Source organism: Coturnix japonica, chromosome 1, assembly GCF_054131305.1.
Source record: "Coturnix japonica strain WE chromosome 1, WE-NBRP24, whole genome shotgun sequence".
NCBI lineage: Eukaryota > Metazoa > Chordata > Aves > Galliformes > Phasianidae > Coturnix > Coturnix japonica.
In genome coordinates, this window is record NC_140663.1 from 72,298,311 (window position 1) to 72,542,103 (window position 243,793).

At 39.9% G+C, this 243,793-nt stretch overlaps 3 protein-coding genes and 1 long non-coding RNA gene across 18 annotated transcripts; 2 read left to right on the forward strand and 2 right to left on the reverse strand.

Annotated features, from left to right (window-relative positions):
* Positions 1 to 72,123: 72,123 nt before the first annotated feature.
* Positions 72,124 to 74,999, reverse strand: LOC116654009 (uncharacterized). Its single transcript, XR_004308762.2, has 3 exons — positions 74,468 to 74,999; positions 73,874 to 73,990; positions 72,124 to 72,767 (listed from the first exon to the last, which is right to left on the reverse strand). It is a non-coding gene; the product is annotated as an uncharacterized LOC116654009 (long non-coding RNA).
* Positions 75,000 to 121,680: 46,681 nt separating this feature from the next.
* SPAG17 (sperm associated antigen 17) lies at positions 121,681 to 201,623 on the forward strand. Its single transcript, XM_085524254.1, has 48 exons — positions 121,681 to 121,823; positions 128,309 to 128,449; positions 128,741 to 128,800; positions 140,960 to 141,088; positions 142,829 to 143,033; positions 144,112 to 144,306; positions 147,154 to 147,335; positions 148,646 to 148,804; positions 149,523 to 149,596; positions 149,913 to 150,048; positions 150,946 to 151,083; positions 151,167 to 151,277; positions 151,878 to 152,028; positions 153,462 to 153,692; positions 156,929 to 157,071; positions 157,701 to 157,817; positions 159,582 to 159,736; positions 163,419 to 163,531; positions 164,834 to 164,928; positions 165,755 to 165,991; positions 167,469 to 167,580; positions 167,983 to 168,111; positions 169,859 to 169,972; positions 173,939 to 174,144; positions 175,311 to 175,431; positions 176,135 to 176,538; positions 177,529 to 177,658; positions 178,882 to 179,084; positions 179,376 to 179,520; positions 180,640 to 180,794; positions 181,102 to 181,278; positions 182,378 to 182,505; positions 183,517 to 183,647; positions 185,216 to 185,343; positions 185,752 to 185,922; positions 187,882 to 187,995; positions 189,195 to 189,240; positions 190,544 to 190,646; positions 190,877 to 190,930; positions 191,908 to 192,010; positions 192,598 to 192,694; positions 193,482 to 193,574; positions 194,482 to 194,633; positions 195,316 to 195,485; positions 197,959 to 198,019; positions 198,243 to 198,387; positions 199,700 to 199,837; positions 201,489 to 201,623. The coding sequence occupies exons 1-47, from the start codon at positions 121,719 to 121,721 to the stop codon at positions 199,834 to 199,836; spliced, it is 6,606 nt and encodes a 2,201-aa protein (XP_085380380.1). The 5' UTR covers positions 121,681 to 121,718; the 3' UTR covers position 199,837; positions 201,489 to 201,623.
* A 1,078-nt stretch (positions 201,624 to 202,701) lies between these two features.
* Positions 202,702 to 219,844, reverse strand: WDR3 (WD repeat domain 3). Its single transcript, XM_015874210.3, has 26 exons — positions 219,599 to 219,844; positions 219,050 to 219,259; positions 218,347 to 218,465; positions 217,903 to 217,981; positions 217,460 to 217,555; positions 216,897 to 217,007; positions 215,791 to 215,892; positions 215,601 to 215,698; positions 214,999 to 215,100; positions 214,424 to 214,654; positions 214,039 to 214,132; positions 213,243 to 213,344; positions 212,051 to 212,136; positions 211,515 to 211,650; positions 210,810 to 210,866; positions 210,040 to 210,140; positions 209,440 to 209,551; positions 209,194 to 209,328; positions 208,112 to 208,162; positions 207,409 to 207,474; positions 206,897 to 206,989; positions 206,082 to 206,129; positions 205,266 to 205,309; positions 204,675 to 204,803; positions 204,088 to 204,181; positions 202,702 to 203,471 (listed from the first exon to the last, which is right to left on the reverse strand). The coding sequence occupies exons 1-26, from the start codon at positions 219,767 to 219,769 to the stop codon at positions 203,316 to 203,318; spliced, it is 2,823 nt and encodes a 940-aa protein (XP_015729696.2). The 5' UTR covers positions 219,770 to 219,844; the 3' UTR covers positions 202,702 to 203,315.
* A 26-nt stretch (positions 219,845 to 219,870) lies between these two features.
* On the forward strand, positions 219,871 to 239,649 carry GDAP2 (ganglioside induced differentiation associated protein 2). Of its 15 annotated transcripts, none has more exons than XR_014937354.1 (15): positions 219,871 to 219,969; positions 221,028 to 221,275; positions 222,577 to 222,716; positions 225,848 to 226,001; positions 227,881 to 227,969; positions 229,238 to 229,314; positions 230,308 to 230,467; positions 231,900 to 232,053; positions 232,960 to 233,036; positions 233,863 to 233,939; positions 234,839 to 234,978; positions 235,456 to 235,510; positions 237,909 to 238,052; positions 238,904 to 239,064; positions 239,414 to 239,649. XR_014937354.1 is itself a non-coding variant. In XM_015874222.2 (14 exons), exons 2-14 carry the CDS (start codon positions 221,100 to 221,102, stop codon positions 238,949 to 238,951), a joined length of 1,491 nt encoding a protein of 496 aa, XP_015729708.1. In that variant the 5' UTR covers positions 219,871 to 219,969; positions 221,028 to 221,099; the 3' UTR covers positions 238,952 to 239,649. The 15 variants fall into 15 exon arrangements, 5 of the variants coding, with proteins under 5 accessions (XP_015729708.1, XP_015729716.1, XP_085380359.1 ...); XR_014937361.1 differs by having other exon boundaries at positions 237,946 to 238,052; XR_014937358.1 differs by having other exon boundaries at positions 231,903 to 232,053.
* Positions 239,650 to 243,793: the final 4,144 nt, after the last annotated feature.

Genomic DNA, 243,793 nt, shown 5'->3' on the forward strand with positions numbered 1-243,793 from the left:
GACAAAGTTGACAGTCCAAAAAATCTGTTCAGAAAGCACAGCCTCTGTAATTTAGAGGCTAATATGTACCTCAAACTTGGAGTAATTTTCACAGGGATGGGAAAAAGAACATCTCATATTTGAAGGCATAAGCCCTTTGCCAAATTTTAAGCCAAAGCTTAAAAGGTCAGTGCTCCGTAATGAAATATCTCTCCCTCTAATCTCATTTTTTGATATTGCTGTTTCAGTTTAGCTGAAACAGTTGATATCCATCCTCCCAGAGTCATCATTGGGTAGACATTTGGCACAGAAATCTTCCATCTGTGCTGTTGGTATTTGACAAAGCATTTCATGGGGAAGTGCTTTAAGAGAATATAGTTCTGGAAAGTGTAAGGCATTGTTAAAAGTGAGATCTGTCATGTCATGGGCCATGAAAATTATGCAAGGAGCTTCATGGGACTTCAAGGAATAATTTGCAAAGCAGGAGTGGATGAATCTGAAAGCATAAACTTGTTCAGGACTATAAACAGAGTGAACAAAAAAGCTTTGAATTGAACTACTGGGGATGTTTTCCCAAGCTTTCTTCCCAATGTCCACCAATTTTTACAGCTAAAGCTCCGCATCTTGCCTCCTTTCTTAGTCTCTACAACACTTTTAGATGGATACTTGTACACCTTAGTGTAGCTACCACTCTGATTCCTGCATCTTTTATTTGCATATCTAGAAGGAAGTGATTTCTGCCCAAAGTAGAGATTTTGAAGGATCTGACACTTGCCTCAACCCCACAGACATCCATCAATTCTCCAGTTGTCTTTTTGGTACCTCATACAAAACCTCATAATACATAAGCCCCTCCCTTGCTATGGCTGCAGCCAGAGGGCAACCATAGCACAACCCCCCTTTTTTGTTTTCACTGTAAGGTGTCTGATACCGTAACCCATCCCTACCTAATCTATGTGCCCGTTCAGAAGAAATGGAAATGGTAGAAGGGAAGTTGTATATTATACAAAGAGAGGAAAGAGCAGGCAAGCTGTCCTTCACCAACAAGGGCAGGAAAGCAGCTAACAGAGTGGTTTCCTCTAGCAGGGCTAAAAGTCAGAGGAAGCTGAATTTTCTCTCATCACCACAAGACTGACTCTGAGAGGAGTTAATTGTATGAGTTTTCTTATTGCTACTGAGCAATAAACCTGCGGAGATGGAGATAAGAAAAGTTTTGAAAACCTTGAACACACACAGGCCAGGAGTACTTTAGGCAGTTAAGGGACTTACTTAAGACTTGCCTTGCTTTGCTTTCAGTCTTCTCTTTGCATAGATTTATGGGGCTAACATGACACCACACTGGTGCAGACACACAGCTGGGTGTAGGCATTGTGGCCTTTGCCAACATCACCAGGCTTGTTACAGATAGTCTTGTTTCCTTTCCTGATGTTAACAGATCATGGTCCTTCATCTCACTTTACTTCAGTCATTAGCAATACAAAACATAACAAACAAAAAGCTTACAAAAAAAAGTCCAAATCTGCCAAATCTGAACCTTTTACTGTGCAAGTAGGAGGTTATCTCATACAGCTGGCTAGCGTGTTGCTCAGGGCTGAAGACTGGGACAGGCAAGGGTTGCCTCACAGAGGAATGCTGGAAAAAGCACACACTTTTTTCCTTTTTTTTTTCCCCTTCCACAATCTCTGGCTCTTCCTGAACCATAAAATCACATAATTTAAAGAAAGAAAAATCACGAAGCACAAAAAAATATCTGCAAGCTGACTTTCCAATTACAAATAGGTCAACATAAATCGGGTGGCATGGCAACTGCGCAGCTCCCCTTAGCTCCAGTTAGCGACTTCTCTTTTCCAGCTCACTCAAGTGATCTAATATAACTTTGGCATAAGGCAATTCAGGGAATGTCTTTCCCTGTGTAGCTATTTATAAAATGTCACCCCAAGCCCCATCGCTAGTGAACCTCAGCCTGCACTGAGAGCAGTAAGGGTCACTTCACCTTCCCTCAACCTTCTGTCCCCATCTGTGCCCAATGGTTGTCAGGATTTTGTTTATACTACGTGTGCCTTTTCTCTCTGAAGCTCCTCTAAATGTGTTAGGAGTATGGGAAAACACAAAAGGAATTTCTCTGGCCTGCAAAAAGTGCTAAGCTTAGCACAGTGGTATCTAATAACAGCAATGCCAGTGTGACTGGCAGCTGGCCAAGGTCCATACTGGCTTCAGCACTAAACACAGCAACACATGCTGAGGCCTCTTTCTTTGGCAAAGTTTGAAGGCTTTTGCCTCACGCCCAGCACACACTGGACTTGGCATGATCGAGTGGGGAGACACTGTGAGGTCTGGACATAATGGGATCTCCGTCTGCAAGTCTCTCTTTCTCCACAGTGATTCCACTCCCCCTCCATCATTCTTCTTTTCTGCAGATTTAATTTTCTGTAAAATTCACACTTTCCAGCTCAAGAGCCAGGATACACAAACATGAGCTCAGCTTCCACCCTTGACCAAACTAGAAAGGGGGTCTTCTGTTATTGTTGCAATTGCAAAGAAAAATCTTTCAGATGGAGAGGAATGACCCCACGTGTAACAACATCTCTATCCCTCTCCTGCACAGCCTCCCTGACTACACTGAACAGCAGTGAATGAGAGAAACACTCAGAAGATGAGAGTGGTGTGGTCTGGTTTCAGAAAATCTAGGAATTTCTCCCTAGGTTTAGGCAGATCAATACACTCTGCTCTGTCTGAAGGTTAGAGATCGCCTCCATAAAATACCCTGGACATTCTCTCTCTTAAACCCATTCCTACTCCAGGAGGACAGGAGGAAAGGTCTTCCTCTCCCACCCTCTGGATGCTTTCCAGTCAATGAAACACAGCACACCACATGCAGTGCAGACCTGGTGGAAAAATATCACAAATGCTTGGAAAGGAGCTAAATGCTCCTTCATTTTTGCCAGCACCAACAGAGGAAAGATGGGCTGGAGCTGCAAATGTTGTGACCCAGTCCTTTCAGATACACTGGTGAAAAGAGACATCCCTACACAGAGACAGATATTTTTGCTATTTGTCCAGCTGAGACTCCTCTGTAAGCAGACAAGATGTTTCTCTCCCCAAGACTGCTGTGGGTCATGCGCTGGGGATAGTTTAGAAACCTGAACAACTGGTTTGAGGCAGAGAGACTTCAAGGAACTACAGCAACAAATCCCATCAGAACCCATTAAGCAGTTTATCCTCAGACAGATAAAATGCATATCATGTAGTTGTTGCGCTCAGATCTTTTAGATGAGACCTCAGAGACTAAGCTCATTGCTGGGCTTTGCGGAAAGTAAAGACCTTATGATGCTAGCGGTAAGAGCAGAAATTTCCCTTGGTGGCTCTGGTTAAGTTTTTTTCCAGAGTCCCTCCTGTGCAGTTCCATGCTATCCTTTGCAGAGGTTTTTATGGCAGTCCTACCTGCAGCGTAGTTAAGTCTATGCGCTGTACTCTGCAGCGGTCCTCCCAAGATGAATACCACTCCAGAAACATGTATTTGTAATCAGTTAAAACAGAGAAGGTGTTGTTTTAAGTTTCAGAAAGCTTAACAGAGGAAAGGTTTCATGGAAAAAAATAATAATAATAGTAATCTTTCACTACACATCAAAGGAGCAGAGCTGGAGGAAGTTTTCCTGCTGGAAAAATATACTTCTGTCAGAAAATCCCCTGCCTAGAAACAACCTCAGTTTGTAGAGATGTTTTTAATGTGCAACTTTCCAAATCCTGTGCAATCACTTTTATTGTCTTTTCATGTTTGTTTTCTGTGTACTTCTCTTGTCATGCGGTTTTCAAGTATTTCCTATTTAGATTGCCACTTCCACTTTCCTTCTTTAACTTTCTTCCTTCATTCGCTACTCTTCTTCACCAGAAAGGATTTTTAATAACTCGGAAGGTTGAAAAAGTGGAAGACAGGCATTTTGACATCTTTCCTTTCTCTTGGAAGATATGGAGCAGAAACATGAAAATAAATTGATACATTTCTTTTTGCTTTTGCCTTTGACAGAATAAAATCATAAGAAAGATTTCTTCTGTGATTTCCTGCATTTATTGTGTACATGAATCTCTCTTTTTACTCTTTCTTCTTCCCTTTTTGCAAAGGGAAGGGGAAGAGAAAAGAAGCAAGGAGCAAAAACTAAAATATGTTGCTCTTGAGAAACCAATTTAAACAAAAACTTCACCATGAAGGGAAATAAAACAACTCATTTTGTTTTGATTTGAATTTTTCTCCAGAAGATGTTGCATGATAACTTTGAATAATTCTTTTAAAGAGCTTTTTGTTATAGAAGTGGCTTTCTGAGCTAACGTTTCAAAAAACTACAGCTGGCAACAGGCAGTCTCCAGGACACATCTTGCATCAACAGTAGAGACATATTTTATCAGAGGAATTACTAGGCATATAAATGTAACTTGGGAACTACTATAAATCACAACGTAGCCATTAGTTTTTGCCAATTGATACTAAGTAAGTGTTTAGAACACAAGAGAAATTTACCTCAAATAAGAGAGACAGTGTGACAAAGGAGTGATATTATTCAAGGAGATACAGTGGATTTACCATCATCAAATTTTCTGAGTGAAAAAACGATGGAAAGATTGCAGCTCTTCATATTTGAGGGTCTCTATAGGAAGGAGATGAAATATTATCAGTAGTTCTTATTAAGGTTGCTCTGAAAGAGAACAGATGGTTTTACACAACTGGACTCACAGCAAAGCCCAGCAAAAGCTGAAAAAAAAAATATTTTGGCTAGAATTTGTGTAACTTTCCAAATTAATTCACTGTGGCCATGCTTACACTGCTTCTTCATTCATTTCCCATGAACATCAGAGCGATCAAATTTTACCCACACAAATTCCTGCAGAAGGCAGTTTTCAGTTTGCTTCCTCACATACTCAGCACTGATGTATTTTAAAGTTGCCCCCAGAGTTTACAGTCTGATATGAAACTGGTCTTGGCTTAAGAAGAGCAGGCAAAGACTTCCAAAGCCCTTTACCAGAGCTGCGGTGTTGCAGCCTTGGAGCTTATAGGGTCGTGTGTTACCTCTTGAAATAAGGATCCACAACAAGTTTTACACTGTGTAACTGCGATCACTGAAAAGAAAAAGAAACCTTGCACTCCTCTCCTAAATTTCACAGTGTTTGCAAGGGAACAGTGCTTTAGGTTTGGTCTGGTTCACCCAGATGGGGATTTTATTTTACTTTTTAAAACACTATACTCCAAGCTAGTCTAAATTCTCTGCTGTCTTTTGCCAGCTGCAGCAGCTTGCTCTGCCTCTCCCAGTGTCAGGAGGACATGCTAATTTGCACACCACACAGACAACTGCATTACAAATCTTGAACTGAGCAGTGCTAATAAACAATATTTTAGTTGGGAAGAAATCAATAGGAATACAATTTCTCAGGTAGATACACCTCCTTCCAACTCTTCCAGTTTTGAATGAGTTGTGCTTTGCAAGGGAACAACAGTCTGTGAAGAAACAGCCAAGTGATGGAGCAAGAAGCAGGGATAAATCACCAATTATGCTCTCACTTGCAATTAGATAGAGTGACACAGGCATGATTCCATTATATAACCTGTCCAGTTCTCAAGGTTATAATCTACCCAACTTCTTTGTATAGCAGGGGCTAGGAGGTTTTCAAGACATTCAAATAAGAGGCAGCAGCTACTTCTTCTTATTGTGGCACAGAGAGTGGAGGGTGCTAGAATTTTCCCAATGAGACTTTCACCCATGCTATGAAACAGGTATAAAAATGATGCACCAGTGAGTGACAGAGCAGACGTGTTGCAAGTAATCCTAAAAATCAAGGAATATGACTGACCAATTCCTTAGGCTACAAGGTAGGAAGTACTACTTTACAAGAAGTAAAAGAAACCTTTACTTCTCTGAGAAGATGCTGCCACATCTACTCAGGTCAAGTGACTAATACTAGTGGGAGGGTGATGCAGATTTTCTGACATGATGATAGACACATGATGAAAGCAGGATTGCTAAACTATCTGCCTGAAATGCTGAGAGTGACCCAGAGGGCAATTGGTAAGCAGGCACTGACACATTAATATCAGGGAAAGGTCTGAACCTCTCACTGTTGTTTAGCACAGAGCTCCTCCTTCTTACCTTCTTTCTCCTTGTCTCATTCCCTGTGGGGGATGCTTAGACCTGCTGGGGAAAAGACTGCCAGCTTGTTTGCTGGTTTGCTGTAGCTACTGTAATGGGTGGACGGTTGGACTAGTTGATCTTGTAGGTTCTTTCCAACCCTGTGATTCTATGATTGTTGTCACACCCACTCTCTGTAATATCCTAACATACTAGAGCCTGAACTGGCCAAAATGTCCTGGCAGCAGGACCAGGTTTGCACCACCATTTGCCCTGATGTGTTTAGTTCCCAGTTAAGCTGTCTAAAACTAGCCTGGAGTTGGGCCTGCAGAAAGGCTGGTCCTCCTCAGTCCAAACAGACCCAGTAGTGATTTTCCCCTCAGGTGTAGCAGGGCCTTTAATGCAGATTGGGGCTGTAACTACAGCTGAGCAGCCTCTTAGCCCCATCCCCCCACAGGGCAGAAACCATCTGCCTCCTTCATTACCCATCATTTTTTTTCATATACAACAGTGTCTTACAATGGTTAAAACCAACACCATCAGTCTGTGCTGTCCCTTCACCCAGCCTCCTATGTGGTTCTCCAGCCCTATTTCTGTTGCAGAGTGTTAACAAACACTTCAGTAGTGGGGAAAATTAAACAGGTGCCTACACTGTACCTTAAAAGAAAATGCCACATACAGACATCCTTTCTAAATAGAAAAGATCTCAGATTCACCAAAATCTTAATTTTCCTACAGTATGACTACATTTTATTTTATTCTTGTGAGAATTGTCATAAAGTGAAGAAGCATTAAAATAAAAGCACAAGTGCAAAAGCTCCCTGATACCACATTTGCTGTGCAATGCATAGCCTACCTGGAGTCTCTACAAGCCATCAAAGGATATTTTAGCTCCCATCAGTCCCTGGACATGGGCCCTTTGAGGGCTACTTACGCTGTGTGAACACGTGCACTTTCAAGACTGTACACCTTGACCTATTTCTCACAGACCTGTGAGAGCATATGCTTCAACAGCAGCCTCCAGCCAACTGAGCTTAAGATGGATTTCAAACCATAACCTCAGGGTGAAAAGACCTACATTCCAGTAAACATTCCAGGTCTCAAAGAACTGAGTTCACTGGGAAAAAATCTTGGATCAAACCAACATTAAAGGGATCACTTTTAAAAAGAAGGAAAATACAGGCTTAGCATCAGGAAGTATTTGCTAGCAGAGAGCTTTGTTGAAATGTGCATCTTTCTCTCAGAGGAAAAGATGGGCCTTCCATATCCATGTTCAGTTTAAACTAGCCCTGACAAAGCCTTGAAGAATAATTCACTTGAATGGGCCAGAAGGGTGTATTAGATGGGATAAGAAGCCTTTTTTAACCCCATTTCTAAATATCTGCTATTGCTGTGAAACCTCTTCTTTTTCTGTAGTCTTGCTTCACTCAGCTGGATGTATGCAGGAATGCATTTCAGCTAAATGAACATGGAGGAGTGGAAGAGAACAGAGCTTACTCTGAACTTCAGAATGGGCCCAAGTCCAGAAGAAATAGGCTTCCCAAGGCTGGATAATTAATTTCTAATTTAATTATCAGCTTAATATTAAACACTGAAATACAGCAGCTATCTGTGTACACTGCAGTGGTCTATTTTCAGGTACTATCTGCTTTTAAATTGCAGCTCTAATGCTGTTAGCAGATGGATGTGTGTTATTGCAGTATAGGGAACTGGAAATTCTCCATATACCATGCTATAAATATTTCTTTGACATTTATTATCCTCACTTGAGTTCAGGTGTTAAAATACTTGGACTGAAGTCATGTTTGTAGCAGAAAAAGTCAATCTTGAATCCTACCTTGTTGCTGGCTGTATTATTAAGAACAGACAAAGACAACAGGGAAAGGGAGTCCCTCACTTAGTAGAGGTCATGTAACCTTTGAATCAAATTAGCTGGAGTTTCAGCTCATTTAATGATACCAGTTCTGAAACACTCTTGCTCAGACAATGTGATAGATCACTTCACTAGGGTTTTTCTTATTCCCTGTCTCGTTTTTTTCTTTTCCTTACTGTGTGTGCAGTAGGATTGCATTTGCGGTCATGAATCAGAATCCCAGTTTTGCCAGCTGCATTGGATTGTAAACTCCAAGTCATATGAATCTCAATTTTGATTGCCCTAAGGGAAGTGTTGGATTATGTAAACCAGTAGATAATAGCCCTTATAAAATCCCTCCAATAAAATAAAATCAAGGTGTGTGTGTCATGGTGGATTAACAGGCTTGCCTTTCTTTTTATCTCTTTTTCCCTTCAGGCTCCTGGTTGTGGTTGACTAGAAATCTGTGCCACAGGGGGAGGGGGGAATACTGTCATTTGTGAATCATACAGAAATGTGTTTTAATCTTTAAGACAGCAAGTTAGTTTCCTGTGGTTAAGGTTAAATTGGAGAGTAATGGTCAGTTGTTTATATTGATGTTGAAATCCTTGTCAGTTCGAAGATTAAGAATTTAGAATGTATTCTGATACAAGAAAACACTCTAGAAAGATAGTAAAAAAAACCTGCCAGAAGAATAAAGGATGGTACTCTACTACTTATGTGGCAAAGAGCAATTATTTGAATCTGAATGCAGATTTAGAGTAGCCAAATCAAGTTGCCTGACTAGGCATTTGTCTGGTACAAAATAAGGATCATCTCTGTCCCTCAGAGATAATAGCTAAAACCCAAATTTACATCTAGCAACCAAAAGCAGCACACCTTGAATAGCACAAGCTCCCTCAGACATTGTCACTCAGTCAACACTCATAACATCAACTCTGCATGTCTATTCTCCAGGATACTTTCAAGATATTTCTCCCACCAAATACTGAATAATCCAGACAGTACTTCGTTGGTATCATGGATTAGGCAGTGGCCCACAGGCTGCATCTGTCTTATCACAGTCAAGATGAAGAATGGGCACTGGAAAATCTAAATGACTCAATAACTGCTCCACATAGCACTCTCCAACACAGAAAGCCCAGCTATTGGGGCTGCCTCCACAGCAACTGCACTTTAGGACTGGGATGAGAGCATACCAGAGTATGGAGGAGCAGAGTTAAGGGTTCCTAAAAGATAGATTCAGATGCAAATGCCAGTGCTTTGAAAGTCTGAACACACTTAGGATATCTGGTTCAAAGTACAATCAGTGATATGTGAGTTGATCATAGTGTTTCCAGCATGAGGTTGTTGAATCCAGAAAACAAAGACAAAATAAGATGAAAATAAGAAATGCCATGTCAGTTTAAAGCCCTACAAGTAATTAAACCCTTTAAAGAAAACTACTGTGGGAGACAGTAAATTCTCCATCACTTTGGGTCTTTTTTTTTCCTTCTTTTTTAAAATAAGGTGTGCTTTGGGTCAACTACAAGTTGTTGGAGTTAAGGCAGGATTTCCTTGGTGACACTATCTGGCCTGTGCAGTGTGGGAGGTCAGCCCAAACGATTACTAAAGCACTTTCTGGCTTTACAATCTCTGAAATTACTAACCCCAGAACAGAGCCCTTAAGCTTGACCACATTGCTAGTGGGTGAAATAACTCCTCAAGGTGCAGACAGACTCTCTGCAAGAGAGAAGTCCTGCTTTACAGGGTTCACATTGAGGGCATCTCCCATTAAGGAGTGCAGGTTGCACTTGCTGCTCCCCAGCATCTTTAGTGGTGTTGAGGGGGTGAGGCACTTCTGTGGAAGAAAACGGCGTCTTTGCCTACTCACAGGTTATTTATGGCTGTTGACATGTATGCATTAGCGCTGAGCTGTGTTTTCACACCTCCAAGACTAGTTATATAACTTCGATTGCCAGATTCCTGCCGGCTATCTTAGTTTCAAAAATAAAGCTGTTCTTAACCCTTGGATCATTGGCTGAGGTAGCTCTTTCCTACTAAATCAGCAACATGAAACTTAAGAGAAGTAACCATTTTCAGTTGCTCTTTCTTCTCTTGCCTTTCTTTAGTGTCCCCAGTATGAGCTCATGACAGTCTTCCTGGGAGATTTCTCTTCCTGTAAGCATCTTTTATTCTCCTAGCCTCATGTTGAGTCATTCTGCTCTCATCCACCTCTGTCCTGACTTGCCATCTCCAGATATCTCTATAACATGTTCACTTCACGATGGGCAAGAAAGTGAGTACTTCTTTTAGTAGAACATCAGAAATACAGAAGAGCTTGTTCCAAACATGAGCCCCAAACTGCATCTGTGGCTGAGAAGTTGTCTTAAACTTAGAAGCAGTTGTAGCTTGGTTCTCAATACAGATGATATCTGAAAGGCAACTGATTCTTTCTATATTCATCTTAGTACTTCAGTAGTGACTGCTAACATCCTGCCAGTAAAGTGCTGTGTTTTTTTTACCTCTTGACACTCACCCAGATTTTAGGAATATTAAAAGGTTTAATAATTGTAAAGTGAAAGAAGTTTGGGCCGGAGGTTAAACTAACAGTTGGCGATAGATACAAAATTTTACTGATTCAACATTTCTTTTGAACTCTCTAAATGTCTTCATTATTCCTATGGTTGTCCCCAGCAATGTATGACCAGCTTCTAACTACCTCTAGTGTCTCAACGGGAACTCCTTGGAGTTCACAGAAGGGTCAGCTGAAGGAAGGAAGTGGGCAGTGATTTGGTCAACAAAGGGCTCAGTTTATTAACTTCTACAGGTGGCCAAAAGTCTACAGAATCCAGTGAGGCAGAGAACATTTTATCACACAAGTAAGAGACATTTTCTTATGATTTACATAGAGATTGCACCAACAAGAAAGGAACACAACATTAACTTTACTGTCATTTTATGTCATGTACAGGGATCAGTAAGAAAGAGCAGGCAAAAAGGTACTGATAAATAAAATTAAGGAGTCAAAGAGTTGTACTGTCCTATTTCTGAACTCTGTGCATATGAGCTCTCTCTTTTTTATTTTGCTTTGAGTCAACCATATCAAAGACATGGGAACTCTAATTGTGAGCATCCTTTGGATACCTGTGAAGTCTGTTTTCCGGTAATCATGCTATCCAACTGCACTGAGGCTGTTTCTTTCTGAACATGTTGAGCTGACTCAGTAAATACAGGGCTTTAAAAATCCCTCCTACAGGGAGATCTGCAGCCACACAGCTCATCTACAGCTACAGGGAAATACTGAGGGAAAGTATCTGAGAACCATGTGTACAATCCAAACGATTCAGCACTGACCTTCTAGTGTAGTGTTTATTAGCTCTTAACTATTAGCATTTGCTCAGTGTGCTTCATTGGGTGAGACTGACATAATCCAACAGTATGGTGTGGCATCTGGATGATGTTATCACACATACTCTCGCATGCACAATCACATTCATACACATATGCATAGAGATATATGAGCACAGCACAAAATGGGCAACTGGAGACTTTTGCTTTCCTGCCATTATAGGTGACAAAGCAGACAGGATGAACAGAATCAAAGGGTTGTTTTTTTTTTCCGCTCTTCTTGGAAAGAGAAGTTCACTTCCAGCACTATTAACAGCTTTTGAAAATTCACAGAGAGATACAGGAGTGCACATGAAGGGAAATATTCTCCTGGATGTGGAGGGTAACAACCATACTGTGTGCTCTCTAAACTGGTTTCAAAGGCAGCAACACATAATTTCCCATACTGACATGGAAGAATCCCATGTATTCTAGCATTTGTCCCATAGTGAACAGAATACTGATTACTGGGTGGGCATGACCCATATATCTTTGGACATGACACCTTTCCCATCAGAACAGAACAGCATTCTAATCTGGTGTAAACTGAGATTTTAATTTGTACTGCCCCTCTTTCCACTTTCCCCATCTTAAGAAATGAAGGCCACAAGTAAATACTGGAGGCAGAGCTGGAAAGGATAGCTACAATACATGTTGCTCTGTTCTTTTTATCATGTATTTATTCCCTGTTTTAATGAACTGTGCTTAGTTAGTCACAACTGGAACTGTTGGTTGAGATGTGGAAAGAGCAATTTGAACTTGTTTTTTAAAATAGCAAAAACAATAAAGTTCAACTATATTCCAGGAAAGAGATACAAGAAAAAATACAGTGTCATCCTTAGAATAACCTTTTGGCAAGGCTTTCATCAGTAAGCTTGTGCCTTAAAGTTTAGGATCATCAGAGGCAATGTCTCGATGAAGAGATAGAGATGGGTCTTGGGGGCATCATATTGTGGAGAAGCTGAGAGAGAAGACTAGAAATAGAAAGGAAGGCTAGGACTGAAGGAAACAGCTGGTGACTGTTTGGAAACTGAGCTGAGGGAGTGACGAGGTGGAGATGAGGGAGCTGAAGTATAGAGTGAGATGGGAACAGGGCAAGGTCACAGGCAGGCTGGGAGAAGAATATAACTGCCTGCAATTGTTAGAGTCAGTGCTTCCACACCAGGAAAATGGTATTCACTGCAGAAGCAGAGATATCTATGCACAGTACAGATGGAAACTACAAAAGATACAATTAGCACAGTAGTACTACTTGACAGAACAAATTCTCAGCTACAAAACACAGTATTTGTATATATTTTCAATATAGCCACCACCATTAGCTATGCATTTTCATCAGTCTTGAACAAAAGTTTGCATGCCATGCTTAAAAATTCTGCATGGCTGTCCAGAATATGAGTTGTCTTTCACTTTGCTGTCACCCCACTGCTGAAACACACCGCTTACCACCTCACTGTGCTCACATCCACTTTTTGGTCTCCATGAACCTTTGTTCAGCAAGCGTTGATGAATCTCAGAGGGCACCATTTTTCTGCACGGATGTATTCCACGCCTTTGATTCATCTGTACTTCCTTGTCAGATGCCATTCTGTCAGATTGCTCCTCTGCTGTTGTCTGCTGCATGGCAACAAAATGTAAGAGAATATTAGCAAGAAGGTTCAATCTCTAATGCCATACTACCAACATCCACCTCTGACTTTGTGTGCCAAAATAAGGAAATAGGGGGCATTACTTTCTGAGCAGCCCTAGTATTAATATGTTGCAAGAAGCACACACACACACAAAAAAAGCCACAACAAAATAAGCAACTTTCTTTGATCCCTGTGATCCTTCTGTATTTTTCAGGCCTACCCTTGAAAGGGGGAATCAACCCAACTTATGGTTCATGTAGTTAATGCTTCTTGCAAATAAATTCTTGGGTTTTCAGTGTGTTGTTTTAAAAACTGAGGAATTTCACATAAAAACAACATTAAAAGATAATTAAAGCTGTTGTAAAATCAAATGCTAAAGACAGCCATTAAACTTCATTTCAGTCCTCTTCTGCATGTACACAGTGATAGTTAATTATAAACAGGGCCATACACAATTTTTCTCCAGGATCCCCGCCTCATTCAGTATGCAGATCGATGTTATTTTGGTGATGAAAGTGCATTGTGTGATGAAAAATGCACAACTGCTGAAAGCAGAATCTGCAAAATAAATAAGAGACTGGCTTAACTAGAGAGAAGATGAGAGCCAGCATCATGCTATGGTTCAGGTGACCGAAAGCCATCCTCAGAGAACTGAAGTCCAGCCTGACTTCTGCCACAGAGCTCCTGAGCCACGCTTGTCAGAGGACTACAACTCTTGTCCTTGGGGGTGGCCACTCATTGTGCATCTGTGTCCTCCTGGATTGCACTGAAAGATCTGCATCCTCTGCTCTTGTGAGACCCCACCTGCAGTAATGTCCAGATCTGAGGACTGTAGAAGAGGAAAGACATGGAGCTGTTGGAGAGGGTCTAAAGGAAAGTCATGAAGATGATCAGAGGTCTAGAACACCTCTCCTACAAGGAAAGGCTGAGGCAACTGGGCTTGTTCAGCTTGGAGAAGGCTCCAGGAACACCACCTTGCAGCCTCCAAGTGCTTGAGCGGAGCTTATAAACGTAAAGGAGGATGTCATTTTGCACATTCTGATAGTGAAAGGACAAGAGAGAATGGATTTAAACTGCAAGATGGCAGATTTAGATTAGATGTTATAAAAAAATTTTTAACTAAGATTGTGATGAAGCACTGGAACAGGTAGCCCTGAGAAGCTGCTCTATCACTGGAGGTATTCAAGACCAGGTTGGATGGGGCCCTGAGCAGCCTGATCTGGTGGGTGGCAACCCTGTTCATCACAGGGATTTTGGAACTAGATGATCTTTAAAATCCTTTCCAACCCAAAATATTCTATGTTTCTATTTGTTCATGCATCCCTGCATTCTCCTTTGGTCTGCAGAGCTGAAAGCTCAACCGGAGAAAGCCACATTTTACAGATGGAGCGTGCCATAAAAAAAAGCAAGCACTTCTTTATTTTGCACCAGGCTTCTCAGCTTGGCACTCAGATATTCACAGGGCATGTTCCACACAAAGTTTAAGTATGGACTCATAGGTTTATATGCAGAACTGAGCTCTGATCATTAATGGCAGGACCACACACTGAACAATGAAGATTAAACCCAAACACCAAAAAACTTCTTGGTAACTGAACACCACACTCTGAGTAGGGGATGTCTTTGGAGAGAACGTGATGTGATTTCACAATAAAGGACTGCAACATGTGCACATTAGACTGGTCACCTTAATTGGGGTATTTCCTAACTTTTGGTGCCAGACTCCACAGTTTTAACATTTTTATAATCAGTTTAGTTTATGGTGATAAATCAATGTAACTCATTTCTAAAGCATGTTAAGAATGTCCACATGTGCAGCTGAATCAGTGACAAATCATATGCCTTTATGCAAGGAGAGACTTTTGGATTAAATTCCTAATGGCTACGCACTTCAGTGAACAGCAAAATAGTCACACAATGTTTTATAATAGTTTCAATTCTTTATTGTTTTAAACCAGTTTACTCTAAGTTGATGCAAATTTCTCACAAATGTGTCTCCTGGGAGACTTCGTGGGAGATTTCCAAAGGCACAAATAGAAGCTCAAACACTTAACTCTGTGTGAACCAGCAACATGCAAGCTTCATAAATAAGCTGACCTTTTCTTGCTTCCCGTGCTCATAGCAGATCCGGCTGTAATTGCTCAGCTGTTCCCAGACTGCTTCAGATGTATGCATGTCATCACATTATCTTTGGGATGAAAGAATGTGGGGGGCCATTTATTAACACAAAATTGCCTTTACAGTAGAAGAGCCTCACCTAAGACACATTCCTCAAACATGAAGGAATCTCTGCCATCATGAAACTATTTTAGCTGTCTCCTTTTTAATTGCTGCTCTGTATATCTTTCTTTTCTCCTCTTTCATTTCCCTAATATTCTCTTTATTTTTAATTTGTGATCCCAACCCAGACATCTGGAAAGATAGAGCTTGCAGGGAAACAAACTTCAGTCAATACACTCAGTTCACAGATGGGAATATGAGGTTCAGCGAAGGTTAGCACTGGCTGTATTGTGGACTAATAGTGAGACACAAATAAAACTCAGTTCAGCTGGCTTCCTGATCACTGCTCCCTGTTGTGTAACAGGCAGCAGGTCCTTCAGCTCATGGCTTTGGAAAGTCATTTTCTATTTTTCTTTCAAGAATTATTTACTTGCTTGCATGGACATGTGCGTAGTGAGTGACTATGCATATCCACACACAACTACTCTGCCAGGTTTTAGTGATATCACGAGTCTCTTTACTATGGTTTGTCATTCATTTGTGACATGATTACCAGATGTTGCCAATGATAATGTTCCCCTTACCACAGTTTAACTCCCCCACTTTCCTGCTGATCATGCCACTGCTGCTTCTGTGTTTTCCCACCTCTAACCAATGGGGGAATTCAGAATCTACTACAAACACCCATGAAGCCTCTTCTGCTTGTCTGTCTTTGTGATGATGGGATCACGGTACTCAAAAAACTAACTGATGTCATAGTGAGACCTCTCTCAATAATTTTTGCGAAAAGTTGCAGGACCTGAGGGAATGACATGGAGCTGCATCAGGGTAGGGTCGGGTTGGGAGCTAGGAAATGATTCTTCACTAGAAGGCAGTGGGAGTGGAACAGGTTTCCCAGGGCAGTGGGCACTGGCCCAATCTGCCAATTCAGGGAGCTTTTTGTCAGTGCTCTCATCTATAGGTTTAGATTTTGCGTTGTCTTGTATGGAGCCAGGAGTTGGATTTCATAAACATTGAAGATCTCTTCCAACTCCTAATATTCTGTGATACTCTTATGCTGTCCTGCTGGGCCAATGTTAGCTGGTTTGACCTGTACCCTGATGGGTTTGGAGCCCTTATTTCCATTGAGCCTCAGGTGTAGGAGGGCGTCAACCTGCATCTCCCTAGCCCTGAGGCTTATCATGGACAATGCATGCTGCAGAGCATCCAAACTGAGGAAAATGAGCACTGTACACACTTCTTTATATTAAAGCTGCCAAATCCAGGCAGGACTAACTGGACGGCACAACTGTGTGGTGGTTTAATCAAAGCGAGCCAGGGATTTGCTCTGGTGGTACAAAGGTTCTATGTAGCACCTTTTCAAGTAAGTAATGGCAGAATGGTTTGCAAACAGGGGTTATAGCCATGGACATATTCTCATGCAGTACTCTCCAAAAGTTCTTAAACACAGAATTTGCAATTCCTAAATTCTGGTATTCTTCAAAGGTAACGGTATTCTTTGCAGCTAGGAAAAATGATTCAGTTATACTGTGGACAGTGTACTGGGTATCCAGACATAAGGATGAAATTTGCTAATGACAGGAAAATGGCTCTCCCGAGTCTATAGTCTCCCTTTCCTATTACACTGTAGGGAATTATTTAGTTTCAATGCATGACAGGTCCCACAAAGTGAATTACGCTATTAACTTCTGAACTAAAATTAACATACTCATATAAATAAAATGCACTGCTTCCTGTCTGCAGCGTGTTTAATGCTGAAAATTAAAGAAGTCTCACTCATCTTCTCTTTTCCATATAACAAACTCAGTAATCCAGCAGATTTCTTCTTCAATCTTCCCTATAGCAATCTCTGCACACAGAGGTCACTTACATAGATAAGTGTGTTAATGTATACAGTTTATATAGCATAGTGTCAGTTTAATCAGTGGGGTCTAATGACAGATTAAAAACATAGAGTTACATTTCAATCTTTTTTCTTGTTTCCTGGCTTAGTTCAAGTCATACAAATGTTGAATGTAGAGGTGTGTACCAGCACATCATGTGCCCTTTTAGGCCAGAAGAATAGAGCGGTCTTTTTCAGTCTCCTAAGAAGAATTACTTGCCTGCTGAGATTCTGAAAGAGACCTTCTAGAGTCCTTGTTTCTATTAAAGATCAAAACAAACAAACAAACAAACAATGAAATAAATAAATATCAAGTTTAATCTATCATTCTGTAAAAAAAGATTCATCTCATTGAACTGGCTTCTTGAGAAAGTTGTGTGTTCAAAACTCATACTTACTAAATGGAATTAAAACGTCCCAATTTTTTATTTCTTGGACTGTTTGGGAAATCACTCACAGGCTCCAGTCCTATCAACAAAGAGATCCACCTTCCTGTCAAAGGTAGGAAGTGATCTGGCCTCATGGGAACAGTCCTCAGGGTTAAACAAGAGATTTGAACTGTCAGAACATCACCAGCCTTAACTCTTTCAGGACTACTAGAGAATCAATCTCAGCAGCCTCTCACGACCCTGTCCCAGGGGTCTGAAGGTCTCACTGTGCCTTAGCTGGACTAGAGAAAAATAACATATCTGCAGGCCTGGTCTCAGTCTTTGTCAAGAATACACTTGCTCACCTCCCATGTTCCATACAATAGTATGATTCTGTACTGGTATGGAAGGAGTGGTGCTCTCCCGAAGGGATCAGATGACATATGCAGAGATCCAGTGATGAGTGAATACCCTTTTCAACAGAATGCTTCCAAATTATTTCTTCCAAATTATTTCTTCTCTGTTCTTCCTGATCTAGTGGAAGGTATCCCTGGCAATGGCAGGGGGAGGGAAACTACATGAGCTTACAGGTCCCTGCCACGATTCTTTCATTATTCTACGCACCTATGTTCTTGATATATTTCAGCATGAGGTAATGGAGCTGATCCTTCTATTATTGGAGTTCTCTGTGTGCCTTTATTTGTGATGATGAATCTTTAGCTATGCAATCTCACAGTCAACATCTCTTGAGCTATGTACGGAACATGTTTGAGAAAGCTACAAGAGAAGAAAATTGATGAAATGGGTTTCAAAGTTCCTTCATTATTTCGTTTTGTAAAAATGGAAGATCTTGAGCTGGAGATGAGGTCTGAAAAGTCCACAACTTTTCATCTCCTGCCCTTGTGTAACGTCTGCTGCTTCTCATACTTCCACATCAAGTGACAAGGTCTAGCACTAATACTGCACAGCTTCCATTATGGCAGCAACTGCCCATGTAAAAATTAATCCAAATAAGTTAATACACTTCTGGAGAGAGGAGAAACAAAAGGTCTCATCGAAGACTAAATAGTTTTTTCTCTTCAGCCCAGATAGTGTCTATGCAATGCATATGCACTCATGTTTTTCTTTATGGCTTATAAAACTTCCACTGAACTGAGAGCCTTGAGTTTCATTTTACTGGGAAATATGTACGTGGGGGTGTGCATTTGGCTGAGTGTGGGTGTGTTTGTGTTTGAACTTCAGAGCATATGTCTCAGTGTAAGTTCTATGTCTGCAGTCTGCACAGCTCTCCAGTTTGGCTATGCAGCTTGATGTAAAACATACTGTTATGTCTATTACCTTGCTGCAGCTACTACTTCTTTTCCATTTATTGCTCCCTTCCTCACTCTGCCCTCAGTTTTTATTGTTTCTTTTACCGAGCCTGGTTTATATCAATTCCTGTATCTTTCCCACCTTCTTCTCCTTTCACTTTCTCATTTCTCACACCACATCCCTTAAATTTATTTTTAAAATTATTCTGTTTTTCCTTTTCCCCCCCCAATTCCTTTCCTTATCTATATGCTTTCTTCTTCCTTCTTCCTGTACCACCCATCTGCTCCCACTCCTCCCCTTTCTGAATTATGATCTTAAACCAACAGTCAGAGATCTGTCATCTTCTTTTGAGCACAAAAGTTCTCTGGATCTATATGTTAGATCCAATCTATTTGATGTCCTGTTTCGGAATGATGTAACAACTGGAGCAGCAGCATTTTTCAAGGTTTGCAAGAATAAAATATTTGCCACAAGCTGACAAGCAATAAACATTTGTTCTTATTTTAGGAAATTTATTCTCTCAATTAAACTCTTGGAGATGCTGGACATAGATTTTAATTCCCAGTATATAAGTCAACATAGGGTCTTTTTAGCAGGAGCAGCACTGAAAAGTAACTTCAGAATAGATACTAAAAGAAATTATGGCAAACAATTTTTATGACACCGTATTCTGATTACATGTGATAGGACCTGCATTTGGAGACACACTTTAAAACTTGACCTAAGAAAGCCATTAGCTGACATGCAAGTGTCACAACCAGTCATGATAGATACTCCATACATGGAATATCATGTACTTGCACATATATATCATGTACTATTACGGATAGGGTTGTTGGTCTGGATTTATACACAACAAAAATCTCCAGGAAAGTACATGACAGATGATCTCAAACACGAAACTAGAGCCAGGGATGAAATCTCTGAAATATGAAGCAAGGTGAATGCCATTTCTCTACACTGTTTCTGCTATTACAGTTGGCTATGTGGAAAGTATGAGTTTTGCCTGGATCGGTGGGCTATCCAACTAAGATATTATATGACATATTATACATCTTAAGTATCGTACCAGGAACTTGACATCTTAAATTTGGATGTTTCAATTGCAAACATCCTCCTGCTATTAGATAAAATCCTTTCAACAATTTAAACATTTCTGGTAACCTTTCTTTAAAACAACCACATAATGCAGATAACTGAACAAATGGGCCTCTGCAAATTTTAGAATCACAGAATGGTTTGAGTTGTAAGAGACCTTAAAGACCATCTAGTTTCAAACTGCCATGGGCAGGGATAGCTTCCACTAAACCACATTGCTCAAAGCCCTAACCAGCTTAGTTTTTAATGGTTTCAGGGAAGGGGCATCCACAGTTTCTCTGGGCAACCTGTTCCTTGCAATTGGCCTTGTTGGACACTGTGAAGTTTACAAGGGCCCATCTGTCTAGCCTGTGAAGTCCCTTCTGGATGGCATGGCATTCCTTCCCTCTGACATACCAACCATATCACTCAGTTTGGTGTCAATCCAAGATTAGGGTGCATTCATTCCACATCACCTACAAACATTAAATAATTGCTGAACATTCATAACTGATTTGATATTGCCTAATGCTTTTTTATTTGTAAAATTATATTGCATTTCTTATTGTTTGAAAATATTTATGACTATTATGATTACACTTCATTTTTATTAATTATTTTTACAATTGTATTTAATTCATGGTTCTTTATTAATGGAAATAATGGTAATAATAATAATAATGAAAAAATAAAAGTATGTCAACCAGTCAGATTTGTCCAAGTCAGCCTCGTACCTCCTTCTTTCTCCCCAACACATTATTATGGTGGCACAGCAGAGCCACTGGGAAGGGAAGTACAACCCTTTATTGCGACTAGCCAGCACAGAACTCCTACCATTCACTAGCCAGATGATCAGGGGACAGCTCACATGTCACATGCCCCAAAAATCGTAGAACCAACTGCCCAGCTGTGTCCCATAAGGCTGCAGCGTGACAGGTGGCCAAAGCTGCCCCATTAAGATGAACACGTAAAACTCATCATTTAGAAACCATGGTAACACATGCAGGAAGCTGAGGAATTTCAGCACTGAAATTTACCACAATTGCTCCTTCCCTCATCAGAGTAGGAAATTGACATCCAGATAACGATGTCCCAAGTCTCAGCCTCTTTAAATCTGTTGATGCTTACCTTCTGTAGAGTTTTCTTTACATTTCCTGTAATTTATGCATATGTAGAAACAATGCTTTCCTTTGCTAGAGACCTCTAGAGTGCCTGGTGTCCACTGGGCTGATGTGGAGCAGATCTGTGCAGGACTAACAGGGTTTAACTTTTGTGTTGTTTTGTTTTCATAGGAATCTCAACAAATACTTAAAACATTCTAACCAGTCTTCTGTCTCATGGAATACATTTTTAAATGGAATTACTTCTGATTTACAGTGGGGTACTGTGCCTAATTGGAGACAAAATAGAGACTCTTGAACAAACCATGTTCTACTTTTGTCTATCTCAACTTCCAGTCCAAATGCTCCAGTCCAACCCACAATGCCCTTAGCAACAAACACACTTGAACTGGCAGAGGAGAAAATGCTCCTTGTCTGGGTCATGGGGTATTCATGTGATGCTGATGACAGTGTCTAATGAGTCTCATCGGTATAATTGAGAAGTTTCTGCCCATCACCATCTTGCATAACTGCCATGGAAGTGTAGCAGTCAAAGCACAAAAGCCTTCTACCCACTCCATACAATGAGAACATCGCCTTGTCCACATTGTATTTTACTGCTGTTTAGGAAAAGGGAGAAATATTTATCTCAAAAACTTCATTATCTTCGTCTTCATCTCTGCAATGAGTCAGAGAAAGATTCTAAAATCTCACCAGTGGACTTGTAAATTTAAGTGTAATTGTAATTTCCTGTGTCTTGTTTTGTTCATTTGTTTCTTTGTTTGTTCTCAGTTTGTTGGTCTTTGGGTTTTTTTTGTTTTGTTGTTGGTTTTTGTTTGTAATTTCTTTTCCCCCTCAGTGCATCTTCTGTGCAGCTTCTATCAGCAAGTATTTAAAACTAAAATGTGAGACACAGGTGGAGAGACTCGCTACCCAGGTTTTCCAAATCTACCTGCAGTATTCAACAACAAAATCCCCTGAAAGTGAAAAAAAGACAAATTAGTTTTTTCCTCACCTAGTCTGGCTCTGTTACTCAGCAGTTACTGAGAATAGCCAGGCTGCACTAAATTAGGAGCTGTTTTAAGAATCCAGTTTGGCTTATTTTCCATTATATTAACACATCAAAATACTCCATCTGCTTACAAGATGGGTGTGAGAGAAGAAGAGAAACACAGCTGGACCAGAGTGGGAAGAATGTAAGTTTAAACAGCCTCACCCCTTCCCAAATGTCTTTTTGGCGGTACTTTGTGACTTTCTGGATATTTTCAGTTCTCACTTTCTTTTACAAAAGCTCATCATACCCAATTTAATTTTTACAATAAAGAAATGAACTGAGAATTCCTGCCAACTCACTTTTCTGTTGCTGCAAATGCACTGGTATTCAAGATAAAAATGAAGAGAAAGAAAGGTCCTGTAAAAAACTCTGCAGATGAGAAAGTTAACTCCTGTACTTAAGTGAAGGGATGTTAAAAGTGGCAAAGAAAAAGTTTTGTGCTCTACCTTCAATTTTAATGCTTTAATCTGACTCTTTTGCTTATGAATATTTATTCATAAAATTGTTTAATTATCTAAAATCCTGTTGTTGTTGTTGTTCTTTTCCTGTGTAGAGCATGTAAAAAGACAAATATTCTAGAAGTGATTGCAAGTTTGCACAATTTCTTACCATGTGATCTTCAATTACATGGCTCAGAAAGCATATCCTTCCATGGCTCATTGCTGATTTCTCCCTTGACCTGAGATAGACCAGCTTGCAGTTTCTTAGGATGCTTTGGATTAAAAGAACAGATTACCCCAGTCATGGACATGGAGGCACAATTGATGCCCCACTCAGCCTTGGTAACTCTTAGCCAGATTATGGCCATCATTTGCTGCCATACAGCTTAGATCATTCCATATAAATTTAGATGCTGGTGTCCTAAGAACTGAAACGAGAAGAAAATGTGGTGCTCTTCCAAGCTCCACCTATTGAAATAAATCCCAAGCATGCACCTAAACAAGGGCAGCTCATAGCAGATTTTATAGAGATTTAGTGTATGACGTGTGCTCTCTAGGATTCCATCAGCTCAGCTTTCACTATTCCCAAAGGCTCTTGACCTTGGCTCCTTTTTGACTAGGAGAAGAAACCTAAGATACAGCATCTCCCAAAGGCCACCAGTTAATAGCATGGTAAACTGTGCTGTTCGGTGACTCTCCATCTTTGTCAAATCAGTAATGATCTCAGTGACCATTTTGATGTTTAAGTAATCATATTTAATGTAAGGACTAAAACAGATATTTTACCTATCCAAGCAAGCTGGCTTCTGACCTCTATGGGTATCTCCCACTCAGGTATTCAGGTATTACCCCAGAGTTTTGCCTTGCAACTGGGAGAGTTTTGCTTTCCTGTTTTCTAGTGTAAACCAAGTTTGCATGGAGCAGAACAGGAGAACAAGACACCTTTGTTTCTGTTTTTGCAGGATGACTATGTATCTTGTAAGTGAAAGCAGTGCACATTGCAATGATATCTTACAGCCTCAACTCCCATGTCTTGTTAGGGAGTTCAGCCTCTAATCTCAAGTTCTGCCTTCTCTTCCGTGGTAGCAATCAATTTGACCCCGCCTCAACTGAAGGAGTGGTGAGTGGCTGGAGAACTGAAAGAGGAAATTTTGTTCTGAAGAGAGCCAATTCCTGTCAGGGATCTCAACCTTACTATCATTTTTAATGTAATATTTGCCATGGAAACTGCAATGTAGGATGCATAAGAAAACAATTTATGCCAAAACTAGAAAGCAAGGTCAAAACCTAGCTTAGACTGTTTCTGTCCATCAGGAAAAAATTAACTCTGAAACAGGAATGATGCTCTCAGGTGCCTGAAACATTTTTAAGTGTAGTTGGATTACATCATGTAAGAAATTGTCATTCCTGAAATAACAGGAAGCAAGACTCAATGACCTATAAAATTCTTATACCATCCTGGTAAAGCTAAAGGTAAAGTAGCTTTTATAGATAGTTTAGTTCTGATAGATACTTTAGTTTAGGCTTACTTCAGTGTTTGTTCTACCAAGGAGATTATGAAATTGGTATAAAACATTTTTCATATAGCCCAAAATAAAACCTCAGGGTCCACTTGCAACTTCAAACAAAGACCATCTCTTTAACTGAGCTCAGGTCCAGCCCGTAGGCATCCCCTTTTTGAAGGTGTGACAAACACAAAAGGTCTGGTGTGCACCTGAGAACTGGTACTTTCTTCCAGGCTTGGATTTCAGGAAGTAACTATGGAGAACGCTCCTTGCCCTTAGTAATTCCCTGTACTCATTACAGGGTTTCATGTCTGGGTGAAGGCTGCAAAGGATTATAGACAACTTGAAACACTGTAGTCAGAAGTGCCTCAGGCACCATTTTTTCCTTCCAACTAATCCATCATTCCTGCTGTGATTTCAGGAAAGTGATATAGTAACCTGTCTCCTGAGAAGAAAGGATGGTCTACTGCTGTCTTTTATATTCTGCTGAATTATAACACTTTCCCTTTTCATCTGGCCTTTCATCACGAACTTAAGTGTTTTTCTTTCTGCATATACAACCATGCAGGTTTCTTATTCATTATCTACACAGCGATGACCACAGTGAGTCCATCTGCAGTCCTTCCTTTCTGCTCCCATGGGACCTACTGAGGAGCAAAGTTTTTTAATTTGGAACAGACTCTCTTTTGAGCAGTTCCTTATCAGTACAACAACAACAACTGGATCCATACTTAGCACAGAACAAGATTTTAGGTTCTGCCTTTTCTTCATTAGCAGCTACTTGGTATGCTCAGGTATAAAAAAAACATTGTCAGAGACAGTGCAGTGAAGTGGTCCTTTGCTTTGCATGAGTTCAAAACCCTTAAATCTTGGTATCTGCAATATCAGTATATTTCATATGCATTTTGAGCTTACTCTTGTACCTGTATTTAAAGGTACACATTTTGTATTTTTACTAGAAGAACTAGAATACCTCACATTCTGAGATCACAATAAAGACTTTGTCAAAGGTGCCCTTTAAGATTTTAAAGATGGTGCATTAAAGATTTTGTATAGAATCATAGAATCTTTTGGCTTGGAAGGGACCTCAGTCTGTCTCCTGCTCACACTCTCTGATGCACCTCAATCTCTCCACCTCTTCCTGGAGTTCTGCCACCATGCTGAGCAGATCATCCCTCATACCTCATACGGGTGGTTATCTTTAGTGGCATTCTTTGGTGGCAGCAACAAGCTCAGGCAGTCCGTGCAGCCAAAGAGCTGAGATCTGATATGAACTTTATGTCAAGCAGTTATTGAATACTCTGCTTGGGCCGTATCACATTGCACAGTATTAAGAGGAAAGCAAGTGTTGCAAAAATGCAACAGTTTTTGTTCAGAATGTACAAAACAAATTTACTTAAGAGACAAAAAGATGTATGAATATCTTGCACTTGGTGCTGCAGGTGTGTCAGATTTTCTACTTTATGGAAATTGTTGGCAACGTACCAAAGAGTCATACATCATTACATCCACAATTTTGCTGCTGGTACTTTGAGATTCACTTAGATGGAGGCATTCAAGACCAGGTTGGATGGGGCCCTGGACAGTCTGATCTAGTTGCTGCAACCTTGCCCACAGCAGGCAGGTTGAAACTGGATGATCTTTAAGTTCCCTTCCAACTTAAGTCATCCTATGACTCTATGATTCTGTGATTTATTTCACCAACTTTACCCATTCAAATAACACATTTCTCTCCAAATGAGTTGATTACAAGCAATTCCCCTTGGATTAAGTGCCAAGAAACAGGCACCTATGCGGTGCAGTTCATGACCTATTTTGTACAGGATTAATTAGTTGGAAGGACCCTTTTTCTTCCTTGGGCTATGGAGAAAGACTAGGCAAATGTTAAAACCAAAGAAACTGATATTCTTTACTATTAAAATTAGGGAATTGACAGGTGTGACCCTTACAGGAACAAATCCTGATTTTTGCTCTCGCAAAGAAAAACACAATTTATGAACTTGCTGCTGGAGAGGTCAGTGGGATGCTCTCAAACTTGGTACTTTGTGAAGGCAAATATATTAACTATATTCAGTGAAGAATTCTGTGGTAACAGACACAGGCCTTGGCCCTTTTGATTCACATACTGGGTAATCCTTCCTTCTGATACTGGCACTCACTAATTTTGATTTGATAATAATAAATCTTCTGGATGGTCTTTCACTTTGCTAGAATTGATACATAACACTGCAATAACTTCTGTTCACTTCTCACTGTCCCATTCCCACATGCTTTTATCATAAATTGAACCTCTTCTTGTAAAGGTCATTTTATTTGTTTCCATTTATTTGCATTCCAAAGTTCTGTTGTTCAAAAAAAGTATGCTTTGCGCTACTTGGGGTACTTCTTTTACTCTTCACTGAAAACTCTTGCCATTTTATTTGTTTAGCAGCTTTGCTAGTTGCAATGGGAAATTATAATTTTAACTCCCATACTGTCAGTAAAGACTCACATATCTTGTCTAGATCTGCACGTCTGCAGCATATTCTTTAATGCTTTCTTGCACCTGTTAGATTCTCATGAGAAAAATGATTTTTTCATAAAACGCATTCTTCTGGTGAACATAATAGATTTCAGTTTGTGCAACAATCGTATCAATTTCTGTGCAGCTGTGACTAATGTCTAGCTGTAACTGAAGTTATGTAGGACATTTGCATCATCAACAGTAAAAACAAGAATTATTTTTCAATTAAAAACATTTTCAATCAAAAAAACTTGGCACTATTTGGTATGTCTGTTCCTATTCCAAACATACATAACAAAAAAACTGATTAAAAATGGTACCATGATTCCACAAAACTTAAGCCTTAGTTCACAATTCAGTTTCAATCTGCCTGGGCTCATTAGCTGTGTAGCGTATGTTGTCCTTATCAGACACTGGGCAGGTGTATTTCACAGGAAAACAAAAGTCCCTTGTATCTAAGCACTAAATAACTTTATTTTTCAGATGGCCTTAAGGAACAACAGTGAGACCCTGTTGTTAAAATGTATAATCCAGATCAGCCCCAAACCCCTGGCATCTCTGTGCTATGAAGTGTAAATGGGCAGTCACCAAGCTGATGGGAAGTTGCAAAGACTCCTCAGAGTGTCCTGACTGCACACATGGATGTGAAGCACAATGAGAGCAGGGAGGCAGAATCTGTACTTGCTGCATTCTAGTGTGCTTTCTGTGGCATTATTGGCTCCAAAGGCAGCAAGTTCAGCTCTTTGTGGTGGATTTGGAGTCAGAGCACCACAGGATGGAGGTTTCTGTTCATCCATGATACAGAAACATAGTATGTTGCTCTACAAACAGGATTCAAACCCAGCTGACAGATGACATGGTCCTACACCACATCCTTATCTCTAAGTTGTGGATGCCCTGGAGGCATTCAAGATCAGGTCAGATGGGGACCTGGGCAGCCCGATCTAGTTGCTGACAACCCTGCCCAGGGCAGGGAGGTTGGAAATGGTTGGAACTGAATCTTTACAGTCTATTACAAACTAAGCCATTCCATGTTTATTTGATTATATGACAGATGTCTGCCTCTCCCATCTACACAAGCTGGTCTTATGGCAAGCTCAGATCTTCAACTCATTCAGCATCACAGAAGCACTTTTCAGCTGATTTACTCTGCCAGCTGTGTTACTCAGGCTGTTTGCAGCAGTAGGTGCCTTTCACCAGCCCCATCTGCTATTACTAAAACTCAGCTCTGCAGGATGGTGAGCAGAGGGCTACAAACCTGCTAAGGTTCATTCTTCTCCCCTTCTTCACTCCTGACATCCTCCAGAGGCAAACTGCATCATGCCAGGTGACACAACTTAACTCAGTCCCGTCTTTATTAAGCAGTGTGACTGCTTTCAAAAGGCAAGAGATTCTTCTTTGAAATGAGTCCAATTGTAACCAGAGAGTAGATGGAAATTTTCAGAATCATCTACAGATAAGCTTGTTTTATTCATCATGAGGTCTTGCCCCTGACTTACCTATTCAGCGATGTGAATACCCTCATCTTTGCCCCATCCTGTCACTTTCCATTTACTCTCCTGTCTCCCCGGTCTCTTAAATTTGTGCAAAGACCATTTTAGAACTTGTTTGAGGACCATGAAACTATTTTCTTCATGCAACAAATTTCAAGATCTTTAGCAATGACATCACAGGCCATCTGGAAAGGAAGGCAACAGCTACATATCATCTGAGAACACACACATACCTAACACCTCCTTCCTATGTGGAAAAATGCAATCAAGTCCTCCTGGCTCAATGGAGTTGTAAATGTACTTTAAATCTGTCACTTTCATGTCTTCCTTGGAAGAGGCAGAATGAGGAGGTAGTTTTTTCCTTATGATTTCGTACATTATAAACTAGAGGAATTCAAAGTACTCCATGGATTTGTTACACGAGTTCTTTGAAAATACTGCACTGTCTTCTGACAGCAGCAGCAGCAATAAAGTTTTGAACTGTGTTTCCTTCTGACATTCAGCAGTCAGAAGTCAACCTGGCCATGAGCAACTGAGACAAGTTTTTTCATGGCAATAGATTACCAAAGTCAGGCATTCTCTCTGGGGAAGGCTTCATTGTTTCAGGGTATGCATAGGAAAGTTGTAAAGAACAAGTTTTCCACCCCAGACAAAACATGTTGCTTAGAGGATAAACTGCAGTGCCTGCTGCCTAAGGAATAGTAGCTAATCTGTAAATGATAATAATGATGAACAATTTATAGAGCAATTAGCAATCCTCATGAGCACAGAACACCTCTCCAAAACAGTGTCAGCAAAACTAGGGTTAGTGAAGCACCACACTATTGTAGTCAAGCAGAACAATCACCTGTGCTGACTATTTAAATCACACTGGCTTTTTATGGCAGGCTGAATACAAAGCTGCATGTGGTGAGGAGAGCAGCACAACTGGACAAACAGCAAGCAGAGCAACCAGTGCGACCAGCAAGCACGGAAATCACCAAATGGATGTTGTGTTATTGGATGTTGTGTTGTGATACATGGTTTAGTGGGAGCTATTAGTAATAGGTGAACGGTTGGACTGGATGATCTTTTAGGTATTTCCCAACCTTGGTGATTCTGTGATTCTATGATTCTATGAAATAAGAAAAGGTACTATAATGAGAAAGCTAGGTATTTTCAAGCTGAAAACTTGAAAAGCTTCTGTTTTGAGTTAATGCTTCTCCACATGAGAGCTATGCCATGATTCTTCTTGTGTTTTTTTGCACTTTAATCCTTTAACATTTTTTCCACTTGATAACTTATTTTTAAGTTCAATATTTCCTTTCTTTTTTTTTTTCCTTTAATTATCTTTTCACTCTACAGTTCATTTGAGCATGGTGGCATGCTTGACTGGCTAACCTGGCAGGCATGTCACATTCCAGTATTGCGTTTATGAAAGCAATGGATGAACTGGTTTCCCTGGTGACTTCATTTCATTTCATTTCATTTCATTTCATTTCATTTCATTTCATTTCATTCTAATTTATTCTGTATTATTTTATTTCATTATATCTTTTGAGGATGCACTGAAGGGCAAAACCAATTTTTTTGTTGTTGTTCTTAATTTTGAATATCTGTCTTTTGTAAATATTTTTACTTTCTAATTTCTTACTCCTGAAATTCTTGGTTTGATCTATAAATGTCATGACAGTCTTCTTTGCTATGACTTCTGCAGCCATCATATGACTTCTGCCTGCTCTGAATAGAATGCCTCCATTTGAAATGCTCCCCACTGCAAGAGCTCGGAAGATGTGATGCCAAGCATATATGTGGTACTTTCTGTACACGGGTAAGTGCTGCACCCGTGTTTGCTTTAATTGCTTAGGACAGCTTAAGTTTGTTTCTGATTACCATACTCATTTTTCTTGAAATGGTTTTGAATCCCAGTTGCTGTACCTCCCTTCCACATCAGAATTTTCTTGCTGTGTTTTTTCCTCAATTATTGCAATTTTCTCCCTTTTTGTGGCCAGTTGCCTTTTCACTTTTGTGTGGGAAGGAAGAGAGGTTTTGTGCTGACAATGTTGATTAATCACTATGGCCACATGCTGGGATATTTTTAGAAGGGAAAAAAAAAACAAGTTTTCAAACTTTTTTTTTTTTTTCTGTGGACAGAATGGACAAATGAAAACGTAGCAAACGGAATTAATACTGAAGTAGCCATTCTCAAAATCAAATAATTATTCACTCTAAGGGACAGATGAAATTAGAATAATTTTGAAATCTTCCTCAGTGCTTAAAAATCTCCTTCGGTTCCAGGTGCTTTAAAATGGTTGTGGTAATGCCGACTGGAAAGTGAAGGAATGCTTGCAGACCATGTAATTCTCTATGAAAACAGAGAACAGTGAGACTGATATTTCCATAGCCTGATTTCTTTAGAAACCTTCTGTAGAAGGAATTGGAAATGTATCTGCAAAACTTAGCCAACTTAGAAATTAAAGGCAAACACAACAAAGATCCCAGAATATAGAACCTATTTCAGCACATAGCATCTGTGTGAATGCTAGACAGAAAGGATAGGTGAGAACTTCTCAATTAAAATGACAGAATCTGAATTATTCTGAATTGAGAGCTTTAACTACATGTCCATTAGCTAAAAGCATGTATCTTGCCAAGACACTTGGGTTTACGTAGCCCTTACGGTGCCAGAAATTTAAGAAAGCCTTCTCATGTTGGCAAGGGTCAAAGTGTACCGGCCAGATCTTACTCTTCTGATTCCCATCTGCATATTTTCCAGGTGATCTGCTGGTGTGACAAGTCCTCAGCACCCAGTGATTGTCATTGTGCTTTGCCAGTGAGATGCTTCACAAGGGCCAAACCTGGCCAATGGTGTTCATGCTAGGGCTTCCGTCAACTGGCTCCTCTCTTTAGGGAGTCAGTGTGTCAAGTTTGGCTGTGGCGAGCAGATTAGCAAAATATTGAAATGCTTCAGTTTGCATGTGTTGCTGGGGCTTCTGACTCTGTTGAAGTGAAGTGCTGCTGTGAAAGAAATCGTTTTGGGTTCAGCTAAAGAAATAGGACTCCTTCAGATAGACCTTTAGCATAAGAAAGGCATACAGTCCTTTTCCCCTAATAGCCCCTGCCTTGTTTACCAGAAAGTCACAATTAGATGCTTCAGCATCAGATACAGAGCAACTGAAGGATGCCAGCATCCTTTCAGTCTTTCATACAGCCCCTGGGGAAGGGTCAGAAGACTCCCAGCAGAGCGAATGCATTGTAGCTTTTTCCTTCTTTATCTATTTAATTTTGCAGAACTCAGAAAGTTATTTCCCCCTGCAATTAGGAAAATCATAGAGAATAGAGAAAAATAGGAATTGAATAGAGAAGTTATTTTGTGTTTGAGCTTTTGTATTTTTATTTTGCTGCTTTTGCAACTGCGACCTCAAAGGTCTTGATGAACCCTCTAATCTGCTTAGGTTTTCAAAACTTTCTTTGAATGATTGTCTTCCACAGTCTACATGGTTTCACATATTCAGTGGTGCTGGGAGTCATCAGCGGTGCCACTGAGACACTGCAAAAATGCCCAAGGGAGTATTTTTCAGTACATCTTGAAGGAGTGAGGCTATCATCTACCTTTTCTAAAAAAAGACTGAACATAACACCTCTGTAAATGCTTATCTCCAAATTCACACAGATGCCTCTTGAGGCCTTATTCTAGATGAACACTTCAGTTCTGTCACAGCATAACAAAAAAGGAAAAGATCAATTGCAGCCTGCTGAAATCACTGTTAACACCTGCCAAGACAAAGAACAATACCTCAAATCTTTCTTCCTCCCTTTGTGCCAGTAAGGCCTCAGGTTGGTCTATCTATTACCTGGACCAGAAAGTTATCCTCAGCCTTTCCTGCAATTGTTGTGGTTTTTAGGCACATCCCCGTGAACTTTTCTCTACTGTAACAAGTGGTACTTGTAATTAGAGAAATGCAGAGTACAACTGTCTTCTCTTTCCAGAAACATACCAGTCGACAAGCCACCTCAGCTGCCTTACACAGTCTTTCTTTTCTGAGCAGAGAGAAGATCCCTACAATAATTGATTCCCTCTCCTGAAGATTGGTGATTTTACAGTTTTTCTGCTCTGATACATAGTGGAAACACAGAAAAAAAGCCTTAACCTCAAAACCTGGAATAATAGTCTAAGATGCTCAAGTGAATAAAATGAAAAATTCCAACAAACAGGAGTGTGAGTGGTTTTATTCCAGCTTTGGGGGTATCCCTGAACACCCTGATCAGTGGAGTTGACCTCTATTTTCTGGTATCTGCATACAGAAATATATATATATATATTTTTAAATGACGTTCTTGAAAAAAATCAGCTCCTTTGCAACTTAATAGGACTCTGATCAGCCATGTAAAATGAGTCATGTTTTATTATACTCTTCTCTAACCCTGACCTCTTCCACTCAGACACACCTCATGGAAAGAGAGGTGGAAGCACAATTTCAAGGGCAAGAAGCAGGTAATAATATTAAATGGCCACGGTGGGACTGCAGCAATGGATTGAGCAGATTGGATTTGCCCAGTGCACCAAAATGCCCATTCAGCCCTCACCTCTTTACACGCTGCCTTCCCAGCCCCTGTGTGCCATATTTCATGGTCAAATTCAGGTGATGACATGGACAATTTAGTGTCTGAGTTCTTTCTAACCCAGGACATGGTGTTGTAATTACACGCTCCAGCGCAGGCCTGCATTCCGAGATAACAAACAACCTTGTAAAAGAGAGAAAAAAAAATCCTTTAATAGAGTGCAGTTCCCTTTTCCCTGGGGTGAGAAAGCAGAATGGCAAAGAGAATTTCACAGCATAACTGCAGACCTGGAACAACCAATCAGAGCAAGTCTAAGTTACACCAGAAATTATTCTCTGAGAGCTAATGACCATTAAAAGCATAGTTTATTCCTTCATCCTAAGTGTTTCACTATAGGTTTAATGCAAATGTAATGTTCATGAGCAGCTCTTTTCCAGATACATCATCTCTGACAATACTGCTTCAGCCTCTGGTATTGCTCTAAGCACTCCTCATTGAGTATCAGAGGCTCATTCCATAACGCAATTTTCATGCAATCAAATTATCTCCCAGCACACACACAATAAATCTACACCAAAATCATCTGCATTTCCATGGTTTGGTCACGACAGAGTTGTAAAAGACCATGGGTTAGGACTGCAAAGTACTGTGTCATGCAAATCACTGCAAAAATTACCTCACTTTCAGAAGAAACAGGAGAGCAGATGATCACACACAGGTTACCCTAAAAATACAATTTAGGAGAGCAAGACAGAACCAAGATGATGCTCATAAGTGACAGCATCATCATACAGCTGCCTGGAAAATGTGGCAGGGTTTTTTGCCACAGTCAGCTTTAGCTTTCACTAAAAATAAATAAATAAATAAATAAATAAATAAATAAATAGATAGAGTCATTGCTTGATTTATTTATTGAAATTCTTATGATTACCACTGCCCTAGTCAGACAATTGATGTCTTTCTGGTCCTTCAGCTCCCACTCCTTGATCAAAGTATGAAGCATCTGAATACTTCCATTTCTAGATTCAGTCTTCACCAGTCACTCCAGATATTGTTACTTTAGAAGACTGTGTTTTTCAAACATAAGGAGGCCACAGTCACTTCAAAACCAAATTTAAACAGTTTACTTTAAGAAACAAAACATTTAAGGGAGGAGGGCTTCAAAGCAGTAGCTTCACACATTTCTGTTCTACTGTCTTCTTCTGATCATCTCTCAGATGTTGCAAGGAAGTCTAGCTTCCCATTGTTTAACCTGATTCCGCCTCACTGACAGTTTCTCTTTCCATTCCTATCACCTGTCTCTTTAGCCTTCCAGTGGAAAACAAAAAAATCAGGCTGAAAATCAGGAAAATCAGTGAAGTCAGGCTATACCAACTTAGTCATCCTGCCACTGACCTTTAGCAATACTTGGGCATTTGTATTCTTTGTGTTCTCTAATTTGAGCCATTCCCTTTCCTGCTTTTATCTATTTATTTATTTATTTTACTTACAGTTGTTTTATAAGCTTGAGAACATTCCCAGCAAACATTCCCATCATTCAAGTCAAGGGACAACATTCAAGTATGAGTACAGAGAAGACCCACCTTCCCCTTTTTCATTTACATTTTTCAAGCTCTGTCACAGATGCAATTTTATCTGCAGGTCAACTGGAACAATAGATGAAGGAGGAATGAACTGTACCCCTTATATCAGCATGGTGTTAATTCAACATTCATCTATACATAGACTAGGACTAAAAAAAGACCAGCCATATAAATCAAACCTGTAGTCCATCTGTGTGCATGAATATTCTGGGGGCTTGTCCACGTATTAATCTATTTTGGTTAAATCAATACCAAACGGGATAAACAAAACACTATATCAACACAAATTAGTGGAGATCATCCCCATGCTTAGCAGGAAAAGGCCACCCTGGAGGTAAAAGCACATCACTGTCACACCAAGATTCACTGTTAAGTTCAGATTCAAACCTAAGTTGCTATTTTGGTTTCAGTTTGGGTGCACATAAGCCCTTCAGTGCCTGGATATAACAGCTTAAATGTCACTACTATTAACCTTTTCACTCCTGATCACAGGTCTCCCTAACTTACTTATGTACTGTGCATCAATCCATGGCCACATGGGGACAGGCATAGGAGGCATTTAGCCTTATCCTTTTATGTTTCTCAAGGAAGAACTGAACTCAGCAGAGCTTTGGGCTCTCCTTGGATAAATCAAACTCAAGGAATCCACAAAAGCCCAGAAAGTCTTTGCATGGCATACAAAACTGCCCAACAGGAAAGATGGGGAGAAATAATTTTCTAGCTACTGTCCCTTCTGACCTCCTCACCATCATGTCTTTTCTGTATGATTTTGGCTTTGTTGCTACCCTACAAATGGATTCAGACACAGGCACACACAAATAACAGAATCTCAGCATGGCTGAGGCTGGCAGCACCCTATCTGGAACTATCTGGCCCAATCCCTGCTCCAGCAGGGACACCCATGGCATGGTGCTCAGGCCCACATCCAGGTGGCTTCTGAAGATCTCAAAGCAGAACACCCCACAGCCTCTCTGGGCAGCTGGAGGCACTGAGAACAGATATATTTTCCTCAACCCAAACATGGCTTTAGCTCCCTATGCAACAGCTACTCTGTGTTTTATGGGCACAGGACTTCAAAAGCAGGCAGGATGTTATTTAGAGGCCAGAAGAATAAAACTACTAGTGATGTATACAGGAATGTTTCTAGTATTTATCATGTGATATCATATATTGCACAAACACACCTAGGTCATTCTCTGTGCCCACAGAGTCATTGATATATTTACACCATGGCTCTGGGATAAAATACAAAAATTCACAGTAAAGCAGTAGAATAAGATTTTCAGGCACAAAGGAACAATCAAGCACAGCATGATACAACAAAACTGGAAACCACTGCATCTTCTGGATTCTGAGATTAGATTTTTTGACATACTAATGTTAAATGGCATTCTGATAGGCATCATTATAAACAGCTGGCAAGTGAAAGAAAGGAAAAAAATGCATTCTTCTCTTTGAAATGACAAACATTCCTACGTAATGCACTTCACTACAGAAGTTTCCAATGGCAACAAATATTATTGTTTTGGGAAGTTTTCAAATGGCAGGCTGTATCAGCAGGCAACATCAAAAACTTCTCTGATGGTGTTTTCACAGAAGGAGTGATCATTTCTTATGCCAACTCATTATTTTAAGCCTATGATAATAGAGCTAAAACTATTGAATATAAATGCATGTTTTAAAAAACATGAATAAAGATAAATAATTAAATTAAACCTTAAAATTCAACTAGCAGATTATTCAGATAGAAGTGACTGTTTTTCCATTTATTTTGATGAGTTCACAGATATGAGGTCTGTGGTACAGCTACACACACATAAGGGAAAGACAGCATACTGTAGCTATATCCATAAATCTAAAAGATGCTGAAATAAAAAGTAAACCAGTGATGCTGCCCAACTTCAAGGGCCAGTGGAAGGTTAAGATGTGTGTACAGAGCAGGAGTGGTTAATGTCTAAGTAGATCATGATTCATCAAAAATGTAAGCATCACTGCAAATGCTCATGAGGTATAACTGCTACAAAAGTGAAGTGAGGAAATCACCTTAGGGCATCACATTTTTCTATGTATAAATAAGCTCTGTGGATGTACAAGAGAAAAAAAAAGAGAGATGGTAATGGGAATTTTAACAAAGGTGTGTTGCTTCACATGGGTTGTCCAACCTATGAGTGAAGTTTCTTTAAGAAAAGGATAGAATCAGAGAATCATAGAATCTCTCAGGTTGGAAAAGACCTTAAAGATTATTGAGTCCAACCACAACCTAACCATACTACCCTAACTCTAACAACCCTCTGCTAAATCATGTCCCTGAGCACCACATCCAAATGGTTTTTAAACACATTCAGGGATGGTGGCTCAACCGCCTCCCTGTGTTTAACTACCCTTTCAGTAAAGAATTTTTTCCTGACATTCAACCTAAACCTCCCCTGGTGCAACCTGAGGTCATTTCCCCTCATCCTGTCACCTGTCACCAGTGAGAAGAGACCAACCCCGCTCTCACTGTAAGAACCTTCCAGATATTGGAAGAGTGCAATAAGGTCTCCCCTCAGCCTCCTTTTCCCCAGATTGAACAGCCCCAGTTCCTTCAGTTACTCCTCATAGGGCATATTCTCCAGGCCCTGCACAAGACTTGTGGCCTTTCTTTGGACCTGCTCAGCACCTCAGTATCCTTTCTGTACTGAGGTACCCAAAACTGAACGCAATAGTTCTCAACAGATAACATTATTGATGTGTAACAACATGCAATCACTTTGCTTAGTGTTTGGAGAAAATGAATTTATTTCCAATCTCTACAACTGTTCTGTGACTATTTTTACACAGCAAGTACCAAAATCATCGTTATGGAAGACTAGAGTACCTAAGGAAAGAGAGAAAGAAAAAAGCAGCGTTATCAAAGCTCTGTCCTTACCTTCCCCCTTCTGTAGCCCCTTTCTGCTTCTTCTAAGGCCTCTGCCCCTTGTAGTTTGGTTGACTAAATAGTTTGAGACAGGAGAGATCAGATCCCACCTTACTTCTTTCTCTATACCACAAAGATTTCTTGTTTTGAATTGCGATCTCAGCAATCTTTTCTCTGTCCTAGTCTCCCACAGAGTTCTTCCCACTAAAGATCACTAAAGATAGGTTTTAAGTTTGCAGTTAAGTCTTATGAACAGGCACTCCCAGTCTTGCCAAGCATTATGCATTTCAGTTGAAGTTGAGTGATGTATCAGCTAATCTCAAATCATAAACCTCTACCAAGCAACTAATTTCTAATCCCTTGTGACTCACAACTCTCACAGACACTGCAAATCTCCCATCAGCACCAGCATTCCTGTAGCACGTCTGTGCTGAGGGACAAGCATAGCCAGCTTACACGCTTAATAATCTGTTTAACTTACATGTGTTTACAAGAGGTAAACACACAGCCTCCTGTTGCTGTAATGCTGTGGCCATCCAGAGACAAGAGGCCCCACCCTTCTTGTTCCCACATTTCCCCAATGTCTGCTTGTCTCGGAAATGTAAGATGCCCTCCTTAATGCACTCAAATTTCCTTACCTGATTTTATCATTTTTTGCTAATCTTAAAATAAATGACTTTGAAATCTCCATCTAGATTCACCACTGTTTATTACCCCATAGGAAAGTTTATCAGATTGGGCCTCAAGAACTGAAGCCCCCTTGTCCCAGCAACAAAACCAAACCTTGAGAAGAAAAAAGTGCAATCTCTTCTTTCAGACAGCTTTCTTCAGTAAATGCTCTGTGACCTTATCGAGTAGGGAATAGCTCATGGACTGATACCAGTAGGCTGTTCAGCATATTTTCAGGGGTATTTAACAGTTTTCCTCTGCCATAAACGTTTCACTTGTCTCCATTGTGCTTTCCTACATTCTTTATGTAGTGAGAAGGCAAGATAACTGGGGATCCAAGGGTGACACCAGCCCAAGCACTTGATGGTGCAGTCTCCTGTTGGATTTAGATACGGAGGGCAGTACCTGGAGGGTGAAAACCATCTCTGTTGACAGCCCTAGCCAATGCCAGACAAGGGATTCTGTTTAGGGTCCATCTGTGCAATACTGGGGCACCTCAAAGATGAACAAAGAAATCTTTTTTGTACATTTTTTTTCCTTTATTATTGTCATTATTATGACTATTTTCCTTACTGTGTCTTTATGCTGAACTCTTCCTTTCCCTGAAAATAGCTCTGCCAATTTACCTCACTTTTCTCAGTCTTTATTGCAACCGGTGAATTGTAGGTACGTTAACTTGGGGTATCTTCTACCCTGCAAGTATGGCATTTGGAAAAGATCTCACGCAGCATCTTTATTTTGACAGGCAATTGCTGTAAAACATCTGGACTTTAAAGGACCAGCCTCTTCTTTCACCAAATAAGGAACTGCTCCACGGAGAGGAATGTTCCTTCTTTCGTTTGCTCTCTCACTGACTTCTCTAAAAAATATCCCTCTTTCCTTCTTTTCTTTCTCTCTACAGCATTAAAACAAAAGGCAAGAAATTCTTACACTTCTGATCATTTAACCTTGACTTACCTCCTCTCGAGCCATGGAAGAACCTTTCTGTGGCCTCATACATCTCTTTGTGTGCATTCCTACTCACGTGGGTTCCCTGTTCAGCCTTAGTCTGAAAGGCTGAACATTGCAAGGGCAAGGAGGCAATGCTGTTGCCATCACTTTTTGCACAGAAATTCTAAAAACAACTATACTTGATTAGTTTCTCTCCTGTTTGATTTGTTCTGACACATAGCTTATCTGTATCTTTTTCTTCTTTCATACAGTCTTCATCAGCCCAACATTTACTCTTGCAAAGCTGCAAGAAAGCCAGTGTTCCCTAGAGGTATTTATTATGTTTTATCTTCTCTATAAGGTGCTTATGGATTTGAGTTGCTTTTTTTGTTCTTCTATTTCTTTCTGTACCTTGTCATTGTAATTTGCATTTTCCTTTTGTAACTTTGCAAGTAGCTTTGCTTCTCCAAGGATGAAATTGTCTCTTATTTAGCTGTCTTGACTATAGCATTGTGTTTCGCATGAAAAGAAAACAAACTGTCAGTGCTTTGTTATGGTTGATTCGAGCTGGTTTATTTGAGCCAAAAAAAAGGGGGGGAAATTAAAGGTAAAGAAACAGAAGATAGGATATTTGGAGAAGCATTTTCCCACTATCATCACAACCAATTTATTTCCTGTAACATCATGCCAACACTGCTTTCCAGACTGGTTGCTTTGAGAATCTGACAAACCTGCTAGGAACAGACAGAAAGGTGGGAGTGGAGGTGTGGTGAGGAGGGCCAGCCTCTCTCTTCAGTTTCTTCCACTGACCATGTGAGAGGACCCTGTGGGCTAGGGCACAGGGGTGTATGCTGTGGGTGGAAACTGAAAGCCAAGCAGAGGTCCAGGTCTGCATACTGAAAACAGAAAATAGGTATCAGATAATACTGATTCCTAGATGCCACTTTTGCCCATATACTCCTCCCCTCTGAACTCCACACAGTTCAGGATGGGCTGTTGTAATCTGTCTTCCATCTGTTGCAAAGGGAAGCTGTCTCTTCAGTGACAGAGCCCTATCAATTTCTCACTGCCAGCCCCCTCTCCGTGGCTGGTGATGAATGGCCCCAGCGTGCTGCCTGCTCTGGGATGCACAGGCTGCAGATCGCAGCCTTTCTCCAAGCCTTTCAGCGAGGTTTAACAAGTTCATATTTCTTCACCAGGCTCTGTTCACAGAACTCTGTCAGGAGTGGATAAATCAGGCTGAAGAGATACAAAGAGTTATCTTGTCACTTGGACTACCTTTGTGATAGGAGCTCAGCAACCTGACTCCAGCTCTCGTTGCAGTCAGTAGCAGAGTATAGTAAGATCTTTGGGATTCTGGGTCCTATTGGTTGAAGTATGCGTATTTTCTACATATTTGGATTTTGCTATTGTGTTTTTATGCTGCCTGTTGACTTCAATAGCACTTCAGTCATTGTGGAATGGCAGCCCACACTTAAGGGGGCTGGAGGCTACTTTTAAGCATCTTTTTTTTTACATACCTTTATCACTGTACTTTCAGTTGAGGATGTTATACAGTTTTCTGCTAAAAAACTTCATTTTAGAGACAAGTGATTTACGTTTTCACAGTCTGAACACTGTGCATATTTCATGAAGATCTGAAGTCCCGTACCAACACTTGACCTCTTGGATAAAGAGTTTCCAAATATATGAAAGCATACCTTTTTGCCATTGCCTTGTGAAGCTATAAACACAGTTACCATAAAAACAGGAACACATTAAGTAATTCAGGTCAAAGCTCCTGAGCAGCTGCAGCATCCCTGGAGGAGAGGAATCAGCATGCACTGTGTGCATTGTCTGGATTTCTGCAGCACAACCGCACCCAGAGGTGCTGAGACTGACTCAAACCAGAGCCTTTCTTGGGGACCAGAGGCTGCAATCGAAGCAGATAAAGCAGTTGCAACATCAGAGGCTTCAAAAAAGTCTCTGGCTTCCTCCTCACAGATGAGAAGCAATAGTGGTGTGATGCAGTTCTTCCTTGCCCAGAGTCTTCCTTACCCAGAGAGATACAGACAAGATTGATAAAAATCACATGATTTTTTATCTCTTTTCTCCTTCTTTTTCCACCGAATGAAGTACAGCAAATAAATAAGGCTATGTACAAGAGTGCAAGCTGGTAACATCCCCTAATACACAGGGTCCTTCCTGCATCTGAGTTACTGAATAGGTGTGTTAGATTCAGAACTAAATCTGATGCATGATACCACCAAGTTCAGCCACTAGCTGCACACCCATTGAGAAGCCATGGCATTGCCTTAACAGCCCTTCTGACCCTTGTTTCTCTCAAAGGGAGCCAGGCATAAGGGAGAAAGAGCTGTAGTGTCTCCAGTTGGTGTGGCAAAAAGATGAGGCTGCCAGTGGGAACACCTAAAGTTCTCTGTTCTCTGTATTTATGTGGACAGGTGCAAATTTTAGAGGGTGGAGAGCAAAAAGGAGCTGCTTATCTACCCAAGATCATGTAGCACAGGTCCAGCCAGGGTGTAGGTTCTCCTGCTCCTCCCAGCCTCACTCTCTCCTATGGTCCATGTAAGATGTGTAACACGTCCTATGAATTTGACACATCCATCTACCTTCTCCTTAGGGAATAACAGGCTTTGGCTACATCAAAAAGTTGATGAGTTTAAAGATGAAGAAGCAGAGGGTTGAAGTTTGAGGGTTGGCTGGTTTTCTTTATTTTATGAAGCACAAATTCTGAACCTGTGGTATTCAGTGGATCACTGAGGTCAACAGCTTGTTACTGTTCAAAAAGGATTAGGGATTTATTTGGATATTGAGAACATACTAAGTTTTATTAGACAGACTTGGAAAAATGCTTTGAGAAGAGATCTAAGTCCTTCTCATATTTCAGGACATAAGCCAAACATGAAGCGATAGAGGTTGGACAGAAAAATGCTGTACACAGGAATTGTCCACTCTTTCTGACTCCTCCAGCACAGCAGACACTGGGAGGAGGCTGTGTGCATCAGACCCCTGTTCCTTCCCTGTTCCTAAGGCAAGAACACTAAAAGGCACCAGAGCTATCCAACACAGAGGTACGTATGCAAAAACGAGCCCTACTTAGGCACAAACACAGGACTCTTAAAAACAAGCACAACGTTCCCCCAGTTTTTACAGCAGGATGTTGTTGGGTTTGTGGCACGTTAATTACTATTTACGGGGCTGCTATAAAAATTAGTTACCTTTTTATAACAAAAAGCCCACAGCCAATATTTTATAGACGACACACAAAGAAGTTTGGAATTGATGATTTACAGATCAGGAAATAACACTTAATCAGCTGCCTTACCTTCCCAGGCAGGGCTGGGCCTTTCACACCACCTTGCTGTTTTTAACTTGCTATTTATTGATGTTGATTACTCGACATTTTGCGACAAGACACTCTTGTTCAGAGAGGGGCTCCCTGGGGTTTATGCCAAAATGGCAGTGTTATTTTGCCCACAAGTCAGCTGTACGGAGCATCCCAGCATGCAGATTAATCATGAAGTCAGCAAGGTAATGCCAACAAACTACTTTGACCATGCTTGCACTTAGCACATCACTGCTGAAACATTGCTAAAGCAATGTATGCTACCTACAGTAGCAAGAGCATCCTTCTTGTGCTGGAGGCTCAGAAGAACTGAAGCCTACAGTCTGCGACCCTGCAGGGTGCTGTCTGCACCAAGCCTTGTGTCACAGCATGGTGCTTGGAGCAAAGCACTGCTAGCACAGGAAGCTTTGTGTGGGAGCTTCCACACCATGGCTGCCATCATCTTCGGGGAATGTGGGGAAACAGGCACAGTAAAATCATGTTTGTTCACTCAGAACAAAAAAAGACAACTAAAAGTGCATCTGCTCATTTTAGCCTCTCATGCAGCTCCTCTGTGAAGCGACTGTTCTCAGTCGACACAGCTTCACATTCATCTCTGTCACATAACAATAGTATGGGATCACTGCTCACTCTTTCACGTGGATTTAATTTTTAAAGTAATACTATTTTATGTCAGCATCCCCAGAATAGCTTATTGATGTCTTTTGCTCCTTGTGTTCTTGAAGGGACAGCTTCTCCTCAAAACCGACTTTGATTGCTTTTCTTTTTACTAACTAGGCAAACAGATCATTTTGGATTTGCTTTCTTATTCCTGTTTTCATGCAAAAATATTTGGAGAACTATTTTCTCGCAGGTATAACTCTAAGACAAAGTAATCAACACTAATATTTTTATGAAACAGGATGAAACATACTTCATCATTTTATGCATTACAGCTGGCTGAACTGGAATAAAACATCTGCAGATATGTCAGTGCACCCCTCCCTTTTGCTGTGACCCAGACCCATGGCCTGTGCACTCTTCCCAGTCATCTTCCATCATCTCCTGCTTTGCCAGCTTTTCCTTTCCTAAATTGCTTAACCCAGGGCTGCAGGCATGCTGTTTGTTACAGATTTGGTTTGGAAGTACTTAGCACCCATTTAAAATCCACTTCATGTGCTTGCATGAAGTAACTACTCACAGTTCATCTCCTCACGAAAAGCAGGCAGCAAAGAAAACATACAGGAATCTGTAATCTGCAACTTTTTGGGGAAAATAAAGTTTTATGTATGCCTGAACAAGAAACAGATAAGAGAAACAAACAGGGAGCTGTAAGCAACAAAGAGAAAACTTGTAGTCCTATAAGTTCAGAGCTTCTGAGAGCTTCACAGTGAATGACATCTTGATTTTTAATGGATGACATTGATTTCCATCAGAAGAAACATTCAGTTATACTGAAGCAAGAGCACAAGTCCGAAAAGCTGGTGAACCTGCATAACTGGGCAGAAGATGACAGCTAATGAGCATGTTAAAACAGTAACTAATGCATTCACAGGAAATATTTTGCTGACAAAATGAGCCAGCTTACAAGATTTTAAACACCTGTGATAAACCACTGCATTAGGCAGAAAAGTGTGCAGTTTCCGGCACCTTCAATTCAGAAGGACCACTGGAAAACTTAAGAACATCTACATGGCTTCCGTACAGATATAATCAATCTGACTGGGATCAATAATGGTACCAAACTCAAGAAAGGAGTAGTGGCACTAATTACAGGTCTGAACAATGTGTCTTACTGTAAAAGTTACTGCACTGGTAAGGCCTCAACTGGGATGCTGCATCCAAACATGGAGTCCTTGGTACAGGAACTACAGATGTAGACCTGTTAGAGTGCATCTAGAGAAGGGGAACAGAAATGATCCAAGAGTTGGAACATCTCTCCTATGAGGACAGGCTGAGTGAGCTGCGGCTGTTCATCCTGGAGAAGTCTCTGTGGTGACTGGATAGAGGCTTTCAGTATCTAAAGGGGAGCTACAGGAAAGAAGGGGACAGACTCTTCAGCAGTATCTGTAGTGACAGAACAAGGGAAATTGGCTTCAAACTCAGAGAGGGTAGATTTAGGTTAGATATAAGAAAAAAATCTTCTAATTTTTGGTGAGGCAATGAAACAGGTTACCTAGTGATGTGGATGACGCCCCGTACCATGAGACTTTAAAGGCAAGGCTAGTTCAGGCCCTAGGCAACCTGATCTAGCTGTGGTGTCCCTGGTCATTGCAGGGGAGTTGGGCTAGAATTAACCCCATGCCTTTTTCACTATTACTCTACAAGGAGGTAAAATCTCTTCTTCTCTGTAGTTTCACACCTTCCCAATGATAGCTTTAGTTCTTTCAACTCACAGCAGCAGATGGGGAAAACATGCTGAATGCTTGTTGCTTAAGATTTTCAAACCTTGGTGTGCCAGGATAGAGTTTTTCAGAACCTGGCTTATTCTTCTACCTGTGAAACTGAATTTGGCTATATGTCAATTTAAAAAGAGTCATCTGAATTTGATATACGATCTAGACTTCCCACTGACTGACTTTCTCTGTCATCATTTCAAGTCTGTAGCATTTCTTCCACGATCACTAGTCTTCAGTGAACTTCTGGCACGGGTACTAATTTATGTCTCAAAGATGGAACTTCATATTTGTTCTGGGTCTCACTGGGATGGAGTTAACTTTCTTTATAGCAGCTTGTATGGAGCCATGTGTTGGATCTGTGGTTAACATTTTTGATAACAGACTAATATTTTGGCTATTGCTGAACAGTGCCTGCACATTGTTAAGGCTTTCTCTATAGCTCACACTGCACCACCCCAGCATGTAGAATGTGGGTAGGCAAGATGTTGGGAGGGGACAGCATCAAGACCAGAATGGACCAAAGGGATATTTCATACTCTATAACTTCATGATCAGCAATAAAATCTGGAGTGAATGAAAAGTGTTGTAGGGCTCTTGTCTTCTGATGTGGTTGATGCTTGGAGACTGGCTGGCCATTGGCTTGATTGTGGGAGGTGGTGAGTTACTGCCTGTGCATCACTGGGATTTTTTCCTCTTTCTTTCACCTATTAAACTGCCTTTAATCTCAACTCAACAATTTTCTTATTTTTATACTTCCTATTCCCTTCTCCAGCCCTCTGAGATGTGGGGATTGAGTAAGAGCTTGTGTGGTTGCTTGTGGGGAACGTGTGGTCAATCCACAATGATATTAGGCATCATACCTTCTGTGATTAAAAAATATTGGCCTGTGCATATATTTTTTAATGCTTTTTATAAGCAGCTGCTGGCTGTGTGAAACTCTAAACACATGTCCCAAATTTAGGTCTCCATAACAACATGCTGATAAACTCTACTATATCATTCCTGTTAATTGCATCTACTGGCCCCCTTGAGAGTTTACTGTAGAACTGATCTACACACTTAAAAACCTTTCTGTTAAATTCTACCTGCATCCCTAACAGGGAGGCATGAATCATTCGAGGGCTTCTAACACAATGTATGCATACACTGGAGAAGATGCCTGATATTATTAAGTCCAGCAAATGAAACAAAATCCAATGACTACAGGAAGCTAAAGGGAATGCACAATATTTAACTTTTGGAATGAGCACAGATGAACAAAACTGGCAGCTCCTGAAGTCTTATTTAATGCTGTTTTTCTTTCAAAAGCAGATGACACGGTAATGGATCATCCATTCAGTCCAGGACCTATGCACTACCTTGGATGGTCCTCTCTTCTGTGGCATATTTCCAGATTGCACCTTTGCCAGGGGCTCTTTAAACTCAGGGAAGAGACAATGGGAAAGGAATGCATAAACTGGACAGCTAAACTGTAGGAAATGCCATGCCTACATACCTGTACAGCCCAGCTCTGTGTGATTCTCAGCTCCTGGAAGAAGCTTCATGATCATTTATTTTAAGGATTGCTACCACTAGTCCATCTGAGCCTTACAGCCAGAACTGGCGCTCTCTAGTTAAAGTTTTATGAGTCAAAAGAAAGATTTAAAGAATCTGAAAATAAAGAATTTGATGATGTATTTCAGTTTCAGCTGAGGCAGAGCTGCATTTCTTCAGTGTCTGTTATAATGCTATGCTTTGGTTTTAGGAGAAAAATAATGTTGATAATAGACTGGTGTTTCTAGTTGTTGCCTAGCAGTGCTGTACAGAGCCAATGACATTTCATTTTTCTTTCTTAATTACTGTCCTACCAATCGGGGGGGGTGAGGAAGGAGCTGGGAGGTACAGGGGCCCAAGGATCTGGGAGGAGTCAGAATCAGGACAGTTGACATAAGCTAGCCAAAGGGATAAGCGATGAGGATGACTCCTCTTTTCTAAGTGGATTCGTAGATTACCCCAAGTTGGAAGGGACCCGTAAGGATCACTGAGTCCAAGTTCTGGCTCCTCACATGACCACCCAAAAATCAGACTCTAGATTTCAAACCTGTAATACCAATTTATTTACCCACAGCATCACTTCTGGCTTCTGAAAGGAACCCAAAAGGGAGAGAGGACCCTCTGGAGGCCCAAAAGGGACCAGGTCACCAAGTTTTTAGCTCTTCTCTAACGCAACTGTTCAGTAGTTTCCTTACGTATCATATGACATCATGAAGAAGGAAAGCATTAAAATGGTGGGAATTCATTGGGCTCTCTTCTGTTGCTTGGGAATGAGCTGTCATCAGTCATCTGATAGTGAACAGTTGTTTGTGCATCACTTGTATATATATCTCTGTCATAACTATTATCCATTTTCCCCCTCTTCCTTTTCTCTATCTTAGTAAATAGCTTTATCTAAATCCACAAATTCTACTTTGTTGTTTTGTTTCAATCCATTCCTCAACCCCCTGGGATGGTGGGAGTGAGCAAACAACTGTGTGGTGCTGAGCTGCCTGCAGGGTTCACAGAATCACAGAATCTCAGAACAGCAGGATATGGAAGGGACTTATAGAGACCATTGAGTCCAGCCCCCTTGCTAATGCAGGTTCCCTATGGTTGGTTGAACAGGTAGGCATCCAGACAGACATTTTTCAATCCACCTCCCTGTCCATTCATTTATCTCACACTTTCTAAGCTTCATTACAAAGATGTTGTGGGAGACAGTGTCAGATGCTTTGCTGAAGTCAAGGTACACGACATCCACCACTCTCCTTCCATCTAGCCAGCCAGTGATAGCAACATAGAAGGCCACCAGGTTGGTCAAGCATGATTTCCCCTTGGTAAATCCATGTTGACTACTCCTGATAACTTTCTTCTCTTCAAATTGCTTGGAGATGACATCCAAAACAAGTTGTTCCATCACTTTTCCAGGAATGGGGTGAAGCTGACAGGATTATATTTTCCCAGATTGTCCTTCTTGCCCATTTGGAAGACTGATGTGACTTCAGCTGTCCTCCAGTCCTCCGGGATCTACCCCATCCCCCAAGGCCTTTCAAACATGATTGAGAATGGTTTAGCAAATCACCTCTGCTGGCTTGCTCAGCGTATGTGGTTGCATTTCATTTGGGCCCATGGATTTGCATGCATTGATTTGGGCTAAGTGGTCAGATCCTGCTTGATTAAAAGGAAGTCTCCCATTCCTCAGTCTCTCTCTCTTACCTCCAGGGTCTGGGATTCCCATTGAGCAGTCTTTGTAGTAAAAACGTAAGCAAAGAAACTATTCGGTATCTCTACCTTCTCAGCATCCCCTGTTACCAGGTCAACCACCTCATCTAGTAGTGGACCTATGTTTTCCCTAGTTTTCCTTTTACAACTGACATATTTATAAAAAAACAACACTCTTACTATCCTTCACCTCATTTGCCAGCTAATTTCCAAGTAGACCTTAGCCTTCCTCATTGCACTTCTGCAGGTCCTGACAACATTCCTATATTCTTTACTAGTGGACAGGCCTTTTTTCCCATATTTCATGTTCTTCTTCTTCCCTTTGAGTTTATCCATGATCTCCTTGCTCACTCATGCAGATCTCCTACCATTTTCCCCTAATTTCTTACTCTTAGTGATGCACCAAACTTGAGCTAAGAACTGGTGTTTGAGTACCCACCAATACTCATGGGCTTCCTATGGGATACCTCCAAATAGGTTCTTGAGGAAGCTGAAGTTGGCTCTCCTGAAGTCCAGGGTTGCAGTCCTACTTATTGCCTTACTTCTTTCACACAAGATCTTGAATTCCACCATCTCATGATCACTCCATCCCAAGATGCTCCCAGCTTTCACATCCCCAGACAGCTCTTCCTTTTTAGTATATACAAGGTTTAGCTGCACAACTCACCTCACTGGCTTCATCACCATCTGCACTAGAAAGTTATCTTCAATGCATTGCAGGAACATCTGGACTGTGCATGCCTGCCCGTGTTGCTAATCCAACTAATATCACGATGATATCCAACAAATACCAGGATGGTTGAAGTCCCCCTTAAGAACCAGTGCACAACATGACATGACATTTGCAGTCCCTCCAGGCCTTCACAGACTATAGGGAATAGGGAAACGAAAGAAAATACTTTCCATCCCATCACAAAAATGAATCAAGTAATGATCTCATCTTCTCTGAACAGAGTAGGAAGTCCACTGCTGTGGACTAAATAACTAGGCCAGGCTCTGGGAACAAGCTGGAAACCTGCCTCAAGAATGCTGCAGGGAGGGCTCTCACTCCACCCAAAGTCTTGTCAGCTTCTTATCAAAGTTCCTAGAAGAAGCAAGCTCAGAATCCTCCCTACAGCTTTCAGTGGTGGCAGAAATGCTCCTTTCCCAAGAGCCAGATCTGCATCCTCCCAGCCAGTGAGTGGGGTCCCTCTTCAGTCTCCTTTGCACATATGCATTTCATTGTGCTAAAGCTATGTAACAGTGCTGTCTTGATTTATGAGGGCTGCATTTCTTCCAGTGATCCCTGCTGGTACAGGACTCACTACTTCCCTTTTATGTGTCTATGTCAGAGGGCAACTGGCAACCAGCTGTTGGAAACTGATTTAAAAAAAAAAAAAGAAGAAGAAAGAAAGAAAAGAAAAAAACAACAAAACAACGACACAACAAAAACCTTTATTATTATCATTATATTATTCCAAGTCCCAGTACCTGCCTGCATTCTCCCTCCAAAAGGGCATTGGGGGCTGTCTGCAGACTAACTTATTTGCAGATGTGAAGAAATTCAAGTGAAATCACTGAATCTCTCTCTGGGAGAGATGCAAAGCAAAACATATACACTGGGAATCCCACTGCAAAGGAACAGTGATTCAGACCAAGGAAGCTTTTACCAAGTAGAGTTTGCACTTAGGGACCACACAACGTATTTCCCATTCTAAGGTGGCTGCTAGTATGGGGATATGAAAAGCTCAGGAACAACGGTTACAGTAACAGCATCTTTTTGCTGAAAGCAAGTCTCCTCTCATACATCCAATCCAGTCAATCTATCGTGCTGTTTCATGACACACAGATACAACAGTACTGGAAGAAATGCGCTCCGCATCAGAAGTGGCTGCAAAAGCTCTCTTCCCTCTTCTCTTGCCAGATAGACACGAGGCTCCTGATGCTTCTCAGGTTTGTTTGTTGCCCCTTTTCATGCACACCCACTCTGGTGCCTCTTGCCATGTTACCGAAAAGGCAGGACTGTCTGCTGACGATGTCACCTCAGACTAGTTTACAAAGGCTTTGTAATTACAGCATCTATCCTCTTGAGCATGTCAGTCTCTTCCTAAGACCCACCAAACCTAAAGGATTATTGCAACAAAATTTGAGAGTTGAATGGCTCTCAGATAAGTTCCTTAATTGTTTATGAAAATTGGACTCTGAGTAATGGAGAAGGATGAGATTAGCGTTTTCAGTTACAGAAAGGCATAAAGAGCTGGGGATGCTGAGGTAAGGTAGAAGGAATAGGGGAAGGTCTAAAAGAAGCCAGGAGGAAAAGAGATGTCAGAAAAGGAGAGGCAGGGAGGTGGTTCCTTACACCAGCAGGGCAAGAGAAGGACTGTGTGTGTGTGCAGGAAACAAATCCACAGGATAGCAGGCTTCATGAGTTCGATGGCTTATGGATCCTACCAGAACTCTGCAAAACCTATTTGCTAAAAGGTACACAAGGAGGTGAGCAAATACTCCACATCTTTTTCCCCACTCTCATTTCCCTGTGGAAAGAATGCCTGCAAATAGCTGCAAGTGAGCATTTTCCTCCGCGTTGCCCTCCAGCCTCGCCAGCCTGCACACCTCCCAAGCTGCTCTCCCTCCTGCTGCCTCTGCTCATGCCAGGTGACAGCCCAGCTCAGGAAGGTATTTATTTTGCCTTATTGCTTAGCTTTGTTTTACCTCCTAAGTAAACCTTCCAGTATTTATAGCCTTGCCTCCACACTTGTAGTATATATTAGCCTTTTATGCCTTCTCTGTCACCTGTTGAAATGAGAACTCAGGGTCTTCGGGCCTCTGCGGCCCTTCCCTTACATTAACTTAAATCACACCAGATGTGGGTCCTTACTGCAGAGGAAGACTAATTGATTTCGCCAGTCACAATATGCCTATTGTTTTTTAACACAAATAAACACTGTGGTGTGTGGGTTTGTTTTTTTCTTTCTTTCTTCCTTTTTTTTTTTTTTTTTTTTTCCTTTGCCACAAGAGCCAAAGGTTATTCAATTAAAGGAGTCCAGAAAGTGTGACTAATAATCCAGGGGCAGGGTTTTTCTACAGTAAAAAGGCACAGGATTTAAAAAAAAAAAAAAAAAAAAAAAATTAAAAAAAAAAAAAAGGAAGAAAAAAAAAAGAAAAAAAAAAAATCTCCACGCTACCCTGAGAACAGCGGCCTCACCGGGGCCGGCCGTAACTGTGATGGATGGCTGGTGTGTGTAAGACGTTATTATTTGTTATGTGAGTGGGGGGAGATGGCAGGCGCATTGGGTAGTACACCTGCTGGGCTCCGAGAAGCAAGAACAGCTGTGTGCATTGATTTAGACGCTCGCTACTTGGGGCTCCAGGAACGAATCAAGCGACAGCTCATAAAAAAAGAGGGTTTTATGATTTTTTCCCCCTTCTTTCTGCAAACAAACGGCCACATCATATGTTTTCCTAACGCTGCCATAACTCAAAATTAAATCCCAGCCCAAGGTGTCAGGCTGGTACCATGTCAGGATTGTAACGGCTTATTTTAGAGGTCGTTATGGATGTACGGGGAAACACTGGGGGTTTCTGCACAAAGGTGCCATTTCGTTTTGCTGGAGCTCAGGCACTTAAGGGCAATTAGCTCCACTGTTAAAAAATGAGCTGAGAGTGTTTTAACTGGTGATTTTATGCTAATAGCAACTACTAATTCATATTGTTAAAAGAGAAAGTGCTGCTGCCAAAGAGGCTCCAGGCAGCGTACCAAATGGCCCTACGGCCTCCCTGTGCCCTGGCCTCCCGCACACAGAAGGTGAGCATCAGTAGCTCTCTTACAGATGCAAAAGATCTTGGCCCTAAAATCACAGGGGTTTGTCACTGCATTACAGAGGTTGTGAAGAGCTTTACCCCCTCATGCAAAAGATCGTGCAACAAAAAGGCCTTAAAGGAAGACCCAGCCACAGGGCTGGGTTGTAATTGATTTTGCACACCTTAAAGAGGGAAGGAGATAATCAGCTTTCAGAATTTGGGGAAAGCTGATTTATTGCCAATATCTGCCAAATCATAATGTGCAAATCCGTAAAAATGATAAAAATGAATTTAATCTCAAGTCTATATTACCCAACCTGTTAGATTTTTAGCCTTGGCTTTCAATTAGGAGATTGGCAACAGTGAAAGAGAGTGAAGAAATATTTCCATGATTGAACATGAAAGTGCAGTATGAGACCATTTATGATCCTTCACCCCTGAACTACTATACTTGAACTTGGGTCTGCAAAGGCTGAGTCTTGTCCTTACTGCCAGAGGCAGCTCAGGCAACATCTGCCAGTGTAGAAATGGAAGATGTTGTCTGCTTTCTCTCTCTGCCTTTTTCTTGCTGAAGCCCAGTGGCATTTTATGAAGAACAGGAGGGCTTCTTCACTCAAACGCAGAGCAGAAGACAGCGACAAACTGCGCTTTCAACAAATGAAGGAATCAGAAATGTATCTGAAGCTGAACTTCCATGGACAACAGACATGATTGGGATTCTTTCCTCTGACCTCTTTATGCTTCCTTCGTCCCCAGGAGAAGGTGGATGGGAAGGGAAGGTTGCCCTCTCCTCTCAGGATGCTGAAGTGTTCACAGTAACGCTAAAGAAAAGACAAGGACAAGTCTCCGTTTTCCTTGTTAAAAGTTGTAATTAAATTAATCTTGGACTACAGTCTGAGTAGAGAAAATTCTTGCAAATGTAACAAACGTCATTCATGATCAGAGCAGTGGCTCCTATTATCCTATGTCTGTTTCCAGCAGTGGCAATAGGATATATAGTTTCAGGATAACACAAAGCTAGTCACTGCTGGTGGCCCTTGGATTCCACAACCACTGATTTAAGGACACTAGGGAGTACACCACTTAGTAAATATTTTGGTCCATTTGATGAACCTGCTTTGTAAAATATTGTCTAAATCCTGAAATCTGTCTGTCTCTACAACCATCTGTGGCAACAAGTGCCAGAAGTTTATAACCATTATGTAACAAAATACTTCTAAAATCTGTTCTAAACTTCTGCCATTAGTTTCATCTAATGCCTTTGCAGTTTTTAGCGTAACAGCTTTCTGTTGACCTTATCTACCGCATTCATGATTTTATGGAGTGCTGAGCAAGGGAAAATAACACTAAATAATTTTTTTTTAAGAAATGCCCCAAGTTGCTCTTCAGATATAGATCTCAAATATAAATTAATAGCTTGGGTGAAGAATTATGTCGTGTGGGTAATAAGTGCAACTCAGTGTAATGAACCCGTGTACTAAGCTGCAAGTTAAACTTTGGAGTTTCTTTTTCACCAAAATAGAACTATAGGGGGTGATAATCTTGTACAGTGCATCACCTGGTGTTAAATAACCAAAAACACTGAGAAGCAAAACCTCAATTGTTTTCAATTGTTGTAACTTAATTGTCTTTGCTAGAATAAGAATGGTTTCCAATACAACTTTGTTCTGGGAGAAAACAATGGAAAAAAGTTTCAAGCACTAATCTCACCATGGTCCTGTGAATCTTAGTGTTTTCTCACAGACTCAGGAACTTTCTAATTCCTTTAAGAATGATTGGAGTAAATTACCAGAATATTACTTCACCCTCTTTAAAATGAACAATTTTTTAATGTGTGTGGCAGTATGGAAACTTTAAGATCTCTGTAAATTCCTACAGATGCAGAGTGTCTGTGAATTTTGATTTGCTTATAGGTTCCTTATTTCTTTGGATGATCCCATGCTTTCGCTGTTCTCTTCTCTGATTTAACAACAGGCTTATGTGTCTTTCCCTAGCATTTGTCTCTGTTGTGCAGGACCCATGGGAGTCAAGAGCTGGGGTAGAAAGTCTGCATGCCACATTTATGGCTTCTGTTTAGATTTTGACCTGAGATTTGTTATTCCATATAATGTACACTGGTAATTGGCATGGTGTTTGTTCTTCATTTTTAAATTCCAAGAATCAACCAGTGCAGCCACATATATTACACCGTCTTATTGCATAAACTGGGGGAAGAGCCCATAAGTATTCTAAATAACAAAGCTGATAGATCTGTATTGACTTAGAGAAGCTGAGAATCTCTCTTATGATAATCATATTATGACAACGAAGCCACCCTAAAGCTACAGTCCAACTGACTTTGATAAGCTTCAGCAGGTATTTACCTTAATCTGCTGAAAGAAGCAGCAATACACCAAAGCACCTCTACTCTGTAGAACTCTACTTTTCTAGAAAACAAGAGTTATAAAAATCACCAACATTTTGCTGTCCAAAATACTCTGGTAATTCATGTCTATTTTTGCAGAAAATCCAATAATTTAAAAAAAAAAAAAAAGTTAGCATTTAAAAACAATGAAATAATTTTATGACAAAACACATGTTGGAATACTTGCTACCTGCAATACCTCTAAGAGGTATTTTATGGAACACTGTCCGTGTTTACAGCAGTGTAGGGCAGAGACTGAAAAATCTCTTGTCTAGAAGGAAAGTGAGGAGGTGGAATTATCAGAGGTAACGCTTGGTGGAGAATTGGGCTTAATGTCTCAATTTTAACTAATAGCTCTAACTAAAAATCGTCAGTGGTCTCACATTTTTAGGACTAGACATTTTCAAATAATGGGAAGAAAATTCTTCAAAATTTCTTTAATTGCCTCGTGTGAAAATAAACTGGCATCATTCACGAATATAATTTGTCAAATGTAGGCAGAAAATTTGGTTTCTGTGTAAATTAAGATGAGTATCCAGTAACCCTACTGCACTGGTTCTTCCCTTAAGAGGAGCTCATTTTCTATTCATGTTGTGACACTAATGTTTTAATGCCTCACGGTTTCTTGGAAGTTTCCTATATATATGGTGAGCCTAGCTTGTCTCTATTTGGGATGCAAAACCTGATAGGATCATAGCACACAGGAGAATTTTATTCTTTTAAAAATACATACAGGTTACCTCCTTCATCTGTCAGGGTTTTGCAAAGGGGCAGTCTGCCAACATTTGACATATTCCAGATGGATATAGAGAACGGCAGTGCGGGTCAGTGGTGCCTTGTTCTGTGGTTAGACCTCAACACAGGAGGATAGGAAACAATGGGGAAAGAAGTAGAATATTTCAGGCAAAGTGTCCTAGTTTCAGAAAGGGCCACAGGGTTTTTGTACATTTACAAGCACTTTCTCACGTTACGAGCTAACAGGTTTCTACTGAAGCCCTTGTCAGTCAATCTCTCTGCATACCTCTCCCTGGTGTTCTGTTAAATCCAAATAAAGTCTGTTTGCCTCTGCTTTCTCTCTTGTTGATGTACATAAAGTTATCAGCTTCTTGCAGGTGTCTGCTTCTTGCATTTGTAATGACAGTTTAACAGAAAAAATCAACCAAACCTAAGGCCACAGAAAAGCTTTCACAAGAAAGGTCAAAAGGGTTTCCTCTTCTGCTAAAGGTCTGCTACATTATTAGCAGTGCCGTGCCAGAGATATTTACCTGTTGGTCACTTTTCAATTGATTCAACATGTGCCTACATAGAGATTGGAGTTTCGAGATTAAAATCACTTCAAGTTAAAATCTTGGGATAATTCTGAGGGGAAAAAAAAAAAAAAAAGAAAGAAAGAAATAAAAAAAAAAATAAAAAAATTTCTTGTCCTACTTTGGCTCCCTTGAGACTTTTCTCTCTGTTTATAACTCTAGCCTCAATTAAAAGAAAACAAGCAAACAACAAATAGAGGAAAACGATCCCAAACAATTTGGGTTTTGACATCTAAAAAGACCAATGTTGGATGAGGTCATACCATCACAGCCCATAAAGCTATCTCTTCCTCCCTTTGTGATACATATGTTCCAGTCCAAGTTTCTCCTTAGTCTTTTTGTGGCTAAAGTGAACTAAACATTGCAAGCAAAATATTTGTCTGATTTATTGGTTGTCTGGGAGAACTAATGCTACAAATGCAATAATGTCTAATTTCTATTCAAAAGGAAAAACAAACCCCAAAAGCATAGACCTCCCCATAAAAGAATTAAGGCACTGATTCACAGTTTGCAAAGCCAGAGGGGAGCAGCCTCCATGTCTGTTATGAGCTCTAGAATAGAACATGCCAGACAATTTCTTCCCTGAACTACTTCTGTTTGGAATGAAGGTACATCTTTAAGAGAAATGGTCAATCTTGATTTTCAAATTGCCAATGATAGAGAACCTTGCATAACTACTAGATAATTCTTTTGGTAATTAGCAGTCCTCTGGTAAAAATATATGTGACTTGTTTCTGGCCTGAAGTTGCCATGTTTTCATTTCCAGCCACTGGTTTGGAGTTGCCTATCTCCAAGAGATTTAAAAAAAGAGAAAAAGCTCTAAGTAGAACATTCATCTTATCAGCCTTTTCAAATCTTCTTGAGTCTTTTGCTAGCTGGTCTAAGATTTCCAGCCTCTTCACTAACCTCTTGATTCCTCTATGAGAGTTTTCCTACGATTCACTCTCCAGCTGCACTATAGACGCCAGAGAATATAGCAGTTATGGCCACATCATCATCAAATGACATACTGGTATTTGTTTGTCTTTTGTCTATTCAAGTAAGGAAATCATTCTGGAGGTCCTCAGGGAATTCCTATTTCACTGCATACTCATTGTGCTCCCCAAAACCCTCCAGAGCCATCGACTATATGCAGTATACAATCCAGTTATATATTCTGTAAGTATGGCTTGGGTTCTTTTTTCCAAACAAATGCCTTTAGTTCCTAATGTGTTGCTTGCATCTGTTTTACCAGGCAATCTGGTTTGCATCACTGTTTTATCTTCTTCCTTTTTTTCTTTTTTCTCTTTTTTTTTTTTTTTTTCTTTTTTTCACTTCATATTCTTTCTGTCATAACCAGTCTTGCCTTTGTCAGTGGTAACTGCATATTTTTATCCTGGTCATTGACGATAATATTCAATAGTTTAATTCTGAAAACCGAGACCCATGCAGAACCCCACATAAACCACACTTATTTAATAGAGCTTCCAGATATGTAGTATAATTTTCCCATTTATCAAATGATTTAAAAACATTTAACTTACACCACATTAATTCTTATTTACTAGTTTCTGGGTGAAAATACATAGTGACACAAGTTAAAAGTCCATACTGAAGGCTATTTTATGGACATACACTATATGCACTACATTTAGATCTTGAACTCCACAAAATTTTGAGCTACTCGGGCAGGATCAGAGTTACACAAATCCACTTTGAAGGTACTAATCGTAGACTGCAGAAGCTCTGCTTCAGCCTCCATCATTTTGCCTGCCAGTTTCAGACAGGCATCTGATTATTTCAGTCATCCAACTTTCCCTTTATAAGCTGTGTTGTCGGAAAGCTTTTACACAGATACGTACATATTCTACGCTTTAATGATTGCCAGAGTTTACAGCCCTGTACTTGAAATCCAAAATTCTCCCTTTCATCTTTAAGGCTCTTTACTGTGGTCACTTGGCCAAGGAGAGCTTTTTGCATTATTTCCATCTTTTGCGCAGAGCACAAAGCTTCAACAATCCAGAACATCTGCACTGGTGTTTAGCTAACAGCATTTTCAGGGAGTGCGGTGACCAGATAGAAAACCATTAAAACCATTCCTCTGCTTGTATCTCTGACGTGCATTTCGTGTCCGTGAATAAATGGGGAGCTAAGATTGCAAAAGCAGAGGCTAGAAAACAATTGAATGAGTAGAAATATGAGAAGACAGCATCCCACACAGTTCACTGGTTCAAGTGCATTTTTAGCAGGTATCCTTTTTTCATGTGCAAAGGCAAGGGACACTGATAGTACTGATAACTTTGTAAATGAATGATGATTATTTTGATTAAGTGGTACAACTTGTGTTTGTTCTACCACTGATATGGGATCATTAAACGTTGTCTGAGCTACAGGCACTGCTTTTACCTCCAAGTTTTTTCCTTAGGATAAAAAAAGAAAGAATATCCACTGCAGCCAAGAGTTTTAACAGAACTGGTTAGGGAATTATCTGAGAACTGACACAACTTTTAAATTAATTTTGGATTCCTGAGAATGTTCTGCAAACTGGAGGGGGAAAAAATAAAGAAGAAAAAGAATGGCCAATCTCATGCCAATAATTATATATGACCAAGAGGAAGCTTCAGGAAACTGTAATCCCCTAGAAACTTGGCTTATAAGGCCAGGTCTTGGGCAGGTGGGGAGGAAAGACTGTGAGAGATACATGTAGAGAGAGATAAGAAGATGTACATCTCCCAGTGCTATAGCTAACATCTCCCTGTAGTATTTCTTCCTCTCTTCTTTTTGACTGAAATGTGTAAAATACCCTTAGCTAATCGTTTCTGGAAGAAGTGGGAGACTCAGAGTTCAACATATGGATAAAGCCTTTGGTTCTAACAGTCTACTTTTCATGTGTATGTTTGAAGCTGCCAGACACATGCTTCCTTCATATCGAAAGGATTTTTTTTTCTGACCACCAGTCTTCCTTTTTTTCCCTTGAGACTGGCTGTGGAGGGAATGCTTCGTTACAGAGTGTTGAGGTTTTTGTTGTCTCGCACTTTTTTATTTACTCCAATCTGCTGCGTAAAACAATGTCTCTCATTCAACTAGCCCTGGATAATATTTACCAGATATCAAATATCATAGTTAATTTGATGTGGGACTTTAATCTTAAACCAATAACTTTGACCTTGTTTTGGTGGAACTGTAGCAGGCATTAGTCATGGTGCAGGAGAGGATATTTTTGGAAGCCACAAGAATAACGTCAGTTTTCAAGTTACAAAATGCATGGCTTATCTGAATTTTTTTTATTTTTGTTTTAATGTGTTTGTTCTAAAAAGATTCTATTTTTGTGCTTCATAACTGAAAAACATCTGAACCTTGACACTTGAAACTTCCCAGGTGTTTACTTCATGCTGTTCTCACATTGCAAATAAATAAGTCAAATTATGGAAGAATAATCCATTCAACACACTGCTGTGCACACTGAAGAAGAGAAGACTCTAGATTCAAAGATCTTGCTCATGGGTAACAAAAAAAATCATGAATATACGTTATGAAATCAGCATCATTCAGGATTTTTTTTATTTTTTTATTTTTTTGCTGTTGCTACCATTTGGTTGATGTAGGCCCCACTGCTGTTCTAAGCAGACTGTGACGCTTCCTGGCACAGAATTTCAGACTGGTTAATGAGAAGCTGGTAGCTAATAGGTCTCACAGATCTAATTATGAATCATATAGTTGGTTTTGGTCTGAAATTTCTCTCTAGCATGACTAAATTGTGGAGAAAATCAGGCATTGATAGCTCAAATAAAAAAGGATTTTGATTACGTTAGGGTGGTTGTTCTCCTGTGATGAACAGCTGGATGTGACAAAGCATATGAGCATATGATGGAAACTTCCTGGGTGGTGGTTAAGTGGCCATGATGTTGTAGGGAAGTTGAGGCAGAAACTGAATTTGTTGAAAATCTGCCAAAAATTACCTACATGAAGCTTATGACTACTTGAAAAAAGAGATGTGCATGGAAATGGCAGGTGTGTAGAAATCTAGTGTTTCTCTTTGTGATTTGCAAAGCAACACCTGGAGACCAGCTGACAACATGAAAAAGATCCTTAGATCTAGCTTGCCAGGAAAGGAGGCAGAAATCAGAAACCTGAATTATGTAGGTTGCTCCAAAAGTACTGCTTCCTGTTTATTTCCATGGAAAATACAACAGGTACAAAGACAACAATAAATGTAATGACTCAATAAAGCAAATTCTCAGCTGCAAAACACTTTTCCAACATTGTCATCACCATTAGCTATGGATATTCACCAGCCATGAACAAGAGCCTCCATGCTGCAGCCATAAAAATCTGCACCGGTGGAGGCAAGCCACTGTCACTGTCACCACTCGCTGCACTCACATCCACTCTTCGGTCTCCATAAGTATTTAGGAAGTGTTGATGAATGTCAATGGGTGCCAGGTTTTTCCGCACAGAGGAATGTAACTGCACACCTTTGCTTCAGACACACTTCCACGTCAGATGCCATGCTGTCAGACTGCCTCTCTGCTGCCATCTTGTCACGTGGCAACAACGTATATTGGAATATTGGTGAGAAGGTTCTACCTCTACTGCTGTACCACCAACATTCGCCTCTGACATTGTGGGCCAAACTAATAAAACAGGAGGCACTACCTTCGGAACAGCTCTTGTATGTGAGGTCCAGCAGGTTCTGGCACCAGTAAAAATAATGGAAATTTCAAATAAATAAAGTGAGCTGGGAAGGCCTCCTTAGAACACATGTAAAAAATTTCATTATCGTTAAACTTGGAAGTCAAGCACAGCTTTTCATTTTCAACTCCCTGCAAGATTGATTTGACCTGTATTTAGTGAGGGACTTCAGCCTTTTGTAGCCACCTGGAGCAGGGGACAGGCAAAGGCCAAGGCATTTCCCTGTCCAGGTGGCCCTCATAAATATCTCAGTGGAATTTATTTTCTTTCATTTACTTTGGCATTGCTTGGGCACTCCTTGATTAAGGAGTGGTGTGTAGGAACTGACATGCCCAGAGATAGACAGCCACATCTGCTAACCATTTGGATTAATTATTACACCTGTACCATAAAACACATGTTAATAAAAGGCTGGTGAACAGGTTCAAGTTGCAGTTTCAAAAAGGGCCCAAAGAAAGCAAAATTCAAGCCATGTATAAGAAGATGCTGATAAGATGCTGTAGGCTCCATCCACATACAAGGAAAAGACAATATTAGATACACTAAACATCAATATATCTCACAAGCAAAAAAAAAAAAAAAAAAAAGGAACACATATATCCTGGCAAACTATGCCTTTGTAGACCATTGGCTAGAAGGTGAACAACAGTACGCATTCTTTCTTTCCTGCTTTCTTTTCTGTTAGATGTAAAAGGAAAAAAATCATTAATCACTCTGCAGGATACAGCACTTAAATGGGTAAAGTTGCTGAAGGGGTCTGGTTAGAATCAGCCGATTTTTCATTTCCTTTCAGTGGGGACAGTGTGGTGCTCTGGAATCTCTGGAGACCAGGAGCATGAATGAAGGTATTGAATTTTCAGGAGGAGACAATTAAGGCCAAATATGTGAGATACAATCATATTTAAATTAATTCAGGTACTTCAACTGAAGACCCAAACCCTCTGCCTTCTTTGAGATGCATATCTGGGAGGGCTTTACTGAGCTGGTATTAATCATTCTAGGCTTATATCAGTTATGATGGAATGTAACGGAGCTCTGAATTTATTATTTATTTTATTGAACTGTCAACGGGAAAGCATTTTGCTGAACAAACTCTCCAAACAGCCTTTGCTATTTGAGAAGGCCTCCTTAGAACACATGCAAAAAAAATTCATTATCATGAGGAAGCCAAGCACAGCTTTTCATTTTCAGCTCCCCATAAGGAGCAAGATGCCAATTCTGTTTACTGTTAGATAATAACTTCTGACCACAACAAGCTTACATCATGACTTGTAGATGGACTGAAAAGGAATAGCTATCACAGGACAATGGTGAAGGCAAGTGTAGACCTCACTTTGGATTGCATCTGTAGTTGACCCTTATTTGTTATTTTTGGAGGCTCTTTTGGCATATTAGTACTCAACACAGCAAATATCACCAAGCAGGAGGTGCATCATGCTGCTCTGATGACCAGTACTATTAGGCAACCGTGCATTGTTAATGAAATTTTTCTAAATGAAGAAAGCCAAAAAATGCTTCTGTCCCTCAGGCCTCCACAAATAATACTTCACCACAAACCTATCACTTCAGTGCATTTGGTCTTGACTTTTACATTTAGAAGTCACATCATCCAGGAGAAAGCCAAGGTCTCTATTCTGCCACCAAACCCTGCCAAAGCCATGGGTTCAGTTGAAGAGCTACTGCATGCTTTGTGGATTGGCCATGGTTACAAATACCACTTGCAGGTACGGTTTTCCAAAGATTTCTGCATCAGATACACCTCCTTACTACTACCAGGCTAAATATGAACCCAAAAGTTTGACAAAAGATTGGCAGATCAGCCAGGCAGATTTCCAACAAGGATATTCAGCTTCACAAGGAAGCTGGGGCTTTCATATCATCACAGCTCCTGCTCCAGACACTGCTAAATGGGCTGCAGTCAAGAACAGTTTACAAAAGATAGTAAGTCTTGCTGTGGGATGGACCAGCTAAAGCTGTTGGCCCAGCCACGAAGTGAAGAATATACTTTCAAAGAGATATTTCATAAATCAGGACCAAAAAAAGATGAAGTTAAATGTCTGTCTCACTCGCCTAAAGAAATATTTGTATGGAAGCATGACAGCCTCCAAGGAATGGGAGCATGGAATATACAGTCATACCATTTTAAGAGATAGCCCATGGTAAAACAGAGAGTTATTGATAATTATGTCTGCTTTACTGTTTGAAAGTTACTTTCTCCTTCAATCCCAGTCTAAGACTTTGTACTCTCTACCTGCACATGTTCAGTTTGTTCTGTGGACAACAGAGAAATGCAAAGGATTTCCAAAAATAAGCTTATAGTTAATGCCAGGTCATATGTACTGAAGTCCTAACAGAGCATAGCGCTGCTTTCCTATTATTACCATTTTTTAATGGTCGAATTTTTCCCAGTTGATATCAGCACATGCAGAGGTTTTTGCAGATGGTGAAAAAGAAGAGGAATATTTCTATATACTTCTGAAGTAATCTAGAAAATAATGGCTTGCAGCAAACTGATGGTATATTAAACATACCTTTCTAGTAGATGAAACAATTCTGATTCTGATTTTGGTTATTTCAGTTGATGTTTTTTTGCTTTGTTTTGTTTTGCTTTATGTACTCAATTCCTCTTGCATTTAGTGCAGGTTAAAGCTTCCTGAAGATGACTAACCCAGAGTAACATGTGCATGCACATGGCAGAATAACTCCCTTGCTGGCTCAAAGACGCACATGCTTAAACACTTTGGAGAACTGGTGCTAAAATTAGCATTTCATTTTCTTTATTTTAAGCTATATTTTTCAGCCTTCTTTATATTACCACTGTATTATTCAAGAGCATTTTTGTGGTTACTCTGATCATTATAGTGTTGTCTCTGTTATAGATGCCAGCTTTAGCATATTTGTAGTATCTGAATTGAAGTGCACTGAAACTACTGGTCCATCAACCACATCCATTCCTCCAAACTGCAATAATCTCGGGAATGTATTAATTGCAAGTTATTGTTTAGATTTACTATCCAGCTCCACCTTCTGGTAAATTTGTATTAAGTCTAACTTGTTAGGTTTCTTTTGACTTACAGTCACTGAGAGCAAATTCTCTGCTTTGTGTCTATAGTACTGCTCAACATTTAAGAATGATTTTCCTGACCAGAATTAACCATGCCAACCACTGAACTTTTACTCCATTGTTCCTTTCAGGGACACGTGGAATAAAAGAAGCACTTGTAGAGAGAGCAGTAAAGGAGATCTTCTGCATACACAACTCACTATATTTCTGATTATTGACATTTCTTAATGAATATTTCCTGGGCTCCAAAACTATGGAATAACTTTCTCAGACTCATACTGTCACAGTTCTTTTAATCTAAACTGTTCTTCAGTGTGCAAATGTGTCTAATGTGGTATTTTCAGTGTCTGTTAGAGATATCACTGCTCCACAGGACAAGCTGTACATCCCCTATTCATTCTTGCACAGGTTCTTAACAAAGGTAAGCATTTACACACAGAACTGTGCAGTGGGTTCACTTAAAAAAAGAACTGTTCATTCTTTTATGTAATCAGACTGTTAGCTGTCAAGTATAGAGGCCACCAAATACTACTGACTTATGACACACCTAGGAGAGCTACATTCTTGTTTCAGACAAAGCTTGGGGACACCATAAATTTCAAAACTAAACACTTGTTTAACCCAGTAATTAAAACTCTTTTCTATGTGGGTTTTTTATTCACATTCCTGCCTGTGAACTTACAGTTTTCTTTTGCATCCTTCTCTTCGGGATTTATTCATACATGGTTAAATCTCTTCTTATAAATTAAACAGGACCATAACACAGACTCAGTGATCACCTGTAATATTGATTTCTGAGCACGCTCCCTAACATAGTTTCCTCAGGCCAAGTAGCCCATATGGACAAATCCAAAGCATAGTCTAAGGGACAATGCAGGACGGTGAGTATTTCCCATAGCCATCGTGGACAACTCTACAGTACACCACTCTTCTTCACTTCTCCAATCATTTTATTTTTTGGCATAAAAACAGTCTCATTTCCTATTCCTGAGAATGCAAAAGACCAATATATACTGGCCGACTATGTGGCTGTGCAGGAAATGTACCAGGAAGCACGGCCCATCTTGTGAAAACCATGACTAAAATGATGCAACTCTTTCCAATTCCTCTCTACAAGGACACCACCTTTCTGCCTGACTGCTCCTTACAAAGCACTAAGAATGAATTCTTTGTTATGCCATTGTGCAGATAGCATATTTTCCGGTGTGCAGTATTGCTGAGAAAAATATTTTCTTTATTTTCTCTTGCACCAAGTCTTTAGTTTATTTCTGTGTTCCTACTCAACCAGCATTCAGCTAAACTACAGCAAATTGGACTTTGCCTGAGTAAGAACTTAGCATTTGTCCTCTAACTGAAGGAAAAAAAAACTTATTGTTTCTTGCTTAAGTTACCATAGGGCATAAGACGCCTTGTCTTAAACCAAAGTCCCATAGGTCTAAGGACAAAAGAAAACAGAGTTCTGCTCCTCAGAGTGATTATAGGACAAAAGACAATAGGCAACTACAGTTGGATGAATGAGCACACAGACACAGAGAGGCAACACTGGTCAGTGTGATGGGCTGCAACCTAATCATTGTCACTGCAGGCAACACTGAAAGGAAAACAATTGGAAAGAGAACAGAGCCAAGAAAGGCATTTTATTTGCAGAAGAATTTGCATCTCAGCACTTGGTGACAGTCCAGCCAGAACAAAACCCGGAAATGTTGCAACGTTTGTTGAGAGGGGATGAAGCACCCGTCGGGGATGCTTTCCTTGCCGGCTGTCCGCACACTGGGCTTGCACAATCCTCCAGTTGCTGCAAACCAGCACATGCCAGCAACCTCAAAAACACTTCCGTCACAATTTTTCCAGCGAAGCCTGAAAGAGGCTGGTGGAACAGCTTATGTGTATATTTACAGGGGACTCCTCCAGGAATGAGGAGAAGAAAAGGAGAAAGCATGTCCTCTAGGCCTGAAAATTTAGCAAGCAAGTGCTACTGTATGGTACCATAGACACACCAAGGGCCCAATATATTCAACTGAATGAGAGATGATAGATAGTTTACTGCAGGCTGCTCCTTGTATTTAATGCAAGAGTTACCAAAGAATCAGAAGAAGGTTGCAACCACAGAGGAAGACTACAATCACAAAATGCAAGCTGAAAGAACTTGGACAAGAGATTTAGCTGTGCACATGGAAGCTTATATCCCAGTCATGATGTGCAAACTGCTTATATGGTCTAGATGAGTCTTGAGTAAAAGACTCTAAATACATCAACTAAGAGTAACGAGCAGAATTGTTGGGAGACTGAGTTTTCTGTATAAGGGTTAATGAATGCATGGAATGTATTTCTGAGTAGGATGAGTGTTCTGGATTAGTTGAGTTATGGCCTGTAGATTAGGGAGCTAGTGGGCAGGAGTTTGGGTAGGTGTGTGTGTATAGGCTTTTCTCGCGTATATCGGGTGTGTGGCGGGTGTACACGTCTGTGTGGGAATTAGGATGATATATAAGGAGTGTGACGTAGCAGTAAATTGAGAGAAGACTTCATGGCATCCCGGACTGTCAAGGTTCCAGGACAATTGGGTTATTGATGGCTACATCAAGAATAGTGATGCTGTCCACAGGAACTGAGAAAATCAGTTTTTACCAGCCTGAGCTTAAATTGTTGTTTATCTGTACATAAAGAAACAGAGTTATGACAACTGGAATTTTAATTTTGAAGAGAAAGGGATTCATCTTTAAAACTGCCAACATGGAATAGTCTGTATGCAAACAGTAGATGAATTTGTACCTGTGCCTGACTAGTGGTTTGAGAGAATTTACACTGAAAGAGGTGTCAGAAATGATCAAGCTCATAAGAAAACTTAAGTATGATTGGGTTCTGGCCAGAGGAAAAAAAGTTACCTCTGAATTCATTCATCTGCAGGATATCTTCATCCTAGAGCATTAAAAAATATCACAGAAGAATGGTTGGCCACTACCACCAGACCAAAATGACTGGGACACTTCCTCTCCTCTGAAACTTCCTCTTTCTCTTGGGTGAAAGGAGGCAGAACAAAAGCACCCTGACTGATGATAAAAGGAAAACTGCTTGACTACAGTTTCTCCTTAACATTTGCTGTTGTTCACAGTCTTTTCCTCTGAGATATCTGTCCTCCTTTTTAAATTTCAGTCCTGGCAAGTGGTATTAGTATGCTCTGTACACTGACATAGATAGGCAATGTTGTGTCAGATGTGCAGATGTATCAGTAAGCCAGCATCACATCTCTGCTAGTGACTGACAGATGTTTACCTGAGAAAATGAGGAGGTGATCACAGTTTATTTTTTCTCTTTAATCCTTTCATTTTGTTATCAACCAAAGGAGATGCTCCCTGCAAAGCTACTGCCTTTGGTCTCACTTGAACCTATTTGACATTGTAGGTCAGTAGAAGAGCTGACCCAGATTTTTATTCTTGTTGACAGTTCAGCACCTCATTTGGTTTTTTAATGACAATAGTTACCACTACAAAAAGTACTTAATCTTGCATTTTCTTGCCAGTTGGCTTCATATGTCTTACGCTCAATGTGAAGACCCATTATACTTAATCATTTTTAACTCTTTTCTTCAAGCTTAAGCTGTGAAGTTTCCATGCCTCTAAAGGGTAATGGGATACAAAAGTTATAACTGCAATTTAAAAAGCACACTCATAGTCTGTCACAGTATTTTGAATTTCTTTGTGTTAGATACTCTGTTCAAAATTGTACGTGCTAGACCTCTTAGTGGTTAGGGAAAACAGTGGGGAGTTACTAGTCTGGAGCCAGAGGGTGTCTGATTTCTGCTGGAAGCTGGAATATCCAAAGCAGGAATTGGAGGAGCCAGGAGTCCTTCAGAATAACTTTTCTGTTTTGCAAAATAAACAAAGGAGGATTCAAATGAAAGCAACACTGGGAAGGATTCCCATAGGAACACATAGCGGAGTCCTGGGGCTCCTTTCTACTTTGATTTATATCAGCAGCATAAATGCTCTTGATCATTTACCAGCTGCCAAGTACCAGCAGAATCCACAGTAATAATACAATTCAGTAATCCACAGTATGGATGTTTCTCAGTTACCTTATAGTTTCCCCATCTCCATGCCCTCATAAAACTGTGCCCGTGCACATAGTCCAAGTGATTTCTTCAGAAGGAACAATAAAGTTCAGTATAGTATCCTGCCTCCTATCACTCTCCTTTCCTTCAACAGCAGATTCTGTCGCAGCCAAGTCATGGTCCCTGTTGTGTAGTGTCACACCAATGCAATACATCACTGGTAGTTTTTTATCTTGTACAAAGACTAAATGTACTCTGCTCTGCACTGACTGCACCAGAAGACCTCAGCTGCTCTTCACACACCATGCCCTCCAGCCCTCATCATCTTTGTAGCCCTCCTTTGTTCATCTTGTATATTAGCAAGACAATCTTCTGTACTGGAATTTCCACATGATCTCTTAATAACAGAGAAAAAGTTCTGTCTTTTCCACCTGAAAGGAGCAGTATATAACTTTATTTTCTGTTGTGAACTTCAGTTAAGATGTTTGTTTAAATTCTTTTTTCCATGTAGTGTAGCCTAAACAATACAACAGAGTCAATAAGACACTTCCCAAAAATGATAGCTGCATTCAAAGACTCCAGATGAGGATTTGCTATGTTTTCTTACCACAGAGCATTGTTTTTCCCTGTGATAAGGCACCAGTGTCTCCTACAGCTGCAGTACAACACCATGTTTTTAATGTTACCTCTAGCAATAGCTGTTGTTATTGTCATCACAGCTGTCTCGACAGTCACATTTTTGCAACACTGATGATCTTGGAGCTATCACCTGTGGAATTTTGGTATCTGTAGTTACTTTTCATGTATTTCATACCTCCTGCACTGCACAGGACAGGCCCAAACAATAGTGGGGACCACTTGCAGACATTTACCAGTGGCAAGCTGAATTACCTGGCCATTTCTGTTCACAGTCTGAGATTTTAAAGAAAATAATAATAATTAAAAAATAAAATAAAATAAAATTTAAAAATCAGTGCAAATAAAACACACAAAGGAGAAATTCAGCTTTCACTGTCTGTTAATGATCATAGGAGAACACTGGAGGATAAAGACCACCTGCCACCCACCTATCTGCAGCACCAGCTGCCCAATAGCACCCCTTGGGCCTGAATTTTCTTTGAACCACAAGTCTGTATGAATCCCAAATTACCCGGAGAAAGAAAAGGAACAAATGAAGTGTTTGTGGTGAGACAGTATCCACTGAACTGAGCCTGAAGTGGTGAGGAGCTTTCTGTAAGGCTGGCAAATAGTAGACGTGGGGCAAGGACAGGGAGGTTAGGGTGCCTGTGGCATGGGGTGAGCATAGGGCTAAAAGCAGCCAGTGCTGCAGTCAGGGCTGTGGGAGTGGGGAGAGGAGCCAAGGAGCAGAGCTGGAGCTCAATATTGCACCTCCGAGCCCATGAGCAGAACCCAGGGGACAGCCTCACGTCCCCCATGACCTGCCAACAGGAGCTCCGCCAAGCTGAGCAAAAACAAAACTCCAGCTAAATACACAGCAACCATACTGGAACAGCTGGAAACAGCTTACTGCGGTCCCGAGGCCCCTCTCAAAAGCCAAGTCAGCACTTTGTGATGGTCTGGGTACCAGAAGTACGGTCAGATTGCACTGTTGCTTGTTGGAGACGTGGAACAGAGAGCTGTTTACTCTCAGGGAATCAATTTTGTTGAAGAGACTTCATGGATCTGCAGTGGTTTCACAAGACTTTTTACTTCAGAGGTAAAGCTGGAAGAGATGGCCTGACCCTGCCAAAAGGGCAGAGTTTCTCTGAGTGAAGCCTTGGGCTATGACTTTAAAATTACTTTTTGTAAAGTTTATTTTTGCCATGCACATTTTGGTTCAATGTTTTTAAAGGAGGGTGTGAAAATAAGATGTTTGATCCATCTGGATCGTACACTTTCTAGAATATTATTTCACAAGAAACGTCTATTAACTACATTCAGACATAAAAGTTGTGAATGATATTCAGTTTTCCACAACTCTCAGTCTGAGCTATAGATCTTGATTTTCTCATTCTGCATTACCAGTGCAGTACTGTGGCAAATATGAAATCCTCCTGAGGAATTCACGTTGTGGAGTTGGAGGTACTGGACTGCCACGTCTTCATAACGAATGCACCTGAACCTCCCCAAATTTCTGACCTCCCATAACAGTCTGCACGGACTCTAATGGAATTAATGACTCTTGTGCCACGTGGGTAGGAGGGAGCTATCTTATGCATACCATGCATGGCAGTGTATTCCTAGAGCCGTATATTGCCTCTAAAGCGGCTAATGCCAAATTCAGCAGGGAAATGAAAAGTCATTTGCTCATCCCGAGTCCCTACCAGAGCGTGAGAATTTGTGCTTAGTGCTGAGGGCAGGATTGTGCTGCCTTGATGACGGATGCGGCAAAGGGCTGCCAGGAAGAGGCTCCAGAACCATTTCCTAAATAGCAGCGATAAAAATTACTGTTAAAGCCTAAATCGGCACTGTTTTCCTATATTCCAGGCAACTCCAAACTGCCTCGGAGCAAGGACGTAATTTGCCCTCGGAGTGTTATTATAGATGTTTGCGTACGCTGAGCTTTTTATACCCACGTCACGAGAAGGAAAACCAAAGGGGAAAACTAGGCATGGAGAGTGAGAAAGAATAACATGAAGAAAGAAGAATAACACCCAAGTGGGCTCAGGGGGACAAGCTACCTTGAGACAGCTGTGAATGGCCGTGTGTGCAGAGTACTGTGCAGTCCTTGGAGAAAACCAGAGAAAACAGTACATGCTTTTTGTGCATTCTATCTGCTTTTCAGAGCCTAAATGGGAATCAGTCTTAAAGTGAAGATTTTCAAAGAAAATGTCCTCTTTAGGTTTGTCTTTAAACCTTTATCCTTAATGCACTGAAAACACAACAACAAATCCCTGCATGTAAAAAAAAATAAAATGTTGGAAATGTGTATTGCTTGAAAACAACTTCCTTAGGAGCAGAACTTTGAAAATGCCTTTTAAAAACAATTGATTTCTTGCGAATTTATTCACAGCACTGGAAAAGTTGCAGGGAAAAATCTCCTCCAACTCAGAGGACTTTTTAAGAACTCATAAGTTCTTAAACATTAGCAGTTTCAGTTTCAATCTTTTTCCTTCTGACCCCGGCTTTTCTAAATTGACTCAGTCTTAAAATGTCTTCTGAAGAAAAATTAAATGCTAAGAATTGAAATGAAAATGCTGACATTCTCAATAGTATTTGCTTACAGTGATTAAGTGAAACAGCAGTACAAATAAAAATGTATTTGGGAAAAAAATACAAATGGTCTAAAATCAAACTCTGAAAAATGTTCTAAATCCATAAGGAGGAGAAACAATTTTGTATTTGGGGCTTTTGTGTGAAATGCTTCTGATGTTTTTCTTACTGATTTAGTCTACACACTTACTTGTGCAGTAGAAAAAAAAAACAACATAGAGAAAGGTACATTCAGATCTACTCTGTTTTTCTCCAGCGTGAAAGTGGAAACTGTCCTTTCTGATACATATAGCAGATATGTTTTTTCACTACACAAACAGAAAACATATCTAAAACACACCTTCTTACCCTCTGCAGTCTTTAAATTGGGAAGAATTTTAAAATAGTGATCGGCCATAATAACATAAGGAGAATGTCAGAATTAATTTCCATTCAGTTTTGTTTTCACGTATGCTAAGTGGCAAGGCTATGCAAGTGGCAGGTCAAATAGAGAGAAAGAAAGAAGGAAAGAAGGAAAGAAGGAAAGAAGGAAAGAAGGAAAGAAGGAAAGAAAGAAAGAAAGAAAGAAAGAAAGAAAGAAAGAAAGAAAGAAAGAAAGAAAGAAAGAAAGAAAGAAAGAAAGAAAGAAAGAAAGAAAGAAAGAAAGAAAGAAAGAAAGAAAGAAAGAAAGAAAGAAAGAAAGAAAGAAAGAAAGAAGAAAGAAAGGAAAAAGAAAAGAATATATATCTGCTAGCACATTCTCATTTGTATTTTTCTATTTACACAGTCTCTTGCAAAGTTTTGTGTTTGGCAATTGGACTGAGTTTTAACTTCCACCCTTCTGAAATGATATTTGTCTATGGTTTGATCCTATTGCTGGATACCAGAAAGAATTGCTTTAAAGGCAATTTTTAGATCCTGTCTTCCTGCTGCAGTTTAGTTCTATCCTAGCAGGAGGTTCTGTCTGACAACCCAGGAGGGTCTTTCCAGCAGGAGAAATGTCAGGATATGGTCCCTCCTCCCTTTTATCATTTAATTTCAAGGAAAAATAAAATGTTTTTTAAGGAATATGGCAAGACATATTTGTCCCTTTTATCCACTTAATCCTGGGCTACCTCCTCACATTAAAATCAAGAACGTATGGATTACTATCTCAAGATTACAAGAAGCCTGGTAAACAAAAGAATATTCATACCTTTGCCCCTTATATTTTGCCTCCTTCACTACATTTCACATTTACCACTACTGAGAACTTTATTTCTTTTTTCCTGATGCTGTTTTCTCTGTCTACAGATTCCACTCTTTTCCATTACCTTTTCTCATTTTTCCTCTTTCCCTCTATTAGGATGACAGTATACAAGAGCTCTCACCCAGATATCTTTTTTTGGAGGAGTGAGTTGGGAGGAAAAGTCTCTAAATGTTTCTATGTTCCGCTTGAAGAATAGCATTAGCCAGTTGACTTTACCATTTGTGTAGATTATGCAATTTGTGTCATGAACACTATTACATCCTACACCTATTGATTAATTACTAGTAATTATCTTTATCTCAGAAGCTATCAAAACTATTCGCTGCAGCATAGAGTGATGAGGTTTGTTTCCTGTAGCATACTAGCCTGGGTTTAAGGAATAAGACAGAGCTAGCATCTCTAGACTATCATCTCCTGAGCTGTGAGTTATGGAGATCAGTGATAGGAAGGGTGCAGACATCAGGATTCCTTTTGGAGTACTCCTTTGCTCCAAAAATGCTGGGGAAAGTCACACAGCAGATCAGATGCTGGTTCATCTGCAGCCAGGAGCAGAATATTTTGGGCAAGTGTATATCCCATCAGGTCAGCTGCTAATATTTCGCTCTTGCTTTTCAGCAAGGCAGGCAGGCATGAGATACTCTGACTAAGGCCCAACTTGCACATTCCCACAACAGCTTAATTTGGCTCCATTGCAACATCTGTGTTGTGCTGAGTTCAGTATCTCTCCGTGCTTTTGGGGCCAAACTCATCCATCATCGCAGGCAGCAGTTCAGAGCATGGCAACGGCTGCTGCTGGTCTCAACTTTTTGATAAAGAGCAGAGAAAGAAAGAAAAAAAAAAAAGACGAATTCATGTTTTAAAAGGTGCCCAACAGCTGAGGCTACCACTCGAAGCAGAAGCGGGACAGAGTTACACTTCCCACACAAGAGGTGCATACCCTTGAAATTTAATAAAAAGAACAAGTGACACTCCATAATTTTCACTGCAAGCACCGACTGAAAGGTGACATTACACAATAAGAGTAAATCTCCCACTCCGCTTATACCAGGCCAGCACCCAGAGACATTTCTGCCATAACTCCAAAACCAAAATAGCAAAGGGTGAAATACAACCTGCGTGCTGTTGTCAAAAACAAGCGCAAGTATTGTAGTTAATGCTTGGCAGCCGGCCTGGAAGCCAGAGTTCTGCAAAGGGGCCCTGCGGGGGTTTCCCATATATGCTGCATAAATCCCCGCTTCCCTCCTCCACACCAGTTCATGCTCACAATGTGATCAGGAGCGCCCTGAGAGGCATCTCCCAGGCTGGAAAATGCATGTGGCAGCCCAGGATAAAATAAAATCCATACGTGCATCATGTGTGTGCCCACAGAGGGGACTGAGGGCTCTTTTGGTACAATGTTATGATCTTGATCTGATAATCTTTGAACGATTCTTGAGGCTCTTCCTTGCTTGGCTCTCATTCAGCTTTGATAATCAGGGCCTGATTCTTTCAGCTTTCACTGGTCTGGCACGTGTCGTGGATCTTCCCTGTCATTCAGATCCTGACCTTACTGTTCCAAGCCAATCCACAGCACTCTAGGGAACAATACAGTTGCATTTTAAAGGATCAGAGTGATGCAAGATTTGTCTGTCTACTGCCTACATGTCCCAAATGTCAAGAATTAAAAAAATTTAGAACAATTTAAAACTGTGCCTTACGTTAGGTATGAATTGTTTAGCTGTCAGATCTAGTTCTATATGGCTGTCTGCTGGACCAAAGATCAGTGTAATATCACATATCTTCTCCTTGCAAAAGTAATTATAGAACATGACTGAATCGTTTCTTAAGCTCTTTTACAAGTGAAACAAATAGATCCCTTCTAATCTCTCATGGTAAGCATGTTTTCCAGGCTACAGGCCATCCTGGCAGGCATCAGGAGTCAACTGGAGTCAGTGGAACTTCACCGGTCTTTGCTCACTTGGGATCTGACTCTCCAATGCTAACATGACTATTCGCACATGAGAATGTGGCCAGGTACACAACCAGTGTCTTTTTAGTTGCATACCTTTTATTCAGGCCACAGTGAGTGTTGACTGCATGAACTCCCATTAAATATAGCGTATTCATACAAGTACACAACCTACCTGTAAATGTAAAAATAGACAAAACTCACTGTAGTTGTCCATCAGAAAATTCTGACATCCCAACTTCTCATTTTATACCAGCTCAGTAGTTGAAATACTAACATTATTTTAAAGAAAAGAATTACATTAAAAATAAAAAAGAGTGTTGAACATGTATGACACAGAATTTTCAAGTATCTGCATTCATGTTGCATGTACAAACAGAACTGCATTGTGGACCCCTACATATATATAAATTGTAAGCAGACAACATATCCTGAGCACATGCAGTCAGTGAACCTGAATAATAGATGGCCTTCCGAATAGGTGTCTGGTCCAAAAGGCCTCTACTGTCACAAGAGATTAATTCTGGGACAGAATGGGTTGCGTGCTTTGAAAGTTTCTCTCTACTTACTAAGAACTGATTAAATGATTGAGTTAGACTAGAAAGTAAACTTTCCTCTGTCTAAAAGATACATTCAGCAAAGCAACCTGGTAAAAGCACAAAAACATTAAGTTATCCTACCAAAGATGCATACAAACACAGATCAGGATTACGCAGTATTATAAGCACTTACCCAGACATCTACTCTGCAAACAGAAACGCTTTTTTACCAGCTTCCAGAATTGAATGCCAGTTCTGCTGTTTAGTTCATGTCTTTTCTTAAACCTCAGCTCTTACAATCAAATGATCACTGCAGAATCAGAAATATACATTAACAATGAAAATGTTGCTCTTCTGTTGTCGAAGTTGTAAAGATCAGATTGAAAACAAGAATCTGACGGTCTAAAGAAAAAAAAAAAAAAAAAGGAAGAGGACAAAAAAAAACCCACCCAAACAAAATCTATTATTTTCCCCAATCTTATGACTTACTCAGACTCGCTCCGTTATTTTAAACACTGCTGACAACACTGCAGCCAGCCCATACACATTAAAAACACATTCAAAATCAAAAGCTAAAAACAAGTACATGAGACATTACTGGCACAAACTCAACATGTGTACGCGCATCTTGCTGTCACCGTTCAAATGTGGATGTCCAAACTCTACAGACGGGAGAGTATATTCTGCAAAATGTTATGTAACACCTGCAAATACTCAGCATGCATCCCTTCACGATACGGTCGCAATGCCACAGTTATGCACGCACAAACATCACAAACCCACATACCTGCAATTTTGGAAGCATGAAAAATTCGGACTTTCTGAGGAGAAGAAATGAAAATATTTTCATTTGTAATTGATACTTTGAAAGAAAATGAAAAATTTTTGTCGTGGTTCAAATTAAAATGTCAATTCTTGGTTAGAAAAATAAATGAAATGCTTTTATGTCAAAACAGCAATTTAAAATGACGGATTTCTCTGGGTTTCGATTTAAATTGTTGTTTTGTTTTGAAAGGAAAAAAATATTTAATGCAGAAGGAAAATAAAAATGATCATTGTTTTTCAACAGGCCAACCCAAGGCAAAAAATACTACTTGGAGCAAATGAAAACTGACTGGAGAAATTGCAGTGAAAAATTTTCGTTCAAGATTTCTCTTGGGATCCTTTCCTTTCTAGAGTGGCAACGCACACACACAGCTCCCTTTTCCTTGCAGCTTTGTTTAGCATCTGTGGGAGCGTCTCATCGGGAGCTTCATGTGTGCACTCATGAGCACTCAGTGTTTGTGCTCCGCGTGTGCAAGCACCAACCACACGCTGGCGGGCAGCAGGCACACACATGTGGTCTACGTTAAGAAACCCAAGAAATAAAGCCAATTTTAGATCAAGTGAGCTGTGGTCCCCTGGCTTGGCTTCTACCGCAGGTGATACTATAAACAAAGTTTTGTGCCAATGTGAAAGAACAAATACACTATAAATAGCTCGTGGCTTCCAAACCTCCTCATCTTGTTCCAGACCTTGCTCGAACCCAAGCCAGCAGATGGGCTGAGAGCACTGCAAACTGGCTCCTTGAAATAAAATACTGGAAATAAAGAGGAACAGCATGGAGGCAGTAAAACAAAATGGGAAAAGAAGGAGAGGGTGAAAGGCATTAATTTATTGAGGAGAGTGCTGGGAACATATAAAAGCAGGAGAGGAAGGAAGAAAGGGGACATCGTCCTGCCTGATCACAATTGTCATTAACTTGTGGCAGACGTATTAAATTGCAGCATGGGTGCAAGCTCACATAGCCCACCTCCAACCCAAACCTCCTCGACATCCGACTCTTCCCTGTGTTGAGTGATTTAATGCACTGGCCCACATGGTATATTTACTGCCTCTTGCACTGTTTAATTGAGCCCAGGGGCCTTCACACCCACATGGTTCAGCAGCAAAGCATTTGTTATCTGCATTGGGCAGTGCACCAGAGGCATGGGGAGGAAAGGGATTGGCCATTAAGAGCCAAAAAGCAACAGTTGGGCTCTGTGCAGCAGGACGTGGTGTGCTGTAGGCTCTGATTAGTTTTAGGGAGCAGGAGGCTGTGTGGACATCTGGAGGGAGTTTGCAGGGAGCCAAGACAACATGGAACTGGTGCAGCAGGCTTTGCTTCTAATGGGTGTTCACGCACGCATGGAAGTGTTAGAAGAACTTGAGAAAATCCCCAAGTTCTCCAGCAGAGATTAAGTGCCCTAAACACAGTTAAGCAGGCAATTGGTTTAACTATGGCTGTTGAATGTCAAATAGTGACAGTCAACATGCACTTATGAGTTAGGAAAGAAAAGACTTTAGGTATTTACCTACACAAGAAACTGGGGATTGTGACAGCTAAACAAGATCAGCCAGCACTGCCATTAGGTTATCGAAATTAAGACCCACTAAGGCTAAATAAAATTGGAGTTGCACGCATTTCAGTATTTCTGTGTGCTGATGTATAGGTCTAATGGCTGAAAAATCTATTGCCCGCTGGAAAAATCCCCACAGAAGAAGGGAAGCAGCCATGTTGGTGGCAGTTAGTTGGTGGGTGTCCCGGAGTTGTAGGCTATAATATGAGGAGAAAAAACAAAATTGTAAAGCATGCGTACTGCAGATGATGCAATGAAGAGAGAGTAAGCCAGACACAAGGGACAGTCATTCTGCATTAGGAGACAGCTTTGGAAATTTCTTCTTTTCAGGAAATGTGTTGTGAAAAGAGCAGAACGGCTGGGAGCGCAATGTTCAGGAGTAGAAGTGAGTAATACAATTAAAGCTACGAGAGACCTGTTGAGAAGCTGCCAGCATAGCAAAACACATCAACTGCCAAAAAAAAAAAAAAAAAAAAAAAAAAAAAAAAGTATAAATAAACTAAAAAAAAACCCAAAGCAAAAGCAAAAAGAAAGAAACATTGCATGTTCCTGAGCACAGGATTAAGGCAGAAACAACACTGCTACAGATAATCATTACCAAAGTTTCTGGCTTCTAGATGAACTGTCAGGCATTACAACAGTAATTGCAGAAGTTACTCACTACACCACTCCTGGCCAGACAAATGCCCTGGAAAGGCACAAGTGAGAACTACTTTTCTTTCCCTGTGCTTAGAGCTTCAGCATTTGCAGAGCCAGGAGCAATGAGAAGAGTAATACATGGTATGATACAGGTATGATATCTGAACAAGAGCTGACCCAGATTGAACCATTCTCTTGGGATAAATCTCATCCTGGCAGAAAAGTCACAGATATCAAACAGATAAAATGTTATTCATAGTCACGAGAGTGGATGGACTTTTTATCAGGCAGTACATAAGCCAGTCCACCGCTAACCCATAAACAACACACAAAATCAGAAGGAAAACCAAGCCCGTTCCACTCATCAGAAAGAAATGAGAGGAGTTTAGCCTGGCAGATGTGTTGAACAAAAGCACGCTGTCCAAACACTCCCATCACCAAATCAGCGGAGGGTGACTTGCACCTTTTGGTTACAAAGAATAGTTGCATTTGCACTTTTATCAAAGCACTTACAAACTAGATACAAAATTCCACACATCTTTAAGGTATGAAATAAATGAGCCTTCATAGTGAAAAGGAAAATGCCTTGTCAAGGAATTGTACAAGGATCTGATTTTTTTTAAAATCTACATTATGCTATAAGTCCGCTAATACAGGTTTCAGGGGAACAATACACAATGTTAAATATGTAAACAGACTATCCATCTTGTGTTTTATTTTATTCTAAACAAATGTGACAAAAGAGATGGGACCATTTATATAGTGGAAACTCTGATTTCACTCCATCTCCAGGTGGCAATACTCAGTGTTAAACAAGCATGGCTGAATAAAACTGGAACAGCATCAGTGGTGTCACAGACTGAAAACACATGCCAGAAATGTAGTCAATAAACACCTTGAGAGGATGAAGAATGACACTGATGTCACCGGATAAAGACAGAAAACTAACACACTCACCTGCCAGTCGTCTCAAGGTTGCCTAGGAGTGTAATGACTCGTGGTACTTCTCAGGCATGCTCTGAAGAGAAGATGAGGCTAATCTTTGCTATCAGAGTGGAAGCCAGAAGGCAGTGAAGACAGGAAAACTCTTAGCCAGGTTCTCTAAATTTTAAAGCTTTAAATCATAGTACACACAAGGAGAGTTTAACAGTTGGATTACCAAAATTTGAAAAGCTTCTGGAAGAGTATAATTAAAGAGGTACCCAGGAAAAGTTGACAGCTAACAGGCACCAGCTTATTTAGTTCATCAGGGCAAATTTTCAGCTGCAGACTGCACTGGTACAAAGGTGCTATATTTGAAGAAAGTGAACTACAAATGCATGCTTAGTGATTTATTTTTTTTTTAAATATTCTAAGAATGGACACAAATTGAATATCTTTCACCACTATAGCTAGTCAGATCATGGGCTACACATACTATGCTATTTAGACATGTAACTGACTCTAGAAATCTGTCCCTGTACTCCTCTGAAAAATAAAGAATGTAGTTATACTGTGTCTTCCCTATAAGCCCTTTTCATTAAAGAAAGACCACAGAATAAGAAATACCAGTGAAAATAAAAAATTGAATTGGCTGACTTTCAGCACTTGTAGAAGCAAGAGGAAGATGTTTATTGATGAGTGAACTGGGGGAGTTCCTTTGCATGTTGCATGCCTGATGCCTCCATTTCATATTTTTTATTTTTTCTGGTGACAATGCGGCAGTAGGAACACCAGTGACATAAACAATACCCTGAACACTGATTTCAGTTGTTGCTTGCTGTGTCCCTATTCAGAGACTTCTCCATCTAGGGCTAGTTGTTCATCCTGCAGCCATCAGGGCACAGAGGAAGAACTGACAACAGATTCTTGTGGTCTTTGCCTTGATTGTTGGATTTGACCTGAGAGCCACTAAGCATAGGCAGTTCTTACAACAGTTGGGTATAATGTGTGGAAGGAGAAACAATTTCTATGCAGATTATGCAAGATTGCTTTCTATTTGATTTTGCCAGCAATCATCAAAAAAGTGCATCAATTCTTCAGCTGAAAGAAAAGGTCTTTAGTTAACAATTCAGCACATATTTCTGTGTCTTTTCAAGAAAGAATTTTAGCAAGTATGAAGAACAAGATTTGTACATATGAAATTACTAAGAAATCCATCACAAAACAACTTCAGAACTTGTCTGATCAGAGATCTTCAAGGAAACACTGCACAAGTTTATAAACTGGAACCCTGCATAGAATGGAACTGGAAGAGCTATAAGCTGTCAAATTATTTTTTCCATATTTCATTTCAGTTGTGTTGCAATGACATTTTCAAAAGATATTTTAAGAAGCCCATGAACAAATTCATGTGCTGTTACCACAATAGCATATGACCATCTTCTCTCTGATCAAATCCAGATCAGGCTGTAAGGAAAATTTGCAAGAAATGTTTAAAACCATTGTTTATATTCATCTGCTCCCCGCTCCATAGAAAGGATGCTGCTCTTTAAAAACTTCACCCTGTGAAAACAGGTCTGGAAAGCTGTGATCTAAAATGCACAAGAAACTGAAGAGAGGATCTTAGAATGTAATTCTTGACCAAACTTCACTATGTCCATATCACTTTCATTGTTACAGTTCATAGATGTTAAGGCCAGAAGGACTACTGGCATTGAATCTGTTTAAATATGAACACAGCCACTCAAAATTGACTCAAAATGTCCCCTGTGGAAGTGACTCAGTGATCACCATCTCAGCTACGTAGAGGAGTCATTCATGAACAATTTGCCCAACAACTCAGGACTAATTTTCAGACCCAGAATTTATCTGGAGGATTAGTGCAGTGAAGTTTCTTAAGACGTTTTTAGCCACTACACTAAAAAATACCTAGATAAAAAATTGGTTTTACCTTAAGCTTTGCTCAATAATTTTACAGAAATAGTATAGACACAGACTGCTACAATTAAGTCAGTTCCTAAAGAGAACAGAGCTAGTGATAATGTTGAAGATCACAGAGACATATATTGAACACATAAAGTAACACATAAATTTTTGAACGAATGTTCCAAAGTAGAAATGATTGATTTTGCTGTAAGATCTGTGGGAGTACAACTTAGAATAAACACAGGGGATTGTACTGTCAAATGTGTGAATAAGCCATTTTGCAAATAGAAAACATGCAGGGATGGTTTAATACGGTCACACGTGAACAACACAAACTCACAGAAACAGGCAAATCCAAATGTGAGTTTTTATGTGATTACACATTGCCTAGCCTCAGTTACTGTCAAACAACATTTGTAGTGACATAAAAATCTCAAAACCATACAATACTGTGAAAGAAACAACCTTTTCAGAATAAAGAGGGAATAATAAAAAGCTGAGCAGGAAGGATCTTTTCACCTCTGAATGCCTCATCTCTTCTTGCCTGGGAAATAAACAAAATCCCTATACAGTCAGATTCAGAGCAGCTCTCTTCAGACAGGTTACAGGGCTCTTATTTGTAACATTCATGTCTGCATAAAGCAGACACGTACATTTAGTTACAGAAAAGGCAGTATTTTTTGCAGTTGCTTATGAAAACCTGGGATTGTAACCTAAAGTGAATGTGTTTCTGGAACTAAGAAGTCTCGGATAAACCTTAGCAGACAAATCTGACTGACTTCCTTTCAATTAAATAGATTAACGGAACAAAGATGTGCTTTCAGAGGAGTCCTACTTGTTAAAGAATAATCATTTTAGAGCAGTACATCTTTCTTTCCACTGTCTTACAGCGTCATTTAGTTCAGAAAGAGCAACTGAGATCAGCTAGCAAAATACATGCACACAGCAGAATAATTCTGCATGAAGGACTCATTTCTAGTAAACCTGGAGAATAAATAGAGACGTCATGTCAGTCTGCAAATAAACTTTTGGCAAAACATTAGATAGTACTAATTTGCTGAAGTCATGAGTCAATCAAGAAGGTGAAGTCATGAGAGAATTGTATTCCAATGATTAGATCACTCATTATCTCATTGTAATGTCTATGAACCGAAGTTATCGCGCCATCCCAGCATTCTCACAAGGCTCTTCAGGGATTATTCAACAACCAGCTCCAAGAACGTCACCGATTATGAGATCCATTCTTAGCTAATTTTTGCTTGTCACTCATAATATTTCCAACAGATTTTTTCCAAACACTGGTAGGAACAAAAAGATGATAGGAATTTAAATCCCCTAAAAGTGTGCTGCTGAACAAACCAGGAAAAAAAAAGAAGAAGAAGAAGGAAAACAAAAGAGATTGAAAGAGAATTTAGCTTCTAGCAGTAATGGTTTCCTTAGATATGCTTCAATTTCAAAACACCATAGAGAACAAATAAATATGCTGACAATGTGGTAAGCCATTTGGCCTATAAGAGGAAGTTATATTCAAGTACAAAAAAAAGTGAATCACTTGGACATGATATCTGTGTTAAAAAAAAAAAAATAATAACCACAATTGACACTGAAGAAAAAACAAAATCTAAAAAGGTCTGTCCTTGCTGCTTTATAAACCACTGTAGCAGACCTCCCTCTGAGGGTGAGGAGAGCACCATGGGGTGGAAGGGAGGAGAAGCCATCCACTACTACAGGGCTAACAATTGCAAGGATGGCCTACATCCAACCCCTTCATGCCAGCCCTGGATTCCTGATGCTAACGATTAGTTCTGCTTTACATGACCTCCTGTGTGTCTAATATCACATCTGACAAAAATCACAGGATGTTACTAGGTCTCTTAACTCGATTGGTGTTGATCTACATGAAATTTTTTGGTCAGCTAAGACAGAGTCTCATGCAGAAACCAGTTGCTAACATGAGATGTTACCATTTACAGTGAAATATCTGCATATTTCTGGAACCATAGGGGTCAGAATTTCTAAGATTTAGTAAAAAAAACACCGGTTATATCATCTTTCAATCTACAGTTTTTTTCTAGAGAAAGTGATGTTTAACGTCATTATGTATAGTAATAAGCTATCCATTACAACACCTCTAAGGTAAGGAAGAGTGACTCCCTTTCAGTCACTCACTGTATCAACTTCAGTGAATTCTTTCTTTCTCTCTCTCAAAATAACATTCACAGATTCTGTATGAAGTGTGCTTTTTATTTAATGGGAAAAAATGATATCAAGCTTGTCATGTTGTCATACGATATAGCACATATGTTCTCGGTCAACAGCCATTATTTCATGCAAGCCTTCAGGACAATGCTAAGCCTCTTAGAAGCTTTCTTATATGTACATGCTACCTATATGTAAAAATAATATTAAGGCAGGAGGGGTTGATAAGTTATTTCTTTGATTTATAAACTAAAGGAGAGATGTCCAGAATTGCATATTGGACACTGTTATGTTATTAAATATTTTTTCTGGGCCATTCTGAGCTAATCTGCTGTCACACTGCCAGGAAAACAACAGTGCTATGCCTCTGGATTGATTGGGGTTAGGATAACTGATGATGTCAGGTGGATATGGAGTCGACACAAGTATGAACATTGTGAGAAATATGCTGAAATAGTGTTTCTTAGAGAAATTCTCATTCCTCTCAGATCAACGCAGGAGACACAAACTAAGTAAACTCAAAGCCCAGGTGAGCTGACAAGAAGGTGTCCTAAAAAATGCCAGGGAAGGTTGATACAGGAAGCAGAAGTGCTGCCATTTGTGCATTTGACTGTGCGGCACATTTTGGATGTGGATATCTTCACTGTGCCAAGAGAACAAGGGTGTTAGTCACCCAGTGCTGAGGACCATTTATGAACTCTGGCCCCCTAAGAAGCCCCTATTTCCATGATACTCTCAGAGAACAACCAGTCAGTCTTCAGTTCTGTTCTGTAGAAAGTGTCAGCAGAGAGTGTTGTAATGCATTACAGACTTAAAACAGCTAATGATTAATGATGGCTGAATATTGGTTATAGCAGAAAAAAATCATTTGCTGTGCTGATTATGTGATGCAGAAGAGAGGAGCTTCTACTAGCATAACAAAGAAAGTACAAACTACTTATAAAAATCTCAGATAAGTCTAGCATTGCCGGTCTTGGCCCAAAACTTGAAGCAAACTTCTGATTTTACCACAGGTAAAGACTGAGACAACTGATGTTGTCTTCCCACACCAATTTTCTCATTTTTGTGCAACATTTAACTGTCTGACTCAGAAGAATATGAATTCTCTCACCCACCTTCCACTACCTACGAGGAAAAGTGGGGAAAAAATAAATGAAGAAAGCAATTAAGTTAACAAATCTAATACTGTGACACACTTCCAAGAAAGACTAAGTGAACTTCAATCCCAGGTTTTCCTAACTTTTGTATTCATAACTCTTTTCTTGAAATATTTTTAAGTAACTGTGTATAGAGGCATAAACAGTACAAACTTCTGCATGAGAGGCAACCATTAGGCCATTTCTTCTGTCAGCCTTAACTGGAATAGGTGAGATTCCTTCCCACTGATCCACATTTGCACCCAGCCAGCTATCTGAAAAGCCACTTGCTCTTTCAGAATCAAAATTGCTGCTATTGTATCTGTTACATCCATTTCCATGATTATTTTTCTGATTGTCCCTTCCAATTCTAAGTCCTCTAACTGTTTCATTGTGCTTACAAGAGAGGCAAACACAGGTTTAGCCTGCCTACCACACGTGTGTAAATACAGGCCAGTGCCTGCACTTGGAGCATAAGTGTGCAGCCTGTAAGCATCCATCACATTTTGACTAACACCCGGGGCTATAAAATGTGACCTGAAAAAATAGCACTTCTGTGCTTTTTTGAAGGATGGGTTTTAGTTTAGAGAGACAGACAGAGCCCCTGGGGGTGGGTTCTGGGCATTTCCTGCTGGAGTATGCAGCTGTAAAGATCAGTCACCTAAACAACTTGACAGAATCCCTTTAAGTAAATCAGCAAATGAAGGCAACCCCTGTTGGGAAGGAAGGGCCACTATGGCTTAATTAACTGTTAATGAAGAGCCTGGGCCTTTCCAATACTGGTGCAGAAGGGCAACTTAAAGAAACACAACCATCTGGGGATCACTGTTTAAAAAGAGAAAGCTGCAGTCACCTTTCCAGAAATGATATTTCTCTGTCCTTTACAGTTTTGGGACAGTCCAGCAAAACTTCATATTGCAAAATATAAGGCATAATACTAGCATACCATTGCCAATTACACTCTTATTCTATCCCATCATCTACTGTCCCTACACTGATGTCCTAGCCATGCGTATAGAGTATTTTGAAACTGAAATTACCATCTCCTATAAAATATGTTGGCTAAATACAGAAGTCTCATAAACTCTCTTCTGAATATCCGTTAACATTGCCTCCAGTGATGACTTCAATTAATCTGATCAGATAATTACCAGATACAAAGCAACAGTCAGATGGTGTCAGGTCCTCAGATGCAAGCCTTCTGCCTGGCAGTCTCTGACAGAGAACTGTTGATAGACTGAGGAATCATTTTATCTGCCTTTGCACAATGCTCAAGCAATTTGTGTTCACTGGCATTCACTGATGTATTGTGGCAAATTTACATGAGGAAGGAGAAAAATGCTCTTCAGATCTTTTACACTGTTGTAAAAGTCATGGGAGTAGATGTTATGACCATTGTCATCACAGTCTGTTGTGACCAATGAAGGCACATTCCTTTTGGTACATTAAGTAATTCTGTACTTCTTTTAAACATAGCACTGTTTCAAATGATTCAAGAACTGATTCTCACCATCTCTTGAAGACAGAGTTCCACAGCTAATAAATGTCACAAAACCTGATTTTTTTTCTTGGTGATACACCCACATTTTTATTTCTTCTTATTTATCTCATTACTCAAAGTGTGATACTTTACTTTTTTTGGTGTTTTCACACTGGAAGAATATGTGGATGACTCCCATAGATCTACAGAGTCTAGAAAGGAACTCCATGGCAAATTAATCTGACTTCTGCATTACATAACCCAATTTTTTTTTGTCAAGTGATTGCTTCATCTCAACCATTAACTTGTGGCAGAATCTAAGTGTGCTTTTTGAAAAGGCAGAGTCTTCATTAAGAGGAAGACAGTTGATCTGTGGCATCCCTGGGTGAAGTGCTGCAGTTGTTCTCTGTTCTTGCAGATGAAATTTTAATTCTGAATTTTCTTGGCGTAAACTCTGAGCCACCAATTCTAGTTATAGCTTTTACTATTAATACATATTTTGTTTTCAACTGTGCTTGAGTAATCCTGTAGTTTTCATTTAGCTTATATTAATTGAGAATGTTTAAAACTACCTGGCTATGCTGTTCCAATCCTCATGGTAACTGAGGTCTCACAATTACCCAGAACTACCCAGCCAGTATCCCTTATTATGGCTGTCACAGATCCTTCTCCCTCCATATCTTCATCTTATATCTTTTCTTTCTTTTTTCCTCAGAAAAAAAACAAAAAAAAAACCAAAAAAAAAACTGCCATGCAAAGAAAAATGAGTTTTGAATGAGTAATTATTACCACTTTCTTAGTTCCATCCTTGTGATTCTTTTCAGCTGGAAAATCAAGACTACCTGTGCTACAGACAAATAATGTGCAGAGATCATTTTCATGGAGCTGGAAGGGACAACTCTAAGCAACACATGCACCAGGACAGAAAGTTGTAGATGACAGCAGAACAATTTTGCTATTAAATGAACATGTTATATAGAAGCATATTAGCCTGTTTCAGACTATTCTGAGTAAATAAGATCTTGTATTTTAAATGATACTTCCCCAATGCATTTTCACGTGCTGAACAGAATTCATTCCAAGAACCTAAAATGTATTGAAAATAATAATAATCATTCACTGTTGAGTTATACATTTGGCTTTGCTGGGCATACATTTCTGTACCAGCATAAACTGTTTTGGTTAGAAGCTTGACTTCATTTTCAACTTTGAATTATAGCTTCAGCTGTGGATACAGTCACACTTTATGCTTGTCTTGGTATAGATTATCCTTCTCCAGCAAAAGACAAACAATACCAGTAAAAACAGGTGCAGACTGACCATAGGTGACTGTTTCCTCAAGCAGCACCACCTGTAGTCTGTGCTTGCCTGGATCACAATGTGCATTAATGGCCATGCAGCTGCACAGGTGCCTTCTCCATCCATCCTGTCCTACTATTAGCACACTCTATTAAGCTTGACAGCATGGATACAAGTAAGAAATCTGATGAAACTTCATCAATCCACTATTCTCAACAGATATTTTAGACACGAGCAGAAATTAGATACTCCAGCATGAAACATGAAAATAACTTGATACCACAGTGCTAGGTTCATTGAGTAATGATTAAAGAAGCAATGTTCCCCTTGCAGAATGTTCTGTTTTTCTATTCTCTCTTCACCTTGTCAGAGGTTTACAGGTAGTTTTTTGTTCCCCCTGGCTGCACCATTCATCCTAATGTGTGACATCAGAGTAAAATTGAGATGTCACAGAAAGAACTAGCTGCTTCAGCATCTTAAGAGGGAAAATGCTTCAGCACGTGTCAACGGGACCATTTTCTGTGGCACTTTTGTCATCGTGCATCATCAAGATCTCTGCACAGCCCACCACCTGACTGCATTACCAACCTGCCATCTTTCACCAACCTGACATGAGACAGAATCCGAGTATGGAGCCATCTCACTTTGCAAAAATAAGATCTATTGAGTAAGCATTCTGTGATGGCACATCTCGGGTAATGGAAATGCCATACCTGCATAAAATCTTTTCTGGTAACTGGAATGAATATATGATCCCCGCTCCCTGCTAATTTTCAGGATTTCTGCAGCTCTTAAAGAGCTATTTTAGTGAAATAAAAATAACCATTCATAAATAAACAGTTTACTGACCAGACTTGCCAAGGCTGCATCTCCCAAAACCTCAAGGGAGGAATTGCCTATATAGAATCAGCCACACTGAGAAAGGAGCTTCTCTTCATGCCTTCAACACCTACAAATCTTTCTGGCTACCCACAAACTTACAGCCTTTCTGCAATTAAAATAAACTGGCCTAGAGTCAACTTTACAAAGGAAAGTGTAGGATTTCTTGCCTGCTTACAGAGAAGGCTGGGGGAGATGGTTGGGGAAGACAGAGTAGTAGCTGTGGACTAGAAGCAGTGTAGTCTGAGAAAGAGTGAAGCTACAAAATGCTGTCCTGTGCTGCTCCTGCTGCCTAGTATTGACAGAACTTCGGGCATGTGAGAAAAATACAAGACTTTCCATCTAACAAGAAAAATACCTCTTTTTTTTTTCTTTCTTTTTTTTTTTTTTTTTTTTTTTTTGGCGTTAAACACCTTGTTAATTTTTCAGCGATTAACAGCCGTTTAGCACATGGAGAGTGCGGTGGGCAACTAGTGTAGATGAATAAATTAAGGCTAAGAATGCATGCTAAGATGAAAATCAAAGCTGTCTGTTTTATTGGAAAGGCATCTGCAAATGAGAAGGGAGGAAATTGGTATCTCATTAAAACTGGGAAGGAGACCGGCAGAGAGAGAGAGAGAGAGAGAGAGAGAGAGGAAACTGAAATCTCATTAAAATAACTGGAGAGTCTGTCCTAATTATATGTTTCCAATTTCTAACAAGAGGATATTTGTTAAATGCTCAGAGTGCGTTTCCTCCAACCAAAACAAACAATAATAATGGCATTATTTGGTCTGCTTGGTGCAGTAGCAATGGCAGAATCTTTTTCAAAATAAACACTTCAGGCCAGGAGATCAGCAAAGTTAATGTAAGCAACAACAACAAAAAAGTCAATTGCTTTTTCTCTTAATGACTTGTTGGAGTACTGTGGCCTGACCTCTGCCCTGGTACATATGAAGAGGTTGCTCAGTTTGGCCTTGAACTCACTGGCAGCGCCATGGAGATGCTCTTGCCCTGAGCTGCAAAGTGAGCAGCTCCCTTCAGTCTTGCCAGGAACAAATGCCTTGCATTAGAACAGTGGGGTCTACTCACTTACCTCTAAACTTAGAGATAGGCATGATGTTTAACAGAGAATTGGACTAAATGCCAGGGTTTTAGGACACTTATTCCCAGTTCTTCCAATGGCTGATTCAATGACTTTGCAAATGTAACCTTGCCTCAATTTTCTCCTGTAAATACTGAAGATAAAAATACCTCCTCATATTATTTCAAGATCTCAGTAGAAATGTAGCAGAACATGCAAAAAGGAGTCTGGAAACTACTTTGACTACTAAATCAGCTGCAACTCAGCTTGTTCTGCAATACTCAACTTAAATACATGGCCTGTGAATTTTTCAAATGGAATGTATGCACTAGCAAGCAGATACTCAACTGAAAAATATGATCATGTCTCTTTAATGGACTTGTATAAGCACTGTCTTACCAGGGAAAGATATGCCTCGCTTCACAATCACACTTTATTCACATCGTCACTTCTTGGCAGCACGTACATTTGTGAACAACTGTTTTCAAGGATGGAGCACAGGAGGGGTAAAATTTCATCACAAATCTCTAATGAACACCTTGAGAACTCACTAAGAATTGCAACCACTTCTATTGAACCCGATATTGATGCATTCATTTCACAGAAGGAAAAATATCCCAATAGTTTTATGTTTTGTTGCTCTTTTAAAATTATATAAAAAATTATTTTAAAATAAAGTAAGTTTTTTTACTTCGATACATTAACTATATGATATATTTTATATGCAGTCTAAGACAATTAATCTCTACTCAATGCAGTCCAGGCAAGCCAGAAGGTTGAACACAGGTGATCTAATTGAACCTGAAGTCTAACCCAAAACACAGCACCTTGCAGCATAAGTTATCTTTCCTTCTTTAAAATCATGAGAAACTTGCATCATTCACACACAGACCTCAGGAAAGCTGGATACAGCTACACCTACCATCTCCCTCTAACTAATAGCAGTGTGCTTAGAGGCAGTAAGGGATGGAGAGACCTGCAGAGAAATGCTATCTGTGTGAGTAGTCCTTGTAGAGGGAAAGATGCAGGATGCTAAGTGATTGGAAAAGAATGACTTGTGGGATAAGGGGCGGATCACTCCATGGCTCAGTTTATGAACTTCCTTTCCCACAGAGCTTGTGGGCCTTTCCCCAGCAGGGACAACCCACTTGTGTTCAAGAGGAGTCTTGAGAGCTTTGGGCAGCATGGCCATCTAGCACAGCTATCCTGAAGAAGCCAGCAGCAAAACCCTCAGAGAGATCAGGAAGTGGAGTGGTTGTGACCATTTCCAGGAGTATATCAGTTTTTGTCCAAAAGAGCTCAAGCGTCAAGAATCCTGTTGTTTCAATGCCAACATTGTTTCTCATGTGCATAGACCACATAATCACAGCATCACAATGTGTATTTGTTCCTTGCCCCCAAGCTGTGTTTAGTTGGACCAATGAGCCAGTCCTAATGGCCCCTGCTTGGAAAATGTTGCCAAGTTTCTAAAGATACTAAGCCTGGTATCACAAACTGTCATGATATTTGCATCGATTCAGTTTGTTCTAGAATATATTCTGACATGTCTCTACTTCCAAATGTAAAGTGTATTCCATCTTTGCTCTGTAAGAACTCGGGGCCAAACTGCCATGGGCTGTGGTATGGAGACAGCTGTATGATACAGGGCAGCAGCTCGTAAAAAATTTCTCTTGCAGCATAGACCCCATCATAGAGTTCATGATGACTGATGTCTCCTTGGAGGACAAGATGCTGACCTGGTCATGTCTGTCTCAGGTTGCATGAGAATTGATGTAATGAATTGGATTCTTGTAACTGGCTCCAGCAGCCGTGGCTCTCCAAAGAAATCCAGACATGTCTCCAAAATTAGAGTGTTCCTTATGATTAACATGATCACAAGAACTACCCAAAGAGGTTTTGGAGTCCCCTTCTCTGGAGATATACATAAAACCCACTCTGATGCTTTCCTCTGCAATCTGCCATACTACAAACTGGGAGAAGAACTCATTGAGAGCAGCTTAGAGAAGGACTTGGTGGTTCTGGGGGATGAAAAGCTGTGTGTGAGGAAGCAGTGTGCACTTGCAGCCCTGAAGATCAACTGTATCCTGAGTTGCATCAAAAGAGGAGTGGCCAGCAGGCAGAGAGAGGGTATTACCCTCTTCTGCATTGCCCTCTTGAGGTCCCATCTGGACTACTGCATTCAGTTGTGTGGCCCCAAATACAGGAAGGATGTGGAGGTCATGGAGTGGGTCCAAAGACCATGAGGATTATCAAAGGACTGGAACACCTCAACTACAAAGAAAGGTTGAGGGATTTGGGCTTGTTCAGCTTGGAGTAGGGAAGACTCTGGGGAGTCTTCATTGTGGCCTTCTAATACTTGAAGGGAGCTTATTAGAAGGAAGGGAAGCAACTGTTTACGCAGTCTAATAGTGATAAGACAAGTAGTAATGTCTTTAAATTAAAAGAATGTAGATTTAGGTTAGATGTTAGGAAGGATTTTTTTTACTCAGAGGGTGCTGAGGTGCTGAAACAGGTTGCCCAGAGAGCTTGTGTTTGCACCATTTCTAGAGGCATTCAAAGCCAAGTTGGATGGGGCAGTGAGCAGACAGATCCAGTTGGTGGCAACCCTGACTGCAGTAGGGTATTGAAACAAAATGATTTTTAAGGTCTCTTCCAACCTAAGCCATTCTTTGATTCTACCAATTTAGCTACCCCATGGGAAAGAAAATACAGATGGAAGACAGTGAGATGGTCGGACTTTGTGAGCAAGTGAGCAGAACCAGGCTACAGTGAACATCACTGTAAGCTATTAACCATTGCTGACTTACTAGGAGCAAACTGAATGGAAATACTGACTACTCCCCAACTTAGTCTGATAATGTTTCTATAAATTTATTTATTATTTACCAAATAGGCAAGTCAGATTTTACTATAAGGAGCCAACAGCAAGCCAAATTCAATTTGTGATCTCTTCATTATGAAACAAAGTCCACAAATACATTCCTCACTTTTTGCTGTTTTTAAGGAGCATAGCCAAGCTGCCATGAATCTGTATGCCAGGGAAAGTCTGACTCTCATTTCTGTCACTATGAATCACCCAGTAGACTTCTGCTATTGTATAAATACTCATAATGATAGGGACAGAAAAGGCCCCAAGTGATTTCACTGTGTTCAGAAAAACTCCATGTGTCTGTTGTGGAAACCACGGGGAGGTCAAGGAATGCACTGGCCCAAGCAGACTGGTCTGCCCATTCAAATGCAGCATGAACCTGAACCAGACAGCCTTCTTCCCAGTTTCCTTCCTTTCTTTTCTTCTCCACTTTATTTTTTTTTTTTTCTTTTCTTACAGACGATTTCACCAATAATCCTTCATGCTGGTATTACCAGCAGCACACAAGTGTGTCTAAAACCTTGACGACAGTAATTAATGTATTCCATCAGCACCCATGTCTCACAGCCAGCTGTTTTGTTGTGAAATCTGCCAAGCCCTAGAAGAACAAAACTGTGCCCCCTCCTTTCACTCCATACAATGTCTGGTATAACTTTCACTTAACGATTAGTGCCTTCATTCAATCCATCACCATAGGGCAGGGGTTACACTACTCATAGGGGCATCCAGCAAAACATGATCTGATAGAAAGCGCTCCACTGAAGGAGAACTGACTATCAGAGGAGTAGCTGCAGGTGGAGAAATGAGAGAGGAAAGAGGAGAGGCCTTTTAGGGAGAGAAATACCACTTCTGTTCTGCTTAGTTATCAGAGCGCACAATAGGATGCCTGGGGAAGCAAGATATTGGCTGTCGGAGTAGTCTGATAAGACAGGAGCTATGCTTGATTATTGCAGGGACCACCTGACTGTGCCTGTGGGCTTTCTCTGTTTTAATCTATTCCAAGGAGAGTCTGAGGAACCTGTTTTGTACCATCAAGTCACTATACATTTCCCAGTATGAACACCTCCCCTGACAACTGCACTTAAAATAGGAACAAAACATTTTTATATACTATACATATTAGCCAAATAGAAAGGGAACTTCAGATCATCTACAAAGGAAATCAACATTTAGACAGACTAGAAATGGAGAACCACTTTACAAGTCCCCTCTTAGCATTGACTAATGAATTTATGAGCCATTAAGTTTATTGCCATCCTCCATTTCACAGCAAGGATGTGCAGACAAATGAATTTTCCATTATTATTACTATTGTTATGTCAATAAAGGCACAGAAATCTCAGTTGAAGAGGTAGGATGTGAACTTTGCTCTCAAAACAAGCAGGTTTATAATCTTTCTCAAATCTTCTACAGGTAGTATTGTCAAGGTGTCCTCCACCAGGAACATTACATGTTAAACATTGCAGATATTAATGTTTCATAAGCTCCCTGTTTTCTCTGGACCTGTTCCCCAGCTGGGGCTCAGAGGCCCTCAACTGATCTCTGTCTTCTGCTGTAGAAGGACTTCAAACTTATCAGATTCTTCCCTTCCTGCGCTGTGCTGCAGACTGTAGTTGTCATTCACTATTCCTGCTCTCCAGGTTCCTTGCTTGTATTAGCCTTTTAAAAGTCTTATGACTTGAGTCTTTTACCTTCTCTGCTCACTTACTTTTATTTAGCATATCTGTAAATTTTTCACAAACATTCCAGAGCTTTCCAGACCTGAGTCCCAGATCTTGGAATGCCTTCACTGAGAAGTGTGTAAACCCATTTGATCCATCGCTTTTGCAGAAAAAAAAGTGCATAGTTCCCAATCACTCGCACAGGTGATAAGCGCTTTCAGTAGGTGGGTGCAGTCTTTAAACGTAGGTAAAGGCTCCCTCCTGTGGAGCTTGTGGACTCTGCAAAACCCTCGCAGGTTTTGAAGCTGCCCTGCAGGGAGATTGTTAGCATAGCACAGCTTTGGGAAAGGCATCGGCTTTGGGGACAAATCCACACAAATACTTAAGCAGCAAGTTTGAGTCGATGGCATCTGTGTCTAAATTTGTTACCCTGAAGGAAAACCAGGCACAGTGAGGTGGCTGGGTGCCACTCAGTTGTTTTCAGGAGAGCAATGGCTGCTGCCCTGTCATCAGCTGGTGATGGTCTCAAGTGGTATTTGGTACAGTGGGGATGTGTTGGAGGGCAGCTCAAGACTGGTGGCAAGTGCAATCGGTCAGCCTGGAAGAGCCGGCCTCTGTAACTCCTTCCTGCTCCAGGGCTGGCCCACTGGGTTTCCCAGAGGCACAGGAAGCCTTTGTGCACTTTATTTCTCCCAGGAGATCTGCAGTCAGCTCTACCGTACACCTGCCACCCTGCCAAAAATAATGTAAACAAGGTCCTTCTGTTTAGTCTGCAGCCAAGAAAATCTCTGTATATTTTGAACAACCCAGACCCCGATGTTCAGGGTTTTTTGAACATAGTTCTTTTTCTTTTGGTTCTGCATTTGATGGCTTGTAGCTGATGTGTTCTCCTTTATTTAAGCACAGACCCCCTTTTACTTGTCCAGGGTCAAACTCTGAAGCATGGCTTGAAGAACTGCACTCTTACATTTAGAGGCACCTAGGTTTGAAAGCAACATGTTCTGGATGTACCAACAGACTCGTAATAATGTTGTTGCCTCATGGAGAAGACTTCTCTAGCTCAGTGAAAAGAGAATACTGTGTTTACTGTTTCTCTTAGTTACTTTCTTTGTGCAGACAGTGCTGATGAAGAAAGGAAGTGCACTAAGCAGGTAAAAGGCTAGATTTTAAAACACGGTCATTGCTTTTGCTATAGGCAATTGTTTTAGTATGGTTTAGGATTAGTTTTGCATTTCGACATTCCTCTTTCTGTTTTATTTTTGCTGCATTCCTTGAGCACAAAGCATCTAAACACATCACAGAATGTGATGGCCTAGCCAAGAAACATACAATGGGATTGTGGTCAAACTTTCTAAAACATTTTACCTCCGGAACTGAGACCAAGCATTGAAACAGGAGATTATAATAAAAATCCAAACATAACCTTAATGAAAGGTTTTGCTGTTTTGAAAGCTATAATATAAGGCAACTACTTGTACCAGCCCAGCATTTGGGGCAGGTCTTTTGTCTCTGACACTCACAAAGGCTTCCTTTGAGCTAAGAAAACATGTTTGTGTTCCTTAACTGAATCATCAAAAGGAAAGAAAAAAAAAATAGGATAAGATTCTTTTCTCCCCTCCTGTCTCCCCAAAAAGCACCAAAAAAAAAAAAAAAAAAAAGAAGCCCTAAACAACCAGAAAAACCATCTATGGACTCCATCTTGTTCTTCAAGCTCCCAAAATAGCAAGAGAACTCTGCCAATACCCTGATGCCAGAAGGCTCACTCATTCCATGACTCGATCTTGTGTTTTTCATTCCACACTGGGATAGAAAATTTCACTAGCCCAATTTCACTAGCCCCTTCTACTGCACGTGCTGTTAATCCTTGTTTATCATGTACTACCTACTCTTCCTGTACTAGGAACAATTGTGGTCATAGAATAATGAGAGCAATTAAGACAGTTCACAGCAGGGAAACACAGGGATTGTTATGTTGAAAAGCCATAAGATAGAAGAAGCTGATGTGATACTCATATAGATTAGATTAGCGAAATACACAAAATGGTGAGGAGGGGAGAAAGGTGATGATAGGAATAGAGGTGTCCCTCAGAAAGAAAAGGAGATTGTGGTGAAATATTTCATTTTGTCATCCATCTGTTAAAAGCAGAGAAAGCCATAGAATCGCACTCTTCATTTTTTTGTATATACTCAGTGGAATTCTCCCATCTGGTTTGACATGCCAGCTGAATCTACAATCCACCCTGTAGCCTCTACAAATATGTCAATCAAAATGACCTGCTGTGAAAGCTGTGAGAAGGCCGTCTTTTGTGTTATCCTCACATGCATGTTAGACCCACACTGAGTCTCTGCTGTATCTTATTTTCAATCACAGGACACTGGAAAGCTCCTGCAGATGGTATTTTTGCCATGCAAGTGAAAGAATATCGTGATGTGACTAAACCATGAAAGATGAGGAAAAGCCATGAAATGGGGTCTGATGTGTGAGCTAGCAGAAGGGGATCAGTCACACATGGGAGGCTCTGGCACAGGGCAAGCTCAGCACTCTTTCATGTGACTCATTCTGGAACCATAGAGACAACTTGCTTTGCAAATATTGCTAGAGAGCTGATGATGAAATTATTGCAGTGAACCCAGATGTTGCTATAAAGTAGTCCTTCAAGAAACTCTTGCAGTGTCAGTGATGGCCAAAGAAAACTTCCCCATTATACCACAGAGCGATTTAAACAGTTTTCACTGTCCAACTGCAAGAGATTTCTCATGGTTTTAGTAATTCTAATTTTGTGGGTCTCAGATATTCTTGGACTGACAAAGTCAGTTTGATAATTCAGCAACAAGCCTAGATCCTTCACTTCATGGGAACTGTAAGGAATACCTCCATTGTATTGCAATATTACATTCTGAGGAAGCTGACAACCACACGCAGCCTACTTGGTCCACCAGCATGTAGCTGAACTTGACCCAGGTACTCACAGTCCTAACACTTGTGGCAGAGCTATCTCTTGCTTGTGTAATTAGTCCTTGCAATAGGTAAGTCATGTTTGTTCAGGTTTGCATGTTTCTATACAAATGACAAATAATTGCACTCCTTTACTACCAATAATATGACGCTTCTAAGGGACATAAAAGTGATTTGAAGAATTTGCCCTTTCGCCATTTCACGTCTGTTTGGTTTTGTTTTTTTTCTCAACTGAAGACTAAATTTCTAAATCAAAAATACAGATTCTCTGAATAACAGCCCAAAGTTTTCACAACATTATTCTACTACCTTTTCATCCATTACCATATACTTCATATATTTATTCCCATCAGATGAAGTGATGAAGAGACCTATCTTTATTATTATTATTATTACTTAAGCAAACAGTGTAGGTTGGCTTAAAGTGAGAAAATATGACAATTCAGAGAAGAGGACAGCATCAAAATTTTCACATTCCTGGCACAAAGTAGCACAAGTGAAATTAGAATGACTTTGTAAGCATGCTGAGGGGAAGGACCGAAGTAAGACGTGAAGGAAGACATCCTCTATAGGAACAATGATGATCAGTAAATAGAATGATGGAGTGGACACTAACAGTAAAATACATAACAAAAGCATAAGAAAGAGGTATTAATTGTTCCACTTTCATAGACAAGTCAGAGGTGAAGTTTTCTAGGAATTCCTCCATACTGACTCAGAGATATGTAGAAATGTTCGGCATCCTTTTTCTCACCTCCTAATTCCATACCCTAGGTACTGATGCCTTCTCTTTTGCACTGTACTCCTGGTCTTCTGTGCAAACACGTGCTCCCATCCAGATCTTGATCTGTAAAGAAAAGTACATTATTTCAGGATAACCAGGACCTTAACAGATGATGCCTTAAAAAAAGTTACTACTATTTCCTTCTGACAGGTAGTCACAACTTAAATAAATGTGTCTGGGTGGAAAGCTGATACAGCAGTGAATACTTGTGTATGCCCTCTGATGGAGTCCTTGGATGCTTCCCTGATTAATTCATTTCAGCTTTAACTAAGTGCTTTACTGGCCCTGCAGTAGCTAAGTTTTCAACTGGCTTGTAATTGGACCTTCATCATCCATCTCAAAGATATGAGGAGCCAATTTGAGCTAATGCTGATGACTCACATTCATGCTAAAGAGGTCACACTTGTCCTAAAGTCTTGCGTAAGTGTGGAGGGATGATGCTCACCAGGGCAACACTCAATTGATCTGTGCTGATCTCAGTCAAGCCTCTGTCCAGCATTAAATCAGATCCTGTGACACACGTAATCAAAATAGAAATATGATGTGTAAGTGTATTTGTGAGTTAAAGGGTGTTATTTCTTTAGACAGCAGACTGGCAAAATGATGCCCCAAGCCAGCCAAAGTGAAAACAGTTTTGTTGTTTTTTATTTTTAACAAACAGATTTTCTGTTCATAGCGAGAACTCTGAAAGCATCCAAGGAGCTGATTTTGCCCTCAAGTTCTGATGCAAGGAATGCCAGTTCTCTTACACATGTTCTGAGAAAATCAAGAGTCCATCCAAGTTAGGGGAGAAATACAGAAGAAATTGGAAAAGCTGACTGGGGTTCAAGTTGCACTTTCTGTGTTTGAATTGTGTTCCTGAGCACTGGATAAACAGGCTTTCAAATAGTGAATAACTTAGCCTCTTGCCCTCTTCCTCTGGAGTCTCTCTTCTCAAAGCATGTTCTGCAGAAGCCTTTCTTGCTGTCCCACTTCACAGAGTTCCACTCCCCACTCTCTATCAGATAACCAAGGTGAAGCATGGACTCAGCTCCATCACCTCATATGGGAAAGCTGCTCTCCCTTTCCTGCTTTCCTGTCATATGATCAGAGGAGTAGCCACCACATGCCCAAAATGCCAACATCCCACATCATGTGAGGGACTCGCATAATGGAGAAAAACATTCAACCATGTGATCAGCTCACTCCTTGTCATTTGATGGAAGGCAGGACTGTGGGGATTTTGGAAAGGAGTAAAGAAGAAACTAACAGAAACATTATTAAAACCCCAGCTCTGTCCCTATCTGGCTACATCTGAAACACTTTGAAGAGATGCATTTTTTTACTGATAGACAGCTGGAAGACTATGCTAGCAGACAGCACCTTGGCTATGTCTTTGATGTAGTATTTTCAGTAGCATAAATACATAGAAATGTGTGCTTTTAAAGTTTTTGAACGAAAAAAAAGTGTCAAAAAATATGTTCTGGACTGCTTCCTTCAGCCATGCATTCTCTGAACCATCTCTGGTACTGATTATGGCATCATCCCCCTCTGTGTGTGAAAAGATGCTCTCTTTATTTATATATACATTGGTTTGTGTAGTTAGACATTCTGTATTAATAAGGTGCAAGGAGCTGCATAAGCAGCATAAGTTTCTCATAGGTTATATGGTATGGATGATGCTAAAAAGGTGAGGCTGCACCGCAATAAATCTACTTCTGAGGTCATGTCATGGTCTCAAGCTTAACATAACTGTAGAATAGAAAACGAATTATAAATATCTGAAAATTCATGCAGAATGAATCTGATGTAATAGGACGTGAGATCCAGGAGAGAAACCTAAACACATCTAATTTGTGTGTTACAAGTCTTAGATTTTGATAAGACATTTCTCCTCCTTCCAGCCGCACTCTTCACTCTTGACTTCACCATAATCTTATTCAAAAGGGGACTATTTTGTATTCTCCTTTTCCTAGAGATAGTTTCATCCCATCCCAAAGGTCTGTGTGATAGGAAGTACAATGATGTCAGTGATATATGTTGAAAGAACCTTATCCCATCTTTCACACGTTCCCAGACAGTGAGAGAAGTCTGGGAGCTGCTGCTGTAGGAGATAGTGATGCATGTATGACTGTTCATCTGGGAACTTTTTATCTGTGAATTTTTCTACCTCCATTCAGTAGATTTTTGAATTGCATTTCCTTCTCAGATCATCGTTTCTTCAGTTTCAAGTTTCTGTCCTGTGAATCAGGTTCCTTGTGAGCTCCCCTGCTCTTCACATACTGTGGTTTCTGGTGAAAAAATTGATCACCATGATGGGTTCTGGATGACAGCTGCCATTCTGGCACAGATTTGCACTTGAGGTTGTGAGAGAGAGGGGCATCAACCAAGGAACTCTCCAGATAACATGCGCTGTTGTATCTTTAGCATAATACAACTAGATATTTCACAGAAAATAAATAAATACATAAATAAAAACTAAAAAATATCAATTCAGCAAATTGACATCAATTTAGGGATTTGCATAGAAGTTTTAACTTGGTCAAGATGTTAATTAAATAAATAATCAGTATTTCATATAATGCAAAACCACACAGTTGAGATAACTTTTCTGTTCCATGCAGAGTCTGTTACAATTTACTCTGATGGGAATTGGTTGCTTGTAAGCAACTGATGAGCTCTGCTGATATCCTCATCACCCTTTACAACCTGGCTTGGAAGCTTTTGGGTCAAGCTGAAACACTAGTCTGTGAACTGCAGCACATGGGTGTGTGGGCATAGAGGAGCCTCCTATCCTTTTTACGAGGTGTCTCTAGAAACTGAATGAGGCAGAAATGCCAGAGAAAAGCATTGGCCATTTCAGCAGAGATTCAGCATACTTCGTCAAATGAAGTCCTTGTGCTTGCTGTACTGCTGGACATGCATCCCAGGAGAGACATCTGACCACCTCAGGTGAAGACTATTGCCAAGGTATTTCTGTGGTTGGCCTTTGACTTCACAACACAGATGTCTTAGCCCTCTGCTCACCTTGCAGTGTGTGCCTTTTTGTTCCCTGACATCTGGCAGAACTCTTGGATATGACTTCGTGTATTATAAGTGCAATTGAACACTAATAAAAAAGGTATTTGGTTTTGTGTTTGTGTGGACATTCCAGTACTTAGAATTTAACTTCTGCATAAATGTTTGGATTGAGCCGAAGCAGGGTTCTTGCAATAAAATAAAAAATAAATAAATTTTAAAAAGAAAAAAAAGAAAAACACCAAAAAAGAACCCTGAAAAATCCTAATTAATTCACTGACATTAAGAAGGGCCTCTTGACACTTATAAGCTATGCTCACACATTGAAGTTTTAATGTTAATAATACCATGGCTAGATTATCTGCATATAGTGTTAACCAACCACTTGATATCAGTGCTGAATGACTTTTCAGTGTAGCACCTTGTAAGCCATATTTCTTTTTCTTAGCTTATCATCTTTCTGAACAGAATTTCCTGTGATATTTTTTAAATTAAATGGAAAATTCTTGATTTAAAGAACAGTCATAGCAGCTGACCTACCAAAACTGTCAAACCCAAAAATGAGATGTTGTGTTCCATGAAGCTGCATTTTTCATTATTCGATATCATTATATTTTTAAAGAACTACCTTTTCTAGAAGTAATTTATTTCACACACACACAAAAAAAAAAATATCTACTGGGGAAAAAGAAATTAAATGGGCTAATTCCATGTCTCAATTCTTTTTCTATTGACTATTTTCAACTTGTGATCAGATTTATGAGAGCTAATGCAAAATTTATTGAGATATGTTAAAGGACAGTATGACAGAGCAGCAAAGGAATATCTCTTTCCTACTAGGACATGACCATAAGCTGATTAAGTCCAAAGTATTTGTAAGGAGCTGATCTGAGAACTGGGAATGAAACTTCAGGCTTTTGACTTGAAATCCACCATTTGAATACTATAAAAATAATGAATGCAAATGACAGAGCAATAAATAGTACTGTTCCCATGCCAAGCATCTCTAGAGGATTCTTGCACTTAGCAAAAAAGGAGACATTTAACTATATGAAGATTTTATGCATTATGAAATTCAGCCCTTGATAATATCAGTGTCTGAAGACAGCAGCTGTGCAAGCAGCACAGAAATTCATTCTCTTCCTCTACCTTCAAGCTGAGTTAATTCTTGAAATATTGACTTTTGTGAACTGCATAATAGACAGAAGAAACAATTATGTCTCCAGCACCTGAACATGTTAGTGTTCAAGAGTATGTGCCTTGTGATCAAAGTAAGGTCCATTTAGTTACTGAGACACTGAAATCACTATTATGGTGTTTCCATGTCCAGATGCCTCTTTCTGTGCCTTATGGCAAGACCACCAGCACCTGGATAGGGAAGCTGTCTGGATAAAGGGCATCAAAATTCTGAAAAATCCCATGAATGAAAGGAGGGAGCACATGATTGTAGGCTTTACTTAATAGCATGAGTATTTAAACCTCTGTTATTCCTGCAGTAAAACTGCTATTATCTGAGCACTCCATCTTGGTTCCAAATATCTGGATTTTATCAAATTCACCTTTTTTTGAGAAACTACAAAAATAACAAAATCCATTTAGTGAGAGACAAGGAATAAAATCCTGGAGGAAAATAACAGGTCCCTTTAAAAACCTGGAGTGAGGCTCCAGTCTGCAGCGCCAGATCGCAACAATGGCAAAGGAAAAAGTCATCAAGGAAAATGCTGACTTCATATCACACCTGATGGTAACAAACCCAGCTGCAAATTCAAGCGGTGGAATGGGACTTCTCCCTCATCACTTTAAAGCCTTCTCTGTTTTGAAGTTCCTGTTAACTTTGATGGTTGTAAGGGGCATTTAATGGAACTGCTCCTTTACCTTGTGTTGTTTTAGTTCTGGAAAGAGCTCTGGCCAGTTTTGCTGAAGTCTTGCCAGAAGCACGGTGATGTGCAGCATGCATGACCATCCATTTGGGACAGGAGCAGGATGGCCACTCACACAGACCTTTTATAGCCATCTGAAGATCAAATGACACACTGCGGTTCTAATCAGGGCTTCACTCTGCTGGAGCTGCCAAGAGGGAAAGGCCAAAGGAGAGAGAGAACTCAGAGCTCACATCATAACAGTAATCAAGCACGACCATAGTTACAGGCAAACCACAAAAGTGAGCAGGGTAAAGGAATTATCCACCTATCACAGGCACATTAATGCTGGTCGCATTCCAGAGCACTCATTACAGCACTCCAGCGTGGCTCCCTGTACAGCTGGTCAAATAATGCTCATCAAATAAATGATTTGACAAATTTTGCAGAGTTTCAAAAATAAATTGTCCAAAAAGTGTGCTTTTTAATTATTCCCACAGCTGTAGTCTTGTAAGCCTAGAAATATGCTCAGACTCACCTCTTTTCCTCAGCTTGCTCGCTCTCTACATTTGCTTAATTCATGCTCCCCAGTTGCACTTTCTGAGCATTCCCTGGTGAAGTCTCCGGGTGCACATTGCAGCCTTCCTAACGACTCAAAATAGCAACACAGCATACCTCACTCAGTTCTCCTGAGCACCCCTAAGTTTTACCAATAAATCAGCATGTCAGTACACATGGCAAAGCCTTGAACTTTGGGTGTTCTTCACAGACAAGTCAGGAATCCACTTGTAGTACCTCATCATCGCTCTGCTGAATCTAATGGCACCATCTTGATTTCCATAGAGTGAGGATCTGTTCTATCATCACAATGACTCAGGTCAATGTATGTTTGAGAAGGGGTTCTGCCTGTGTTTGCTTCCCAGTTATTTAGTATATTGAAGTTTGTAAAGAAATACAGTCCTGCATATTTACTTTCTCCTTGATAAACCCTTTTGGAAAAAAATAAATACAGAGCATTCATCTGTTTAATTCAATTGCTTGGGGCTTTTTTCTTGTTATTTGTGTAGGCATCAACATGAGTGTACACATCACTGTATGTTGAGAGCATCTCACTATGAGCGTACATATGAGTGCATATTGAGAGTATCTCACCATAAAATACATATATATATGAAATAATATATGTCATACATTATGCACATATATACTATATATAACTATAAAATAGAGGTCAGCAAATTTATCCTAGTTCTCCAGAGTGACTTTAAATGACAGCTGTGTTTGTACAGCCAACATTGTTCCTTCCTCCCTGAATGCTAAATCTGACCAATTCAGCCTTCCGCAGTCTTTACTGGAAGGCTTTTCACATGAGAAATATTTAGGCCAAAGTCATTCCATTCTTCAGTATGGTTGGGAACAGTGATACAATGACAAGAGGCAGTTTATGCCAAACAAACAAGCATAACTTAATCTGCTAGCCCTGCTGGACCATTTCCCTCAATAACATTAAATGTACAAACGTACAAAATGTAAATTAACAAAAAGACAATGTAGGTACAATTCAAAACCACGCAGATGTTATTTATTTTTTCTTAATTGCATTTTCAAAGCCATTTTGCAATTGGTCCCAGACCCCTGTCAGGTTGGCTCTGGCCCTTGATTCTTGCAAGAGCTTTCTTCTCTTGGACAGTGACATCATTGGTCGATAGAGGGAGGCTTCTGACCACAGGAAACCAAAGCAGGTCGGGCTGCAGAATTTTGCTTCCTAGTGAAACAAAAGAGAATGTTTAACTTTTCCACTCTTAGGATAACTTGCAAGACTACTGGTTGGGAAACTTTACAACTTTACTGCTACTGACTAAAAATACATAATTCTGCAAAGGCTTAATGCACATGAATACAAGGCCCTCAATCTTTCTCATTGCTTTAAATCCAGGGCAGGGGAAGGTTAGTAAGCCTAGAGAGTAGCTTTGGAGATAGATCGATTTTCCTTAATTTAATAAAGTTGAAGAGTGAGGTGAGGATGTTTGTTTCCATTCATATAATTCTGGTAGTTCGAGGTCCTTACAAAACCTCTATTAAAATGGCTGTTAAGTCATATTGCACTCTCAGTGGGAAATTAACCTGTGGACTGTACTTTTGATTAGGATAGGAAGAGAGCGGTGTGTGCTGATGGAAGCTGTGCCACTGACTGTAGGCACTTGGAAAATCAAGCATATGGGGGAAAAAAAAGAATTAGAAAGAAATAAAAATGTGTATTTAAAATGCAAAAGGAAAGTGTATTTTCATAGCAAAAGGAAAAACAGAAAAATGTTTTGACCTGCCTGATTCTGTATGTGTTGCAAATGTTCTTATAGCATAAAATCATGCATATTTTACCTTTATTTCCCTTTCTTCAATTGCATTCTTTTTCCACCACTTTCCATCCTTCTACACTGAAGTGAATTCCAACAGTACTCCTACAATCCAGTGAGGAGATATTAATTCTAGCAAAATATTCAACCTTTAAAATATGGAAGAGGGAATGGAAGGGAAAGGGATCTAGGGTTAAGGGATGCCAGAAGACACCAGATTGTTTTCCTCTAAACGCAGACTTGCCACCTATTTTTATTTGATACCCCAATCTTGAAACACAGAGCACATATTTGCTATTTGTCTACAGAACTGCAGCCTGGATTTGTTAGACTTGTGAAATCAAAGGTAGAAGTCTTTTTGTCAATGAGCTCTTTCCTATCTCCCTGTTTGTGTGCACAAGTAGGATGGATATAGGGAAAGGGTACTATGGTAAGGTTGCAGTTGGACTTGATGGTCTTTGAGGTCTTTTCCAAGCTAAGTAATTCTGTGATTCTATGATCAGTTCAGAACCTGAGTCAGACTTGGCACTGGGAGAAGTCATGGCCATAAGTGCAGGGAGCAGGACCAAGGAGATACCTGAAGGTCTATCTAAGCATTTGGACTATCAAGCAGATATTAGAGAGAAAGCAAATGCAAGGAAGACACATAAAGATGAACAGACTACATCTCGGAGAAGGTAAAGGGAGAGCCTGGCATTTAGAAGCTGCCTATCTCTTTTCTAAATTATGAGGAAATTTATTTTGAAGACATTTACACTTTGTGCAGGACAAAGGGGCTGTACATGATCTGTCTCACACAAGTTACATGTGAGGCATTGGTGTCAAGTGGCACAAGAAGGGTTAATTCTGAGTCCCACCAAGTGGCTGTACAGCTGGTGAAATGCATCTGTCAACAGAACTATTACTGTCATCCCCAGATCAGTGCAATGTCCTTGACCCTGCAGGTCAACAGAGAGGCATTAGCTGTTACACAGGCAGAGCTGTCAGGCTCCTGCAGGATCACAAAGCTACAAGGCCAGTAGAATCACAGAGCTACAAAGATCAGCTAGAGGACTTCAGCCATCCCTCCTTGTCCTACAGAGGAACTGCAGTCTATTTCCTTGTTGCTTTGGAAATCTCAATTAAAGCACTCCCTTTTCTACAGAAAAGAGAAGAGACTGCAGTTATTGCCATTTGTAGTAACAGAAAGTCTTGTGTAAGTCTTGTGTGTTGTTTGTGGCTGAAAAGCCTTCCCCTGACACTGTATGGCAGAAGGCCATGAGGAGTGGGAAGCAGTTCTTTGGGGGCACAGGTATGGCACAGCTGTACAGCTGTGGTAAGACTGCAGCAGCGATTTGCTGAAGAACAGGATGAAGTCTGTGCTTTTTACCATAAGGAAGACAAACACAAACTTATCATTTTTTTTAAGTAACGGGTGGCATTCCCATTAACTTCAGAAAAGATTTCCTGCCATTCTATTGGCAGTGCAGTCACAGTGACAACTTAGTTGTAATACAGAAAGAGTGCTTTTACTGTCGTTGTTTCCTGACAAGAAGTGAAGTTTTAAAGCTAAGATTCCATTAGTGAACAATATCACTAAACCAGCTCTGCTGATACATATATTGACCTGTAATCCAATGCTGTTCAATTGCTAGGCCTGGCAATTACACCCCAGCTTAGGTGAAATATTATCTAAATTGCATTTTTAAAGGGTGGCTGAGAGCAGAAGGATGGCATTTCTCTCAGTGTTAGAATAAGGCATCATGGAAGGGAGGTGAAAGAGTTATGGAGAGACAGGAGAAGTGGAGAATATGAACATTTGAAAGGAATGGGAGAAATAATTGGGATCTACATACTTTGTACACTGATCTTGAAGTGGCCACTGAGAAGCACATTGTTGGGCATGTAGAAAGAAGTGCCTGTTTGCTCTGTTGATTCACCCTCTACTCTCCCTCATGTACACTGTTTTTCTCTCTCTTGAGGAAACATGAATTATTGGGATGTTCCTGCATTACTTGTGCCTGGGACAACCTCCCACCACGCTCCATGTGAGAAGAGGACCCTTCCTCTTTGTCCCTTCATTGTGGAAATCTTGCAGTGCCCACAAAGTTAGCTCAGCACTCACAGCAGGTGGAAGCTCCCAGACCCAGAGCAGCTGTGCACAGCCTTGATCTCACACAGTCCTCAATCTCCCCTGCCCAAGTCTCTTTTCCCTGTTGTTTCTTTAATTTATTTATTTATTTTTAATGTGGAAAGCACTAACCCTCTGGCCCAGATAGCCCCCCCCCATGCTATCAGGTTCCACCCGAGGAATTTTGGACATGAAGCTTCACAGGGCAAACAGGTCTCCCGCCTTCCCTAAATGTCTCTCCCTCCCTCTCTCTCTCTGTCGCTGGGAATCCACCCTTATCCACTACAGCAGGGATGATATTTATGAATTGTGTTTATTTGTTGGCACCCTGGTGTGAAAGCGCTTCCCATCAACTGCATATTAATCTTGTCAGCAGTTTGTGAGCATTTTCCTCCCTCTGCCCTAACTAACTAACGAACTAACTAACTTTTGGGTCTCCTGCTCCCTTTCATTCCCACCTCTCACTGCAATCAAAGAGAAATCAGTCTTTCTGATTTTTGTTAGAGTGACACCAAGAGTGTCAAAATAATTAGCAAGGAACTACTTTAGACTTAGGAAGAATTAATTAGGCTCTACAGACACTCAAGACTGTACTCTGCTTTGGCTTGAAATCTTTGAGGTTATATTCATTGGTGCAGCCTTTGCTGTATCCGTGGATACAGCACTTTTCTTAACTGACTTACTAAACGTGCTCGGGCACTGTTTCTTGAGTATATTTTTGGGGAGCTGAATCAAATTGAGTTGTACTGAGCAACCTTCTTCAGGAAAAGCCACCCTTAAAATCTCTCCGACAGATGAGGAGGAAGTACACATGATGCAGTGCTGCTTGTGCATGGAGACATAGACCTGCTGGAATTAGAAAGCAGGTAGGTGTCAGAGCTCAACTACAGAGGAGCATACTGCCCTGCCATCACCCTTGCTTCTGGCCTCCATTAGAAAGGAGAAAGGTCCCACTGATAACATGGCAGAGTGGAACTAGCCCAAAACCCACTTTTCTTTATTTTTCACTCATTTGATGGTTGTTTCTGACTAGCTTCTCTGGGTTTTCTTTTTTATGGGCAGATGAAGATTCACACATTCACACGAGCATGGACCAAGGTGGATCCCAAATCCATTACCAGAAAACTCACCTGTATCTAAGATGAAAATCATCAGCTTGAAACAAACACAAGAAGATTAAAAGTGGAGCTTCTTCCTTAAACAGCATTCCAGGCTATATTTTCTACCTTATTTCTCAAAAATCTAGCTAAACAGTCCAGCCAAATGCACACCTTTGGGCAATGCCTTCCAGTTCCTCCAAGGTAAGAGCCCCTGTTACATGAAAAACTCTTAGCATGAGCAGTCTCAGCCTTCCCTGCCAACAACACAGAGATATCTGAATTATGTTCACCCTGGAGACTTTCAAGGCCAGGCTTGACCAGGCTCTGAGCAACCTGATCTAGTTGTGGATGTCCCTGTTTGTTGCAGGGGAGCTGGACTAGATGGCCTTCAAAGGTCCCTTCCAACTCTAAGGATTTTATGATTCTACCTGTGAGACAATTAAATGTGTTCTGTAGCTTTCTCACACTCATACAATGGTAGTAATGCTCAACCTTTACCACCTTCATCAGTGTGTGAGTTTAGCAAGGGAATAGCCATTGTGCCATTACTTTTCACGCTTTTGTTATTCCTGAAACAGATAGCTATTATGTGCTATGTAGTGCTGTACTTAAAAAATATCTGCAGAGATAACAGCACGAAGTCAGTACCTGCCCTCTCAAAGAGTATCTTCCCAAGACTGGAGGTCCCCACAGCTCTGGGATTTGTACAGCTTTGTAGGATATGCTACAACTTGATCCAGAATACCGAAGACCAACCTGCACAAAGGATCCATTCTTTCCAGCATCTTTTCCCCACTGACACCAGTGAAGGAGCTTGGATAAATCCAGACCCTGAATACCCAGGTGTTTTTTTCCCCTTTCTCCATCCTGGGTTTGAAAATTCAGCAGATCTGTCTTTTTTGAAACACCATATGAATTATTTATATTATTAGTGCTTCAAAAATGAACAGCTCTAGGATAGAAGGGAAAGAGGGAGCTCTTATGTGGATGAAGGAAGTTGGGTAGCGGTTCATACTTATAGCGTTGAGATATCTGTAGTGAGAATAATCAGTGATGCTGGCTGACAGATACAAGATTTTGATATTGTTAAGTACTTTGTCACTACTGTCTGTATTTGCCTTTCTGTTATTTTCACAATAGGCAAATGGACATCATCCCATACTGAGAGCCCAATGGATCAGTTCAATAGTTAGCACCTTCATTCTTTGGGATTTCAAAACACTATTTTTGTCTTCATAGGATGAATTTTCCTATCACAGAGTGGAGTAGTCTGCCACATGCTAGCTCTACCTCACTTAGAAAATTAAGAGGAAGGTCATACTAAGCACTGAAAAGTACAGCAAGGTGAGTATGTTGTACTGATGGAAGACTAGAAGTGCAATACATGGCTCACTAGATGCTTTAAATTTGAGTGATTCCACAACTCAACCTCTTCTTCATAGATTTCACCGGCTTCCTGTCTGAATACTAGTCTGTCTGCTAACTGAGGTGCAGCCTTCTCTTCTAAGCTCTGTTGTTGTCTCTGCTACCAAATTTGCATCAGTTGCAAATGTGCCACTTTATCATTTATGCCAGCATCATCCTGGTTGGGATTAGTGAGGCTTTCTATACCCTAGGGCTGCAGCTATTTCTCTTATTTATGTTAATAAGTCCTGCGTAAAAGATTTTGCCAAAGTCTAAGAAGTGTAAAATTGATGACATAATCGTGGGAGAGTCTACAGGAATGTTAAGGAGGATTAGGATACTATCAACAAACCAGGTTCTAAGTATTGTTCCGCTGGGCAAGGAGTGTTTTCAATTAATTTGTAATTAAATAAGGGAAGCAATTTAGTGAAGTCAGAGAGATATTCCAGCAAATGGTTTATCTCATCAGTCTGAACCTCACATTCCTCCAGAACAGGATCATTGTTTAGATCTTGGGCCTGTTACATGATCCGACCTATAGGAGTAATTTAATAAAACATCAATATTTTCCTTCTATTAACCCTCAATCTCAGGCTGCAAGGAGAGAGCTGCTTCTGCCTGCCTTCACAGTCCTGGTAAGATCTGCACCCTCTTTAACTGGTTAGACAGGTGTTATCACTAAGCAGCCTGGGACTTTCAAATGTACACAGACTGGGACAACAGGACAGAAGGGATATACAAAGGAATGGTGATGGAGCAAGGGAAAGAAGGAACAGATAGGAAGGACAGAGAATAAGAAAGGAGAAATATGTCTTGCTTTCACAAGGTCAAAGAATGTCACTTGAGAGATTTCCAACTCAGACTATGAGACTCACTCATATTTTCTCAAAGTATTCTTTATAAAACCCTTTCTTCAATGCATACAAGCATAAGGTAGTATAAGAGGACCTGAGAAGAGATGAGCAATTCCAGATGGGATTCTATGCATGAATATATTCAGTGCAGGCATAGCAGGGATTTGTTGATTGGGTTAAGGGCTTAGTGCAACAGCTGGGCACATTTTGTGTATGACCAAAAATAAGAGCACAAATGAATGCTGATGTCCAGACATCTGGCCTTTCACTTATTGTTCTTGTCATCTTTTTTTTTCTCATAGCACGAATTATACCAAGGAGCAGATTGAGGGAGAAAGAAAAATATAACTAGAGGGAAAAGATACAAAAAGAAAAGATTTAGGAGAAAATTAAGAGGTAGAATAGGAAAGAAAAATACAATGAAGCGTGAAGAGAGTATAAGGACATAGAGCAGGAGACAAAAGATATACAAAATTAAATTAAAATCATTAGATCAAGGAATTAGGGAAGAGGGAAAACAAAGGAGGAGGGGACTGAACAAATAGAGTTTAAGAGAGTACCATGCCATAACTGTGTTGTTAACAACTTACTGCAGTCACTGATAAAGAAAGACATGGACATCTTTGGAATGGTTTTCTTCCTTTCCACATTTCCACTAGCTTCGGCTTCTCCTCCCACTTTCACTCTGTCCCTAGCTTGCCCTGCTCATTGTGATACTGATGATAAAACACTTGTTCTGAAAATTGAACCAAAAAATTGAGAAGTGAACTTCTGAACATTTTTATTTTTACCCATAGTGAACGTGATCTGATAAATCTATTTATTTTGGAATCTCTGGAGTTACTGATGCTTGAAAGAAAAACATGGTCCCGTCTGATGGAACAGCTTTTGAGTTAGGAGTGTTCCTTTTTTTCTTCTTGTGAAAATTACTGCAGCTTGGCCAGCTTGGAAAGATTTCATTCTGACACGTATAGGTCAAAGCTGTGCAGCTGAAATCACCAAGGATTTTGTGCATGTGCTGCATGCATAAGTGAAGAAGGATGTTTCTGATGGACACTGTTCCTGGAGTTAACAGAGACAGGACATACAGGGATGGGAAGGAGGGACTGAACAACAACATGGTTCTATGGATGGGGAAAACACAGAGTTCCTGAAAGGATCAGGCAACAGAGGTAGGAAAAAAAGATTGTCGCTTGTTTGAAGCAGGCAGAGGGGGTCCCCTTTGATCACAAAGCAATCACTCACCAAAGCAAGTGGAGATGTGGCTTCTTTCTCAGCAAACCCCTTCAGAGCAGAGTCCAGATTTCCCCTACCTCCAAAAGCCTATAGAATGTGATCATATGAATAGTATGACCTCATCCTTTTCTAATGCTCATTCATCTATCAAATAGCAAACTCCTGCCATTACCAGTTATTCTGGCTAGCTCAAGTGATAGGGGCTGCTGAAAGTGATCTCAAGTTATCAGTTGTAGAGTTAAGGATGTCAAGTAGGAAACCTACATAACTGGTTTATTTTTCCACGAGTTCACCTTTCCTCTTTGAGGTCTAGGAACATAAACTCTGAAAAAACATTTTAAAAGGATACCACTAAGCTGTTAAGGTCAAAGACTTCTAAGGTGTTGACAATGAGGTCAGCATTGTGAAGCATGCATCATGTCAAAAGTATGAGATTATGCTACTGTAAGAATTTAACTCTATTTTTCTTACAATCTCTCCTGTGATGTTGTACTAGTTTCCATTTTGCATCTAACAGTAACTCCATGTCCAGTTTGATTTTCAGTACCCTGAGACACAGTGCTCAGTGTATCTAGAAATGGAGCCAACATAAAACTTTATCTGAGCCCTTCTCCAGCTACACATCCTGCAGAAACATCTGATATAATCTTTGAGGGTTCTATTTTTCTCAGGAAACTTCTTTCCCTGCTCCAGCTGCCATGATTCACCACGTCTCTTTCAAGCTCTGAGGGGAAGATCCTTCTAAGCTTTATACTGGCATGAGGACTTTACTGTTTGATGAATCAGATCATATTTTTTAATTCCCATTAAGTAATGGCTCCCTGCCTGAGTGTGGCTCAAGCAAACCCAGCTTTTCTGTCCATGTCTGAATTCACCATGTGCTGCTATGTGTAATTTGCCTCAGAAGCCTGAAAAGAGTTTTCTTTCCTTCTGGAGAAACTGGGCAGACTGAACTACAGAGCATCATGAACCTTCAGGCATGTAAGAATCGCAGTGATTGTGGTGTTGGGGTTTTTTATTTAAAGGCTGCTTTACTTTAGGTGTGGAGTATGGCAGGGAATTGGTTTGTTTTTCTTTGTTTTGTTTGCACCAAAAACCTGTATATGAAACAGAACCTCAGAATGCAATTTCTGAATTTAACTGTTGTTGCGTTTTTGTCCAGCTATACAACTGCTGGCTTTTCTTCATACAATTACAGAAGGACTAGGTAGGCTTGATTCTCAGTCATGCATGAATATTATTTCTTACAGAAAGGGAGAAAGCAGTTTCTAAAGAGAGCTCAACAAGACCAGAGGATGTGCTGTAGGTAACAACACACTGAGCCTCAGTTCTGTTTGAGGCAGTGCCTGGCTGGCACTATTCATTCTTTTTATGGTTGACAATGCCAGAAGAAGCCATTGCAAGCATCTGTGTTGGCTTCCAGCATAACACAAGGCATCGAACTTCCCTAGATTAGCTTATCTTTGAGCTAAAGCATCTGTTACAGGAGGAAAAAACACCCAATCTTGTCTGGAAGCTTTCCAGAGAAGGGCAGTCATCGCAAGGCTTGCTAATTGTCCCCAGCCATTAGCTGCGTTCCACATTAAATACATGGGGCCTTGTTTCCAGCCTGAATCAGTCTGTCTTCAGCTTCACTCTCAGTATATCACCATGCATTTTTCTGCTATACGAAAGAAGTCCCATTCTTGGTCTACATCACCTATTGTGTTTGAGCACTTATTGATTGGGGTCATCTCAGCAGCGTAGCTCTGTGAAAGGCCATGAACTTGAATGCAAGTCATGAGTAACTGCTCTCCTCTTACCAAAGACTGCAGTCTATTTCTTTAAAGCCCAGGGGAGGTTCTAGTGGTAAAGACACAGTGACTTTCAAAACACTAAAAACAGCTTATAATTGAAACGATTGCTTTAAAATAGATTCATCTCATTGTTGTGCAGGCAGCTTAATTAAGTAGTAGAGAGCGTGTGCAGTCACTCACCTCAGATGATAGAAAAATTTGTATTGGTCCTTTGCCCTAATGTGAATTTCCTGATCTGACAGATGGGGATTAAGTGTCTGTTTATGCCAAGAGGAGTTTGCTAACATTTTTCCTCTAATTACTAATTATATCAGTGAAAGGGGCTTTACGGCCAGAGTCCTGGAAATGTGAAACTTGATCATCAGAGATTTGCAGGAAAGATGGAAGATTGATGTGTGACATCAAACAGCTGACAAGGAGGCCAGGGCAGCCAGACGGACAGCAGCTGCTCTGAGGGGTTTTGGGGTGGGGAGGCAGCTGCTCAGAGGGGCTGGGGGTCCATAAGGGAGAAGCACAGAGGGGGCTGAGCCTGAGCCACTTTAATAGTTTTCCCTTCATTCCATGCCCCCTTCTCTTCTCAGTCATTTCAAATATGAATGAGTCTAATCTCCGCAGGTTTGAAGCTGTGTGAGAGTGCTTGTACAAACAGGTGGCCCGTAGAAGCAGCGGGGCTGAAGGCAGCTGCAGCTTGCAGCACTGTTTCCTTGTAAGAAAGAGGTAAGAGTTGCATATTCTTGTCAAGCTGCACCAATTCCTGTTTGGAGGTCCAAAATTAAAATCGATGTGGCTCTGCATTCTGCTGGTCTCTGGCATGGTAGTGGGATCAGAACATTGCCTGATTCTCCTAAAGGTGTTCAGCCTCAGCTGGGCTGAGTGCCTCTACTCTAGTCTGTCGAGGTGGAGACTGGAGCCATGTCATGGTGGTTGCACAACCTCTGTCTCAAGTGGTTCTACTGTAGTATATTTCATATGGACTCCAAACCACTAACTTTCATAATATTGGGAATCACAAAGATGAGCTGCCAGAGCTTCCCCTGCACGCTCCTGAGTTAAGCTTTACAGCAGCTTTGCAAGTATGACTACTCAAACAGGACAAAAGGAATGTTGGACAGGTTAGACCACCACCTTGTACCTCACAGAGTAGACTTCTGCTGGTGAAGTTAAACCACCAACTTCCACAACATTCTCTGAATGGCCATAAGAGCCTTGGTGCAGATACGGCTGTGTCTGCTCCCAGGATTATTGACTGCTCATTAGTATCACCCTGAAGAGGATTATTATCATGTCATGAGCGCACATAACTATGACAGCAAACTGCAGTCCAAATCCTGTCCAAATCCACTATCTCAGAGAAGTGAGAAGTGAGTAGAGAAGGCATTGGAAATGTATGAGTTTAGAGTCTCCTGGGGGAGCTGAGACAAAAAATAGGTTTTCACTGTCCTGGAGCAGCAGGCATTTGGTTGAGTTCTGTAATGTTAATTACATCTTTATTCTTTTAAAAGGGACAAATTAATGGGGTTTGGCTTCACATTCCTTGAGTAAACAAATAGAGAGTTGTGGTTATGAAAATTGCTTTTTGCTGGACTTAATAGAGTGTACAGAAGAAGTAATACAGGGATGCGCAGATGTGTAATAACAGGGATTCTCCCACCATGACAGTGAGCTGAATTTCAACCCAGTATAGAACACAGCACACTGCCTATTAATGCATAAATGAACTCTACTGCCACCTAGCCAATAACAGAGATAGCTAACATTACCACAAACCGTCTCAAGGTAAGAATTCTACCTTGGCAAAATGTAATAATAACTATGAGAGCTTTTCAGAGCTCTAGGCCATAAGTTTAAGTTTGAAACAACTAATTATTCACCTAAAAAAACTTATAGTGTCACGGTTCACCACTTACACACTCATCCTGCTGTTTCTGGTTGGGGTGTGCAGCCTCACTCTGAATTACAGTTAGAATTACATCAGGGGGACAAGTCTATAATGCATATAGTTCTGTTCCACAAAAGAGTCGAGTTATCTACTGTACTTAGGTAAGGTTGTGGTCTCCCACACTGGTGGTTGCATTTCCATACCTGTACTTTTCTTCTTACAGATACAAACCTGCAAGCATCTCCTAGCTTAGAGAACGATCATTCATTGTGTGAAGAAAACTGCTGTAAAGAAACAAGCCTGAGTTTTGTAGCTCCAGTTTTACAAATTAATACAGAACCAAACTGAAATATGAGTATTTAATGCTACAGCTACCTTTTTCTTGTCTCTTTTTTTCTTTTAATTATGCTTCATATGCACTACTCTAAAGTATCCTATCCTTTACACCTGTCAGCTGCAGAAACTGCTGCCTGTGTATAGCATCAGTGACGTGCTGTGACCCAAGGTTCTCATCTTGAGCTCCATCCCTCCACTGTTCTCTTCATGCCTTCTTATCCCTTCCACAGATAAAATCAGAAACATCATTCATTCATTCAGAAAACCACACTGTTGAAATAATCAATGATGGCATAAATGGAGTCTTTGGCAATGCCTCCCAAAGCCAAGCAGCAGCAGCAATACTCATACAATATTCTCATGAATATTCAGGAAAAGAAATTGGTTTATGGCAATATAAAGCTCTCTATCATTTTGCCATGTTTCTGAAAATTAACAAGGATAGCACTTTCTGCAGTGCTCAGTAGTAAAGATCTCCAAGTATCCGATTTGAACAGTACCCATGTATGTGTGATGGATAACTTCCTGATGTTTCATTGAAATCCTTTGGAATCATTGGTTGAGAAGTGCTGCCAACCATATCTGCTGGGTATCACCAATGTCCTCACTCTGGACAAAAGATAAGTGTAAAACAGTTTACTCTGCCTTGTTTTGCCCCATTAGAAAGTCCTCTGATTAGCTGCAATTACTCCTTTAGTGATCCAGGATGCATGACAGAAGGTGTGTGAGCCATATGCATCAACTCAGATCTTCCAAGTTATCTGGGGAGCTAACTGCCTTCAAATCTGGGCCTCAGCCTGCTGTTCCAAACATCTAGAATTACTTAAACTCCAATGGCAAAGTCTGAATGAGGTAAGTGTTGAGCTTTAGTCGTCAATATTTTCATTGCTTCTAAACCCATCAGCTTTTCCCACAGCTAGCTTACTGCCCCCAAAATAACAGTGGTATATTTGCACCAGCTTGGAATCCTGTGAACTAAGCTCTAAAAAAGTTACATAAAGTGCTGGTTGAACCTTTTGTGCAAAAGTTACATTATGATCACTAAAATCAAATTCCATCACCTCTGAAAAATATAATGAAAACAGCTCTAGGAGTGATTCAGGTTCAGCCTTTTATTACAACCAAGCTCTCACACTTCTTGGTGGCACAGTTCTGTCTTTCTAGCACTGTTTAAACATAATTAGACCAGAAGAAGGCATTACAAGACCAGTTCATTAATTTTCTGTCCTGGAAAATTGCTATTGTAGGAGTCTGTGGTATGATGAAGAAGAGGGAAGATAATTCAAGGCAAGTGAAAGAAGACGTGCTCACCAAAAAATCTTTCTGTTGGCATTTAAAATACATTTTAAAGAAAGCTAGGAAATTCTGCTTTGTTTCATTTTGCTCAGTCTTACTTTGCGGTAACTGATGACAGGCAGTCAAAACAACTTTCTGATGTTTGTGTAGATTTGCATGTGCTTAGAATACATCAGTGCTGGACAGATTTATGGTTCAGATACCACAGTCGATACATTGGGCTGAACTGCTGATCTTGAGGTTATATCAAATCTCTCCACATTATTCCCAAACGCTGACTAGTCCCTCTCTCAGAAATTGCTAGGTATTATATATGTGTGTGTGTGTGTATGTATTTGAGTTTCTACAGGATGACTGGCCAAATTCCAGGTTGCCATTTGAACCCATTAGGTACGAAAGCACCCAGAACTCATATATTCTTTTATTTCATACAGAATCACAGAATCATTGGGCTGGAAGGGATTATAAACATCACCTAGCTGCAACCACCCTGCCATGGGCAGGAGCATCTTCCACTTGACCAAGTTACGCAAAGCCCCATCTAAACTGGCCTTGGATAATTCCATGGCTTCTCTGGGCAACCAATTCCACCAACCTCATACTGAATCTACTCTTTTAGTTTGAAGCTGCTACCCCTTATCCCATCACTATACTCTCTCAAGTAGAGTCCCTCTCAACATTTCCTACAAGCTCTCTTTAAGCACTGGAAGGCTGCTGTATCTCCCTGGAGCTTTCTCTCCACCAGATTGAACAAGACCAGTTCCTTCAACCATTCTTAGTAAGAGAGGTGCTCAGCTCTCTGATAATCTTCATGGCCTTCTTTGGACATGCTTCAACAACTCTACATCTTGTGCTGGAGGTCTCATGCCTGGATGAAAGTACTCCAGATGTGGCCTCACAAGAGCAGAGAAAAGGAGAACAGACACCTCCCTTGACCTGCTGACTACACATCTTTTGATGCAGCCCAAGATATGGCTAGTTAATGGGTTGTAAGCACACACTGCCAGATTATACTCAGTTCTTCATTCACCAGTACCCTCAAGTCCTTCTCTGCAGATGTTCTCAATCCTGTCTTTTGCAGGAGAGATGCTCCAGACTTCTGACTATCCTCAAGGCCTTCCTCTGAACCTCACCCTAACAGGTGCATGTCTTCCATATTCTTCTATTTTATATCATCCAGGAAATGGTGGGAGAGGCCGCTCAAGAATGCATTAGGAAGGAAGCACTCCAGGGCAGGTGATGTGTTAGGGAGAGGACCACATCTACATAAACACTTTTGTTGGAGCACTGTGACAGGAGCTCTCACAATGGGCTGCCAGGCTGCGCTGCCAGGCAGGTGAGTCACCGATCACAGGTGAGCCACATCTGGCACCAAGGATCAGCAAGAGAGAGGCTCTGGTGATTCAGACAAAGAAGAGATGTCCTACCTAAGCTGGAAGCTGTTGGCTTTGAGTCTTGGTGACTGGCATGAGGAAATTTCACAGGATCAGAGACCACTTGAATTTTGGTGACATAGAACAAGGAAAACTTCTGAAGAAGGATTGGTGCAGGAAGGAAAAGAGAAGTGTAGCAGGCTAGTTTGGTAAGGGGTAAGGTGGATATAGTTTGGCTTTAGGTTTAAGGAAGAATAAAAGATTTAGTGGAGGATAAATTAAGGTATAGAAGTGTTTTGGAACACATTCCCAGGACTAGAAACTTAATCACAACTGTGACTAGAAAGCATATTTAACGTACAAGTGTGATAGAAAGGTGCCAAAACAGTGCAGGAAATAGACATTATTTTGAGTCTTCCTTTTGAAAACCTACTCACTGAACTAGATCCACTGGGGCATGTATGTCCATGGGGAATTAGGTTGGAAAGGAGAGAATTAAAATCGATAGAAGAGCTTCAGAATAAATTGTACTGTTGTAACTTAGTTACTCAACAATTGGGCATTATCTGCAGAAAGTTCACAGAATTAGGACACCAAGGCCAAAGAAATGATGCTAGTAATGTAATTACTGAAATTCTAGTTCACACTGCATGTGAAAAAATGTTCTTCCTTTGAAGAACAAAAAAACACACCATGTCTTTCCACCACTTATTATCAGTACTTTCAGCTCAGGCTCTGGCATGAATCTTAGGCCTGTTTACACTCTGTGGTGTTAATGTTTGTTTTTAGTGCATTAGAAAAAGTTTTATTTTTCCACCATTAAGGTTATAACATTTCAAATTCCATTTCTTTAGACTTTACTTTGTTTGGCTGTAGAGAAAGGTTAGTGGTCAGCATTCATCACTACTGTGAAAGATTCTCCATGATGGTATGAGTGCTACAGGAGCAGATCTGTGTGGAGGACTCCATCCCTAGGGAAAATACTCCTTTTATGACAGAAGAAAGAAGGCGGTGATACAGGATTTGAAAGTGTAGGAGGATGGGGTGATGGAGGGGTTGGGAAGCTTGGCATTCTCCAGCAGTGGGAAAATGTTTTCTTTGGATTTACTTCTTCAAGGAAAAGAATAAAAACCTCATGATCTGTTTTGTAAGGGGCAGGGATAAGGTTTGAGATATCAAAAACTGGACTTTTTTTTTTTTTTTTTTGCTGACTGGCAGTACTGAACTGCTTCCAAAATCCCATTACCAAGATCCAGTGGAGCTACAATACCAAATGCAGAGAGAGTTTTTCTTTAAAGAGACTGCTGCACAGCATCCAGCTGGAATTTGGAAGTCATTTTGTTAACAGACAATAATGGATTTCATTTTGAGCTTTGCCAGGAATCCTTATATCATTGGCTACAGAGAGGAAAAATCATTCTCCTTGCACATGCATGCATGTGGGATAGACTAGGCTACAAAGGTATCTTTTCTGAAATTAAATGCAGGGACCTGTATGTTTCTTTCTCAGTAAAACAAAGATGGTAGAGGCTCTTAAATGTAATCTTATTTGTACGTACAAAGGAAGTTGGATCTGCTCTGCATGCTATGTTAATGATAAACAACAGAGGCTACATACATTTGTAGCTCAGCTTGATGGAAAATGTGAGCAAAGAGAAAACAATAGCTAGCCAGACCAACAACAAATGTTAAAGCCTGAGGGAGATGCTTCCTTTGATTTTGGCCATGTTATTAGATGGACAGACTAAAGCAGCACACTTACAGATTATGTCTGTTGATTTGTGCATGCTGTGGCCTTGATCCAGAAAGTGGGTCTTGCCACTTGGATGTCTTGGTTCCACATCTCCACAACTGGCTACTGTCTCTCCACTTAATACATAAAGCATTACCTAGCAAGTCCTACTTGGTCATAATAGGAAGCCCTATTAAAGCCTGAGGAGGGGAGTTTATTGTATTTAACCATAAAGTATGGTTAGCACCCAGTCATTAAGTGACTTCTGTTGCAAGAAATATTTTAAGCCCACAATGCCACATTCAGAAGGGACCTACGCTAATATTCACGCTCAACTCCAGTCCCTTTTAGGGTACACCATTAGTTACACTGCACTGATAAATCACTGATGTAGAAATTAGCTTTATAGATCTTGACGCCAGAAGAGATGACTTGGTCCACGTTCACAAGGCCAATGCAGCTCATGTGGAAAGCTTTATGCAAATCATATAAACAAATTTAGAGACTGAGAATAATATATATATATATATAAGGAAACATTTGGTGGCCAGAGCAGCAACTGTAGGCAAAGACTTACTTCTGATATCCAACTTGAAATGTACAAGTTCAGGGAGGCTGGGGAAACAAATGCCATTGCTGCCAGGTTGCAAAGCTTTAATAAAAGCTGCTCCCTGATCAGCTATTGCAGCACTATAAAATTGAAAAGAAAAGTAAAAAAGAAGTTTTATGTTCTTTCCCATTTTCCTTTTTCATAGAAAAAGAACTGAATAGTGTTTTTAGGAAAAAAAAAAAATATATATATATATATATGTGTGTGTGTGTGTGTATTTTTTAATACCTTTCTTCTTTTAGATATATAAGGAATATGAAAGACTGTTTTCCTTAGCAGTGCTGATGGCCATGCTAGCTGTTCTTGACAGCCTTGTGGAAAGTTTTCCAAAACGAAAACAGCCTTCTGAAGCCATAATTCAGGAAGCCTTGCTATTCAAGAAACATTTAAAGCCTAGGAAAGCAATATAAAGTAATTAAGTGTGTTCTTAAGGACTTGAGCAAAGAGCACTCTTTGGTAACTTGTCAACCAAAGGAGAGAAGTTGATGGTTCTTACTGAAAATATAGTGTACAACAAATATTTGTTAAGCATTTAAAATAAGCATTTGGGGGGAGGAATGACATAAAAGCATGATTAAATTAATTCTGCCTCTCAGTTGATGAAATTTTAATTATTAAAGACACAAAACCTCTACTAGTTCTTCAGTCAACTGTAGTCTTCCAGGAAATACCAAGTAGAGAAGACACAATTTGTACAAATATTAGGTTCTTTTCACTCTCCAGCCTTTACTGGAAAACAAGTAAGTGCAAATGTTCTTTAAGTCGTGGTATAATAAAAAGCAATTGGGGTCTCTTTTTCCTGCAGCTTATCAACATTTCAGTTATCAAGTATTCAACTAATGTTATAATAAATTCCAATTAATAATTTAGTCAATAATTGGTAATTATTCTTTCTATATTATTATTAAAGGCGTGGGCATAAGTTACTGTGCATAATTACTACACTGCAGTATTCCATCTTTTAGTTATCAGAAGGAAGCTGCGGGTTTACAGATGGCTAAGAGACAACTCAAAGCTTTGCAGCCTACACCATTTGGAGAGAAGAAAGGCTGTAGTTTCCCAGTATTTCTGATTCTCTGTTGGAGAATTTAATCAAGAGAGTTTCAGTGTTATGGCTTATAGCCTGGCCTACAAGCATTTTTGGCAGCACAACACAATGGACAGGGACAAGCAGCCAAACAGGAGACGTCTTTAGATGACTTCACTACTGGAAAGCCTATTTTAGAGCTATACACTAGGGTATAATTTTTTTCTCTCCTTTGTTCAGGAGAGTGGTGGAGGTCATTTTGAATGCACTGGTAAGCTTCCTGATCAGCTGTCCCACTTCAGCTTGACTTGCTGTTTGCAACAGCATCCAACAACAATAAACAGCAAGTTAGACAGCGTTAATACTGACGGTAAGCAGCGGAACAAAACAAATTCTGTCAGCTAATCCTTATCCATCAGAGCAAACACAAAAATAGGCAAGAAGAGGCCACTTCTTGATTCTCACAGCTATTGTTCGTGTTCTCAGAGCTTTTTGTGCCTTTCTGGTTTCAGTTTTCCCCCCAGTCCTGAACCTACATGTGTGGTCACAGCAGGTAGTACTTGTAAGCAGTCCTCATCTCCTGTTGACATCATGGTAGTGCATAGTTCCCTGCACCATCAGGAACTGGGTGCACAGTCCTCTCCCATTGGTCATCCTGAAGCTTACAACCAGACTGAAAACTGAGCCATAAAAAAATCAGGACAGTTCATAGTAATGGTATCTAGCAACGTTATCTATGCACTCTGCACCATTCCTCTGTCCTGTCCTGCTGCTCCTGGCCTAAGTCCTTCTTCCCCATACTCTCTCAATACACCTCAGCAGGCACGATCTGCATATCCAAGACTTTAATGAAGAACAAGGGTTTGGTGGGAATGTCATCCTCTCTGTTTCTCTGAACAATTGCAGTCTGATTTTTTATTTTTACTTTTTTTTTCAGGACAACAAAAGAAAACCTCAAAAAGAGAAAAATGGCCATTAGCCAAGAAATGGGGTGGGAGAACATGTTTATGGGTGTTGGCAAATCTACTGTGCAGCTTTCCCATGTTATAAACTACATCACTGTCTACAAACCCAGGCAAGATAGTCTTCTGAAGACAACGATGATACAAGACCGATATCTTATGCCTCTTATAAACTTAATAGTTTTCTACTGCATGTGATTAGAAGGTATTTTATAAAGAACATACATGAGGTCAGTATCACCCTAGAATACAATACAGAATACAGCAGTAATGGGCTGCACAGCACGGCTTTAAGGCTCCTGCAAAATTAAAAGAGAAGATTTGGAAGCTCCAAGCAATGCTGGTCGGTACAGCAGGCTGGGGGGAAGGGCACCATGTGGTTTGGGATATTTTCACCAAATGTTAAATCACACAGAATATTTCACTCGTCTCCACTGTGAGATCACGACATGACTCCTCTGTAATGAATTCTTTATCTTGGCAGCTATCCTGTTTTCTCCCAACCGTGCCTCCCTCTCCCCTCTCGGGTCCTTGTGCCGGCACATCTGGCAGCGCTCAGCCAGTGATTTTGGCCTGGGATATCCACACCTGTGCCCAGGGGCTCAGCACAACCCAAGGGGTTCAGGGGGCCGAATTCCCCCTTCAGCTTCATCGCACGCACCCAAATCCATGCCCTGTTCTTAGGCACAAAATAGCGGCTGGAGGCACAGCACCTCAGTTCTATAACCTACAGCACCACGAAAGGCCCCACCGCACCCTCGAGCCCATCAGCAGGCAGCACAGTCCTATAGGGTCCTATAGGCAGCACAGTCCTATAGGGCTTGAAGCGCTGTTAGCCCGGTTGCCGCAGCGACGGGGCGGCTGCACACGCGGAAACCGGTCGTCGGGGCGACGCGTGAGGTCTGCCCGCTGCCGGCACCGCCATGGCCCCCAAACGGGCTAAAACCGGCGGGGCGGCCGCCCCCTCCTCCGCTGGGACTGCAGGGAAGAACTGGGAGGCTGCGCTGGTGTCCGCCCCGTTGGAGGAGGTGAAGGCGGGGGGCGACCTGGCGCTGGACGGGGCGAGGGGGGCTGCGGGTCGTACGGGGGCTCCCCGTGTCCACCTCCGGAAGCGGCCCCCGGCTGGGCCCGCTCTCCTATGCCCGGGTCGGACGCCAAGTTTCGACTCGGAGTGAACTTTTTATAAACTGCTGAACAACGGGGTTTGGTGGAGGTGCTGACACAGCATTAACTCCCGCGTTGAAAATGGGAGGCTGTAATTTTCCTGCGTGAGCGTGAGCGGCTAAATGACACTTTCCCCCCGTCCCCCCACCCCCCTTCTGCTTTTTAACAGCATGTGAGGCGTATTTAGGTTTCCAGGTTCTATGTAAGCAATGTCATACTAATAAATCTTGACTTGCAAGGAAGAACTTTGGTTTCAAAATAGCGCGGCAGTTTTGCAAACAATAATATTTCTCTAGCGTGTGTTTATCCAGCACCACTTACTGCAAGTGAGACAAATGACTTCCACAAACCCCTTGTTTGGGGGGTTCCTGTTGTGCCTCATTTGAAGACTTGGGGTATTTTTTGTTGTATGGATTTAGCCAGATAAAATCAAGTGTTTGCAGTAAGTGCTGCTATCTGAGTCTGTTGCTAAAGAAGTGTACGTTATCAGAAGTGCTTGAGCCCTTTCTTGCTGTCAAATCCCATCCTTACTCCAGGAGAACATCCCCGAAAGCCTGAGAAAAGGGGGAGGTTCCCTCTGTACCCTTCTCACCTCCTGGTTGTTTTCCTGGGCTTTGCTAGCAAGGTGCCAATTAGTGAAACTTTGTTTTTATGGTGGTGTTTATTGTGGCTGTGGATATCGTCCAGTGAATTCGCTGAACAAAGTGCTCTGTTTGTTCTACTGCTTCTATCTGTAGTTTATTACATTTGCTGAATATAAACCCGTTATAGCGAAGTATTTTTAAAGGTAGGAAATAAATGCTCAAAATTTAGGAAATACCAGAATTAGGATTATTCAGGACCACACACTGAGGCAGATGGAAAGAAATGCTGGGTGTATTCACTGAATTGAGTCAGAGTCCTGTTGGAAGAAAGTATGTTATTACCTAATTAAGGATTATTGTAATGCCTCAACCCAAGGGAGCTTAATTAAGATTCCTTAATTCTGGTACTGTCCGTGTGTTTTATGTTCCAGTTAAACTAATTCCATTTTCTCTCTCTTGCTGCTGGCAGGCTGAGCCTTGGGGTCAACTTGAACTCAAGCTCCTGTGGTGCTGGGCAACTGCTAAAACTCCCTATTGGAGAGCAATTCTTACTCAGTTCTGATTATCCTGGGCAGAGGCAGATGTAGTACTTAGCTGTCAGATGCTCTTCAGAGCTCAGAGTTCATGATTCCTGGACATGGGTCGACTTAATGTAAATGACTGTGCTTTGTGAAAGCATACCTTTGACATATATAAGCCGGTGCTGCTAAATGTTTGTTTCTTCCTCTTAAACATGGAAAAAAACTGATTTTCTTACTTAATGACATTATGTTCAGTTGTTTTTGTTTTTGATTTTTTTAAATGAAGGGATAAAAATGATCTTCTAATCAAACCTCATTCAGCAAACAGTCTAAGCTCAGTATCCTCTTCTCCCCCTGCCCTCCTCAGCAACCTTACAGAATATAGCATTTAAATTCAAATGCATAAAGGTCAGAAACTGAAAGCAGCCTTTTCTAGAAAGTGTTGAGCTATTTTAATTATAGGTGTCATCAACCACACTGTGCAAAATAATTTCTTATGTCATATGTGATATAGTGTATGGAGCTGAAAATATTTGGGAGATGACAGGAACTCCTACCAATTAAATACATTTCCCTCCTGGTAAATCATGTATAATGAATTTTAAAATCTTTTATCAATTTAGAGAATATTCTTTCCTCTTAGTGGAGTCAGAGGGAATTTAGTAGAACTGGTTTTATATTGTACCAGATAAGCTAAGCAATGAAATTCCACATTTTGATGTGTGTTTATGACTTACTTACAATATTTTATTAGCCTGATCTTATGAAAAGGAGTCATTTCACATGTGGTGTTAACATGGAGTGTTATGGAGGGTATGCTAACCAAAATATGATTTAACTGGTATTTACTAACCAAATAATGGCTTTTTCTTAAACACACTGTGAAAACTGGCAAACAGACAACATAAAAACATGTACAGAGGAAATATGGATTTTGCAGAGCCTCATGTGGTAGTTTATATAAGTCTTTTGTTTCTAACATACTCTGAAGAAAAACTTGGAGCTACAAGTTGGATTTGTCTTCATATATTTATCAAGATAATTTGATTAGGTTAATTGCAAAATTAAATCACAAAATATAAACTAAGATGCTCAGGTTTACATTTTTCATGCTTTAAGTAGGTATGGAGCTGTATTTGCTAGATGAAAAGTGAATTCTGAGCAAATACAGCTCTGATATATTCTATGTCCTTATTAGGTGCTATAACTGATAGCAACTGGAAGCCACATTCTGCTCTGATTTCCCACCTGTACTGTTTCTCTCATTTTATTGGCATTTTAAGGCCTGAAAATTGAGCTGTATTTAGACCTCACAAAACCATTGCAAACATTCTGAATAGGATGGCTCAACTTTTGATCTCTGTTCATTCTGCTCGCTCTTTGGAGAGAAACTAAATGTTCAGCTGAATTGTGTTGCTCTGTAACTAGCAATCAAGCAGCAAAAGCCAGAACTCCTAAAATCAGAATCCGGTAGTAACCTGGGTATGTGCCAGTAAGCAGGTAATGAAAGCAGACTTGAAGGTATCTTAACACTGTTTAAGACGTGCCTTGCGCATCTCTGCATTAGGGCTGCAAAATTGCTGATGAGACGCTTTTTCCACTAATTCCTGCTTTATTTACTGTTTTCAGTGGTGAAAACAAAAAACGCTAAAGGTGATGTCTTCCCAAGTGTTTGTAAATCACTAATCTCACTGTTTCTAGGGCTTTACTTAAAAATGAGGAGTTTAAAGAACTCTCGCCTCTCGATGCTCGAATATTTGGAGTTTTAAGTTTTCAAATGTTCCCCTTTAGCAATTAGAGTTACATTCAAAATTATGGTGTAAAGAAATGAACCTACTAGTTGTGGCCCTTTGGGGGAGCAAAAACGCACACACACAAAAAAAAGAAGAAACACCATTTTAAACGCCACAAGAATAAATGGCAATGAAAACTGCCAGATACAGACAAGACAACTGTTTGATGCTTTTTCTAGCAAAAGAAACCTGGAAACCAGTACTGCAAGTGTAGGCAGTGTATCTGATTTGTTCACACCTCTTTTCTAAAGCTGCTGCTCCTCTTCTGTGTCTAGGAGATGAAGCAGAGAGCACAAGACGTGTTTAAAGTGGAAAGAAAGCTGCTTGTGTGGAGTTCTGTGAGTTAGGTGGATCTTGCTGGAACTGGAGCCTTTTCTGCAGAAGGACATACAAGTTTCCCCTACAGATCATCATTTCTGAGAGATTTTGACTTGTTGATGAGTCTTGACATGGTCAAGTGTTTTGAAATGAGGGACATGGAGTCGTTTGTGACAATGATTGTAACTGAGTGTCTTCCAGTTAGAATGATCCTACCCGTAACTGGAACTTATCTCAAATTGCATAGAAGATATTTGGTTACCAATGTCACATTTCCCATTATTATTATCATTCAGTTTTAAACCAGTGCTGTTGATTCTCTGGGTTGTCTGCTATCTCTGTTTCACTCATCTCCACTGACAGCTGTGCTTCTGCTGTTCCCCTAGTGGCAGCCTCCCCAGACTGTGCTTTTCCTCTACTTACTGCATGATTTTCTCTATCTTACATTTAAGGCTGGGAACCTCATTTGAGGTAACCCTGGGGTCATTATTCTATGCTCCCTCAGATCCATTTTTAGGTCTCTCTTCTACAATAACATCTGAAAGAACTGAACTGAGTAGATCAGCAGTTGTATATTGAGGGAGAAAATGTTTTAAAAGTAACCATATACATTTTATTACTTTTCCTTCTCAGTTTTATGTTGTGATTGTAGGTGGTGAGCTGTAGAAGCAGGGTCTGTTTCTTCTCTATCCTTTCAGAGCCTTGAACATTAAGGGTACTGTTACAATATTGATAATGTAAGGACAATGTTGCAAAAAATAATAAATTCTAAGGTCAGAAGAAAGGCAGTCAGATGAACACCTTAAGCTATGTACTAATGCTGCATGTTCTCTGTTCTCATTGACCTCAGTTGCCATTACGAACATTCCGCTTTACTGGAAAATGAACCTCGGGGGCTTCAGAATCAGTCAGTGTAGAAATAGATGGCACGCTGTTAGTGACTGGGAATTCTGCATCATTATTCCCTGTTCGAGTCTGTGTAGCTATTCCTGGTATTTATCCAGCTCCTATTCCCAGGTGTTGTGTCTTTTGTATAACGGGAGTGTATTTCTGATTCATGTTCCAGGTAAAGAGCTGTTCTGTGGAGAAGCTCTAGCAGCTTGTTTCTTTGAAGCAGAAAATGGAGAGGAAAAGAGATGAGAATAGTGTCAGGGTGATTCACCTTTTGGTGAATCCCTGAAAATGTTTTGTTTGGGTAAATCTGAAGTTTTTGGGGGTAATTCATTTTCACAAGCTGGACTTATCCTGATATTTTGCATTGGTGCTATGTGCCACCTCAATAGAAATCAGGAAATGTTTATCCTTTGCTTCAGATGCCTCCCCAAGAAATGGAGAAGTGTTGCAAAGAAAAAAGTCCAATTACTCACACATAAGCCAAGTGGCTGGGAGAAAATATTAGAGGTGCTAGGAATTGGACAAGGAATCTAAGACCTAAGAAAGCTGGCAATGAAGTCAGGTCATGAAGCTGGAGACTAACTGCACAGGGAGATTGTGGAGAAGATGGTGTTAGGGATGCAAATACAGGATGTGAGAAGGATTTGGGGAAGTTGTGGGCTAAGGGTGCAAATGTCAAGAAGAGTCAGAGCTATGAGGGAGACAGGTTTTACAGACGTCACTGTTACAGGGTAATGTTAGTTCTAAACAGATGTAATTTCTGGGCACCAAGGTACCATTTTGTTTTAAGGAGAAAGAGAGGACTGTTTGTGCTGTTGGCCTGTCTCTGCAACACTGCACTTAATTCCCCTCTTGGCAGCCTACACTAAGGAGAACCATCTTGGTGATCAGTTGCTCCATTAGCTCACCTCACATCTGGATGGTCCTTCTCAAGGCTCCAACATTGCTCATGATGCTGGCACAAGAGGGTCATTCAGTCACAACAGTTTGTACTTCTGGAAGCCTAGAATATAATGCATTTGCACACAAGTATCGACATCCAAATACTCTCTGTTCAAAGAAGGCAGCTGTACAATGACAAATTTAACTTTAATTCAGATTAGGTGCAACTTCTTTACATGTTTCATTGGTAATGTTGAAATATTTAGTTTATTCATATAACCAGAGCTATCTTGACAACTTTAGGCAGGGTGAGCTATCAGTATTCCCCAGCTCTATAGAAAGGGGAAAAAGGAGTTGAGTGGACCTAGCTCAGTCCCCACATGGACCATTGATGGAGAGCTGAGCTGCCAGCAGTGCTGCAGCTGTTGCCACTTCTCCAGTGAGCAGTGTCACCACTACAGGGTGGCTGGACACATTTCTTTATTGCAAAGCTTTAGGGTAGACTTTTTTTTATTCAGGCATGAGAAAGAACAAATGAAGAATAGTGTTGTAAAACTGGGAAAAGAGTTGTTGCAGATGTGCAATTGAATATATATGATATGGTGCATCTTGAAGTGTGGAGAGCACAACTGCTAGATGTGTTTCTGGTTCAGGTGCCACCAGTTCAAGTGTCACCGATGCTGATGAAGAAGACTGGAGAGAGCTATAGATGTGTTGGAGGTGGCCACTCACTTTCTGAAAGGGATTCTAGTAGGTTAGAGTAAAATAAGTGGATAAGGTTTGCTTGAAGTGACCCATTTGGACAAAATGTATCTTCATTCAAAATACTTAGAGGGGAAAAAAATGTAAGAATAATGAATAGGCAGACCCTCATAAGACATTCAAACAATGCTACAATTTTTAGACAATAGTATCCAATCAGTTTCTCTTTTCTAGGATGAGTAAAGTGGATTCTTTTCATTTTTCTAGAGCAAATAGTTAATGCTAAAGGTATAAATACATACGTTTAAATTCTATTTCCTTTTTGATTACCAGACTCTCCAATCTACAAATGGCTTGCAGAAGTTATTTCACCTTTGTGCAATGCCAGTGCAGCATCTGCCTGTAAGGTGTTTTAGTATTATTGGGCTCCTGCTTTTTCCACAGCATAATGCTGCCACCTGATGGCAGAAATAACTGGAACAAACCAGTATGTGCTTTTGCAGGTTTTACACTTCACTGTAGCATGTTTCATATGGTAATGGATATGCGTTAAAGAGAGTAATTATCTCTGCATGCTTACTCATTGAAAAGCTGCAGAAGAGCTTTATTGTGTGCTCATGTTCTAATGCATTAAATATTTTATTTTGGAAAGTAGGATGACTGGAAGCCTAGCGTCACTTTTGTGGTGGGAGCCAGAATTGAAGATGAAATTCACACAAAGGCATTGTGCCTTGCTGTGCAGGTGCCACAGCGGAAGCTCTTCAGTGCGGTAACACATGAAGATATCTTTAGACAGGTATTCCAAGAAAGGAACTTTTAATAACATACCAAATCCTAATTGAATTACTCTGGAAATTTTAAAGGTTATACTACTTCATAGGAGTTAAAAATGGAAGCAGAGAAGCTTACTATGAGAGTTGATTTGCTACCTGTAAGTGTTAAAGTCTTCTTCAGACTTTTCTTCAAGGTGCTCATCAAAGCTTCCTCCTTAAGGAACTTGAAGTTGATTTAAAATAGGCAATAAGAAGTAAAATAATTTGTTTAAAATTAAGATCTGATCACAACAGAATGCTTTATTTCCTTGCAGATCTCAGAATGTGGTAGTCAAAAGGGGAAAAAGGTTAAGGATGTGCCAATGTTCTATGAGGTAAGTTAAAACATATATTGCAAAGTCAGCCCTCTTACGCTGAGTTAATTACAGCTGTGCAACTATGTTACGCATACGAGAGTAAATGCAATTCTACTGAATATGTCTGGCATAATCATTCAACTTTGTTTAGATATTTAACTGCTTTCTTTCTCTGATACCAGCATATTTCTGTTAGACTGCTAATTAGGTGAAAATCGAGATAACTGTTTAGAGATGTTAGTTTTATTAAGAATATGTTACTTGGTCTTATTTTGATGGTAAAAATTACAGAAAAATATTGGACTCTGCTCTCCCAGATGCTCGCAGTAATTTAGAGACTTATACCTTCATTTATTGGTGTGCAAGCCCATAAACGAAACACCAGCTCTGTGTGCTAGTATCCATTATAATCACAGTTTGATGTTAAATTCTAACCTGATTCGTCAAGTGGGGTATGTCACTGGGGTTGGGATTCATGCTTAGTACAAAGAGGACTTCCTTCTCCCTAACTTGTTAATGTTTTACGTACAGCTTGTGAGAGGTTATAAAATTCTGTGATTAATTAGAAGATTGTTTAAAATTTTCTCAGGTAGAGTTTTATGGCCCTACAGACCTGGAACATAAAGATTTTTGGATCCCTCTAAAAAGATCTTGCTTGCATTTTAGTTCTGAAATGACTAATAAACTTTTTATATGTCTCGGGTTTTGGTGGACTTTATAACGGGTCTTTTTAGTTGCAGTCTGTTTTTCAGTAATGCCAGACTACTATCTGAACAAGTCCCTTTGGAATTATTTACCACTGACATGACCGTGAATTTTATGCAATTAACCCTCTTCGTTTAGGACCAGCCTCCCAGGCAAACCCACCCTTATATTACCTGGGATGTAAAACCCCTTCAGTTCAACTGAAGGAAAGATTTTAAAGTCTTGTTCTAAGCTGAAGCTTTGTGTGATACCTGTATTTAATTACTAAGAGCAATTTTCCTTGTGAAGTGGATACTTATTAAATTCCAGCTGTCAGTGCTGTGTCTCATTAGCTACTTACTTTATTCCTCAAAGACATTTTTTTCCTCCCTTCCTTTAACAGAGAATATAAAATGCCTGTTCTGACCTTTTGCTTGGACTCAGTTTCCTTTCTGGCTGTAGCAAATTAGAAGATTGATCATGTTGCCATGAGCGTTAAGATCCTGCGTCTCAGGGCAGAAATTAGCTCCTCAATGTGTACTTCAAGTCCACGTACAGTCTGTGCATTCAAAACTTTTGCTGCACAAAACACAGGATTCAACATGCTTGAGGAATATGCACATTCTGCAGGTGCACATTCATTTCTGGTGATATGGTAAATGAAATTACTAAACCATTAATGATCTTTGAATATATGAAGTACACATGTGAGTGAATTCGAGACTGATGACTGATGCGTATTAACATGGCTGTTAATGGTATTAACAACAATATTGTTACCTGTGCCATTGCTCTTGCAAATTGTGTCTACTCAGATGTTGGGTGTTTTAATGAGTTCCAGCGTAGCGATCAGCAATGCCTGCTTCAGGTCAAGAAGCATTAACAAACTCTTGTGTTGGTGTATTGCAAGCTAGATATATATCACAGAAAAGCACATTCCTTTTGTCTATTCTAGATTATTTCCCTTCAGGGCTTTTAACAAACATCTTAGTGTGTTTGGTTTCATAAAACTCTTATTGTACAAACTGAACAGGTTAATAGCAGTGCTTATGAATGTATAGCTAAAAGATTTCCAAATCCAGGCAAATTCAGTGTCTAACTGCTTTTCTGCCTCTGAAGCGACTTGAGGAGGAGTAGGAGCCCTGATTTATGACTTATTGCTATTTCCAGCACTTAATTAATGATGTTAGGCTAATTATCTCATAAAGATGCCATATTATTTTTTTAATGGAAGAAAAAGAACATTAAATTTTCAGTAAAATGTTAACAGATTTCATACAGTGTCTGGTTTATTTATCATAGACCAATTTTCTAACAGACAAGACCTAAAGCTATATTTTGAATAAAATATATGTAATATATATATGCAAGCTATGTATCTTCTATTGTTTATGTACCTGATTGTTTTGTAAGTTTTCTGTTAGGAAATAATGAGAAGGGTTCTTGTCACATACACAGATGGGAATAAGCTGGAGGTGGAGAGTAGTATAATGGTGAGAAAAGATTTTAAAAGAAGATGGAACTTTATGCAGCCCCTCAGTGTGAGAAGACTGGAAGTAGATAGCAGGGTTGCTGCAAATAAACAACTGAATAATGAACGTGACCATGAGAGGGAGGGGTGTGGGAGTGTGAGAGATGTGAAACAGTGTTGTAGTTCTTTCAGACAAGCTCAGATGCCTGAGATAAAGGATCATAGGAAGATGAAGTAGGCACAAGTGGTAGAGATGAGAGCAGTTTTGTGTGGATGTACATCACAGTATGCTGCCCTCACAATGTGCCCTTGTTCTGGTGAAACCTTGTAACAGCAAGCATTCTTTCATACACTGTTTGGACTTATCTCCAGGACATGCTAGCCTGGGGATCCTATGAAGCCAAAAAGACTGGATTGCAGTTAAAAGTGTACGTCTTTATTCCACTACATATAAAGAATTAATACAGTAACTCTGATTTCTCACAGCAGAATTACTGGCTCCTAGCTACCTCTATCAAATTGGAAAATATCATCTAATCAGGGGCCAAACCCAAATTCTAGCCTGTTTTTATGCCAGAATGCTGTGCAACTGAAGCAAAATAAGTCATCTGTGTTTCAGCTGTTAATTGCTGATTAATTAGCTAACTTTACTGATGTCTTTGGGGGATGATGGGAGGCAGCGTGAACAGCACAGAATGCATTCACAAAATCCTCAGTAGACTTATGATTCCTTAAGGACAGGTATAAGTGAATGGAAGATGGAAAATCTCTTAGGCATGAAGCAGTCTCTTAGGCAAAGGTAATTTCATCTTCTGCTTGAAAAAGACGTGGGTTATACTGCCCTTTCTGCAGAAAAGGTGAACATAAGCCATGAGAAGGGGCTGTTAAAGCCATGAGAAGGGGCTGTTAAAAAGTGGAATAAAATCTGTGATAGCAGCAAATCCATAGGTTTCAGGGACTGAGAGGAGAAAATATGTTTAGAGTAGGCATTTGAAACAGAAGGGAAAGGATTAATGGACTATTTGGGCTTTGGACCTCAAATGCAGTGGAAGCGTTTGGAGTAGTTGAAATGTAAGTTTCCTGTAAATTATTATTTTTTTTCCTTCCTATACACTATCTTTTATGATACCTTTTTTTTCTCCCCTCCATCTTTCCTTCCCCTGATAGACACGGGACTTTGAAAGGAAGATTTTCCTTCTCTATTCGTCACTAGTAAAAGATTCAAAGCTCTGTGTGTTCTTGTCAGAAAACCTGAGAACTGCTGGATAGTTAGAAGCATAGTATTTTAGGTTTACACTTTTCTGGTTTATACTACTGTAGCTCGTAAGAACATTTAAAACCAATCAAGAATCTATTATAACTTAATTTCTTTCAGGGAAAACGTTTCCTGATAAAAGTTACTTCTAGTTTCAGTGTAAACGCATGTTTCAGTGCATAAAAGTCATGCTTACTAGATCAAAGGAAATCTTGCAATTAATCTTCTCAATGTAAAAAATCTGAAATTCAGTTCAAATTGTCCCTAATTTTTCTCTTTCTTTAACAATGTGTAATAGACTCCTTCATGTTTTTCAGTTCTTCAGCAATTTCTGTGAATCTTTGTATTGAACACAACTAATTTTATTTCATTGTGGAGCTAATGGTTTTGATGAATACTTATCAAATACAAATGTAACATAATCCATGTAATCCTATTTGATATATCATTGTATATGAGTCTGAAGTTTGTAGAAGTTGTCTTAGGCATTGCACCAAGAACAAATTTTAAATCAAACGGTTCACCATTGACCAATGAGTCCTTCCCATAGTTACCATTTTTCAGGTTCTCTGTCTTGTAAATTTGGTTTGCTTTCTTTGTTCTAAGATGCATCTCTTGTAATTTGCAAAGTCAAATCATATTGCTTTCTCATGTTATGCTGACTGTGTTAACCAGACAACTTCGTATGAATGAGTTTTTCACTACATTATTTGTAATTCCTATCTTTATTGTGTCTTCCAGAAATCCTATCACTGAAGACTTCGTCTTTTCCTGAATAATTTGCAGTATTTTAAATAGAATAATCTTAATATGTTGATAATAATTATTTTGGAAGTTAGTCCCAAGTTTTGTAGAACCAAAGCTGAATGTTGTATTATGTAGTATGTAACCTGCGCGTCACTTACAGGAACTGTTAATATTTAAACAGAAGAGAGTATACTGATTACAAGAAAAGAATATATTGATCATAAATTTTTATCATTGGCTGAACACAGAAACTGTTCTGCACAGCAAATGATTCTCGTACAAAACCTGACTTTTATAGTACCTTGTTCCTTACAGAGGAGTATCAACTCAGATACATCACACTTCAGGACTGATAGAAGCAGAGAATGTGCCAGTTCTATAGTTTGAGTGAAGATACATAACAGCCAACCCATATTGACAGACATAGACAGACATACAGATATTTACCTAATTGTGCAGTTTCATAAAACAACCCAAAGAGACCCCCAGATCAAACCTTCTACTGAGAAGCATAGTATGCACTGTTTTCCTGTCAAAATCTAGTTAAATTGAATGTTTGCACGTAAATCTTAATTAGTGCATGTTTTGTACAGCTAATTTTTGAGGACTAAAAGGTTATTGATTAGAAACAGAATCTTGCCTTACTTTAAAATTATTTATAGGGTGCATGTTTTTTGTTTAGGTTTTTGTTTTTTGTTGTTTCTTTTTCCCCTAAGTCTGTGCTGTCAGAATCCTTGGGAATTTGTGTAATGTTAACAGTACTTCTTGCCCTAGTAACATCAGGATCGAAAGGATCCTTGAATTTTCCAGGTGTAAGTGAAGCAGATTTCTGTCCTATCACTTCTAACTCAGGATACGTTACCTGAAATATTAAGATCTCCTGTAGGACAGCAAAAATTGAACAAGTTGAAATGGAACAAACTGAATGAATTCTGGCAGAAAATGGTGGATTTAAACCAGTCTTACTTCAGGCATTTCTGTGGATTATTTTTTTGCTGGGAGTGTGTGGAATATAGATTTTTGTGGTAAGGGTTGCTGCTGGTGAGACTATTTAAAGTAACTGTTGGTGATATCACAGTGTCCACAATAAAGAAAAGGTCCATTTTGGAAGGGAATTTAGCACGTAATTCCTGGAATAGGTGCTATTATTGTATTTTGAAAGTTTTCATATGTGCATATATATGTGTTTGTGTGTGTGTGTGCGGATGTGCATGAATAGTCAAAGCTGTCTTCTTGTAATACTCCCTTACCTCAATGGCATGAATTGCATTCAGGAATTCAAAACAATTTTTGTGTTTTCTCTTCAGTTGGTCCTAAATACCTCATGCCTTTCTATGTTTTTTCTCATTATGCCTGTTCTTTTCTGCTATCTGTTTCTACCAATACTTTCACTGAAGAAGAAGGGAGGGGGGGAAAGAAAGTTAAAAAATAAAACAACAGGGGCACTAGGAACAAGGGTATGCATTTACACTGATTTATATTGCCTAAAGGATATTACAGTAAATCTATTGTGTAGAAAATCTGAGCTACTGGTTTTATTGTGTTGTTTTAATTCTTGCTGCATAAAGTTGATATATACAATGCTTTTTAACTTGGATATTACATCAGATTAATAACTTGATGTGGAAACAAAACTCTAAATGTCGCAGACATAATACATGTGACTAGGAGTATTTTTACCCAAGAAGGCATAAGCTCCTGTGAGTTTTGTGGTATCTGGTGGAGAGCAAAGATTGATTAATCACCAGGATGTATGTGTTGCTGGAGAAACAAGTTTCAGAAATAACACAAGCAAGGAAGTAAGTACTGTTAGGTATCTCATTTGATTTCTTGAAGAAACGTATGATCAAAAGTGGATTGTTTTTGTGGAAGTGTATATTTTGACAAAACACCATTAGAAAGGTTAAGATCAAGAGCAGGCTTTCTTGAAAGTAGAGATAGTCATTCTAAAATCTAACCTTCAAAGTCTTCACATTTGAAGATGAATGTGATTAGAATTTATTTTGTGCTGAAGTTAGAATTTGCTTTCTTTCCACTGTAGAACAAAAATTACATTGAAAAGTGATTGTAAAATGGAATAGTTCAAGAGCCAGAACTTTTCGCACACATCACTGTTTTGTTGAGAATGTTTGATAGTAAAAATCACTTTAACAGTCATGCTGACTCATCAGAAGGAGAGTTTAATTTTAATTTTGAAGGCCAATACAGAGCAAAACAAATACTGCAGTCTTAAACGGTGTAATACAATAAAACTGTTCTCAGGTGAGTGTTTATCAAGTGCAATTGTGTGAATGAGAGTGAAAAGAATTTTATTGCAGGTGCACTTTGTCTTTATACACTGTAGGTAAACATGCTCAAGAGATAATTGGGAGTTTTCATTAAATGAAGATGCCTTTTATAGAGGTGCTAGGGCCAGGGAAAGGTAGAGAACTTTAGGTCCTGCTGTAGGTACTAGCTGCTCAGTGGTTTTCAGCTCACCTGTTGCCAAGCATGTACAAGGTAAATTCCAACATGCATGCAACTTGGTATACATTTTTTTGGTGTTTCCATGCAGGTTTTGTTGAAATATGTGTGTAACTAATCAAATAGCAATGTCTGTAGCAATGTCATCCTTGAACTCGTAGAAACCCTCTGGAAAAGGAAGTGCTGTTCTTGTTTTGTTGCCTTCAAAATATCAGGTGACTATAAGGGGCTTATTAAGGGTCATGTTTCTCAGGTAGATTTAATAACCACAGAATCAGATGTCACTGAAGGAAAAAAAGAAGTGTCTAAGGCCCACTACACATATGGAGCACAGTAGAAAGGTGCTTCTGAGGATTTTTGTGGTGCCAAGCCTTGTGGTCCCAAGGCCATTGGGACTTCCTGTCTTATTGGGTTCTCTCCCTTGCCAGATGCACTATCAGAGTAACCTGATTTCAGCTCTGTAAAGTTCAGGGTGTGAATCCATTTGGCTGAAGTTACTATAAAGCATGTGCTTCTCAGAAACACAAAATATTCTGCTCCTCATCAAGATTTGTTGAGTGCATTTGTTCCTTTGAAATGTAAATGTTTTGAGATTTGATCATTGCAATATATCCCTTCTTCTGAAAACAGATCACAGCAGTCTGGTATATCTTCTCTGTTTAGAGAGCTTTGATTTCTTTAGTTGTTCCTCAGGAATTACTTAAATGCCATTTCATCTGTCTCTCCCCAGTTAGTGTTAAAGCTGAACAGGTATTAAAGGGTCATATGGGAGAAGCTTTTCTTTGCATGAAGCTCATCTTTGCTGAGTTAGCAATGCTGATGATTAATCCTTTTGGTCACTGGATATTCACATCATATTTTGTAATTCCTTAGAGCAGTTAGGTTTGGTAGCAGTTAGGTGGCCAGGAAGGCACTGGAAGTATATGTCACAGATGGTTAGAGCTGTCATATGAGATCTTTAATAATGCCAAAGTTAAAAGTCATCCTAATTTTTATGTAATGTATTATCTCTTTTTTACTTAATTTGTGTTATTCAGCTGTTTGTATTTCCCTTATAACATTGGCTGCTTGTAATAGTAAGACACACACACTCTGTATGTATGTCTTAGAAAGTTCTTCTCCTGTATTGTGTAGATTAAACCTGTTAAGATATCCTGTGGAAAAGGACTTGAGGGTAATGGTGGGTGAAAAGCTTGATGCAAGCAAACACCATGTGCTTGCAGCCTGGAAGGCCAACTGTATCCTGGGCTGCATCAAAAGAGGGGTGGCCAGCAGGGAGGAGGTGATTGTCCACCTCTACTCTGCTCTTATGAGGCTCCATTTGCAATACTATGTCCAGACCTGGGACCCCCAGCACAAGAAAGAGATGGAGCTGTTGGAGAGGATCCAGAAGAGACCATGAAGATGATGAGAGGGTTGCAGCACCTCTCCTGTGAAGAAAGACAGAGGAAGCTGGGCTTGTTCAGCCTGAAGAAGAGACTCCAAGGCAGATATTTAGTACATAAATAGCATACTTATTTGCTCAGTATTGCTCAAAAGTGAAAGTATCCTAGTCTTATTTAGTAGGTTTGTTAGAAAACTAGGGCTTAGACACTGGGGGACACAGAAGGGAAGAAAAAGACTTCAAAATTGCTTTTATTAGTTTTTAAAATTCACTGGAATACATGTTGGTAGTGTCTTTACTGATTAATGAGGGTGATTCACTGGTTTGGCTTAAGGTATTCAGTCTACCTAATGGATACATAAGCTCTACGTGGAGCTCTTTTCAGATACGCACTTGATATACTGATGTACGTGATCCTTGAGCTCAGTTTGAATCGTGAGTCATTAATTCACCAGTGAAGGACAATGACTAAACAAGTAATCTTTTGACATCGTAATTGAGATGACTTTCTGAGAAGCAAAAATCAAACAAGGGGAATGGTCTGACAGTACAGGCTGAATTACCTTTTACCAAACTGCAGGTGTGATATCAAAGAAGTTTTTTCAGTGAGCACAATGCCTTCCTGGTATTCTTTGAAAATGGTGTTACAGTATGCTGTTGTAAATGAAATGGCATCTCCAGATTCAGAAATATTTAATGCTGTGCATACAAATGTCTTCTGTGAACAGAAGATTTTCAGGATGGCATGCAGCTTTCATTCTGTAGTCTGGCTTGAAAGCTTCTTACAAGGGATTCTTACAGTGCTACACTAATCTGATGGCAGATTGTTGTAAGTGAAGATTGCTTATTTTTCCTTCTTTCATCAGCTTGCTCAAAAAATACATATTTGAACTGTAAACAGCATCTTCATTGGTATATGTAATCCATATTTCTTCTTGACTCTTCTGTTAAAGATAGTTTACCAGCTTCAAACTGACTGTATCAGCTAGAAAGGGATTTGTTTTGCAAAGGAACCATTATGTTTTTGGCAGGAACTGTTATATGTGAATCTGACATATATGTGATGGCTTTAATTGTTTGTTTCAAGAATAGGAGGGAAGATGGGGTGATAGAAAGTTTATCTTGCATGTAGGATAACTACAGCAACTAGTTGCAAGTGAAGCTTGCCACTTCCAAGTATTGACAAAGTTGTGAAAATTGGTAATTCGGTATATCAATTAAGTGCTTTTTTGATTATGATGTAGTAGCCACAGTAGATCTGAAAAGGCTATACTGAAAAGGAGGCAATTTAAAAGATGGAGGCTCAGACTTTAAATGCTTTTCAAACATTTAAAATCTGCCTCCAATCTTAATGACATCAGTATATGCCAGTGGTATTGTATCACCTACAAGCATGCATGAAATGTTTGAGTGGCTTGAAATACATGCCCTTTGCACCAGGCAGCTAAGTCTCTGCATGGTTCATACTGCCACCATATGGGATCAAATACTGCATCACTGCAGCCTTTCTGCACTTCACAAAAGTGACTCCTGCTGTGTGAGGAATGCTAAGTTTCCTCTTCCTTTAAAGGAAAAGAGGCTCTACCTAACTGGATTTGTCTGTCCAAGTTTCCATGGTTTCTTACATAAGGAAAAGGTCATCATTGGCAGGATGAAGTATAGTCAATCTGAAATGAATCCACCTCATAGTATCCCAGAAGATTCTTTCTGTACTCTTCCCAAGTCTTTGTCTTCAGCTTTTTGTTATTGAGGCTCTGTGAATTCTTAGTTGTTTATGCCAGGTGCCTGAATAATTCACAGGGCCACAAATAAAGAAAATGTGTGTGTGTGTAATAAATTCTTTTATCTACTCTGTGTGAATTGATCTATGTTCTATCTTTAAACTAGCAGTGGTGAAGGACTGTTTTTTATTTTTACTTAGTCATGCTGCAGATTTCACATTGCTATATGAAAAACTGATTGCTTTCTTTTTATTGCCAAATTTTGGTTACTTATTTTACCTTTGTCTTATTTGACCTCACTCCACAGTAGTAGAATGTACTCCTGTGAAAGAGAGTTTGTCTATACCCTTCTAACACTTCACATAAAAATCGGCATTCCCAGTTGCTGGAACTTTTTAGAATTGTCCAAACTCTATAATGAGCTGGACACGTCTCTTAATTTCTACATTATCTGTCTACAAAATAGGAAAAGTCATGATGCATTACATCTAACTGATAAAGTGCTTTCAGCTTCTCAGGAGGAATGGATTGTAAGAGTCTATGCATTCCTTCCTTCTTTCATGAACAATAAATCAGCAACTGCCATCAGGCTGGGTTACTATATATACTTTTCAGGAATCCTTCCAGAATCCCTCCATTTCCTCTCCATCGTGCATCAAGAAATGTGCATCTCATGCAGATTAGGCAGTTGAGAAGCATGTCTTTGCATAAGCTGTTAACACCATTTATGCAAAAAAAAAGAAAAAAAAAAGTATGCATTCTTTTTTCTTTAAGGGAAATTAATGTGATATTTCTAGCAAGAGCTAGAAATCTTTCTTTCAGAGCTTATGTTTTCTCTAGATAGCTCTAAGTTATGCTTTTTTTGTTGGAATGGCTTGAAGCTTTTAGGGTGAGTAGAGTCTGTGAATTTTTTTAAGTCTGCTCTTAACATGTCATTGGTTTTCTGCCATGACTCTGAAGTCATTAGGAATCTTTCCAGAAGCCTTCTATGGTTGGTTTCTTGAGATGGTGACCAGCTATTCTTACTCAGGCTACAAAAGATGTAAAACAAAACTGAGCTTTACTATTATGTATTTTCTTAGGTGTGTGATAAGGAGATTACCGGATTTATTAGTGTTGGAGTGGGAGGAGTATTTGGTGGTGGGAGGTTATAAATATTTTGTTTTGTTTCCCTGTTATGTGATCCAGAAAAATCTAAGTTATACCAGATTTTCTCCCTCCTGTTTCATTTTCATTTGTATGAAACAGTCATTTGGCCTATAATAGTCTGAATTCCATTCTGGCTTTGTTTTATTCAAACAAGCGTTTTTAATGGCTATACTTACTTACCCAGGTTTTACTTGAAAAGTGAAAAGTTCTAAGCTGGGTAAGAAACTGAAAGCTCAAAGCTAATGATGTTGTTTGCATTAGACAAGACACAGTTCAATGAGATGCAGTGTGCAACTTCATTGTCTGAATGTTAGCAAGCAAAATTGACACCATATGTGCCCAACTGTAATTGCTCCAAGAGGGGAAAAGAGAAACATGTCAGAACATTTGAGTAACACCTAATTCAGCCCACGGTTATAAATAATGCTGATGGCTGCTTAAAAACAAAAGTAGGAAAATATTATGGTTATATTATTCCTCAGCAGCGCTTCCTACATAGGTGAACTTTATTACAGAGACAACACAAGTGAAAAGAAACGTATAACAACTTTTTATGATATTTTTATGTTATTTTATTTTTTTCGCAGTAAATAAAGTGGTTATGAGGCTCCAAGGAAAACAGCCCAGATGTTAGTGTGTTGTACAGAATTTAGTGGAAACAAGCTGTAAAAAACATAGTCATAAAACAGCCTGTCAATGCCACACATCTGAACAATGCAGCTGTATGTTCCCGCTGCTGTCATCACCTTAAGAAAACTCAATAGCCTTATTTCACCCCAATTAGGCTGCATACCAGCAGAATCAGCATTACACAGGGAGGGGGCATTTTTTCACCAGGACAGACCCTCTCAAATTCCCTTCAAGATGTCTGTATCTTTCATTCAAGGCCAATGCCTCAGACACTAGTCACTTTGTAAATAGCATTCAAAATAATACCCTCTGATTTGGTGTCTGTTAAATACGTATTAATTTATAATAAGTAGTTGCTTAATATTGCTCCTTTGTTTTTTAAAATATATATGTATATAATTTACAGTGAAAACTGTGTGTCTGTTGACCCTTACATAAATTGTAGACATTTTCTCCCATCTGCTATGTTACAGCATTTATAACTTCATTTGAGGTTTTCAAAAATAAAGAATAGCTATGTATCATGTAGATTTGTTGGTTTTTTGGGTTTTTTTTGAACGTGTGGCCATTTTGAACCACACCTTGTGAAGTAACACCCCATCATTTCTGCGTGTGAAATAAGTCAAATGCAATATTAAAACCTTGCAAGTAATAGTTATTTTTTTCTCTGCAGGTAGTAGAAGCAGCCAAAGCCATTTTGGATAGCGGAGAAGAAATTCCTGTAACACTAACTGGAAAGCTATTGAAATTTCAACTGCTTTGCATTAAACAGGATGATCTTCAGAGAAGGGAGTCTGAAAAGGTACTGCAGTATGCATTAGGGAGATTTCTTATTTAACTTTATGAAGCTGTTTGAATTCAGGAACTGTTTGCATGAATTCAGCTTTCTCCTCATGCTTAACTTCCTGTAAATATGACTGGGAAAAAAAAAGTAAACAGAAATGTATTTAGGTTTTTGGAAGAAGCTCCCAATTACTCAAATGCAGTTGAGATAGGGAAAAGAACTCTTTGCTTGATGAAAAAGTAGTAATTCACTATCTCAGGAACAAGAGATGATGGAGCTAGGAACTATGTATCATCACTGTCCTTTTCCAGAGTTCCCTGAACTGGCTTCCACATGCCTTCTAGGGCTGTCACTACTAGCTCTAAGACTGCCTTAGTCAGCCTGCCTAAGTGTTCTATAGCAGGAATTTCAGCAGGCTTGCAAAGAATCACTGTGACGTTGAGAGGAAAGGGAAAAGGCTCTCAAAAGAGGCTCTTACTTCCTGAAGTAGAAAGGACAACTAGTGCTCCTTGTGGGAATCTTGACAAATTCTAATATATTTTCTGCTTTCTCGAGGCTTAATTACATAAAATTATTCTGGTGCTATAAATTAAGCTGATTGTAGCACTGTGGTCTGATGATTGTGTCATCTGTTTTGATGTGCTAATCAGCTAAGAATTCAAAGTCATAATATCAAAACCTTCCAGTTGAAATGTCCAAAGTGGAGTAAATCTGAAAGTAAATAATTAAAACTGATCAGAATCACCATACCACAGCACAAACAATTTTAAGAATCATTGAAGACATTCCTAGGTGATATAAAAAGGGATTGTGTGATGAAGGGAAGGAAGGAAGGAAAAGATCTTCAGCTCTGATTTCAGATTGAACAAAACACATCTGCTGCGGCTGGAAAGCTTGGTTCTTCATCTGGGTGTGGGAAAGACAGTTGTGTAGAATAAACTGACCTAACTAATCTGCATGGAAAGATTTTTTTCATTGACTTAATAGAACTTAAAGTGACTCAAATGGAATGCTAGCAGTGATTAAAGTTAGTATATTTTTAGTGTATTTAAAAAACTTTACAAAACTGAAATGTCATTCTTATATAGTTAGTTCACAGTTGTGATGCTGGATAGAAATATGGTGTTTTTCTTGCTCTTATAACACCTCCCTTTACCTTAATGCATTTGGATTATTTAAATTTTTTACTTGATCTGAGCTCCTTAGGTGTGTTATGTGAGGCTTTGGGTCACTACCACCATCTTTTTTCATTCTTTACTCTTAAATTACTGAGTAAACTTAAATGTTGGGGGTTTTGTTTGAAAATAATGAGAATGGCTAAGTAATATCCTGTGCGAAATGAGCACAAGGCTGTTGGTTCTTGTTTATAGTAGACAGATATTTACATCAAAGACAAAACAGCGCTGGTACTGTTTTACACCTTACTCAAGTGTTAACAGAGATGCGAATTTTGGTCTGATTTCACTTCAGGCCGGGGAAGGTTTCTGTCTGCAAGTACTGTAGTGACAGTAACTGAAGGACAGTGATTCTTCTCTCATCTTTCTACCGTGTTATTAATGTGAACTCTTAACACTGTGATTTGTTGAGAATGTAATAAACTAAATACTGTGTTTATGAAGAACAAAACAGTGTTCAAGACACCTTCACTACAACATTATAACACTGAAAAGTATTCAGATAAATAAGCGATTATACAGCACTCTGCCCTTTGTTCTTCACAAAGCCTACAATGACAACTTAGTTTCTTTATCTTGTCAGGCTGAAGAAGAACAAAAAAAGGAAATGAATGAAGGGAAAGGGAAAGGCAAACCTCCTGGCAAAGAGAAACCCCCTAGTGCCAAAACAACTGAGAAAGGAAAAAAAGGAAAAAAAGCAGAAGAAGCCCCTGCAGTGCCAGTTACTGTTAAAAAAAATAGCCAATTGAAGAAACGAGGAGAAAAGGAAGAGGAATACAAATACATTGGTATGCAAAATTGCGGATATGCCTCTGACAAACTTGCTAAAAAAATTTAAAACTAGCTTGTCATTCAGTCCTTCCTTTCTGTTCTGTGTTGAAAGGTATGTTTGGCAATGTTAAAGCATTTGAAGAGGGCACTGTGCTCTGCTTAGAAGTGCAATGGTAATATCTAAGAAAAAATACAGATGAGGTATATGTGGCACGTTGACATAAAGATGTTATAACGTGCTTAAGGCTTAACTAAAGTGTATAAAAAAAACATGTTTAGAAAAAGATTTCAAAATAACTAAATGCATTTGTCAGTATCCAGAGGCAGCTTTCTCTTTGTATTAATAAAATAACACAGAGCTGTCCACCACTGTTTGAAGGTGAAGCCAAATTCTATACAAAAGTTTCTAGAAGGTTTATTTGCACTTGTCTGATATGATGCTTGACATCATTTGCTTTGGTACATTGGTACACTGTTGTGCATATTACTACGGAAATAATAAAGCAGACATTTAATGAAACTTCTCATCTATTCTCTAAAGGGAATTTGGATGAGTCTGGCCAACTATACGGAGTAATGTGAGCTGGTATTACCAGATGATGAAGGTTTTGACAGGGACTCACGAACCTGTTGGGCAGGAAGCCAGTGATTAGTCCTCCTTGCAGCTAATCCTTCAGAATTACTACAGCTAGTACCATCTCTCAGCTAAAACACAGTAACTTACTCTGTGTGTGCTCCCTGGCTAGCTTTATGTGGAATGAAACTACCAGTAGAACAATTGAGTATGTCCTAGAATTAGATAGTTTTTCTTTGAGAAAAGCTACATCTTACATTGTGGTTATAATAAACTTCTCCAAATAATTTTTTTACTGGTGCTTCTTCAAATAGTTTTTCTCTAGGTGGTCTGCTGCCGAAGACTTCAATCTAAACCTATATACATTTTAGCATATTATGTACAGTTACGCCAATAAGGTTATAGAAGAGCTGCTTCTGTGACCTTAATTTGCAATATCCCTATGTACTAATATATGTATATAATTTTTGTTTAGCTGTTGAATCCCATGCTCCAGTCTCTTTTTCTTTTGCTTTGAACAGATGATGAACCAGATGACGGTGCCCAATATTACTTTATAATTTTGGGTTTCCACAACCTTCAGCTACTGCAAGTGATGTTTGAGCTTGGGGTTAATGTTTCAAGTGTAATCAAGATTTCTTCTGAGAATTATGAGCCATTACAGGCATACTTGGAAGCAGCTAGAATTCAAGAAGAATCATTACTTTCACCTGAAGGTAACTTGGTCATAAGAACAACATTTAAGTAGCAAGAATACTGTTTAATATCCAAGTAAATACTGTTCTCCCTATTATCCTTGTACTTCTCTCCTCCTCTGTGCCTTATGTTTATGGATAATACTTGTGAACAGTTATATTTCCATGTGCAAAAATGGTGTTGCCATTGGTTCTTCATGAAACCAAGGAGTTTGCAGTGCAAAAACTTGCCTTAGCTGGACAATGAAAAGAGGGACTGATTAAACAAGCAGTGTTTGCAACCACAGTTCTGTGCAGCAGCCACCGTAAAATATTTTATCAGATGTGTACCATTGTGTGTCATCATCCAGGAAGATTTGTTTCTAAGAAGACTTGACAAGTTTAGTAATTTCAAAGGAAGTGCACAGCTGGTTAGACTGGGACCATGGGTCAAGCTAAAGAACATGTCACAGAATAACATGCTGCCTGAGGACAACTGAGTAGTGCCTTTGTTGAAAATGACTTGGGATCTTGGTGGACAGCAAGCTAAATGGGAGCCATCGTTGAAGGGCAGGAATATCATTGAATCTTTGAGACTTTTAAGGTTATAGTAGATAAATGTATGCCAATAAGGATTTATTTAGTTGTGGCTTGAAGCAGGAGTTAAAGCGTGTCATATTTGAATGGGTTTTGAAACAGAGTAATACACAAAGGGGTTTTTTGTTGTTTTCTTTTGTTTTTTAAGAAGATGGTAACTTGTAAATACAATCATGTTATTGTGTTTCTGTTGTTCTTGGTATTGATACTCATAAACCATGGATTACGAAACAGCTCTCATGTTCTTTTCTTCCTTATGTGTTTACATCCCCTAATGGCTTTCATTTTGTGGGTTATGAAGTCAAACATTGTTGTTACTCTTTTGATATGGTTAGTTTTTTGTTCCTCTAATCACTCTATTAGCTTCACTACTATTACTCACACTTCTCTTAGAGTTAACATTCAGAACTCTGACCAGTCTCCCATCCTGAAAAAAGTAAATCATTTTTCAATGTATCTGCTGGTAATGTGTGACCTGACACATCCTAGTAATTTCTGGACTTCTGTTTAAACAGTGATGGTTCAAAATCTCTATGCAATGCATTAGTTTATACTAGACATTATTATGCCATTGTTATATGATTGTTACAGATTTTTGTTGTAGTTTTTCTGCATTTAGAAATCATGTAGAGTACTGCTAAATATTGTCTCTTTTCTATTACTGAAGACTTCAAGTTAATTCAGTAAGAATGAAGAAGAGAGGCAATATTCAACGGTAGAGCATCCAATAATTGATACTGACATCCTCTGGTATTACTTTGTAAGGGGATACCTAAGCATCATAAACTTGTTTGTTTTATTCTTAAACTATAGGGTGGAGTTAGTAAAACATTTTTATTCCTCTCTTATAAAAATAGAATTTCTAGTTACAGTATTATTATCACTCTGCCGCTCCATTTCCGTTCAGGAATCTATGACTGAACTGTCTAGATAGTGTTATATTGACAAAATATATGTTCAAAGAGTACTAGGAGAACTTTGCTAATGGTGAGTTACTGTGTAGAATTAGAGATTATCTTCCATAAACACCTGAAAAAAGAAGGGAAAGGAAGGGTGTTCTTTTGACTGAGGTGAGCTGTTAGGAGCACAGAACAGTTAAAATCAAGGGACCATCTAGGCCAGCATTCTGCCCACAGAAGTGGTCATGAACTTATGCCAGTGAAGAGGAAAAGGAGAAGAATAATAGGGAAAGAGCACTGGAAAGGAATTAAAACAATAGGAGAAGGAGAAGTGAAATAAGAAAAGCATGGATGTGACTATTTTATGTGCACTTAACATTGCATCCATTTACTTCCAAGTCAAGGTATTTTCCTGATCCTGATGTATCTTTTCAACCATCTTCTCAATGGTTTGGTTTTATTTATATTTTTAAAACCTTGTTCAGTCTCTTTTTGAACTCCCGAGGATTTGTTATAACTACAGGATCTTTTCCCAGGTCTTCTATCTAGTGTTTGGAGCCAGTTAAGGTGCTTACCCATAAAATCATGACAGGACAGTTTTAAAGCCAGTTGGCCATTACTTTTGATGGCTTCTACAAAAGGAAGGTATATCTATGAATTCTTTAAGGAGATAAGCATTTAAGAGTCCACTGCCTCACAGGGTTATTTGGGTTTAAAGCCATAGGGCCACTTGAGAGGTACAAGTGTGGTATTTGGCCTTCATACATAGGTTTTAGAAGTGCTGAGCACCTGCTGTCCAAATGAAAGTAAGTCGTTGCAAGTTTAATGTCCCCATTTCTCTTAAAATATGGGTATAATGAGTGTGATTGATCTGGGACTTCAGAATTTGATTGACATTAAGGCAGAGAGATTTTTCTCTGTATCTGGTGTGCCTTTGAAAACTAATCATTACCGTGCAATAAAAATAAAAACCATACAATTTTAGCATGATTAATAATAGCAAGTACCTTAATCTCCTTCTAACCTCAACTTCCACTTCAACAAGACAATGCTAATAAGGATTGTTTATCCTATACTTGAAGAGCTGCTGCATCTAAATCTGTGCTGGCAGCTTTGGAAAAACATAGCCTGGGATTTTTATATTTCCTAAGTTTCAAACCTACATTACTGTTATTCTGGGAGTTTGTTTGTTTGTTGCTTCTTTGCTTTTCTAACTGTCTCGTTTCACTCAGGCTTTTTCTTTTTGGAATTTTTAAGCTCAAAGTTGAGTGTCAGATTTTTTTCTGAGGTGATGAGAGTAGGGGTGTTCTAACAGCACTTACAGAAGATTAATAACAATTTGTGCTTTCTAGAGAAGGGAGATGTATCATGATTTATTACTTTAAAATTTTAGATGTAGAAGCAGAGAAAATAAAGAAAAATAAATCTATCAAAGACCTGGAAACATTTTGGAAATACCTGGATCCAGTTCTAAACAGTGGACAGCATGGGTCAAGACTCTTCGATGTTGCCAGACTTCATCACCTAGTTAAGGAGAATGCCTTTCCCTCTGATTGGTCTGACACAGAAATCCTGGTCAGTAGATAATACTTCCACAATATATGGCAAGCTTTGAAGTTTGCAACATTTAGCATCATTTTAGTGATGGCAAGAATTTTAATTTAGTCTTCTGTGAAACAGAATCGGAGTATGTATTCACGAGGAGTCATTTGAATAAGAACACCTGACTTGGAGTTTCTTAATATTGTGCACAACAGCGGCCAAATTCAAAACAATATGAGGTATTAAATTTATTCAGTCTTCACAATGACTCAGTTTGGATCTCATTAGAGAGTCAGGTGTCTGTACCCAGTATTTTCCAGTCCACAACGTCAGCAGTAAAAAATATGTGCTAAAGCAAAATAAAACAACCTCCTATGATTTATCCTACTGTATTTGTGGTCTGTATTATTACAGTTAAATGACAGATTGTATCTCCCTAACACTTATTTATAGTACATTAAATCCTGTATATAAACAATCTGGTGAGCTAGTTGTACCCTTGATCCTAAAGGGATCACAACTGAATTTGACAAAATCCACCATGGCTTCTAAGACAATCACTAAAAACACCTCAGTTGTGAAAATGTGTAGAGTGCCACTTTATAACATGATTCACCATTGTATTTTTTTAGTCTGATCTTCACATATGAGGCCAATTTTGGAAAAGAAGTTCTTTAGTCCTTTCTATTTTCCCCTTCACTTCTGGGGGTCCATAAATATCCCATGAGCAATTATGTACACTCCAATACTTAACTGAAATTTTCAGTTAGCCCTAGTGATCTCTTGTAGCATGAATAAAAGGTTTTATAAAAGAGCATTGAAAAAGCAAAGGTGTGCAAATATTAATTCTGATAACTGTTTTCACAAACTGAACCTCTAATATACAAATATTATGAAAACTACAAGTTTTCCACAACTAATGGCTGACCTGAGTGCTTGTTTTTGAGGTGACATAAATAGGGCTAGTGTTGGAGAAAACAGATGCCTGATATTTCTTAAGAGTCAGTTAATATGTTTACTGTGAGTTAAGAAACTGGAAGACAGTTGTGTTTCTTCACCATGGTTCATTTCAGAAAACTTAAAATTGAGATATCCAATTACTTGTTTAGGATATAAAGAAGAATGTGGCCGTTAAAGTCACTGTAACCTGAGTGTGGCATGTGGTCTGAGAGAGGGTTTGGTCTAAAAGTATTTTAAATTTAAGATTATGATTGGTATTGATTCTGTTTGAAAACTTCTAAACAACTGTAGATCTGCTGGATAGAGAACTGATGACTCATGGCTGAATTACACGCCACATTTGTATGCACGCTTCATCCTTTGTAACTGATTTTCTGTCATAGCTCGCATTCGGCACTGAACTATTTGAAAGCATTGCTTGTTTAATGTATGACTGCATAGACTGGAGAAGACAGCATTGTAACTACTTGGAAAATACAAAGTTTATTAATGTGCCTGAATTATCAGAAAGCAAATCGACACAGCCATCTGTAGCAACCAAGGCAAGGATTTTCTTTTGCTTCATCTTGTTTATTGTAGAAAATAATGAACTATAGGATAGAATTGCTTGCCTTCAATTCTGAAGTAAATTAAAAATAAGCTTGGACCATCACTCCATGTGTAATGTTTTGTAAATGAAGTTGGCGTTTTTGTCTGCAGCATTTAAATTTTCAGAAATGGGAAAAATTATTGGAGAAACAGAATAATGAACATCTGAAGGATCACATGCATATTGTCATAAACTATCACTGGTTTGAAAATTATTTAACTTATGATGATGGCTTCTTATGCCTGGAAAATTACTGTGTGCGCACAGAGCTACTACATCTTCTTACAAATCTGCAAACTATCCAAAAACGATAGTTTATTTCTATCCCAGATCAGTCAATTTTTTTGCTCATAGCAGACAAAACAAGCGTGCACAAGAAAGCAGTTTGTTGGGCATGAACTTGTGACTGGATAAAAACAGCATTACTACATCAGCAGCAGCACATCTGAACTCTCCCCTAAAACATTTGTAAAACAACATATCTTGTTCCATTCAGAGTCAGATAGGATTTGCTTCCCATAATTTAAGCCGTGTGAAATTTTAGTATCTAGTCAAAAGTTAGAAGCTAAAACTAAATGAAATTATTTTTCCCATCTGTTTGCATCTGACAGTCCTCATTTGTTTCAGTGATTCTGATTATTATTTCTTGGTCTTTATCATTGTTTTTTTAGATAGAACCAGCATCACAGACTACACCTTCAAAGAAGAAGCAGCAAACAGAAGAAGCAATGTTCACACAAGGCATGTCTAAAGGATGAAAGCACTGTTCCTTTAGCCGTTCAGTCTGTCTTATCATTCATTCATCTGTCAGCAGAAATTATTTGCACAGGAAGCAAAATCTGGTTTGATGCTGTGAGAGTAGTTTCATGGTGAATACATTGTGAAAGCCTCTGGAAAGTGCAGTGGTGATAACTATGTTCTTTACAAAAATCACTTCCTTTACCTCTTCCTAGTCACGTTTGGATTTAAGAGCTATACAATCATGAACATTATCAGTCCTTTTTAGAAAAATCGTCAATAGGTTGAACTGGTCAGAAATGCAATAAATCTGTCTTAATGAGTTTTCTTTTTACAGCAGAGGAAGAATTTTCCTTTATGGATACTTCTATGGATATGAGATATTACAATGACTTGCTGAATCAGATTCCTGAGGAACACTTTTCTGTGCCCATAATGCTGAGCTGTTTGCTGGAACAGGTAGAAATATGTACTTTTTCTCTTCCCTTAATTCGTTCTAGATTTAGTATAATGAATTGATCAAAGATCAATAAATCAATCTCCTTAATACTAAAATAGGAGATCATGCATGGAGGCACTGACCATGGAGGTTCAATATTAAGGAATCACAACTAAAAAGTGGCTTCCTTGTTTACCTTTCATATTGTGCACACTTATCCCGTAAAGACAGTGCTATCCTAACATTTCATTTTCAAGACTACAGATCCAATATAATCAAATGAATAAAAAAGCATCATTTTGTAAGTAATAGGTAATAGAATAGAATAATAATAAATTACCTATTACCTATTATTACCTATTTTGTAAGTAAGTCAGGAATAGGTTTTTTTTCACATTTATTGAACTTTTACTACTTAGCTCAGTACAAAGGTCTTAGGGCAAATTTAACAATACAAGGTGTACGCATCTATGCTATTAGATAGCACTAGACAGGTCTGATTACTGTTGAGTTCAGGCAAAATCTACACATTAGCAAAACCCCACAGTATGATTTGAAAATCTTTCTTACATTTGAAATGGAATTTCAGCACAATTAGTTTATCCAAAGATAGACTTATGCAAAAATACTCAGTCTAACACCTGATCTGCAGACAGAATCTGTGTCCATTGCAATTCTTAACATTTCAAGACGTAAATATTTTTCTTCTCATCCTTCCAAAGGCAGAATAATAAGATAATATAAAATATGTATAAAATAATAGGTGAGCATATTTCTGTTTTCCATAACTGTTGCTTGAGGTAGAAACTAACATGCAGAATTGCATTTTTACTTCTCACAGAATCTGCTTGTTAGTTTTAGTGATGTTAAGCAGCAATAATAATTTAATGAAAACTACCATGTATTATGTTCACTAGGTTATTGCAAGTGAAGAAAACCTTACACCACCCAGTCTGGTGCCACCAGAAGAACGGGCAGATGGGATACATCATACGATTGCAGATCATATAGCCTCTCTCCTTCCTTCACTTCCACTTTCTGAGAGTGAAAGAAAGGTTTGCAATGTCCTTAATTTGTTTCCTACAATGACACGTTTGTGTTATTATTCCAATTTAATGTATCTTTCTTTTTTTAACAGAATCTGTATGACTACTTTTCTCCAAAATACAGCAAAGAAACTGTAACCCCCAAGTACCCACTCTTATTTAACTACCATGATACTCTAGCTCAACGCTTTCAGCTGCTGAAGGTATAGTGCTATCAGTCATATATAAACATCTGTAAAGTCCACAGACAGTAAATGCTCAAGGCATTAGAAACAACTGTGAGTGTTTCTAATGCCTTGAGTGGTGTTTTTACAAAAGAGCATATAGTGTAGCCTAGATTTTTCCTACTGGGATAGACACACTAACACAAGCCCTTAATCTGCTTAAGAAGCAATGGATTACTGATGCTTGACTGAGCACACATCATAACACAGAGCATTGTATCAATATCACTGTTTGGATTAATAATAAGAAGGTTTAGCTTTTGATGTACATGAGTGGTATTACAGAATTATGTTGATTTACTCTAGTATGTCAGATTTTGTGTGTAGGAAGCACAGGGAAATATCTTCTAACAAATGTCATATTACTACACTCTCTGACATCCTCTTCTTTTTATATCACTTTTCCTGCTCAAAGTATCTGATGCCATGATTCAGTAACGTGCTGTTAGTATATGACTGTCTTAAACACACACTTATGTCTTTTGCTGTAAAAAGACTTACTTATTCTAACATGCTTTTTTAGGAGTCCATTGTTGGTAAAGTTTAATTTTAACTCTATTACTTTTGTGTTTGTTCCAGATCCAAGGCAACTTGGATCCAAAAAAGATCGAACATGAAATGATGGATAAATTGCCTCTTAAAGAACTTATCCATTTCACCCCTCATTCAGATGAAAATGAGACTAAACGCTTGGCCAGAATTCAGGAGCTCATGCATTATTGTACCGATGGTGAGCTGATTTTCATTGATGTAACTTCCTCGTTTTTCTTCTCACTGATAACCATATTAAAAAGTGGGAATTTGAGGATGAGATTTTTCAGCTACTTAAAACCTGTGAGGAATTTCCCATTTTTATATTCTTTAGTATAACAGGGCAAGTAATACAAGCTAAGCTAACTTTAGACCTCAGTTTCATGGTTATTGGACAAGGCAATATGAGTATTAAGCACTGCAAAACTAAGAGCTGGCAGTATCTCAGAAGTCTCTTGTTTACTTATTTACGTTTAATAACATACAAATTGTTATTATATCTGAGAAAGAAAAGAACAATTGTGTAAATTACTATTTTGATGTTAGCACACAGTGCATTTGGGTAAATAATGACACAAATCATATGTTTATTTACCAGCATCCTTGGGATGGAGGATTTTAGGTAGATGATTTTTATTACACAATAAACATATATAAATATAAAATATTACATAAATATAAACATCACAATCTCTTTGGTTATATTTATGCCATCACATAAGGCTCAGTATTCAGAGGTACTTTCCTGACTATTCAATCCCAATGTATGTTGGATTAGTGTACACTAGCTGCGTTGTGTCTAGTTGTTGGTGTGTTCATTTTAGATGGTGTCTTTTGGCTATTAAGGTGTTCTATATTGCTGTAGCTTGCCACCTAGTGGATATCAATTTTGATGATCTTCACTGTACTATACTGATAGACTCCCCCAGCTGTTAAGTTTGATAGCTGTTTCTTCACTTTTATCAAAAGGGTAACTGATACGATCAGAAACAACATTTTCAGGATTTGCAATGTGCTTGGGTATTTAACTACCACAAGGAGAAAACTTTTCAAACTGAACCAACTTTCCTAAAATTCAATCCTTCTCATGATTATCATTATACAAACTCCCATGCAAACAACCATAAATAGCATTTATTGTCTTAACACCTTGAATTCTTCCATGCAAAATGTGTGTAAAGTTCTGCTTCAAGGAAAAAAAAATATTTTTTTTTAAAAAAAAAATGAAAATTTTCTTGAAAAGTTACTCATAATAAAAAACATTAATGATAATGGAAGCCTTTTCATGAGCTGTAGTTGAAAATAGTTACTTGTTAACTGGTTTGATAAGGTCTATTCAATATTTTAAAATCAACATAACTTACCTAAAGCTAATGAGCCAGGAGGTCTTCAGATGAAGGAAGCACTTCATTTAAGATGGATTAACAGTTAGGTATATCATTTTGCAATTTGGAAGCATTCAGCTTTGAATGCAGTGTAGAATGTAGCTGACACAATTTGATCCTTTACCATTAAGGAAATTGTTGTTGGCTTTTGCAGAGTTGCCAAGAACAATATGCTTGCATAGTTTTCTATTTAACTTCTGCTGAGCCACAAGAACATTTTCTGTTAATGATTGTAATTCTTATATAGAACTTCTGAGCTGGGCTGATGTAGAAAGAGCCTTCAGAGTGTTTACTTTTGAAAGCCTGAGGCTGACTGAGCTGAGTGACTCTGGACTCCTGGAGAGCTCTGGGTCTCTGGTTGGAGGTGATTCTGAAGCATCATGTATACCCTGGGATAATCCAGCCAAGTTTGCAAGGCAGCTGAGACAACTCTTCCTTATGGAAACGAAATGTAATGAGAAATCACCAGGAAGCACTGGTAAAAACCACTCTGTTTATATTACCCCTGATGAATTTGAATCCTCTATTTATTTTACCATATCATTTGTTGTTACAGGCCAGTGATTTTTCTTCATTGTACAGATCACCAAATTTCATATACTGTGTAGTCTGAACATTGAGTATATGCATAAAGCCAAAAATTAGCTGGTTTTGTATGATATAACCTTAAACAGTTGATTTATCAACTTATTATGTACTAGAAAACTATTTTATTGCTAATGACGTTGGATCAAATGTGATGCATAAGGTTAATATGATGATTACTGGTGAATGAGTATTAGGAGTGGAAAAGATGCACACCTTACTCATAAGGACTATAGATGGTGATGTGAAAAGCTGAAATTTAAAAACAATCAAACTAACAAAAAAAACCTGTGCTATGCTTTGTAGTTACACATGCATATGTATCTTTTACTTTGTTTTTCTTCCAGGCTTCCTTCTTCTTACACATACAAGTAAATTAATATAGATATTTTACATTCAAAATCTTGGGCCGAATATAGAAATAAATGGGAAAGAAGAACCATACATATTTGGCATCAGAGGAAGTGAGACTGGTGAATAAGGTTAACATATGATAAAACTGAGAAGCCAGTACAGCATGCAGTTTATTTTAAATTAAATATATGTTCAGGTTTATTCTAAAACTTGCTTTTTTAGCAAAAGTATGTGAAAGAATCAACCTCAAAGAAATTCTACCAAAAAAAAAAAAAAACAGAAAACCACCCTCTAAATATAGAATAAACGTGCACTGGTGAGACTTCACCTGGACTACTACATCCAGTTGTGAATCTTCAGTACAGGAGAGATATGGAACTGTTAGAGCATTTCCAGGACCACACAAATGATCGAAGGAATGGAACACCTTCCCTGAGAGGATGATAGGCTGAGAGAGCTGGAGCTGTTCAGCCTAGAGAAAGGAGGCTCTGAGGAGACCTTATGGCAATACATAAAGGAAGGCTGTAAGAAGGATGGGGATAGACTCTTTAGTAGGATCTGCTGCAGTAGGACAAGGGGAAATGGTTTCAAACTAAAAGAGGAGAGATGGAACACAAGAAAAAAGGTTTTTATAATACAGGTGGTGAGACACTAGAAAAGGTGGTAGAAGCCCCATCCTTTGAGAATTCAAAGTCATACTTGAGCAGGCTCTCAGCAACCTGATCTAGCTGTAGAAGTGTCTGTTCATTGCAGGGCAGTTGGACTAGATGTCCTTTCCAACTCGAGTATGCTATCTGGCCTAGCTTTATCTGTTTAAATGTGTCTAGCCAAAGCTAATTGTCTAGACATCTTCTGTGTAAAAGAAGGATCATTTATCCCATGTTTCTTAACGTCTAATTCCACCGCAGCATAGATACCTGCAGCAGCTAAACTGATAGGACTTGAATCTATCATCTCTCTTCTCTCCTGAATCTGCCATTTTTCTGCAACTCTGCTTTTGTTGCAACTGGCATTTCTCAAATCTTAGAATCATGCATTCATTAAGGTTGGAAAAGACCTCTAAGATCATCTAGTCCAACCATCAACCTATCAACACCATGCCCACTAAACCACGTTCCCTAAGAGCCACATATACATGCTTCTTGAATACCTCCAGGGACAGTGACTTCACCACCTACCAGGACAGCCTGTTCCAATGCCTTACCACTCTTTCTGAGAAGAAGTTTTTCTTTAGGGCCTTCCTACTCTTAAGAAGATCAGCATCTTCTCCCATCTTGGTGTAATCTGCAGACTTACTTTGAGGGCTCACTCAATCCACTCATCCAGATCATCAATAAAGGTATTAAACGGGACTGATCCCAGTACTGACCCCTGAGGAACACCCCTTGTGACCAGTTGGATGTAATTCTGTTCATTCCCACTGTCTGGGCCTGGCCATCCATCCAGTTGTTTATCCAGTGAGGAGTACACCTGTCTAAGCCATGAGCTGACAGCATCTTCAGGAGAATGCTCTGGAAGGTGGTGTCAAAGGCTTTAGTTACTCTGCTACATCATGTAGTAAACTGGTTAAAGAAGCCACATTCAAAACAAGAATTTTTTTTTCTTGAGATCTGAGAAAAGTAAAAATCAGATCAGTTTAATCTGCTATATCTTTATATTCATTATATTGTCCATTATCTGCTAATGTAGATTTCTAAGCAACCATCTTAGATAGGATCCATTTGTAAGAAAGTTTGAGCAGACAAAATGAATCTTGCTTATCTGCTTATTTTCAGAAGCTTGAGAACAGTTTTTTTTATGTTAGTTTATTTTCTTTTATGTTAGTCACAATTCTAAATATTGTCTGAGCTGTCAACATTACAACTCTTTGCAGCACAGAAGAAATACCCAGAAGATAAAGCTGGTGCTATCAGTTCTCTTTACCTTCTAAAGGCAGACAGTGAGCAGATAAGATTTTCCAGAAAAGCGGAGTCTAAGAATATATGTCTGGAAGCTGAGCTGTTTATGAACCATTTGTGAACAAATAATTTCAGGAGTAGTATTTTTCTTGTATATATGAATTTTAATCAATTATTAGTGACCTCTACACAACATCAGGGCATTGAGAATTCTATTGAAAGAAAATTATTTTTAAAAGTGAAAGAAAATATGAGAATATAGAAGTGAAAATCTCCATGTGATCCTATTGATGTTGGGTGCCCATTGTAATGATGATGATAGTTTATCAGTGTAATCTGTGCATTGGAATTACTGCTTAGATCCTTGGTAAGTGTAATGTTCTGTCGTTAGCTTATAAATCTCTACACATTCAACTAATTAAGTTTAAAATACATGTTTTCCAAGAATTCTAATATCAAAATAATTTATTTTAATTTTTCTTCATGCTGTCTCTACAAAGGAATACTTGTTTCTCAGGTAATAAGTTGATAGGTGGTTCTTCACATGTGAAACTTTTGGCCACTTAGAATATCTTTAATCTTTTTGCTCAGGCAAGGCCATCACACATCACAGGTCATATGAAGAGGATAGTTTGAGTGGGACTTTCCTTTTTATTTCCTTTTTTTCCCCTCTTCTTTTTAATGGTCTCGTATTTACTCTCTATGGATTTCAATGTGGGTCAGAGGTGATCATGCATTTAGCACACTAGTGGCATAAAAGGAAACTTGAATTTGATGGCAATCTCATCAAGTATGCTAAGGAAATTGAAGTACTGACTTTAGTGTTTAGGGTTGAAATCTCTGGAACAGGTTTTAAAATTCAGTTTTCAATTTCTAGGACATGCAGAAACAAATGACAAGGATGAAAGAGATGGTCTGTCTGATTCTGTTTTGAACAAAGAATTGGATCTTTCTACTTCTGATCTGGCAAGTGCAAATGGAGAAAACTGTGATTTATGGCACTGGACAACAGAAAGTGCTGTTCAGTACTGAGAAATGATAATGCACATTCCTTTGCAGTGCTGCATGCAATTAATTTTGTCACATTTGGGGAATATGGACATGACCGTTCAGCATTATCTATCACTTTCTTTGAATTCTAATGTAATAGGTTTTGGTGAAGCTACTCATGGAAATGCAGGTTTTACTGAATACCAGGAGTCAAATACTTTAATGAGTGTTCAAGAAAAATTGCCAAACTGTTTCAAACTGTTTCAAACTGCCAAACTGAGCGTTTTGGCTTCTTCAGAAACACCTGCCTGCCATACAGCCCTGGATAAATACAGCAATTTTAAAATTACTTCATAATACCTGGACTAAGTGGTCATAATTGCTTACAGCACTCAAAAACATATAACCTAGTAATAAAAATAGTTGAATTATGTTTGCCATGAAAAGCCAAAAGCAAAAACCTTTGGGAGCAGTTGTTGGGTGTTGTTTTTTTTTTTTTTTATTAAATAATGCCATACAGCTCTACACATGTGCAGCATTATGCAATTAACTGTGAAGCAACATGTGATGCTGTCTATTAAATCAACAGATTACAGTTAATTTGTTACTACTGACACTAAAATGTTGATAGTCATTATTTTTTTTCATTGTATTTTGAGGTGAGTCTGAAAAAATATGGCCTGGGACCAAAACTGGAAGAAATAAAAAAGAATCAGAAACGTTGTCTGACAGACTGGAATTTTGTTGAGCATTTTCATCCTGATGTCCTTTTTCAGGTATCTGTGAATAGACAGTGTTATAGATTCATTCACGTCTCAGAATTAGTAGGGGAATACATTTCTCCCCTAGATAATTGGTTCTGTTTTATCACTGATGCATTTTCACCAAAAGCCATCATTGTTCAGCTGCTTTAAATCTTGCATGAGAAACTGAAGCTTATAATTGTTTTTTGTTTTGTGGTTTTGCCACACTGCAGCTATTCTTTTTGGTATGATTCTTTTAACTATATGATGAAAAAAAATAAAAAATAATAATAAAAAGAAAATTTATCTTACGCTTAAAGGTGACCTTCCCTGATCATTACAAAAGTAATTAGTCCACCGTATGTGAAAGCACACTTTACAAATACCTGCACAGCATATCTTTCATGGGCAGAAAATTTTGTCCTCATAATTTTTCACCCTTTTAGGGCTACAAGCTTCATTTACAGAAATCTTGTAAGCTAACAACCACAACTGATTCCTTGTAGAAGGAATAAAAAATGTGAAAGATGAGTTCAGGTGTAGATGGCATAAAGTGTTAGGCATTCTCTCTGGAGAAGGGGATTATAAATTCAGGGCTGTTTTAATCTTCAAGGCAATTCTTTTTGATCCTCACACATTCTATACAAGGATGGAGAAATGGCAGCTTTTTCAGCAATACTTTAGCATCACTTCATTAGGGTGTGGGTCATAGATTTTTGTACATGGGGAATTCCTACTTATGCAAGGTAAACAGCTAATACAATCTAACTGTCAGTAATTAGTTTATCTAGTCTAAAGATGCTGATGGAAAACAACTGCAGCAGAAAACAGCAACATTTTGGTGATAGTATTTCTTTATTTCATATATAAGTACTGTATGGGAACTATTGAGTCACAGCCTGAACCACTGATTGATCACCTGGGGAAAGGAGTGGGTCAGCCCTGGGAGCACAGGTGAAGGCAATTCAGCTGTGTGACTGGAAGGTGTGGAACCTGGCTGCACCTTTCTTAGACCCCATTTAAGGGCTGACTGCTGTTGGAGAAGGAACTCTGATTGGAGATCCTTCCCTTGCGGGGTTTTTCTCTGTGAGCCTAGATCTTTGGAGGTGGGTGAGCATTCTTTCCTTTTTTGTTTCTTTTACCATTTCATTCTTGTATCATGTTTCTACCACAATGATCTTTTCAACTGTAGCAAGCACCATTTATACAACCAGCTGATAATAAAGAGAATGCTTGTTGATATGGAATTATTTCCATTTCAATTTGATAGCTTTGTTAAAAACAGTAGTTTGGAAGAAAGCTTTCTACAAGATATAACTATAAAATAAGTTGTCGCTTGCAGATAATGTAAATGTTGAAAGTGATGGACTGTACAGAACAGGGTGAAATAACGTATAACACAGCAAATGTCAATGATGTTCAGGTTGCAGTAGAGCAAATTGGATACAAAATGAGCTGAGAAATGAGCTTGATTCTTTTTTTTCTATCTGCTTTATAAGAGTACTGCTTTTACTCATTATGTATTTATTTCAATACTGGTTTTAAATTGTTTTAAAAAAATATGAACAGTAATTTATCTGTTCTTTAACTGAATTTTTTTCATTTATGGTCAAACTCAGAGGTGGAAGACAGTATCTATTCTCCATGTGGATAGTGGTAGAGTTTCAGTTTCCGCATGCTGGAACACTGCAGAAAGAGTGAAGTTCTGAAGTACCTGTTGCAAAAAATGGTGCTGTCTACCACCTGCACATACTACTGTATGCAAGGTAGATGTACCTTTTTTCCTTTCCTTTTCAGGTTCTTCATAGTGCAGCACAGGAATATAAATGTATTGATTCCTATTATCATACGCAAGATAAGTCTTTGCTACTGGTTCTTCACAATCCCATGGATCAGAATCGCTTGTTCCGAGAGACTTGGGGTGTTGCATTGCACTCTAATGTTGGATTCAGGTGATTAATTTTCTCTCTCTTATCTCATTCACGGTTATTTTCAGTTCAAGCCTGTATGGTCGTGGCAAATCTTTGAAGTTTTTTCCTGCATGGCCATAGCTTTGAAGTTAAAAGACACTATGATGTAACTACACTTATGAGAAAGCAAGGCACACAGGTAGAGAGCAATATTGTATCAAAAGAGTTATGATGAGATAAAAATTTTCATAGTCAGGAGAACCATACAGTAACTGTGCATGAGACCTTATCACATGGTGTAAGAACATGATAATACACGTACGAAGTCAAAGTAAGGATATACACATGAAGAAAATAATCTTGATCTGGAAGAGGTCAAATAGGAAACTGTCTACAAGTTTGATTTCTGATTTCTGTGTTTTTCAACTATGGTTATATAAACGCGCAATTGTCACATAGACTTTTTCTAAGAAAAGCTGGAAGCCCTTTATTAGTATTAGAATCTTTGTTTTGTTTTTCTCACAATAACATGTTCCTCTTAATTGTCACTATCTCTTCACCAGTAAGAAATATAAAAGTGCTTGATGGTGCTACCGTCAGAGCTTTTGCCTTATGGACCTGTTTATTTTGGAATACATTTTGCACTGAAACAGCAGTGTAGGAAATGATGTGGATCCAACTGCTATTCCAGTTTGTTAATCAAATGTAGAATGTGTCTGTGTACTGACGTGTTAAGGTGCTACAATGCTGTGGAGAGACATCTGAGCTAACTTTAAATACAACACAGTGGATTATTAAATACAACTCTGTGGATTATTTAAATTTGATTTACCAAATAAAGTTAAAAGTAACTTATCAGTGAAGGAACTTTCTTCTGCAAGTCTATCAGCAAGCATCACTATCTGAGGAACCTATTCTATTTACCAGAATATTGGACTATTTCAGTGTAAATTTTTGTTGATGCCCGGACTTAAACAGGCTTTGATTCTAAGTGTGCCTTCCTCAAGACATATTTTGTACTGCTTTTGCTCTTAGTTAGTGAAAACTTTGTGAATCCATCTCAGTTTGTTGGATTAGCAGCGACTTACCCTGAGGACCTACTGTTATGTTTCCTGTAGAAGCAGAGAGGTGGAACCAGATTTCCTCAGGAAACAATTTGCCTTGAAACAACTCTTTCTCTCTGGGGTCCTAGAACAGTTTAGCAGCTCACCTTGATACAGAATTGAAATAGTCAATTCAAGACCAACTGCAAAATGGGAAGATCTCTTGAAACCTGCGAAGTAAAGGATAGTGATTTTACATCCAAATAAGGAATAATGCATGCTCTCTGGCAGAAGAACTTTTAATTTAACCAAGGCTGTGCTAGCTATATCTTTACTCATTATTGTTCCAGATACTTTGGAAAGAAGACTTGAACATTAAATACAGTTTCTTGATGGGGCATGCCAGCTTTGTTCACTGACATTTCTTGGGGTTCTGTTTCAAGGCAGAAAGGCATTTCTAAAGAAACTAGCATGAAAATTAAATGGAAGGTTTGATTTTACTCTTCTTTTGGGGAAATATTCTGGTGCTCTGTCTGCTACTTTGTATCTGTGAAGAGCTGTGGGCTCCCATTTGATTGTGTTATGTGGCATCCATACCTGCCAGTTCTCTGCAAAATAATTACCATATTTTCTGACTTTATTCAACCTTTTTGCTGAAGATCACTTCAGATTTCCTAAGTATTGCAGATGTTTGCTTAGTGTACGTTTCCAATCAACCTAACGCTTCTTTGGAAGACTGTCTTCATGTACCTGGAGTGCTTCAAGCTGTAACCTTCTTTGGCTTCCAGGTCTTGCTGAGCTGCCACACACACAGTCAGAAACCCTACTTATTAACATAGTTGATTTGCTTGTGGTACTTCTCATACAGGAGGGAACTGAATTTTGCATGTTGCAACAGCTTGGAGTCAGTTTTGCTCCTGGAGATCTCAGCTACTTCTTCCATAGCTATGAAGTCCTATAGTTCATATAAAATATCCAAAAAAAAGCATGAATCATGTCCTTCAGAGGTCAGGCAGCATGAGTCTGCCTGTGAAATCTAGTGCATTCTACTGACTAACTGCATCCAAAGGCACGTGTACATACAGTAATACATGTGTATAAACCCTTTGTTTTTCTATACAAGTGACCAATCCACCAGAATGCAGAGTGGATTTCAACATTGTCATAACTGTTCTTTTGCTGAAAGTGAATCTTAATGAAATTTGTTTACTGTTTCATAGTAAGCACATTGCACAAGTTACTGGAAAAAAATAATTGTTTCTGAGAAATGATTCTGAGTCAGACATTGGCAGTAGTGACATCAGAATACATATTAATAGAATATGTATTTTTGACTTTGAATGACTGTTTCATTGCCCTAAAATACTTTCCACAAGAATAATCTCATTTTTATTTATAACATATATTCATCTTCAAGTTATTCCAGTACTGGCAACTCTCAGTCTAGCCTAGCTTTGCATTTTATTTTCAGCACCTCTGTTTTTCTGACTTGTATTCTTTGCTTCAGATAAAAACAGAGTTGCCTTGTCTCTGCTGAATACATGACCAACAGTTTCTTTATGCAGGTATCTCAAAGCAGGCTCTACACACGCTGCAGGAAGTAGGTCAGACTAGTATATCTTCAAGCTATATATAAGCTTTGTATAGATCTAGCCTGCGTAGACAGCTTACATATTAAGAATCTTCAGCATGCGGAGTAATGCTACAACAATAAATTTGAAACCATTGTGAAGTCAAAAATTGCTTGTGCTGTCTATGTGTTCTCAACCAAAATCTGTAGATACCACCATGGCTTTAGATTTTCTTGAATCATCTTGAACAACAACAACAAAAAAAAAAAGTATGAAGCTAAAATGACTTCTGTGCATGTTTATTTTACTTCTACACATGAAGTACTTTACTTCAAAGAATTATGGTAACACTCCAAACAAGAGATTGAGGGATAACTGCATATGCAATTTTTAGCTTTTACCTTAGCTTGAAAGTAGTCATCCACAGTGAAGTGTTTGGTAGTTTCAGATACAATTGGAAGACAAAATAATGCAAGTACGGGTGCCCTAGCAAACACTGCATTGATTTATCATTCAGTCCTGACTTTAACTGTTATTTATCAATATTCTTAATTTATGCCAGGCTACAGTGCACTGATTCTGTAATCTGGATCTGAGTGATAATTTCCAAATGCCTTTCCTCATTGTATTAAGCTAGAAAGTAGACAGAAAGCACCTCCTTAGCTGCCAAGCTAAGTGTATTCTAAGAGGCAATATAAATCAAGAGCAACAAAGAAAAGAAATAGAATTGGTCTCAAGCTTTCTTAAACTGAATGTCTATGTGTATTCTGGGAGCCTGGATTTTCTTTGCTGGCATGTTTTCTTTGGAAGACAAGATAAGTTTCTACTATCTCTTTGCAGTTAGTAGAACCCAAGTCTCAAACACAAGATATCTTAAGTATCATTCAGGTATAAGTACCAGTGTCTGGGGGGTAGGGGGCAGGGGAAGAGAGCAAAATCCTGTTAAACACAATCCTTCTCTCAAAGGTAACTACATAATATTTACATAAGAAATTGAGGAGCCAGATTTCTTTTTATTTATTTTTTTATTTTTATTATTATTTGTTTGTTTTTTAAATCATCACAGTGAAAACTGTATTTCAGTAAATAGATGAATGCTATGCTTTTCAGGAACTATCTTGAGCTGGTGGCCAATTCAATTGAAGACTGGGTGAAAGAAGAAGAAGTCAAGTATCAAGAAGAGAAGATATCTAAAGAAATGAAGGCTCTTGAGCAGGCAGAAGGTATGACAGAAGGACCATTTATATTTTCCAACTGTGCTGTCAAAAAGTCTGGCTTATCTATGAAAGCTACAAGTGGGTATAGTTCTGTTTTATCCTAAAATACTTATTATTTGTGATAAGTGCTGAGACCCAAAGCTGTTTATAGTAAAATCCCATATATTTTTAACAGCAAGCATGTCTTGTCATCTGTATATACATAAGCATCTTTTGAAATTAAGTATATTTACTTTGCATTCTCTTTTATTTTGCAAACTTGAGTCCCTTCATATGAATACACATTTTCAGGACCTGTTTTTAGTTAATGGAGTTATTTGAAATATTACATACAACTATGAATCTCTGCTACATGACTGAACTTATAAAGAGATGAGAGAGTTATTGAAGTTGGCAACTTTTTTTTTTTTTTTTTTGGAAGAGCAGGATAAATGCTGGAAGTCAGAAGCTGCAGAAACTAAACTGGAATTAACTAGACTGCAAAGCAAACTTTAATTACAAGCAGCATTTTGGGTATTGAAAATTGTAAGCAGTTTATGCAGTAAATGTTAAGCAGGCAACACAATCTTGAATACCAATATTGACAAAAAAGAGCTTTTGTCCAAATTTTCCCTTTGTGTATTTAAATGGAATTAAGAATGATTTGTTATTTAGCCTTTACTCCCATTCTTTGAGAATCAACTTTGGAACCTTTTGGCACTGAAGATTACCATTTAGAAAAATCAGATTGCCATTCCTTAACTAACTTAGTGGTTCTGATTATAGCTTGAGAATCAAAAGGACAGTTATGACTCTAGACCTATATATTGTGCCTGTGTAGCTCTCCTGGTTTAGGCTTAATTAGAGCTAATTTTCTTTGTAGTGTCTGATATGGTGCTGTGTTTTGGATTTAGGAGGAAAATAACATTGACAATATCACAGTGTTTCAGTTGTGCAAGCACTGCTGAGCAAACAGTTTCTCTGCTTCTCACACTACCCTGCTAACGAGGAGGTTGGGAGTGCACGTGAAACAATGAGGGAACACCACAAGGACTGCTGACCCATACTGACCAAAGGAACATACGGCCCCCAGTTATGAGTGCCAATTAACACTAGTGAGATAAATTTCTTCTAATCTGAGTGGCCGATTATATCTTCAAAAATATTCAGCATTGACTTTATTCTGCTTTTGTACTTGTATATTTTACTGTTTAGTGATGTCTATTTTATTTACTCACACCTTTTTTTATTTTCATTTATGACTTTTTTTTTAGTTATTCAATTTTCACATATTTATGATTACAATTATTCCTCCTTCTTGTCTCAAAGACAGCGCATCAAGATGTGAGAGCATAATGGACACCATTCCAGAATCTCAGTCTATCAATGAAAGAAGTCAATTTATTAGAGAAGATTCTCTTAAGGTATGGTGAAAATGTATGTTTTTGAAAAGGACTTAATAACACTGATTTGCCAGAAAGGCAAATTTCTTATGCATACTTGCACTATCCATTATACTGTGTAGATCTAGCTTAACTGATACTGCACTCTCCTGGGGTTCTTTTGATTCTTCACAGCCATAGTGTATCTATCTCATCTTTCTAACAGTGTGCAGTGCTCTGCACTTTAAGTACTGCCACTTGAATGTAGCTGTGAAATGGTGTTAATCAATTCCTGGGTACTCAACTTGATCTGACACAGCTCAAGTTAGGCATTAGCCTAACCTGTAATTGAGTGCTTACTGTTTCTTCCACAATGGTGTTAGTGCTTTGGTGTGCTTAGAACATAAAATACTAACCTGGAAAATGTCGGATGCCTTATGCTGTCGTCTTGATACAGGTTAATAATTCTGCTCCCAGTACCTATTTTTGTAAAAGAATAAAACCATTTTATGTCCCATTTTGGGAATAAATTCAGACAGTGATTTGTTCTGATATGGTGATAAGCATTATGGATGAACTAAAATTAGTGAACTAAAAAATGAATATTCACTATGACTGAATGTGTAAGATACAAATTATCATCTGATATATCTCTTGTGGTCAAGAATGATTGATCCTGTGAACTGAATGTCAGTAATTTTGTGCAGAATATAGTATGTAATATTGTAAAACTGTAGACAAGTTATAGAAGTATTATTAACTTAGAGGACAAAAGGAACCTATGTTATTGAGTTTATTTACTCATACCCTTTTCACATATGAAATATTGTGGATTAGAAAGTAACTTGAACTCCTGATATATAATTAGGCTATTAAAGAGAAACAGAATCAATTACTTGAGGAAGAACGACTTAAGGAAGAGAAAGAAGCAAAAAAAGAAAACTTGGGTGGTAAAACGAAAAGAGGTGAGAAAGCAATAAGTGAAGAAAATGAACGTTCTAATAAGAAATTGTCCAAAGAGAAGCTTAAGGATGAGCCAGCAGAAGTCCCTGAACCTGTGGAGGATCCCAGCATCTCAGAAACACATTCTGAGAAAACTTATAAGGTAAAGAGTTGTATTATTTTACCACATCAGGAGATTGTCAGCTAGTTATATAAAGCAAAGATTAGCAAAGCTATAGTTCATTATGAAACTGAAATTCAGGACTAATTAATTGTAACTAGGTTTTGTTTAATTCCATCGTTTTAGCATCAGATTGATTTCTAAAAGTTCTGAAATGCAGTTTCTGGCATTTAAGTCTATCTTACACAATACTATTTAATTAATTTGGTTGGTTTTTAAATGTGTATGACAAAAAGATAAATTAACCAGGAACACAAAACCAATGTCAGTGTTTCCATAGGATAAGTTTTGCCTGAAGAACTGTGTCATTCATGGGAGAGAGTAGGAAGAGGGGACATAAAGACCTGTTCCAATTCATTTATTTGGTGACTGCTAGACCTGGCTGAAGTTTTGGCTATCCATATTAGAAATCAAGTAAAAAGAATCCACTGTTTCTTCCATTTCCTGTTTCAAAATTCATGTCCTTGGAGTGCCATAATACAGTCTATTCTGCCTGTTCTGCTAACAGAGAGAGATTTCTTACTGGGGGAACTCTTTATTAATTGTATCCAAACAATTTTTAGGCAGTTTGCACTGGATTATATTTGCAGAGTAAGCCTTACATCCAAGACTGTCGTTCCAGGGTTTTCTTCTCCCTATACACCAGGAAACTATAGACTTGAAAAACAAGTATTAGACTAGATATTCCAAAAGCAATATATTGTTGCAGTACTGGGAAATGTCAGTTATGGATAATATCCTACTTCTCCTCAGAGCTTTCTGGGTGTGAATCTGTGAAAACAGAAGATTCAGATTCATGGAAGTATTCCCTGTTTTCTTTACCTACATCTCTTTGAAATTTAGGAATGTAAATAGGGAAGTTAAAAGTTCCTTTTTGGCACAAAATTCCATTTTCTAGGTGTAAACAATGGTTATATACTGCAGATAAAGTGACCTGCCTGTGTCAGTATACTTTAGTCTAAGCTTACTGGAGTTCACACTACAAATTCATAGATATCTAACTTAATAGTCTGAACTTCCTTGAGTTCACTCCATGTCTGAATTCCAAAATCTAGGGCTGGAAACCAGCATCCTTATCTAGTTTGGTTTTGACGTACATATATCATGGCAATCTCCAGGAAGAGATGCTACCTTAGTGGTGGTCAGCCCTTAAATAGGATCTAGGAGAGGTGGAGCCAAGCTCCGCCCCTTCCAGGAACACAGCTCAATTGCCTTCACTTGTGCTCATCACTTGCCTCAGATGGTTAATCAGAGGTTCAGGCTGTGATCAACAGCTTCCCATACAAATACCAATAGCAAAAATTACAAAACCGTGACAGTATTTTTTCTAAAGTTACAATTAGATTTCTGAGCAAGAAATATTGATCAGAACAATGTTAGTGTGATTATCTGTCCTTTGCCTCTCTTACAACTTCTGCCTTTCTCATTTACCCATAGTCTAAAACTTGTGTTTTTCCAGTTTTTTGGTTACAACACAGGGGAGAGTCTCATTCAGGTATCTGGAATCAAACACTATTTTTTCCCATCTGATGGAGGACAGATTCAAGTGGAAAAGATAGAGTTTGTAAAAGGTGATTCTTTTACTCTTTACGCTTTGCTTTGACTCATTTAATAATTTATGACAAAGTTTCTTTTATCCATAAATGCTTTTTCACACTTCAGTAGTATAAATTCCTTTAAAGATATTGTGACAGTATCACATAATTCTGTATTAGATTTTGTTATGACTGAAGTTTAAGTTTTGCTGTAGAAAGTTAACAGTTCATAAATTATCAAAAAACAGAATTATTCAGTGGTAGCCAATGCAATGTATTACATGAATACATATCCCAGTCAATTGTCCAGTGTGAGTAACAGGGTTGTTCTGCAGTCTATCAGTTCTAACTGTCAGGAAGTTGCTAGTGCTTTTCAGGGGGACAGAAATCAGTACTGAAGCCTAGTGTAAGCAATAATAGTATTCCATTGCTTCGTAGGCCTAACTCTGGTAAAGGTGAACGTGGTAAAGGACAATCACAACTTCTTCGTTCATATCACAGACCCCAGGAAAGACTTAACAGAAATCGAAGTGAATGAAAATAACGAAGAACAGGAAACTCCACCAGGTTAGTGAGTTGACATCGCTGATAAAAAGAATTAATAGTTTGATATATTTAGTCAGTTGGTTGTAAACCTGATCAACTAACATAAAAAGTGAATAAGATCAGTGTTGCTTGTATATCAGGATGCCTGTGAACATGAGGTGTAAGTGAAATGTTCAGCTATTAGCACCACTCATACAAAATAACAAAGTAGAGTGAATGTGTACTGTCTGTTTTTCAATTCACTGACCAAATGATAAGTCCAGGGAAGAGGTAGAAATATTTTTTTTTCAGTGACCAATCTTCCTACTGAAATCCATGGCAGAGTCTTGGAAAGTTGCAGATCTGTACAGCCCCAGCTTGCTGGAGCTGAAATAGTCTTTGAACCAGCTAAGTTAGGAGACAACCAAGATGGTAAAGAGGGGTGCTCCATCCTCTGTGTTCACCCTTGCAAAGTGTTTTATTTGGAATGACAACTTACAGGGTGAGACAACTTTTAGTATTTGAGATCAGACTAAGACCCAGTCATTAAAAAAAAAAGGTTAAATAGTAATCCAGTTTGCTGACTTAAGCATCGTGCAGAAATCTTATCAAAGTGAAGAAATAAACATAGTGCAGGACAGCAGATGAAAACTACGGTTTTTATGAAGGAAATCACTGAAAAGATTCACCATTCCTTAAGAGAAGAATTATCTTTAGCATAGGACTCCTGATCTGAATGTGGCCTGGGAAAGACTAAGAGTATGCATACTGAATTTTCTTCACAATATCCAGAATAAATTTCTGCTCTGAAAGAGAAGTATTTCTGCTTTGAGCTGAGTCTACTTTTGTGGGACGTACAGCTGTAGAATTAGTGCTTCTTCAGTATCTTTGATGTTGAAACATATCTTTTCTGCAGTTCAGCTGTATCTATTGCTTGTTGGCATGTTTTTGAATGACACTCACAAGTATTGAATCCCAGTCCTTTCTGTAACCTGCTGAGGGTGGTTCCAAGAAGGAAGGTGGTCTGTAGTGATTTATGTATTTATTTGCCCTAAACACTGCAGGATTGCTCATACGGAGCTGGAGAATATTGGGAAAGTGTAACTTCAGGTAGGAGTGTTAGTTCTTTTACTCTTTAGCATTAGAAAGCATCTTGTTCCTGCTCCTCTCCTTGGCAGCAGCTGCCACCAGTGAAATAATAGTAGAGCAGATGAATAGAAAATTTGTGTCCCTTCTACAGATGAGATATTTCTTGTCTGCCCTTCTGAAAGTTGTCATATGTCATTTAAAGGTCTGACAGGTGACACTTCCCATCACAATGTGTTAGCATCTCAAGCCACTTGTACTCATTCAGCACCAACGGGAGGCTTTCTTCCTATTTAAACAGGAATCCCCTGTGTGATAGAAGTGAGCAGTTCAGCATTATTTTCAGACAGAAAAGGAAACTAAGATCCTTGACTCCAGAACTTGTTTCATTTGTTGATTAAATTTGCAAAGAACTTTCACTGAGTGTTTCTATTAATTCACCTAGCTAATTAAAATGCAAATGAGAGACTATAGGTACATTACACAAAACCATCTACTGCATACTACCCTATGAGTGGAACGACAGACAGTGCTTTACAGATATCACTCTTGCAAAGTTTTTCTTACTCTATTAATTTGTTTCACAGGTTAGTTGTATCCATATTAATGTGCCACTGTCAAATCAGTCATTAGTTTGCAGGTCAGATGGTTCTGCACTGTGTTGCTATCTTAACGTTCTAATTTGTTTATTTATTTTTTGAAGGAGAAAATAGTAATCAGAAGAAAGCTGTGAGCAAGTTTGGATCTTTTTCCGCTACCTTGGAAAATGGAATCCAGCTGTCCCTGAGTTATTATGGACCTACAGGGAAGACAGCAGGTAAAATAAGCAAATAGAAGAGGATATTTGAGAACCAAAGGGAGAATTTTTTTTTTTCTTTTTTAATTTTTTCGTACACCCCTTGACTCAATAATTTGTTGCATGCAATTCTGCCTTTCTTAGCAGCTGTTACCACATGGTGGGTAATTTTCAGCAAGGCCTGAGATGAGATTACATTGTCAGGAATGTTCAGTGATTCCAATTTCAAAATGGAAGGAGGTCTCCATGCTTTTTTACTTACTGTGAAAACAGAGCAGTGGAGGGAGAAAATTGCAAGTATTGTTATTAAGTAGTCCAGCAGAATCAGCAAATTAATTTGAGCCAAAGAAAATGTAATTTGTTGAGGAGTCTTTTTGGCTTTCCAAGAAATAATATTGTTGTAAACTTATATAGGTGATTATGGAATTTTCATTTTATGTTAGAAGTTGGCCTGTTGGTTCTAGTTGTGCAGTTGTAATGAGGGATTTCTCTCAGCTTTTCAATAAACACATTCAGCTACTGGAAGCAATTGCTTCACAAAACCACAGTGAAAATAGTGTTTGCTTTTACCAAGAGCTTTTTATTTCCATTGCATTTGAAAGGCCACTGAAACCATCACACATATGAAAGTGAAACCCTCTTCTGATCAGAAAATAATCCCAGCATTTTTCAGTTCTTGAAATATGAAAACATTTAATTGAATGTACCTTTGTGTGGAGCATGGTAGGCCATTCAATCATATACTTCATTTTAATTATTCAAATACCTTTTCCAAGTGATGTTCTAAAAACTAACTATTTAAAATTGGGCAAAGATAACATCCACAATGTAGTGGACTGTGAAAACTTCTCTGCTGTCAGTCTTCTAGAATTTTCCATAATTCTCATGATTTCTGAAGATGCATTCTCTCTATCACAACAATCCACTCTTGCATTGCTACCTTCAGAGAGTGTCCTATTTTATTTTTTTTTTCAGGAAAACCGAGGTATAAAAGTAGATGAAATTTCCTCAGGAACTGAGAGCCTATAACAGCTTTTATTCCTAAATTCAGCACTCTTGAAAGTAGAGTCATTTGAAACTGAGCATGTTCCACTTCACTGTATGAGTGCTTGATAGCAGCGCTCACTGTAAATAAGTGCTTGTTTACACCTAGTTTGCCATGATCATATGAGTTTTTTATAATAACTTGATAGGATGGATCACATTCACTAATGATTCTAAAGGTCAGTTTCCTCAGAGTCCTTCATTTTAGTGATCATGCTTCTCAGTAGAGAATTACTTCTGTCCAAGTTTATTCATCAGCTGTTTCTATTCATCGGCCACCTGTAGACTGATACTTCTGCTGGTTTATTCCACAGTTATGTTCTCTATTAAATTTACATCACAGTGGTCCCCATTGAGAATGTTTCCTATTTTATATAATTAGTTGAGATCTTATCACTAGCCTATTACAAATAAGACAGATTTGCTCATCTTTCTTCAGACTTCCATTGAGCTGTGGAAGTCACACATCATAAGTTTCGGTACCTGAAAACAGGGCCACCTAACAAAGTATTGTATTTGTGCACATCAGCTATGCGTCAGCTAATGAAAATGGTGATGATGGTTTCTTTCAGTCCTAGACTGTCAAATTTTGTCACCTTTGCAGTTCTCGTAAATCCAGAATCATCCATAATACAAATGTTCCTGAGCACATGAACAGCCTTTCTAGTTGATTAGAATCTGTTTTTTGAGGTGTTATAAGCATCTTATCTGCAGGGCTAAAAGCATTTAAGTCAAAACTTTCCTGGAAACTGTATTTGGTAGGTATCAGGCCTACCTTTTATCTTGTTGAGCCAAAGATGTATTAACACTTGGTCTACATTACAGAAAATGCAGTGACCTGATGCCAGAGTAGTTTTATTAGCATGCTTCAGAATGTAGGTTTTTTTTTTTCTCCTTTGTCTGACTGCAAGTTGGCCTGCAATTTGTTGATGAGTTCATTAACTTTTCTTTGCGTAACTTATTAGTTATTCACAATAAAATACATTGCTCATTGTATGAAGCAAAATTAAGAAGTAATTTTACCAATAAAGAAAAAAAAGGATTTTTGGAAGTCTTCCAGAAGACACTGTTGAAATGACTCACTTGTCATTAAACCTCATAGTTTTGGAAACTACCAAGCAGATCAATCTGTGTGTGTGTGTTAGATATACACACACAGAAAACCTTTAAAAGGTTTCCAAAAGCTGTTTTCTCAGAAAATGGAGTCATACAATGGCTTGAGTTGGAATAGATCTCAAGGATCATCAAGTTCCCACCCTGCTATCACAGGCAGGATTGCTAGCCCCTAGATCAAGTACTAGATCAGATTGCCCAGGGACCCATCCAACCTGGCCTTAAAACCACCAGGGGCAGGGCATCCACAGCCTCTCTGTGCATCTAATCTAAATCTCTCTTCCTTTAGTTTAAAACCATTCGCCCTTGTCCTGTCACTACCTGTGTAAAAGTTGTTTTCCCTCATTTATAAACTCCCTCTAAATACTGGAAGACCACAGTGAGATCTCCCTGCAGCCTTCTCTTTTCTAGGCTGAACAAGCCCAGTTCCTTCAGCCTATCTTCATAGAAGAGTTGCTCCAGCCCTTGGATCATCTTTGTGACCCTCCTCTGGACCCTCTCTAAAATCTCCACATCTTTCCTGTACTGGGGATCCTAGGCTTAGATACAGTACTCCACATGGGGCCTCATGAGGGCAGAATAGAGGGCAACAGTCACCTACCTCACCTGGCTGGCCACCCCACTATGGAACAGAGAATACCATTGGCCTTTCAGGCTGCAAGAACAAGGAGTTCTTCTACCAGTTTTTGTACACGTCTGGGATTACACTGACCCAGGTGCAAAATCTCACTTTTTTGTTGTTGTTGTAGAACCTCATTAGGTTCATAAAGGTGCACCTTTGGAGTTTACCAAGGTCCCTCTGAATGACATCCCTTCCTTTTTGCTGTATGAACTGCACTGCTCAGCTTGTTGTTGTCAGCAAACTTCCTGCAGGTGCACTCAATTCTATCATTGATGTCATTGATAAAGATGTTAATGAGTACCAGACCCAAGACCCAGGCCTCTGGTGGGCACCACTCATTACCAGCCTCCACTTGGACATAGAGCCATAAACCAGAACCCCCTGGATTATAATGTTTTGCTCTTGGGTATTTTCAGTACTTTATATAGCTGTGGTTAAGATTTGGATAATAAGTTGCTCCATCTGGAGTAACAAATTTTTCAAAACAGATAAGAATTCAACTGCTTGAATTGTCCAGATGGAAGAGAAGGTGCTATTCTATGAATTGTTGTCATGTGAGTAAGGCTGCCAAGTAAGAGGAGGTGATTAAAGTAGTGTGTGAAAAAATTGTTAGCACTGACAGGGTTTTTCTGATTAAAGAGAGGTATTAATTCATTGAAACAAAAAACATTTTACAGAAGGTCTTATTTTAAGTTATTTTCAAGTCAGTGTTTTGGAAGGCAATGTGAATACTTAATGTCAAGGTTGATTGCAGTCTGCTCTAATGCTTGGCTTTTAAGAAGTAGGAGAACCTAAGAAACAAAATCTTTCTGAATCATTGAAACAAAATAGAGCAATGATGCCCAAAATTTCTGGAGTCAATTTATCCTCCATCCATCTTATCTTAGGCACTAGACTCAAAATTCCTCCATCTGTGTAAGTATTCTGCAGCTAGAACAGAATTAAAAAGTTATATGTTCTATTTTGAGGCCGATCACAAGCTAAGGGAAACAATAGTTTCAAGATTCCTTTTCGGTTGTCAAGTAGCCCATCTGTGGAAATATTTTCCAAATAATATAGTATAGTATTTAGTCCATCTATCTGATACCACTGAATTCATTATTTCAAGAGTAAAATTAAGAGTATAAAATCTTGTCCAAATTGAGTGTAAAAATCTACATTTATGAAACTTAATTGCATTAACAATAATGTTTTTTCCTTTTTTTTAGATGATGAAACAGATCCCATCTTAGCAGCAATTCTGAACGTCCCTTCTGTTCATGTTCCGACTGTTCTTCCTTCCACTGCACCAGCTTCAGGAAAAAAAGACAAGTCAGCTAAACAAAAATCAGGAAAATCTCTACCATCCACAAAATCAAGCAATGGCAGAATAAGCTCTTCACCACAAGATAACCGTGAAAAACAAGAAGAAGTGGTAAGAAAACAGACATTTGTCCACTGAATGTAGAAAAGAAACAAAATTTTAAGTATATACACTTAAGTAATAGACATATATATTCTTCTCAGAGGATTTTGAGAAGTGTTTTAACAAATTCCTAATAGTTTATGGTGCTTCTATGGAGATGTTTTACTTTCTCCAGTTCTTTAAAAACCATTTGGATGTGGTGCTCAGGGACATGATTTAGTGGAGGGCTGTTAAGGTAGTATGGTTAGGCTGTGGTTGGACTTGTTGATGTTTAAGGTCTTTTCCAACCTGAGTAATTCTATGATTCTGTGATTCTCAGGTGTAAATATTGGCAGCTGTGAATTAAAGTAGCCTTTAAAGCTTTGTAATCTAGAGCAGTGTATCCACATACTTGTGTTTATTTTGGTTTTACAGTTACATCTGATTAGAAATGCTCTAGAGATTAGTTTTCATGCAGCATCGCAGAATTACAGAACTGTAGGTGTTAGAAGGGACCTTTAGATAATACTAGGACTGGTTCTCTCTTACCTTCATCTGCAACCCGAAACTGCTTTCGTCTTATGATTATTGGTATAACGTAATTCATTGTCACATACTTTTCTGCAAGACTGACATCAAAGGATCCATTGTATTTTTCCTAAGCTTTCTGGAGTTTTCAGACATCCTTTAGGTCATCCTCATCTTTTCTATTCATCAGGACAGTTTCCACTACCCAGTAGTGGATCTAACTAAGAGAACTAACTTCCATTTGTCAAGCATTCCTTCCTGTGCTCTTCTCAAGTTTGCCGGAAGTACGGCAGACTTGAAGTAGTGTTGTTTTCATCTTATGTGCTTTTTTTTAACTTTTAGAGGTAGAATAGCTGATACAAGCTCAGTACTCTTGTGCTTCATGTTAGCTTGTATTTCATCCTGATGGTGTGCATGACTCAGCAGAATGAATACAGTCAAGAATGGTTTTTCATCAAAGGTTAATAAAGATGAATTAAATAACATAGAATCATCAAAGAAAATAAGCTACTACTTCCTCTTCAGATTCCATACGCATTCAAAATGCTACAAATCACTGACAGTGTACTTTTTTTATATGATTTAGTAAAATTGAAATCTAGTCTAATTTTTTCTTAAGCCTTTTTAAATGTGGAGTAAACCAAGTAATGTTTTATTACTTCCTGCAGGTGGAAGTAGAAGAACCAGCTTCCCAAACACAAGTGACGTCAGCTGCTCTTGCTTTCCGAAGCCTCAATGTCTCCTGCCCCAATGGACTAGTATTAACTTTCCTTGGTGAAAGCTTTGAAGGCTAGTTTTTTGAATCACTGCAGAATAAGTACCTTTTAAAGAAGTTAAAATTACAGATATTTTTTTTTTGTCTTAATAGATTTAGATGTAATCATATGAAGTCTTTAATAATCTCAGATTCCTAATTCTGTCATAATGTCTATTTAATAGTAATCACAACATAAATAACATATTTTAATTCAAATATAATATTAGCATTCTGTCAGTTTAGAATAAAAGTGCTGTGATCAATCTGATATAAAGCATGGTATAGAGGATGCAGAGGATCTCAAAAACAATTTGGCAAGGAGCGTAAGTTGTAATACTGAATAGCTGAGATGAATAGAGCATTGGCATACATGTACATGTAGTTTCTTGACACAAATGTCTCTCAGTACTTAATAGCACATTCAATACATGGTCATAATTTAACCTGAAAACTTTATTTATTCGGGTAGACAAAGTATCAAAGTTCATTTTCCATTCAATCTCAAACTTGGTGAAACTTGGTAATTTTTTCCTTATAAAGGCCATCTTGGAGGTTCCTCTACATAATTTCAGTTTTCCAAAAGTTCCATATTAAACCCATCTACAATTTTTCCTTTTATTTTTTTTCCACGTGGGAAAGACAGACACCTCCATAGGAGGGTGCAGAGTTTCTGAGTAGGTACCTGCTTTGAATTGTTGGAATGTGTGTATTAAGTTATTCAGAATTTGTTTTCAGATTTGGAAGGTGAAGCTACTGCAACTGAAGCCAAGGAAGTTGAGATCAGATCAGATAAAGTCAGAGAAGAGGAGGATGAGAAAGGGCAAACCGAAGCAGATGGAGGTAAGGAAGAGGAGGCTGAGAAAGGTGAGGCCGAAGCGGACAAAGCAAAGGAGGAGGAGGCTGTGGAAAGCAAAGAGAAGGAAGATGAGATTATAGAATGTGAAATAAAACAACAAGACGCCAAAAGAGAAGAGGCCAAGCAACCAGCTTTGAAAATTCTTGTTAGGCAAAGTTATCCCCAGAAGGTGAAGAACTCTCGTCTGTATGGATTAGAGACAAGTCAAGTAAAACAAGAGGTATCAAGAGTCATCACCAGTCAAGGAACTGTTATAAGATACATGATGGATGGATCTACCTGGGTATGTTTAGTAGAGTTCATTGAAAGCAGCTTGTCAGTTCTGTAGACAACTTTTGGTGTCCTCAATTTTCATCAAAAAGACTGCATTCCTAAGTACTTTATTTATACACAAATTGGATTGCCCATAGTATTGGTACCTTTCAGGTAATATGAGTTAGATACCACTTTTGCAGCTACTATAGTATATTGACAAGCAATTATCTTTTCTAAGCCAAATACTCTGTATTGTAAGTGTACAGATGCTAGATGCCTCCTTCTTTGTGTTAATTTAACATCCATGAGTTATAAAAGAATGGAAAACATATAGACAAGCACTCAAAAAGAAAAATAAGTGGTTAATTATCTTACAGGAACTGTAGCTCTTGAGATACAACTGTATGTTATCCATATGTTTTCCACATTATACTGTCTTCTCTACATAATATCTGTTTTTCTGTCTGTAAATGTGTTCAGAGATTAATAGGGAAGTTCTATACTTTATCTGACACTCAAGGAAAATTGCATATTGAGAACTAAGTATTATGGACAGTAGATCTCAGAAATCAGCTATAGTAAAATAAATAACCATTAATTCTTTTTGTTAGATTTGATGGCTAGAAAAATTAGCAGCAGTCCCAGACATGTGTAATACCTGAATACAGATAAATATGGTGACGCAGATACATTACTGCTGTTAGGAAAAGTGGTATTCACTGAAAGATATCAATCTTTGACCACTTAAGAATTCCAAGCCTTTGCTTTTATAGTACCTGTCTGTTTCTAAATAGAATCCCCGCTGATTACATATATGAACTGAACTAATCAGTCCTTTCTTTTTTTTTTTTTTTAATGTAGTTTCTTCTTTATTTTTTGCGCTTGTTCTGTGAGTCTTACATTTCTTCCTTCACCACATGCTAAATTCTAGTGACTATTGCATTTGTGGTATAGTATTTTGAAACTTCTTATTAGTATTTGAAATTATTTTAACCTCTAATATGTCTGATTTCTGTAGATTCTGTTTGCTGATGGCACAGTGAGTAGAAGTCCAGATTCTGGCCCTGTCCTACCACCACCTGTAACTCCAGAAAACATGCAACCATTATCAGAATCAGAGTCTTCACCTGAGATGGGCACAAAGAGAGGTAACGTTTCCAGTGTTTTGGATAGATCCAATGTTAGCAGAGCTGATGATACACAATAAAAGGCATTTTCCTTTGGTCTAAAAATTCTGCTGGTGTAAAATGCAGTTTATCTGCACTCAGCTGCTGTATGCTGCTAATTTGTGATCTTCATAGCAGATTACGACCTGTCATAACTTTAACTTATAACTTACTGGAAGTATGTGAATAATAAAAAATGTTGCTAAAGAGAAGCCTTGTAAAAAGAGGTTTTCTGAATCTTCAAGCCCAGTCCTCTGTTCTTAGGATATCCCTTAGGAAATCTAGAATCATGTTTGAGAACTGACAAACTGTCTTATTTTCAATCTCCATATCTGTAATCAGCTTATATCTTTTATTCCTTACTCTTTGTAATGATTTCCCTCCCCTGCCACCAACCTTTCCTCTCTGCTTATTAGCCTTGACAAATTTGTGGTGAGCAGTTACACCATTTTATTTTATTTTATTTTATTTTTAATTTTTATTTTCTAGGACTTATAAACAGTAAACTTTTAGACTCCTGCTCAGGCCATGCTATTGTCTTTTGCCCACACTTAGTCTAGTTCTCTTTTTTTAATGTGAGTGATCAGATTCCTGTGCTCTATTCTTGGTAAGATCTCTCCATTGCTTTTCACAGTCTGAACTCCATCTCTTTAATTCTGGTGCACCTTAGGTTTGTGTTTGCCTTTTTTGTCTCTGTACTTTCATGCTGACAGTTGTAGACATTCTACACGGATGCTATATCCAGAGCTTTATCTCATTCTACTGCTTCAAATGTGTCTGAAGCAGAAATCATTTGCCTTAATCCTTTTTGTTTTAACTTATTTTTGTTGGGCTTTATCAAATTCCTAGTATTTACTCAAGCCAGGGGCACAGTTTGAGATGTTTCTTTTTTCCTTTAAGCTATCCAGATTCCCTTCTATATTCATGGTACATTCTGAAGCCATGTCATAATAGGATATCATAGCATCCTGTTTACTTTTTCTGTGTTGTTAATGAACATGTTAAATAAGATTAGTGGAAGGGAATACCTTTGAGTAACTTTGAGTAACAGGTCTTGTAATTTCACTCTAGCCTGATAATATGATTCTATGATAAGTTATTCTTTCAATTCTATCAAAGGCAATACTTGCATAAACTCTTCAGTTGATTGATTTTTGCTTACCAAGTCTTACACATATTTTTTGTTTGTTTGTTTGCTTCTGCAGGAAGAGGCAGTGACAAAAACAAGGAGGAAGTATCTGAAGACATCGTTCAGAGTCTGGCTAACCCTGAGCAACCTAAGGAGAATCAAGCAGGAACCTGGATAACAACAACCCCATTGGGCATTCGAGTGGGAACTGAAGGAGGAAGGCAAATGGATCTGGAGCCAATCTTATTCTATCAGGCAACTGACCCAGCTGATGGAACAGTAATGCTATTTTTTGTGTTATCATACCACTGAGCTATGTGATAGGGCTGCCATCATCTGTTGTAGAATGCATTCTTTCAAAACATCCTACAGATTGCGTTGTTACACCATTACTAATATAAAAGCTGTAGATGAAGAAAATGTAAATCCTTGATCTCTGAACTAGATAAAGTTGCAGTAGATCAGCTTCTTCAGAATTTCAGTACATAATGCATAGTGTTTTGTGTTACTGTTGTTGCTGTTACAGGCATCTCAGTGCTAATGTAAATCCACGTTTCCTTACTATTTCAGGTTATGACTGTACGAGATGATGAAGTGATAATCGTTGAGAAGCTGGATGGCAGCAGAGTAGTAGATCATGCGGATGGTACCAGGATCACAACTTTTTACCAAGACTGTAGAGAACATCTTGTACCTCAGGATAACAAGAAAACAGGTAAAATCAAAAAGGGAATGTTTTTTTGTTTTACCTCGTGGTAGAGATTACTGCCAAGTTATATACTTAAAAGGCTTTTACTCATTCTAATCAAGAAGGCTTATGCTACTCATGCTAGTAGCTTAAACTGAAAAAAAAAAAATCCAGTAATGCAGTCTAGGCTTGCTTGTATACTTGGTCTCTTTTTTTTTGCCCATCAATATTCATTGCAAAAACTACATTGCAGCAAAATTGCAAATCTCATTGTTGCTACTTATATATTTCTATGACCCACCTATGAGATCATATGCTTGTGCATTCCCACTATGAGAACACAATGCTTGACTATTTTATTATCTTCATTGCCCACTCAACGCCTTGCCTGTTGTAGGTAACAGGTAAGGTGATCAAAGTTTTAACCAAGCATTTGTTGAAAGATCAGGGCATCCTCATCCTCCTCAGAGGAACCATGGACTCTCCAGCCTTGGAGATATTCAGAATTTCATTGAAAATGACTTTGGAAAATGTCTTATGTAAATAAGTGAAACTTACATTTGCCTGAAACAAATGGGGTTAATGTCATCCCTGCTTATTCTGTCTGGAAGTGTATTCTCTATGCTTTCTTCAGTTGCTAGACAAGTTCTGTTTTATGTTATTAGTATGAAGTGTATGATTATTGTGTGAGTGTCAAAAATGTTGCATTCATACACAGCAGGATGCTCTAGTTGTGTATAAACATCAATGGCCAAATTAATATACCAATTAGATTTGTTTTCTATAACTTGTGCTGCTGAATAGGAATTTCTTCATATCTTATAGCATGTATCACAGGCAGAAAGCATTTCAGCAATCCAATTTGTTACAAATGTCCAAATCATTGTGATTAGGAACTTGGTTGATAAATTAGAATATATTCTCCTGGCCATCTTCAGATAATTTTTTCTATAGTCAGTACACTGTCCAAAAATTATAAGGTTGTATAGGTTTTACATAACAAAATTAGGTGATAAAGGATGTTATGAAAACTGTATGGGTCTTCTACTGAGAAGATGAAGGTCAGAGGAAATGAATACAAATTGAATTCTAGGACTTTTCTATGATTCATTTACTCAGGTCCAGTTTTTCTGTATTAATTTGTAGATGAACTCTCACAAACCATCACAAGGAAAGTGAAATGTATTCGAGTAGAAAATCCTGAATTTGCTACCGTTACAACAAACTGTGAGGATGGTAGCTGTTGTACCATATTTGGAGATGGGACATCTATTATAGCAAAGCCACAGGGAACATATCAGGTAGCAGTTGCTTTTAGTTTGTGACAGAGACATTTATCTCTGTGTCCCAAGTTGCCTGTCAACAGATTCATCTTGACTGTTCTAACTCCCTTCTCTATAAATTTAACAAATCCTGTTATTCTCTCGACTTTGTATTCTGCCAATGTTTAATAGTTCTTCACAATTGTATAGTAAATTTAACTCACAATCTTAAATTTTCTGAAGTCAAAAATCTACAGATACTAACATCAGCCTGCCTCCTGGACCTCATCTTCATTCCTTCTCTCAATCCATTCCCTCAAAACATTCCCAATTTTTACTGCAATAGGTTTTACCCAACAAGACAGGCTCCCTTTTCATCGATGAGGAGTGCTCAGCAGTCTATACACATGAAGTCTGCAGTTTCACCACCAGGATGGAAGGGACACAAGCAGGGAGATATATTATGAAACACACTTCCAGCACTATTTGTGAGATGATGGATCCTGAAGGAAATCTTTTCAAGGTAAAATACATGGAGATAAACAAGTTTATGCATTTTAAGTAATTTTATCTTATCAACAGCTCTCAAAGTCTGATTGTAGCCTTGTAACACTCAAGGTAGCCTACCTATTCAGAAGGCATAGTTCCTGAATCAGATCTCAGAAGTGTTTCTGAGATAGGTTAGTACTTAGCTATGAGTTCAGGAAATGTCTCACCTAAGTGTCTGTGACATACATGCTATTTTCTGGTTCCCAAAGCTGGATAAATTGTGCTTATAAAAATACGTTTTCTGTCAATCTCTCCTTAATACATTTTTAATTAATCAGTGGAAGGGTAGAAATTTAAAAGGTATCAATTTCCTACAATTCAGTGTTATTCAAATTGTCGTAGAAGTTGCTTGGCATCAGCATCATCCACCTTTTTCCCAGCTGATATGTAGAGAACAAAAGACAGAAGCTGAAGAGGCTGTAGGGCAGTTGAAGGTATTATGGAAGCAGTGATCACAGGCGACATGGGGTGTAGTAAGAAAGGTGAGATGCAATATGAGGAGACATAAACATGGAAAATATCCAAAGGGTAAACAAGTTTCATTGATTTTGACATTAACAGAGTATATTTCAATGACATTATCCCATGCTATTTTACTCTCAAGACCCCATTTTCATTGAGTGTGAGGATAAGAGGAGAGTTCATATGATGGAGCTGGTGTATACAGTAACATTATTACTTTATGAATCTATGTTTAATAGGAAGCATCCAGCTTTAGAGTCCTGCCCAGCATGTATTTTTGTATAAAGTTGCCTATCAGTGCATGCAGATTCATATTTTTGCAAATGTAACGTAAACATAGATGGCCTTATTTAACAACTAACAATCTCCAAGCATGTCAGCATATTGTATTAGCATTTCTGATATGTCATGTTTTCCTAGAAATAGGTTTTCATTTTTTTACAGTTTTCAGTTTTCTTCATTTCTTTTTCCCATTTCAGGTTGTTCAACATGAAATATTAATTTATTTGTGGTCTCTTTCACTGAGCTAGATTATATTGACAGTCCAGCAGCAAGTTACTGTTTTAAATACATCATGCAGCTCAAATCATTTTATATGATTTCTATTATAGGTCATGGCTGATGGCAGCACATCTGTGTTAGTTCAAAGCAACAACTTCGACAATAAGGAGAACAGAAGTTCAGCATCAGTACTCCCAGAAATTAACAAATCCATCTCTACTGATGAACATGTCCCCAGGTAAACTTCACTAGGTTGATAAGTTTTATGCTTTCTTTCTTTGCTACACTGTATTTGTACAGGGTTTGTAGACTTGGCCTTTCTTTGTTCATTACTGTGTATTTCCACAGTTGATGTCAGTGTCCTGAAATTGTTTTCTTATTTTGTCATCACAGAGCTTTTTATTTTTGCCATCTAGAAAACAACACAATTCTTGGATTCGATCAGGGTGGTGGGCTGGCATTTGCCAGCTGCCAGACCTACTCAGCCTCTCTTTTACTTCCCCTCCTTGACAAGGCAAGGGGAGAAAATAAGATGGAAAAGCTTGTGGATTGAGATGAAGACAGAGAGATCACTTACTAATTACTGTAATAGGGGGCACAATCATTTCCCTGATCTTGGTGACCGCATTATTTCTGATGCAGACCCAGGATGCAGTTGGCCTTCTTGGCCACCTTGGCACACTGCTGGCTGCCTGACAACCAGCACCCTCAGCTCTTTTTTCTACTGGTCAGCTTTCCAGCCAATGTTCCCCAAACCTATACCAACACATAAGGTTGCTGCAACAGGAATTGAAGGACCTGGAATGTAGCCATGTTCAATGGTGCGTGATTGGACTCAGCCTGTTCAGATCCCTCTGTAGAGCTGTACTACCCTTAAACCAATCAACTGTCCCACCTAGGTTGGTATCATGGGCTGCTCTGTCACCTGGATCACCTCCTCCTCTGTTCTTTGTGTCTGCAAGGTTGTTTCTCACACTTTCTTTCTCACCCCTCACTGCCTGTGCAGCATTTTACCCTGTCTTAAACATGTTTTTCCAGAAATGCCCACCCACCCACCCCCTCACACCCCCACCCCCTCACACCCCCACTTGGGCTCAGTTGTCTGGCAGGGGATGGTGCAGCCAGCTGGAGCCACCTGTGTCTGGCAAAGAGACCTGTGTCTCCTCAAAGAGACCACCCCTGCAGCCTTCCCCATTACCAATCCCTTGCTTCCTATGCACAGTACAGTCAGAGTTCTGTGACTGTCCAGGTTCTTCATCATCCATATGGATGGTTCAGGAACTGAATTCCTGCGGAGCAAGGATGTGGAAGAGTATCTAGCTGAAGTCGGTGGTGATCCAGCTGTTGCAGTCTTGCAGGAACCAGTACTAGAATATCCAGGTAGGAAGACTTGGTTTATTTTCTGACAAACTAGTGACAAAAATAATCCAAAGTGGAGTCAAGATTCAAAGCTCATTTGGACAGGAAATACAAAAATGTTTTCCCTGCATGGGCAGGTGTCCACTCTCCTGGCAGTGAAGCAAAGGGAAGTGAGCTTGTGCAAAAGCTCAGAGAAACAGAATTAACTGGATGACATTTTGAAAGGATAAGTAAGTAAACAACTGGCATTATCCGCTCTTATACTTAGAAACAAAAGCATTTGCTAGGTGCATAGATTTTCTGTGTATCTCTATCAAAAACACTGAGTATCTTGCAGTCTTCATGTAGTAATATAGCTGTCTTAATCGGTGAAGGCAGTTGTGATCTGTTGTCCTTTAGTCTGGTTGTAGAAAGAGTACATTACTAAAAAGCTGGAAAAATAGGACTGAAGTGGGGGGTGCCAGTAGTACCTGGCAACAACCACCTCATTGCACCAGTGCAATAAGTTGCATCCTGAAATAGTTATTATTGTAAAGTTAGTTGGAAGTACTGTGTTTCTGTAAATATATGGTGGCCTAACAGATAGATTTAACAAAATAAATGTATCTTGAAAATGACAGAAATGAATGTAGAGAGATGAAAACAGTGATGAGTTCCCCTCTATATAAACCGAAAGGAATGATTTTGTCATGGGAATAGAGAAAGAGTGCTAAGGGAGCCAAAAAGATAAGGGAAGTGGAAATCTCTGGAAGGTGGAGAACATAAGTACCTGGTGAAAATCCCATCCAAGAACACCTGCTCACAACCAGCAGTAATTTGTAATGGTAGCACTCCAGTATTCCCCCAAGGTAAATGACTCTCACCAAAGTATTCCAGTCACAGGTTAAGAGTAAGATAGAAGAACAGTAACAGGTAACAGGCTTCCTTTGGACAGTGCTGCTAGGAAGCTTTTCCAGACTTTATACTCTACCTTTCCTACTGCTCTATTTGCCTTGATAACAAGATGTTATAATTTTGTACTATTGTAACAAAACATCTCAGTGGCAATATCAGTTTTGAAGGCCACCTTTGGGATAGATAATAGTAGATTAAGTAGGCTTTGGGTGTGGGTAAGAAAAAAACATTTTGAAACACATTAAAATTGATAATAACAGTAAAAAGAGATAATAAATAATTTCCAGTGGAATCATTGTGGTGGTCAGGCTGCAATGTATAAAACACAGTGAAGAGCTATGGTTGTATGAATGTAATGTACATCTTCTGAAATATTCCATAAACACAAGTCATTGGTCTTTCTTCCCTGTTTGGGCTATTCCACACAATATACAGCTAAGCTGCTTCCTAGTACTTAAAAGAAGTATCATAAGTAGCCAGTTGTTAAATGTAGGCTGAGTAATCCAAAGCTGTCCAGCTATTGTATAACCACCTCAGTGATCCTAGCCATGAATATCACATTTTCACATGGAGTTTTACATAAGTTTCTTTATACTTATGGTATTCTGGAAAATATATTTTTCTGGAGGTCTGAGACTCTTGTCCATTGTTTTTGGATTGAAACTGATTCTTACCCAAATATGCTTTTGAACCAGGTGCTGTAAGTATTACCATCCTCTTCCCTTTGCCTGAAGCCTCTCCCTGGGTAATGAAGAAAGAACCAGAGAGTATCATGCCTCCAAATCTTCAGCCAAGAACTTGGAATGCATTTTCTCATCGTGAGGTATAATCATTTCAAAACTGTCTTCTGCTGCTTAGGCAGTGCCATGTTTGTCACAGAGGTTATTAGAACTCCAAACAATGAGGCAGTTAAATAAGCAATTAAGTTCAGTTTATTAAGCAAACAAAGCAAGGAGTGGGATGTGTCAGGGAAAGTCTAGTCAACTTGGGCTTCTCTTATACTCAGTGAGGTGATTACAGCAGTTTTAGGGATAGTTTGTTTGCCAGATGAAGAGATTGAAGGATCCATAAATGGTGCCCAAGGAGATATACTAATGTGATTTCCTAGATCTCCAGTGCTATAAGCACAGTGTGCACTTTTCAGCTGAGAGTCATAAATTATTGATATCTACAGTTAGCCAATAATATATGTCACTTCCTACTTTTTTTGCTTGCTCTTGTCTATGTTCAGCCAGAGATCCCAGTCAGAACACATAGTTGGAAGGGTCTCTGCATTGGATCCAAAGAGAGGTGCTTACCAGTACCTGTGCGAAAATGTCCTAAGAAACTGAAAATCCGCCAGCTGTTCCAGTATGAGCCACTCAGTGATGAACTAAGAGAAAAGCTACATCTTTCTCTCAAGGTAGTACAATCATATTTGCTTCATTTTTCCAGTGAGTGTTACAGAACAGACAAAATGAGCAACATGTATTTATATATATTTGAGACAAGAACCGTAATTCTTTTGAAGAACAATTAGGATTTCATACGTAGGCAGATGCCCTAAGAAAAATGTGATTTTGAAGCAGCTTCTCTTTCTTCTCCTGTACCTTTTGGAAACTACATTTCTGAGTAGATACATGGGGACCAGTCTGGTACACATCATAGAGTGTGTACTAACAAATAGTTCCCTTTCTCTCAGTGTTTATATGTTACTTTTACTTTGCTTAGGGTTTGTTTTCCTGATCAAAACCTTGAAAATATCTACAGTGTTACATAAGAATGTTAAATCAACTATAAATAAGATCAGAGATATGATTTAGCAGAGGGTTGTTAGAGTTAGGGTCCTATGGTTGGGCTGTGGTTTGACTTGAGGATCTTTGAGGTCATTTCCAACCTGGGTAATTGATTGATTGATTAATTTTTATAGGCCAGTATAGAGCACCTCTAGGTTCAAGCCCAGGTTCTGTTGCTCTGTTCTTGTCTAGTAAATAGCTGTGTAGCCTTCTACAAAAGTGTCTGTCTATTGCATGGCAACAAAATTTAACAGAAAATCAGTCGAAGGTTCAACCTCTACTACCATACCATTGCTTTCAGAGCAGCCCTCGTATATAAAACTTATTCTGTAACTTGCATATTTAGTTTTCAAAGGCAAGAGTCTTAGAATAAAATAAAATGTTCCATGCCAAAATCCCAAATTACATCACTCCATTGACCAGATCTCCTTGGATTTTAGAGGAAGAAGAACTCTGTTATGTTGGGAAGGAAGAATTGTAATTATTGGCACTGAGGAGACATTTGTAAATAACTGCATTAATCTGCAGTGAAAAAAAACAACCCTCATTGCTCATATATCAATGTCAAATTAATGGATTTTTCCAGAAACAAATATCTTAAATCTTTAGCCAAACGCTCATTTTTGCAGAACTAAATCAGTATCTAAAGAAAACTGGAACTGGAAGCGGATTACTTGTGCCAACCTTCTCCACGCATAAAGCTCAATATATTGCATGTGGCTTTCCAGCAGGGTGGTGCTAGAGCAGCTGTCTGCAAAAACCCTTCTTTTCCATCCAGTTGATCATCTAATACAAAAAGAAATGTGTAAAAAGAACATGACCTTTTCTTTAGCACTCAGAGTGATTCTGAGAAAGTATTCTTATGTCTAAAAGCAGAGCTTCAGACACTTTCTAAGCCTTATTTTTCAGCTATGGTACTCTAGATTTCCATTTCCCTAACAGAGATCAAATGGAAAGGAGATAGAGATCACAACCAGTGTTTATTAGATCACCTTTTATTTGTTAACATAATCTTAGTAATGTCATAAAATCATTGTTATAGATATTGACTCAACACATTCCTTTATTCATATGTATAGTTTAATCAGATGCTTGCACGCTCACTCATTCTTATGTGGCTGGTGTAACAGCTGGGAGGTCAGCCCTTACTGTATCCTGAGAAGCATGGGATCATACAAGCACACCAAGGGATTCTAGGAAGCTGATTGCCACCCTGTTGGGCATAGTCCAAGTCATATTGAGCATTGTGGGTGTGAATGTGTGCATGTGGCATGGTAGAAGTAAGCAGATGCTTTGTGTCCTTAGTTTGTCAGTTATGGCAGATTCAGTAGTGTTTCTGGTCATCAGATTTGATTAGACCCTGGCAAGCTTTCACTCATTCTCAGCACATACTCCTCTTTTTCAGGTTTTTGTAACTATTTCCCCATGCAAACCTGTAGATATGGAGTCACACAAATTCTCACAGAAGTGGTCTTTATGACAGTGTGAAATGTATTACTTCTACAAACTCTCTTCTTTATATATGTGTTCATTAAGTCTACTTCTGCAAAGCATACTTTATTTTCTTTTTCTGTTGTCCCCACAAGAAATACATAGAAAACATTTTAAAGCAGGAAGATGAGCTGGAAGAGATGAATTTAAAAGAACCAAGAACAGAAGAGGAAAAAGAGAATGCTGCCAGTCTCCTTGATCTGATTAAGGTGAGAGAAGTTACAGTTTAGAACTGTTTATTTTTTCCAACAAATCCATTGTATTGCAATTGCAAGTGCCACCCTTGAAAATCTATTGTAGCATATGTGCCACCACCTTCACAGTAACTTAGTGGTAAAGCCATGCTGAGCATTCAGTTAGATTACTGAATGTCACTACTGCCATCTGGGGAAGGACTGCTGAAAACAGCTTAGGAGTTTGAATTGATATGAAATGATATGTTCCCAAACACACAGGCCAAAAAAGACTGAAGTACTTATGTCCCTCAGCATTAGAGAATGAGAATGTTTCCAGGCAGTTGTCAGTACAGCAGGGAGACTTGTCTTTCAGTCAGTACCACCTTTACATCAAGAGTTTAAGGTCACTTTTCAAGGTAATCTAATAACAGTCTGGAGTAATATTATTACTGCTTGCTTCTGCTTATGTTTTTGCACAGCTGATTAGACTATGAGGAAAAAATGGGAGGGGAATAGGGAAGGTGGTGAAAAGGCGAAGAGAGGCTTGGAATTAGGGGCCAGGAAATTGGGAGTTAGAGGGAGTTAGAGTGGTGAAAAACAAAAAGTTTATGCAGCAAAAGTGGGTGGGCATGAGGATGAATGAGAGACACTGTTTACACCTTATGCTAAGAATCATTGCATCTTACAGAGTGTGTTCTGTTTGCTCTATTTCAGTTCTTTAAATAATTTGTTTTCTTCCATGTTCTTTAAATTTGGTGCCTGGCATCAAGTTCATTAACATGCAAGACTTCTTCAGGGATGGCATGAAAACAAAGGAAATGGCTTAGTAAAAGAGTCTGTCACCCCTCAAACACTTGCTGTTGAGTGAGCATGAGAGAGCTCCTCAGTAATTTAGCCTGCAATTTCCTGATTGTGTTTCCTATTTGACTCTTTTTGCCTACGAGTTTGAGGTGTGAATTGAATATGAACTGGCTTAGTTGATTTAATAAACAACAACCGTGTCAAATATGAAGCCACATGTGACGTAGACCATCTAGAAGGAAACCTATATTTCTCTGCCAGGGAAACTCATTTCTTCCAGCTCGTTTTCTAACACACTGAAATACCTCCATTCTTGTAGTGGTGATGTCAGGTAACAAGATAACACTTGTTTAGGATAGAAATCATTTGAAGAGGATGCTATTGTTAGATCTGTTTCTCACATAGTCATAGTTATTCTTTCTTCATTGTAGTCCTTCCCTAACTGGGAGAAAGCGTCTGAAGATCTCAGCACCAAAGGTAATAAAAATTGAATACCTATCTTTTAGAGTTGTAGAATACCGTAGTAAAGTACAACCATTCCCACACCCACCTGGCAGTGCTGGGCCTGATGCACCCCAGGGTACAGTTGGGCTGCCAGGGCACATTGCTGGCTCAGGTTCAACTTCCCATCAGCTAGAAACTCCATGGGCTTCTCTCCAGCCCCTGATCTCCTTGTCTGTACATATAGCCAGTATTGCCCTCTACCAGGTGCTCTTGTGCACTTGTTTTCTGATTAAAAAAATAATTAAATGCACTTGTAATATACCATTATTAACAAGGAAGATATTGTGAAAGAAGCTCACTGAAAGAGGCCAAATAGAGAAGAAAACTAAAAAAACAAACAGGAAAATACAAAGTAATTTAGGAAAATACAAAATACAAAATATTTTATTGTGAAAAAGTTGCTAAATAGCTTCATACTTCTCACTATTCATACATCTTAAGTTCAACCACAGAAATTTCTTTTGAACAAAGGAATTTCTTTGAACTCACAGTCCAGATTCAATACTTGAAAGAAGCAACACAGCTTATAAAAGATGTCCGTAGATAGGGAAACTTTTTATAAAAGCCCTCAAAACAGTCTTATAGGCTGGCTTTTCTCCATTGTATATACTGCACTAATAGTTTCTTCCCTGATAATAGTGATTGTGGCTATGAAGCAGCAGCAATTAAAGTACAACTTAAGTCAGCTGAAAGTAATAAAGGTCCCTAAAAGCCCATGCTATTTTCTTCACCTGGAGACAGAGTTGCTCACTAGTTAGAAAGTGACTGAACATCAGCACCTTTTCCTACTCACAGATGTTTGATTTGCATCTTAAAAGAACATAAATACATGAAATACAGAGCGGGGGTATGAGCTTTAATCTGCTTTTGATCTTAGTTTTTGTGCTTTTTTGGTTGTTTTGTGTGTTTTTTGATTGAATTAATTTCCTATCAGCTGATGTTCTGAACTTGATGTAGGAAATGAAGTTCTCTACACCTCTTAACTCACAGTAATAAGGAATCTGTAATCAGCCTTTCTCACATAAATGTTTATTGCCTGTAAAAAGTAGAAGAACCCAGTTTTCATCTGGCTCTGGAGTATGTTCCTGGCAATTAATCTTTAATGGGATTAAAAGTGATTAATAAGAACTAATTTTATCTTCATTGCTTTTAAACATAGCTTTTCATCAAGTATTAGAAAGATGTGTTAAAAATACATTCTTTCAAGTTTGTTAGATGTAATGGTTATAAATGCATAGCGTAACATGTATGTTCAGTAGTGCTCTTTACATTGCAGCTCACATAACTGAGCTTTATGAACATGCAGTGGCTTCTCAATACCTGCTTCGCACAGAGAAAAGAGTCACTGGGCAAACAGCAGACCAGCAGCAGAGCTTGAGGTAGGATATACCTGTGAGAACTGATGTAAATAAATAAAAATGAAGATATAGGTGAACAATTTTGCTGCAAATGATACAAATCTAAGCCAGGAGTCACTAACAGCATTAATGTAGCAGACTTCCATAAAGAGCATTTTCTTTCCAGAGCTGTCTTGTAAGTGTTTTTGTGCTTATAAAATGCTCTGCTGGTTTTCTTGTTTTTACTGTCTTTTTCTTTCCTGATCATTCAGTGCAGAAGAAGAAACTGTGGGGTCCAAATGGCAGAGCAAACTACAAGAGCACAGGTAATAGTATTAGTCGGACAAAAAGTTAATTATTTGAAAAGCCAACTTAAGCCTGCATTTGGACAGACTAATTGCTTTCACAAGGTCTTGAGTGTTGTGGTCTGCTAGCAAATAAGAGGGTGCTCTCTGCAAATTTAGCAAATGCTGAATGGATGGTTTACCTCTCATTTTGTCTAAACCTAATGGTTTAGCTCCCTGAATTTGCTGACAACACTTCTAACATAGCCCAGGATTCTGCTGGCTGTTGTCTCAATAGCACATTTTTGGTTCATGTTCAACTCGGTGTCCACCAGGACTCCTTGGTGTTTTCTAGCCTTGGCCCCTGGTTCATACTTGTGCATGGGTTAATTCCTCCACAGGTCCCTGATGTTGCATTTTCCTTTGTTGAACTTAATAAGGTTCCTCTCTGCCCATGTTTTCCAGCTTTTCAAAGCCCATCCAAATGGCAACACACCCACCTGGAGTATTAGACTCTCACCTTCAGAAGTTTGAACAACTTCTGAGTATGCACAGAACAATCAAGTTTGTCTCATGGAACACTGAAGTTAGATTAATTTTGTATTATAAATTTTAGTAATCTCAATGCATCTGCAGTACCAATCCTCAGGTTAAAATGTTTATTTGGAAGGTTGGAAAGGCACTAACAGATACGATAACATAAGATTTAGGTAACTGAAGTGTGTTTTAGAGTAAGAGCTCTTTATAGCAGCCAAAGCACAGCATGTGTGCATTTTTATCAGCCTTCCATAAATCAGTATCTGCAGAGAACTGTGTTTCTGCAAGCCAGGCCAGCTGGTTCTTGATCTGCCTCTGAGAAAATGGCAAATCACAAGAATATCATTCAATGTAATTAAACAGAAAATAAAATGCCACTTGTCTTTATCCCTTTTGCTCTTCAGTGTCTCAGACCTAGCACTGAAAGCAGGATGAACTCAATTATGTTTTTTCCTTTCTTTTCCTTCCCAACAATTTCTTAGGAAAGAACTCGATGAAGGAAAGGAAACCTTCATGGCAATAAAAAACAAAATCTTTCCTCCTTACTTTGAATCAGAATTTGGCAAGGCATTTCTCTCAAAAAAGGTAACGGAGCTGAAAACTGGGTAAGTTTATGTGAGGCTGGGTTACTTCTGCCATAGTTCCACACCTAAAGTGATGGTTTTACATCAGCCTCAAATGAAACCATTACAGAGGACAGCTGTGGCAGAATTAATACTAAGAATTAGATACTCTTGCCAAAGGAAAATTATCTTGGAGGTGGCATGTATTTACCGAGGCCAAACTTTGTATATTCCTTAAGTAAACTCTGGACAGACTGATCCAAAGCAGTTACTGAACCTTGGGTCTTTTCACTCAAGCCCTGGAAAACATCTCTTGGTTAACTTAAAAAGGAATCAGTAAAACCAAACAACCTGCATTAACTGGAGGTGACCTTGGGAACTTCCTTCTTGTAATCCCACCTGATCAGTGCTATGAGTATAAAGTATAGTTAAAAACACTCTGGAGTCTGCAGTATATTTATGTGCATGAATTCTGTTGTTACTGCTTTGCTTCTGCTTGTTATCATCTCCACTGACCCTTTTTTTCATGGGGGAAGTATGCTGATGAGGTTGAATTTTTTGTACTTATTGTTGCAATGCCTAAGCTTCCTTTCATCCCTTTCTCTATAGTTTCCTGATGTGGAAGCACTATATAGAGAACTTCCTCCAGTTCCACAAAAAGAAAGTGGGAATCTCCCTCCAGGGACAATGGGAAACCTCAGGAGAGGTAATTTGGGCTCTACTGCCTGGTAGCATTTTAATATCGTCTCCATTTATTTTTTTACCCAGTTGCCTTATTTCATATTAAAGTTAAATTTAAGAATAAATTTTCTGCCTCTCTGTATTCTCAGACATTTTGATACCTATTGTAGCATATAAAGTTACACCCAGCAGCATTCCCTCACAACATTGAGGTCTACCAACAGGGAGTAGACTTGTGCTTATGTTAGTAAATTCAGTCTCACAATGAAGGCAGCCTTTTCCCCAGCCAACTTGAGTACCTGACAATATTTCTGAGGAGACTGCCCAATGGAACTGTCAGTATCGTGCCAGTGTTCAATAATTTGACAGTATAGATGATCATGTTTGAGTACCTTGAAATGTTTCCATTTAATCCACTAGTACCAGTGCAGTCTATGAGTTTGGGAAAAAGACTAGTATGAGTAGTCTTGAGAGATGGTGCAAATACTGAAATGAGATGGGGAAGGAGGCAGTTTGGGACTGGAGCAAAAGGGGTATGGAATAGGAAATGCACAGGGTAAGGACAGTTTGGAGAATACAGGATGAAGGCATTTGAAAGAGGAGGAAGCAGTGACTGAGGATAAGCGGTGTAAGAGTGAGCAATCAATTCTGAATTTTAAGCTTTACAACCTGGCTTCTCGTGGTCATGTAGACAGCTTTCAAAGATTGCCTAAATTATAATACTTCTGTGTTTTTTTTCATGTGTTTAGGAAAATAAAAGTGGTCGATTGTGAAGAACACTTGTCACAGTATCCCATTATTTTTCCCTTTAGAATCTGAATGTAGCACGAGTGACTCTTCATCTTCCCCTAGTCTTCTGCTGCAGACTCATTCAATACAAAGCAAAGATTCCAGCAGCACAACAGGTAAAACTGCAGGGCATCATTTGGAGCAGGTTTATTTCTGTCTACTTACAACTTCTGGCTGTCTGCAATAGATATTGTAATTATTTCTGTACAGCATTCTGAATATATCTGAGCACAAGACTGACAGAAAGGGAGAGTGCCATAAAAATAACAGGAGAAATTCTCTCCTTTACCATAGCATACTGCTGTAATTACATGAGCGTGATTGTGATGGTAGAACCACAGACACAGGCAGGCTATAATTCCTCCTCTAAAACATTCCATTTCTATGCTCCTTTTATATGTATTATACAATGGATTTCAGTTCAGAGACGATGAGTTAGGGGCTTGGTAGATGAAGAAGTACAAAGATAATCCACATGAATGAATTGCAGCACTAAAGACAAGAAATTCTGCTCAAAGACAAAGCTTACCAAGCTGGTTGTGCTGACAGAACTCTGCTCTGGGACCTGGACTAGAACTTCTCTTGCTTGAACGCACAGATTTGGCTTGACCAGCTTGGGTGTGAGCAATGTGCAGTTGAGGCATTCCTTTGGAACAGTAATGTCCTCAATGGTGATTTTGATGCATGGGGTTTTTTGTAGCTCCTCTCATGTTTTTAATCACTTTCGTAGGTGATTATATACCTTCATTGCGTATTTCCAGCATGATGCTTCCCACTAATCAGTTTTACTAACTATAGTACATCATTGCTTATCAGTTCAATTTTAATTACTCGCTAGTATTAGAGTGAGGTCTTTTTGTAATGTGTTTGTTGACTTCTGAAGTAAAAAGGAGAGCAGTTCAACTGTCCTAGTGCTAATCGAGTGCTTTCATGGAAACTTGAAGTTTTATCTCAGTAGGAACTTCAGAATTGGGCAAAATTTGATGCCTGGTGGTTTATGCTTTTGAAATCTTTGCTTTCCAGACACAAGCTTGGCTGTGGAGTTGCAAGAGGCACCCTTTCAAGTTAAGGTTCAGAGTTTGCTGGTGAATGCTGCAGGGCAACGAAGAAAAGAGAAAGTGAGATTACCGCCATCACTCCTGTGGAGAAAACCAAACTCCATACCACACAGAAAGGTGAAATGGCATCTTTTGTTGTCTCAGTCATCTCTTTTGCATGAAATCTTCATTCTGGAACAATACTGGAGATTGTTTTGCAACTGTTTACTGAAACAACAGAGCTTGCAATTTATACAGCAATTTAGTGGCAATTCTGTAAGTAGCTTTCCTCTCACCTACTAGGACTACCTCATGTGCCAGAAGTGTGGTTCTAAGCCAGGTGCTCACATGAGAGCACTGATATCCAAAAGCACGGAGCATGCTCAGTTGCCCTGAAATATCTCAGTATTCCTGAAAACTCAAACCATTACACATTTGCAGATAATACTCAAAGCACTTAGCTTTGCCTTTTCTGTTTTTACTGCATTTACGGTGCCTGTGTGTAATTCCTCAGGACAAGAGGACAGAGATCAAATACAAGTGAAGTTAGGTTTAGTAAATCTGAATCTAAGTTCCTAGAATCATAAAGTCACAAGGTTGGAAGGGACCTACAAGATCATCTAGTTCAACTATCCTCCCATTACCATAGCTACAGCAAACCACTAAACCATATCTCCTAGCTCCCTATCCAGACGCCTCTTGAACACTGCCAGGGATGGCAACTCCACCACCTCCCTAAGCAGCCATTCCAGTGCCTGACCACTCTCTGTTGGGCCATCTGTTTTCTCTGTTATCTAATATTTTAATTCTGTTTGCTAAGGTTGAAGATCCTGCCTCAGGAAGGGTCAACATATCTTCTCTTGCAACAACAAAACAGGATCTTACTGGCTTCCATCTCATTCCACCTCAAATGATATTTGGAGTGCTAAAGGAAGGCTGTACCTATGCAGGCACTGTGTTTCTGAAGAATGTTGGCATTAATTTCTCGAGGTTAGTTCATGTTCCCAGTAACTTGGTTTTTAAGTGTCAAAACATACATTGCTTGCTAATTGTCAGCCTTTTTGTATGATTAATGTGAGATAACAAAGTGTATGTTTATATTTGGAATCATTTGATAATGACCGACTGGGTTGAGAGAAGATAATATTAGCAATACTGCAGCATTATTTGCATATTAGCGTTATTACGAAGATCAGATCAGTAAGGAACAGCAGTGAAGAAGAAGAGCCAAACTCTTTCATTGTAACCAGTATTAAGTTTGGCTTCTGGAAGTGCTGCTGGATGCTGTAACTCTGACAACCTAAATGGGCTGAGTTATGTTCAGGCAGCCACATGTCTTGAGCTGCATTTAGAAACAGCTTCAGTGATGACTCCAGAAACAAACAGATGAGGAGGAAATAGAGCATTCATTTGAGCACATTTCCCTCTTGATGTCATCAGTGCGTGAGATAAGATAGCAGAGCATTGCATTCCATGGGGGTGAGAATAAGTCCAGTTCTAAGGCCGCAGGTTGTCTCTTACACACCCGACAAAGCACTGGAAGTTACCAGATTTACCCAGCTGCAGTTTAGAAGACATGTAGTAAGAAAATGCTTATGACTTTTTCCAATGTTAGAATTCTCCTTTTGTGTGACTGAGCATAAACATTCAATCAGTCACAGCAATAGCACTGTTCCAGTGCTTTGACTTTGGAGGGATTCAGGCAAGCATGCCAATGGTCCCAGTCCTCCCAGATTCCATATGTATTACAGAAAAGTGGGCCAGGCATGTTTCTTGCAATCGGTTCACTCAACTGCACTTGCTTTAGCTGTGCCATACGTTTCCCCGCTTTTCTGCTTACAGAAGGGTCTATAACAGTTGCCTTTGAAATCACACTGGCTTGGAGCTTTCACCTAGGATTTGTCTCTTGTGCAAGTGTCACATGCCTGATGGATGCACCTTCTGGCTGCTGTTTATTCCTTTTGAGAACCCTTAACATGAGCAAACATCTGCCAATCTTTCTTCTTCAGGATGCAGGAAATTGGCAGCTTGATGGCCTCTTTGAAAAGAGGGTTAAGAGTGCTGTCACAGTGATGCTACCTTAGCAATCAAAGCATCCTTCTACTATGGTACCATAATGCAAGGATGAGACAAACATGAAGCATTTAAATGTGATATAAATGTAATACTTGTTCTTCTCCCTTGAGTGGTGAGGAGCTTACAGGAGATGCACCCAGATGAGTCATCATGGCCTTGTGTGAGTATTTGGGCAATGAGGAGCTTTAGAAGTCTGTTCGAGACCAACTGAGAGACTCTTGTACAACTTCTTTCATCAGGATGGACAAGATTTTGAGTTGTTTCCTTTAAAGCAGCCTAGTTAGATGCAGCCTCAGAAAGATGTTTCTTCTTTAATGCACATTTCAGCATCGTGGTACATGCAAACGATAAATCAGTAGGTCATATATCAACATCCCGGAGCTCCAGCTGTTGCATGTTACGTTCTTTAGATTCAAACCAGAGCATTCTATATAGACACCCACAGAAAATACCACCCTCATTCCATTCAGTCCAGCTTAAGTCTTTTAGAAGCAAGTGACTAGGTGCTGTGTGAGAGCAGAACATGCTGATGGCAGAGGTACAGGGCAAAGGTGGGCAATTCTGGACCATGCTGAAGCCAAAACTTCTCCAGAGTAGGGTCAGTAACAAGCCAAACTGTCCTCACCATTGCCTGAATGTGCTGGAATACTTTGACAAAGATAAGTCCAGTTTCTCTTCCGACATTCCAAAGGAACTGCAGGAATTCTTATGGAATTAACGAAAGTCTTATCTGCTCTAATGACTTTGAGAGAACTTGGCAGTGATTGATAGATTTATTTAACATACTAGGAAGTGGAGCTTCAGGCTGGGGAACATCCCCTCACAGTGATCTGGGACAAAGGAATTTGCACGCACGTGGCAAAAGAACTGCACAAATATGAAACAGTCAATGAGAAATTAAAGTTAACTACTGCCTTACTGGGAACCATGAAACTGAAGAGGCTCATTTACACGTAATTTCTACGAGGATCACCATTCTGCAGTAGAATCATATCAAACAGCTTCAAAGAAAGGTCATTAAGGATTTTCGGATGTGCAACACACAGGTGGTTGCAAAAGAAGTGTAACTTATAATTCAGCTTCCTCTGTGTAGGTAGGCTTAGACTACAGCTGTTTTACTTCTGTTGCAAGGGCAAGGCAGTATAATGAACGATCTAAAGACTTAGTTTGGCTCATCAAATGGCTGCTTTTGTTTCTGATAGGAGTTTGAGCCTTGGCTAAAAGCCCAAGAATACTGCTGTAGCCAGTGCTGTACCTTGTGAGTGAAGGATGAGCTAAAACACTCTATTGTCCTTTGCACAAGGAAAAGCAGACGGGCTGCTTCCTAGCCACGTTTTCTGTTTGCCTCAAGGTTTCCAGCAAACTGCCTCTCTTCCCTTTCTGACAGGTTTCGGGTGAAGCAGCCCCCTCCATACACAGGACTGAGCGTGATGTACACACCTGGGCCTGTAAGTAGTACAGTTCTTTTTTTATGCTACATTCACATGACTCTCAGGCTATCTAGAGATGCTGTTATAACAGCATGTCTGGGAATAGACCATGTAGTTGCAAGTAACTTCAAAGTTATTTGAAGCAATGCTGCCTTCTGCCTTCTACCAACTGGAGGCACTGGTGGAGGGGCTATGGATGGAACATGCACCTTGTTTGTGGTCAATCCTCTCTCTCTCCCAGGTGGCAGCAGGACTGCAGGTTGAACTGGAGATAGAAATTTTTGCCATGTTAATTGGAGGGGAAACTACTGACGGCCTTGAAGAAATTTCCCATGATGTTGAAATAATAACAGAAACGGAGACTCTCTTGTTGCCTGTGAGAGCAAATATCCTTTATTGTCTCACTTCTCCCCCTCCACACACACCTTCCAGCACCGTCACACTGAGGACTGACCACCTGGCAAGAGCCTTAAGCATCACTTCCTTATGCTTTTACTGTATTTGGAAACAGCAGATGGATGTTTTCCAAAGCACAAATGAAGAATGTAAGATTCAAACCCCAAAAGCAATTTAGATAAAATAAGGCTTAGAAAAACAGGGAAAAGAAGGAATGGTAAGGCCAGAAAGATGTGGGTGTTAGGAATAAATAAAAGATTAAGACTCTGTCTCCACTTTCCACTGATGGAAATCTTTTCTCATAGTTTTGAGTCAAAGAATCACTTAAAGGTCATCTAGTCCAACTCCCCTGCAATTAACAGGAACATCCACAGCTAGATCAGATTGCTCAGAGCCCCATCCAGCCTGACCATAAATATCTCTGGGCACAGGGCAGCCACCACCTCTCTGGGCAACCTCTTCCAGTTTCTCACAGCTCTAACTATAAAAAGAAAACCAACCCTTTTTTTCTTATGTCCAATCTACATTTGCCTTATTTCAAATTTGAAACCATTTCCCCTTATCCTATCACAGCAGACCCTGCTCAATACTCTGTGTCCCCTTCTTTCTTACAGTCCACACTTAAGAGACTATAAGGCTGCTCTCAGGTCTCCCTAGAGCCTTCTCTGCCCTAGGCTGAACAGCCCTATGTCCTGAGCCTGTTCTTGTAGGGGAGGCGTTCCACCCCTTGGAACCAGAACATATGGCAGCATCTGATGGTGCAGCCTCATGCATTAAACAGGCAAGTGAGAGAATCGCTGTGTCAGCAATTGTGAACACAGAATTGTATGAATGCTGATGCAAATGGCCCTGTGCAGGCTCAACGGGCTTTGAAGTTGGTTACTACCAAAGAAAGGAAGAATTCAGAGTCCTTTGAGATTGACCAGAGTGCTAGTTAATGGCAACTGCATCAAGGTATTATGTGCCTTGGAAGTTATACTGAAAGGCTACAAGTGTACTTGATAGCGATATGAGGTCTTTGGGGTGTGGAGCTGGGCAAGACAAACCTGGTTGCATAGCAGCAAAACTGGTTTCTACTCCATTCCCACTCACCCAGACTTCAGTCACATGCATGAGGACCACCCTCCAAAACAAGCACCCTTGCCCAGTATTTTACTTGGCGTTTAGTCTTTGAGTTGAGGCCAGCAGTTCAGATTCAAGTTGCCTCACAGCTTTATTTCCAGAGTTCCTTCCAGCCTCCACCCATATTCTTTTAGTATATAAATGTACAGAGACGGTTCAATCCTTAGCATAATATCTCACCTGTGTTAAGAAGTGACATTTATGAGTGCCGCCCACAAGGATACCCTAAGGGTGGGATGGCAGCAGCAGTCTGGGAAGTTCCTACAAGTCCCAAGCCACGGGTCCGGATTACACTACCCCGAAAGCTTTCAAGTTAATGTAAGTATTGCATGCAGCACTGCCAGCTGTGAATTAAATGGCAGATGTACCTTCTCTTAGCTTCTGATCCCACATGATCAATGAACCCGATGCTATTGATAGCAAAGCTGTGTCACACGCATCACACACTTGATCTGAGACTAAGGAAACGGGTGACATCGTTAACAAACAGATTACTATGGCTGCTGTGCTCAATGGAGATACTCACTGTAGAACCTCCCCAGTCCTGTCCCAAATCCTTTGTTTAATTGTCTCCATGTTAAGCAGTAGATTGAGCCTTCTGGCAGCTGGATTTATTTCAGCTAAGCCCTAATAAATCAGCCTCGGTTTAACACTCTTCCTAAAATCACATCTTATTGCTGACCCTTTGACACTGACATCAAGCCTAATAAGGGATGGCAGCCTTACAGACACAACTTGACATGTTCCAGCACACATCACCCTCTGCACACATTTCATACAGAACATCCCTGTATCCTATAGGAATCAGTGTCCATACACGGACAGTGGACACGTCTTCCCTGCCAACAAGACAGCCTTGCTGGGGAATTCCTCATCAAACCGCCGACCAACATGTTAAGCATTGGGCTGGTGTTTCATCTAACCCACATCAACTCAGATGCTCCACAATATGTAACCAACAGTGACAGTTCATAAACAGAAATCCTATGGGTGTTTCTTTTCTACTCAGCTTAGAGTTCCCATTTGTTACACTGACATCTTTTTCTTTCAACTTCACCATCTGCTATGTTATCTAAGGAGTCAGTAAAGAAATCCCACCTGTATCTCATTTCCGTTCCTCTGGAAGGGAAAAAAAAAGACCACATCAGTCAGTTATCAAAAGGACTTCAGAGAGATGTGCACCTCTGCCTGCTGCATCTGTTCTAGGACTTCCCTGATTACTTCAAGTATAGTTTTAATATCTTCTTACCCTTTCAGTATGGAAATCCTGTCCATCTCCACCACATCAAAAAAACAGCATTGACTGGGGTCACAAAACACCAACACTTGTAGGTTAAGTCTCCGGTCGCTTTAAACAGTCCTGTTTGGCTTCCCCAAGACAGAAGTCAAGTCTTTGCAGAGTTATGTGACAACTTCTTAAGTCTGTATCATGTTTCCCAAGCGATTACTATCACCAGAACCAATATTATTCTTTCCCATGACACCTAGAAACTTCCCTTGCCTGGAACTGATCACAGGTTCGCCCCACCTCCCAGAAGAGGCCAAGAATCAAAGATCACCAATGAAGCAGCACCAGCCCAGGCTCAGGCATTTCTTTCTTTTACATTTCCTCGAGTTGAAAACATTTCACAAAGATTTCTCTTAATACATTCAGAATGAAATACTGCAGAGGAAGCTGCCAGTGAATGCCTTCAATATTCTCAAGTAGACTGCCCAGCTTGAACTCCTGGTCATGAGTTTTTATTCCACTCAATTTACGAAATGAAAACAAACCTTTAATCCAGTTCAAGTCTAGGAGAGAACCCGTTTTCATGTTGTTCCCTTCCAACAGCAACAGTACAGGCCAGTTCTACCAAAGGCAGCCTGACATAATTATGGCGTTTCAACAACCCTACAGAAGTAGACCTTTATTATTATTATTTTACTTTTATTTCCTCTCATGTTAATTTTCTCTCCTCTCTCCCTTCAGGTCAAAGCCCTGGAAGAATGATCTATCAAAAAAGAAATCGGCAATATTGAATTACCCAAATTTTAGAGCAATGTTATGGAAACATTCCCAGCATAGACTTTGTTCATTTATTCAATCAAATTAACATGAATGACATTTTTTGTCTGTCTCTTATTCACGGGAAAGGCGGTTTGAAAGTTGCAGCACCATCTGTGGCTGCCTGAAATGCCAACAGTTAAAACAACCGTGGAATTTCAAGCCCAGTGTTTGGCACTCTGTACTGCATGAGTGCTGAGTGCTTCCTGATAGGTTTCAGAAGAGATTAGGTTTCTGTAACCACCCTGAGGCACCTGAAACCTCCCCCCCTCCATGAGTAGCTGGCATGCAGCAGGTTTCACTAAGTGTGACTCTTTGAGCAAGTAAATGTAGCGAGTGTTGCTGATCCATTCTGGCCTTCTAATTCCTACCTTTCTGCTTGCTTTCAGTCTGAGGCTCAACTCCCTGCACACAGACTTCTCATCTACCTTTAATTAGCTACAGACAACAGAGGGGGCTGAGTACACAAAGTTATACTCAAAAGGAATTCTGCTTATATCCACTTGTCTTCGAAGGTTCATTTTATCATAGTGGTAGACCGACCCACTTAGAGGTGGTATTTTCCCCTTTTTGTTCCTACTTACGCAGTAGTTGCTAAAAGAAATATCTCAGCCTCTTTAGGAGATACCTTACTCTTACTGTTAAGTGCATATTTTTAAGTGCATTTATTTCCAACAGCTTGCTTTCCTCTGCTTCATCCTTTTTCCAATACCTGACATTATAAGAAATAGGGAGTTTTCCCCAGCACATGCAGTTGACTTGTTCTTCCAACACTTCATGGTGACTGAGAAGATTGTGACTGGGGATTAAACAGTAGCTTCCACTACTATAGAGAACATAAGTCAGAGATTGGACAGTCAATAACAACTTGGATGCAATTAAAAACTCAGATGAAGTTCATGTTAGAAAGAAGCCGGGCTTTAAGAACCTGAGTCAGACCTGCCAGTCTAAATGTATTATTATTTTTCAGAAGAAAGTGCCCCAGAAGCAGCCCCCACAACATCTACCAAACCCTTCTCACGCTTCATCTGCCAGTTGTTCAGAAGAGTACAGTCCTTCACTGCAGCCCTTTCGTTTTCTCCCACAGATGTTACTTTCTACAAGAAAAAAAAAATACTTAAGAAGCAATAGAACAGAATGAGACGGTCAAGGATTTACTAGAAAAATATCAGGGCAAAATTCCATGGACAAAGTTGTTTGATAAAGCATATATAAACGTTATTTAATAGAGCACAGTGTTTCCTCCAATCCACTAAAAAGTTAGTGGTTGGAGATGACTTCTGAAATCTCAAAGCCTTGCCCCCAGCCTCTGAGAATCTCCACAAGCCATCAGCAGGTGTCAAAGCAGCACAGGATGTTGCCAGCTGCCTCGCAGGGACAGGGCAAAGTCCGACCAGCAGCCTGATTCACCCCATTCAGTTAGCACACTGCCAGAAGGCTGATCTCTTCTGGAGAAGAATCCAACTTCCAATTCTATCTGCTAGAGGAAAGGCATTGACCTTTGACAGCCACCTCAGGAACAGCTGAAACACGTACATACAGAGCAGAGCACAGACAGCTCAGCTCACTAGGCAGAGATGATCAACCTGCGTTGGCACTGTCCCCAGCCAGGCAAGGCTGGCTGTCCCATGCAGAGAAGGGACCAGCTTTGTTCCAGTCACCAGACATCACAGAGATGTTCAGCTACAAGAATAGGTCCATGGCCAGCACTAAGGTTACACGATGCCATCCAGCTGTCCCAGGCAGCAAATGCTAAACCACTGTGAGAATCATTTTCTCTTTCTTCTTCCTCTTCCTCTTCTTCTCCTCAAAACGGCCTGTAGCATCAGCAAAAAACATGACCTCATCCTTGGCCTCAATCTCCCTCTTGAGGTACTGGAGCCCTGCCATGTTGAATCCCAGCACGTCCTGTTGAGACAGACAAGCACTGTGCTGTTGGGCACATCTCCAGCTTGTTAGGAGGAACAAGCTGCCTGGAACAGGTGACACTCTGGCCACTCTCTACTGAGAGATGATGAAAGCAAGACAATCTCCCACAGTTAATTAAGGCAACAATACTTAAATGGTAATTTCATCTGAGCAAGTGAACAACCTGCACTCTGTTCCTCTCTGTTAAAAATAGCTATAATCCACTATTTCCTGAAAAACAAGTTGATGACAACCATCTGAAGACATTCCTGGGAAGTCTATTTAAAAGATTTGTAGCCCACAAGAAGCCAAATAAAAACAGAGTTAATTTACTTCCCACCTTTACTGGAGACCCAAAGCACAATTACATGCATCAAAAGCCTAAGAAGGAAGGGGAAAGGGGAAAGGGGAAAGGGGAAAGGGGAAAGGGGAAAGGTGCACATATGATCATCACCACATAATGTCACATCAGGAAAATGCAGCCTGTTTGCACAGGAAGAAGGTGAAAATGGGCTCTAGACTCCCAGACAGCTTTCCTACTAGACCACAAATGCTTCCAGACATTGGCCAATACCGCTGTTCCAGACACTGGGAAAAGAGAGACAGCAACACTCACCCTGGCCTCACTGACTCTGGAGATGGTGGTTTTCTTCAGATTTTCTATCACTGTCACCAGCATCTGGTTGCTTGTTATCTGCCCAAAATGTATCCTGGGAACAAAGAGAGGACCAGCAACTGGCATCAACACAGGCATGTCAGCACCCTGCATCCTTTTTAGCCCATTGGGCTGCAGCTGAGGGATGCAGCAGTTCCTCATTTCCCACATCTCTATTCCCAAGAGACCTCATCTTTATTCCCAGCATGGCTTCCCTGGAGCTTCAGAGCCAGAAACTTAAGAAAAAGTCCAAATTATTCCCCACACACTTATGCTGCACATGTTCACAGCACATCACATAGTTTTTAGAGCTTCAAGAGAAAGAGTATATTCCCCAGCTCTTGTGCTGTCCCAAGGCAGTGCCACACAACGAGCACCTTTCTTTTCACATAAGTGGCACAAAGTGAGTTCATGACACACACTATAGAGGGCCCCTGAGGAACAGGCAGACCCATTACTGACCAGAGCCTTCCTTGCGTTCAAGATCTGGATAGTAATGACAGCTGAACTTAGCCCAGCAAACCTGTCTGGGCAGATGGAAAACTCACTTGAGAAGGAAGAGGAGAGCACGACACAGGAGTTCTATTTCTGCACCCAAGTGAATATGTTCATTGAAGAGTCTGAGTAGGTCAGGGACATAGGAGAAGGGCAGCACCAGGAGAGACTCTTCCAGCTCACTAAGAAAAAGCAAAGGGATGGTAACAATAGTCTCAGCTACTGCAGAACTATAGATAAACAAGAAATACTTCCATGTGGGAAGGTTCTGATGCAAAAGCTGTGCTGAATGCTCCACACTGTTGGTCTCCACCTACCCACAAAGCACAGGGCAGCTGCACAGCCCAGGACCCCGGCCAGCTGGCATCTTCTGACACAAAGAGGAGGCAAAGCCTTCCATCCTCAGCATCTCCAAGTTCCTTTTCACATACACATATATCTCCAGGCAGCCAGCCCCCATACACAAGCTTCATTGAATACTCCTCATGGACAAATTCCCACTCCCCAGTTCCACACATGCTCCAAAAAAAGGCTGCCAAAGAATAACCTCCAGACTCTTCAACACCACCCACTCAGCATAGGAGTCCAACACAGGACCCCAATCCAATTCTTTGGCACAAGCCTGTTCAGCTCCTGGGACTCACCTTGACTTGACCTTCTTGAAAACTTCTAGCACGTATTCAGAAGGCTGTAACAGAGAAAAGACACCAGCTCTGCATATCAAGAAGCATTCCAAGACAAGAGAAACGTGTGCCTTAAGGCTCATTTTGCCCAGTTAAAAACAGGCAATCACACCTTGCAAGATGGATAAATCCTTGACACAGTAATGATCACCACATAACGGAATGTGTCTTAACTGGTCAGTGTTTTTACCCAGCACCTGGGCATTCCTCAAGAACTTCCTCTATACAAAGCATAAAAGTTGCTACTACTAAGCCACATGATTTCACTCACCCCTGTCAGATCTATTTATTTTGCAGTTCAATATGCCTGTATTTACAGCGGAAGAGGGGAGAACGGTTCTGGTTAAGTGCTTACAGATGTCAAATGGCCAGGGGTGCACAATGACATTGGTTCTCAACTATCCATTCCACTGGAGGCTGGGGTATTTTATATCTGATAGCACAGCTCCCCTGAATATGCTACAGCATGGCAACCACAACCTCTTGCCAGAAGTATGCATAGGAAAATCTGAACTAGCTTCCCATAGCTTACAGGAGCCCTAACAACTGGCTCCAACTCTACATGATAAGGTCAAGGCTACCACTAGGGTTATGTTCGGCTGCTTTACTTTCATTTCACATGCACCAAATAAATACAAGTAAAAATACATATTATGTTCATTTTGCGTAAATCCTGTCTTCCCACTGCAATCCAGTGTTCTGGCTCAGCCAGCAAATCAAATAGCCTCATGCCATTTGATGACAGCACATGACCTGAGGGCTGGACTTTCCACTTACTGTAATATTTCCATAGGCACGGAGAATGGGATTGGCAGGAAAGGGAACCTAGAGACACAGAATGAGTTAAGGTGAGGCAGGTTATTCACACAGAGTCACAGAATGTCCCAGGTTAGAAGGAACCTCAAGGATCATGAATCTCCAACCCCTCTGCCACAGGCAGAGCTGCCAACCTCCACATTTAATACCAGACCAGGCTGCCCAGAGCTCCATCCAGCCTGGCCTTGAACACCTCCAGGGATGGGGTATCCACAGCCTCTCTGGGCAGCCTGTGCCCGACCTGCTCACTCCCATAGTAAAGAACTTAAACAGTGAAAAATGCATCTTGACGGTGAAAAAAAACCCACAGTAGAAGACAGCTTTTATCCTATGTCTTTCCTTTTCAGAACCTCACTGAAGGCTTCACTTGCAGTTGCTGGACAACCTAGTTCTCAGACGTGTGAATAACTCACAATATGTACCTATTTTTTTCCCCCACTTCTTACTGTCACATACATTACAGACCCTTGTTTAGCAAGAAGTGTTGAGATGAAGGCAAAGAACAGGCAATGGGATGGGAGCATAGTCAGTAGCACAGTTCTCAGGGACAAAACTTACTTCTTACTGTGACTCTGAATATAAAGATCCTCAGAAAGAACACACCACTAACCATGCCTCAGGGTACAGTGCCATCTCCTCTCTGTAGGATTTCAGCAAATCTCTGCTCCTTCCAGCTGTCCTGCCTTTATGTGCATGCTGAGCCTTTCCACCAAGATGCTAGAGTTGGAAAGATACACCCACACCCCTTGCAAACGGTGCTTTGCTCAGTCATTTACCTCTTTTCCAGCAGCTTTACATATGGCTTTGTGCTCCTTCAGTTTTGCCGTTTCTTCTCTATACAGCTCGATAGCTTCCATAATCCGCTCAGCCTGTGCAGCACAGGAACAGAACACAAAGCACAGTTCGCATCCAACTGGACAAATGCAGGAGGAAGTAAAGGGGCTGACTTGAAGCATCCCAGGACACCCCGCTCATAAAGTAACTTCTGTTCCAGACTATGCTGCTACTCTGAGCACATCAGTCGTGTCCTGAAGGAGTCAAACACCATCCACTTTCCCCAGCTGCCCAGGTTGCTCTCTGCTGCAGCTTCAGCTCTCCAGAGGACACACTGCTCTGGGAGGCAGAGGTGATTGTGCACCTTTATATCTCACAGAGCAACTCCTCTGATCTTCACTTATGGAGTAACATACATTACTCAACCTCAGACTAATACTCTGACCCTGTGACACCCCCACTCTGAGAAACTGATAAGGCACAAAGCAATGCTGGGTTACCCATGCAATCTTACCGCTTTGATGGTTTCAATAGTCTTCTTCCCAGCGAGTCCCGTCTCTCCTTGTGTCTCTCCAGCCACCTACAAAACACAGTTTACAGTTTTCTCCTGCAGCAGCTGAGAAGCAGACACACACAGAAGCACCCGCTGTGTCTTATCCCAAAACATCAGCTCCATTCCCTAAACTTGCCATTTGCCTGAAGAAATGCAGGCCTTCAAGTGCATAGCTTTTGCTTAGGACCAGAGGCACTGTAATCCAGAGGCACCACCAGAGGCACTCTATCTCAGAGCGCTGGGAGGCAAATAAGCACAGTTCTCTGACCAACAGAGGCTGAGTGATCTGCTCCGAGTCAGAACTGTCAACAACACAACCCCAGTGTCTGTGCAGGATGGATCAGGCTTTCCCACCCACACTGCACCACATGGACCTGAAAGCAGCTGTCAGAAGGCAGCCCACTCTCACCCCAGAGCTTGTGCGGATGCAAACAGGGGAGATACTTGGTATCCACATTCCTGTGCGGCAGTTTGGCCAGCACCACACACTCCTAAAATCATGTGAGCCGGTATCAGAGTCCTGGGAAATCTTCCTCCATGCAAATTCTCAAAGCAAATGAATCCCAAGTCCTCTGGACACTTCTTCTGTGTCTCTTAAAGAAGTTCTAGACTTAGGAAGGAGCTCTGTACAGTCAGACTGACACACTCAGATGGTACAACTCACCACAGGTTGTTCTTCCTTCGCCACACTTTCTTCATATTCAGCTTCTCGTTGCTACAGTGAAGGGAACACAATGTATTAACACTGATGAGCAGGCAGCTAGTAACGGTGCAAGTTTCTTCTGAACTGGTAGTGCAACAAGCAGGACCAACGATGAGCGATCAACAACACCAGTACAATATCTGCTTGTCCCTGGTTCCTACCCCACAGAGAACTTGGGCTGAAAAGACTGAAAAAAATCAGGGTCTCCAAACTAGATGCAAGAACAGCTTGCAGACAGCCCATCAGGCTGGGACTAAGACACCAGCAGTTCAACACTGGATTTTCTACTTGGCATGAAGCACAAAAGAAACAAGCTCAGGGAATTCACAGGGCCGTCCTAGCCCACAAAAGAAAAGAGCCTCCTGCTCATGTTCATAGGGCTCCATCACTACTGGTATATTCCTGCCCACTTTGTTACTTAAACTTGACCCAGAACACGCTTTTCTTATCTAGAAAAGGAACTCTCTTTCCTGGTAGTACCATCATTCGCAGCATGCCAGTCACTGCATCAAGACGCTGCCTATGAGTCACTTTGCAAATAGGCCAGGAGAACAACAGTTTATTGCACATTTCTTAAACATTTCTGCTGCTGCATGTGTGTCCTTCCCTCACTGACGCTTGAGAACTGTAAGAATGGGATACAGAGCCAGATTCCTCTGTGGGATACAGTAAGAGTTACAAACTGTCCCAGGCTAATTTTCCAATAGAGGTGTGTAAAAATGCTTCCACTGCCCCAAGCTTGTTGACTATTGCCAACAAAGCCATAGAAAATCATAACCATAGAAGAAAGTCTGGAAAGTGGAACAGAAGCACAGCAGAGAGCAAATTAGTCAGGCATCTGCAATGCAGCACAGGCAGAAGAGCACCACCGATACCTGTGCTGATGCCTACAGGCAGCTTAAGACAACAGTGCAATTATGCAAAAGATGGCACTTAACCCAGGCATCTCAGCACCAGGCTGTGGTTAGCAATAAGAAAGCCTGCCAAGTGTGGAGCCAAAAAGAAATCTGGAAGCTGTCTTTGGGAGGAAGAATGCAACTCACCATCTCCCTTTCCTCCTCCAAGATAAGAGGTTCCCTCGTTCTCTCCCAGAGGCGCAGAGACTTGTCATGGGATGCTGACACTATATAGTCTCCATTGGGACTGAGTGCCAAGCACCACACCTCCTGGTGATGCCCCTATAAGGAGAGAAAAAAAAGGTAAGATGTGAATAACACCTCCCAGCTACTGAGTAAAGTGCTGCTCACACAGCAATAATGCTTCATTTCAAGAGCCTCCAAAATTCCTACCTCCAGTGTCTGGATGTGCTCAAATTTATCTGCATCCCACTGCTTAATCTTGTTGTCCTTCCCAGCAGTGAAGAAGAGATGGGATTTGGCCACAAACTGGAGATACATCACACTGGGAAGATAAAAAAAGCAGGTGAGAAAGGGACCTCAAAACATATATATATAGGAGACAGCAGTGTATTCCAAAACCCTGTAAGCCCTCATCACCACTTATCGCTGGGAGATGCCTTCTGACACCAGCCCACACTATAAAGACCAAATTCTGGCCTGGGACAAACAGCACCAGAGGGCAGGAGCATCCAATGCAGCCAGTAAGGTTTGGCAAAAGAACCCTGTGATCTCAGCAGTTCCCAGACAGCCCTAATCACCTTTGTGCTTGTGTCCCACTGCCTTGGACTCTCCATGGAAAGCTGAGCTCACAGTTTTGGTGCTAATACAGGGGACCTTGCAGCAAAGGTAGCAAAGACTCAAATTTACCCACCTGGGGAACACTTCTGATGGCTTTCCCCACTGCACAGGACAAAAAGCTCACTGCTGGATCACAGCCCCTCAAATAACAAAGCAGCCCACAACCCAAAGTTGCTGTAGTATTTGACCAACCTGTCATCATGGGCAAAGAGAGAACGGTGACAGTCCCCAAAATCCAAGCCCCAAATCTTCACATTTCTGTCGGCAGACCCAGTTGCAATCAGAGCCCCATCCTACAGAGAAATGCAGAGGATGGTGTGGGCAGCTGGCTGGCAGCCCTACCAGGAATCATCAATAGACTAAGCAGTGCCAAGGCACTGTCTCCTGAAATATGCCCTGCTGATCCCTCCATCTTCTCTCTCCTTAGCAAGGCGTGCCCATGATGTGCTGACAGACAGACAGAAAGCACCCTGACTCTTTTCTGAACCACTACAAGCACTTAAGATCTTAGCTACAGCTTAATTTTTCAATCCAAAGAGCTTCACTGCAAGGCTACCGTGGCCCAAGAACAAACAGGCAAGAAGTTGCTCCACCTCAGCACTGCTCGCTCTCTCACCATCAAAGAATTCAGACTCCACAAAGGCAGCTAATAACTTCAGAGTTTGATGTACTGCTTAAGATGAGCCCAGGGAAACACAGCAGCACTTTAGTTTCTACTCCTTATATAATGCCCTGTTCAGTTCCGTAATAACCGCTACTCCGTGACCTTTCCCAGTGAGCACAGGACTGCATGATCAGGAGGGGCTTGCTGTGTCTTATAAAGGAACTGCTGACTAAGTCAGGAGCAGAGAGGCATCAGGAGAGCATTGTCCCAGAGGCACTGCTGCCAGCAGAGACTCACACAGTCATCAACACCAGCACAGCCCCACCTACAGCAGATGCACAACTGTAATGATACTTACATAGGAGATGTCCATGCACAGCACTGGCAGCTTGTGTCCATACAGAGACAGGAAAAACTGAAGCAAAAAAAGGATATCTCAGTTAGACATGCTGGGCACATGCACGTGAAAATGCCAGGCTCCGAGCTAGTTCTGCTCTTTCTCAAGAGACCTAAACTTCCAGTACCACTCTTGCCCTGAACACAGGTAGCAGTAAGGCCAAGCTGGCAGAGCTGTGATGAAGATAAAAGAACCCAAGCAAGCTGAACTAACTGGGTTTTAACCAACACCTCCCATAGGTTCATCCGTTTCTCTTCGCATATCTCTCATTGCTGGTACATCTTCTGTCATTTCTCTCATGCTCATGCACAAATCACAAAACCACCACACTGCCTAAACTGTACAAGGAAGATTTTCCTTCCCCGGGTTCTGCCTGTGCTATGCTCAACTTAAGAGCCACATGCAACACTGATTGACCCCATCCTTACAGTTCCACATGGCTCTGACATACCATCCTGCCTGCAGAGTTTGAGTGACCCTGTCATATGCAGGTTCACAACCCTTTCCAACTAAAACATATTTCTTGCCCAGCACGAGCATGAAGTGGGATGCAAGGTCCCTCTTTGCTTATTATTGGAATCCTACAATAATCAGGTACTTTTCCAACATACTCCTCATCTTCCAGGCTATAATTATCGGTGCCTCACGGCCCATACAGTCGCATACCTTGAGCGTGTCAGTGTAGAAAACCTTCACAGTGCAATCCAGTAAGGAGACAGCAAGCAGCTTCTGGTTGGGGCTGTACCGCACACACAGAACATCTTCATCCAGTTGCAAGATTCGCACCTGTTTCATGGACAGCCTGATAACAGGAGGAAAAAAAAAACTCTTACCCCAACAAGTTGAGAAAAGGCATGAATACAATGCCAACATTGCACTGTGGGAAAGCAGGCTAATCCTAACAAGAAGCATCTTGTTCCTCATTAGGATTTGAGTGAGATAGGATTGGAAATGAGCATACCACTGCAGGCTGACAGACTTCACTGTTAGAGGCTACACTGTATGCAAGCAGGAGACCACAATGTAAGAAGTTCCCTTCCTCACATAAACTCAGACCTCCCCAAAACCCTGCACTGACACTCTTCACCATGTGTTCCACGCACACGTCATTGGCACTTCTTGTGGTGCACAGCAAAAGCCAAAGCCTCCATCAAAGAGAATAAATACTGCAGTTGAATGAAGTCAATGGTTTATTTTCTCACCTCTTCTGAATGCTGCTCTCATCCTTCACAAGCTCAAAATCCCAGAATTTGACACACTTATCAGCACCTCCTGTCACAAAACCATGCTGCAAGGGAAAAACAAAGTTATTATGAATTCAATTCCACTGTAACACAGAAATGCTGCAGACACGAACTGCCAACACACCAGGCTTTTGAAAAAGGCCTCACATTCCCACAGCTTTTATGATTAGAAGGACAGCACTAGGAGCACTTGCTCTGGTTGGAACACTCATTACCAACCGGCTGAGCAAGAACAGTTTCAGGAGCTCTGGCAGATAGATCTGAGACGACAACTGCAAATGTAAAGCAAGATGTGGACTAAAACTTTGGAACTGAAAGTCATCTCAGCTGTAGGTAATGAAGTGCGTTTTGGGAATGAGCTGACACTCACTGTTCTCGAGTCACAAACACTTCATCATCATCATAAGCACAGCCTTCTGAAGGAAGAAGAGAGCACTTTTACATTAAAAACAAGGGTAAAACCTGTCCCATATGTTTTAATCTGCTGAGTAAATGAATCGCAGGCAGGTTATTACTTGCTATGGTTTTGATTCCATTAAAAGCAACACTGCAGCTTCTAGCTTAAGAAAATGAAGAAAAGCATAATAAAGAGAAGAAAAGTGAAAGTTGGTACAAACCAACACGAACCTGAATTCTGGCAATAGAGAAAAATACTTGAGAAAACAAAACCACACAGACCATTTCTAGAGATGGCTCTAAGTGGTGTTAAGCAGCAAGGCTCAGAAAGTGTGTGGATTCAGTAAACATCTCTCATCTTTGTGCTCACAGAAAGGCCATGCGCCATAACCATAGTACCAGACTCCAAAAACTCAGGAGACTGTAAAAAGCAGCTGCTTATGCCAGACATTTATAAATCAATGGTTTCACATTCATCAAATCTAAGATTTTCATGGGGCAGGACTAGGTACTCTCTAAATGGTCCATATTCATGCTCAGCAACTTTGGAAATATGAGGGAGGATTCAGGAAGAAGCAGGCAGGCCTATTAATTGTGAGCATACTCAACAGAAGTAACAGACACTTGCAATTCCATCAAACAAAGGAAGTAAAATTAAAACATGCTCACACCAGTAGCACAAATATAGCACTATAGGAAGGAGCTACACAAAAAGACATGGAACAGATGATGCTTACAAGGCTGGCTGAGTTACCTGGTCTGGTGAAAGAGCAATGGACCACACAGCCCCATCGTGGGCATTACGCGTCTCCATCAGACTCCCAGAAGCCAGGTCATACAGCTGCAGTTTTCCTGTCTGGGCAGAAAGACATGTCAGAGAGGACAAATCAGACCCTCCAACTTCATGATATTCATAATATACCCAAGAACAACCTAGAGAGTATTAACCAGATCTGCAAACAGACCTGAGCCTGACCTCTTAGAGAGGTCTCCAAAAATGGCAGATATTAAAACTGCTCAAAGCAGAGCTCAGAGACAAAAGGTCTGAGCTACCAGTGGTGAGACTCCAGCAGTGACAAAGCAGCAATGTATTAATGGGAAAACAAGGCTCCAAAGGTAGAGGAGAGCTCAGAGCAAATATTCCCAGGCTGCACAACACACATGAATCAGAGTAGGACCTTAATGGAGGCAGAGGAGTTCTTGCTCCATTTAAGCTCTCTGAGCTAGGCAGTCACTTCTGAACAGGCACTGATAGCTCCTAACACATCTGCTACCCATCTCCTGAACAACAAGCTTCCTTACATGGATAGCCAAACTCCTGATGGAGATCAGGGACTTCCCAGAACTCTCCTCAGCCGCCCAGCTCAAGCCATAGGAGCTACGTAAAGGCTCAGGGAACAGAAGAGACTAACTGCCACAGGGGTTTTTACATCTAAAACAGAATACTCCAGAAAATGTAACACATTTTCAGTAAGGCTGCTTTAATGACGGTTTCAGAACACACCCCCAGACTTGGGCTGAGTCAGGAGTGCAGAGGGGACACTATTTACCTTGGTGCCAACGATGACCTGCCGGTCTCCCGGGACAAAGAGTGAGCATAGCGCATACTCACAGTCCATCGTTCGGATACACTGCAAAGTTGATCTGTGGACAAAGAGTTCAAAAGCTCTTTTCACACCAAATCTGGTCTGCTGAGTGAGACATGTTCCAGAGCAGCCTCATCCAACACCTTTCATTTTTGGCTGAGGCCAGAAGATACTGCATCACCATGCTATTCTGATTATTCCTTTTACTTATTAAAGGCAGGAATACACTATTTTATATTTTTCCATCATTCCCCCTTCCTTATCACTGGATCTCCAAACACAACATCCATAAGTTCCATGAGACTAAAAGGCACAGTACAGAGGGGACTGACACAACTGCACAACATACCTGTTCCAAATCTTTACAGACTCTGCAGCTCCTGAAAGAACAGCAATATTATCAGAGCTAAAAGCTAATGTCCTGACATCACTGCGGTGGCCTCCAATGGTTATCCTGGATGCACGGACAGCCTGTGGGACCTGCGCTGACAGGTTCAGGGTGTGTAACTCAATGATGTTGTTCTGGAGCAGCAACACAATCTTCAGCTCTTCTTTTGGTGAGATAATCATGTCAAATGACCTGTTTGATAAGACAAATTAGGTTAGAGCTGTACACAGGGGCCAGAAGACAAAATGCAGGAGGAATCGAGTATCAAAAACAACTGAGAAAGAATATGGACAGAGTGAATGCTATGGAAAAAGTGCAAGCTAAGCCGCAAGCTAAGCCACAGAGGACTACAACGAAGTCACCATTTGGGGCAGTGCAAATGGACTGGCAGATCATGGTAGCCCTCCACTCAGCTCCAAGTTGAACAGATGTTGAAGGGGAAGCTTCTTCCATCTCCTCCATAATGAGCTTTACAGAGCTCTTTCCAAGCAGCTTTACAACCACAGCCCAGCCTTGTCAGCAGGATTTCCACTTACTTGATTTTAGCAGAAGCTCTGATGTTAGTGACCCGCTGGATCTCCTCCTGAAGGCTCAGCTCCACATTCCCTTTATGCTCATCTTCTTCAGACGACTTCTGCCTAGAAACATCAAACAATGTCAGGTAACTCAGCACAGATGAGCCAAATTAAGACAGAGACTGAGAAAAGCACATGGAAACCACTGAGCTCACTAAAAACAATTGCCCTGTTATGCCCTGAATGAAAGTCCTCATTCACTGCCAAAATCAAACGTATCTATCTGCTCTGTGCTTCACCTGCTACAGTGGAGCCAGAGCTCCCTCAATGGCTACTGTGAAGCAGACATTACATACCAAGATACTCTGAGAGACATTTAACACAAAGTAGCCTTTCATAAGGCTCTGATCTGAATCTCTGCCTGCTGTACAACAGAAGATGAGCTATAGTTTATTGCTTAAACAAGTGCCAAAGACTCACAAGAACAGCGTCCCTAAAACACAACAACTGGCATAGACAGAATGACCAGTAGCTTGGAGTTCAGCCATTGTGTCATGCTGCTTGAGGGGATAAGCATTTTCTGGACACAGGCAGTACCTTCACATACTCAGAAGATTGCTTACTTGGCTTTCTTCTTTGCTTTCTTCATTTTCTTTTCCAATTTTTTCTTTATTTCCTCTTCAGAAAGGACAGAGAATACTTCTAGAACAGCATCTGTCCCCTAGAGATAGAGCAAATAATCACATACATGCAAAGCCTTGGCTGGAAGGTCCAAGGGCTGTAACTCAATAGGAGAGCTTCCCCATTACTTACATGGCAGGCCAAAATCTTGCCTGTTTGGTCCGTGGCAAGAGTGACTACTCGATCTCTCCCTTCCCGCATGATGGACCCAGCTTTACTGCACTTTAGGAGACGCTACAAGAAAAGAAAAAGAACCTTGGTCTGGAAGGCCAAGTGACCTTCTCAGGAAAACTGAGAAACCAGCTTCAAAGGGAAGTCATGAGGAACAGACATGGGAATGAACCTACAAGGTCCTGGTAGAACAGATAGCACAGATAATCCAGGGACAAAACCTGTGTCTGTGTGAGCTGCAGATTATCTCCTTTATTTTCAAGTAAAATGCAAGAGACACATCACCGACAACCTCAGCAGAAGAATAACTTGATTTCACTCACAAAACAGAGTCATTTAATAAATTAAGCTGAATTTCTATGCTGCAAAGGCAGCAGAGCACAGCTTCCCTGCCAGAAAACGAAGGCAAAGGACAGGCAAAGGCAAAGGACTCTAAAACAGGGGATTAGAAGGAGAAAGTTATTTCGAGAGGAGCTCTTTAACAAGGCCCACTATCTACTACAACTACAAGCAGTCTGAAGTCAGAGAAAAATCCCAAAAACTTTCCCCAGAAAGACAGACTGAATAAAGTCTCCACCAGCAGCACAAGTGGGAATGGCTTTGACCAATCCCATCTGACATTGTGTTGTGATGGTGCCACTGACCCCCGTATTTCTATACTTCTACTCACTGACATGCAAAATAAAGCGAGAGCACTAAGATCAGCAGCTGCCAACTAGCTACTATTTCATACTCGTGCTGCTTAATGAAAGCTTTGTTAGGACTGAGACTTGCTAATCCCTCCTTCCCCAAATAGAGAGCAAAGAAATCAGCATGTGCTTTGACACAAACACTTCTCGTGTTCTGCAAATAGATGAGGGCAGCAACTACTGCTGAAGAAGAAATTACCAAGTGAAACAAGAATTAACACATTTTCCCTAACAGGCTAAATATGACACTTGGTGTATAAACTCAATACAGACAAGCAACATATCAGCACTTTTCAAACTCCTGTTGGCTCTGCAATCAGCACCGTGTGAGCAGCATTATATACACCTTCCCAGACAGCATGAAAAAAATGAGCTTACCTCCTCAGGACTCTCATCAAGCTCTAGGGTCTCATCCTCTTCATTGTCTTTTTCTGCTCCTGGTGAAGATCCTTTGCTTTTCTTGGATTCTGGCTCATCAGGGTCTTCTAGCTGTTCACAGACAAAAATCCATAAGAAATAACTTAAACCACAAGAACTATGGTGTATCGGTTCCCATCTCTGAATTTATTCATGCTTCATCTCCCTGGAGCAGCAAGTGATTAGTATATCTGGCAACAGTGGCCTACAGTATGCCTGTAAGCACCCAATGCTCCATGTCCTGCCCTCCTCATCCCACAGAACTGTCTTCTCCAGCCGTAATCCTGATGGTCAGAAGATCACACTCTGGAAAGCTTGTTCTAGAAGTTCTTGCAGCATCACATGCAAGCTCAAAACACAGAAGACACAAAAGTCTAGCTCAAGAGCAGCTACTGGACCCTTCAGAGCAAAGGCACCAGTTCTGTTTCCCAGAACAGCAATCAGATTTAACGCGTCCCAGACCCATTTTAGTCTGAAGATAAGCACCTGGGCAAGAGTGTGAGGCTACAGAGGGAATGTCTTACCTCCTGGATATAAGTGATATCCCAAACTCTCAGTTCACTGTCAGCAGTCCCAGTGATCAGACGTTTCTCTTCAGATAGCAAAGCCATCCCCCAAACCTGTCCAAAAGCATGATGAGAAGAAGTTGTTTATGGCTTCTTTGACTATCATAAGAATACCAGAGAATCCTTAATTAATTGATTTAAACGGGAACCTAGAGAAGACTGGATCTAACTAGGAGCTCCTACAGGGATACCTGTATTTAAACCATCACCACTGTATGTTGATAACAGTTCTCAGATAGTTTGGAAGTCTCTCATTCGCTCTTCCCTAAAGCTTAATAACAACCAAAAATACATCAGAGTTCCAGTTTACAATTCCTGAGAGCAAAAAAACACATAAGGTGGGCCACGACCTGCAATGCAAAACCCCTCCATCCCTACAGCTCTCTGCAAATTCTCTTTACCTCAGCCCGATGTCCGACTAGAGTTTTGAAGCAATGCTGGGTATCCAGGTCCCACCATTTCACCAACGTGTCTTTGCCACTGGAACAAAAACAAAACCCTCAGGTCACAAGCAAAGACTGCTAGAGTGTGTGGTATTACATCAGCTGAGGAAAGCTGAAGAAATGCAAAACTTTCAACATGTTGCAATGTATCACCCTACAGCAATTAATAATTTTTTGTATCTCATAACTTTGCTAGAACCAATTTTCTTGCAAATAAATACAAAATTCATTTTTCCAAGCCATTCTAAGATGCAAAACAATCTCATCTCTTCTGAGCAGGTAAAGCACAGAAAAATTTGTAATTCTAGAAAAAAATACAGAAGGCTGCAGCACCAAGAACATAAATAGAGCAAGTAAAAATGATTATTGTTTTAATTTACTGCCACACTCAGCCTGGCTTACCTGGTGACCAGCAGGTTCTTCTCCTTCAAGAAAAGGACTTGAGTGACAGCATCCTTGTGTCCTTTCAGCCGGTACAAACCGCTCTCATTGATGACATCCCACACAATAACATCTGTATCCTGGAACAGATAAAGTGTCCCCAGGGGATCGATATTTCTCCCTACAAAATGCCTACATCTGCTACGAGACTGAAGAAACTACTTGAAAGCAAGCTGTCTCACTCTAAATTGTAATGTTGAAGATGATGAACGCAAATGACAGTCGCTCCCTTGATGAGTGTTCACACCAATAAATGCACCTCTGTCCTGGTTTGGGTCACTTTTGCTACTACTGACCTCACAATCTTCTTCATAGTACCCTTCTTCTGCACCCAAAACTCTCCCACCCTCAAACTCCCTAAGACTACTATTGTCTCACAGTTCCAAATCCTCTCAGTGCCATCACAGTATCACAGATACCATATTATACAATGGCTTGGGTTGGAAGGAACCCCAAGGATCATCAAGTTCCAACCTCCCCATCCATAGGCAGGGCCATCAACCTCCAGATTACACCAGGTTACCCAGATTGATTACACCAGGTTACCCAGGGCCATGCCCTGCTACAGGTAGATGCCACATCACCCCCTTAAAATGTGAAGCATTTTAGTAAAGGTCAACATTCCCTTTGTGAGGGGGCTGTCCTCCCAATGTGCAGAGCTCACCTTTGAGCCAGACACCAGCCGGCCCCCCAGCTGGTCATACTGCAGCGCTGTGACCGCAGCCTTGTGTCCATTGAAAGCAACGCTCGCTTCCCCGCTCAGGAGGCTGAAGATACGGATGGAGCCATCTTCATAGCCAACTGCCAAGTGCAGCCCATCAGGAGAGGGGCGGAGGCAACTGACCTCATGCTTGGAACCCTTAAGGATAAGGACCTGAGATTTTTAGGAGACAAAACACACGAAATATTGGTAAATGGTACATCAGAGCCATATGCACAGAAGAAAAAACAGAATTATAGAACATCCCAAGTTGGAAGGGTCTGATAATGGTCTGACAAGGGAATGAATGATCCACAGAGCATCACCCAAATCCCAAACTCTGTCTGAGAGGGATGTCCTGACCCCCCTGGCACAGCTCCATGCCGTTCCCTCGGGCCCTGTCGCTGTCACACAGAGCAGAGCTCAGGCTGCCCCTCGGCTCCCTGTGAGGAGCTGCAGCCGCCATCATGCCTCCATCAGCCCCTCTGCTCTGTGCCTGCCGCACCCGCTCACCTTCTCCCCTTTCCTCGCGTCCCACACGAAGACGTGCTCACAGGCCGGCACAGCCACACAGCGGCCCCGCTCTCCTCGCAGCGTCACGAAGGCGGCGTTGCCCTTAGCGCTGCCCACCACCCCGAAGAGCGCGGCGGGCGCGTAACGCAGGTACTGCCGGGTGAGCCCCATGGCGGCGGGGCCCAGCCGATAGATACCGCAAGGCCGCACGTGTCCGCTCCCTACGGCCGGCACCGGAGGCGCGTCAGAGCGGGGCGGGGCGAGAGGACGGAAGAGGAAGCGTGGGGAGGCCGCTCTGCTTGTCTGGGTGATGTCGGGGGAGCGGGGCCGGACGGCAGGCTCAGGCCGGGCGGGAGCGGCGGGGCCCGAGGGTGAGTGGGTCGGTGGGTGGGTGGCTGCTGCCGGGGGTGGTGTGGTTGCTTTGCCTTTGTTGCTTACAGCCTGAGTTTGGGTTGGCGGTGGGGTCTGCTTCCATGGGGTTTTATTATTGCTTCTTTTGTTGGTTTTTTTTTTTTCCTTATGTATTCCTTTATTCCTGTTTCGAAAGCGCTGTTATGGATGGAAAATGGTGGATAAGCAGTGTGTTGGGGCAGCTTTGATTCACTAGTGAGGTTCGGCAGCAGCGAGGCAGCCCGGTGTTGTTACCTGCTGTTAGCTGGGCAGGGCTCAGGTCTTCATGTAACAGAGGTCAGATAGCGGAGTTCAGTCTGTTGCAGTATTGGAAGCTCATTGGTCAGCATTCAGATTTATATCTTCTCTGTCGTTCTCCTGTTTGGGTTTTTGTACCTAATTCCATGGTAATAAGAGCTAAGCAGTGCTACAGAACTCATTGAACGCAAGGTACATTTATACAGCTGGGTTGTAGCACTAGGGTGGACGCCTCTCCTGTTGTTAGTCTTTGACAGGGGTTTTTTTAAGGGCATGGTGCTAGGTTTGTTTCTCTTTTTTCTTCTTAGAGGTATCATAGAAACAATGATCATCCAGTTTCAACCCCACTGCTATGTGCAGGGTTGCCAACCATCAGACCAGGCTGCCCAGAGCCTCATCCAGCCTGACCTTGAATGCCTGCAGGGATGGAGGCCACTTCCCCACCAATAGGCTGTACTTTGGCTCATTCCAGATGCTACTTTCCTCCTGCTTTGCTACATAGTCCAAAGTAGTGTTTTCTAGGCTTGGGAATTTGCTTTCCACGTTTTCAGGTTAATGAAGGAAGTGGGTTGTTTTTTTTTGGTCGTGCATTACTAAAGAAAGTGTTTGCCTTGTCCTTTGTCATAGGGATGACAAAACGAGGAAGGAAGAGAAGTTGTGTTGGGGATAATTCCGTATTTCTGTTAGCTGTCGTTGCATTGCAGTCTTGTGAAAGGTCTGGCTCCACAGGAATCGCTTTTTGTTACCAGTTGGTGACCCAGTTTGATTTCCTTCCCTTAAGCACCTGCAAGACTCCATTGAGAAGTGGAGTGTGACAAGTTAACAGGAGAAAAGAAGTTGTTCCATCTGTTCCATGGATCCCTTGGGTGCTCCTTCCCAGTTTGTGGATATTGACGGTCTGCCAGACTGGAGTAGTGTCTGTGAGGCTACCCAGGTGGATTCTCACCAAAATCCTGTTGGAAAAGATCAAGTCGATGTTAGGTCACCTTTTCCATACAGGGAAGACCTCAATGCAAAAATCATCTTATGGTAAGTTCCATATGGCTCTGATGTCTGTCATCACTTCTCCACTTACTGCTTCCTACAACAACCGCTGCTACAGAAAAAAGCCTTCAAGCCCTCCTTTTTTTAAACTTATTTAAAATGTATGTATGTACTTGTTGTCTGCTTGGTTTTTTTTTCTTCCTTTTCTGGCTCTATCAGTATATCTTTCTTTTATGTGGTTCTTTTATGTGGCTTGCTTGGCCCGTTTTTTGTTTTCCTTCCTCTCTCCGTTCTCTATCTTTCCATCTCCATGTTTTCCTACCAAAATCCATTCACCTTGATGTGCTGAGGAGAATTTACTCCATCAGTTTTTCTTTCCTGTGATCAGATACTCAAACCTACTCTCTAGATGAGTAACTCTGTTAAACAGTATGAAGAGAGGAGGACTTTCTCAGAGTGCAAATTCATGGGTCAGCCTGAACCTCTTATCTAGTTCACGCATGCAGAAAATAAGGCTGTTTGTGGATTTCCCAAACCAGTCAAAGAAAGAAGAAAAATAGAAAGTTAAACATCTACTACAACTTGGCTTTGGGTAAAATAAGCTTGTGCAATTTGAACTGTGATCTGAATCTCTTCTGAATTGTTGTTTCCCTTCCTATGCTCTTTGATTCCAAAATCTGTACTGACTATTTCTGTGACAAAAAGCAGGTCAGTGTTCTGCTGTTCTGTCTTCTTGCATGGATCTCTGCGTTGTTTATCTTCTGCCTGTCTAACTCTTGTTCAGCAGAGTGAACATGATCGAATTGTGAGTTCATAATTTTGGAACAAAAGCAGTGAAGATTTGACTGGCTGCAGTGTCACTTGAGGTCTTCAGTGGTCTGAGGAAGAGCAGCAGTGAGGTGCCCTGGATAATGTTCCTGCAGACCAAGAAAAAAACACACTGAAATATTTGTTGACACTTAAGAAATAAAATGCCATGTGGACTGTTACCTTGCCTCTAAGATATGAGGGAATACGTCCCATTTTGGAACGTGTTACATTCCACGCTGCCTTTCGTGTTTAGCTAAATAAACTGCCCTATACACAACTGCAACACTGTGTTTTATGCATATAGCCCTGAGTTACTATTGAAGTTATGAATTTTCAAGGAAATGAAGGGCTTTGTGCAATCGGTCTCTATCAGTGACAAAGAATGATTCTGCACTGTGAGCACATCAGTGTATGCTACACTCTATGGGAGCTGAGATACTGCTAATGCTTTAGCATAACACAGACAAGCAAGGAAATGCTCATTTGAGAATATGCTGCTTAATCTGACTTTAACCTGCAATAAACTGTTTCCTCAGGAAAGGAGACGTAGCGTTACTGAACTGCACAGCCATAGTGAATACCAGTAATGAATCTCTCACCGATAAGAACCCAGTATCTGAAAGTATTCTCATGCATGCCGGGCCTGACCTTAAGGATGAACTTCAGAAGCTCAAGGGTAAGTAGCAGAAGGTGGCCTTCCTTCTGAAATCTGCTGTCCTTGCTTAGTTTGAAGTATCACTATTTGGGTATGAACTAAAATCAAGATGCAGTTTCTCTTTTTTTCCCCAACACCTGTTCTGAAGGCAAAATAAAGAGAGGAAGATAGACTCGTGTATACTTCCTCCACTTTTGTCATTTAGATTACAGATCATTGAAAAGCCTTTGGCAGGTGTGCAAGTTGCTGTGTTAGAAGAATTCCCATTGTTATTTGAAGCTACTTAGAACAGTGTGCTCATCTGAGCTTTTGCTGTAGGGACCTGGCTTATGTAGCTTCACGTTTTGCTCTTGCCCTGCTCAGTGTGCATCCACTTGGTGAGTGGAAGAAATAAATTTAAGTTTGCCATTGCAGGAGTTAGGTGTGTTCCTAAACAGACCATGTATCCTTTCTCAGCCTGTCTTTAAGGAAGTGATTTATTCTCAATGCCTGTTAGATGAAAATAAGTGTTTGGGTTTTGTTTTTGTTTTGTGTGAGGAACCAGGAGTTTATAGTTGTCCAGGGTCATACCAGAGTCTGATACAGCTTGCAGTTAAGATTACTCATAACAATGGTACTGAGCTGAATTTTGAGACCAGACTGACTCCTGAGTAGTACTGATTACTCTCTTGGAGAGCAGCTCTTTATCATGTAGTAACAAAATGGATAGAAGAGGCATAGTATTTCTAACATAAGTGGCTTAAGCTGCAATAGAATAGATATCCTATTCTGCTCATTCAGCTTTGTTCAGCTGTTAAAGGACAGCAGATGTTAGTTAGGATCCTGCTATATATATATTCACTCATTTAACATACACTTGTGCTTCTTTCAGTTCATTGTGAGATAGGACAAGATTTCAGTCAGTCCTTAGAATTCAAGATCTTTCACCTCTGTAGGAAGTTTTCCATAAAAATTGGGCTTAGTTCTTTAAATTCCTTTTGCCATCCTGATCCTCCACCCCTGTAACAACAGTGTCTTCACTCTTTAATGTGTTCTATAGATTTATTTCTCTGATAGTTTTCCTTAAGTCTTGAGATGGGATCCTTTCAGAAATCAGTTCTTATCTGACAATATACTGACTGGCATGTTGTGTGGGAGAAGAAAGAGGAGCCGTGTTAAAGCTTTGACTTCTTTGGGCTCGTTAATATGAGTTTAACAGTAGCAGCAGAAACAGAAGGGGCCTTAAATAAGAAACCATTTAATCATTCATCAACTCAAATTCCTTTTTGTGCTCTTTTCTCTGTTCCTTATTTTTTTGCATAGGAGATTGTTCTTGATGAGAAATGAAAATGTTTGGGCTTTAGTCTAGAGCTATAGAGGTGATTTTTTTTCAGCTCAGTTATTCCTAATACTCTTTCTCTCCCCCTCTCTCTCTCTCTATATATATATATATATGTGTGTTTTATACAGTCTAAGGAAAGTCATGATTTTTAAAGCATGTGATATGCTGGCATTTGAAGAACTGTGTTTTCTTTAAGGCTCAGCTAACTTCAGTGTTCCTGGGAATTGTGTAGTTTTAATTAACAAAGAAATAATACAGCCAAGGGCTCAGGCTCACATACAAACTGCTATTGATATATGCTTGCCTATCCACACATGCCTGTTGCAATCTAATTAAGACCTTCTGTAATAGCAAATTGTACTACTAATCTTCCAAATCCAGTGAGACTTTTTCTCCACTGCATGCTTTATATGGAGGACTCCAACATTCCAAAGTACAAGAGGCTGCTGTAGTGTTTGAAATGTCACCAGGTAAACAATAAGATTTCAGCTAGGTTCCCAGTTTTGCCACAGACCTTGACCTTGTTTAGGTCACTCTACTGGCTCACCTCTTTCAATGTGTTAAAACAGGAATTACTAAGTGTGATGTAAGCACAGTTAGAAATTACTGATTCTGCATCTAGTTGTCTGAATGTATTAGCTTCCATACTGAGTTCAGAGCTATACCTCAGACTTGCTTCATTCTTTTCTAAGAGAGAAAATACTTGAAATGATTTTTATTACAGGTCTTGGGTTGCTCCTTTAGGTTTGTGTGACTTCTTCCCTTTTTTAGTTTAAAGCTAATTAATCCTTTATCCTATTGCTACACTCCTTGATAGAGTCTCTCTCTCCAGCTTTCTTGCAGGCCTCCTAAGGTACTGAAATGCTTCTGTAAGGTTTCCCTGGAACATTCTTTTCTTCAGGATGAAAAACCACAACTCCCACTTGTTTACATTTCATTCATTTTCATGGGGAATAGCAGTCTATAAGATCAGGTTAAAAACTAATTCAGTGAAAGACTTATTTTTGTTTAGGTCTGAAAGCTTAAGTGGCTCAGTACAGCAGTATAAGCAAAAGAAAGGTGGTAAACACTCCTCCTTGAGGGCTGGGAAGGAGTTAAATAGGAGTACAGAGACTAGTCAAAGAGCAATGTAAAACAAAGTGATGTAAAGGTATGCTAGCTTGCAGTACATGGTCCTAGACTATGTAACTAGAGGTGCAGGAAATGGAACAATTAAGTGTGTGGTTTGAACTTGTTTGCCTTCAAGCTAGACATCTGGTCTGTCAAGAAAGGTGTCATATCCTTGAGAATAATACTTGTGCCTTGTGGACACTGAGAAATTAGCAAAACAACGAATGTAAACTTGTTCTGGGAGTGAAATGAGTGAAATGTGTTCTCAGTCTCTTTCTGTTTTCAGAAAGGTTTGTCTGCAGCTATTGAGTTTCTCTTTGGATAAAGAGACTGCAGGGCTCCTTAAAGCAGTCTCTGAAATCCAGATAGTTAAATTCAGAAGGATATTTGTATATCAGTGTTCTGCATGTAGCATAGTAAGCACTCAAGACTGCGCTTCCAGCAATTTCTAGTTTGTCTTTATGTGTATAGTTTTGAAAACTGGGAGGAATTAGAACAGCTCTTACCTATTCACTGTGACTGGGTAGTTTTAAGCAGTTGCTTTGAGAGAGAAAGAGAGCACTATCCTTAATATTTGAAAGCAAAATTACTGTTTTCTTTATATACAAAGGCAAAACTTGTCTGATTCTGGAGGTAGTCAAGAGCTTGAGTACTTTTGCCCTTCTTTTTGTGATATTGGTGCAAATCTTTGTGGCATTTTTTGTTGTTGTTTTTTTCCCAGGATGCAGGACAGGAGAAGCTAAACTCACCAAAGGATTTAATTTGGCTGCACGCTTCATCATTCACACGGTTGGACCCAAATACAAGAGTCGTTATCGTACAGCAGCCGAGAGTTCTCTGTACAGCTGTTACCGGAATGTCCTGCAACTTGCAAAGTAAGCATGCAGCAGCAGCCATCCTTGGCACATCTTTTTCTCCTTGATGCTTTGGTCTGCACAGAGATCTGAGCTGGTTCACGTCTTGAAGCCATGTAGCTGGAGCTGTGCAGTGTTCCTCCATTCTGAGGAGGAGCAATAATTGTGTTGGGCTCCATGTTGGTTTAAAAGATTTTGGTAAGGCAGCAGCAGCTTGTCTTTGTGCAGCCACATGAACATACCTGCAGGCAGATCTGACTGTTGCAACAATGGTCTGTCTGCTTTCATACTGTAGCTGCAGTTCTGTGTCAGGGTTATTTCTAAATCAATATTTGCTGCAGATGAGTTTGTAGTTCTTCCTCTCTTCCATCTGTGGTGTTTTCTGCTTCCTTTTGCCTAACAGTTTTTCATCATGACGGTTTCTAATTTCTGTGTTCTGTTCACCTCCCATGAAGGCTGTTATAATGGTAGCCATCATTTAAAACAACAACAAAAAAACATTGAACAAGTACAATGGCAGAAAGTACAGAAAATATACCTCATATTTATGTAGGGTTGGAAAGATCAGTTCTTCCAAGTCTGAACTGTGTGTTACAACGCAGTAGTACCTGTTTTGTAATCCAGATTACAGCTAAGGGTTCTAATATAAATGGATTATTGGGTTTTGTTTGCTTGTCTTTGCCTTTGAATTAATGAGCAAAGGCAGATCTGGATTTGAACATCTTATAAACAGTGAAGAAACGTTCATAATTTTGCTTACTGATCTGAGTGCCTTTAAATCCTCCTATTCTGTAGAGTGACTTTTGACATTTATGGAATTACTGTCTACCATCCCTGAGCTTGTTCATAGACTCATCAAGGTTGGAAAAGACCTACAACATCATCCAGTCCAACCATCCACCCATCACCAATTGTTCTCACTATACCATGTCCTTCAACACAACGTCTAAACATTCCTTCAGCACCACCAGGGTCAGTGCCTCCACCACCTCCCTGGGCGGCCCATTCCACTGCCTGACCATCTTTCAGAGAAGCAGTGTTTCCTAATGTCCAGCCCGAACCTCCCCTGGCTCAGCTTGAAGCCATTCCCTCTAGTCCTATCACCAGTTACACAAGAGGAGATGCTGACACCCAGCTCACAAAAGCCTTTCTTCAGGTAGTTATAGAGAGCAATGAAGTCTCCCCTGAGCCTCCACTTCTCGAGAATAAACAATTCCAGCTCTCTCAGCTGCTCCTCATAAGGCCTGTGCTCCAGACCCCTCACCAGCTTTGTTGCCCTTCTTTGAATATGCTCAAACCCCTCTGACTTGGCAGTACATTTGCTTTCCTTTTCTAATAATGTACTTTCCTGCTCTTGCTTTTCTTAAAGTATATGCCTCTCCATGCCAGTGTTCATCTAATCATAACTTATGACCAAGAAAGCCATTTCCATCTGAATCCAGACTAATGACCCCCCCAAAAAATAATAAAATAAAGGTCAGGTTGGGGAATAGAGTATTTGCAGTGAAGAGCACTGGTTTTGTTGGTTTTTCCCTCTTTCCCTCACTGTCAGTCCTGTGCAGGAAGGAAAGTTTTGGAAAAGATTACAGGGAGGCTGAGGGACGAACTCATTCAGGATATGAGAAAATGCAGAAATGGTGTAGCTGAGGTAGAACAAGAAACTCTGAGAACACTCATAAGGGAAAATGGTGTGGAGTCATTAATGGTGCTCTCAATTTCTGCTTAATGATGGTAGGTGTGTATCCTTCCAGGTAAAAATTCTTCTGAGCAAACCTAAAGGCTTGTTACTACTACAAAGAAGCAGGAGATAAATACTGGTGTTATCTACTAGGCTGGTAAAACTTTGTTCTCATCTGACTGTAGATGCTTCTATTCATTCATTTGTCTTTCTGGATTTCAGGGAACAGGCAATGTGCTCCGTAGGATTTTGTGTCATTAACTCATTGAAAAGATGCTACCCCTTGGAGGATGCAACCCACATAGCACTGCGTAAGTCTGTTGGAAAGTGACATAAATTCACAGGTAGTATTCAACAGATTGCTCTTCTCTGCAGACTGATGTTGATATATGGAAGCTTCTTTTTTTAGGGCACTCTTGAGACTGTAGTGTTTTCCTGAAAAATTCAGCTTAACAGTGTTCAAAGGAACAAGCTAAGCAAGGCAGAACAAAACAACTGTATGCTAGAAATGTGTAGTTTATACAGTTCTAAGGTTGTGTGTTCAAGAATAAACCACCTAGAAGTTCAGAGGAGGTCAACAAGAGTAGGCAAAGAGTAGCCAAGTAGGCTAGTCGTCTTCAGTCTGCAATACACTGATATTGAAGGGTGTGTGATAGTTTTCTGTAAGCTCACAAGTGGAATGAAAGTGGTGAATAGGTATCAGCTGTTCGCTGTCTCTCAAGATGAGAACTGGGAACTCTAAAATAATGCTAGTATGAACCAGGATGAGAAAGAAACAAGGAGAAATGAGAAATGTTTGGGGTATTTTTATAATTACATTATTTGTTGTATGGAACTTAATACAAAAAAAAAAAAGTAGATAAAAAAATTTCAAGTTTGGTTTCAAGTATTTCAATATGAAATTGGGAAATGGAGGTTACTAGAAACAAACAAACAAGAAGTCCTTGGCTGAAATGACTTTATGCATTTTTCCATTCTTTGAGAAGAACATCATGTATTTGCTTAGTTCTTACATCTCTTCTGGCTTTTTGATTTCGTTTGGCCTGCTCCTTCTGTCTGAGTTCCATTTATAACTTTTGTATGCTGCTTTAGTATAGCTGACCCTTGAGGTTTTTGTGTGTCTAACTCTGCTTTGTACCGGCTTCTGTATGGCTTGCTGTCAAGCTGTTTCTGTGGTAACTGAGGGAACAATAACTTGTTCCAGGGATATCTGGTTTTGGCAACTTGCATAGAACTCAGTAAAGGAAGGATTTGGCTTGGTTTTTGCAGGGTGCTTGGTTCTTGTTCAATAAAGTCAGGTGTAATTAGTAAGCTAAAACCACAGAGACTCTTAAATTTTCATATCCACCTCTAAAGGGAGAAGCAGGAGAGAATGAGGCTGGAACTTGCCATATGCCCAACAACCCATTTCTTGTTAAAGCACCGCTTATTCCACGTTTGTGTGCTGCCACTGAGCTACTTTGTTGAAGAGGGTAGATGTCACTTTCTACTCTGCACTCCACTGATTCCCTCGTGTGTGGTCACACGTGTAAATTTCTTCTCCTGTACTTCTAACTACATTCGTTCTTATTCCTTGCAGGTACAGTTAGAAGGTTCCTGGAGATTCACGGGGAGACTCTGGAGAAGGTCGTCTTTGCAGTCTCTGAGCTTGAAGAGGTATTTTCATGAGGTTCATTCCATCAGAATTCATTGTCATGTGTGATCTTCTCTGCAGCAGTATAAACTCCCACACTGTAAAGTTGGATCAGGACTCCCCCTACAAACCATCCCATCTCGCTTAGACTTTTGGTTGCGCAGCATCCTTCTGTCTCCTACCAGCATAGCATCTTATCCAGTACTGCATATATTTCTAGAAGTCACCACATTCACAGTCTTTCCATTTCTGGTTTGTCTGTTCCTGAGCTATAAACAGGAGTCAGTGTTAGAGTTTATACTATACACTTGTGCTGAATGTGTGCCAGCAGCTAGAACACAGATTTCTTGTGCAAGGCTTGCTCCTTATGCAGTATTTTTGTCTCGTGCTTTTAAAAGATTGCCCTGATTTCCAGTATAACTCACCCACAAATCACATACAAACACCTTAAACGTTGCTTGCTGGCTTGTCGAAGTAACAGCGTTGATGTTTCTTGATTTGTTTTCAGACAGGTGCTAACACTTTGAATATTGATTTCACTATATATATCACACTTTCTAGTGGTTGTTCCTGTGGAGAACGCCAGCACTGTTTATATAATATTTATTTTCCTCATCCAGAATAAACAACTTGATGGGGAATGTAGAGACCCATTTATATCTAAGCATTCTTTGCCTAAGCTGTCATCCATGTAAATTCATTACAAAACTGAATTATCTACTTTCTACCCAAGTTCATTACTTTAAAGCAGGATCTTCTCAGGGTCACTTGCCAGTGTGGCAAAAAAAAAAAAAAAAGAAAAAAGAAAAAAAAAAGAAAAGAAAAGAAAAAAAGAGAAATTAATTTTGATGAAGGCTATCTGCTTCTGTTGCCAAGTAGCATCCAAATTAAGCCATCCAGGGAAGCGGTGCTTTGCCTCCAGACCTCAGAGAAGATCCCTGCTACAAGGGCAGGTGTTGTATGTCTGAAGAGCAAGGATGCATAGTGGACCTTCATGAGGTTTTTCTTATTTGTAGGCCACTTACCAGAAGTTGATGCCTCTGTATTTTCCAAGATCTTTGGAAGAAGAGATACAATCCTTGCCTTACCTCCCTGCAGATATCGGTAATGCTGAAGGGGAGCCTGTAGTACCAGAGCGACAGATCAGGATTACTGAAAAGCCGGGCATTCCAGATGGTGAGGTTTTTAACTGAATTTTGGAATAAGGTCTCTATGTGAAAGTCAGGGGAAAAGAGAAAAGTGTATAGCAAGCAGGAACTTCTGCTTTCTGCTTTGCTGTAGAAAGTGACTGGAGGATGTGGTAAATCTGTTGTTTTGTCTTATTTTTTGGGGGGGAAAGATATAGGGTGTTCACTACTTCTGCAACTCTCCTAAGTTGGTTAGGACTGTTTTTTCCCCTTTAGAATTCTACCAGTCCTTGACTGAAATAAGCATTGTTAATAGATTATCACAGGCTGTGTCTTCAAATGTTGTCTGCGTCTTGATCTGATTTTGTTGTCACTGCACATACATAAAAATAGTAGGTGCTTAATGAAAATTAGCAGGAACTTGCTAAAACGTAGAGGAACTGAGTAATTCCAGGTGTCTGAGAAATGACTGTCAAAAGCTCAGTGAATGAAATCAAGTTGTAAAGAGGTTGCCTAAGTTTCAAGATTGGGATGTTGAGAGATGAAAGTCAAAATAATATGAATGGGTATAGCTATACATTCTTCCTTCCCCATTAAATAAGGATATCAGTAACTTAATTTTTCTGTTTGTGGTACAATATGTAATGTAGCTACTCCTCCTGTTCAGGCTGCAGTTTCTTATTTGTTTTCTTTTCCCCTCTCTACCTAAACCTCTGGCTTGTGATGTTTGCTCCTTTGACTGATTGCTGTGAGACATTCAACCACTGGCTAACAACTTACATAATGTTTGGTTTGCTGTGTATGTGGGCAGATGTGTGTAGTGGAATCTTGAGGCCTTTTCCCACGGTTAGCGTAGCATGTCATGTTAGAGCTATGAAAATCTATTCTTATCCAAACTGCCCAGAGAGGCAGTACAAGAAGCCTCAATAGTTTTCCTTCAATATGTCAAGTTCAGTAAAACATTCTCTTACTGTTAGCAGCAAGTGAGCCTGTGCTGTTGTACTTCATCTCACAGCCAGGTAGCAGATAACCAAATTCAGGTTATCAACTTATCTACAGCCTCTGTTACAGCAGTGTCAATACAAAAGGAAGAAGTGAGCCTTTTCTGCAGTACAGCTTCTAAACTGAATAAAACTGCATCACATGTCCCTCTGCATGCTTGCTTTTCATTTTTTAACAGTTAAGATGATTGTAAACCCTAAATCACTCTCTCTGGACCTTATTTTTGGAGTCCTTCCGAGAGAGTTAACTGTCATCCCCTTTGTTACAAGGGGATAACTAGGACCTGTAAAGTTATTTTACAGACAAAACAACATCTTAAGGTTAAGTCTGTAGTTCTCAAGTATGCGGTATAGTCATGGTACATTGCGTTCTTTGTGTATCATGATGAATGGGTTGGCTCACTGAGATACAGCAATTTGGAAGCAGCACTGCTGTTTCATACACTGCTTGAACATTTTATGCTACCTTTGTTTCTACAGCAGATGCTTCAGATGAAGAGGGGCTGGAGGCAGATTTGTCTTTCATTGGTTCCCATGCTTTTGCCCGTATGGAGGGAGACGTTGATAAACAGAGACGCCTCATCCTTCAGGGACAACTATCAGAGGCAGCACTGCAAAAACAACACCAGAGGAAGTGAGAATTTCCTTGTCTGTGTGAATGTTTTGGGTTAGCTAGTTGTTCAGAGAACCAACCTTTGTGTTAATTTCATTACCTGTTAAGACTGATTTCATCTTCAGTCTTGGTAGCAGCTTCTTTGTCCTGAAGGGAATGGGTAGCAAAAGGGAAGCCATTGAATCCACTGGCATGGCCAGTGCATTGGAACAGCTGGGTTGTCCTTTTGCCACATGATGTCACTGTTTTGTCACCATTCTGTGTGATGGGGTCACTGCCTTTAGTATTGCCTGCTTGCTTCTGAGGCTGTAGGCAGCTAGCAGTAGTTTTTCTCATTGTCTCAAAGTAGAAAGATGAAAAAGCTGCGGTATCCATTTATTTCTCTTCTTGTTTTTTTTATTTTCTTTCTCTTCTGCCATTAACCTTCATGCACCTGACCACTTTCCAAGAAGCCAATCCAGTACTAGAGGCTCTTGAGGAATGATGTTTGCCATGCCTGGTCAAATTGTTCACCATTCAAAAACTAAAGCAATACCGATATATGACTCTGGTTGCTGGGTTCTTAGGTTCAACTTCTAGACTTCTTTTTAAGAATGCTTCTGATTTTTGAAGTACTGGTGCTGAGGTGTTTCAGTGGAAAAACTGAAATGTTTTCAGCCCAAATGTAAAATCATCAGCAGTTGTGTATGGAGCATCAGCAGTTGTATATATTCAGTGTCCCACTAAAACTCATTAGATGAGTCAGTGAGCATTTATTTTTTCCTCCCCAACACTTCTTTAGCAATTTGAAAGAAGCTCCATTGGTCAGAATTTCATGTTAGAGAGATATTGCTCACTGAGTTTGTTTTATCCTTCCCTCTATATACTACTTCGGACTTTTAATGCCAAAGTGGAACTAGATCTGACCAGATGTCTTTGTTTTTCTAGTTACAATCGTTGGCTGTGTCAAGCAAGAGCTGAAGACCTCTCTGATATTGCTTCCCTTAAAGCCTTGTACCAGACAGGTAAGTTCAGGGATGACCTGATGTATATTGTCTTAGAATAAAAATACAATACAAAAATGTAACACTTTCTGTTTGACTACAAAATGTACCATCAAGCAAGGCCAGAACCTCTGCAGTAAAGCAGGTATTCTCTCTTGATTGACTTTAGAACACTGTGTGGTAAACTCCCAAAAAGCTTCTCTTTAACAGGCTGAATGAGGATACTTGTGTGTTCTCAGTTTATCTGCAGAATGTAACCAGTAACACTCTGAAAGGAAGAATGGATTCAGTGGGAATGGGAGTTCAAACAACAACAAAAAAGAATATTCTGTGGGTAGTTTAGCAACAGTTATAGAGAGTTGCAGTTATGCTTTCTGATGCTCAAGAGCTTTCTTGCTAGGTAATTAGTTCCATTAGATTAAGCCAATGTAGGAGATGCTCTGTGTGAAGTAATTCATTGTCTGGTCTGAATAACATCTTTTGTTGCAAAAAAAAATGAATGTTGTGTGATACCTTCCTCTTTAATTTTTAATTATTTTGGCATAGACAAGGCATGTTTTGGGCTGTTATTTTTTTGATTTAGATAAACGTGGTGTACACAATTGATGTAAAATTATATTCCTTAGTTATCTAGAAACTTAAGTTTCTAGGATATGATGCAGCTGCCTTTTCTAGACCAGCATAGATACTGGCATAGTAAGAAATAACTCTAGCGTCCTTCCTCTGATTTCTGAGATATAAACCAGATGCGCTGTAAAAATTGTGTTTTCCTGGTTTAAAAAAGGACCAACTTAGGAACCTGATGTGACTGGGAGATGTTTCATTGTGTTATTTTTTTTTCTTGTAGGTGTGGATAACTGCGGTCGCACAGTGATGGTAGTTGTTGGAAGAAATATCCCCGTAACATTGATAGACATGGAAAAAGTAAGACTTTTAGTAAGACTAAAGTTGTGTAGGTTGAATGTGAATGTTCAGGATTTGAGAGTCAGATTATAAGAGTAACTTGGAGTTAATACTAGAAGTGTTATCTGTAGACAGCTTAAATGAATCATAGAATGTCCCAAGTTGGAAGGGACCCAGGAGGATCATCAGGTCCAACTCCTGGCTCCACACAGGACTGCCCAAAAATCAGACCTCGTATCTGAGATCATCATCCAGAGGCTTCTTGAACTTCGGAAAGCTCAGTGCCATGACTACCTTACTTCCCTGGGGAGCCTGTTCCTATGTTTGACCACTCCTTTGGTGAAGAAGCTTTTCCTGATACCCAGCTTGAACCTCACTGCTGCAGGTTCATGTGATTCCCTAGGGTTCTGTCGCTGGTCACCAGAGAGAGTGTAGATCAGTGCTTGCCTCTAAAAAGAGGGTAACTAAAAAATATTTACCTAAATAGACCAAAACTTATTCCCCTGTATAAATTTTTGTGTTTTGGGATGGCTTTTCTGGAGGGCAAACTTGACTGTGTTCAGAGAAACATGCCTCACATGGACTCGTTTTTCTTCTAAAAGCGACTCGTTCTGCTTCTGTAACTGGAAAACATAGAAAGTTAAATGTAACAAGTCAAAATAGATTTTTATGAAAACAGCAGGAATTTATCTCCATCTGTGAGTCAGGTAGAACAAAAAAGACATCCAGATGACTGCAGTCAAGTTTAAAGACTCGGAATATTCACCTTGCTTTTGTAGCTCAAACAGAATGCCACTCAGATTCATAATTTCTGAGCTGTGAATGAATTGAAAGAAGCAAATCAAAGTATAACGCAACTGTGAGGGAATTATTTGTGAAGGAATAAATTCCTTTTCTTTTTTTTTTTCTTCTCATCTCAGGCTCTTCTGTATTTCATCCACGTCATGGATCATATTGCAGTTAAGGAATATGTCCTAGTGTATTTCCATACTCTCACAAATGATTACAATCAACTAGATTCTAATTTCTTGAAGAAACTCTATGATGTTGTTGATGCCAAGTGAGTGTCAATATGAGAATAACCCCTTTGCGCTGTGCGAATGTTTGCCATTCCTTTTATCTGTTTTCCCATTTAGTTGTTGTGCTGGAGCAAAGATCTAAGTAACAAAGGCAAGAAAAAGGAATATTTAATCTTTTCAGCTCAGAACTCTATTTGAAATTAAGAAGTGCTGTCCTCAGCCATCTCTTATCTGTAGCTGTTTCAGAAATAAACATGGGGTTTATTGTCTCTCCAGAGGCACAGCTACTGGAGCCTGACGTTGTTAGATGTTTCTAGTTGTGAGGGAAGAGGCTTGGGTAGTCATAAGTTGTCTATAACTTTCGCAGTCCACATAAAGGATGCATTTGGGATTAGTACGTGCCTTTGTTTATACAAGATTTGGCTTCTTAAAATGATTCCACGGGCACTTAAACAAAATGGTCTATGTTTTGATACTAGTATCACTTTTAAAGAGCTTTTTTTCTTTCTTTAAACTAGGTACAAGAGGAATTTGAAGGCGTTATATTTTGTCCACCCAACATTTCGTTCAAAGGTGAGGTATATAGTAGAAAAGAAAAAAGCATTTTGGATATTGGCAGAGAGTAGCATGTAAAGCTGTAGTGTAAGGAGCATAAGTTCTATAGAGGCTTTCAAAATTAGACAGTGTCTTCTGGCTCCATTAATAGAATTTGAAATTCATCTTTACCTTTGATCTAGCTGTAGTTTTCCAGCCTCCAATGCAGTGCAGTTGTCTTGTTCCTGTTTTGCTGTGTGTATCCTTAATAGAGAAATGTGTCAAGCAGCATTGAGATTAGTTAGGATTATTGAGTGTGGAGTAGCAAAGGGAAGTGGGAATAATGCTTTTGTCATATGGAGTACTGAAAAATCCTGTCAGTCCTTTAGGAGATGAAAACCTGGTCAAACTGTAAATACTATCCTTTGCTATGACCTGTGTAAGGCAACAGGAGATGGCGCTCTCTTTCTTCTGTACTTTGCATCTACTCGACTACTTCAGGTGAACTAAGTGTCAGGCAGCAGCCCTTCCTAAAAAGTTTTGTCCAATTAAAAGATTGGAAATACGATCCTCCACGTTCACATCAAATGTATTTGTTCCACTTCTTTTTTTTTTTGGCTGACATAGATTAAAATGTGATAAAACTATATGCCTTTCAAAAATGTTTCTACATGTTCAGCAGTAATTGAAGACTGCTGAATTTCTGAAGACTCTCTTCTTTTCTTTCATGTACAGCTGGTACATTGTGAAACTTGGAGCTTCTTGGTTTTATACAGATGAAACTGCAGCCTCCCAGCAGTGTACTTTCCATTTTCTGTCAGGATTGTTATTTGTTTTCCCCCTGTATGTATCTGAATTCTGAGTGGCAGAATTAGAGCTTCCGATGCTTCAGAAAATGAAGGAGCAGACAAACAACATTACTAAGGTCACAAGACTGAGTGGAAAAGCTGAAGCTAGGAAATGCTAGTGTTCCAGATTCTCAGCAGTACTTTATCCCTCTCCTGTCTTCCTATACAATTCTATTTGATTGGGAAATGTTTTGTGTTGGAGGGTGGGAAGCTGTGTTCACCAGTCCATTGCCATTTTTTTTTTGTCCCTTTGAGAATAGCAGTGGAACTCAGCAGATCTACAGGACAAGCAGATAGTTGGCAGAAAGCAGGGAGGATGAGAGACAGAACTCTCTAACTTGCTGGAAATTAATTGGTTTGTACCCAATTCTATCAGCACAGCTGGAGATAAAAGAGGATATGTCAGTGTCATCCTGCCAAGCCTTTTCTTTAACTGAAAGGCAAGGATTGCTGCTGGCTGCTGAAGAAATACAAGCTGGCTGCTTATGAAATACGATGTAGGATATGCAGCAGAAAGTCTTGTTGGAGATGATGGCTGCTAAAAAGCTGTATTAAATGCTGGCACAATAAGCAGCTACCATCTTTTACAGTTGCAGTGTTTATTTCTGTACTAAAAGAGATAAGCAACTCTTGGAAATTCACATATCCCTAGAAAACAAGCATTGTTCTGAATGTACTTGTGGTGCCAAATAATCTTATTTGGTTTCTAGATATGAAATGGTTTTTAATTATTAGAACATCACTATTGTTGCTGAGTAGCAATCTGTGTTAAGATACCCTTGAAATACCACGCGCTTAACTCTTGTACATAAATGTACTTCTGCCAGTTATTGCTTTAGCTGCCTACATGCAAATAAAGGGCTCCTTAGGGCATATTTCTTTTGTGAATTCTCTCCCCTCTCCTTTAATCCAAACAAAGCCTTTAAGAATCTGGTGTGTTATGAGTGAAGCGTTAATAGGTGGATATTTGAACAACCTCGCCCAGAGAAATTGCTTACATAAGTTTAGCAACTTGGCTGTGATTTTTAGAATGTTTTAAAACTGAAACACACAAATTAATACTTATAATCCTCATCTTCATTTTTATCACGAGCGTTTTTTGTCCTTTTTTTTTTTTTGTAATAGCCCTTTCTGGAGATCAGAAGCGTATAGAAAGGTTGTTGCAGACTCCTTGCAGCTTTTTCCACATGAGATCCTTCCTCATATAGTAAAACTTTCCCATTATAATAAGTTTCTCTTTAGGTTATGACCCAACTGTGAGAGGCAGATGGTATATTTTATCTGCATTATACTGTTTTCTGGGAGGAAAAAGAAGAGTTTATACTTCAACCCTGTGGTTTTTCTACAGTAGAAAATAGGGAACTTAAATTGGCAGCTAGGGAGGAGCTAGCATGGAGTTGGGCAGCATTAGCTTTAAAGCTCTGAAGCTTGCTAGGAAACAGTGGTGTGTGCTGTCTGACCTTGTTGTGTTACTGCAATTATATCAGTGCCTCAGTTTTAACTCAAGCCTGTTTTTGAATATTATGTTGAATGGTAAAGCTTTGAAACAGCACCATCTTAATTAGTCTTTGTTTGGGATTTATCTTCAGGTCTCAACATGGTTTTTCACTACCTTTACTGTCTCAGGGCTAAAGGACAAGATCCACTATGTGGAAAGCCTTCAGCAGTTATTCACAGCCATACCTCCAGAACAGATTGATCTCCCTCCTTTTGTTCTTGAGTATGATGCCAGGGTAAGTGATTTCATGTAGCAAGTATCTGTTTATGCTCCCAAGTGTACTTATTGTGCACCTCTCATTCTGTTCAGCAAAAGCTTTTAAAGGCTTGATTTCCACATCTTAAGAATGAGGAAAGGAAAGAGAGAGAGTCACATTCTGTATTTTGTACATTATCCAGGGGTGAGCTTGACCAAGAATCGGACTTCACTCCCAATAGTTTCCGCCTTGTGTGTGCATTTATTCAACCAGCAACTGTAGCTTAACATGCTAAGAGCCTGTCTATAAGATACAACTTCTCATACATGTACTATATACTTCGCACCTTCTATGTTTAAGAAAAAAAAAGTCTTTTTCCTTCACCATGTATCAAGTACATGGCAGGGGTGAGTAGGGAAGCAACAAGGAAGAGTGTAAATCTAGTAGGGAACCACTGCACTGGCTCTTCCTCCTTCCTTCCCCATCCCAAGTCTCTACCCAAATGGTGGAATGAATATGCCTTGCACTGCCCAAGTCAGTCCAAAGAGGTTGTGTTCTAACTACAAAGCAAGAGCCAGAGCTGCGTAGGCAGCTTTGTCGTGAACTGAGTAACTTGTTCTCCTGGCATTTGTGGCTTCCCTGCATCATAGTTGTGGCTGAATTTTTGACCTGGTTATTGTTGTTGTTGTTTGTTTAAAACAAAGGCAAAACCAAGGCCTATTTTTGCCTGACCAACAACACAATCCTGTCCTGGGTGAGTTGTGGTCACTGTACTCATGGAAGAAGCAGTCAGGAGTACCTGTCTATTTTTGTCTCTGTATTAGCACCAATTACACTGAGGTGTATTAGAGAAGTTTTTTGTCCAACTATTTATTCTATTCTCATTTCAGGAAAATGGGCCTTACTATTCCTCCTATCCTCCATCCCCTGACTTGTGATCTGCAGTCCTGCAATGCTGTTGGTTTCCCATGGATCCAATGACCTGATGTCTGCCAAAACCTGTGCATTTGCCCACAGAATTCAGAGAGAGGGTTTTCCTCCCCCAGCTCTGGTATTTTTTTACTTGATGAGATATTTTCAAGCACTCAAGCAATCAGAACACTTTATGCCACTGTGAACTGTACAACTATTTCAAATATATTTATCGAATGGAAAAGTTGGGGTTTTTTTGGGGGATCAGTATTTTATTTTCTTCTTTTTTGAAGCCATTGCATTTATTCCTGAACGTATTTTCTCTTTTCAGGGAGATGCATCATTTTGTTTGTAACTATTATAATTTTCCACATCCGTTTGTAATGCCTGTTTTTGACTGGTTTGTACAAATATTGTGCAGTACCAGCCTGACATGTTGCTCATCACATGGTTTCTATGCTTTCACATCTGGTTATTTTCCTTTTTAGTTAGTGCCGATTACTTTGGTTTTGATGCAGCAGAAGTACCTGAAATTGGGAATACCGTGTTTGCAGGCTGAACAGAACGCTGGAGCCAAGCAGAGATTACTGCAGAACTTAGTACCATAACTGCTGACTGAGCTAGGAGCCTGATACAGTCCCAGTCCATCTTCAGTGAATTATGTGACATGTCAGGATGCCACTACCCTCCCAGCAAGAATAAAATTGAAAAGCATTTACACTTCCTTTATACTCTTCTAGAGTTCTTCGTGCCTGCTTTGAAATACCAGATGTGTTTCTATGATAAAAGAATTCCATCTTTTCCAAGTGGTGGAGAGGCCAAATGGTTTCTTAGAGATGTCAATGTCCTTTTTACTTCTTGATATACTGTTTTACACATCATAGTGTATGACATCTGCTGATTTTGACAGGCATGGTATATTATATGAGAGTGCAGCAGTAGTATTTACGGTATTGGATGTTAAAAGTCTTTTAGCTGCCAAGAGAACACTGAAAGAAGAGGAGGGAGAAGACTCCCTTAAATGATATCATCAGGGATAATGGAATCCATAGTAGGAAGAATGTCACAAAAGTTCTAAGTATGAAATGTCATCATGAGATCTAACAAGGTGGTTAGCACTTTATCTTGTTGGGATAAGTAGGAAAATAATTCTCCCTTGATTTTGATGTTGTGACACACAATCACACTTTGTTTGCACTCTGAGGGTTTTGGCTTTCTTGTGTTAGGAGTACAGTGGAAGATGGCCCACGCTGAGTTTCCTTTCTCTCCTGCCTTGGCCTCCTTTTGGCTTGATGTTGTGTTTATGCTCCATGTACCCTCAGCGTGTTGGTATGTCAGTTACAGATGAAAACTTGGCTGGGATTTAATAGTCATGTACATACAACTTAATACTGTTTTTTAAGTGTCCCCCAGGATCTGTGTGATTCCATTATCAGATTTAAGGTGCTATTGAAAGCTGGAAACTGTAGCACAATGGAAAACCACCTTGCTGTTAATACTTGGGTTGCCAGTTCTTCTTTCACTGCTTCTCTGGTGTTTTTTGAGAGAGGAAAATAGCAGCAGTCAATCTGGAGCAGCTACCACACGTTCCTAACCTCCTCCTTTCACCTAGCTGTTTACCAGCTGCCCTTGTCTCCTGACTGGTTTACAGCCAGCAGTGAATTTTCCATGCCTCTCTAACGATTTGTATAGCTTTCCACCCCCATTAACCAGCTGCTGTTTTTCACACCCATGGCATTTCCACCAGGGCATTTGCAAAATAGCCAGTGCCCACTTAATAGGCAAATTAAAGGTGATTCAAAGTGTATTGCGAAAACAGAGCTCTCAGCTTCATGGGTTGAGGCAGTCCCTAAGCCTTTAGCTCACACATGGCTCAGAGTCATGAGACCTGAACACTTTTCCTTAGGACTCTGTCTGCACGTTTTTCAGACTCGAGCCCAGTCATTTTAAGAAATTACTTGGCTCAATGAAGTGCAAAACCGTCTCTGGAGCATTTGCAAAGTGGAAAAAGGAGATCTTGGCACTGTGCATCTTATTGTGTATATTTTTCCCTTGAAAGACCTTGCTTTAATTTAATTTTATGTTATTTTTTTAATGCAAGTCTTACATATGTGAGTGGCAGGACAGAGCAGCACTGTGCTGTGAAAATCATGCTTTTTTTTTTTTTCAGTGGCTCTGCGTTTATGGTGATTTATGACTTTTTACTGGAGCCTTTTAGAAGTAATGCAATATAGGGGGGAAGGGGATTGAATCATTGAGGATCACAGGTTATTCAATATAATTAAAATAATCCCAATATACAAACTGTGTTTTAGGCTGAGGTAAACACGGGCATACCATAATTAAGGGTGGATACAATGTGCTCATCTTAGAGAGGCCCAGGAGCACACTCTGTGCACGTCTGAACTCTTAAGTGTTTTAACAACCCTACCCACTGCAGAATTAAAACTCCTGATGAAAGCTTTAGACTATTTCACACCATCTGTAGGCTCACGGAGGGAGTCACCACAGGGAAGTGTATTAGTATAATTACGTGAGTATTGTTCTTGCTGCTGTAACTCCCTGTGATGTTGACATTAGAGTGACATGGTTACTGTCACTGAAACTCAAATGCAGCACTCAGGCACTTGATTGTTATTAGTTTACACCTCTTTTGAAAGCATCACAGGGGCTTCCTTACTTAAGCTGCATTCAGATGTGTTTGGGGCCAGGTTCTGTCAAGCTGATGTCTCACCAGGGGCAGGTCATTCAATCTAAGTCTCTGAACTTTAAAGCAGTTACAAAAGTAGTGAAAGGTAAAAGCATTTGGTAGCTGCTTATGTTCCTCCGGTTGTGTTTTGTTTTCTTCTTAAGCAGCTGCTGTTGGGAATAGGAGGTGGCAAAGAGTTGTAGGCAAAGTCAGAATGTCAGGTTTGTGCAGGAGATTGAGGCAGCATGAATTTGTTATGTATATTTGAAATTGAGCTGCTCTTTTCCCTCATTCTCCTGCTTTCTTAAAATGAAAACAGGGCTGCTGAGTCTTTCTGGCAACTTTGCTTCACTCATAGTAGCCTAAAACCTTGTTGGGTTTTTTGTTTTGTTTTGTCACATATGCCTCTGTTGCCTTGTCCTGAATTAGACCTTCTCTTCAGTCTATCCCTGAGCAGTGCTGCAAAGGATTAGCATCCAACTGCTGAGACCAGACACTCCATGTGAAATTAATTTAGATGGTTCTGCTTTTCTGTGAGCTGATATCAGCCTTTCTCCTTTGTCAAAGTGAAAAACAAAAGTAAATCCTGTTTTTTCTTTCCCCTTTTCTTGGCCTCTCAGGGATGAATCCTATTATATCTGACCAAGCAGCAGAAGCAATAGTCCCAATTTGAAACTTGTTTGCACCTCTAAGTATGTTACAGACATTCCTGAATATGTTGATTCTGGCTAAGGAGTAACTGATACTAGTGAATTCTGTTACGAGTGCAGGCTTGGGAGAGAAAGGCTCTCTGTTCAGCTGCATTTGAGGGAATAGATTAAGAAGCTATCTACTGACACAGCTCAGTGCATGACCCTCCTGGGCCAAGGAAGACAAACCTTACTACATAGCCTATAGTCCTAGGGCAGCTGTCCCAATGATTTTACTTCAGTCTTCTATGGAAAAGGGATTGGACCTAAGTTAGAGAGATAAATGAGTACCAGCAGCCTTTGCAATAAGATCAGATGAGGATATGGATGAGCTAAAGCAGCGGAGCAATGAGAAACAAGTAAACCTATTGCAAAAAGCTATTTCCTTTCTAAGCTAAATAAGAAAAAAAAACAACAAAATGTTTTATGCTTCAGTGCTAGGACACAGAGCCCTCTTAGTTTGTATGGTGTAAACAGAAGCAAAGTATGGGGTGGTGGGCGAGTGTTCTGTCTCATGGAGTTCTTCCTGGGGGAGAAGGGTAGAATGCTTTGCAAAGGTGAAGGATGGCAGAGATCAAAATACTACAACCCCAGGCCTTTTGCAGCATGGAGTCTGACTCCCTTGACTACCAGGTAGCTTTTTGGTAAGTATTCAGCTATCTGACTCTAGAATCTCTCTAAGATATTTCAAATGACAAAGCCATTCACAACATGTCTAAGTGGCAAAATTGCCAAGATTCCTAATACAGTTTAGACATAGCTACGGGGGAGGTGGCTCTGCTTGGAAGGACATTATGTACAAAAATGAGGGGAAGGGGATTGTATCAGATAATCCACATCAGCCTGCCTGCCAGCACAGCATCTGTTTTTAATTGGCTAATCAGATCCTGTTTTAAGCCTTTCTCAGCTGTGCTTCCCTTGAAAACCAGATTCCTCATCCAGATGATGCATGGCTCTTTGAGATTACAGTGCAGCTGAAACAAGAGCAGCACTTTCACCTACATTTTATGGGAACCCCCTTAATCTAGCTGAGATGTAGACAGCACAATCTCCACTCTTCCAGTCTATCAGAAAAGTATTCTATGCTTTTTGGGGAGTGAAGAGGAAAAGTAATAAATGCCCATCCCTGTGTTGTGAAAGGAGGAACATCTCTGGCACTGTGCAGTGTCTTCTAATACTGATGCTTCTGGGTGGAGCTGTTTGTAGGAGTGAGATCTGCTTTGCAACCGAGGAGTCACTAATGGTACATGAAGCCAGGGCCAGGTCTTAGAGAGACTGTCTGACCAAGTCTGAGAGGAAAAGGGACTACACCTGGACTGGAGGCAGCATTCACACCCAATCTGCATTGCGTTCACGTTTGTAATCACAGTCCTGACTCATAGCTGCCTGCATAGAGCTGCTATCTGCTTCTGTGATATTTGAATCACTGATCGAGTTTGCTGCAGGAAAGTGTGAAGAGTTCAATTGCAGTCCTTTGGGAAGGTCCTGTA

Excerpts from the sequence above, each read along its gene's own strand:
- SPAG17 (XM_085524254.1), top strand. The coding sequence starts at position 121,719 with ATGGCCCCCAAACGGGCTAAAACCGGCGGGGCGGCCGCCCCCTCCTCC. Across the intron at positions 152,029-153,461 it reads CATGCATTATTGTACCGATG|AACTTCTGAGCTGGGCTGAT; the intron begins GTGAGCTGATTT and ends ATTCTTATATAG. Across the intron at positions 165,992-167,468 it reads ATTCTGAGAAAACTTATAAG|TTTTTTGGTTACAACACAGG; the intron begins GTAAAGAGTTGT and ends GTGTTTTTCCAG.
- WDR3 (XM_015874210.3), bottom strand. The coding sequence starts at position 219,769 with ATGGGGCTCACCCGGCAGTACCTGCGTTACGCGCCCGCCGCGCTCTTC. Across the intron at positions 215,893-216,896 it reads TTGATGAGAGTCCTGAGGAG|CGTCTCCTAAAGTGCAGTAA; the intron begins GTAAGCTCATTT and ends CTTTTCTTGTAG. Across the intron at positions 206,130-206,896 it reads GTAAAGCTGCTGGAAAAGAG|GTTCCCTTTCCTGCCAATCC; the intron begins GTAAATGACTGA and ends CTGTGTCTCTAG.
- GDAP2 (XM_015874222.2), top strand. The coding sequence starts at position 221,100 with ATGGATCCCTTGGGTGCTCCTTCCCAGTTTGTGGATATTGACGGTCTG. Across the intron at positions 222,717-225,847 it reads TGAACTTCAGAAGCTCAAGG|GATGCAGGACAGGAGAAGCT; the intron begins GTAAGTAGCAGA and ends TTTTTTTCCCAG. Across the intron at positions 233,037-233,862 it reads TAAAGCCTTGTACCAGACAG|GTGTGGATAACTGCGGTCGC; the intron begins GTAAGTTCAGGG and ends TTTTTCTTGTAG.